The 216,729-nt window shown below is 42.3% G+C and overlaps 12 protein-coding genes across 28 annotated transcripts; 4 read left to right on the forward strand and 8 right to left on the reverse strand.

Annotated features, from left to right (window-relative positions):
- Nucleotides 1–1,383: 1,383 nt before the first annotated feature.
- Nucleotides 1,384–85,246, reverse strand: LOC112556153 (U3 small nucleolar RNA-associated protein 6 homolog). 3 transcript variants are annotated; one of them, XM_025224893.1, is made up of 18 exons: nt 85,188–85,246; nt 84,283–84,406; nt 83,221–83,305; nt 82,736–82,777; nt 82,433–82,504; nt 82,091–82,111; nt 81,260–81,307; nt 81,070–81,133; nt 80,712–80,827; nt 80,350–80,382; nt 80,075–80,110; nt 79,822–79,891; nt 79,354–79,438; nt 79,053–79,132; nt 78,426–78,503; nt 10,766–10,842; nt 1,973–2,049; nt 1,384–1,536 (listed from the first exon to the last, which is right to left on the reverse strand). In XM_025224893.1, exons 2-18 carry the CDS (start codon nt 84,372–84,374, stop codon nt 1,524–1,526), a joined length of 1,089 nt encoding a protein of 362 aa, XP_025080678.1. In that variant the 5' UTR covers nt 84,375–84,406; nt 85,188–85,246; the 3' UTR covers nt 1,384–1,523. The 3 variants fall into 3 exon arrangements, with proteins under 3 accessions (XP_025080678.1, XP_025080688.1, XP_025080667.1); XM_025224903.1 differs by lacking the exon at nt 85,188–85,246 and adding an exon at nt 85,163–85,181; XM_025224882.1 differs by lacking the exon at nt 85,188–85,246 and having other exon boundaries at nt 84,283–84,489.
- Nucleotides 41,463–51,490, forward strand: LOC112556166. The gene is made up of 2 exons (XM_025224916.1): nt 41,463–42,324; nt 49,075–51,490. The coding sequence occupies exon 2, from the start codon at nt 49,085–49,087 to the stop codon at nt 50,129–50,131; it is 1,047 nt and encodes a 348-aa protein (XP_025080701.1). The 5' UTR covers nt 41,463–42,324; nt 49,075–49,084; the 3' UTR covers nt 50,132–51,490.
- LOC112556125 (metallophosphoesterase 1 homolog) lies at nt 84,521–93,361 on the forward strand. Of its 6 annotated transcripts, none has more exons than XM_025224833.1 (9): nt 84,521–84,585; nt 86,198–86,372; nt 86,810–86,920; nt 87,245–87,407; nt 88,513–88,650; nt 88,960–89,154; nt 89,472–89,522; nt 90,127–90,328; nt 91,222–93,361. In XM_025224833.1, the coding sequence occupies exons 1-9, from the start codon at nt 84,561–84,563 to the stop codon at nt 91,377–91,379; spliced, it is 1,218 nt and encodes a 405-aa protein (XP_025080618.1). In that variant the 5' UTR covers nt 84,521–84,560; the 3' UTR covers nt 91,380–93,361. The 6 variants fall into 6 exon arrangements, with proteins under 6 accessions (XP_025080618.1, XP_025080636.1, XP_025080610.1 ...); XM_025224851.1 differs by lacking the exon at nt 84,521–84,585 and adding an exon at nt 84,657–85,050; XM_025224825.1 differs by lacking the exon at nt 84,521–84,585 and adding an exon at nt 85,221–85,316.
- Nucleotides 93,362–93,557: 196 nt separating this feature from the next.
- LOC112556110 (UPF0489 protein C5orf22 homolog) lies at nt 93,558–103,082 on the reverse strand. 4 transcript variants are annotated; one of them, XM_025224805.1, is made up of 7 exons: nt 102,944–103,082; nt 100,052–100,145; nt 98,228–98,404; nt 97,500–97,634; nt 97,209–97,270; nt 96,827–96,952; nt 93,558–94,725 (listed from the first exon to the last, which is right to left on the reverse strand). In XM_025224805.1, the coding sequence occupies exons 3-7, from the start codon at nt 98,370–98,372 to the stop codon at nt 93,571–93,573; spliced, it is 1,623 nt and encodes a 540-aa protein (XP_025080590.1). In that variant the 5' UTR covers nt 98,373–98,404; nt 100,052–100,145; nt 102,944–103,082; the 3' UTR covers nt 93,558–93,570. The 4 variants fall into 4 exon arrangements, with proteins under 4 accessions (XP_025080590.1, XP_025080598.1, XP_025080572.1 ...); XM_025224813.1 differs by lacking the exons at nt 100,052–100,145; nt 102,944–103,082 and adding an exon at nt 99,173–100,041 and having other exon boundaries at nt 97,500–97,631; XM_025224787.1 differs by lacking the exons at nt 100,052–100,145; nt 102,944–103,082 and adding an exon at nt 99,173–100,041.
- Nucleotides 102,882–109,294, reverse strand: LOC112556103. Its single transcript, XM_025224777.1, has 3 exons — nt 108,701–109,294; nt 107,634–107,756; nt 102,882–104,458 (listed from the first exon to the last, which is right to left on the reverse strand). The coding sequence occupies exons 1-3, from the start codon at nt 108,986–108,988 to the stop codon at nt 103,100–103,102; spliced, it is 1,770 nt and encodes a 589-aa protein (XP_025080562.1). The 5' UTR covers nt 108,989–109,294; the 3' UTR covers nt 102,882–103,099.
- Nucleotides 109,295–111,725: 2,431 nt separating this feature from the next.
- Nucleotides 111,726–127,655, forward strand: LOC112564526 (protein TBATA-like). Of its 3 annotated transcripts, none has more exons than XM_025239412.1 (9): nt 111,726–111,958; nt 120,562–120,761; nt 121,163–121,408; nt 121,954–122,060; nt 122,628–122,792; nt 124,452–124,533; nt 124,893–125,052; nt 125,726–125,814; nt 126,145–127,655. In XM_025239412.1, exons 2-9 carry the CDS (start codon nt 120,563–120,565, stop codon nt 126,360–126,362), a joined length of 1,266 nt encoding a protein of 421 aa, XP_025095197.1. In that variant the 5' UTR covers nt 111,726–111,958; nt 120,562; the 3' UTR covers nt 126,363–127,655. The 3 variants fall into 3 exon arrangements, with proteins under 3 accessions (XP_025095197.1, XP_025095187.1, XP_025095180.1); XM_025239402.1 differs by lacking the exon at nt 111,726–111,958 and adding an exon at nt 116,036–116,375; XM_025239395.1 differs by lacking the exon at nt 111,726–111,958 and having other exon boundaries at nt 120,554–120,761.
- A 121-nt stretch (nt 127,656–127,776) lies between these two features.
- On the reverse strand, nt 127,777–131,624 carry LOC112564541 (tRNA methyltransferase 10 homolog A-like). The gene is made up of 7 exons (XM_025239424.1): nt 131,339–131,624; nt 130,763–130,928; nt 130,386–130,457; nt 129,910–129,981; nt 129,411–129,557; nt 128,393–128,498; nt 127,777–128,086 (listed from the first exon to the last, which is right to left on the reverse strand). Exons 1-7 carry the CDS (start codon nt 131,485–131,487, stop codon nt 127,875–127,877), a joined length of 924 nt encoding a protein of 307 aa, XP_025095209.1. The 5' UTR covers nt 131,488–131,624; the 3' UTR covers nt 127,777–127,874.
- A 38-nt stretch (nt 131,625–131,662) lies between these two features.
- On the forward strand, nt 131,663–149,624 carry LOC112564518 (microsomal triglyceride transfer protein large subunit-like). The gene is given in 21 exon segments (XM_025239384.1): nt 131,663–131,745; nt 132,066–132,230; nt 132,865–133,049; nt 133,466–133,675; nt 133,884–133,953; nt 133,956–134,002; nt 134,648–134,787; nt 135,259–135,344; nt 135,651–135,727; nt 136,469–136,629; nt 137,400–137,568; nt 137,896–138,006; nt 138,309–138,524; nt 138,646–138,860; nt 139,335–139,432; nt 140,244–140,365; nt 140,796–141,020; nt 141,241–141,395; nt 142,216–142,386; nt 142,631–142,794; nt 148,467–149,624. Coding segments are annotated over 18 exon segments (2,514 nt in total). The 5' UTR covers nt 131,663–131,745; nt 132,066–132,230; nt 132,865–132,950; the 3' UTR covers nt 142,773–142,794; nt 148,467–149,624.
- Nucleotides 149,625–149,999: 375 nt separating this feature from the next.
- On the reverse strand, nt 150,000–164,507 carry LOC112565879 (zinc finger CCHC domain-containing protein 24-like). Its single transcript, XM_025241739.1, has 4 exons — nt 163,865–164,507; nt 158,731–158,913; nt 155,991–156,155; nt 150,000–154,606 (listed from the first exon to the last, which is right to left on the reverse strand). Exons 1-4 carry the CDS (start codon nt 164,144–164,146, stop codon nt 154,493–154,495), a joined length of 744 nt encoding a protein of 247 aa, XP_025097524.1. The 5' UTR covers nt 164,147–164,507; the 3' UTR covers nt 150,000–154,492.
- Nucleotides 164,508–166,154: 1,647 nt separating this feature from the next.
- On the reverse strand, nt 166,155–170,096 carry LOC112571873 (4,5-DOPA dioxygenase extradiol-like). Its single transcript, XM_025251222.1, has 4 exons — nt 169,630–170,096; nt 169,007–169,295; nt 168,381–168,544; nt 166,155–168,080 (listed from the first exon to the last, which is right to left on the reverse strand). Exons 1-4 carry the CDS (start codon nt 169,879–169,881, stop codon nt 167,850–167,852), a joined length of 936 nt encoding a protein of 311 aa, XP_025107007.1. The 5' UTR covers nt 169,882–170,096; the 3' UTR covers nt 166,155–167,849.
- A 4,210-nt stretch (nt 170,097–174,306) lies between these two features.
- LOC112576253 (nuclear factor NF-kappa-B p105 subunit-like) lies at nt 174,307–198,227 on the reverse strand. 5 transcript variants are annotated; one of them, XM_025258569.1, is made up of 22 exons: nt 198,080–198,190; nt 195,181–195,404; nt 193,864–194,036; nt 193,421–193,566; nt 192,377–192,525; nt 191,957–192,090; nt 191,510–191,668; nt 191,124–191,228; nt 190,738–190,832; nt 190,339–190,477; nt 189,011–189,232; nt 181,758–181,802; nt 180,658–181,380; nt 179,985–180,165; nt 179,367–179,484; nt 178,798–179,020; nt 178,476–178,645; nt 178,048–178,296; nt 177,574–177,730; nt 177,135–177,319; nt 176,895–176,985; nt 174,307–176,514 (listed from the first exon to the last, which is right to left on the reverse strand). In XM_025258569.1, the coding sequence occupies exons 3-22, from the start codon at nt 194,030–194,032 to the stop codon at nt 176,450–176,452; spliced, it is 3,525 nt and encodes a 1,174-aa protein (XP_025114354.1). In that variant the 5' UTR covers nt 194,033–194,036; nt 195,181–195,404; nt 198,080–198,190; the 3' UTR covers nt 174,307–176,449. The 5 variants fall into 5 exon arrangements, with proteins under 5 accessions (XP_025114354.1, XP_025114365.1, XP_025114345.1 ...); XM_025258580.1 differs by lacking the exon at nt 195,181–195,404 and having other exon boundaries at nt 193,864–194,052; nt 198,080–198,227; XM_025258560.1 differs by lacking the exon at nt 195,181–195,404 and having other exon boundaries at nt 198,080–198,226.
- Nucleotides 198,228–200,968: 2,741 nt separating this feature from the next.
- LOC112576278 (poly(ADP-ribose) glycohydrolase-like) lies at nt 200,969–213,849 on the reverse strand. Its single transcript, XM_025258627.1, is given in 15 exon segments — nt 200,969–202,785; nt 204,513–204,641; nt 205,194–205,296; nt 206,167–206,278; nt 206,542–206,569; nt 206,572–206,619; nt 207,718–207,865; nt 208,315–208,448; nt 208,622–208,710; nt 209,678–209,838; nt 210,359–210,451; nt 211,407–211,481; nt 211,869–211,952; nt 213,343–213,463; nt 213,831–213,849. Coding segments are annotated over 14 exon segments (1,461 nt in total). The 5' UTR covers nt 213,442–213,463; nt 213,831–213,849; the 3' UTR covers nt 200,969–202,627.
- Nucleotides 213,850–216,729: the final 2,880 nt, after the last annotated feature.

Genomic DNA, 216,729 nt, shown 5'->3' on the forward strand with positions numbered 1-216,729 from the left:
CCCACCCACCCCCGTCCTCTTTCTTGCTAGCTTTATGAAGAGCAACTGTCACACACAAAAAAAACCCAAGTCACATACACACACACACAAAACAAAAACAAACCAAATCCAAAACCAAGGGGGAAAAAACAAAACAGCCAGATAGCCAGTGCTAATTTTTCTGCACAGAAAACTCTTCCTTGCAGTTACGACCTGTTTTTGCCAGGAGGGTGACGTCACCGACCTAACGTTACAAGATGGTCTCCCATGCTAAGCCTCCTTAGCACCCCGAGCATCATCCCTTTGTTCTTGCGGAAAGAACCTGTCCTTGTTCACCATCACTGCGCGAGAGAGCGGCAGGCACATGAGCACAGCAGGCTGGGGCTGTGTAGTGGAGGCTGGGGACAGGAGGACTGCTGGGGAGAGACTAAGGTATGGTGTGGGGGGGAGGAGATGTGCGTACGGGAGGAATCGACCATCTCGAACTCCGATGTCCTTCTGTCACGCTTTACGTGCTCTCGTGGATTACGAGGCTCGGCGTCAATGAATCTCCCAAATGGCTGTTGGCTTTTCCGACAACACAAGGCCGGTCTAAGAAGAGCTCACTGGCAACGGGTAGCGAAGAGGTTTACAGCGCGGCATAGTACCGTTGTTGGTCACGATACGACTGTAACTGGAGGCCTGTAATAGTTGTATTTACCGCGTCTGCCATGTCTGTGTGATAACAGTGACCCCTTGCCGTCTGGCACGGCACTACAGGAGCCTGGGGTCGTGACGTGCGGAGTTTCGCGCATAAACACTGCATGACACCGTCGGTGGCCCTATGTCAACCCCGGGGTCGTGGCAGGCCGCTCACCCCCTATTCGTTGCTGTTGGGTCCACTGTCCGAGATTACTCGCCGAAATGCAAATGCAGACACGTGCATATTGGTGCGTTTCCAAGTATGGCTATTCCATCTCATTCGTGCGCACACACAAACGCAGGCACGCACACACACACACAAACCGGTATGCTAATCAGCATAGGGAAGTAAGAGGACAGAAAGGGTTAAGAAGGGGGAAAGGGAGGTGGCTACAGGACAGAGAGGTTGAGAAAAGAATCGAAGACGCGGGCGATAAGAAATTCCGACAGCACACGCCATCAATGTATTTCCATAAATTCCTGTAAGCACCGTTGTTATGCAGATGATGCCGTTTATCCTGAACACTATCCTCCACCAACAACGCCGGCTGTAGAAAACTGTCTGCTTCACAGTGAAGTACGACCAGCTATCTCACTCCTCCCACCCCTCCCACCCCTTCCACCCACCCTCCGTCCCTAAGGCCGTCACACCCACCACCCCACGTTTCACTTCCTCTGGCGGCGACTTACCTTCGGGGCCACTCTGGTCAGCGCCTGCTGCAGGCAGTCCAGCACGTCACTTGCAGGACTCAGCGTCCGGCACAGCAGCAGCAGCAGCTGACGCCACAACCCGGTGCTGGTAGGGAACCTCTTCGCACCCTGTCGACCTACCCGCTGGGCTTCCTCTGCTTGAAGGGTCTCTGCTAGCAGCTGCATCTGTGGTCCGAGCAGAACAATGGTGTTACCTTTACTTCGGTTTACTTCATCACATAAAGCAATGAAATGTCCTAACACGACAAATAAACTCATTTTAAAATATATTGAAATGTCAAAAACATCCCAAATGTGATGTCGTTACAGTGCTGTATTTTCTTAAAGTCATAAATAAGTTTTGAAAAAAAAAACTGTTCCTTTTTTCTATCTCTTCTTCTTATGTAACTAAGCAACGCAACAAAAGAGAAAATAAAAAAGAGCATTGATAAAAACATTTTTTCTGTGTAATCTGGGGACTTCATTAAAAGCTAATCCCATTGTCACGCAAGTCCCGCGCGGTGCATACGCAGAGCTAAAATGAAATAAAAGCGAAGCTCGGCATGCACTAAGCAGCCTAGATGACTGTCTAGATGATTCAAGAGACGAGGTGATTACCAACCCATTCAATGAACATCTCCTCTGAGAGACCGTCGCTTCTGAAGCTGCGCTGAAGACTTCAAGTGCTCGAGACAGTCGCTGAAAAACGAACAAGGAAAAAACTCACAACACTGCAACAATAGTCTCTAACACTCTACTAACAACAGTCACAACATCACCGGGGCGAAGAAAGCCAGGTGATGGGGGACGGGCGAAGATCGAGAAGTTTATTACATCAACATATAATAAAAAACATAGAATGAAAACAATAATAAAGATAGAATAAAAAAAACAAATAATAACATGTACAGTCCATCTAAATAATATAAATGCTAATATAAATAATAATGACAATAATGAGCTCGTGGCCCTGGGGCAGTCTATCGATGTTTAAGCTGAAAGATTAACAAACAGTTCTCTTTGGATATTGAGATGCACTATAAACTGACAGACAACAAGTGTGAGTGGTGTGTGTAGCAGTGTGACCAACGTGGTTGTGAATGCATTGGGCTATCCGCTACTTCCCCGACCGCCACCCCGAAGAGGTGTTACCGTCGCGGTCGTTGCGACCGTACTCGGATGTCTGCTATCGGGGTTTGATCTACCTGTTCAGCAGATGCACGCCACCTGCCCGCCACACTTGTTGACGACCACCTGGCACGCACAGGCAGTCGTCACGCTGCCACGCGGAGCATGACCAGCTGCCGCCTGGGAAAGGGAGGGTGGTGAAGAGGGGATAACTCCTCTTAATTAGCGGGATTACCTGTCTCGCGATGTACCATGCAATTCCAGGTAGTGCTTATACTAGCAATAGACAAACACATAATAAATAATTTCTCTCTCACAACACACACATAATCCTAGCAACAGTAAAATACAGTCGGTGACAGTCGGTCATGATGTGACCCTAGCGCCCTGCTAAGATCCAGCCAGTGTGTTGTTTGCCCTTCTCCACCCTACAGTCTAGAAAGAAAGCATAAATATGTGCGTTTGCGTGGAAGGAGCGATGGTAGGGCTCTCTCTCTATATATATATCCGTGTGTACGTGTTTCAGGGTTTCGGGTTCTCTACATGACGGGTATTGATTACAGGATACTGTCATTATGACGGCTCACGCCCCGCCAGCGTTCTGCACCTCCTGACCTTCCGAGACTTAAGTGTTGGGGGACGTCCGACTCCAAGCCGCTGATTAGGCCGCCAACACCAATCGCAACGGTAACATGATCAACAACAGCACTACCATCACCATTTTCTCTCCCCCTCCCTCTCTCCACCAGCTGCACTTCACCCGTTCCAGCACGCGTTAGTGAAGTAGGGCAACATGGTGGAACAGCCGCTATTCCATTGTATTACGCTGTCCGCCTTCTAGCCTGAAACTGTCGTATACAGCTGCATAAGACAACCACAGATGGACCACACACACATACTGTCTGGCTGTCACTTTTGTATACTAATAAACATTTTATAGCTGGTGTGATGAACTTTTCCTTGTCTTAAATGCCTTCAAGACAAAGGAAATGAGCACTACCTGTAATTGCCTTTGTGGATTAATAAAGTTGTATTGTGTGTACATGCTAACTAGATGCCCGCACGGTTAAAAGAATCACGTGAAAGACTAACCTAGAGATGAAATGGCGTTAGTCTTAATGACAACAGGGTTTAAGACAAAAGAACAAAGAACAGGCAGTGGTAGTCGTGGTTTGGGGGAGAGGAGAGAACTCCACAGTTACAGCCGAAACAGAAACACTGACTGAAGAACGCAGCGACGCCACCTAGCAACCAAGTAGCAACTGAACGCTTGGTGGCGCGACAATGCCGGAGACTGGGCGCTGGAGTTGTCCAACATGCCATAGCGTGCAGCAGGCGGCGAGGATGCGCGCATGGAGACAGGATGCGGCTACAGCAGCACGACGTGCCCTGCCTAGTGCCGCGCGGTGCCAAGGAACGAACTTCCCGCCGCGCAGCAGTAAACGCAGCATCGCGACATCAAAGGCGAGAACGCCAGGGGAGGTTGTCCCCACGCCGGCCCAGCAAACCGACAAAGCACGCGCACCAACGATTGCCACAACATCGGGGGTTGGTGCGGGCGATGCCTGGTGTACCTTAGAGGTACTTGGCTTGCCTTTGGACACCTTCCTAAGGTGTAGAAACTGATCCGGCCTTGAAGGTTCTTTCAAAATTCAACCAGTCGTCCTACTTGTCCAGTCAATCAAGCATCAAGCGATGATTGTCCAGCAGCATCACCACCATGTCCCCGCGAGCTGACCACTTTTCCAATGTTGGCTCCATTGTCCGGCCGGCTGGCTGGCTGGGCCTGTGGGACAAAGGTTGTCCGGGCGGTGAGTGGGGCACGTCAGGCAGGCCCAGTGAAGGCTGTGAACGGCAAACACGGCGACGGCTGGCGTCGCGATCCGGCGTGTCGGCGCTGCGTCCTCAACTTCTGACGCACCGTCACGGCTGGCACCAGCGACCCACTGCTGGTCTCCCACGTCTTCCAGGTTACAGGCCACAAACCTGGCTCTTGGTGCGCGTGAGCATGCGTGTACGTACACAGAGCAAAGATTAAAAAATAAAGTTTGAGTGAAAGGGTGAGAGAAATAATCCCTGTAAGTAAAGACAAAAACAAACCTCCAGACACCGGGCAAAGCTCGAGATGCATTATGTCTCGGTCCAAAAACACTGATGGACGTGATCATGGTCGTTTTCTACATCATATTGAGCACGTTGTCATACACAATGCATTTCTCGTGTCGTCTGATCATCTCTTGCCATATCAAGACCTTCCCCCCTGCCGCCCTCCAACAAAAGCTAAGCTACCTTTTACTTCCTCGCCCCCTTCATCCGTATGCATGCCTCTTTTTTCTTTTTTGTGTGCAAAGTTTAACGACCACAAGACAGAAAGTAAAGTGTGCCACGTTCTGGTTTTTATCGAGTGCGTGCATTTATACATGCATAACTACATAAGAATGCAACATAAATACATGCGCACACTTACAACCCTCAGCACGCCTTGCGTGTGAAGCAGGCGCAACAAGTTGTAGGTCATTAAAAAAAACATCCATGTCTTCACGAGGCTTTTCCCCACCTGTGACGTCAGAGCCCCATGCTTGTCCTCTCGACAGTTTCAAAGGCACTAGAGGCAGGGATAAAAATAATCTAAGGGATGAAGCGTTTGTCAACGTGGCTGTGCGGGTCACCAAAACGTCTTTGTTGCCAGCGGCGCGACCCGCGAATTGCGGAACCCGAGACAGAATGCAGTGCATGCAGCAACACCGCGGACACGCCGTGCCGCACAGTCTTGCATACCCCCAGAATACTGAATAACTACATGAAAGAGTCACTACAGTTATTACATTGTCAAGCAGCCAGCAAGACAATGCAGAATCGCATGACAGAAGAGAAAAATGTGACAAATCGCCAACAGTTCGGACAGGAATGTCTGTGCGTCTGGCAGTAGCGCTAGCCCCAGTAACCTAGCCCCTCTCCTGGGGTAGGGGGGCGGCTCCCCAGAGTTACTGTGGTGTGTAGACAGAAAATGCGTAATGAATCAAAAACAGAATAATGGACAACGTCCCCCTCTCCTAGGAAACAGAACCAAGACCCGCGCGGTGGTAGAGGAGCAGACCAGCAATAAGTCTGTCTGTACCCTGGCTCACCATTCAAAAGGTCGGCCACCCTTTACAGACGCAACAACGGGCCGGAGGCGCCGAGAAAACACCAAGTCGCGCCACTTCAGGCCCGTCACCTCCACCGTGAGACATAGAAATGTAGACAGAAACACAACTGTAGACTATCAGAGTTCAATATGCAGCCACGCTGAAAAAATAGAAAGACAAACATGCGTAGAGTCTGGAAGAAAAATAGTGAGAGCTGTGGACTGTGAAAAAGCTGAGATAAATATTCTCACCCGGGAATATAGTGAGGAGTGGAAGATTTAAAAAAAAAAAAAAAAAAAGACGGATATGTCGAAAGTCGGAAAAAGCGATAAGCAGACTTGGAGTACGGGAGGGAGAGAGAGAGGGGTGGGTGGGTAAGAAAGTCCAGGAAGAAATAAGACAGACGTGGTTTGGTCGCCAAAGAGTGCTGTCCCATGTAGGCGTGTAACCGTGGAGTAATCCGCGCTTGTCGGTCCAGGCGAAATCTCGGCCATGCTGTTGCCTTCCTTGTCCCTGGCCTTTCACACTTTCTTGCAAGCACCGGTTAAAATCCGGTACAGTGCATTTAGTATGGAGCGCTCGCATAAAGCTACCTGTGTGCATGTCACGGTCCCAGCGACTTCCCCCATCACTAAACACAGTTTTTACCACCCTCTCTCTCTCCTAAGACAGCGAGAGAGGGAGAGAGAGGCTGTGCTATCCATGTCAGCCTCCATCATGATCTCCTGCTGCTGGGGATACGTACTGCGACGACGGCGCTCCTTTCATCCTTCGTTTTAATTTCTCCCCAAACCCACGCGCAGCCTTCCTGGCCTAACTGTTACATTCACACTGACCACAACTTTAAACGACGCCTCGACGATCACAGGCCACTACCAACGGTCAGATCAGGGACCGCATGCACGTGCCAGTCTCCGCGGAAACCTCACTTCCCAACCAAAGGTTTCGGCTCCTTTCATCAGACCGCCGGTACAAAACACAATGTAATAAAGTTTAGCCACGGCTTTATTCTTTTTTCTAATCAATGCACTAAATTTCAGGGAGAGAAAGACAGTAAAAAAACAAACAAACACACAAAAAACAAAAACAAACAATTCAAGAATGTTGTTGGTGTTACTAAATTGCAACCTACTCTTTTTTCACTCCACAATACACACATAAACTCCAGTCATATCAAAGATGCATGACGCAGCATATTCTCAAGAACTGATACAACACTCTAAAAAGCTCGAGATCTTCCCAGGGTTCTCTCTCTCTATATCTCTCTTGGAGACGGATGGGGCAGGCGTCGGATGCTAACGCTGCTCTTCACCGTTGATCAACAAGGTCTCTCTGGCCCTATCCCCGGCTGGACAGCACCAGCGCTCGGGCTCGCTTCTGTCAAGTCAAAAGTAAACACCGACCTCTTCGTTAGGGCCGTCCAGCTGGCCAGACGCAGCCTGACAAATCACCATCACGACAAGGAGAAAACCAGAACGCCGAGGCGGGCTTCGCGGAGTCCTTAGTTCTCTGTTTATCCACCGTGACCCGAGGTCAAGTCTTTTTATCGGCACAGCTGCAAGAGTCTGGAATCACAATGCTGCTCATCTGGCCGCCTGGCTGTGGTTCGTTTACAGACTCCAGCTGTCAGATAGTAAGTCTCCGTTTCGCGATAACAACAGCTAAGACGATTTTTCAAAAAAGAATTATGAATTCATTAGGCGTGCCTCCCCCAAGACTCGCGCTATTCACGGCCATGGGATCATGCAAATTTAATGCATTGAAGACTGGCCTGGGAGTAGGTGCAGTAAGAGGAAATGAAAGGTAAGAGAAATATTGCAAGAACTGCTCTGATTCCGTAATGAAACCGACTTTCTCGAAAAAAAATGTTTTCTGACCAGATTATTCAGGGGAACCTTCCTCTGGGTACACAGAAGCTTCCTGCATCCCAATCGTTCTACACGAGCTGTCCAATCGGCGATTTCTAAAGACCAAGTCCGCGACTGAGTCATCATACCATGACATTTTATTGCACCACTCATGCAGTCTAGCATATAGAAGAGACTTCTCTATGAACACAGCCTTCAAAAATAAGTGAGCCACAAAATTTATATACGTAGCCGGTCTTCATTTCCCTATAGTCCTCTTTCACACTTCTGCTGCTGGGTTTTAAAAAGTTCCAGACATGTGATCAGTCTCGTCTTGACTCCCCGCCACCCCTTCATCCATACCATTTCTCGCACACAATGATACGCGTGTGAAACTATATACATATGTTTTTATTACTGTTAATAAAATTCTTCCTCCCTTGTCATGACTTCCAGCCTTGCATTAGGCTCAAACCGACAGTAGTATGTCAGAGGAAACCTTGTCTAGATTCCCGAGTCAGCTATTAAACTGTCTTTGATGTATGCCGCCAAGTGCACGTGCCAGCAGCCTCAAGAGAACCACATCATCATGTCAATCTACAGGATCGCCACTGTACCGAAGACCACCATCATGTCTGTCTATAAGATCGCTACTATGTCAAAGTCCTCAATCACGACTGTCGTACTCCTGTGTCCTACTATGGCAAGGGACACCATGGACGTGGCAATCTTCACTAGCAGACGAGAAGACCGTCTGACCTGGTCACGGAAGAAAGGGTTTGGCCGATTAGGTGTTCACTTCGATGATGACGACCAGTGAAGCACAAATCTTCGCGACTAAGACCCTACCTCTATTCTGGCACTGAACAACTCCTCGCCTCGAACGCCGCCATGAAAGATACGCAGATACCATTTCCAACAAACGCGGTTTGACCAGATTTTTGCTTTATCTCAGATGTGTCATTTCATTTGATGCGACTCTACAAGCGTCGATGATAAGAAACGATCCTCGATTCTGCCCAATTAAATTAAGAATGCAAAAGTGCTAAAACAAGTAAAATAAGGGGATCGTGTAGAACGCGAACCTTGACCTCATCTCGTGCCGTACTCGCGAGATTCTTACGGACAGACGGCGATTAGTCGCCGACACTAGCCGGTCCTTACTCGTCAGCTCCGCGCACAAAGCCGTCGTCAGACAGATCGACGACTGCGTGTGAATCACACCAGACTCCCGCCAGCTGCGACGTCTTCAACGTCCTCTGTCCTCACCCCGCAATCACAAGGTTTCAACAAAATCCCCACTCCCACCCACCCCCAAATTACCGAACAACCCACAGAACTACGTAGTTTACAGCACTGCTTGGATCCACATGAAGAATGTTAGGGGAACAAAGAGAAAAGATCATAGAGACGACAATTTAGTTGTTGTTGTTTAACAATATCGGTGACACTGTGGGACTGGCTACGAGGAGGAGCTAAAAATATATATATATAAATCCCGGAAGTGCGACGGCGACCTTGTCCCCAGTAAGAATGGCAGCTGATGGAGGTCGCGGTGTGCTGGTGCCAAGGGAGACCATCGCAATGGCGGGGCGGGGACAAGATGGTCACCACAAGCAACAGCACCGCCGCTCTGTGGAAAGCGGAAGTTTAGTCTGGCCCACAACGAGGCTGAGCTGGGAGTGTAATCAATCGTTACGGGCGAGGCTCGCAGTCTCGGCTCACTGTATTGTAGTGTGCCAACCTTCTGGCACCCAAATGTTTGCATGTGTGCATGAAAGCAATGGTTGCAAAGCAAAGGGCATTCAACATCGGGCTACGGCAGTCCAGAAAAATAACGGGAATCCTACACACACACACACAAATACAACGATAAAAAACAACAACATTACTATTTACAACTCAAAACCGTTGTTATTTAACCGAGAAACTGAAAAACAAAACGAACACGTCAAAACAAGAGGGACGACTATAATCACAGGAAGACACAGTACACATCTTAGTGATGTTTAGGGGAGGAGGGTTACCAAGGGGCTACAAGACTGATGTCCAGCCCAGAGGGGCGACAGCTGGATACCAGACACAGCTGTCGGAATGGGGTACCTGACTTCAAAGAGCGTTTGGTGGTGGGAGATAATGCTGTAAGGGAGATGAGATGGGAGCCGACCTCACAAAAAACTGACCCAAGAAAATGTATTTAATTTTAGCTTCTTTTCTACCTTTATGGTTCAAGGTTCCCATGTTAATAATATCAGGCCACTTGTTATATATATGTAAGTCTTTTATAATATAAAGTCTCTCTCCACACACACACTCTTCAAACCAAGATTCTACGTCGTATGAAGCCTTTAAAGATCGAGTACAAATTATCCGATATGTCAAATAAAAACTGGATCAATTCAAAACTATATTTACAAATTCAAAAAAACTGGTCCAACCACAACTTGGACATTTTGAATAAATATCACTTGGGACAAAATTTGCCGGGAGAAAAGTCGATGCAGTTACCTCTGTCCACCACAAAATAATTAATATTAGGACATATTACTGTATCGACACAGCGCCACAAACCTCAAGTCCCATCAAAATCCCATTTACAATTCTGACGTGTTCTTCTCTGCCCTCCAAATACACAAATATTTCGATCCAATATCAAGCCAGAATGGGACTGCTTGGAAAATCTTGCTATCAGGAATGATTTCTGACTTCCTGTACGCCACCAGATCGCACAGAGCGCCACTTGAAGCGGGTCTTACGTTTGTCATCAATCACTCCGCCTGGCGGAGTAACAAAAGTTTGTATAGTCCGGGCCTGGCTACGACAACGTAGTCCGCCACAGCACTGCAGCGGCCCGCCGCTTGCTGGTGAAACTCTCCAGATTGTCTGGCAGGCAGACGACGTCCACAAGGAGTGACAGAAAGTGTCGGTGTATACATCACGATGGAGCAGGCCACGAGACAGTCGCCACTTAACAGCTAACAAGCGCCGGGAGCAGGCCGTTAGCCAGAACTGCGCGATCAAGCAGGAGGCTGCATGGAGGTCTTGGCTGTCTTTTCCTCACCCCTGCCACAGGTTTACATTCGTCACACTCGCACGTGAATAAACCACGGACGGTCCTGGCTAGCAGCTGAAGCCATAGTAGACGATGCCTAGCCTACACTCAGAATTCATACTAAGCTCCTTACTTCCCAAAGAACGACGATACTTTAGCCTGACCGTGTATCTGGGCCTTTATTTTCCTAAAATAGCAAACCTACCTTTGTTTCTCTCTCACCCCACCCACTTCCCCCATGCACACAGAGTTGAACTTACCTTTTCTCTTCGTTTAGACTTAGCTGGAAGGGCCAACAACTGCAGACATGTCTTCAAATACAGGGTCCATATTTCTTCTGAAAAACAAAATGTGTTTGCTATCAATAGCATAGTTGAAATCCACGTGACTTTGAGCAAAAGAACTCCATCATTATCATCGCTATCGTCATCGTCAGAAAACGTGAAATCGTGCAAAACGAATGAGCCTGGGAGTACATGTATGTGTATAAATGTGTGTGTGTGTGAGAGTGAGAGAGAGAGTGAGAGTGTGTGTGTGTGCACGCTAACTCAAGCCCTTAAACCTCTGTAAGGTAAAGAAAGAAAGCTCCTTAGGCAAAAAGCAAAATATCAATGTTTAAAACGATTGTTGAATCGGCTTAGAATCAAAAAGGTCACAAAGTCTAACAAAATATCAATAAAATACTAAGAAATTCATGAAAGATAGCAAAAATATTAAACATCTAAAATAGTTTTCCTGAAATATTTAATACACAATGTTGTAATATCTTACTAAAATATACGTACACCCACAGTACTGGCCGCACAATACAAAAGAAGCATCTTTCTCCCTAAACCTCCTCGAAATCGTACCTGTCAAATGCTCTATTGCCACCAATTGTTACTCAAGAGCAATACAAAGTCCACAGAAAAATATTAAGAATAAAACAGCAGTGCAATTATAGTTACTTCAAAGTAAAACGCTCGTTACAAAATGAAAAAGATAAACACGAATTGTGACAATCTCTCTCTTTAAAAAAAAAAAAAAAATTATGCGGGAGTAGGTCCGAGAAAAATAACTGAAATAAATAAAGTCAGTGTTTATCAGTAATAACTGCAGCACTGCTTCCCGTTAGGGTACAACGATGTACAAATGCTGACTCGATACACAAGCAACAATGATGTTCCCAGTGACGTATCGGGGCGATACTCCAATAGCAGACACCAACACTCTGTTTTGCTAGCTTGGACCATTCTTTAAAGACTTGTTTCACAAGTTTACAGACATTGCCAGTAGCAGTGTGTGTGTGTACAGTAGCCGATGGGGAGGGTATTGGAAGAAGTAGCAGCCAATTGTCCATGAGGACAAGGCACCTGCGTGGGCAGCCATTCCTAGAAAGCAGACGTCTCAGCTGGGATTTCATTAATAGCGGCGCTCACACCTCATCGTAGCCTCCAGGGCGCGGCTAATGCAGAGTTTGTCTCCAGGGCGACTTGCAGGCAGTCTGGAGCAGGGACTGAAACAATAGGCTGTCCGATAAACCAAAGAGCTGGGTGGCTCTAGCCTGTCCTCCCCGAATGTCTGCTTGCAAATGACTTACGTCTCTTGGAGGAAACAGGGCAGCATTTAGTTTCCTTTCTGATCCTGCTCACTCAATTTCCCCTTGTCTGGCGTCTTCCTTTTCCAGCGTTCAAAGAAATCGTTGTGGGGTCGTTTTTTCGGCCGTAAATTTAAGATTGTGTGTGTGTGAGAGAGTGCGTATGCTTGGAGTTACCAGTAAATCACAATAGTGTAGAAGAAAAGGAAAGAAGAATGAAGAGATGGCAGACAAGACAATTACATTAATGAATGTGGGTGCCTGTCTCATAAAATTCTGTAGTTTAATTTTGACTTAAGAAAGTAGGAGATGGACGTGGAAAAAACTGCGGCACAGAACTGAAAATCAGGAGACAGCAGTAAGGAGAGGGAGAAGCCAGGCGCTCGAGTTTGTCTTGTGCTATTCGATAGCTTGTAAACGGCTATCATTAACCGACACAACCTCCAGCAAGACAGGTTAAAGTTTGAACAATCTATCTGAACACTTCCGCAAAAGTAGCTACTTGTTCACAACTCCTTTGATTTCCATTCACACGTACGTTTCGCTGTAAACCTAACATCTAATAAAAGTTCCAGTTAGGTAACATGTTCAAAGTTTGAACAATCTGTGTAAATATTTCCACTTAAGCAGTTTCTCGCTCGTAAAGTCACTAAGAAATGAAGTCTGTTACTGTTCTCGGTTAGCGATCCGTTTCGCCCTCTGAAGACGCTCGGTCCTGTGCCCTTTGACGTTTATGATTGGCTGTCCTACTGCCCGGGCACACTGCCAGAAAGATCGAACGGTGATTGATTGCGGGGAAAACAAAACATCACGCGCCTGACCGTACATGCCGCGGCCAGCAGACACTGACAGTATCCAACACTTTCGCTCAGTCGTGAATTATGCATCAGGTTCGGTCGGGGGGGTCAAACCCCTGACTACAAGGGAAGCAACTCTTAATAGAGGATCAGTGCACCATAAATACGTCCGCACGCGTAGTAAGTTGCTAAAGTTGACTTCTGCTTTGTGCCATTGCATGATCTAAGCTTGACTATCACGGTGCATTTGTTCAAATGCGGCACCAAACTATCCTACAATAATTGCTCAGAAACAGAAGCAAGTTATGATGCTTCCCTTGTTCAAAAAACAGCGCCAAACTATGGCGGTGTAGTTGCTACAACTAGTTGAAGGGACCCAGACCCGTCCTGATCCCCACGTCCACCCATCCCTTGCCCACCCCGGTGCTATCGCTGGCAGTCTGTGCTCGGAGCATGCAACTACATGGTCTCCCGAGACAAAGCCTTTGATAATCGATGAGGCATTAGCCTCCAGAGTCAGGGTAACCACGCCGTGGGCCCAGGCCTGTCTAGGGGTGAGGTGTGGGGGCTGGCCCTCCCTACCCACCAAACTAGCCCTGGCCAGCAAAGGTCGCGATCTATACTATATCAGGAAGTCCACTTTAGTTCCGCATGCAGCTGCGCGTCATCTTCCAAATGAATCTCTTCCATGGGCCGACTCGCGGTGTTTGCCTCCTCGCCTCTTTCAGCTACAGGTTTCAGCCTCAATCTCTCGTGCTTTTCTTATGAAACAGACGGTTGCACCTACAAGGGTTTGCCATTGCGGTAAACACGTCAATGATACGAAGAGAGCTCCCAAGTCACGTGAAGAAATGCTGCCGACGAGGGCAGAAGACGATCTGGCGTCGAGAGTCTGACAAACGCAGGAGTGTCATGGCGTAAGACATGTTGTATTCAACCGGACATGACAGCTGATCTTTTGTGATCACGTGCTATCAAATGTTGATAATAAAGTTATAACACACAACAACATGTTTGTTTGCATCAGATATCAAGCTAATATTAACTTATATGCACCTGTGCGTACATTTTTGGCAACTGGTCGATGTAACTCACAATACGTTCACGGCAGGGACTGGTGACAGGCGCTAACCCTTGCGTCACCGGACCGCCCCTCCCTTGGAAAGGTGCACAATGTTTCGCAGTAGCACGTGACTAAAGGAATGACACAACAAGCGGTGGTTGTCTTTGCAAGTCTACTACAACTATTCCCTGCGGTTGTTGACCCTCAATCTCTTTATTTAAGTGACAATAACCAGACTGCCTACAGGCAAGCATAGCTAAAACATTCTAAATAAGTACACCCGAAGTGAGTAATCCTAAATCCCTTTCCTTCCCCCAAAGACCTGGGACTGCCGGGAGCAAGAAAAGCCACCTCCTGTGTTCTGCTGACAAAAGCTGAGCGGCGTGACTAGTCAAGCACAAGACATCCACGTGTAGACTGAGACAGTGGAGAGTGTGGACAAGGTCCTGTCTGTGGCACTCACAATGGCGTTCTGCACACAGATGCTGCATGAAAACAACATTGGATCGCCCCCGCCTCCTTCCTACCCTTATCCCAGTCTTTTCCAATCAATGCCAAGCCTTTGCGTCCGATTGACTGCCACGGTGTTTTCGTATTTTTGCCGATTTTCCTAAGGGTGCAACTTAAAAGCCCACAAGTTCTTTTTCTCGTTTCGCCTGTTTCTTCCCCTCTCCCTCTTTCCTGCTGTAATAACTGCCGTCATGCCGTCATCTCTCTCGTGATGCTAGGCCGGCACTCCGGCAACATTGCATGCTATGCCACGCAGGTCCACATTTTCCAGCCAGCCAGGTCTTCTATCAAAGTCTCGCTAGAAACTCGCAGTGGAAAGTTCCCACAGGTCTCGCGAGATTTACTTGTCCATGACCTTTCCTCTGCCGGGGTATCGGTGTTTGTTCTGCTTTCTAAACATGCGACGACCACAGACCACCAACGTCGGCCGTGTTCTCTTCTGTCTGCCAAGAATGTTGCCACAATAAACGGTCAACTCATCGCACTACACCGAGGTCCAGTGGGCCAGCTCTTACAAAGAAGCCTGTTCACCGACAGCGGGACGGTGTTCTTACCAAAGCCATCATCACACAAACAGTAGGCACATGGAGTGTGGACATTCATTCAGGCTGCAGATGAAACATTTTGGGTACACAGGGATTAGCAATTCGTGTCCGGTCCCACTGCTAACCCCTACCCACCTTGTACGAATAATATCCCTTTAAAACTCTCTCAAGAATTATTAAGTCCAAACACCGACAAAGGCAACAACATCGCTGTTAGTCAATGAAGCAACTGAAACACACCAACGCGCGACCTGAGATTAAGTCTTTTCAATCTGTAATTAATACAAGAGGGCAAAGTTTTTGTCAGTGGTCTTCCTTTTTCATTTATTTATCTGTAAAGTAATTCTCCTAACTCAAGGACCACGAGCGCATCAGAAAGGTAGAAGGGAGGGACACATGAAGGGAAGGGATGAGAAAGGGAGTGACGGTGCGTGCCGCCCTCCCCGAGTCTTGTTGGCCAAACGCATGCTAGTCCAGCTCCCCTAATAACCCCACATTGTGAAATTGCTGCCTTCTTCCGTCTCCCAGATTACCGCCCAAACACACGCTGTCCTAGCCATTCTGCACTGGAAACGTGGGTTGAAAAGGAGCCAAAATCAATTACATGTATCAGGGGAGAAAACGGCAAGCCGAGGGAAGCATGCGGACTGGGGGAGTGGAATCGTTTATGTGTGTAAAGTGGGGGGGGGATGGATGACAAGAGGGTCTGAGGAGCAGGCCTGTCGTGAGATTATTCACGTTCTGATGTCCCAAAAGAAAGAATGAATGAAAATCACGGTTCAAAAAGAGAGAGAGAAAGTAAATCATGTTTCATGTTTGATAGATCATGATGACCTCAGCGTCATCAAGTTCGGTGCTGATTACACAACACCCGGTTTCAACTGCCTGACAGTTTCCGACAACTCCATTTAGGTTGAGCCGAGGAATCGCTTTTACTTAATTATATACCAACATAGTCCGGTGGCGATTAACCCCTCGCACCTGTGTGGGTGGCGCAGCACAACTTTAATTTGCTTAATTTATGATAATACATCATAATGCCGAAATTCTGCCAAAAATTAAAAACAATACACGGTTATCTGTAAGGACATTCCTACCCGCCAGCCCATATGACGCTAGTTTGACAGACATTTTACAAGAAAAATGTCAGCAAAAACTAAAAGGGAGCTGTCAACGGTCCGTAAGGGGCGGGAAGGTGGCAAGTGGTAGGGGTGGCAATAGGTTCGTTTGGGAAGTTATTTGGAAGGCTTCAGCACCCACTAATTCATTACCCGTGTCTACATCCTTTGACTGACCGATTTACCAAATATCGGCTGGAGTCAAGATCGCGCAAAAATGTACTCCACTGTAACAACTACAAACCATAGCCACTTCTGCATAATCCATTCAATAAAAGAAAGAAAAAATATGTACATAAACTACAACTGAAGCAAAGAAACCCCAAAACAAAACAATAAAACGTTCTCCTCGCCCAGGGCTAAAGCAAAGAATAAACAGTCTCTTGTTCGTTAGCTTTGCGGCATAAGGTATCTTTCAGCTAATCACGTCAGCCATCTATGATTTAACACTCAATGCAGAAGAGGAGAGAGAGAGACAAAACAAAAAAAAAAAATATGGAAAAATCGAACTTCATCTTCAGCAGTTCTCGCAACAAATCAAAGATTTACTAGTTCCTTACAAAAGCAAAAGCAAGGCCGACGACACACCCTAATTCGTTATTTAGGCTGCAAAAACGGTGGTAGGCGTCGTCGTCGGCACACCGCTCGTGTTCTTGTCTTTGCGCGCACTCGGGATATTGCATTAGGCGCAGTTGCCAGCCTTGTAAGGGAGACCCTCACCCACTAAAAGAGCCCCACGCACACAATACAATAAAATACGATACATTTTTTTAAAAAAATTACACGTAGCCCTTCAGAGCAAAAAGGAATTAATAGCACATGCGCCTATTACATGCTGGCTATTATCTCTCACCGATAGATTTTTACACTTTCCACTGGCCATCACAGAATGCTCTCACGCGCCAACATTACGCCGCTTGCGCCTGTAAAACTCCGGACCCTGTGATCAATAGCAAAAATACGTTTCCTTTTTCTTTGGCTGCGATCCCCCCCACTCCAATATCTCTCGCCCTCCCTGCCTCCCTCCATTCCGCTACAGCCCCGCGCAAATTTGGTCCCGATTTTTGCCCATCTGCGCACCTTAGTCAAATAGCGAGCGCACCTCTGGCATGTTTCCATTCTCTGAGGCTGGCCCAAAAAGAGTAATTTCTGCGAAAAAGTTTTTCGAAGAAGACGATCTATGCTAGCAGACAGCCAACACTTCGCTCGCGGATTGATTTTGCCCCATCTCCTCTTTCGCTACCAGGGTCTTTACTGCGGATCAGGGGGTGAGAGTAGGCCTGCTGCCATTGCATGTAATTTGAATTTAAATTGTCCTGTTCGCTTTGCCCTGCTTTTGCCCCCCCCCCCTTCTTTTGCAAAAGACGAAGGAAGAGAGAAGGAGAGCACAGCGATCAAATTGTGAGCTACTGCCAAGAGACTGGACAAGAGGAAAGAGAGCAACAGAAAATAAAGCAGGAACCTGAAGTCTTCAATTCGCGTTTTGCCGCAGTTGTTCGCCAAACTGCAGTAAAACATTCATCTGGACAAGTAATCAAATGTAATCAATAAAACATTCCTGGAGTCAAAAGGTGCCAACAGGACAGCTAAAAAATGATCTGAGATTCACAGTTTTCTAATTGCCTGCATTGCAATATAGGTGGTGCAGCCTCGTCGAAACGTTTGCGACAAATCTGAAAGTCATTTCCTTTGCTGGCAGAACTTCTGCAAGTGTGACAGTGTGTCTACATGGAAAATCTGGCTGATACAGCGACAACACGTGTACCCTGCAGCTAGGCTAAGAAAAAAAAAAAGCAAGAACTTACTATAAGCATAAATCCGCCGCCACTACAACCGTCAAGAGTTTTAAAACATGAGGCCATGTTTTAGCTTTAGTTATGGAAAATAGTGATATTTGGCTAAAAATGAGAAAATGTACACGTGGCTTCAGTCACTAGATCCGCTCTACTAAAGATGGGACTGAAAGCCATTCGAACCATGCTACCACTTCTAAGTTTCCGAGGGTCCTCTCACAGCGCTCTAAAACACTGTGAAATAATTGAGAAAACTTAGGAGCTCTAGGAAGACTTGCCCATTGTCCTTGTATATTTAAAGTCTTGAAGAACTCTGACAACATTAAGAACGCCAGCAAGGCCTAATGCACCACGTTGGCATTCACTGGAAACGTGTTATCTAGGAACACCTTTGAAAGTTTTTTTTTTTTAACAAATCAATCGAGAACCCTGGCAGAAACGTGGTCCAGTTTCACAGAACAAAAGCCTTAGTTGCAGCTGGAAATCGTTTCTTGAAACGTCAAGTTAAAATGCATCGCACCCTCCATGTCACGGCTACCCGAATGGAAGGGACAGAGCCGCCAATAAACTGCCTGCGGCACCGACGTCGTGGGGGATGAATAGCATTAAACAAGGCAAGTGTTGTCGTTCTCTTGCAAAAGAAATGAAAAGAGAGAGAGAAAGAAAGAAAAAGACAGAAAAGAAAAGACAATGAAGGCCGCAGTCTCTAGCACAAACGATGTGGACAGATCGATGACAAAAAAGAGGAGGCCTGCGGTTCGATGATTCAGGTAAGCCAGGTAAAAGCCTGGGCGAGTCAGACAAGGGGCGAGCCTTGGTAATCGCGTGCGACGAGCCGGCCGATAGTTGCCACAGGCGCGGCCAAGGCGGCGCTGCAGGTTCACCCGCTCACCCCCGAGGCGCGAGAGCTAACCCCCGTGTAAAAATCCACCCCGGTCATCGTGGATCCTTTTGCTCGGAGAGGTCGATACCGACCGACTGCGTTGCGGAAGTACACCAGCGTCAACAAGCACGAGTCAACAGAAATACAACCAGACCCTCGAGACGGGAGACACTGGCCGCTGCTACCCCTCTCTCCCCTTTCCCCCACCGCTCACGGTCGATAACTCTGGACTCTGAGTAAGGCTTCAATATCGAGCTGATAAAATGTGCAGGAAGAAAAACTGTCAAACACGTACCAATGTTTTTTTGCTTGCGCGTGAAGAAGAAGGGGTAAAAAAAAGAAGTGGGTGAGTGGGTGGATGGGGGAGTACGGCCATCATTTCTCAATAATTATCTCCCCTTGCCATGTGTGACACGTCCACAGGAAGTCGGGTAACTTTAAAAAATGGCGGTTCGATCAAATAAATAGCAGCAATATTTTTAAACACACACCAGGGATATCTATAACTTTCACCACATTAAAGCAGAAAAATGAGGACACTATGTGGACTCCTTTATAAAAAGATGGTTGGTTGGTGGAGCTTTACGCCATGCCAGCAATATGCAAAGGATATGCTGCTTGTTGGTTATGTGCCTCTATATATATAAAAATTGTTAGGAAAAGAAAATATTTTCGATCTGTAGAGTCGAGAACAATTCCTACTCCTGTCAACTCGATGTTTGTAGACGCTTCTCCCAGCAAAAAAAAAAAAAAAAAGGCATGACTCTTAGCCACTTCACAGAAACCATGACCTCTGTCTCCCCCCGAAACTGTGTTCTCATCGATTTGTGCCTGACGATGAGCGGTATTACACTTGACGTGCGTTAGTTAACGGCAAACAGCCTTCCTCACTTTAAAAACGTGTCAGACTGCTAAATCGCGCGGACTCACAGGCGCCGGCTACTTGCAGGGCCTCAAAATAACTGAGAGAAATAAAAAAAACGAAAGATTAAAAACCAAATTGCTTTTCTTAACCGGATGCGAGGCAAAGGCGGAAGCTGCTGCGTGATAAAGTTCTCAATTCACCTAGATGCAACTGATGTGACGAAGACCACCTTCAGGCAGTTCGTTTGCAGGCGTGTCCGTAGGTTGTTCGTTGTTCCTACACAAGCAGTGTGTGGTCAGTATTTCCTCCTGTCCACCTGTTTGCAGCCAACATTAACAAAATGCTAGTGAAGATGGCACGCTGGTACAGGGCTACTATCTTATTTATTACTGATGATTGTGAGTGGATAACACCAGGATCAAATATCATTCAGACGCAATGGCAACCTCCAACACAAACCATAGGCGTTAAATAGAGACTATTGCAGGAATAATGAAGCTCAGGAGGTAATCTAGCAAAAGGTAAAAACAAAAAATTAAAAAAAGAGAGAAATTGATCTCCAAGCGACAAAAGAAGGTGGATCAAGTTTCTTTTTGGTTTTGCTTTCTTTCCTTTTGTTCCGTCCTCCTTTTTTTCGGTCACCATTTTGTCATCTATAATTGAACTTGTGTTGAGCTTCTCCTCCAGGAGTTTGCCGTGGCCTCTCCTCCAAAGATTAGTCTGTGATCAATAGAAGATACGTTCTGTCTGGCAGCGATAAAGGTTCTGGTTTCGTCTGGACCCTACAGTCCACAATGTCTGTAAGTCGAAGCTTGATACGGCGGCCACGGAATTCATCCCCATCTCTAACACATACACAGTCATGTAGTTCTACACTCTTTCTCTCTCTCTCCCTCCCCCTACTTCCGGTCGCTTTCTCGGATAACGACTGTAGCCCAGTCATTACAGGAGAATGCCTAGTTATTATTGTTCTCGAATCCTTCTGTGACCAGCGATCATAGTTATTTCTTTCCTGTGACAGAATATTTATTGTTGGTCCCTGCAAATATAACACAGGCAAACAATTTCTATAAAGAGCATGAAACAAAAATTCTAGCCCCTTTGCGGTGTCCTCTCCCTATCTCCGCCATTTTGAAGACCACACACACACATTAGCACTCTTCTGCCAGTATTTCGACATTGACCATCTCATAAGCTGAAAGTGTACGGTTTACATATCATTCTGTCGACACGCTGATGGCAACAGCTCCAGCAATCGTTGGACTGACCTACGGTTCGTGTGAACAGCCCGCAGCTACACGCTCGCTGATCTTGACAACGCAGTCGACCACACAGGGTCAGCGAAATGTTTCCCGGGGCTCACTCAGAAAAGAAGTGCTGTTTAATGCAGGAATTTAAAAAAAGTGGATGTTAAAAAATTACATTAAAGAACATCTTACAGCTTTTATATTAAAGAGCTTTTCCCGCTTGTTCTGTTCTATTTGCATTCACAAGCAAAATTTCTCTCCCCTCCTCAAAAAAATAAATAAAATAAAATAAAATAAAAAGAAGCCTGCAAGAATATTTTAGATGAAATCTATTTGCACGTTGGTGTGCACACGACTATTCGCATGCTCGTTAGCAGCATGCACGTGGGTGAGTGAAAGCATGTGTGCTTGCGCGTGCAAAGTTTATTTGGGTTTTTTGCCGTGATTGGTTGTAGTCACTTCGGACTTCCACTTCGTTACATCGCCAGACCGGGATAAATCCGGACCCCAAACGAATAACCGATTTTCTTCGGAATTGTTCTCATTTCCTTTTCCTCTGTGTGTCTGTGTCGGCGTCCGTCATGATAAATAAGCCGAGCGAATAATTCATGCGCACTGTTTGCCGGCGCTTCATGAACTTTGCCGCCTGAAGATGTAAGCCTGATTGTTTCTTCGTTTTCTGCTCTAATGGCCTCAACCCAAGCGTGCAAACCAGTCTCGCACACCAGTCCCTAGTCACTCTCACACACACCGTTTGTGTTTGTTTTCTTTCTCGCCTAGATGGTCGTTGCAGTCTGTATGAGTGTTACAAAAGGGAATAAACATAACATTAATCATAGGAAGTCGGCTGGACCGTTTGGAGCAAGGCTTAATTACACCACACTGACAAAAATATAATTAAATGTTTGGCTCAAGCCCTGGAGTATCGGCTCTTTGTCGACCGGGCTTTGAACACCAGTAACCGCTACACTGCTGTCCACGATCGTGTACACGTCCCAGACTGACCTGGGAGTGGACAATGGACACCCACGGTGGCACCTACCCCACATTGTCCCTTCCCTTTGTAGTCGGTGTTTGCATGCTTGGAAGCTTAACAGAACGATAACATAACATTGTTTACATGTTAACATGCGTCGTTATCTGAAGCGCTTTCTCCTCCCAATGAACTGTCGTCTAAAAATATCGTCGTCGATAAATCCCGTCAAGCAACAACGCGTCTGTCGCCGACGAAGGTCTTTGAGAGTGATCTGTCCTTTCATCAGGATGACGTGCAGAAAACGTCAGGAGTAGCGCCGCCTGCTGTCCACTACGTCAAACGTTGCGAGGCCGCAGACCGACAACGTTACGTCTGTTGCACAACAATTCAAATCTCGAATTCCACATTAACACTAAAGGTTTTTAAAAGCAGAAAGCGCAATTAGACACGCTTTGCAATTATTACATTCCTTGTTTTTGTGTGTGTTTGCGAGGTTTCCTATTTAAAGACATTGTCAGAGAGAAAAGGGTAAAGGTCACGCAATGCAAGTAACATGCCCTCGCGGGTGAGAGAAGATAAACCAACAGACAAGGACAGTGTCTTTGGTACGATAAACCACTTTAATCGCTTGGCCGATAATGACTACGTAAAACGACAGCACGATGATGCCGACAATGCACTTTTCAACTTATTTTAAAATGCCATCTTCTTTGTCTCACAATGACACAAGAAATGTGGCTTCCTGTTACCGCGGTTCACAAGCTGGTCAAGAGGACACTCGGTTGCCTTCCACAACAGGTTTTAAATTACGTCAACTGCGCATGCGTGCAGGCATGCACCGGATCAATGCACGCGCAATACCGGTCAAGGTAAAAAAGAGTGGACAGCAGGTCATCAAACGTGGCACACATATCACTTTGCCCGCAGACAGGCACGTCAGCCAGGTTTTTTACTTTTGACGGGTAGAGGCGGGTGGGTGCCGGTCGGCGGGTTGCCGCCTGTGACGGTTGGGTGGTTTTTATGTCCGCCATGCCCTCCTCATCTTTTTACGACGCACCGATCGCTCTAAAACACTGCAATCGCCGCCAGCCAATTTCCACCATCAGCTGCAGCATGCAGGTGAATTAGCGGCTACCTGCTGGTGCTGCTGCGGAGCGCAGGTCCTCCCCGTGCCACAAGGCAAGCGCAGCTCATCTGTGTTGTTAACACGTGACGTCACACAGCCGGTCGTTTGTTGCCACCCTTCTCAGCCCCGGGGCCACGCAAGGGCGGAGTTGGTGGGAGAAGGTAAATGTGGGATGGTCGGTTGTGGTTAGTGTGATTGCATTTGTGAATGAAGCCCACGGGCAGTGAGCTCTACTCACTGTAACTGCAGCCGCGTGTCAGAGATGCGTCTTCTGCACTCCGCGAGAGGGCAGCAACAAGGTAAGCACTACTGCCAACGAAGGAGAGAATATATATATACCTGACAGACTAAGTAAGGTCTGGTAGACTTTAAATTTGATGAAATATCTGACTGAATGAGGAAGATCGAAACACAGAGCAAGATTCAATGGATTCAAAAGGGAAAGTATGACAGTGTCTGACAGACTGGAAGGGGGAGGGGAACTGGTGTTTTACGGCCAGCCAGCAACTAAGGCTATATCACGGCAAGGCAGCCCAATCCTGCCACAGATGCCACATGCGGAGAAAGAATAATGTGCCCGAGACGAAAGCTGAACGCAGGACAGCCAACCTTCACTGTATTGGTAACAGGCGCTAGCCGCTGCTAGCCGCCATCTGACAGACTGGGAGAGATCCAGAAGAGAGAATGTGTTTGACCAATTGAGAAAGAATGACAACAGAAAAACTTAACAACAACAACAACAACAACAACAACAACAACAACAACACAATATGCAGGCACCTAAATCGTGAGCCAGACATTCACCAGTCGGGGCTGTGACGACATCACGTCAGGTGAGGTTTAGGCGGAAGGGATTATCGCTCGATGACAAGTCCTAACGATGCTGCAGACGCAGGAATCAATGCCGCGCCGAGGTTTTCGCCTCTGGCCTCCCAGATCGCGACTTGTCTAAAACCGTACTCTCCACTTGAAATGGTGCCGGCGGCCTTCTGGGATACACTGACGTCCCTCCCTTGTGGCCGCCACTTTCTGTAGGCTGAATCCGCCTCACTTCTCTCTGTTCACCAGAGGACTGCCATCCTTCCTTGTGTGTTTATCTTTCATTCTTCAAGGGTCGCTACTGCAATTTCCTCGAGATTAACCATCATTACATTACCACCGGCCTCTTTGTTGTTTATGTGACTTTCAAATGCTCAAAAAAAAAAAGTTTACAATTCTGACTTTTTAGTCATAAAAACACGAACGGAGGTTACAGCTGACATTAAATACAAGCAAAAGATTTTTTGTGGTAAAAGTATTCTCAACAAGACGCAAAGAGGTTAACACACAACACCTTACAGCTTCCTGTGAATATGGAAACGCGAAGAACAAAACCAGAAAATGATTCCTTCGACCGAGAAATCTTTTTGTTAGAAAAATCTTTCATTTACTAAAACACCGATAACTCACTGCTTTTTTCCCTCCTCCCTACCCACACACACACAAACTCGCGCGCTCGCACGTGCACAGAGTCAAGTAGGTTTAACGCGCTCTACACGCGTAATACCATTCAGCCCCTATCAAGCCCCTCGACAAGAGAAGTGCTCTCTACAGGGATTACCTTGCTAAGTCTGATCACTCGATCTCAAGCTACAATTAAAAAAAAAAAAAAAAGAAAAGCCTGCTCGCTCGATCGCAATTACAAATTCCTCACACAGAGAGCTGGAGAAACAATGGCCGTACCACAAAACTACACTTCAGTCGATTGCCGAATGCACGGACCAACAACTTCCCGTACAGGCGGTTCTCTTGTGAGGCTTTCCCTTCTCATGAATTTTGCACGGCTTTCAAAGTGCTAAGCAGCTATTCCAACCCCCACCCCACTTCTCCAATCCCCCAGCAAATAAAACAATCTTATTTAGTAGCCAGGTAGGGGGAGAGGTGAGTGTGTGCTCAGCCACTCCACGCCACCTGACAGGTAGCCTGAGGTGCTATTTACAACTCTGGTAGCTGTGTTGAATGCTATCTACTGGGGGAAATGGGAAAGTAGCCTGATGTCACCCAAAAAGCCAACTGGGTGATTGTTCACACTGTTGTCTAGTGTTAGTAGCATGCCAATATTAATGTTACATTTGTTATTTGTTATGTGTGTGCGTCCAGACTGTTCCAGCATCAGGAGACCACATGTATAGTTTTTTTTTTTCTATTTATGGTATATACATTTTGAGATTGTTGTTTTTTATCAGGAAATTAATAGCGTTGTTGTTTATATACACGACACCTCAAGGTAGCTTCTTGCTTTGTTGCCTAACGCAGTTCTAGTCCACCCACCCATGTATTGCATTGTCAGACAACACCGAGCTTCACCCAATCATTTAAATAAATTTTGAACCTTAATAATCCTTTAAAATATTACTGACGAACGTCACTATGGTGATGGCGTGCGATTTACCGCTTACAGTTGTTACAGAATAATCTCAGGTATGTTCGGCTGTTAACTGCAAGTTCCGGATGCACCCTTTCTAGAATTCATCTCCCCATTCCTAAGTCCGTCTGACCTTTGAACAGACTGTGAAGAGAGAAAGTAGGTTTTTGTCTCTATCAGCAACTGCTGCAGCCCTTGCGCAGACTTCATACAGCTGATTGGCCCCCAAAGGCGATTTGTCGTCTTCCACAAGACAGTGTGAACCCTCCATTGGGGATCTGCGTCCGACACACCTCTCCTGATGAAGTCAAGCTGACACTTGGAGACATCATGTGACCCTCCAAAAATGTATCCTAGAGGCTTGGCGGTCGGATTCACTCCTGTTAATTCGCTCCGTCTGCGACATCTCATCCGCAAAGCTGGTGTTTTGACTGAACTTCGTTAGTGCCATTCTCCCTGTACACTTCCCTCTGTGTTAAAGGACTTGACCGCGCTCACCAGACCTCACAACCATCGACATCAAAGTCTCGGTGTGAACAAGTTCAGGGCACAGGGCAGATGTCCGACTTTCCCTGGCTGCTCCAAACCACTTGTCCGTTGCGCCCTCGGACAGCCATCAGAATCCATACAACATAAACTTTTTTACTGCTCCATTACAGCACGTCTGTAAGCTTCCTATTATATGAGCGATTACTGTCTCTAGCCAGACCGTAATAACAAAATAACAACCGGTCCGTACAGTTCTCGGTCTGACCATGATCTCTTAAGGTGCGGACACACGAGAAGCAAAAAGCGGCTTCGCAAGCTTGGCTTTCGAAGCAGCGCTTTTCCGAGCCCGCTAGCGGGCTGCTTGATAAGCCGGCTTGAGGGGGACCACTGGTCACACACACGAACGCTGTTTCGGTCTTAAATTGTTTGTGCCTATATTTAGGCCGTCTCGAGTCCTATAGCTCGCTATGGGAGTTAATTAATTCGATCAAATGAACCGTCTGGTCCTTGCTGAGGTTCGCCAGAGGCCCTGTTGCTTTCACAGCCATGTGGAAACGCGTGGAAAAGTAGGACAGGTTCTAAAGCGCGAAGCAGGCCGCAAGCTAAAGCCAAGCAGGCTTACGAAGCCGCTTTGGGGATAGCTTGTAGTGGTGGTCACACGGCAAGCAGGAAAAGCAGGGTTGCTTCGGAAAAGTTTCGCGCTTTTTGCTTCTCGTGTGTCCGCCGCTTTACGGTTCCCTAGTTTTGTAACTGACTGTGATAAACATCTCTGACGGTTTTTCCCCTGACCGTGATAAACAACATCTCTTCCAGTTCTCTGTCTGACTGTGAGAAACATCCTCTCTTACAGTTCTCGGCAGTGATAAACTTCCATTTTACACTCTTCGACAGCTGAGCGACAAGCGACTCTCCCCCACCATCCCACCCCTCAGTTCCTCCCTACCCATACCTTCAGAAGACAAGCTAGGCAGACCAGTGAAGAGAGTTGTTGGAATAACCGATGGCGACTGTACTGTGGAGCTGACAGTCCGCTGTGGAACACCGAGTGTTCTATATTCATGGCGACTGGACACAACACCAACGGCCGACAGACAGGTCGCTACAAACGGCTTGTAACTGTGCGTGCGCAAGCGCGTCTGTGTCTGTGTCCGTCCGTGAAGGATGCAAAAAGCGAGGGCTGGGGCTCTCTTCCTGATGACAAATCGATGAGTTCAGACAGTCTTATGGTGTCTCATGTCGTCGCTCTACTAACCCAGGAGGCCTTTCTTTTCCAGCGTGCGTACAACAGCACGTTGGGATGATGGTGCTACCCGGCATTACGGGTCCACGTTTATAGCGGCGGATAATGTATTGACGGCTTTGCCTGGGTCTGCCCCTCCACAAGGGCAGTGAGTCGCAGCATACCCCAGCCCTGTACCATCGGCTCATTAAAATGGCTGGTTAGTTTCAATCACAATATATAACCTGGCCCATCCCCTCCCTACACCCCTGTCCCCCTCATCTCATAAAGGAAAAAAAAACCCGTTTACGAGCCCCTCTTTTTTCGGGTCCCTAAAACTGTAAAATATTGCAGCAGGCCCCGTAATCATCAAGTGCAATCGGTCGTCTGCAACGGTTTGAGCTTTGCGTGTTCATGTGTGACCTTTAACACGCAAACGGAAGCCGGGGTCGATATTTGACCTGCCGTTAGTTGTTTTGTGACGCAAGCGGCCGCACCGCGCCACTGAGCTGGGCCGTTACATGCGCTGACCCCTGACCCCGCCCTGTAGGGAAGGGAGGCACTGGGCGGCGGTGCTTGTTTGCTCGCCTCGTGACTGTCGGCGCGCGGTTTCCCTGTCACGTGGCCCCCGGGACAGCAATTACACCAGTCGTTTATTATGGTTGTTAATAAATGTCGAGCATGATCGCAGTTCAAGCTAATATCGCGGCCATCGAGGACTCTTTTATGTAACGCTTGTAGCCCGACGCAGTTAACTGCTGCCATACAATACTCCTTGTCAAACCCCCGGGCTCCCAACTCGGCGATTCTTGCCAATTATTCCACTTTATTCATTCCTGCGTGCTCACTTGCTCAGCCCCCTTGCACACACGCACACACAAGGGTAATATAATCGACCGACCCACCGCACGCGCACGCACGCAAATATAAATTTGACTTATGGGATACGATCACACAGGCATTGAAAAAAAAATATCCCATGTTAGGAAACAAACTCACTGACTCCCTAGTAGCTCCTGGTTCGTGAAATCGGATGGCCGAAGATTCGAAGCCTGCTTGAGTCCTCTAGGAGGTACTCCAGAAAAAAAAAAAATGGGTGCCTAACTTTATCAGGGGGAGATAAAGACGGTAGAGGGTGGAAGGAGAGCCTATCGCATATGGTGAGCGGGCAGTAGTGTGTGCGAGTCTTTATCTTTTTTACCATCAAAACAGGAGGGCATTGTATTCTCATCCTGCTGCAATCTCTTCTGCATGTCTTCAAACGGCGTCGGGTTACTGGAGTGGAGGAGCGCTGCACACTGTGGATGCCTTCACAATGGGGCCCAATCGGGAACAGGAGGAGAGCACTTTCCCCACGCTGCCAAATCGGCCACAAAGTTTAGGATGTCTCACTATGCTGTCCAATCGTACATCCTTTTAAAACCAAACCGATCATGCTTAATTGCTCTGAAGTTGACGCCACTAGCGTTTAAATTGTTTTCCATCTTTCATCTTGCTTTTCTTTTGTTCTCCGTGCTTATAAAATCGCAGCACTCTTCCGGACCATGGATGCGTGCATCTGGGCATCAGCAGGAAACACACATTAAATTAATTTACCAAACGCTTGCCAAAGTCGACTCAACTGGATTGCATCTGACCCGTTCCAGACGTTGGGATTTGGGCTCTAAATGAATTTTCTTCCTCCCGTCCAAGCTGTGTCTTGCCCCCCAGCTCAGCAACACGTAAATGGAATTTTATGGGCGGCCAGGTTTGGAAGATCACTGGCTCAGAACCTTCCAAAAGGGGCGATAATGCATCAAAATGGATCGCCCGTATTTATGAGGCGGCCGATGCGGGATTACCTCCGCGGAACGGCTCAGCGAAAGCACGAGAGAAGAAAAAAGGGGTGGGACGGTGGGGTGGCGGGATGGTCGCTGAATAATCAGACTAACCGCAATTCTATATCCGCTCTCTAAAGACAAAAGGGAAGCAGTACAAGAGGCGAGACTCTCCATCGGCAGGTCTCTCGCCACGCAAGATGCCAAAACACTCGACAGGTCTCAGTGCGCAGTCCAGCTGGCCGTCTTAATTCCCTCATTTCCCTTTCTCCCTCCCTCTCTCTCTCATACACACACGCACGCACGTCCACCTAGCAATCGGCCCTCTTGCTCTCTCCTTAAGAACTGCGTGGGACATGCATCCAGCCATGTCGCAGAAGATGGAGGGTGGCATCGTCATAGCCTCCCCCAACCACACCGAAAAAAAGTTTGTAAGGGCGGGGGAAGGAAGAAGAATGCGTAGGGAACTCAGTTCCGAGGTTTTTCCTCCCACAGCAATAGGACGCCACAAAACCGTTGACCTGTCAAACGGTGTCTTTCCTCCTGTGCTGACGCTGATTCCATCCTGATTGCAAAACTAAAAACTTCATTTTGCGCTTTGCGTGTGTGTTTTTGTGTCGTAAAGCAGGGTTGTAAAGCAGGTGTTACAGTCCAATCAATAAAGATCTCTTCTTCCACTAGCATGCGTCCTGCACAGCGCCACCAATCCTTCAGATTACTTTTAATTTTCAAGCCATCTTCTGAGACCAATAAGCGAGGAAAAGGGTCACACAAAACTAAATTCAGTTACTACAGTGACAGATTTCCAATTAAAACTCATAATCACCTCGCCGGACGTTGCTGGAACACCATTATGTGTGTATAGGGCTGGGTTTGAGGTTATGACCCTTGCAGTTGACGCAAGTCACCTCTAATTCACATTCACGCAAGTCACCACTAATTCACATTCGTGCAGTCGTCCATTTTCCTACCCATTGTTCCTAGGCAAGGTGTGGCGCAAGTAACCCCACCATGGGTGGTGAGAAAGAACAAAAAACTACCCTCTTGCGATTATCAGATTTTAGGAAGGTATTTATCGGCTTATCTCTGTAAAACGATGATTAGTCTGTTGCTACTTAATAACAGCCCAGACAGTTACAGTCAGGGTGGCAGCAGTATTTCACACAATAGCACAAAGGTGACCAAGCAAGCGTGTCCAACCAGAACGACGACCTTTGGAAGAAGTGGCATGTCAGATGCATGGATACAACAGGTGATTACAAAACCCACACTAGGCCGGCAGCCAAGCCATGTTTCATCTGTGAAACACAAACATGCTCCTCATACACGCATGCCACTGCTGCCAACGACTGCTCCAAGGCACGGCGAAGTTTTGGCATTCAATTACATTTTTAGTTTCGGCAAGGAAATTAGCGGAACTGTGTGGTTTTGACAACAGCAATTTTAGCTAAATAATCGGGTTTCCCTTGCGAATGTCTTTCGTTGCGGTAGTTGCTAACATGAACCTCGGCATGTTGTGTCCAGAAACTGCCGCAGTTTTATGGAGGGTGATTTTGGGGCACCGCAGCATCACCTGGCTTAGACATGTCAGAATGAATGCAATAAAGCTACTCAGTAAAGCCTCATTTTAAAATGTAGTTGTCTTTCTCTGGTGTTGCTCCACTCAAGTTGAGCGTGTGGACAAGGCCCTAATACACAGCCGCCGTAAAGTAAATCTTTTTTTCTGCTTCTCCGCGTTTAAGACCAGAAATCAATGGCTTTTGTTGCTGCCTGCAATTTACTGTCGACTCCACATTGGCTGTTACGTGCTGTTCGCTGGCCGGCCCTACCTGGTGCAAGGAGCTTGCCTACCTAATCTATTATTTTCGCCTCAAGTGCGCCCAAAGACCTGCAAAAGGATTCTCCCAATACCTTTACTGCCGCCTGACTGCGGCCACAGACACAAGTGAGTGCGACTGGTGTTGTGTAAGCCCCCGGCGCCGCACCGCAGCTTCCCACGCCGCACGCCACTCGCGCATCAACTGCTGGCCAAGCAAGCGGTGTATGGAGGGGTGGGAGTGGTAGCTAGGTTGTCACCCCCACCACAAGATCAGCAACTGTAGCACCTGTTTGACCTGTGTATGGGCACATCAGATATGTCCCTGTCACAGCTTTCGCCGCCCAGTGCATGGGAACACTTTGGTGGCGATGGCCGCAGCCCCAGCACCCTGCTGACCAACAAAGGACGTTGTCATGGGTGCGGGGGGGGGGAGGACCGCATGTTTTCAGAAGTAAAAATAAGTCATCGGATGGTCCTGGAAAACTCTATTCGATGGAAGACCATTGTCATCTTGTCCTTGTCATCTTGACGAGTCAAAATAAAACAGGCCTGCTCACATATTTAACCCCCTTGCGTTTAGACTGGGACTGTGTAGTCAGACAGGAATCCCTCATTTCTGACAAAAAGTTATTTCCATTGTCAGAATCCATTACCTTTGCCATTATTTGTGCACAACAAGGAAATCACGGTTCGCTTCTTGCATGATGCAGAAGAAAATTATAATTGGAGCTTCGTGTTCATAAAATGCGTGTACCCGTGTTTTGTTGTAATGCTGCTAATTAGATAGAAAGGGTGGGGTTTAGGAGTAGGTATATTGATGGAACATGGCGGGAGGCTGGACGTATGGTGGATACCCTATGTGCTGTAGTAATGGAGGCTGTGTGGTACAGACACAGCCCCTGATGAGATGGAGGCTGTGGTATAAACGTGCTCTAGGGGCGGAGGCTTTGTGACCGAGGATGGAGTGCTTGTGAGTGGGAGAGGTGTCCAAACCAGTTTGTGCAAACTGGAGTGAGCAGCAGACGACAATGACAAGCGTTACCAGGAGACGGCCGTGCACGTGGTACGTTTACACCTAGCACGTGTGGATAACGACCTTCCTGCTCTGGCAAGTCAAAGGTCAAGTTCTCGGATCGAGGCTAAAGGCGCCTGCCTTTGTGATGCGCGCACGCATGGCAGCCAACCTGCCGTACACTGACAGAGTAGTGGCCATTTGCTTTCAGCAGACATATACAGCAAACTCCATCATGTTGAAAGAGAAAGAAAAAAAAAAACAACTGCAGCTTCGATCTTTGTGGACAAATCAACAAAAGCTGTTGACAAAAACTAACCTCAGTGTCACACTGCATTCATTAGGTGGACAGAAGCTAAAATCTCAATACAACCCTGCATTTATTCTGTGGACAGAAACTTCATACAAAGGCACAAGAGAGCACTAGGAAAAGGACCCGACTGTCATTCAGGTGGGCCAAACAGTGGTGCTTGTCTAGAGACTCTTATTTAACGGGTTGTCCCCACGCTTCTGTCCGATGTCATGAACAGCAGTAAGCAGATCCTCGAAATCGGAGACCCCTAAGACAGCACCTAAAGAGAAATTCTCTTGTTGGAAGCGAAATTGCTTTGCACATATTCCACAAGTGTTTTTAACCTGAGGGGGGAAAAAACTCAAACGGTTTTTTTATGGGAGATCGCGTGCACGCTCTTTGCCGCTCCCTAGTGCAAGATAGGGGTGGCGAGGGGTCTGGGGGTGTGAAGGCCAGCACGGTTTGCCTTGGACCGCATTCTGAGGTGAAGTCAAGGCGAGGTGTGATAGGGGTGGTGCGGTTGCTGGGGTAGCTGGGCCTGCAGACAAATTGGCCAAGATTAGACAGGTATAGCGCGCTTGTCACGTGCCACCCCTGCCCGCCCTGCAGATCGCGGCTGCCCTCTAGATAATGAGACAAATCGTTTAACAGGCACGCCATCGCCCCATTTCCCGTCAAACACAGCGCTCACCCAGCACGACACTTTCCTACAATCTCCCAGGCTGTCCCCCCCCTCTCCACTCCTTTCCCACTCATCATCACCTCCATCATTTAGTCTTCGTCGTCAGTGTTTTTGTCATCATTACGGTGGGTCTGTCCATTTACTTACCTGCGCACGTGGTCTCCATTACCGTGTTCATGCTATCACGCATGTAGCCTGAAAACGCCTTTTATTTCATGACAATCACACACTTCACAATTTAAAAAGAAGAAAAATATCCTCTTGTTAAAGCCCCCCCCCCCTTTTCCAGTCAAATGTTGCTGTTTGTCTTCTCGATGGCGCCATTGGCAACATCCTCCTCTCTTTCATCTTAGTAAAGGAACTTTTTTTCATTTGAATTCTCTGCACATTTTCTTAATGCAAACAAATTGCCAGCCTGCTGTGATTCCTGAGCTACAAAAACTATAAGGACATCCATGAACGGAACGCAGATTAACACAGTATTTTTAGCTGTCTACGTGGTGAAAAGTCGCTAACCGCCTGATTATACACGCTGTCATACGTTCTTGGTAAACCACTGGCTTGCTCGCATCTCGTCCCCAGGCCCTGCCATTGCTCTGGCTTCGGGAGAGTGGTGTCTATGTCTAGCCTTCCCTTTAAAAAAAAAATCGCTTGAAAAGGGCGTACGTGATTTATGATTTGTTTCAGTGCTGGCACTTAAAGTAACATGCCAAGAAAGGAATAATTCCCAGGACTGAATTCCATGTGTGGAGAATAGTGGAGGGCGCAATAAAAATGTCAGATATCAATTACGCGACCACCTTCCACCAACCGAAGCTTTTACACTCTCTCACACACACACGCAATCACACACGAGCACGAACGCGTGTATCACTTGCTGACGTAGCTACGTTGGCGGGAGGAGGAGGAATAATACGTTTGTATCTCTGTGGTCTTCAAACACAAAAGCCACCTATTTATTTGTTAACTGCCACACTGCTGACGCACTAGTCCTGCGTTGTGCGACAAACTAAACTCTGTGAAAACCTTCCAACTCTCGCTGGCAGGAAGACTTGGTTTTTGTGCATTCACCGTCACGGCCGACTGCTTGCCGACGTCACAGGCCGCTGCCCAGCACCTATCGATGGCTGACAACATACCGCCTGCTGCAACAGAATCACTGCAGCATCCATCAACAACCTAAGAACATGGCGCAAGGATGCGCAAGCGCGCGCCAATCATATTTTTTTGACTTCCACGGTTTAGCCGCGACACCAATTCCACGCTTGCGGGGCACGTGAGTGGTGGTAAGGGGCGCGCGTGTATGTGTGTTTCGACAGGGAAGGGGGAACATGCTCTCCAGTTGCCGGTACACTGCTCTTCCATCTAACAAACAGACGCGAAGATGTGTAGCGAGGGCCGGCACTAACCCTGCTCGGGGGAAGCCATAACTACGGCACGTAAGTCGTGATCACCGCTATCTTCCTCCTCCCAGTCCTCCATTTTCCCCCTCCCCACCGATCTGATCCCCATGACCGAAACGTGAAAACAGTGTTGCTCGCCGCTTCATTAACCCCGGAGCGAGTCAGGCTCGTTTTCTATCGACTTGGGGGTCCGTCACGAAGCGAGAACTAGATCACTTCCACGACCTTCTGACTCGCAACCCTCCACATTTTTATGTGGCCGTTAAACCGTCCGATGCAATCGTCTCCCCGGCACCAGGCCCTCCTCCTGACGGGCCGCGGGCCCTTGTGGTTCACGCCCAGACTGCACTGCGGGCTGTCGCGGTAGCACGTGACCATATCGACTCGCCTGTTTCAAACTTCGACTCTCGTGGCCCCAGCGAGAGGTCCCTGACGCAAGACGTCCAACCTGACCTACCTCCATGCAAAGAAGACTCAGCAACTAAGGCTATATTACCTTTAAACACATGCATCAGCGTGCCCGATGAACTCAGGGCAGTAACAGTAACCCGCCAGGACCGCTCTCTGACTGAGGCTTCTAACACTTGCTTCACTGACAAGTTGTTTGTTCCTCGGCATCCTGCTATTTTCTCATTTTGGTCACGCTGGCTGACCAAACAGTGCTGGCGTGAGAAACCATATCCCCCTTTATTTCTGTAGCTGATTTGCTCACCGTTGATCGAATTTTAAGTGTAAACACTCCCACGCACATTCTCTTTCGAATTTAAATTATTTTCTATAAATTATATTAAAAAACATTGTTAAACATTTGAGCGATGTTCAGCAAACGGACATGTGGCTTCATAACTTGACCCACTTGGTGCGTAGGAATAGGGCTTAGAGCACTTCTTAACCAGACAAGAACAAGTGCGCGAACAAGGTTAACCAAAGTTTTATACAATCGTCGTGTAGAAACTTATCCAAACTGAGCCAAATGTTCGCCCATATTTGTCCACTTAGAAATAGGCATTTAGCGAAGTGTCAAAGACAGTCTTTGTGTTGAAGCCATCACCTGTGGGCCGCCTGCCTTCTCCGTACCAGAGGGTGGAGGTGGTGTGACAGTGCCACAATGACTGTCACTGTCAGCACTGACGGTTACAGCAATGATAAATCGGCGCTCTCTGTATCTCTCCATCCACCGAACACGCACGAACGCACACAGTGTGTGTGGGTGAGAGAAGGAGGTGAAATAAATCATGAAACGACAAGGACCTGACCACTGAGATCCGCATTTGTCAATGTGTCAAATAATAAGAAAGCAACTTCACAGAACTATTGCTACGGTACGTTTGCTACAAACCACTGGCACTGCCATCTGCTCGTTTGTTTAGTTAATTCGTGGCAAACTTTGTACATGTTTCATCAATATATCCTTCTTTTAAATCCTCAATGACGACATTCCTGAAAAAGAAATAGGGTGATAAAGAACGAGCGGGTGGGATTCCCTTTTTGTTTCCACAAAGGATTATATCGGACGCACCTTACAAATAAATATTTCCTCTGTACAATGGCTTGCGTTCTATCTTTATCAGTTAACTGTAATATTAGGTTTACAGCACAGCAAAGCCAAACAGTCTCTTCTGGCCATCAGTTGCAACTAAACACTTGCTCTCACACTTCTGCCACACAACACCTCATCAACGGTTGTTTGCACACGTGACTCTACGCCATCGCTGTCCGTTCCCAACGGCAACCTTGCCAATGTATGCCAGGCCACTGCTTGTGACACTTCAAAGATCCTCCGCTCTCCCTCTCCCCAACACACATCCCCCACCTCTCACATTGCCCACTGACACGTCTGACGGTGCAGTGTGTGCGCATATCATGCAGCAATATTCCGCAGACCAGCTGCGGCAAAATGTTTCCTCGGCCGCCGAGTGTTGACAGAGACAATGCGACGACCTTGATGAAGAAGCGCCCCAACCTTTTTTCTTTATTATTTATTTTTCTTTTTTTGTGTGCGGGTCAGGTCAGAGAGATTCGCTTTGTTGAGAATATGGAAATGAAATGTGAGACTCGCGTGGAATCCGCTTTCTCTGCTTTCCCCCTACCTCCCGTGCCGTGCGTCTTGGCCAGGCGCTGGTAATCCAGAGGGACCCGCAGCTTGCGCTATGATGCCGTCCAATCCTTGAAGTTATCCTTCATTCCTCATCGGGTATCGCCGGCAAGAACCATCCTAACCGTCTGCAGCAGCGTGTGGGGGAGGGGTTGGTAAGGGATGGAGGGACGTACCCTTTAAGCCTCCTCTGCCGGTAAGAAACTGATAAATTGCGTCACGGGCTTAACCTGGACGCCATCGTTGGGCGGCGTGAGCAAACAGCTGGCGGACCCTCCTCGTCAGCGGCCACCTCTTCGTCAGAGCAAACAGTGCGTTATGATTTCTGGACGATGGCGCTTCACAAGACAAATTTGTGGACTTTGATGGGAAAAGGGGAAAGGGAGAAATGGAAAGTTCACGCTGGATTTGCAAGCGGAGAGAGAGAGAGGGGGGGGGCGGTGTCTAGCCTGCAGCCCACGTTGCCAGAGAGGAAGGGTAAGCGACTGTGGCGGAGGCCATCTTGAATACCGCATCACATCGCAGAACTTATACTCCTCCCTCTACAGTAACATGTCAGTAACATGCCTCCTTCCCCGTTCCGCATCACTCTGCAATTGTCCCACTGACTACTGTCCACTGTTACGATATATATATATACACGTATAATGAAAGTAGCGGGCTGCCCAGTCTCGTGACTTCCCATATAATCAGTTCAAGTCCTTCTCCTTCACTCCATCTTCCCTCTTCTTATTGTCCTTACCATTTCCTCTCTCCTCTCTCGCTGACAAGCCATCAAACTGTGATCTTGACTGCGCATAGGTGTGTGTGTGTGAGAGAGGTGGAAGGAAAGAGAAAGACTAAGGAAGCCAGAGGACAGCACTCTAGCGAATGGCCAGGTTTGATGTGATGTGTCATTGCGTGCAGTGGTCAAAGATAGTGCCGATGATAAGCGATGGCAGGAAACATCTTCCAGGCGGACTGACAAGTCAAACCGGGGAGACAATCAGTGCCGGCAACGTCAGCGTGGTCATTGTCACATGCGCGGACACAGACCATCTTCTCTAGTTCAAAACCTCGCTAGACTGTCTCGAGGGATGGAGGTGGCTGAGGCAGAGGGACGGGCATGGCGCCGAGAGGAGGTGTAGTTTATGCTTTCTCTAATGTGCTGGGGCGAGTCCAGCAAAGCTCGATATTGCAAACCTCGCTGAATGATGCGCTACTGCCTCTCTAAAGTAGTCTTGAACTACTGTAGGACCGCTTTCTGGCGGGTCGAAATGGCTCTTCCGCAGCTCTCACTGCGCCCCTACCCCGACCTTCAAAATGTTGCGCATCAAAAGGGCCATGCCTTTACAACCGACTAGTAAAAACGGTGTTACTGAGAGAGTGTGGAGGACGCGGCTTTTAACGGTGCTACTCAGCCCTCTACTCACCTCGCAACCTATTCACTTTCTACTATTGGTGATGTGTGTCGCTATCCTTTATTTTTCCTGTTTGCAGATGCCATTACTCTTCTAACCGTGGTTGCTTGCTTTGGTGGAAAGTGTTTACTACTAGAAGTGATTTGGGAGCGGGAGGGGAAGGAAAGCGGAGTACCCGGAGAAAACCCTCGACGACTAGCGTTGCAGACAGGTGTCACAAAGAGTGTCCCAACACGAGATCTGAACCATTGGCCTCTCTTTGCAGTGTTTTAACCACTATACTACCAGGCATCCCGTCCTCTCGCAATCTCTTTTCCTGCAATCAACCTTTTATTCAAATGTCCTTTAAACGACACAATCTTTCGTCACGTGACTCTTGGATAATTTCACGGAGCCCTTAGAAAAACCTAGAATTTTCTACCTTCTTTATTCAGCGCAGCATTTCTGTGCCTACACCCAAGTCGCTTGTAGTCCCGCCAGCTAATTGTGCGTCCATGAGCCCTCCATCCCACCAAAAGCACATTTCATGCACTCATTCAATCCACCCGCCGCCAGCCAATGCTTCTCTTTAGGCGATCTCCGTTTCGTGGGCTTACTAGGACTGAAAAGCCCTTTCCATATTAATTTACATTTCTACACCCGTGCAGCCAGCCGGGTATCGGCCTTACAATTCGCATGCAGGTCAAAGCCCAGTTAAAGGTGTCTGCTACTTTCGCTGGCTTGGAGGCAAATATTGGTTCAGTTGTCAGAGTGCTTGCTGTATACACCTCGCGCAGCTGAGGAAGGAGCAAATGGTTGTATTAACAGCGTGGAAACGACAAAACTCACAAGCACCACACGTACGCACGGACACGCACTTGGTGTAGTCCTCGTAGTCAACCACCGTGTCGATGGTTAGCAAGGTGTCAAGAGCGCAGCATCTGTAAATCTCAAGTTAGTTTAACTGTATCACACAAGGAACAAAGCTGCTTCGCTCTATTTTTTCAACAACAAAAAAAAAGTGTTTTGATGATGGGTGGGGGTGGGTGAGATGACTCTTTCGTTCCCCTTTTCCTCAAGCTACCCCATGTCTTTTTGGTCTAGAAAAAGTTTTGTTGAACGCAATATATCAGGCATTAATATAATATAGAATCCTATATAATGTTAAACAAAACTCAATGCCAGGTTGTAATGTGTACTATCTACATGTGTAATCCTCTGATCTGAAATCAGCCAATCAGAAATCACAGCCCACTCCCTTGTCTTGCTTTTTTTATGGAGGTACTGTTCCTGGCATTTCCCGTTTACAACTTCAAGTCATATATCAAGATTGTTGTAAGAGATAAAGTCTCAACGACAGAGTAAGTTTCAGGCATAGTTAGTCTGGAAATAAATATATTTGTCTTTCGCCACCCTCTCTCTCCATGTATACATATTTCGTATACTCACACGATCTAGTCTACGAGCCGTACAGAGCCCGCCCTACCAGCTACTTTGTGGTGAGTTCTCGGCTCGTGGGGCGACATCTCACAAAGAGTCCAGACAGCCCCAGGGATTCTATCGCCTTGAAGTTCGGAAATGGCCAACATATATCCTGCTCAGCAGCGTATGGCCAGTCCTTTGCCGGCTTTCCTTGTTTACAATAACTGGGCCTCCCAACCGGAAGCCGACACCGGTATCAAAAGCTACCATAGATTATATATTATAGGCTGCGCTGTCAACCCGCGCCATCGTAACATGGTCCACGCTGTCTGGCGGTGTGGTCACAATGATGTCTGGTGATGCGGGTGCATGCACAAAGCCACACAGACCATCTTGTAACAGCACCATGCAGATCATCTACAGACCTTGTCCCCCCCCCCCGAAAGTCACAGAAAAGAGTTTACTCTGTCTACATATTTTGTACATATCTAATACACTCGACAAGTCTGGCAGAATCCTGCTGTAACAATCCTGCAGAAGGTCGAAGGCCACGATACTAAGTAGAAATGCGATTCATCATAACCAATGGGCTCTGGCATTCACCTGCCCCTACCATAAACGCGAGGTCAACAACATTCTGCTCTAATTTTTATGTATGCAGGTCACCCGCCCTGCGCCTCGTGACCAAATCCCCCTTTATTTATGTGTATAGTAAACAGGTCACGCGCCCAACACCTCGTGACCAAGTCTATCTTTATGTATTCAGTATGCATGTCACGCGCCAGGCATCTCGTGACCAAATCCCCTTTTATTATTATACAAACTTCACTTCTCGTGACCAAATGCATCGCTATTGTGTCCACATCCTGCAAGTGAAACATCTCTTGACCAAATGGCCACATCAGTGTATATTACTGGAGACACCCCATGCTCCTTGTTGCCGTTGTGTGTTGAGTGAACCATTAGTATCATCAGTGTGCGATGCGACCTGCTGCAGTGTAATAACAGCAGTGACGACAGTTCCATAAGAACATGTGGCGAGAGCGGGTGAGCTGAGCTCATGCACCACCACCACCCTCCATGCGATGCGCCGTGGTTAGCGCAGCAGGCGGGCCCACGTCATGCGGTCTGCACGCGCATCTGTTGGCGCGGGGTCTCTTTTCTTACGCGGATTGAGAAAGTTGGAACATTCCGAAGGATCGACCACTGGCTACAGTGCCCGGTGGCTTGCTTCATTAAAGGGGGCGGGTGGGGTAGAAAACGGGTGTATTCGTCTGGAGAGGCACTACCGTATGGAATGGAATGCGAGACGGCGAGGAAATGAGAGTACGTGAAGCTCACAGGTTTTCTCAGCCGACAGTCTGTGAACGTGTGCCTCGGACACCAACTCGAGTATGATTCTGGCTGCTGTGGAAACAAGCTACAGGATCGCCCCGAGCTGCGGTGAGTGTGCGGGAGGTGGGGGGAGGGAGTGGTGACCGGGACCGGCATTATAAAGGGAGGATAATGCCATTAGGCAGGACTACTGTCCAGGCAGATGCATCGTCTGTCCAACGCGACCAAGCGGACGGGCGACGCCGGAGTACCGCTCCTTTTGGAGGCCATCCCTCCGAGCGAAATCACGGGCTCGCCCTCGTCTTGCAGTCGGCCAAGCGCATCGGGGAGACACGGAGAGAGCCGACACGGCCTCCAGCATCCCGCGGTACAGTCGGTCAAGCAGAGAAGCTGCTTAATGAGCGCCTTGGGGTGGGTAAGGGAGGAGGTGAGAAAAGGGAGGGGGCATGGGAGACAAGGTGCGTCAAGATGACTGATGTGAATGTCCAATCGGAGGGGAGGCCCACAACCTCATTACCGCCACGGCCGAGATAACGAAGGCCCTAGGACGCCAGTCGACTTCAACAAGAGAAAAAAGCCAGAAGCATTAAATCCAAAACCGACCAACACCTTCAATTAGTGTTTAGATGGCAACAAGCCGATGCGGACTGACAGAGGTAGTGATGAGGAGAGAGAGAGAACCAAAAGTGTCTTGGTTGCTCCACTCACCTTTTGTCGACCACCTGTCGGGCCCGCGCTCAGTCAGAGCTCCGAGACCTTCAAAACGCGATTTATTTCCTGCACTGATTTGGGCGACTGATCTGTTCTACGCATGCGCGAACACCCGACCTCTGACCTCGAATCTTTCCAAATTAAAAGTTTGCACCAAAAACCATAATCCTAACCCAAACTTATCGTAATAACAGATGTCGAGCTGAGAGATTGGCACACGCAAACACGCTCTTTTTCTCTAACACAATAAACGTGTATTAACACAAAAAAAAACTAAGTTGCATCAAAAAAATAAATAAAGAAAACAAAACTGCAAAGTTAGCACAAAGACCACTCGTCTGACCCATTATAGCAGCTTCGACAACACCATTATTTAACTGCTTGAAGTACTAAAATTTCACTGGACACCACAAAAGGTGTGCCAGTACACAAACAACAGTGGAGCGCTGAGTGCATTTCGGTGACTAGTTGGCGGTGTAGGTACAATGGTGGCGCAGGTAGCAGCACCGCAGGTCAGCACTGTCGACACGGCACCAGACCTTGTCCCCCAAGTCACAGGACGGGGGGAGGGAGAGAGCAGGCGTGTGGCCTCACCACCACGGTAGTTAGCGATGCCCGCACACTGCGGAGGGGCAGCAGGCCGGCCACAGCCCTTCCCCCTCCACCACCACCCCGCCCCGCCGTGTGCGTCGCCACTGCAAACTCATTGTGCGATGCGTGCGTGCGTGTGAGTGTGCGCGCGCGGGAGGCCTGGCGAGGGCGGAGCGGAGAAGGTGTGCGTGTGTGGGAGGGAGGGGAGGGAAGCACGCTGTGCCGTGCTGTGCTGCGGGCGCTGTGCGTAACGTCAGTCGGTCCCCTCGCTCCCTCGCCGCACGTAGGTGACGCACGTTCCTCCGAAAAATCAGCGCTGTCGCCTAGGCTCTTGATCCCCCAGCCTCACCTTGCTGCGCGCACAGGATCGTACGTCTGAGCCCCGCACTCCTGGCCACCGAGTGTCTCGGGAGAACGCAGCGCCGCCTACAAGTTTCGCTTGTGTCCAGGATAGTGGGGCGACAACTCGTCCACGCTAAACAACAAACGCAAAAAAAGGAAACAAAGGGCTTTGTTTGTGTACAGTTGGCAAGGCCCTGGGGAAGATGAGAGGAGGGTGTGCTCGGAACATACTGTGTCCAGCTGACAGGAGAATGGATACGCACTTGACCTGATGTGTGGCCACTCCTCGTCCCCCGTGTACAGTCCAGGTAAGGTCGCCTAAGGTGCTGGTGCTGTGTACAGCAACACCTACCATCCCTGTAGTCTTAGCGATGTTTTGTTCATTACTATTTCAGTTTCTATCGGTTTGCTTCTGATGTCGTAAGACTGTATGGTGTGTAGCAATGACGGACTTAATGGACTGTGTGTGTGTAGACATCACAAACCATGATGATGCTCAGTGCTGGTGCTCGGGGCGAGCTCGTCTTCCAGTGTAGTGGTGGCCTTCGAGTGTTAGCTGACGACAGCTCGCGTCATGCTACATGATCTCCTCTCCACCCTGGGTGCGATACCTGACAGCAATGTGCTCGACTCAGATCAAACATAATTAAGGACAGCTTACGGGTACTACCTTTGTCCGCCGGACATGTCACACAGCGACAGTTGAGGGTTTGAGACGTTGAACACAGACTACATTGGTTAAGAAAGTAAACACAGTGGCCGCAGTCAGTTACCAGGAAATAGCTACTTGTTGTAAGTTCTCAGATGTAAATGTGAACTGCTCCCATCAATCTAAACATTCCACACACACACACCCAGACAAGACTTCCGCTAGCACTAGACGACTGAGAAGGAAGGTGAAACTGTGTAGACACGCTTATCACACCTGTCTCAGCACTCGTCAAGACTTCAGTGTGTTTGCCGTCAGCTGATAAGTTCTATCTCGGGCCTGTGTGCGGTGACCAGCGGTTCACGGATGTGCTGGTTGTAGAACCAAGCTACATGCCACACACACTGATGTGCACACCGAATCACCACTCGCCCCGCCATCCCGGGACAGTCACTAACCAGTGGCCCAACGAGAGGACAGGTGGGCAGCGCCGCCATTTTGTGGTTTTTATTATTATTTTCCCCACGCTTTTCAGCGTGACAAAATATAAGGAACTAGTATGCCGTCAGTCTCACATCAAGTGTGCCCAATCGTATAAAACATGCCAAGCATGGCGGAAATGTTTACAACACTTTTCCGTGTTCTACGTGAGAAAGATACACTAGGAAAAAATAGTCTGATTGGTAAGCCATCACCTCCTAGCTTTTCTTAGAAAATACTTTTCAACCCTAAGTTCTCTGACATTAGCCTAACAGAGTAATCACGGATCTCCTGTATGGTTGTGGGGGGGGTATTATTTTTTTTTTTTTTGGGGGGGGGAGGAGGAGGATACTTTACCTCCGGGTTTCGGCTCAGTGGTGTCAGTACAGCAGCTAATAGTAGCATCGTCCGCATTCCAAATTTCTGGTACAAGTCAGCAACAAGTATTCTTATCGGTCAGACAAAACATACACGGCCATTAAACTTCCTCCTCCATTCTTTCCTCTCTCACTCGCACACAAAGAGACCCAGGACATGTGAACAGTCAGGGTAAGAATATGCCCGCGAGATTGGAAGGATGTTCGGTCGACGGAGGGAGAGACACCCACAGAGTGGTCGGCGGGGCCTTACTGCCACAGATAGGTACACTTGCCACAGGGGTCCCATGACATTTTGAGGTTAGTGACCGAAAAGATCGGCAGATATACGTACAAGTTATCACTGCGCACAGCAAAAATTCGTGTACACACTAGGTGTGTGTGTGAGAGAAAGAGAAAGACACAATCCAACGAGCAAGTTAAGTTTAAAAGCTGTATACTCTTTGTATCGGCTGCATGCTCGCCGGAGTAAAATGTCTTCATCTTGACTTGAAGATATTTCATTGACATTTAACAGTATCAGGATCACTTTTTCTTTACAATGGAAAGAAGCGTGTGTTCTTACTGATGGCGGAAGGACACGCGATGACTGAAAGCCCCAAAACCACATGAAAGCTGCTGTCACAGCCGAGTGTACTGTTCACACACACAGAAGTGAACACTACAGTTGACTTGTGGTCAGCAGAGAGAGGAGACTGCACACGGCTGACCACACAAGCCAACAATAGACAGACGTAAAGTACAATGTCATTGACGAAATCGTCGTCGTCCTGCTCAATTATCGGACATCAATAACAGGTGAAACGTGGCGTCTCCGACTTTAAGCTTTTTTTCGTCAGTGAAATTGTATTTTTTTTGTTCATAGTCCCGGACGACTTATTATCTCGCTTCATGTATGTGCCGCCCGGTCTTACCTTACACACAGGCTGAGCTGCACGGCGTGACAGTGGACACCGAGTTCAAAATGTCCTGCCAACTGGCCATCCTGGTCACATTTTAACACGAACAGGTTCTTACAGGAGAGCAGACATTTCATGCTAGTTTTAATTACAACCTTGAACCTAGTCGCGTGTAAGATTTTCTTCCCCTGATAATACAATAGCTAAAGGCGAATCCTTCATATAAATTCAGTGAGGTCAGCTCTAGAGCGAGAAAATTCACGACCTGCTTCAGTAAAATGTTTCTTAGTCCTGGGTCAGACTCCGCTTGCTGGCAGCTGATGGAGGACCCTGACAGCAGTCCACAGCACTCGCAGGACAGCATGGCAGCATCCCTATCGGAATTACTCCGGTGTTTGTGCTTGTAACAGCTACCATGAAAATTTAGTCAAGCTTACCACTCCTACCTACCCTCTGTGGGACCCTATTCTTACAATGCTTGCTAGGCAAGCATACCCCGGGGTCCCACCCTGACCCGTAAATGTGCATTATTAATTCTGGATTAACCCATCCATCCGCGTGAGTGATTTTCTGAACATTTCCTGCCACTGTCAACCCTCCTGGAATAATCTCGGCATCTTTTTTCAAGACAGACATGGAGGCAGCGCCCAGAAAGCCAAGAAACGCAGGTGAATGTCACGCGCCTCCTGCACCGGTTCAACCTGTAGTGTGTGGGGCGTACAGCATCACACACACACACCTGCGCCCTCTGTTCTCTAATAACTCTGTCAAATGACCAACAGCCAACGATGAAACCATAAAGCCTGTGTGTAAACGGCCCGGAGGATTCCAACAGTAATAAAGCCGCTGGAATAAACGCTTACTAATAGGGCAGGGGTGGGTGGGGTCTCGTCATCTCTGTAGAGGAGGCTGCTGACACTGGGTAGGTGGGTGGAGGGGTGAATGAAGTCAAGAAGCGCGTGCATGCGATGATGACAAGCAGTTACATCACGTGCAGCAGGCGTGCCAGGCTCTGTACAAGCAGCTGCCAATGGCGATTGCTGACTGCCGCGTTGTGAGGGATAACTGCACGGTATCGAGTAGTCGTTGTAGCCACTGGCCCGCGGTACCCGGCCGCACAAAGCTGGCAGTTTGCAGACCACACATATTATCAAACAGCAACAAATGTGAACCAGACATTATCCCAGAGCGAAAAATCATGAAGGGCAATGCTGCCACGGGCAACGCTAAAGACCGGCATTATCGGATTTCATTATTATTATTTAACCCCCTACTCTCTAAGCCCCCCCCCCCAATCCCCGCACCCCCCAACATGTTATCTTTAGCTGCTCAAGCGCTCTCGTTTCTCTCCAATTACCCGATGAAATAGGGACGCAGCGGTGCGCATTGGAAACCATTTAGCTATACACGATACCGTTCCCGACAGTCAGTTTTCTTCTTCTTTATTTTCTTCGGTAATGATGGCAGATCCATCACTACTCCGGCCTTTTCGCATTCCTGCCGCAATGAAGAGGTTGTGGGGGACACACTCGCGGCATTGTTGAGTGATTTCATGCAAGTATCAGCAGTAAACACCACCACCACCACCACCACCACCACCACCACCACCCAACAGCATTTTGTTTCGCTATCTGTCGCTATAACTAGCCAGCTTCTGCGAATTTGTGCCTCGTGTTTTGTCTTGTTATTGCGAAAAAAAAACCAGTTTGTTTAAGGTTCCCTTGCTGATACTTTGCTCCTACTGCCTTCATGATAAGCAAAAATAACTCTCCCACCATATTTAACTCCATGGAATAAAGATGCACGCCGCATCCCCTGGCAGTCACAAAGGCTTGTCTAACTCCGCGATCAGTTACAAAGCAGTCGTATCGCCTTGATGCTGTGCGCTACCCGACATTTACAGCCATCAGGTGGCACAGTTCTGTATGCGCGCCATCAAAGACACTTGAGGGTCTTTTGTGAAATATTTCCTTTAAAAGAAAAGAACCGTTTCCTTTATCTTCTTGAGAGATGGTGAACAAAGCTTGCTCATCAAAAGAAAAAAAAGGGGGGTTGGTAGCGTAACGCATAAAGCGCCTATCAAGCGGACGTCGTGGGTTCGTATCTCGGCTCCGACACATGCGGCACCTGTTAACGTGGCTGACCGTCGGTGGTTTTTTCCTAGTATGCTATGACTCTCCCGCCCCCCAGTGTGAGTGTGTGAGAGAGAATGAGTAGTTATGATGTGAATGACGGAGAAGAAATGTGTAAGACGCATTTTCTGCCTATTAAGTGTATGATTGTGCGACTTCACGTGTGTAAGCGCCTTCAGTCTTTGTTGGTGGGATGAGGCAATCTACAACAAAATTATTATCGTTATTATTAAAAGAGATATGGGGCTGGGGTTGCTGAAGTGGCATTTTCTCTCTCCCGCAGACGATACGCACTTAAATCAGCACACAACAAATGGCATTGATCCACTTGAGTTGGTTGTACTGTCAACAGTGTCTGCAGCATTTTTTGGGGAGGGTAGGTGCAGGGAAGTGGAGGATGAGGGGAGGACTGACATGGTGAAAAAATGAGATGTGGGAGGGAATGTAGCTCATCTCGAAAGGGAAGTGAGGAGGGAAAGAGGGGAATAGCAATGCGCCCAATTGATAAATCGCCGCACGTCTACCGCTGTTTTCCCTGTCACAGCCAGCACCGTACGCAGAAGGATTTTACAATCTCGCAAATATTTCCCAAAGCAGGAGGCACGGTCACAACAAGCCACCATCGGAGACCCCCATCTGTATCACTTGCCACCAGAGGTCGCCACCCAGCCTCTCCTACAGCGGACAGTTGATGACGTCAGCAGCGAGCTTGTATGCATGCTGTTGAGTCACTCCCTCTCCCACTCGCCCCCAACCACAGTGTTTCTGTGTGATGATGAAGGGAGGAGGAGAAGAGTTGTCTGTGCGGCAATTCCTCCCGATGACATTGCTGCTGTATGCGTGAAAAATGTGTCAGGGAGCTAGGCGTCACGTGGTCTGTGGCAGGCGGGTAGGGAGAAGCGGATGTGATGAAGCTATCTGGAAATGTATGTCCTTGCTCCAATACCGGAATAATGTAGAACAAATATTAGTAACTGTAATAAGCAGGCTATTTGGACAGTATATCTATGTGATAAGTTCACGTGTCTGAGCTCTGCGGGCCAAAGACGATCAAGTACACTACAGACACACTCAGTGTTTGTACGAAGTCCTGACTAGCATGGTCTGCGTGTCTCTCCACTATCTAACCGATTAAAAAAAAAACTAACATTATTATTTATTTTACACACCAGACTACAATTTCGCTAACATTTCAGGCAATATAAAACAGTTTATCTCCGCCGATTAAATGAGTGTCGCAAGCCAAGCTGAGGCTCACCTCCAGTACAGTAGAGATGTTGTGGACACAGGTGCACATCTGTACTCTCAATTCAACTTACATCATAAGAATATAAATGTTCAAACAATCTCTCTCTCTCTAAATACTTGTCGACGTGTATAAACTACTTTCATCATTAAAAAAATGTCACTGTGCACGCGAGAGAAAGAGATAATCATCAACAAAAGCCCGGGTTTCCTAGGCCTGTGTTGTTTATGGTCCATCAATGACGTCTCGCACTGGACTCGAGACGGAATAACGGAAAATCAAAACGAGGGAGTAGGTGAAAGGTTGGATAAATAGGGAAGGAGGAGAAGAGGATCCAATCTGTCAAGAAGGAAAATAGTCTTTGGGGGTATGGGAGGGGTGGGGTGGGAGGGCGAGTTGCAGATGCGGAGATGAGCGCCAGTAGAATGTACAATCGCTTTATCGGAAACTGCAGGCCATGATTTACGTTGCCCATGGAAATGGGGTCCGGCCACAGACGGTGCAGGCGAGGTGTCCTCACGCCTGAGGTCGTGCCGAGAATGCCAAAGAGGTGGTTAGTTCCGACTCTGGCAGGCGCCATGACCAGCTCGTGACGCCGGGCGCTGGACGTGTCCACAGTGGCCAGCAGCACGACGGGATCAATGTCCCATTAGTGCTATCACTGGGGTGGGAGAGACAGACAGTGACAGTCCAGTATCCGTCCACGCGGATACCACAGGCCGCGATCCCTAGGGAAGGAACTTACGGACCAAGACGGTGAGCAGAAAGTGACGGTTCTGTCACAACACGCAGTTGGTTTCTTAAAAAAAAAAAAAAAAGAAGAAAGAAAATGGTGGGGAGAAGAGATTGAAAATTGTGGAGGTACCTTTCTCTGCAGAACGAAAACAGCCTTGGGAATGATGGTGCGCTTGACAGGTGATGAAAACTCGTTGCCAAGTGCTGCAGCTGGGATTGAATTCTAATCGGTGGTGAGTGGGTGGACTCAATTTTGTGGGGCCGAGCTCGACATTGCTCTACAGACCTTTTTTTTTTTTTTTCCAGCTGACAAAGATGAGATTCGGAACAGAAGAAATTAGAAATGCGGGCTGTTCGTTCACATGTCTATATTCCAAGAACTGGCGTAACGGTGGTTGTCATTGCGGACAAGAAATCTATACTTTTTAAAAAAAAATATGTACTGAGTATTACAATCACGCGCAAGTGTGTATGTGAGAGAGTGAGAGAAGAGAATGCGTAAAGTTTACCTTCCAATAATCAACAGTTATTCGCTTTCAGCCTGCCATGGATGCAACCAATCCCTCAGGCAGCCAACGGGAGTTCACAGACGTTAAGAGAAGAAGAAGCGACACCCACCACTACCGCCACTGACCACGCCATCCAGCACCAGCATCATCAACAGCGTGCGAGCGAGATGGGCTGGACGCTCGGCTACTTGTTCTACGTGGGCATCATCCTGCCCACAGTCGTCACACTGGTTCTCTTCGTGCTGTTCGTGCTGTGCTGGCGACGCCAGAGTGCCCGCAAGGAGATACTGACCAAGCCCTACGATCCTCACGGCGCCATGCGCCGCCTAGGCATGACCAGCCAGCCCCCGCCTCCCCCAGTGTTTGTGAGGACCAGCGCCTCGGCCACGGAGAGCCTGGGCGGCGAAGACAACGGAGGGTACGACATGAGCCGCAGTCCCTCCACGGAGACGGAGGCCACCAACGTCCGCAGCGCCACCTTCCACAGCCGTCTGGACAGCGGTCTGTCGGAGCCGTCCTGCGACCTGCTGTGCATCGGCGGGGACGTGGGCGTCGGCCTGGTGCACTCTCAGCGCGACCGGCCGCAGTCGCAAGCTTCACATTCCTCCACCACGGACTCGGAGGACTCGGGATTCAGGAGTTCGCGGTCTGGACCGTACCCTCCGAACGGACATCTTAGTCAGCACGAGATGCCGCTGCTGAAGCCTACGCGGGTCAACAGCATCAGCATCAGCACCAAAGGCAAGATGGGCTACCATAGACCCGTGGGCACGCCGTCACCCGACAGAGCCACGCCACCCGCCTTGCAGCTGTCACCTACAGCGTGGCCGCACAACTACCACCAGCTCTCCGACCCCGCCACCGTCAGGGGCGCCGCGCTCGACCTCAACGACATCGGCGCCAACCTGGGCTGGAAGTACCTTCAAGAGCTGTCCTCCCCTCCCGTGCCCAAGTCCGCCCCCAGCCCCGTTAGTGCCGGCCCGCACAGACAGCTGCTGACGTGTCATCAAACGATGACGTCAGCGCAGGTGCATCAGGCTCAGCTGGAGCCGGACAATCGTGACGTCTTTGGCTTCTCCATCGTGTGACGTGCGGGTCAGCGGGTGGTACGGGCTTTTCGCAAGCGCAGACAACCAACAAGCACACACGTGTGCGAACATGCCAATTCTTCAACAGCCAAGCGTGCAGTTACAAACTATAACCACCTCCTGTCGGTAAAAACTGGCGTTTGATGTCACGGGCAGACTGAATGCGGTTCAAAGATTGACGCACGCTGAGTTGGGTTTATTTTAAAGGAGCATAAGTAAACTTTTCTGAAAGACAGGACAGTTATGTTATTTTCGATATCAAAAAGGTATTTCGAAAAATTCCGCTGTTCATCAAAAATTGGAATTCTTTGCTGTTATCGGACATTTTTTAGTGATAAAGATGACGTCACATCACCAGTGCCGTATCATCTCGCGTGATCTCGTGTCCTTCAGCCGGATTACATTCCTCGCAAGGACTTTTGGTTCTATCCGCCTGCTCCGCAGGACACCTGTTAGATAAAAGCAGCTTTTTAAAGATATTTTCTGTGCAATGTCGATTGTTAAGAGGGGTTGCCTCTTTGTAATCACGTGGGTGTGTGTTTTGTGTGTGTGTGATGCTCGGGACAGGGGAAGGTCGTGAGCGTGCGTGTGGACTGTCATCTGTTAAATTATGATCGGTCACCGGAAGCTGCAGAAAGCTACTTAATTGCGTCAGTGGTCTTTGTTGTTACCCACTCCCCCGGCGGGTCTGTTGTGTGATGCTGAAGCAAATATGTTAGACACAAGCAGGTAGAGACATCAGCCACGAAACAACGCTTTGAAAAATATTTTACTGAAATGAAAATGAACGTCGGTTTGAAAGACGCGAAAGGAACGACTGAATGATCACTGAAGGATGAGTGTCCACGATGTCCATCCGACTAGTGTGCTGTTAAAAGACAGAATCATCGTCGTCCGCATTCCTCGCTTCGTCAAACCTCTGTGGGTGTTTTGAGACAAACATTGTAATATTAGTATTTTCAACAACGCCACGAGAGCAGCACTTCGTTCAGCTACTGTGATCCCGGAATAACATGATTAGTGTCATTCCAGGACATCCACGGCTGGTACATATTTGTACAGCCGCAGTTACAACTGTATATTGTGTGGTGCAAACTGCAGGCAAACTCTCGTTTCTGGAAGCCATTCCGTTCACGGACCAAGAACACGCAAGTGTCACTCATCCTCTCACGACCGATCATCGCTTTGATGATGGAACATCGTGAAACCCCTGTCATGACATACCTATATATCCAGCGTGATTCCGCAAACGGCGGCAACATGTGACAGAAAAAAAACTGTCCTTTTGCATGTTTGTTTGTTTGTGTATTCCAGATGGTGCTGTGAACATGTTAAAAATGCTAAAGTATTTGAACAACTTCTGTTTCTTTTGTGTCGTATGTGCTTGTTCTCGGTTCTCAGTGAATCGTTCGGTTCTCGGGTCATATGCAAGAAAATTAAGAATATTCACGATTAATCTCCAATCTTTAGTACAAATGTTATGCGGGAAAAACGAAAAACAAGACTTCCAACTCATTATTGAATAATATCATTCTCATTCAATAAAGCCTATTGCCCCCAAAAAAACAACAACAAAAAGACTGTAATTGTCGTCTGAAACACTTATTTCGGATCTCTGCAAAGAAATCAACATTTGATTAATCAAAGCAAAGTATTCTGAATTACCGACTCTTACTGGTATCCGACAAACAATGCCTGTTTACGAACTTTTTCTCTCAAAGTTTCTAAGACCTTCGAAGTATCGGATGAAGACAAGGCGAAAATAAAGGAAGCAAGAGGGTCCATCTCCTGGGACAGAAGGGATATGACTGTGTACTAGACGAAGCAGCGGTACAAAAAGTTCAACAAACTATTGAGTAACGCTTTCTGTTTGTGCTCAATGTTTATTTATAAGGCACGAGTAGGATATTACTAGCTTCAAGCCATTTCGTAATATAAATTTATCGGTTACTTCTTGCATTTGACCCTTGGCAGCAAGATTAAACGATTCCTCGCCACAGGAGTCTCACAAACACCCCCGTCCCTTTCTATTCGTTCCTTCCTTCCCCTTTCTATTGACGCCATTTTATGTGAGCAGCGTCCTAAATCACAACACAACAAATTAGCGGCGGTTGAGTCAGCCGACCACGGGACCTTTCTGTGTGCGACTGTTTGAGGGCTGGGAAAATATTGAGTGCTACTTGTTTACAGCACTCCACAATGCCCACATCCATACCCTGCAGTCGGCCAACAACAAAGCACATCTATCAAGCAAGGAAAGGTCAGGGACACCAAGTACAAGACCAGTGTGGGGAGGGGGAGAGTGAGGACAAGACTGTATTACGGGGCAGACCGCAGCAGACAACAAGGCGTAACCACTAAAGCCGCTTTAGAGCCGCGGGACTGCTGTCCACTTCCGCAGGGAGTCTGGGAGATAGGGTTAACGCCGGTATCTGGGTATAGTCCTCCGTCAAAACCTATTTCCTCCACAAGCTTTTGTCCTGACACACGGTGCTACTAAAGAAGCAAACTCATCCATAAATGCATTCCACCAGAGCCAAAAGGCCGGCGCTGGACTGACAGAGGAGCGGCAATGAAGGGGACAAAGAAATGACTCAAGGGTTCGTCGCTCGCTCCACTATGTAGGTGTGTCACGGCCACTTCAAAGCCAGCTTCTAACTGCGCGAGATAAAACTGATATGTAAAGGGTGAAGCGAGAAAAAAGAGACACATCGAGCAGATGCAGTATCAAGCATCCCCAAACCTATCCATACTAGAAGCAGTCAGACGACTGCAGGACAGAAATCCATTAAGTCTGCAAGAAGAGACAGTCAAATGGCGGGCGCCAGGAGTCGTGACCAAATCGGTAACAAGACTAATTTGGTCTCCAGCACCTCCACTGTAGGTTTAGGCATGCAGTCCCAAAAGACAGGTCTCTCACCATAAGACAGTTCACTCCCGAGATCAGGTCCGTGTCCCTGTCAACGTGGCCCTAGGTATTCGTGGGGCTGGTCGAATACTTCCTTATTTTTAAGGCACTTTTTTTTTTCCTTTTCACGTTTGTTTTGTTTACTTAAAACATCTCTTCACCATGTCTGTGCTTTTCTTAAAGAGACTGGGGCGTAGAATAGCAGGTTGGCCTACAAGTCTTTGGTTGCCTTAACACAGGTTATTCACAACTGAACCAAACCTGTAGTCACAACTCAACCTGACAAATTTTTTGCTTTCCTTAAAGAGGTGAAATGTCACCTAAAACAGATTTACGTGTTACTGTTGCCTAACAGAGATTTACTCACATATTTCGTACAGACTGTTGTCATAAATTCGACGAATAGTTCTGGTTAAGAAGGTTCTTAATCTTAATACAGTGTGAACATAACTGCTATACCCGATGTTGTCAACCACCGTAGCCCCATAGGGTTACTAAAACATTCCACTTTATTTTATAGATTCACTCACAAGGTTATGATTGCCAAGCAAGCAGACGTGAGGCACTGAAACACAACTGTGGCCAGTGTTATCCTGAAAGTTTTACATCTGATGTAAGCCACATGTTGTGTCCGTCCATAAGTGAGATGTCAGGTGGACAACTTTGACTTCTGTTAGCTTTGGGTATGACACGAATATTTCTCGACTAAGGTTAAAGACCATTAAATTCTACAGTTCTGTCGCTTTAAAAAATATTCTCATTTACCACCTTAGCACTTCCTCTCCAGCTCTGTCACTCCCGTTCTATCTCCCTACTCTCCTTCCCTCCAACACGCACGTGACTCGCAACAAACATAAGATTTCACATAAAGTGAACACTATTTAGTGAAGCATCTATTGAGATAGCTGTCTTTTACACTAAAAAGATCGTTTCGCCAGAGTACTGTTTCAAGTTGGATAAATTTTACTCTATGCAAAAACCAAAGTAAATATTGAAGAAATTATAAAACGGTTAACAAGGATGTTATGACTCGCAATTCGCGAGGCAGTTATATATCGACGAACTACCTTTACTGTTCCTGGTCCGGTTTATTAGCAGTATGAAGTTTAATTTTATAATCTGAAAATAAAACTCTTTACAATTTACCCTAAATTACAGAGCTTGAAAATTAAGGTGAATGTCAGTCAGAAAGGGGAAAAGAATTCTGCCATTTATTTAAAACATGATGACTTTAGAAGTTTTATTTGTTAAAAATGGAGCTTCACTTTAAAAGCTAGCCTCTACAGTCAAGACAGTATATGCTGGATCAAACCTTTCTTCTCCTATGCTGTTGTAACAGAAAAGATTTAACAGAGTTGGGAAAGCGCGCAAGTTGTTTACAAACAAGAAACGTTGTCATAAACTGAAATAAAACGACGACGAAATGTGTCAGCAGTTCAAATTTCAGCAAACAATATCGCCTGAAGCATTAACGAGACCGCAATGATTACTGGAGAAAGTACAGAAAAAGACCACGATTTAAAAAAAAATTGTAGTTGGCGACGCTTTTGACTGTTCATCGATCGACAGTCTTCTAATTAATTTTTAATTTTCAAAAATCTCTGTCAACACTCATACTCGTCTACACTACAAACGTACTTTTGCAACAGAATTTCTACCGGCTATGGAGTGGTCGAGTTAGCCTGTTGAGCTGCTTTATAATCTGTTTACACTCTCCAGCGCTCATGTTTCACCATGTGTACGCAACATTTTTGTCACTCCAGTCTTGAATTTAGACAAGTAAACAATCCACTTAAGTAGTTGTGCTCCTGTTATGTATGAAGAGTTTTCCATTCGCCGCCTCTCTATGAGAACTGCCTTTTTTTTAAGTTAGCATGTGCTGATGGGCATAGATATCCAGTTTAAACAGTTTTGCCTTCGGAAACTTATCAAATTAAATAAATTTAATGGCGGAAAAATGCTAAAATTAGAAACTTTCCCTGGGCCAGCCAGGCGCGCAGAGACTAAGTATATAGATAGAAACAGAAGCATTTGAATTCTCATCTCGCAGTGACTACCCATCTAGCTGCTAGCCCTTGGTTGTGGGTCTGGCCCCTCGCCCAGCTCCAGCATGTCAAAGTGTCGACCGTGTCCGTCGTGGGAGAAGCCGCCCTGGGGTCTGGCTGCACCAGAATCATAGCAGATGACTGAGCGCCACTCACCCCGGCCTGCCACTGTCACACAGCCTCGTCACCAGCAAGCCGGAGGATGCCAGGCTCCCAGACACCACAGCAGCGACTCAGGGAGGAAATAAGAACGTTTGCCCGATTTCTAAAATCGATTGCCTCACGTAAGTAAAACTCTTTGGTAAGTGAGCCGCCAACGAGCAGCCATTAGGTCCATGGAAATATCAAAAGTACATCTCACGAAAAACCAGACACAAACCCTCAGACAAACTTCAGCATCGTACGTATGCGCTACTCCCCCCTCCTCACTCCAACCCACCCACCCACTCCCCCCTTGCCCTCTCGCTCGCAAGTCGATGAGCACTCGTGCTGAAATTCGATTTTCCGACGTAGTCAAAAAAAGAAAAACGAAATAAAAAAACCAACGCAGGCAGCAGATGGCCTGTAATTTTTAACATCAGCGGATGGAGTAGCCTGATTATCGTTCTTGAGTAATCGCTTTGAAAAGTATTTTCATTTTGACCGCTTCATCATGCGTGCCTTGATTGACTTCCAACTGAAGTTGGCGTGAGTGGCATAGGCTACTCTAGTCTCTGGGGATTGGTTTCGGTTATTTATTGCAAAATTACCCGAGTTTCTGCCCAAGTGGTTGATCTATAAGCACCAGTAACCGACCGAGCCACAGTCAGAGACTTGTCTGAGGGGTAAGTGGTTTCACGCAGATAATGTACATTTCGATTTTCAAGTATTCCTCGTCTAGCTTTGATGACCGTCAGCAGCGAACATTTTTGTTACGATTACCACTTACTGGCTGAAAGATCGCTCGTTTACATACCAATACATCTTCTCTGAGAGCCCGCCAGCAAACAAATAAGTGAGTTTTTTTTTATTCTAACCCTTTGATCAGAATTGTTTCTCCCCGCAGAAGACTACAGACAACAACTGAACACCCAAACCTTCCCATCACAAAACTATTACATTCTCTTTCTCTCTCTCCTCCTCTCTCTCTCATACATTCTCTGGTTCCCCCTCCCTACCCGGCACTGCAAGTGTTCGCGACAAATCAATTTCCTCTCATTCATCAACGTGGTCGCTAATTTGCCCTTCATCCAGATGATGATGATGGAATTTCCCCCAGCCAACACCAGAGCGAGGTCTCCTACTGCCAGAATCAGAAAGCCAGGACAGCAGTAACTAGGTATACTCCATGACAACAACAGACATCAGTCTCGGGGCCCGCTACAAGCGTCCCTGCGGGTGTCTGCAGAATGGCAGAAGCTACACACTGGCGATATTCCTAGATAAACCACTTATGTTAGTCTAAATATACTCTGCACTTAAATATTTGTCTTCTTGCAAGGACGATCTTTGCCTGTCTATCGCTGTCCCTGTCCTCTGTATGTGTGTGTGTGTCAAGGTGGTATGTGACTGCCCCCACTGGTAGAAGTTCCTCCACCGCCTACAGTCTCAATTAGTCAATTCATACAAGAAAAACTGTTTCACCCCTCTACCCTCGCCGCCTTCAGTTCACTCGGTGTAATCCAAGTTCACACATCCAACAGCTAAGGGTGTACCTAGACTTGCCAAGATAACGATTAAATATGCGACCAACGAAACTCAAAAGGGAAATAAACGCTTTTTTCTTTTAAAGACTGAAAACACTTTATAATGGTTGTTGAGCTTTCTTTTCGCATGAATATAAAAAATACTACATTTCGTTGGGCTACCACGTGGATTATGCACCACTCTCTTCTCCCAGCAGCATCTCTCTCTTTCTCCTTTCTGTCTGTCTCTCTCCGAGACGGGATGTCGTGAGCATTCCTATTTCTATTCTGCACAGTGGGAAAAATTCGAAAACTGATCTCCCCGTCGGCCACGTCAAAGCACATAAATATAACCGTCTTGCAACCAGAGCTGTCCACATCACAAAGCCAGCAGCGGAGTGGATCTCAGATTGCAGCCAGGACAAGCACACAGCCTCTCTGCACCAGCAGCTGCAAGAACTGAATCTTTCCATGACTGCGACCACACAGACGCACGCGCTTGTAACTTACAGCCAACCAGATGAGTCGAGACTTGTGTAGAAGATGGAAGCAGGCAGTAATACACACTGTATACGACTTGCATATAAGTACTACAACTCCTTGGATATCACAGTAGTTCAGCCTAAACAAATATCCAGTGAGATAAGGTCAAGGCATGGCTGTAGCGAGCTGATGAACAAAATCTTATCACCTTCTTGAAAGGACAACACGAGCACTCAGCGAACATCGGTGGAAATCGAGTATAAAGAATCACAAAAACATATTGCGGTGGTACTTTATAAAGAAAATGAACAAGAATTATCAATGTTTTTCACACCTGGATTTGTCAAGAAAACAGCGATGAAAGGCTAATATCTTCAAAAATTATGCATGATTATCAAAAGCATGATTATCAGGGCTTCTGCTTACGCAAAAAATTGCGTACAGTACGCATTAAAAGTTCGGAGGACCCCTTCAATTTTCGTCAATGGGGTCCCATTCAAATTTGGGCGAAGAACAGGGACCCCTCAAAAATCTGAAGAAGGGGTCCCTGGGACCCCAAAGAATTTAGCCTTAGCAGAAGCCATGATTATATACTCAAATTAGGGTAATTACTATTTTTAAAAGAACTTAACCACATCATGAACAAAATATTACTCCTATTGTCCTTTAACGTAGCTTTGGACCAAAAGATTCCAGTTTTGAAAAACCAATTCACGGAGTGCGTACAATCTTTCCAAGAAAATGAACAAGAAAATTTTAAGTCACCTAGTCTATTTTACATCGTTTGGTTAGGGTTGGGGGGTGAGGTGTTTTTTGTGAGAGTGATGCCCATCTCTGCTGAGTCGACGGGTATCGAAATGGCGCTGCGTGCCCTAGTGTTTGGATGGCTAAGTTCAAACCAGTCATCTTCCCTGTACACGCCTTACTTCTGCTACAATAAAATCGTACATTCTTACTTCTGCTACAAGTGCAGTCACAAGGTAATCAGGGCAAGGGATGGTGATCACTGATAAAGCACACTTACCCAACACCTTTTACAATGTTCTGCTACCAATCACTTGCCTTGGTATGACAAATGCGGTGTCGACGACCCCGTGCCATTATACTGGCATTAACCAGACACCGTGGACCTAATGTAACAGTCACGTGGATGTTTGCGACAAAGTCTACTTTCTACTTAGAAATATCTCCACAAGTGAAATAAATATTCAGTTCGCGACATCAAACGTAAGAGAGAAGCTGCTTTCAATCTATGGTCTCTTCTGTACCCACCCACCCCACCTCTCCACCCCCCGAAAAAAGTCCAAAACAAAACAAATTCCTCTGCTTTCATTCAATTTGCGTCCATAGTGGAAACCCATCCAACAGGTAATCTTTCTGAAAGCTATTTGCTATCTCTAAAAGCGCCACTTTCATCATGTAAAAAGCAAGGAAAATAAAATAACTACTTCGAAAATGTCATTCACAAAGGCCCCCTAAACAGAAAAAAACCCTTCATTCTAAGCAAAACAAAATTTCAATTTTTATAAAACACTCCATTAAATATTCTCCAGCCAGGAAAGCAGCTTCAAGAGTATTTGAATTAAGACTTGTGTCAAGCTCAAGACACAAAAGAAGCGTAATATTTCTTCGATTCCATAATAACTCATTTTAATCGCACAATTAATTAATTCCACGCTGCATTCTAAAGAGCAATGTATTAAAATTTTAACGCCCGATGCTTTCTCCTCCACTTTTTCCCCACACGTCTAGATGAAGCAGTAATTGGCTGAAAACATGGCCTGCTGACCGCTGCCGCCTGCCAGTGGATTCTTGGCATTTCCCTGGCTTTGATCTTGAAAAGACGGGGTGCGCACACCCGATGCCCCGAGGGCTGTGACGGCGGGGCAGGGGAGGAGCTGAGCAGACTTCACACGTCGGCGGCCCAGACCCACAGGATGGCCGGAAGACGACTGCACGGAACCGTTCACACGGAAGTCGACTGCACGGACCCACTCACACGAAAAGTCCCGGATGCGCTGTGCACTCAGACGACGCCGAGAGAGAGAAAGGCCTGTGGCACGGTGTAGTGGGTGGGTGTGTCCGCTGATGTGATGGGTTGGAGGAAGGGGGTGGTTGATTGCCGTCTATTGCCGGAGGACGATGGGGTGTGATTCTTGTCTGGTTTACCAGCAGCAGCAGGTCTGGCCGATCTTTGCCGCCTGGCTGCCAGCTGTTGCCTATAGAGACGGGCTCAGGCTCCAAGTGCAAGGAATGTGGATAAGTGGTGAAGGTCCTGCGACGGTAATGACCGTGACAGACAGGACACCCGAAACCTCAGGACATGGGGAGTGGGGTGGAGAGCGCAGGTACACGGTGTGACGTGGAGCCAAGACAAGCAGCAACACGGTCGTCCACCTGTCCTGACAATTTACCAAACACACCACGCCAAAGAAATACTCATTTATACAATTACTAGTCAGAGCCTGCGTTGAAAATTTAAGCTTTCCCACTGGATATTCGGGGACACACAACAGACTGTTTATACCAGACATTGTAAAAAAAAAAAAACAGTTTTATTGGCCAAGGGAAAGAAGGATGACGACGAGGAGGAGGATGAGCACATGCTGATTTTGAGTGAAAATGACCAAAATGTTGACGAGGAAATAAAAAGATAATAATAAATTATTGATTAATAATTATAATACCAAGTGATGCAGTAAAGTCCTCATCTATGCCATCAAGCCCTGCATCTGCTACGCCTTTGAACAGCGATGTAGTGTTTATAATATTCTTGAGGAAGTGACCGTGTAACCCGGAACTGACCACACACCACGTCCGCCGTCAACTTTGTCTCATGACTGAGACCAGATTGGCTGCTAAGCAAAAGGCTGTAACCGGACAGGTCTGACACTTTTTTCCTTTTGTCTTTTCATCCCCTCCTCCCTTCTCCGCTCTCCTCACTCAGACGCTGGGTTATTTATAACCTGGTAAAATGCAATGCCTCGTACAGTTTGCGACGCCGAAAGCCATCCGGGGTCAAATCAATTTTCGGAGCGCAGCCTCCGAAAACGTTTATCAACCTCCCTTTCTCCTTCTTGCCGTATTCTGTTACTAGACTTTAGTACTTCTGCCTGTCGATAGCAATAGCATATCCCGGGATGAAATAATGAGAAATAGATCGGATACTAAACAAACAATATATATATATACGTACAAAGATAAATATGTGCGCGGACCAGTCACAGTCTTGATTTCTTGGCTTATCGACTTGGCGGCGAGATAAGGAACGCCGTATAATTATTCTGTTGTCTGCCGAAGCAGGCATTTCTTTTTTGAGAGCGAGAGTCTGGTAGAGCAGCGAATGTGGGATGAGAGATGACAACGACAAGAGAAATGAAGTCAGTCGGAAGTGCAGGTAAATGGAATGAGAATGCTTTTCACACACACTCCGGGCCCGGCTGCCGCAAACAGTATGTGTAAACGTCCGGTCGGTCAATCAACCTTATGAGCACATTTATGTACGAAATATGAACACCAACGTCCATAAAGCCAGCAACCTAACACGCAGATGAAATGAGAGTTCAGTCCAGTGTGAAACTCAATTCAGCCGTTGGACGGCCCTCTTTCTGGCATCTGCCACCATCAGAAGAATGCATTTACTTTGATTTATTTGTTGTTTATTTTTAGCCCGAGTTACGGTTTACCTCCGTAAACACTGATTCTTGCGCCATGACGGAGCAACAGTGACGTAACTATCACGGGATGCGAGAAAATTCCGCTGACCACGTGACCAAGGACTCCTAGAACTGGTCAATCAGTAAAAGGACAACCAAGGGTGCCCGTGCCCTGAAAGCTATTGAGTATTGCGAAGAGCTATACAATGCCCCACTAAAAAGGATCAGTCCATTCCGGAAGAGCTACAGCCATCACAGGACAGACCTACATCAGACCGAAGGACTGAACCTCTTCCAGTTTTTCTCCGTTCAACCAGACGTCGGCCTTTCCCTGGCCGTTGGTCTTCACCATGACCTTGCTCTTCTCCGTACTCATCTCCATCCCATAAGCCTTCGAGCATGCGTCGAGCCTCCGTTAGCGACTGTAACTCGCTGTTGCTGCCGGCCATGAGAGCTATGTCGTCAGCAAAGCGGAGGTTACTTATCGGTCTCCCTCCGATCGAGACGGAGGTTTGCTGGTCGGCTAACGTGTTACGCATGATTTTCTCGAGAAGGATATTGAATAGTACAGACAAGAGCAGACATATCTGGTGCACACTGACCGTGGTGGGGAACGACTCCCCCACTCGGTTGTTGAACACGACAGAGCTCCTGGAACCATCATATACAGCTTTGATGGTTAGGATCATGCCTTCCTCCACCATGAATGATCGCAAAACGTTCCACAGTCCTTCGTGCCACAACCTATCAAACGCTTTCTTGAAATCCACAAAGTGGTGGTAAAGAGCTTTACCACGCAGAAGGTGCTTTTCGATCATCAACCTTGTGCTGAAGATGTGTTCAGTCGTGCTATGGCCGGCCCGAAATCCGACCTGTTCTTCAGCCAAGATCTCCTCAGCTGCTGCCGAGAGGCGGCGCTGGAGCACCTTCAGCTTTACTTTGCTCGTAAGACAGATCAAGCAGATACACCGCAGCTCGATAGGAGCAACACTTGTGACTGTTTTTCTTCTTTGGTATGAGCACCACCAAAGATTGTTACCATTCACGTGCAATCCTCAGGTAAGTCCTGTGGTGGCTGTACCTCTTCGTGAACGGACTGATCCGTTTGTAGTGGAGCATTGTATATGTAGAGGGCCGGACGTGTCAGGAGACGCGTCACGAATTAGCCTAATTATAAGTGGGCGGGGCTCAGTGAAAGCGGACAGTGGGGAAACCTTTCTGTCCGTTTTAACGACTTGACAGGGCGCCGTGACGTATAGAGGATCATCAGAGTCGGGTTGGCAGATGTAGTAGGTACGGGATTAGCGCAGTAGGCAGTAGTAAGCGTTAGTACTAGAGCGATGCGTTAGCACAGGTAGATTAGGTGACGAGTGTCACGTGTTCTTTAGTATATAGTTAGGGGTAGTGTTTAGTCGGGGCCTTTCTCCCAAACCATTACAAGTCTTGGGGGCCCGTTCTACAAGACGTATTGCGCTGAACAGAGACAGGCTGACTGCTGGGACGAACGAGCGCGTTGCGCCATGTACAAGCACGTGTAATAAAGGTTTGCACACCCGCTGACAAGTTCCTGCCTTTTTGGTTCGAGTGTTGAACTGTTGTTGCAACCATACAACCCCACCTTACCACTCGGTTACATATATATTGTACAGTGGAGCATCGCAAAACTCAGCAATACTCTAGGACAGGTCAGACGGTAAAAGGAAATCCAAGGATGCGCATGTGGGAAAGCTACATCCAAATAAAAACAGGGGGAAACTCTCTAGCTTAGGCAGAGACAGTAGCAGATATGTAGGGACAACAGGGAGTGAACAAGGTGTTTCCAGGGTGAATTGATGGCTACTGACAAACTCGTGTAAGCGGAGGACTCAATCGTTGGTTGTTCCTATACCGTAACGACCCTCAGTGCCGGCCCATTGGCAGAACGCGTCTCGGCCGACCTTTGTGTTGCAATCGCCTACCACGTGATCAAGTCTTTTCTGGGAATTCCCCGAATCACGTCTTCCAACTGTTCATAGACCGCCTCCACCTCGATGTCCGTTAGGTCAGTGTGAGGCGCATGAACTTGAACTACCAAAAGGTTGTGTTGCCGTCTGTTATTGAAAAGAATTGTGTACAGATGTACAAAACTGATGTTTAAGGGACTATAGCTAGTCTCTTGTTCTTTCAACACGTATATGAGGTAGATTATAAAGAAATTGTGGTTTAAATTGAAAAAAAAATTACATATATCTTACTCTCTGTGTTTTTGTGATCTATGGGGAAAGAGACAGGAGGGTGAAATGATTTCCAAGAAAGTAGTAAATATAGCTGTCACATATATGTAATTTATAAAAGGAATTCTACGTGCAAATTTCTTAAGAAGCAAGTTACTTTTTGTTTATTTTGAAAATAAAGTCTTAGATGCACATCCAGTATAATTATCATTGGTTTAACTGTTGAGCATATATTTTGTTCCTAACTGAATGACCGCGGCTTACAGTTTGATTGCACCTGTTAACGTGGGAATATGGCATAACAAAAGCAACTACAAACAAGTTTGGATTTTTTTTTTTAAGAGCAAGAGAGTGACATATATAACCATGTGTGCGAGAAAGTGAGAGAGACCTCGTGTATAATTGTTTGTGTGTCGTGTTTGCAAAAATACTGACAGAAAAATTTGTATGTTGCCTTAAGTGAAATGTTCAAAGCTGTTCGGTTCACGAAAGATCATGGGAAAATCCCCACCGAGCCTGCTTCCCAGCAGCTGTGGTAAATGCCACAAAATAAGTCACTGTGTTTATATATATATAACATTGCTCATACAAGCTTGCCACAAAAGTCAGCTGTGCGAAACCTTGAGCGTGCATGTTGGTTTTCTGAAGACCTCCTCATTCACACACTTGCTTTCCAGTAATTTCTCAGTACATAAGTATGTGCGTGTACCAGTCAAAGTCTTGATTTCTTGTCTTATCGACTTGGCGGCGAGATAGGACGCCGTATAATTATTTGTTGTCTGCCGAAGCAGCATTTCTTTTTTGAGAGCGAGAGTCTGGTAGAGCAGCGAATGTGCGATGAGAGATGACAACGACAAGAGAAATGAAGTCAGTCGGAAGTGCAGGTAAATGGAATGAGAATGCTTTTCACACACACTCCGGGCCCGGCTGCCGCAAACAGTATGTGTAAACCTCCGCTCGGTCAATCAACCTTATGAGCACATTTATGTACGAAATATGCACACCAACGTCCATAAAGCCAGCAACCTAACACGCAGATGAAATGAGAGTTCAGTCCAGTGTGAAACTCAATTCAGCCGTTGGACGGCCCTCTTTCTGACATCTGCCACCATCAGAAGAATGCATTTACTTTGATTTATTTCTTAAATTTTTTTTTTAAAGCCCGAATTACGGTTTACCTCCGTAAACAGAATTCTGCGCCATGACGGAGCAACAGTGACGTAACTATCACGGGATGCGAGAAACTTCCGCTGACCACGTGACCAAGGACTCCTCTAGGACTGGTCAATCAGTAAAAGGACAACCAAGGGTGTGCGTGGCCTGAAAGCTACTGAGTATTGCGAAGAGCTATACAATGCCCCACTACAAAGGATGTCCTTTCTGGAAGAGCTGCAGCCATCACAGGACAGACCTACATCGACCCGAAGGACTGAACCTCTTCCAGTTTCTCTCCGTTCAACCAAACGTCGGCCTTTCCCTGGCCGATGGTGTTCACCATGACCTTGCTCTTCTCCGTACTTATGGCCTTCGAGCATGCGTCGAGCCTCCGTTAGCGACTGTAACTCCTGTTGCTGCCGGCCATGAGAGCTATGTCGTCAGCAAAGCGGAGGTTACTTATCGGTCTCCCTCCGATCGAGACGGAGGTTTGCTGGTCGGCTAACGTGTTACGCATGATTTTCTCGAGAAGGATATCGAATAGTTTAGAGAAGAGCAGACAGCTATGGTGGACACTGACCGTGGTGGGGAACGACTCCCCCACTCGGTTGTTGAACACGACAGAGCTCCTGGAACCATCATATACAGCTTTGATGGTTAGGATCATGCCTTCCTCCTCCATGAATGATCGCAAAACGTTCCACAGTCCTTCGTGCCACAACCTATCAAACACTTTCTTGAAATCCACAAAGTGGTGGCAAAGAGCTTTACCACGCAGAAGGTGCTTTTCGATCATCAACCTTGTGCTGAAGATGTGTTCAATCGTACTATGGCCGGCCCGAAATCCGACCTCTTCTTCAGCCAACATCTCCTCAGCTGCTGCCGAGAGGCGGCGCTGGTGCACCTTCAGCATTACTTTGCTCGTAAGACAGATCAAGCAGATACACCGCAGCTCGATAGGAGTGACACTTGTGACTGTCTTTCTTCTTTGGTATGAGCACCACCAAAGATTGTTACCATTCAAATGCAATCCTGAGGTAAGTCCTGTGATGGCTGTACCTTTTCGTGAACGGACAGATCCGTTTGTAGTGGAGCATTGTACATGTATATATTGTATAGTGGAGCATCGCAAAACTCAGCAATACTCTAGGACAGGTCAGACAGTAACAGGAAAACCAAGGGTGCGCATGTCGGAAAGCTACATCCAAATAAAAAAAGGGGGAAACTCTCTCTCTAGCTTAGGCAGAGACAGTAGCAGAGATGTAGGGACAACAGGGAGTGAACAAAGGTGTTTCCAGGGTGAATTGATGGCTACTGACAAACTCGTGTAAGCGGGGGACTCAATCCTTTGTTGTTCCTATACCGTAGCGGCCCTCAGTGCCGGCCCATTGGCAGAACGCGTCATGGCCGACCTTTGAGTTGCAATCGCCTACCACGTGATCAAGTCTTTTCTGGGAATTCCCCGTATCACGTCTTCCAACTGTTCATAGACCGCCTCCACCTCGATGTCCGTTAGGTCGGTGTGAGGCGCATGAACTTGAACCACCAAAAGGTTGTGTTGCCGTTTGTTACTGAAAAGAATTTTGTACAGATGTACAAAACTGATGTTTAAGGCACTAAAGCTAGTCTCATCTTGTTCTTTCAACACGTATATGAGGTAGATTATAAAGAAATTGTGGTTTAAATTGAAAAAAAATTACATATATCTTACTCTCTGTGTTTTTGTGATCTATGGGGGAAAGAGAACAGGAGGGTGAAATGATTTCCAAGATAAGTAGTAAATATAGCTGTCACATATATGTAATTTATAAAAGGAATTCTAAGTGCAAATTTCTTAAGAAGCAAGTTACTTTTTGTTTATTTTGAAAATAAAGTCTTAGATGCACATCCAGTATTATTATTATTCGTTTAACTGTTGAGCATATATTTTGCTCCTAACTGAATGACCGCGGCTTACAGTTTGATTGCACCTGTTAACGTGGGAATATGGCATACCAAAAGCAACTACAAACTAGATTGGATTTTTTTTTAAGAGCAAGAGAGTGACATATATAACCATGTGTGCGAGAAAGTGAGAGAGACCTCGTGTATAATTGTTTGTGTGTCGTGTTTGCAAAAATACTGACAGAAAAATTTGTATGTTGCCTTAAGTGAAATGTTCAAAGCTGTTCGGTTCACGAAAGATCATGGGAAAATCCCCACCGAGCCTGCTTCCCAGCTGTGGCAAACGCCACAAAATAAGTCACTGTGTTTATATATATAACATTGCTCATACAAGCTTGCCACAAAAGTCAGCTGTGCGAAACCTTGAGCGTGCATGTTGGTTTTCTGAAGACCTCCTCATTCACACACTTGCTTTCCAGTAATTTCTCAGTACATAAATATGTGCGTGTACCAGTCAAAGTCTTGATTTCTTGGCTTATCGACTTGGCGGCGAGATAAGGAACGCCGTATAATTATTCTGTTGTCTGCCGAAGCAGGCATTTCTTTTTTGAGAGCGAGAGTCTGGTAGAGCAGCGAATGTGGGATGAGAGATGACAACGACAAGAGAAATGAAGTCAGTCGGAAGTGCAGGTAAATGGAATGAGAATGCTTTTCACACACACTCCGGGCCCGGCTGCTGCAAACAGTATGTGTAAACCTCCGCTCGGTCAATCAACCTTATGAGCACATTTATGTACGAAATATGCACACCAACGTCCATGAAGCCAGCAACCTAACACGCAGATGAAATGAGAGTTCAGTCCAGTGTGAAGCTCAATTCAGCCATTGGACGGCCCTCTTTCTGGCATCTGCCACCATCAGAAGAATGTATTTACTTTGATTTATTTGTTGTTTTTTTTTAGCCCGAGTTACGGTTTACCTCCGTAAACACAAATTCTTGCGCCATGACGGAGCAACAGTGACGTAACTATCACGGGATGCGAGAAACTTCCGCTGACCACGTGACCAAGGACTCCTCTAGGACTGGTCAATCAGTAAAAGGACAACCAAGGGTGTGCGTGGCCTGAAAGCTACTGAGTATTGCGAAGAGCTATACAATGCCCCACTACAAAGGATGTCCTTTCTGGAAGAGCTGCAGCCATCACAGGACAGACCTACATCGACCCCAAGGACTGAACCTCTTCCAGTTTCTCTCCGTTCAACCAGACATCGGCCTTTACCGGGCCGATGGTGTTCACCATGACCTTGCTCTTCTCCGTACTTATCTCCATCCCATACGCCTTCGAGCATGCGTCGAGCCTCCGTTAGCGACTGTAACTCCTGTTGCTGCCGGCCATGAGAGCTATGTCGTCAGCAAAGCGGAGATTACTTATCGGTCTCCTTCCGATCGAGACGGAGGTTTGCTGGTCGGCTAACGTGTTACGCATGGTTTTCTCGAGAAGGATATTGAATAGTACAGACAAGAGCATACAACTCTGGTGGACACTGACCGTGGTGGGGAACGACTCCCCCACTCGGTTGTTGAACACGACAGAGCTCCTGGAACCATCATAGAGAGCTTTGATGGTTAGGATCAGACCTTCCTCCACCATGAATGATCGCAAAACGTTCCACAGTCCTTCGTGCCACAACCTATCAAACGCTTTCTTGAAATCCACAAAGTGGTGGTAAAGAGCTTTACCACGCAGAAGGTGCTTTTCGATCATCAACCTTGTGCTGAACATGTGTGCGATCGTGCTATGGCCGGCCGGCCCGAAATCCGACCTGTTCTTCAGCCAAGATCTCCTCAGCTGCTGCCGAGAGGCGGCGCTGGAGCACCTTCAGCTTTACTTTGCTCGTAAGACAGATCAAGCAGATACACCGCAGCTCGATAGGAGTGACACTTGTGACTGTCTTTCTTCTTTGGTATGAGCACCACCAAAGATTGTTACCATTCACGTGCAATCCTCATGTAAGTCCTGTGGTGGCTGTACCTTTTCGTGAACGGACTGATCCGTTTGTAGTGGAGCATTGTACATGTATATATTGTATAGTGGAGCATCGTAAAACTCAGCAATACTCTAGGACAGGTGAGACAGTAACAGGAAAACCAAGGATGCGCAAGCCGGAAAGCTACATCCAAAAGTTGCATGTAAAAACAGAGGGAAACTCTCTCTCTCTCTCAGACAGAGACAGTAGCAGAGATGTAGGGACAACAGGGAGTGAACAAGGTGTTTGCCAGAGTGAATTGATAGCTACTGACAAACTCGTGTAAGCGGAGGACTCAATCGTTGGTTGTTCCTATACCGTAGCGACCCTCAGTGCCGGCCCATTGGTAGAAAGCGTCTTGGCCGACCTTTGCGTTTCAATCGCCTACCACGTGATCAAGTCTTTTCTTGGAATTCCCCGAATCATGTCTTCCAACTGTTCATAGACCGCCTCCACCTCGATGTCCGTTAGGTCAGTGTGAGGCGCGTGAACTTGAACCACTAAAAGGTTGTGTCACTTGACTGTAAATATCCAGGCATGGGTCGTCCTAGACAACATTGCAACTGAAACGCACTTTGCAGAAAGAAATATATTTGTCTGAATATATGTAAATGATGTGTTTGTGTTTGTGTGTGTGCATATGCATATGCATACATGCATGAGGGAGGGAAGAAATAGTATATGCCTGTTGTCTGAAGCAGAATGTGTAAAGAGACATATAAATGTATCTTGTACAAATGAAATTAAGGAACTGACCAGATTTATCGTTTGTTACTGAAAAGAATTTTGTACAGATGTACACTAAAGCTAGTCTCATCTTGTTCTTTCAACACGTACATGAGAGGTAAATTATAAAGAAATTGTGGTTTAAATTGAAAAAAAATAGATATATCTTTTTCATTTAATTTTACCACCATTCTTGAAGCAAATCCATCTGGACATTTCTTACATGATACCTATTGCTTGGAATAAAACCTTCGGTGACGCGAGCTAGCGTTTCTTTCGCAAGGTGGAGATAAAAGTTAGTCAGCTTGGTAACCACTTATGGCAATTCGCACATGCGTACAAGTCAGTGCAAAAACCGTGTGCGAAAAAAACAGTGACTACCCGGCGTGACAAGCAGGTGGCAAGAGAGCGGGACAGCACGCCATCGCCGGCGTCAGGAGCACGCGGGGCCCTGGGCGACTGTCATGTGCGGGGCCGGTAGTGTGGGCTCCATACCCTACCACACAATCTCCTTTCGCGGTGCACCCTCAGGAGGTCGCCCTGCTCTGACCAGACCCTGTGCCTGGGATGGCTACGCGAACCATGCAGCAGTGTGTGCTGAGCACGGCTCACCACTCGCTTCCACACCAGTCCCATGGATGCGCGGCGCTCACGTCCTAACTGAATGACCGCGGCTTAGTTTGATAGCACCTGTTAACGTGGGAATATGGCATACCAAAAGCAACTACAAACGAGTTTGGTTTTTTTTTTAAGAGCAAGAGAGTGATATATATATAGCCGTGTGTGCGAGAAAGTGAGAGAGACCTCGTGTATAATTGTTTGTGTGTCGTGCTCCCAAAAATACTGACAGAAAAATTTGTATGTTGCCTTAAGTGAAATGTTCAAAGCTGTTCGGTTCACGAAAGATCATGGGAAAATCCCCACCGAGTCTGCTTCCCAGCTGTGGCAAACGCCACAAAATAAGTCACTGTGTTTATATATATAACATTGCTCATACAGGCTTGCCACAAAAGTCAGCTGTGCAAAAAACCTTGAGGGTGCATGTTGGTTTTCTGAAGACCTCATTCACACACTTGCTTTCCAGTAATTTCTCAGTGCCACGCCCACACTGCAACACTCGACAGCTAACCTGGGGACGCGCTGCCATGACCTCACCTTGCTTCCCATCACACTTCATCGCACAAACAAGTCCATGGAGTGCGCCACATGACCACTTTCCCATCTTCAAACTTTCAATCTTTTCACTGGCTCTTGCGCTCTCGTGTGTGTATGCGTGCGAGTGTGTGATCACACCGAAGTTTGAAAGCGCACTTCAAAGGCAAAACGTAGACTACTTTCGCCTTCACACTCGCAACAAACTGGTTTAATCCCATATACTCCGTGCGTTTGGCTTCCGTGAACATTAACGCCGGGCGCTTTACAGCACTTATCAAATCAGATCAAGATGGACCGATGTCTCCAGTTAAATGGCCCTCAAGTCTACCCGGCGATGATGAATGGATGTCAATGCCGCTATAAACGCTCCAACGGCCCGCGGCCTGGCTCACTGGTCCATGTCGTGTCACTTTCCATCACGCGCGTGCGCACGGACGAGTAGTGTGACAGGTGAGAGCGTGACAGCCTGCACCCTAGGGCTGGACAGCGAAGAGATGAAGGCAGGGAGATATCTCAGATGACCTCTGATGATCAACTCCCTGACAGTAGACACTGACTTGACACTTTATGTAGCAACCATTACTCAAACACACAACAAGCAAAGAATAATAATAGCTCATTATTTTCTTAATCACAACTATCATAAACTAGTCAATAATCTGCCATAATACTAGTCTTCTACGTCATAAGAAGGTACTGAAATATCCTTTTTCGGTGGTTCTTATCCGACAATTTTATCAGAGCAAATTAACTAGGTTGCTATACTGGCCGCTTGCGGGTCTCTCCAGATGGTATCCGTGGTGCGGACGACAGTCCATGGCGCGTAACAGACTGCGGGCTCTTGTTGGCCCGGCATGATAATGAGCCCGAAGTGGCCGCGGACATGATGGATACAAAGCAGTTTAATAGGGACACGGAGACTGGAGTTTGCACAAACACTTCCCGCATTGTCCCCACCGCGAGCTGTGTTTGCCTCTGGGACCCACACCGAAACGTTTCCGCCGCGTCCACATTAATCCAATAACCGGCGTTACAATGGACGCCTCCCGATCCCTCCTCGCTCTAGACGTCTGTCCCTCCTTTCTTGGTGCGCCCCCTGGTGGACGGCAGCACCCTTATGAACATCAGCGACAGCCGGTGAAAGTGAGATCCCCGTCCGCCCCTAAACGCCCTCTGCCCACCTTTTACGTTTCTAAATGCAGACCCCAAGCGCGTGGTCATCTCGTGCTGCAGCTGTTCTGATTCTTGGGTGATCATCAACTCCGGTGAACAGCATTCACGTTACACATGCGCCTACAAAATAACAAATTATCAGACTTTTTTAAAATTCATTTTTCCTGCTATTTTTTTTTTAATTCTCTCCGCCATTCCTGGTCTGTCCGTGGTGATCGCGAAAGCAGCAGCGATGACAGTTGAGTCTGTGGTAGCCAACAAATGGCTTGCGAAGCGCGGGGAAGAATGCAGCCAGCCAACAGCCAATCGACGATTCGTAGGGAGGCTGTGCAAACATTTAAAAAACACCTGCGACGCACCTCAGACTGCCGTGTTTATCATATCGCGTTCCCAGGGTAGTGTCGTGGAATGAGAAACATTTGTACTTCACCAAGCCGGCAACTGAGATAGGAATAATGTACACACACATACACACGAACGGAAACGCACACGTGTCAGGGAGTTTCAAACAGCACAAGTGATAAACTACAACAAACAACCCAAGTGCTGAACTATAACATAAAACACAAGTACGTTTAAAAGTCTGCTTCCCAACTGAGTACCAACTTTTATTTTTGCAAAGATCAACAACTTGGTCGGCGAGATTATATCAAGTCCGATGAGTAATGTACTTTTTGGGGGCAACAGAAGACCTGAGAGACGTTTTCATAAACTGAAACAGCGATCACCAGAAGACAGGGTCGCCAGAAAAAGGTGGTGCTGCAGTCCCATGTTTCTGCACTATTCTATGTCACATTGTGCATTAAAGTTGTTCTGTTAGTTAAAACAATACTTGAACACCTGTGAATATGGAGATTTAGTACCCAGACCGAATCTTTGGATGCATGAGCGCTGCAGTATTAATTTAATTAATACATGATATCATGCTCTGCGAGTGAAGTCTTTCAGAGCTGAAAAAGAGAGCTGAGAAAAATTCACATCCCGTCACAGATTACTTTTGCTTAATGCTCACCCAATACAATCTTTGAGGTATAATTTAATAAGGTAATTCAATTTTGCTGAAAAAAAAAATCGCTACATCGAACCTGATAACACGCACGAAAATGTATGGTTTTCTAGACTATAGATTTCCTAATATCCTCCCAAATGTAACAGAATTCTACAACGATTTATGTTAACTACTCCATCATCCAGACATTCTGAGGGTTAGCGGGTATGATATGCGCCATTCCAAATGTGTGCCCCTTTGATTAGTGCTATTTTGTTGTCCTTGCAAACAATCTGCCCTGCCCACCCCAGCTTCAGCACTCGGCCCACCAGTAATTGGGATTTTCGAGTTAAAGTCCACAGGCCCGCGAAACGTGCGACCCTTGTAGATTAGTGGTTACCGCCCGTAAGTGCAGCACGACATAAATCTTGTGGCCGTTTGGTCAACAGGCCGGCGCGCGCTCCGTGCGCCCCACACCAGATAGTCTCCACCGGCCCGCTTTTGATCTCACCGGGAGTCACAAGGCTGATGTGCTTTATTTCGAAGGAAAACATTTGCTTGCAGCCGCCCAATATTTATCCTTGATCAGTCGTGTTTGCTCGCCCGTCTGGTGGTGGCCAGCAGAAATGAAGGCCTGGTGCTGGTCTTAAACAACATCTTGCACCCTTCGGCCTCTCTCAGGCCTGCAACTTCATTACTTGTATATTCACGCACTTCTAGCGACAGCCCTGCAGTCAATATTCTAATGAAGTCCACGAACGGAAACAATGGACGTGCGAGAGAGCAGTCTGCCTCTTCTCTTCTGACATGCTGCAACAAAGTCGATCTCAGCATCCATCCTCTGCTCACCACCCACAACTACGCAAAAAGCTGAAGAAGAGGAAAAGGAGGAGCAGGGACAAGCTGTGGACTGGTAACTTCTGTCAGCGACAGTGGATGACTGGGTCCAAAACCTGGGTCGCAAGTTCTCCACCAGTTCTGAGTCATTACAACCGCTTTACATGGACACCTGTGCGTCATTTTGTCTCTTCAACTCTAGTCTTGTGTAAAGTGAACCCTAGCAGGTTAAACTCGTCTAGGACACAGGTAGACTGACAAGCAGACAACCCACTGGCTTGTACAGCACGTTTTCTCTCACACATAATTGGCCCCACTGCTGTTTTATCACTGGAAATCACCTACAGTTATAAACATCAAAGACGTTGCGAACTCTACAACTACCTGGAGGCAACGAGAAGAAAAAGCTGACACGATACTAGTCAACGGAAACTCCAGATTTTCTTTTTTTGGCTTATATTATCTTCCTTTCTTTTAAAAAAAATGAAAAAGTAAAACGCTGTAGTTTGAGCTCGAGTAAATCGCGAATCGCTTTACAATGTTTTGAATCTATCTACCCACCATTTGAATAAAGACTGCAAACTACATTAACTGGCCGGGTGCCCAGTGAGGTTGCGTGTACAGGCAAAGGACAAGATGCCATGCGGGAGTTCCTGGCCCCCACCATCGCCAGAATCTTGCAGGTACACTTACAAAGCCGTGCTGCCAGACAGAACTGGTTATAACTGACCTACTCACCCACGGTCAGGTCAGTAACGGATGTTTGAACACAGGGGTCGCCGCGAGACTTCGGAGTTGGGGGGGGAGAGTGAAAGACGATCGTGATCACATCACCACCACCACCACAACCACCATTCCTTTTTTCGATCTCGTTCCTCCACTTTTCCTCTATTCGATTAAAGCCTTGGGGCGAGGGAAGGGGGGCTGGAGGAAGGAGAGTCCCTAGAACAATCCGGATCAATGGTCAGATCATCTAATTAGACGGCGACCCTGCACCGCCACATAATGGCCGCCAAAGCAGATGAAGGCCATCTTCAAAGCAAACACACAGATCAGGCGAGAGGAGATTGCCTGCAGACGAAATTTGTCGACCTGACGGACAACGATCTTCCCCTATCCCCCTGTCACAGTTAACTCCCCTTATTGCCACTCAACTAGCACTTGTTCACAGAGTTGTCCACCCACTCACACCCACAGCTACTCGTCACCAACAAGAACCTTGCTGCCAAAGACCTGGCTTTGTGTTCGGCTGGCAACGAAGGGCAAAACAACCCTATGCTCCCTCCTTCCAATACGCACTAACAAGCCTGCTTTTTAAAACATAAATTGCTTAGCAATCTCTTGTAATGCAGACAAATTTCAACGAAAAGACGATTTGATTTTTTGTTTGTTAGAATTTTTATTCCAAACGAACGGTCCTCTATCAGCAGGCCAACTACATGAACAGCGCCTACCACACTGTAATAAATGCACAGATTGTTAGTTTCGGAGATCCTGCAACAGCCTCAGAAAGTGACAAGAAAAGGTAGCAAAATCGTTAACCTGTGACAATTAACTAAGCTGGTACATTTGAAACTACTATGCAGGCAAAACATGGGCGAAGATCTGAGCAAGTTTGGCACACTTTATATATATAACCGTCGTGTAAAAAGTATCTCCGGCTAAAGACCTTTGGAGAAGTCACTAATCTAAAGACTATGGAGAAGTACAATTCTTAAGTCCACAAAGCTGCCAGAAAAAAAATAGACTGGAAATAATTCTGTCGTTTCACCGAATTCGATAATTTCTTGTTGGATTTATCGCCAGTCCCAGCATATCACCGAGGGCTAATATCAGCTCTTCGTGTCAAGCCTGCTGGACAGCAGGGCCGTGCCGAGCATGGAACGACAGTGACGAATGGGCCGCGGCCCATGTAACGCCGTGGCGCCGTGTTCAACACCGTACCACGTGATTACGGTTATCGCGGGCCACTGCCCGTCAGGCACACGCCACACTCTGCAGGGGCTTTCTTTGACCGCCACAGTCCGCATGACTGGTTTTCAAGCAGATGGGGGAAAGAAACAGATTGCCCCATCCTCCTCCTTCTTCGATGCCATAAATCATTCTAGCTCCAAGCGACGGGTGTCGCCAGACAACATGTCGCGGCCCAACCTACGGAAAACTCCACGCCGCAAATACCAATCACCTCCCCTGACGACAAATACGGTTGAGAGCATCTTACGAGAGAAAAGCTTCATTGCAGCGAACTGGCCTCAAACCCAATTAGAAACAGAAAAATAGCTACCGATTTTCCCCTTAATTTATACTAGACATATCTCATTTCTTCTTATTTTGAAACAAGGTCTAGAAGACTTGGAATTTATAGCTACGCGCGAAGTTCATCGGGATGTGCGCTCTACATCCAGATAATACAATCTGGGCGGAGGCCACTCCCATAGATTTCACATGCTGACTAGGAGCTCTTTTAGGATGCCAATGATCGAACACTCGTGCAACATGGCTCCAGAAACTATAGGCAGTCAGCGCGGCTGCCATAACAGGCAATGCATTTACAAAGAGACAGAATTACAAACTCCAGTTTAAGTCATTTCCGTTCACGGTAACAAAATCACGGACTCGTCGTTGGCTCTTGTCTTCTTTTAAGTGAGTGTGTGCGCGCGCGGGCGCTCTTTTTATAAAAATGCACACTTTCTGCCACTCTAGTTCAACTCGTTTCCCTTACCCACACGAAGCCGAGATTCCCCCCAAGTCCCAGCACCCTGCGGTGACTCACGTCTTCCCTTGCAAAAGCTAGCTTAGTCGTCCTGTGAGGCTCGTGCCCGCAGCAATAGAGCAAGATAACTAATCTTTTTCATCGAAATCCCTCATGATTTATCGCATGGCGAACGCAAGCCAGTTTGCACGTGGGGGAAAACACTTTGCCATCAAGTGATTTCCTTTAAAAAAAAAGGGGGCGCGTGAAACATGTCAAATTGATCTCGGGCCGCACTGCGCGGCTGAAAAGCGATCAGCGCGTGATGAAGCTTGCCAGTTCAATCAAGCTTCTTGTAAAAGACACCAGCCATTCATTTCCAAGCATCTCTGAGTTACAGGAAGAGGGGTAGGACAGTGGCAGCGGGTTGCGGGTGGGCGGGTTAGAGGACCAGAGAACGCTGAAAAAGGAAGAGGGACAGAAAAATTTTGAGAGTGCTGGGGGGTACAAATGCAAAACATAAGGAGTAGAAGCATTTCTGAAAGTGCTCGGGGAGGCGGGAGTCCACAAATGCAAGATGTGAGTGGGGGATGCTGGGGAGCACACCAAGCCGGATGCTGGCCAATTGGCCGGGGCGAGAGAAGGATGGCCGCGCGAACAGAGCAACAGCAGACGTACAGACGGACTTTCCAGGTTTTCTCACGTTTCGAGGCCTCTCCTCCCACTCTCATCGACAGTCGGCGTTTCACTCCGCCTGAGTTATTGACCGAGTGATGCTCTTTCTTTTAAATCTTTAGAAGACCAGTTTCTGGACAGATCATAATATCGCCGACTAATGGAGCATACCAAGCACAGATATTCGCAAAGAAGTTAACCTCAGCGGACGCACCACGCAGTGAATGTATTCAAATAAATCATATGTCCACGAGCGTAGAAAGCGTAGCAAACAAAGATTTTTAGGGACTCGCAGCAGACACAAAATGATCGTGTTCTCTAATGAATAAAACAACAAATTCTGCAAATTAGATTACATGAAACGGACATTTTAAAAACTGAAAACCAACACGTGACAAGTAATGGAGATTGCAAAACATGTACTCGAAAGGGGATGCATTAGATGAAGACAAGGCAGCACTAAAAAGCTTAAAGCTTTTAATTTTGAAGTGCAAATTAAGATTTGGGTTTTGTTCTCTTTTAAATATCAAAATGATTGTCCTGATGACCTCAGGGTCGACTTTGGTGTTCCAGTCACGGAAAACAACGAGGATGTCCTTTTAAAAGCATTTCTAGCTGTCCGTGAAACTCTTCCACTTTGCTGTCTTCATGCGTGGAAGTTGGAGCCAACGTACACTGGGACAGTTGTGACACTGTGAAGCCTGGCGGTGATGAATAGAGATCAACCTGTCGAAAGCGGGTGTGCGGCCAGTAACGGTGAACACAGCTCGTGATTTAAAAAAAAAATTAAATTATAAGGGTCTAGGAAAAGGCTCGCATATTCGTGCAATAAAACCACAAATCATAAAAAGAAATTTTAAAAAATCTATGCTACAAGTTCAGGCTATAATTTCAAATAAGATCTGGTGATTTTCAGAATAAAGGACTAAGAGATCTTTGTACGACGTCACCATTCGCGACTGCACGGCCCGAAGGAGGTAAAGAGCGCTTACTGCTAATCCACTCTAACCAGCACTAGGAGAAATGAAATTAGGAAGCTTCGTCCCGATATTGTCACCAACATTAAAACAGCGTGGGCTTTAACTTGTAAATGTTTACAGCTAGCAGGTAAAAAGTCGTTGGACTCTTGTAACAATATACAACAAACTGCCCCCTCGGCAAACTAAATTGTGGCCACACGAATGAACGTCCGGTACATCGCGAAGCGAACAATACTGCAAGGATTTATGACCCACACCTAATAGGTTTCCTAGCTAAGTGGTATCTACACTGTAGGAACTATTCTTCATATATTTCAGTGAAATATGCTAAACCGAAAAAGAGAGAAAGCTTAGGGGCCTGACAAAGCGTGCAAAAAAGTAGAACTGTAAACTTTCAACTCAGTCCCAGTCCCAGGAACAAAGTTTCTTGAAAAGGCATCTGTCAGAGCAAGCAATCCAGCATGACTCATCCGCTACTGACAACCCCCATGTCTGAACAGCTCGCGGCATCACCTGATAGGGTCCAAGATTATCTGCCCCTCCTGTGCAGGAAACGTAATCTCTACACAACCCAATCCTGTAATAAGATCTTTTGCATTTGTAACCACTTTAGGCAAATGGTTTTTTTCTGCTGTGTCAACGATCCTCTGTTTTTTTAAAATGTGTGTGCGTGAGCGCGCGCAACTTAAAGAAAGGAATATATTAGCAATTAATGCAATATCAGTAGCAAAATACTAAGACTAACCATGTGGAATACAGCAGCATGGAGGAAATGACCTACTAGTGACCCACAAACAATCAATATGGCTTCATCATTAGATTATAATGTATAACAATATTTGACAAATCAAGCAAAGACTAGTAGGATGAAAATAAAAAAACCAACGCTAGGCAGAGATCATGCATACCAGTCTGCTTTGTCTAATGTCGGAGATCAGCAAAGATTACTTCACTACCACCACAATCATCAGAAGAATCCTACATACAGCAAGTTTGTAAGAAGCTGAAAGAATACTGGAAACTGGGACTCACCTCCAGGCGCCTCCAACACACCTTGACGGTAGATGGTGAAGCAACGCTCCTCCTCCTCCACTGTCACTGCTGGCAAAACTGACCAAAGAGAAAACAATGCTACTTTATGTGGACAACTATACGGACAATGATTGCTGCAGCTTAAACCGAGACCTTGTCCTGTCACTAGTTATATAAACCTTAAGTACACAATTCACTTTGTCAATATTTGACCATGCTCTCAATTAAATGACTCCAAAAATATTATCAATGCAGGGATAACTTTACTTGCTGTGATGTGTGCTGAAAACCTTTGTTACACCATGACCTTGTGTTGCAGCCAGCAATACCTTTTATATTTATGCACCTTTTTTAATGATACCCGGTAGTTTATCTCATTTCTCTCTCTTTCTGCCATCAGCATGCCACTTTCAGGTGACTCCAAAATTTAACAAAAGCTTGTTTCTTACATTATCCAAGGGATGCAACCTGTTTCACACACTAATGTTAGTAATAGTTGCCTCTCCATGATACATTTATAACTATACCACTAGAACATTCCTCTCTCTCTCCCACACAAAATACTCGAAAGTCTCATAGTCTGTTGATGCTAAAAGAGAAAATCATGACTGTGGCCAAAATACCAACTTTCTCCAAATTTTGTGGGAAGGAGATGCCTGGCTAATGTATTCCACATGGCAGGTTCTGCATGGAACTTTTCCTTGAGCCTAGTAAAACATATGAACATCAAAATTCCTCAGATATAAAAAGATTTTATGAAAATAAAATATTTATAGCATCCATATGTTGAAAAGGTACAGTGTCAGTAAGCAAAAATACTTCTGGAGTTTGTACCCAAAAGATTAATGACTCCTAAAATATGCAAAAAAAAGCTGTTTCCACTTATAATTTTCCCTAATGCGCGCACAATAGAAATTTCTCCACTTACTCAGTTATTAAAAAGTCTAAATGTGACCTGGCAAACTCAAAATTCTTGCAGGCTTCCATCAGGTCTGTCAGTATCTGTATGTCACCTGAAAATTTAACATTGATGTGGCTCATCTGTATGGCAAGAATATTCAGAAACAGTTACAAAGCCACCATATTATAAATACTGTTTCATATCTGAACCAAACTGGCTCCTAATAATATTCCAAAAATGTGATTTTAAATTTGGCAAATGGGAATTAAATTTTTGTTTTTTTCTGGCATTGATAGGCGAGTTGGGAGCAAATAGAATTTGAATTACATATTACATATATGAAAATTTAGTACAACAAAATTCTCTAAAATGAAGACACCCCTTATACTCCTTGGACTGTAAGTTAGACTTTGCTTAGAATAAGTGGTTTTTTTTAAAAACAAACCAACATAAAAGCTGCATGCAAACACCAGCAAAAACAGAAGTTTTGCAAACCTGGAAATTCTCTGACAGCATTCCTGAGAATAATTTCAGCAATTTTACCATCGAGGGCTGGGTCATTAACCTGAAATACAATTCAACACTTCACGTACATATGAAATGAATTTAGTTCATTTAAACATTCAAAATTTAGTTCTGATCTAAATATAAATTTTCATTTTCACAAATATTTATTACTCTCACATATTTTTAAAAAAATATCTCAACCCCATTAATATTAAGAGTATAAAGTAAAAATATTACTCACTGTTGTCTGGTCTGTAATAACAGAGCCTTTTTTTAACTGTAAAATAAGATATAATGTTAACAACAGACTGATTCTAGACCACAGCTGAAAGAAAAAAATACAATTGCTTTTCAAATGAACAATGTTTAGACTGCAAGCATTATAGAAAAATATACTAATGAACCAAAGAATTAAATGAATATTATTCTTTCTTAAGGATTACCCTATTTTCTTGATGTAATGTAAGGTATAATAATACTAAATTTTTAGAGGTCTCAAATGCTTTTGATACTGACCATGTCAGTTGCAGTAAGCTCCATCTTGTAAAACTGAAAATAACAATATAAAGGCTTGTATTCTCACGTATATGGTGACTTTCAGTGGAGACTTTTAAATGGGCAGGTGAATATTCTGTAACACAGTAATATGCTATAGGTCCCCTGTATTAATAATCTAACTCTGTTCTGCAACAGCTATCTCACAATTTTACACTTTTTTCAGACTCTGCATCTGGATCTTGCAGTCTACAAGTTTATAAAGCAACCAAACATATACAAAATTAAATGGCAAACTGTCAAAATTTTTCCATTTCTCAAAGCTAAATAGTATCCATCAAAAATTACTATTTACAGAATTTATTTGAAGGTCACAAGCTTACCTCTGTCCATAGAAAGCGAGAAGAAGTATTAAAACTAATACCACGTTGCATCAGAGACCTCGCCATGTCCAAATTGGACTGAGATGCCTCCCACTGCGCCGCCTTCACCCAGATTTCTGAAGTCATATATTTAGACAACCCACTAATAACAAATGTTCCAAGAAAGGCATCATGGAATATAAGATGGAACCATCAGAAATGTAAAACATTTATTATTTTTAAAACAATTTCAAAAAATATAGTTACTAAAATGCATATTATAATTCTTTGTATGTTAAGATTTTTTAGTTTTGTATTATTTTAAGCTTAGATTAAAATAAATGTCAATATGAATAGCACTACACATTAAATTTCTTACCTGGGTTTTTGTTCATGATCCTCAGCATAGATGCAAATGTTCTGCTTACATGTCTATAGTCTTTCTGTGTTAAATAAGAAAAAAGTTGTCACTACTAAATTGTAAAAAGTACAATCAAAACTAGTAGCAAAATAATGTCATTGAACACAGAAGAAGAAAAAAAAAAATAATGCACGCATTAATAACTCACCCTTTGCTTGGAAAACTCAATATGCTGAAGCCATACATCCAGAGATTCCTGGACACATGCAACATTATGTCATAAAATATAAAACAGGCAAGTATTTTTCAGTAAACCTACAAAACATTCAAAGTAAAGAAGGCATGATAAAAGTGAAAAACTTTGCCTATAGCAGCTGTGTGCTATAAGTTTAAAATTTACAAAATGAATATGCTTATTGTAGAAAGTAGTAGTGACACTTTGTTTGTAAATCTTGCTCTGACCGACTGGCTTGTAAATGAATGAGATGGAGAGTGGTGTCTACATGTTTGTGTGCGTTTACTTGCATAGAACACATATGCATATTTCTTCACGAGTGTGTGCACCTTTGATTTGCAACTTGTCAAAAACCATCTACAAATATATATTTAAAAACTGAATAAGTACACATTGTAAAGTTCATAATTTCCTCCACATTCGCCTATGATCATCAAGCCCCTTTAAAAAATATTGACATGTACACTTTTCTGCATTTTAAAGGCATGCTCTGCAAAGTTTTCTTTAGTTTTCATTTCTCAGATTAACTGCTGAAGATGGAGGATGAACGGATAACAACAGCAACTGTGAGTAGCTCCCCTTTTATCTCCCTGATAAATCAGAGGTGTAATCATGGTGGACAACACGAGTTTTTGCTCTAAAATTGGGCTGATGAACTATTTGGCACCAGTTAAAGATCTATCTATGCATATGATTTTGGTGCTGACAATAAAAGTTCTTAAATCAGAAAAAAAAATCATGTGTCGAGGGCTAGATTTTATTTTCAATGCCTATATGTTAGTAAAGAAATCCTTATATACTCACAGGAAACCTTGTCTGACACAACTGCAAAAAAAAACAAAAAAAAAAACATTCCACTTATTAATATACAATAATTTTTTTTAATTGAAAAATAGTCTGTTAGCTAGTGTTACCATGTGCTAGATGCATGATGTAAGCCAAGAATAAACTGAAGTACTAAAGTATTATGTTTTCTACCTTTAGTCTTCTACAGCATACTTCTTACTTCATCTATGCTCTTTCCAACAATACTGTAGTACAGTTACTATTAATAAAACTAGAATTTCAGTGAGTTATAATGGACTCTGTGATAAATAAAAAGGAAAGAAAAAAATGACACATAACACAAAAAACAGCTGTTTTTACCTGAAATAATTTATGTATTCTTTGTATTATAGGTACTTCAATCCTCTCTTTTTTGAAGTTGTAGCCAACCAGCTGTGGACATAATAAGTCTATACTCTATAAAATGTTTATAAAATGAAGAGATTCCTAATAGACAATATGGCAATGAATTAGAAAGTGTATATTTAAATTAGCCTTAAAATGTATTATAAAAACTATACAAATACAATTTAAATTAAAATAACACTAAAAAGTGTTTTAGGTTAGGAATATATCCACAAAGAACTTCTCTGCAAACACTTTGAATAAACTTTCATTATCTACCTTTCTACGTTTCTTGATGAGTGCCAGCACACTTCTTTCATACTGTGGAAAAAAAATAGCAAAATTGAGCAAATGTGACTTTATAAACTTTGACATACTGTCAAGAATGATAACTTACGTGTCATAAGGCATTTACAATTTCATACAAAAATTAATTTCTGGATTCATCTATATAGACCATCACAAAATAAAAGCAACATTGACTACAATAGTAATTATCATGTTTAAGAACTCTATGCCTCTTTTGTAATTTGGTAGACATGACTAAACTATATTATGATTTGTTTTCAAACCAGTCTGTTACTTTTATATTTATTGCTTGGTTTGTAGCAGTAACTGTAGTACAGTCACCAACTATTATCATCAGTAAGTCACAAAAGCATATTAACCATATCTTACAATAACAAATTAGGTCACAGACATACAAGCACTGGATATTCAGAAACAAAAACTGATCAACACTTCATCAATTTGTGCCACCAAACCTGGATGTAGCGAATGTAATCCATTTGCTGTCTTGTTTTCTTTCTCAGTCTGTACTCCAGCCGTTGTCTTTTCTTCAAAATAGTTCTTGAGCAAAATAAACAAACATCTTATGCATTTTCACATGAGAACATAATAGGAAGCATAAACACCTTATGAAATTAAAATGTCCCCAGCAAAAATGTCCTCTGAGGCATAAGATGTAAGCAGCAGCTAATAAAATAAATTTAGACTAATGAATAGTTTATTCCTACAGTGTGTATCTTTAATAGCTCTCTGATATGTGCTCAGTATAAATCTTTCTAACAATTATAGTAAAAGATTTTTGTCAAAACATTTCTCAATACACATTACTAACTTTCTGCCTTAGCATACTTTGGAAACTGACTTGTGTTTTGTATTTAAACTATGGTCACCTGACATTATCAGGAATGGTTTCTTTAAATATTGCAGCTCTCAACTTGCAATGCTTTCTGAAGCGCATATTATAAAGAAGCCATGGACATTTTTCAACACCTTTAAAAAAGGTTTTCCTAGCATGAAAAATAACAGGTCTTAAACAGCAATCTCCAAAGTTCTCCAAGCTGCTCATGTTTTTTCTGACTTTCTGAAGTTAACCCTCACTGTATTACATCTGATCCATTTCCAAATATCTTACATATGCACTCTAGGCGTATATTTAAACTTGATCAACGAAAAACATTTACATTAAAAACGCCACAACTATTTGTCTGCAACAAATAAATAAATAGTCTGAACGCATATATTTGTTTTCCATTGAAGGACCCCCTCATTTAGAACATTTTAAAAATTCCTGAAACAAGAAAAATTTTTCAAACTGTCATTTGCGAAAATGATTCCCCCTTTTCGAATGTGTTCTGCACATCGGATGACGCCACAGAATATAATATCACACACAATCGTATTAATGTTATGAAATTAAACATTTAGTCAAAGCACTAACTTATTATTCTGGATTTGAAAGTGAGTTTACAACTAATGTCAACTTAAAATCATTCATTCAAAAGGAAAATGTAAACATTTAGTTTCCATGCAGAAGTTACCTTATTTCTTCTTTTGAGAACAGTCGAACTCTTTCAAGTCGCTCCATTTCTGGAAGCATGTCTTCAATGCTTTTGCTGACAAATTCGGCCATCCTTAAAGCTGTGGGTAACAACTGACTAGAAGCTGCAAAAAAAAGTTGTTTTGGTCCAACCTCAACACATGTGCAAAGCACGATTGTCTATCAGAGTTATCTTCCTTGCGAAAGACATTTTCACTTTTATTTACGAAAGAGTTAGCTTCTGACGTCTACCGGGAAAATCAAACTTCGCGTGCTGTAATGAGGCTACAGTTACGCGTAAAAGGTTGTGACACAAGTGCTTATTTGCATTTTTATGTTTTTCTTCCTATGTATATTAAACTGATATGTGCATTTACAAAATCATTTCGCGATGCGATGGTGTTTCGGTTTAGAACGTTGTAAGATATGATTCGGAAAATGCCAAAAAGTTAGAATGCTGGTATATATTTATTTAGAAAGAAGAGAAAAAAATGCAAGTAGTAACTAGTATGCATCCATGCAATGTACTGACTGACATAAAATTTGCACTAATCACAAATGTATTTTTCACTGCTTGACACATTTCATTGTATTAGCAGATATATCCTTGTCAACTGCCAGGCCCTCCATTCTACTAGAGATACTCTATAAATACTACCATCATTTAGTATCTTTGATCAAACCTTGCCACCACCGCCCCCAAACCCTACTGTGCACTTTCCTGTTAGCCAATCATGCGAGTAATCTTCGAACACCTAGAGAGTTTCAGGTAAAAACTTCTCGCACTATCTGTATATATTGCGTGGTGCGTTTCCGAGAAACTGCATTTTATCACTTGTGTTAGCTGATAAATTAATAATTAAATATTAGATAATCGAGACCTTAAATTGCGTATTTTCTACCCACAGTCTAGTAAAGAAGCAATAGTCCACACTGTATCTGTGCTGTCGCACCTGTATCACCGGAAGAAATAAAACAGTGCTCTCCCTTGCGTCGCATGGATGCCACCGATGGTCCTGCATGTTACTAGTGCATGTATGGTCATTAGACGTATAGATCGAAAACTTAGTCTTTAGTTTATTGGAAAGTAAAGGAAAAAAATAGTGATATGTCTTGAACTGTGTGCATTAAACATTGTAAACTTCGTGACTTATAAGTGACCATACATAATGCTTTCAAGATTTTGTTCCGATCTCTACCTTCGCAGTTTCGCTGTGGTTCATCAAAAAATTTGACAGTGTAATCTTCGTTAGTAGCTACAGCTTAAGAAACAAATGTTTCAGATCAACAAATTATGTAACTCTTTAATGAAACATTTAAATATTTGATGTGACTAAGCACAAATGGAGTTGATCGTAATTAACCTCTAGTACAAATAAATGCATACTTGATAAAAGTTTTTACAAGACTTTTACATATTAAATGTTAAGTATGACTCACTTAAGGAATTCAAAAAAGGTTGTTAGCAATGATTTGTATATTGCATGCTTGATAACGTTATCTGAACAGAAAAAGAAAAAATCACTAGGAGTAAATATCTATAACTGGTTACATTTTGAATTATTAATTTATTGTCATAAAATTGTTGCACATTCAAGTATAAAACTAATTTTTGATCAAAAGCAACACTACTTCGATTTTTGTTGTTTAGATAACTGAGGAGATAAAGCACATTGCTACTTGGATGGTGTATTATGGTTGACATAGTTAATTTGAGTTTAGAAACGATTTTAAAATTTCTCTGGGGGTAACTAGGTGTAGTCACTAAACCTTTTAAGTATTGCAATTTGTAACAAAATTAGTCAAATGAATGTATAGCTACAAAAATTTAGCCACTTTCTGCCATACCACTGATGTAGCCATTTTCTTCTCCATTCTTACATAGCATAAATACTTGTCTTTTTTTTTTTTTGCAGACAATGACTGTATGGCTATGATTTGGGTCAAAAAGCATATGTGGTTCCGATGGATCCGCAATTTTTCACCTCGATCACTTTTATTGCTTTACGTGTTACTAGTAATTGTTGTCAATGAATACCTAGTTTTCTGGGTGCAAAGCTGGAGGTGGCCATCACTTCCTGATCACAGCAGGTATGAAGACAGAAAATATATTTACAAAATCTAGTTTTACTGGTAAATGTCCTAATTCATCCTACTGTTAGATTATGTATTAATTTCTTATTTTAGGTACTTAAAACATTCATAGCTGCTGAGTAATTAGAATGAGTGTCATATTTCAGTTTCTGTGGATAAATGACAGCTAAAATTGAGTCACAAGCCTACCTAACTATTCATTCATTTCAACATCATTTTTATGTTTTGATTACTTAAGTTGGATTTTGCTTTTAAGTAGAATTTCTGCTAGAATGATGGCTGTAAAAACAGCTTTGGCCAGTTGCCAAGTTCCTTGCATAGTCTATTTTTTTAATAATCATAACCTTTAAAGCAAAAACAGTAAGAGATAAATCTGTAATTGAGAATAAGTAAAGTCTCATAATGTGTGCCAGATGCATTTGCTATTATGCAGGAAACCCAGAAGAAGAACTCGTTATTTTACTAGCATCTGATCCTCAGCTGATTGGCATTCAGGATGAGCATGGTTTTCCTCTTGGTTCCATAACTCGATGGGACTCAGACAGGTGATGGGTTAGAATGTGGTAGTCACATTAAATCAGCAATGTCCTCGATGATCTTTGTGAAATGTTCTAGAATCTTCTAAGTTACCTTTCCAGTAAAATTATAAAGTCTAAGAGTAAAAGGAGAGGAGTAGAAAGGTTTAATCCTGTTTGAATGTTTTTCTTGAGGGAAAGATGAAATTTTTTCTCATTATTTTGCAATTTTAATACAGGAATTGAACTCATAATTATTGCTTGTTTTGTATTTGTGAGTTTGCATACAAATAATTGAATTGTTAGATCAGATGTTCTCTATTTCTTAATGCATCGTCAGCAGGTTTGACTGCAGTTTTTGAGCAAGACATTTGCATTAGCATATAACTACCTGCAACCAGATGTGGTGGTATTTCTTGGAGATCTCATGGATGAAGGCAGCAAGGCTACTCAAGAGGAATATAAATCTTATGTTGAGCGATTTCACTCTGTTTTCTACCTTATGAAAGGTTCAAAGGTGTGGTAAATTTCATCAGTAGCACTTTATCACTAAGCAGATAAATCATAGGCATGAAATAGTTTATTACAACAACATATGTAGCTAATGTGTTGTTACTCAATGCACCTAAAGATTGCTGTTCACAAATATGCTTAAAATAAACTGGTGACTGAGAATTTGAACATGTTCATGCATTTTTAGAAGAAGTGGAGGACTGATTTTGGTTTCTAAAATGAAAACCAAATGGGTGATAAAGGTGAAGGTCATTTTCCAACCTTTTTTCACTCATTAGTGTGTTGCTCTAACAAGAGTGGCGTTGATGGAACAATATTTCTATTTGTGAAGGTTGGGCCACTGCACCGAAGATTGCGAGTTGAGCTTCCATACAAATGTCATAATAACCTTCAGATATTTTCTGATGCATAACTTCATCGACTTATTGAAGATTCCATATAATGGCAAAGGTGCATTCACTGCATCCGTTCAGTGTGCCTAATCATATCTAACCTTCCATTGTCTTCCTTTTATCATTACTGGTCAGTACAGAGAGTGCGACCTATCTTGGTCATGATGCTGTTTATTACAAGTTCACAAATTATACCCTCTTCTTCCCTTAGGTAAAAAGGTTAGGTTGTCTTATGACCTTTTTCTGGTCATTAGGGAGTGAGGTGTTGGAGACCTAGCTTTTCTCAGAGCCAGCTTTACATGAGGGCAGTGCCCATCTCCTCCCCCTTGACTTTGTTGATAAATCAGGTACCCATTTCTGCTAATCAGATGAGTGGGTAGTGGAAGTTTTCCAGTCAAGGCCTCAAACTAGTAACCTCCATACTGAGTGCACTGGCTGCAGAGCCTTCCCAACTATAATTCCTACAAATACACATACACACAAAACTCAGTTTCATTAGTTTTAATCATTTAATCATCAAAACTTAAGGGAGTGGTAATCATATGAAGGGTAAGATATCTAATTTAGGGGGATAAGTAAAGAAAAAAATTTTAGCAAACCATAAGTCATATACTTTCAACAACACCTCATGCCAAAAAATCTACCAGCACACAGCATGCACATCACAAGTTGGCACAAAGTAATCCCACAATTTTTTTTTATTTTTCTATTTTTCAGGTTATTTATGTCCCTGGAGACAATGACATAGGAGGAGAAGGTGGAGATGTGCGTACACCAGGTAAAATACGTCGCTTTGAAAGCCATTTTGAGAATACAACAGGAGTGGTCAAAGTACACTTCCTTGATTTTATAAAGGTATGAATGCTATTTTAATGACTTATTTAGTATTTGCTTTCAACATTATTAGCATTGTTCTCTTCGTATTTATTCATTTTGTTGCTTTTGAAGACAATTAAAATCAGCAGTGATATTTGCTTCACAAGTGCCTAAAAGTTATTCACAGGAAATCTAATTAAGAAACATACTTTTCCTTTTTCTTCTACTTTTAAAAGGTTAGACATTGGCTTTTAAAACTAAGTTAACAATTGTGCTAAATTCATCTTACAATGATATCGCAGTGCATCCATTCTTTTTAAGTTACCACAATGTCATCTTTGATTTCAGTTGAACTGGCAGGTGTATCACAGCTCTCCAGTTCAGATGAAGTCCATTATTAAGGGTATGGTACAACAAATGACTTCCCCAATACGCATTGTGCTGAACCATGAACCTGTCATCGTTCAGATGAAAAATATGGTTTACCCTGTGAGAGGAAACTGCCAGTCATGTTTATATATAGCCTTAGTTCTTTGGATAATAGTGAGTTTGTGTGTGCACGTCTTTATCCAACAAACAGGAAAATATCGTAAATATTAGCATTTTGAAATATTGCTTTTCATTTGGTCTTATTGATAATTTTATATTTAAGCTTTTTCAGCAGGTTTGATTTCCAACAATAAAGGAAATCATTTTGTTTATGTCTCATGGTTTCAACATAAATGTGCAAGTGTGATATTAGGACTAGCATTGTGGTGAACGTTTTTGTTTTAAATTGTGAAAAAAAAGTATTTATTAATTTTTCATTTTTTGCCTTTATTAAAAAAAGAAAGTGTTTTATAAATAATTGCTTCTGACAGGTTCTGAAAATGGCTCAGCCCAGTCTTCTTTTTGTTGGGCACTGGCATGCTGTAAGTATAGTTTTGATAGCACACCCTGGTGTGTTTACATTGTGTTGTGTTCAGAGATCTACCAAACAGTTGTTAAGTAAACAGATAAGATAAGACAACACAAAAGTGTTCTTTATTTTCATTTTTAAACAATTCTAATTTTAAATTGGGTAGGCTGCTTGATTTCTTCCTTAAAATCTGCTAATACTGAATTTTTTATGAAATATCTTTTGCATCATTAAGACTTCTTGGTTATCATTATAGTTGATGCTGAGGCTTGAATAGAAAAATAATACATTTTGATTTTAAATTTCTCTGATCCTTCAAGTTATCATGACTAGTTATTAAATAATAGACACACTGGAATCTACAAGCTGCAGCCTTATTATTTTTCTTATCCTCTTTCCAATGACGTTCCAAACACTGAAGCAATATAACCTTTTGTTAAGAGCTCAGCAGGAACATGGGTAGAATATTGCTTTACTTAAAGTAAAACTATCCTTCAAAGTGGGTTTGTTTTTTTTTTATTTACGCACCTCTGAAACTAAGATAATGGGAGTTGGGCATATCAAGCCTTCTAGTGTTTCATGTACTATATAATGATGTTTTCTGTGCTTTACTCTAGTCCCAGCTTTACACATGTGACACATGCTTATCAAGTAATGAGGATAGCAGCCATTGGCCAGTGCATGTTCAAGACCTGCAGCAGTTTAAAGGATTTGTGACAGTAGATTTCACTAACTTAATATCTGTGCACGAGGTTATGATACCCACATGTAGCTATCGTATGGGAACCAGTTCCATGGGCTATGGTGTGGCTTTTATAAGTAAGTACTGATATAACACTAATTAATATGATTCTTATTCATATTGATAGCATAGAAATAGCAGACAAAAATGCTAGACAAGGACAAGAATGATATATGAGTAGTTTTGACAGTTCCCATTAGAGATCCAAGCAAAAGATATGCTCAATTACTAGTTTAAATAAATACAGACCAATAATATTAAAACATTTTCTGCCGGATCTATACCATAAAACAGAATAAATATTGCATTATCTGGTTACAGTAGGATCACCCCTTAATGACCTTGGTATGTAGATTAATTAGCTTCACTTGTCTTGTTCAGTAAACTTAAAGTAACATTGCTTCAAAGATTAGTATGTACAACACTGACATAGTGATGTGGAAGCATCTGATATTTATTACAATTACCGTTTGTACAAGGTTTTTCAATCTTAGTGATATCGGTCTTGTTTACCACAACAGCTGTTATTTACATTGATGAAATTCAGAATCTTGCATCATAAAATGCCCATTCAGACAGGAAGAATTGTGTTATATCCTGTGATGAGAGGTTGTGCTATTAGTTATAAAGTTCTAGAAATAGGAGATAAATTATATTATTATGTAAACATTTTGTTAGTGATAGAGATACTTATATTGCTTGCTGTTTTAGTAGAAGCTAAAAAATTTTGAAGTATGTGATCTGCTTAGCACAATAATAAGTTATTGACCAAACACATTTCAGTTATTTCATGTACCTCATTTGGGGGGTGGGGGGGTGTGCTAAAGGTAAGAAAGTTTGTTGTAACCTCTCCTATGTGTACAGAGTTTTCCCACTTTTTGTCACAGTTTTGCTGTTTTTAACCCAAATCAAGAAAATTATACTGTTTAAAAAAGTAACCACAGTCCTTTTCATGCTTTTTTCTTTTCAGAAAAATCTGGGTCTATGAAATATGGTGTGCTGTGGCTGCCATCACGCTACTATCAGCTATATGCCTATCTTGCTGCTCTTGGAGCTTTGCCTTTCATTGCCTGTCTTTTAGAAGTAGTTATATTTTTACGCAGTTTTTCAAGGCAAAGGTGGACTTAAATTAGACTTAAATGACCCACACCGCAATGTGATGTTTTATTACTGCATTACTTCATTCCTTCAGATCTGATTATATTAGGAAATATGGCTGTGAGATTTTTTCCCTTCTATTCCGAGTACATAAAATTCTGTTTTACAATGTTCTAGAAGCGTAACACTCATGTGTTGTAGGTGTTACTCAATATTCAAAATACATTCATTGTGTATTTGTGATTTGAACAAAATCTTGTGCAAATCAGCTGTTGTGTCTAAATGTCAACTGATTTACTTTGTGCATCATCAGATATGAAAGAATGAGACTGAGGTCAGAAAACTTGGTTTATAGAGAAGGTTGTGGCAAATGGACACAGTTATATGCCACAAAAATGTGTGAAATATATGTCGTCATATTTCTTGTGTTTTGGTGTGAAACTAGGATCAGATTTTGATATGCTGCGTAAACCAGGTGCATGTGGTTTTATGCAAACTGGTACCAGCTTTTGTAATCTTCTTAGACATTAAAGGAGAGGTCAGTTGTCACTATCTTGTTAGTGAATGTATATCTGCTTTATAGGCGACATTTTATTGGACTTATACTGTTAACTCTTATTTATTCATTCATTCATCCAATGACTGTTACTGGTCACTGAGGGGAACATATGGATAGATGCAGCTGCAGACAAGCCTGTATTGAATGATGTTGATCAAGTTCTGCATGGGACAACTAGTCTACTCCTTCATGTTTGTAACCCAGTTCTTCCTCTGCTTATCCCCTTCCAAGGTACCTTAAAGGACAGTCTTTGACAGAGTGGCTGAACCAGATGAGCTTGTCACTATACTGTTGCAAGTAGTGGTTCCTGGTGTCCTCCAATTGTGGCAACCATGCTTTGTACATAGTCATTGGAATAATGTTCCTTGTACAAGATTCCAAGTACTTTCCCAGGCACTTGTTCTCAAATAACTGGATTCATCTGTCAGTTTTGACAAGCAGAGTTTGTTTCATAGCCTTAAAGCAGGACAGATACTACAAAGGACTTGTACTGACTGTACTTCATAGTAAACATGATGCTATGGCACCATAAGATCCTGCCATACCAGGAACGAATGTGCCATAAGCTTTATTTTTAGCATAGATTTTAAGAATAGTTCTGAATAAATATACAAATACTTATGTTGAAAATGCAAGATATTGAAAGGTGTGCTGTCTACATGATTTTGAGTAATTTTTTAAGTACTACAATAATTCTTTACCTTTCAGTGTTAGAGGCTAGCCTGAGTACATAATCATTTTCAAATGCTTGGTTTAGTCCATGAAAGGATACAAATTTTCAAAATCAAGGTAAAAAGTTATGTTCCATTCATGAGATACGAGCCTCCCAACATTGCAATTCTCACATGGGTTTTGGAAAAAGGTTAAGATTTCTGTGATGTTACAAATGTTAACTTGAAGATTGGCCAAAACCTCATGCATATTCTGAACTTTATTTGCTTTACCTTTGGTGATGTCAGAAGTATGAATTTATATTAATTCACAAAAAATATATATAAATTTGTTGTGCTCTTTCATAACTAACTAAAAATGGTTGTACATTCTGACAACTTGTTAATAACTTTGGCCTGGTTAGCCTCAAATAATCATTGATTTGTCCAGATTTCTAGGTGTCACCCCAGCACTTTTAAGTAAGAAGTGGCAATTCTGTGCTTTCCCTCATATGCTCCACGACTGTACACAACTTAAAACTTGTAGGACCTTATCTTTTATGTGGTCGTTTAAGATTGTATATGTTCACAATCCTATAATACCTGTTTTTATTTTAAGCACTAAGTGCATGGAATGTTTGCTTGGAGGGAGAATTATACTTTACAAAGGAATATCAATTTAACATATGAATTTAATGAAGATCTGCCAGTTTGGCTCTTTTACTACTTATTATCCAATTCAAAAGAGTTTGCTTAGCATAGCTGAGTACATATTGAAGCTAGCCAAAAGAACACTGATCATGTTTAGATGTGTGCATTGTATGTGCCATACCTGCATAATAATTGGGGTCTGTGTATGTGTGAGTGACAGAGTATGAGAGCAAATCATATTGTGTAAGTCACTGCAAGGACATATCCATAATAGTAAAAGACGAGGCTTTATGTAAACATGTGATGCATCATCACTTCCTATTCCAGTCATAGACACACATGCATGTCTCATGTTACCAATTTATTTATTTCTGTTATGCCAACCTGTTTTGCCACCTAACAGGTTTTCATCATAATAGAAAGATTTGTCAGTGACATGTTTAAATGACTTCTGAAGTGCTGTGAGAATGTCATCTTCGATGATACTTGACAGATTCCATGGAGTGTAACCATCCCGGACTGATCGACATACAGTTACTACCTGTGGCTCAGCTGGCAGGTAAGAGAGGAGGGCTCCCAACTTGACTGTTCGATTAAGTCTTTCCTCAAGTGATGGCACATGAAACAACACTTGGGTATTTTCAGGAGTGTTAAACCCATGGCAAATGTGCATGCCATCGTCATAGAAATAATAGTTTGTAGGAGCAGTCTGTAAGCAGATGCCAACATAAGCCAGTGCCTGAAGCTGCTTGGTACTGAGATCCTCCAAAAGACGAATAAGAGTCTGCATCATGATATGGCTAACCCTGGGACCATAATCACACAGCAGATCTTGTATGCTATCTATCAGTCCTGGTATCATGTCCAGCATTGCTTTGTCAACATCAAAGTCACTGAGACAAGGTTTGACATCCTGATCATCTTCATAATCACATTTGTTTGTTAAAAAATGAAGAAGAATCTTAAGAAACAAACGATAAAACTTGTCAGAATAGTACTCTTGTGAAACCGTTTCTATACAGAACAGTTTCCAAATAATTTCTGAAAGGGTGTCTATGAATGTCTGGGAAAGGTTGGCTTGGTAAAGTGGCATGATGGAACTTTCACATCCGTAGTAATCTTCATCAATGTCTAGCAATAGTTTATCTTTGTCTGTAATCCACCCACCTCTCTGAAGAAGTTCTAAAGCCCTTGCTTCTGAGACTATTTCAACAACGCCCTTGAATCTTACAGAACACTGACTGCTCTCAATAGCAGGACTATCATCTATTGCTTCAATTTCTGCATTATGATTCCAGCATTCCATTTGTAATTTTCCATCTGTGTTTTGGTCATTACCTTCTGCATCTTTCTGCTGCCCGCAAACACACAACCCAGTGTATCGTTTGTCAGGTGGAGACAAAGTGTACCTTCCCACATACACATCATAGACCAGATGTTCATTTTCATGGTTTTCAGCATCCCATGGTGGCCACACCCAGATGTATCGACTGACCAGCCCTGTTAAAGCAGATGCCTGGAAAGTTGAGATGGTGATAAAGTGAGATTCATGTGCATCTGGCTTAACAAGTAGAAAAACTTTTGACAGAACACCTAAATATGCAAAACATAAAAGTAGAGAGTAGAATTTGGCAGAATTTCAACTCAAATTTTACGATAAATATGAGATGAAAGCAATTATTGCTAGAAGCATCAATGAGCCACATAGTTAATAAAAATAAGATTACTTTTAGCTGCATTTAAAGAGTAAATTCATACATGCATACACACAGGCAAATTCTAATATGCAGCTACAAAGCCAATGTATCCTTTTAAATGCTGGGAAGTAGATAAGTATATTGTGCATTAAAACATCATTACATTGTGTTGAAAAAACTTTATAGCACAATGATCCATTTAAACAACTCAATTAAGGTGCTGAGTAGAGGCTTTCAGCTTGATTGGACTTTGGTAGCAGATGGTAAATCCACTAACAGGTGTTGTGTTGTGAATAGTGAGTTCTATCACTGCAAGGTGTGTAGAAGAGGGGTAGACAGTCATAGAAAAAATATATAAACTAAGGTGACCAGACGTTTCGGTAGTGAAAGCAGGATACATGCTGATCATGGTGTCGTCACTGACAAAAAGCGCAGAAAAAAGTAAAAAGTGGCCAGGGGCGATGGGTAAATTAGGAGACATTTGAAATTATTAATCAAACAGTGATAGACAAAAGCCAAAACCAAAGGCACGGATGCGAATCAATGTACGGTAATCAGATTTTTAAATACAAGCATTGAATGACTTTTTAGATGAAAGCGTGACATTTTATGAGCAGGCAGGACACACAGTCAAAGTCAGGACTGTCCAGCCTATATTGGGATGCCTGATCACCTTATATATACAGTGAAGACGATCACTACAGATGACCATAATGCCATGTGCTCATGAAGTTCATGTGCTCATGATGGGCAAGGAAAAGGCAATCCAGTAGCTTGCTAGATTGAACTTGTTGCACTTTAGGGTCATCACCATCACCTAACAAGGATTCAATGATGAAGAAAATGTTGATATCGTGCTCAAGGATGTCATCAAGTAGATCATTCTTGCTTACAGCATTCACAGACCAAATAGAAACACCATCAAAATCTCCTGGTACATACAGATCACCATACGAGAATGAAGGTGTGATCACTAAGTCTTGAAGAAGGTTGATTCAGGAGGTGATTGTTAAGATGACACTTCTCCAAACCACCCCTGTGACCCCCCCTCCTGGATGTGCAATGATGAAGAGGGCAAGTGACTGGCAGATCCATGGCTGCAGAGGAAGTAGTGGTGGAGAAGCAAAGACACAGAAGAAAAAGTTCATGGCAGTAAGGCGAGCAAATCTGTAGATCTACCATTGCAAGGACCAGTAGAACCAGAGTAAAACATTTAAAAAAATCAAAAATGTATCCAGCAGGACCAAATATCATCTGCACCAATAATGATAAGTGCCAAATCGAACACAACAGCAACACAAAAGTGTATATAAACATACAGTGGAACCTCGGTTAGCGAATGCCTCGGATAGCGAATATTTCAGATAACAAACAGAAATGTCATTTAAAATTTGTCTCGGATAGTGAACAAAATTTCGGATAACGAACAGCCACATGAACATGACCGACCAGCATGTCATCATTCGCGCTCGAGACACAGTTACGATCGGTTGTTCCTTATCTGTGCGCATCATTCTTATTTAGTGATTTTTGTTTAAATGCTTTCGTTAATGTTTTTGTGTTTATTTAACTCCATTTATATTGCATTATAACTGTTCTCATTGAAAAAATACCTATATAGCCTGTAACTTTCAAATATTAGCGAGTCAACAGGGGCTGGGAACCAATTAAATCTACTTCCTTTTATTTCTTATGGAAAAAATTGTTTCGGATAACGAACAACTTTCCAGAACAGATTGTGTTCGTTAACCGAGGTTCCACTGTATATGAAAACACACCTGGCATTCAAACACACACACACTTATTCAGATACCCACACACACACACCCACTGTGCTCCTAGTTTCACACAGATGTGCTAATACATAGTGCATAGGTGGAGGCTACATTTGAGTGAGCAAAGTTATTAAATAAGACTCACTGAGATGAAAACATCATTGCTCTGCATCATCTTTATCACTTCTGACTTGTTGTGAGGGAAGCGAAATTGGGGGATGATAGGCACAATTGGGGGAATGGCTCCATCAGAATGACCATCAATATGAAGCTGCAATGTAAAAATAACTATGAAAACAAATAGATGGATTGACTAAATCAGATCCTAGAAATAACAAGTCTTCATTTTTCAAAATAGCATATTTACGAAAATCATGTAAGACATTAGAAATATTAACCATCTACAAAGATATAAGTACATACATATATTAAAACATCAAAAAAGTTATTTTAACTGAAATTGAAATATATGACACTCAGCAGATGACATTTATTTTTTGCAGTATTGCTGGCTTTGCTTTGCTTACCAGAGTGTTCCCATGTGGAGAAAGAAATCCTAGTTTCACTGCATCATACCAGTGTTTCAGAACTGAAAACGATATTAGACAAAACACAAATACAGAATAACTCATCTAATGCAAAAAATATAATTTATCTCTATTTACTCTAGTGCTGATGCTGATTAAATGCAAATATATACAGACAAACAAATAAGAGACTGAGGATGAGACATTTTCACATTACAGATAGAATTTTACTTCACCCATCTTCAAGAAGTTTCATTTTATCTCCTTTAAAAAATGCTCCACTTCACCTACCTTCAAAATGTTCCTCAACGACAAAGACTGGAATAAAAGGCTGCTGAAGTTTCTGCAGAATGTCAGCTGTATGGTAACCTCTGATTAACTTCTTTGGTTGCAGCCTTGCTATATTTGGCTCTTGGGGTAAACCTTCTAAAAGCAATGAACAGCAATGATAGGACAATCAAACTCCTTATGACCTTTTATTTTATTAGAAGAAGGAAACATACTTTGGTACATTTTCATATTTCTAACTTGCACTAGTTGTATCCAGTCCTATGTGTCACCCCACCAGCCCAACCCATTACAGTAATTTTCTGCTGCAAACAATTATTATTAAAAGGCACCAACTGCTAATGATGATAAATTCATTTAACGAGACATACATCCTACCTCTTACAGATTCACCCAAGCACACTTTTTTCAAATGACTTGGTTAGCTTTCCTGCAAGATATTAATTCCTCAGATTTTAGTAACCCTACAAGCCTTCGATCAGAGGTGAAATATGTGATTTCAGCTTCCCTCTGTCTGTATAACCTGGATGATGTAAATGAATCTTTGTTCAATCAGAAGAATATCATAGATCTCAGTTTTCTGTACAATTGATATTCAGAGGACTGCATCTCATAAAGGAAGCTGTTTGCTCAGATTTTGGTAATAAGTAGTGAATTAATTCCTTATCATTTGGGGGGAAAAAAATACTTAAGTGGGTTTTAAGTTCTTTTATCAATAAAACCATGTTCACCATTCTTGCTGAAGTGCGGCACATCTGAAAGTTCCAGAGTTTCAGAAAGACTGAGAAGCATTGCTGCTACACTGGCACATACTAGCATTATTACAACGCATCGCCATCTCTTCTTTTTTAAAAATCTTCTTCGTGTCAGCAGCATTTGTGTCTTTCATGAACTAAAAAAAACTTTACCTGCAAATGAGAAATCATAGAGCAACAAAACAGCAAAAATATCAAAACGCAAAGGAAATATTTTATCTTTGATGGTAATAAATTAACTACATTGTTTCATCAGTCATGCAGTGTTTCTGATTATTATCTGAAGGCTTCAGCCAGGTCTTCCTTAATAGACGAGTAGACTTAAATGTCTGAAATAATACTAAAGTGTTCTAAAGACTCATGAATGTATAGTCTTTGATAAAAATTTCTGATTCCACTATTACAGGCGTTATTGATGAAAGCACAAAATAAAAAATGTTTAACATTTCAAGAGCAGAGTTATAAGATTTGCACATATGACACAGCCAATAATAGTGATCCTTTTAAAAAATCTGGTTGAAGAATGGCTAAAGATTGCATGCACACATATTATCCTTCGAGAAAAACAAAAGTATGGTTTTAAGTAGCAGTGAAAACAAACAGTATTGAAAAAAAAAAACTCCAAAGTGGGACAGGCAACCCAGACATTCTAAAAACATCAAGCTGAGGATACATCCAGCCATAAAAACTATAGCTGAAGATACACATCTATATAAGCCTTTGTTTGCTGCCATCTACACCCACGTACGCAGGTTTAAAAAATAAACTAAAAGCTTTTGGCTTAATCCATTATAGTCACCGATTCATGTAATATCGAGCAAACCCAATGATTATCATATATATTAATACGAGGAGTAGGGCACGGGTAAAAAAAAACGGAGGGGGGGACCTTTATATTAAGGCAGCGTTGCCGTTACTTACCTTTATTTTACTTTTCCTTTGCCAAAAGAGATGTTGGACCTACTTTCGTGTACACATTCGTGTACAAAGGTGTTACAAACGCAAAATATTGTTTGTGAGTAGTGAGAATACCATACATTAATTATTACTAATTTATTAATTAATATTACAATTCTGGAAATCATCCACCGCCAAGATACCTAACTGATAACTAATTTGCCAAGACGTAATTTTAACAATGTGCATATCTATTACTTGAAATGATGTGACAACAATAGGAATAAGGCAAGAAAATTGGCCCATTCACAAACAATAATCCTTGATGAGCGTCTGCTCTCGAAGATGTTTGTATCAGCCAAGGGAGGCTATTCCAATCAACAAGGTTTGCTAGCTTCCCCTGCTGCAGCTTGTTGGTAGATGGTTGTGTAGTGACAACTATTGTATAGCTAGATTCTTCCGATAACATTTAAATTTTAATGAAAAGTATTATATTAAAATTTCACTATGCACAGTTTAGCAAGTTTAGCCAGTGTCCAATCGGTAGCAACACGGAAGAAAGTGAAGCGCATTCATCTCTAAATGCCTGTATTTGGAAAGCATTGCGCTAAATGGCAAAGTGGGAGTGCGCGCTTTCCTTCGACGGTACTGGGAGTCTGCCAAGGCTGCCCTTTGTCCCCTTCGCTGTTTTGAGAGAATCATGCGAGGTACATTGCATGAGCAACACACCATGATGAGTAGCAGACTCTCACAGACAGACTCGCCGTCAGTGCCAGCAGATTGGGGACGGATGTATCAGCATGGGCAAAAACAAAGCAATGGTGAACACGGTCGGACAAGGAATTAAAAGCAGAGATCGACATGAACAGCGTAAAGCTTGATGAGGCGCAGAGTTTACAATACCTGGATGGAGCGCTCTCAAAGTATGGCAGTTGTGTAGCGGATTGTCGTCATGGAATAACAACAGCTACGGCAGCGATGGCGAGGCCGACAAGATCTATGACAGCAGAGTACAAGCTTTGAAACGAAATTTAAGCTGTCCCACTGTCACGTTGTAGATTTGCATCTAGATTCTAGAACAGTGATGGCGAACCTATGGCAACGTGGCACGCGAAACGATTTTGTGTGGCACGCGACGACGCTGATGGATTTTTAAAAATTTCAAATTATCATAAGTAATAGCCTTCAATTTTTCAGAAAACTGTAAATAATATTAAAGAAGTGATGTTGGATCATATTCCACATAATTTTTTCATATTATTTTTATTAACTTGGGTATCATATGATATAGCGTTTCTATAGCGGCGTCATTAAGTAGACCGACTTGGCACGCAGCAATTTTTATTTTATTTTTATTTTATTTTATTGCTTTGAAATTGAAATAATTGGCACTCGGACTGAAAAAGGTTCGCCCTCACTGTTCTAGAATGTTCAGCACTGTAGTAGTAGTAATGTACAAGGTAGAGTATCTTTGTTGCGACAAAGTAAAACGTCTTGTTGCGACAATGTAGAATGTCTTTGTTGCTTTGCATCTAGACTCTAGAATGTTCTGCATCTAGATTCTACAATGTTCAACACTGTAGTAATGTATGAAGTAAAATATCTTTGTTGCGACAAAGTAGAATGTCTTTGTTGCTTTGTATCTAGACTCTAGAATGTTCTGCATCTAGATTCTACAATGTTCAACACTGTAGTAATGTACGAAGTAAAATATCTTTGTTGCGACAAAGTAGAATGTCTTTGTTGCGAGGGAGATCTAGCATGTTCGAGGGTAGAGAAAATAAGTAGCGGGGCTGACAGTGGTGTGGACCTTTTGTGAATTTGGAAGAGAGAGAGAGAAGTTAGGCCAGCCGTCGAGTGAAACTGAATTAAAAACTTCAGTGTGGAAATTCGATCTTTGTGTTGTTTCTGGTACGACAGCCCACTCTACTAGCCATCAGACACTGACGTGTTGATACACTGTGTTGTTGTATATCCCGTTGACCGAAACAGAGAAGATTCTGGCATTCGAGATGAAATTCTGCGCGTGGAGGAATTTAGGGCCCTGCGCTTTGATGAGCAGTGAACTAATCATCCCCGTTCCTCACCTCGCAGACCATTGTTCACCGAAAGGTGTTCGAGTTCTGACTGCGTTTTTCTCTCCTTGCAAATCCTCACCACAGAAACTCCTTCGCCGAAAGTTGCTCAGATCCTGCCTGGACGAGCAGTAATTACCTCCCATAACTTTCTGTTTCGTTTTAAGAGAAAGGCTAATGATTATACTGTTAGAACAGAATTAGAGCAAGCATTAAGGTAGTCAGAGAGCTACTGTTAGTAGGCATATGTCGTACCAGAAAGTAGAGTAAATAAACTTTGTTCTGTGTGTTAGCTGGTGTGAATACCGTCATCTCTTGTCCGCGTAACTGGATAGTAAGGTATAAATGGACTTTTGTTTTCCCTCTGTGAACATCTACATCCATAACACACGATGGTAGGCGAGAATCCTTCAAAAACACGCTGAAGAGTACGTACTTTATAGTAAAATGTTGCAAAGTAGTGCAGTATAAATTAGTTTAGTCCTTGTTACTCCTCGAGGAGCGTAGGGCACAACAACACCTCGCCAGTGGACCCGCTTTGGGGCTTCTCCTCCCTCAGTTGGGCCCATGTGGTTCCGACGTCCTTTGCCTCGCTCTCTACTGTTCTTTTCCAAGTCTGCTTTGGTCTCCCAACTCTCTTCTTCCCCTGAGGGTTCCAGTCAAGTGCCTGCCTGGCAATGGTGTCAGCTGGTTTGTACAGGGTGTGTCCTATCCAGACCCATTTGTGCTTTTTGATGTCTTGGCTAGTGGCATTCTCGTTGATTCTTTTCGACAAGCTGCTTTTGGAGATTTTTCAGGCCATCTTATTCCCAGAATATGGCGTAGGCATCGGTTGGTAAAGGTGTGGAGCTTGTTGCTGATGGCGTTTGTCATTCACCAGGTTTCAGAACCATACAGTAAAAGCCTTCACTTGAAGCTAGATTGGGAGTTCCTGCTTGTTGTGGATTCTTATCACTTCGGTCTTCTTTCTGTTGACCTTTAAGCCAGTCTTCTTTGCTTCCTCTGCTAGCTTACTCAGTTCGGTTTGTGCATGTTGCTGCCGATGAGGTAGGAGACTAATGTCATCTGTAAAGTCCTCTAGCTATTTGGTGATGGTTCACTGGATACCGGTGTTGTTGTCTTGCGCATAATCCAGTCTGTGATCATCAGGAGGATTGTCGGTGATAATATGCAACCCTGTTTCACGCCTGTCACAGTAGAAATAAACTGATCTAAAACTAGTAAACGAGACTGGTGGTACACCCGACTTGGGAACTTCAAGCCTCCACTCTGGAAACGCAATCAGAGGAACGAACTGATGCTAGCTCCACTCGTTAATTTGGGTGTCGTGAATAGCTCGGTCCAGCTACATCTTATTACGATTTTAGTGTGCAAAGAAGTTAATTGAGTCCAATAAAAAAAAACACAGTCCTCTTTTTTAATTTATCCTGTCCATGTCAAACTGCAATACAATCATAAAATAGACATAACTTTCTTTGTACACAAAGAATTTGTGTTAGAAGTACTACGAAATAAAAATAAAATAAGAAAAATGATTCTATTAAGGATTAAACGATTCAGTGTCTTTTGCATAGCTGCACAATATCTTAATTTTGTGCAATATTTTCTCTTTTTATATTATTTATCATTTTAATGTGCAACTCATGAATTTCGCATTATTTTAATCCGATATTTTAAAGCCAAAGGCCTACACAGTTTAGTGTGGTTCAGCACATTTTACCTCTCGTTTGCTGGTGCAGTTTGCTATGAGTGAGCAGTGTTGTCTCTCATTTTCAGACGCACTACATCAGGCATGATGGCAGAACATCGACCAAAAAAAATTTTTTAAATTATTATTTAATAGACTTTAGGAGCTGTGTTTATGTGGAGCTTATCATCAATGCCTGTCAGGCCAGCCAGGTCGTCCACCCAACAAATTCTGATCATAAACAACTGAGTCTTCGTCCACACCCGTAAAATGCCGTCTAACCAACCAGAGAATGCTTCTCTCGATGTGGCGGAAGTGTGACCTGGGTGTGTACCCGTCACGCACCGAGCGACAGATGGACACCAGCTGAGGCTGGACGGGAAATTTCGCCAACATATCTCCAAGAAGTCTTGTCGTGGAGAACACTTCCGCTCCGGTCGGAGAATGAAACAGAACGATGGTTCGGTTGGGACGGTTGTAGCCCACACAGACGACCATACCTTCGGCAGGATCGAATCCGTCTGTCAGCACCGACTCCGGCAGACAAATGCCGACTTCAGCTAGAACTTTCAGCTGCTTCGAGTTCAGTTGAGCAAGAAGATTCACGAGGTCCTGCAAGATTGTTTCTAATTTCTCTGTTGTTTTGCACGTGCAAGCCAGAAGCCCCCTCCTTTTCAAATCTTGAACCAGGTCACCCGTGAGGTTGAGAAGTTGACGGCGGCGGATGAGGGCGCAGGTGTGATTGCGGCAATAACTTGCAGGTGAAACGCTGCGCACCGCGTTGACGAGGGAGTTGAAGAAAGCGTCGGCGAGGTGCTCGTGCAGGGTGGAGGAGGGGCAGAACAGCTGGCTCACCAGTAGGGACACCTGGTCCACCGTCTGTTCGGGCACCCCAGCAACAAGCAGCGGGGTCAGGGCCGCCTCGCAGCCGTAGAAATCTTCGTCGATGTCGAGGATGAGTGGATCGTCAACGCTCAACCACGGTGCCGCGCCGCTCTCTGTCACGTGACGAGACAGCAGCTCAGTAGCTTTGCTCGCGGTCGTGATTTCCAAGACAACGTGATGCCCCACGTGACACATCTGGCGTGGGACAGTAATGTTCGAGAAGGCCCGTTGTTCGCGAACGTAATGATGGTCTGTCCAGATACACTGATCGAGTTCATCAATACATGCGCACAGGCGTATATCTGATTCGGAGCTTTGGCTATCCTGCTGTTCAAAGTCCTCTTCCATTACGTCTGCATCGTCGGTCTTCATCTGTGGTTCGGGACGTTGTCCTCGATTTAGGCTTTGAAACAAGAGCCTCCTTCGTCGAGGTTCTTCTCCAGGGGTGTCGGAATGGATTGCACTTTGAACTTGCCCTGCTTTTAGAACCGATTCTTTCAAACCGTGAAGGCTCTCTGACGCGGAATCTGCCAAGGGGGTGTGTATGATGCCCAAGTCCACCTCTACTCGAAGATGCTGATTGGGCAGTGACCGGACGAGTGATGTGTCCCACGGAGGTACAATCCAGATGTAGCGGTCAATCAGTCGTGTCAAGACCGCGCTCTGAAATTTATGAATTAGTTCCGTGTGAGGGTGGCAGGCTTTATAACGACCAGTATCTTATAGTTACTTTGACAGTGCTTGTGAAATCCACAATGTGAACAAAACAATTACAACAGGACTTGGAATCTGAATATATGTGTAGCTGGCATTGACTTAACCAGAAAATGACACGCTGCGTTTTCTCATTCTCATGCTTTCTTTCTCTATTCCTATCTCCTTTACACACATGAGTGCACACACACATACATACACAGATATATATTGCAATCTAAGACTGTTTCGGTGAACTAAACATCTGTTCTTATTACGTCCAGCAGTTGCAGCGGTGTTTACCGGAAGTAGAGTGTAACACAGCGGTTCTCAACCTTTTACATGTGACGACCCCCCTGACGAACACCGGTACGTCCGCGACCCCTTAGCCGGCTAGGTCGGTGGAAGAGCGGGGGGGGGGGGGGGGGGAGCTTTAGCTAACCTCGAACGCCGCGTCGAGGAATCAATGCAATTCAAACAGACGGAAGAACAAAGTTCGTATCTGCAAGAAGTATAACTGTTAATGAAATTTTACTAAAGCTAATAAATTATTTTTATTGGACAGTCACTTTGATTAATGAGAGGTTGAGCCTGCTTGCTGTTGCATAGAGAAGCGAACCTGGGTGCGATGTTCGTACCCACTGCTATTCGCAACTCAGCCTCTGCATCCACACGATTTCTGTATTTCGACTTCAGTGCTGCCAATGCTGAAAATCCTTGCTCACACATATAAGTGAAGTTGAAAATGGCAGCAGAACTTCATTGCTTTCTCAGAAAGGAGAGGATATTCACCGTTGATGCTAATCCAGAATGTTGGCACTGGTGTTGTTTGGAAGACCATTTTCAGGGATTGGTCACTCGAAAGGTCGATGAGCTGCTCTTCTTCTTGCGTGGACAACCGCTTGTGCTAGGATCAGCCAGAAATGATTACGAATCCAATCGTATTTAGTCACATCAATTTCAGCGAACATAATGCTGAAACCTTTCTTGCAGTCCGTTTAGATGGGCAATAATTACATTCTTCACCTGATCAAGATTCAAGTTGTCACCTTGCACTTACACAAGCACGGAAAACATATCAAAAATATTTCTTGGCGTATCTTTTGCGTCCACAACGAAATTTTTCGGACGAAGCATTCATCTTGTCAGTTGTTTGTAATATGGTGGTGTCCTTCCCTTGCATAGAAGTATTCACAAAGTTCAGCTTCTCAAATATGTCAGATAAATATGCCATTAGCAGCAGCCATCGGTCGTTCTTAAGCAGGTCAGCCTTGTTGAAAGAGTTCTCCTTCAGAAACACCCACAATTCTTCCGCAAATTCAAAGACTCTTGCGAGAGCTTTTCCACGCGACAACCACCTTGATTCGCAGTAATAGAGCAAGGCATCATAGTCGGCTGCCATGTCTTGACATATAAGAGAAACAGGCGAGATCTGGCAGAACTGTTCTTTACAAAGTTCACCATTTTTATGACATCTGTTAGCACTGTGTTCAACTCAACACTCAAATCTTTGGAAGCTGAACTTCACGGTGGATCATGCAGTGAGTCCAAACTACATCTGGAGCAACCCTTTTTAATAAGAGATTGCAACCCTTGTTTCTTTCCAGCCATTGCAGGGGCGCCATCTGTGCACAAGCCGACGCAGGAACTCCAGGAATGCCTTGGTCCTTAAGGAAGTCATCGACAATCCCAAAAAAATCTTGGGCTGTTGCTCTGCGTTCAATTTTCTTGCAAAATAAAAAAGTCTTCCAGAAAAGAGTATTTTCCCACACGTAACGAATGTAAGCAATCAATGCGAGTCACCTGCAGTGTCAGTAGCTTCATCTAACTGCAAAGCAAAATTTTTGCTTTTTATACGACTGATCAACTGGTCAGACACTTCTTCAGATATCTCAGTTATTCTTCGGCGAACTGTGTCATTTGACAAAGGAATGGCTTGCAGTTGCGTAGCAGCATCTTCTCCTATCATGGTCCGTACAATGTCCATTGCTGCAGCCAGTATTAATGACTCTCCGATCGTATGTGCTTTTTTGTTTTGAGCAATGCGATAGGAAACTTGATACGAAGCCATCAAAGCTTTCTTAGGAATTGATGTATGTGAGACAAATGTTTTTTTGTCTCTTTTGTATTCTTGCAATTTTCGTTCAAAAAATTCGAGAGGTTTGCAAGCTAATTCCGCATGCTGAGTTTCCAAATGGCGCCGTAGTTTGCTTGGCTTCATACTCTCTGGAGCTAATATTGCGAGGCAAACAACACACTGTGGCCGTTCTTTACCATCAAACAATAATGTTTGTAAAACAGTTTTCAAGTATTCATTGTCATACTTTCTTACTTTCGTAGCAGGCCTTTCTGGTTTTTCATCGGCTCCAGCACCCAAAACTTGCACATCGCTCGTTTCTTCACTTTTTCTTTTCAAAAAAACCACCGCAGTCAGTTCCTTTTCGCAGCACAAATTTATCCATGGCTATCTTCTTCAGAACAAACACGTGTACTTTGCATCCAAAATTTTGATTAAAACTGCTGTCTTTATCCAGTCGCAGCGCATTGTCTGGTCATGGCCTTCTGTCAGGGACCTATAGAGTACTAGGACTGAGCAGTGCGAATGAAAGGGTGTGAATGATGGACGTTTCCTGAATGCGTGCCTTTTAGATGTTTAAAAACAAAGAGAGAGGTATGACTGGAGAGGGAGAGGTAGTCAGCGATGAGAGATTGGGGGGAGAGAGGGCAAAAGGTGAGAGGAGGGAGATTGGAGACTTAATTGTTTAGAGGGGATTGTGTTTTGAGTTTTGGAAGTGAGAAGTCACTGCATTGCCGAGACAGTGTACTTGAATAGGGAGAAGAGATTTGGAGTTTGAGCCCCCGCACCACTCGGTTACACAATGTAAACTAATTTCACTAATACCGGTATAAGAAACTTTTTTTAAAAAATGACCACCTTCGCGACCCCCTTGTAGGCACGTCGCGACCCCCCAGGGGGTCGCGACCCACAGGTTGAGAACCGCTGGTGTAACAGCTTGAGAAACGTTCGAAACTCATGTTTCATACCCACAGAGCTCAGCTCATGCTTTAGTCAGTTTAGTGCTGACACTTCTAGTGAGGTTAGTTTACAGTATTCAGACTGACACATCTCGTGGGACTGGCTTACAAAGATGAAGACGTCGTTCTCCTGCATGAGGCGATGCCATTCCTCTGGACGAGGCCAGACAAAGACAGGCAGGTGGTCTGTCAATATAGGCGGAGCAGCGTCTGAGTGGCCATCGATGTGAAACTGAAAAATAAAAAGATGGAGGTTTCTTTTTTACTTTTTGAAAAACACAATCTTTTAAATAAAACAGGTGTCATATTTTTGCAAGAGTGTACCTTTTGAGAGAGTACGCCTACGAAAGGTTGTACACAAAGGTTGATATGTTTTGGTCTGGAGTACCTTTCAGGCTTATTCTTTTTAAATATTATGTGTGGCTCTACTACACAGCGCATTTGGACAACGATGTCAGTGAGTAGTGAGTGAGTGACAGACAGTGAGTGAAAGAGAACGACAGAGACGTATGGCGGGTAAATAAGTCTACAATAAATTTCACATCTTTCTAATATTGTTTTCGTATACCGGTGTGTATGCGTTATATGTTCTTGAAAATATCAGGTCCTATATTTTGAATGAAAGGTAGAACTATACTATACTAGTCCCGCTGTTTATTAACAGGTGAAAATGATAATTCCAGTGCTGCAGATCAGTGACACTCGGAAATGTTCACACCGAAAACATGAAAGTGCTAAAAGTACAACAGGGTGGTTCCGGCATCCCCCATTATCCACTCCGCAAAATAGCTGAGCATCGCTCGGGTTGTCGAACCAGATAGACACACCTTCCTTACAGAATAAGAAGAAAAGAGAAAAATAAGGAAAGAGTGCAACTAGGAACCTCTGTGCCACACTTAACACGAACTTGTATTACTGAGCTGCTTGCAGACGATTTTTTTCCCAGTTAACTACTAAAACGAGGCTGGTGTATACAAGGCTTCCGGTTTAGTCACATTCATTGTTTAGGCTCGCTGAGACTAACAGAGGCTAAGCGTTGGTCTCGGCAGACATTCCCCTGGACAATAACATACATGGTCAACCATTCGGTCATTGCACTCTGTGACAGAACCAACAAGCATTCTACTCAATCTCTCATTTTCTCTCTCTTGCCCAGCACGTTGACCAGTCACTCACCAGCGTGTTGCCTTGTTGCCGTACAATGCCTTTGTCTGCGGAAGAGAACCAGTACGGAATGACCTCATGATGTTCCTCCACCACAAACACAGCACACTTCTGGAAGAGTCTTTTTCTGGGGACCCTCTTGCTCTGGTCACGCTGGACTTGGACCGGAAGTTTAGGGACCTGGGATTCTGACCTTGAACTCTTCTCGGACCTTTGACTGACCTCGGCAGTGTCCTGCCTCAACAAACTGACCGCCTGCGCAAGAAGCGGCATGCAGCTGTGGGCAAGGGCCTCGTGCATGCAGTTCACATGGTCTTCTGCTTGAGAGACACTTGGACGGGTGACTGCCGCATGTAGTCTTGTACACCAACCACGCCGTCAACAAGCAGCACAGCACGCACAGCACCTTCCGCCACTTCAACAAAGAGCAAGGGTGAGACATACTCAAGCTGTCTTCGCCAGATGGCCTGCAGTTCGCTGCCAATGTTCCCGAGGTAGTCCAGCGACTTCACTCTCAGGCTTTGCGCTGACCGCCGCCGCTGAAATCAGTTATGAAAGCTCCAGCAGGTATCATTGGACCGACGATAGTGTGGTATTAACGGACCGGGGTTTCTGAACGACAAAGAGGCGGATGTGTGTTCAGACGAGAGACCGAGGACTAGCGAGGAATTAGTCTGTTATCTGGACAGCACACCGAAGCGATCGGAAATCCCAGGCGCCATTGGCTGAAGATCTAATGACTTGAGCATTCAACACAGAGCATCACCAATCATGTCCACTCTGGGGGAGACCCACTTCCGTGGCGACTCTGACATGCTAATTGTTTCTTGCTCTTGGTCAGCTTGATGGGTTTATTGCGTATTAGTTAATAAACTTGTTAACGAGGGCTTTGTTAGATATCACTATTACTGCCGAACTTGTTAATGAGGGGCTTGCTGTGTATCGGTATAATTGCCGAACCTGTTAATGGAGAAGAATTATGTCAAATACAATTAACGCATGTACAGCAAACAGTACAAAGTTTAGAATATCAGGGAATTCGATTTCAAAAACAGTCACTTCGTGGTACAACAAGTCAGCCTTGACTATTATGGCTTTCAAGATTAGTGGATCCGTATTGATAAGTAATGAGCAGCGAAAGTGCGTATCTGTAGCAGCAAGGATCTCAGGCTGCTAATCCGTTTATGTAAAGATGCGGACCAGCGAAACCTCTTAATTAAGAACTATCTTTCACTCAAACTGTGTTTCTTAGTTCGCTTGGTCTGCTCTACTTCTGTTTATCATCCTCCTGCAGAAGTACAGAAGGACAATGTTTTATTTCTTTGTCTTTCAGCGTCCAGCAAACCTTTACATCAACAGAAGGGTCGGGGTTGAATGGGGGAGGCAGGGTGTGCGCACTATTCCGTCTTCCATTCCTGAAAAAAAAAAAAAAAGCTGATGGCAAGCGTGCGTGTGGATGTTCGGACGCCCACTTATGTTGGTGTGTGCGTGTCTGGGTGTGCGTCCTCTCACTCAGCATCCCGGGTGTTTGGTTTCGCCCCGGCCACGACTGCAGTCGGCTGCGTGGCACACGTGATCCCAAGAAGTGAGAGGAAATCCGAAATGGCCGTTTGCTGTTAAACGAAGAACTCCATGGTCGTCTGCTCACCAGCCGCCTGCAGGTGGCGCTTCCGCCCCGCGTGACGTATCGACCCCTTGCCTGCTGCTCGGCGGTTGGCGGCGTCACCGCTGATCTCGTATTCACATTAGGGTGAAATGACAGTAACTAAACGCCTGTTATTAGCCACACAAGTCGCATGTGAAGTCTTCATAAAGCAATCTCGTGTTCCCGCTGTTCTAGACGCCAGACATTAAGTGTCCTTTCTATTTCCTTTTCTCATTCCTTATTCGCTCTCTCTTCTTTCTTTCTCTTCTCAGCACTATAGCGGTAACAAAGACAATAAATATATTTAAGTTTTTTATAGAAGCAGTTTGGGGTCAGCTTTTGTTATGAATTTTAAAAAAATGCTTTAGAAAAATATTTTAAAACTCTAAGAAAAATGCCAGAAGGAAATGAAGTATGCCCTACTCCTGAGTGAAGAACCTTTTTAACACTAGCCCTCTTCCTAAAGAGGAGAAAGTAAGCTAAAATGCACGAAAACTACAATAATAAAAGAGGTAACAAAGAAAAAGAGAAAGACTGATGAAAGACTTGAGCGAAGGTAATCATTATTCGTGTTTATTTATGAGCGTGGAGTAATGAAGAGGTTCAGTAAGCTTTATGTCATGTACTCCGGGTGCAAGCTCAATATTGCAGCTCTTCGTGCACGATTGTCGATAGTAGAGATCTCATCAAGACAACAGAGAGAGAGCAGGGGGAGTGGTGGAGTCAATTTGACAGTATTATTGTCTGAGAGACCTATTGACCTAGTGAGAGGTGTTGGTACGTGTGGCATTGTCCGTTGTCTGAGCGAGCGGTCGTTGACTGTCAGTCATCTGTGTCTCACCCGTAAAGCCACCCGACGTTTATGTTGGGCTTGACTCTCGACAGAGACCTGTAGTCATTTTATGGACTAGTGAGTAGACAGCATTTCTATTGCCAGAGTAATAGCCTTCCAGTTTATCAAATCTTTCTTCTACCAACATCTCTCTCTCTCTTTGTATGTCTGCGTGAGCTAGTGTCTGTCTAGTTTATCCCAACATAAACAAGCAAACAATATTGTCAGTCTCGTTTTCAGTTTCAAAGTAAAAAAAATAATGTTTTTGACTTCTGCAAAGTTTTGTTATTTCCTTCGCAGTCATAATTAAGACAGACTTATTTTCCTGCCTTATCTTTTGTCCTACAGCAAGCAGGCACACGAACAAGATAACACGAAAAAGGAATGTGGTAAAGATATAGAGCGGGGCTGGTGGAAACGGGTGGATGGGTGGGAGGAAAGATTAGCTCGTTAATCCGAAGCGTGGCTGGAGGGTTAACTAGTGGGGTGGGCATTGTACACCCGGCGGCAGTGGCGCTGCGGTGCGGAGCCGTGTGCACGAGCTGTGTTGCTGTCCTCCCCTAGCGGAGGGGAGGGAGGTGTTCGCGTCCTTAGTTACTAACACCTCTCGCCGCAGTCGCCTGGGGCTCGAAGACACAGCACACTGCTCGCTGCATGCGGCACTCGTCGCACCTGTCCCTACTTCAGTCTGTGAGTCTGTGCGTCTGTGTGTGTGTTGCACGAGACACGGGTTCGTTCTGACACAGAAGAAAAAAAAAAGGTGTCTTCAAAGTGAGCAGAGGACAAACCAAAGGTAAGACTTGTGCCTTTCACCTGTGCCAACTTTGACTTCTGTCTCGTAACCATTGAGTTTTGTTCGCTAAGTCTTTTATCTCTTTCTGTGGAGTGGGAGCGGGTGCTCTTATTGTCTGCCCTGTAACACCTGCACTTGCAGTGTCAACTAGACCGGACTCTTTTTTGCCAGAGTGATTAATTTCTCTTTTGAAATTTTTGCAAGAAAATCCACATTCCTAGCCGTAAAAACAAGAATTGTCATAACACATTTATAAAGAGATGACTAAAGCATTGAAAGGACCAGTCTACTGACAGGTTGACAAAGGTTTGCCCAGTCGCTAACCACTACTGACTAATCGCGGTTGTAATGACGATTGTCGCCTTGATCACCATCTGATAGTGGCTCCACCTCAGGCAAGCACATGGTAATGATCCACAGAGAGCACGAGCATGACATGGCAACGACCATTGTCATCGCTGGTAACAATTCCAGGCCACGTAGGTATAATAGTCTTTAAGTCTGCGGGGGGTAATGATAGAACCCTCGGGGTTAGACACTATGCCGACTGTGAATATGATATCTGAAGTGTTTCGCAAAGCTGTCATAGTCAACATTCGATAGAAACAGGATATTGTTGTACAGCTTGGCTTGATGAAGACTAGCTTTAATGAAATACCGCGCTTAGTTTCTCTGAGAATGTTAGCAGAAGATAGAGGAGAAGCCTCTTTCTTTCTTGTTCTCTCTCTCCGCTCACAAGTCCTCACTATCGCTCTGTATTTCATTCGTCTTTATTCATCTTTATTCATCTTTATAAGAACGCACATCGAGACCACACAAACAATAAAATGAAAACAATGCGCTGCAGTCTCTTCCACTCAAACATCATCAATATCTGTCATACCACACACACACAATACTCATTATGTTTTGAGGACAGAGCCGACGCTCTCATCTTGCCTTTAGAGAGTGAGCATGTCTGCTCACCTGGAGACCAGGACATGGGGTGACAGACAAAAAAAGGCGACTGCGTGACGGACTAAACTACCTGGCCTGGCAAATTGCTGTCAGGTGTGAATTCCACTTGCAGGATAGTGCGAGACGTTGACTATACATATATACATATGTATGCGAGGAAAATTATGAGGTGGGGAGAGAAACAGAAGTAGCAACAAATGATTGTAAACGTAGCTTACAGGACATCGTGTGGAGAAGTACTGTAGATACTTTACCAGACATTGTTCCTGAAGGTTTTGTACAGACCCTGGACTCTAGGGCTGACGGCCCACATGCCGATTCATTGAAGCAGGGGAGTACGGGGTGGAGGGTACCCAGTCTCGTGGAGCTTGTTATAGATGTGTGACCAGAGAGACGGTCTTTGTCCGAGGGTTTGCAGCTTTTTAATTATCTACCGTCAGAAGACACCCACTCGACCCGTGACTACCCTGACAGTCAGTCGGGGTCATGTCGGAGCTTGTGTAAGTGTATTCAGTCTTCCGTTTCCGAACATGGTGCGCTCATCGTTTCTGAACATCGCACCAGCGAGGAAGAAGTTGATGTCTTATGAATAAACGTGTCGACAAAGAGTGTGTTGATGATAGTAGAAGTGTGTAAATAATATTATAATCATAAACATTATCTTAGAGCATAATATGTTATTACAAGGCTCCTGCCACAGCGAATGCAACCCGACGGTTAACAGTTAGCGATCCATGTTATAATTATAGTCTGTAAGCTCAGGCGACAGTCGTGTAGACATTCCTTTCCCTGTATAGCAAGGACAGGACCTACCTACCTACCAGGTACATTGCTCCGTGAGTTTATCTACTAATTGTAATGAGCAATAGTTCTAGAATTTTCCTGCGTGTATAGGCTAGTCTGGACATAACCCACGAACACCTAACGAAAAGCCAAGCTCGATCAGTACAGTTTTATCTGTCACTTGACGGGCCGTACTGTGACGTCATTGTACGTTAAAGGTAGAGTATAGGTTGTGACGGCTGTGGTGTGCTGTGTGACGTCAGTGTCGGTCATTGTTAGGATTTGAACTCAAGTGATCGTTCGTTGGATTGGTGATATATATTAGTGATAACAATCAAGATGGCTATGAGCAATGTCCAACCATATCATTGCATCAGTTCACACTGGGATCAAGCTGACGTCATCGGAGGACGAAAGAGACGAAAGAGTTCCGTGTAATTTCTATTCTTAAACACAACATCCTATCAAACATTCAACTTTTTCCACATGAACAGACACGAAAATACACGAGATTCAAACTGATCCTACTCTTTACGAGATTCTAAGCAGTTTTATTTTACCTTTACAATCCCTTTAAGTCCAGCTTTCGCCAGGCAACAAAATCACATCTTTGGCTACAGCAGCGCACCCCCGTCACATCACCCCACCTACCCGCACTATGAATGTAAAATATATTTGTACAAAAAAAGTCCTCACGCCTCACGGTGCCGGTATCCATCAAGTTACTGGAAAGTAAAAAAACAAACAAAAAATAAAAAAGCTGTGAGCGTCATTTGCGCGTTCTGTTGCCTACAGAGGGCGCCACCGGTAGATTGATCTGCCAGTGCACGTGACATCGATCTCCACTCCAGTCCATTCACGAAGGTGAAAGAAAGCCTCACGCCATCGGACCTTTTTCTATTGTACGTCACTTCCGCATACGATGCCGACCGCCTGCGAAAGGCCCGACAGCGATGTGGACTTGGCTGTGAATGTGAATGTCAGTGTGATCGCCATGTTCCGGTGGCGGTATTGAAAATCGAAATGTAATGTTGCCAGAGCCGCGGGAGGCAGGAGTAAGTCACATGTCGCGGACATGAAACACCTCGTGTTCCTACCTCGGAGGCGATTACTTGCGGGGTTTCCAAGCCTAACATTTAGTCTGGGGTCCAAAATTTCTTTCCATGGTCGACGAACAAAAGATGACCAACGAATATAAAACATCTCTCGTCATTTGTCTTCTTCCAGGAAAGGAGATATTTTTCTCCGAGACCAACAAGTTTGCAGGCACCGACCGAGAATTCGTCTCTAAGGGGATGACCATTATCAAGTAGCCGCGAGCGAGGGAAGGATCGAATGACATGTTTTGATCATGCAGGTCATTGGGGTTGAACGGCGACAGGGATGGCGACAGTGTTCCCTCTGTCACTATGACGACACCAGCAGATCAGGCGTAGCGACCAGCAGACCACGTGACATTTCACGGTCTAAACCATGTTATCGTGCGCGTATCTCGTCTGAGTCAAGTTTCGTGTTCGGTAATCTGATTGTTTGCTTATGGTAAGTTAGTTAATTGCCCCTGCAAGGTGCGTTGCGTCTGGTGTCCTTGGTTGCCACCGTACGTCACTCCCACTGCGTTATGTCACTGACATAAGCTGGAAAAGTCACCACAGTTATTTTTATCGTGATTAGTAAAATTCGATCAGAAGCCCATTTTTTTGATCCCTAGGTACTCAACTTTCCTCTCCTGAATGACTCATGAGGTAGTAACACAACCGACATTAACAAAGCTTATGGTGCGTCTACTACAGGGGTGGGCAATTAATTTTCCCAAGGGGCCGTATGAGAAATTGGGAGGGTTTTAGAGGGCCGGACTAATACAGTTAACTCAGTTTTACCCAATACTGTATACTATCCCTTCGCCAGGGGGCCGGCCGGTCAGAGACAGGAGGCGGGCCGGATCAGGCCCGCGGGCCGCCCCTTGCCCAGGTCTGGTCTACTACTTCTGTCTCATGTTTCGCAATCAACAGTCGCATGCAAATACAACATTGATGAGAAAATACTCAAGTAGAGTGAAATGAATCGTGATAACGATTCTTTACCTTTCCGTCTCCCTCTGTGTGTGCGTGTGTGTGTCTGTGTGTGTGCGTGCGTGCGTGTGTGCGTTCTCCCCTCTCCCCTACCCCACGTTCGTAATAAAACGGATATATTTTAAGCAGTAATTACAAACTGTGTTGCCCAGAGAGATTAGATCAGCTTTTTGTATAGCCCCCGAGCGACTCCATTCAATCGTCCAGGTAGCTTTTGTGGCGATGCACTGGGGTCTACCTGTCAGTACGTCACGTCGTACCGCGGGGTCGTGGTCACAATCGCTTACCTACGACTTACGTCACAGCTGTAGGCCCTCGCTATCGTCCCTTCTCTCCTTTATTACAAGACGAACCTTGATCCGTATTGCCAAGAACCCTGCAGGGAGCGAGGGCACGTGGGGCTAGAGCGAGACTGTTCTTGTGGCTAGACAGTCGTCTGGTGACAACATTTCGCCATATTTCTGTCCTTCCACGATTAGACCTCCATGGATCAGCTGCCGTCTGTCTTGTGTGCGTTGTAAGCCAACAAAGATCTCCGACTTTGTCTACAGGAGAATTACAGGAGAATTACAGGAGAATTAGCCCTCGGCAGACTCTTAAGCAATGCGGTAAATTTCTTTCTTCTGTTAGTTTTGCTTGTTTACTTGTATTCCTAGTGACAGTAAGATTTATGTGGATGGTATACTAAGCCAGCATATATCTCTGGCCTTTGTGGGGGTACTGCCACAGATTACACTACAGACTGGTGGACATGCTGTAAATTTGCTCTTGTTTTGCTAACATTTATATGCAGACAGAAAAAAAAGAGATTTACTTCGCTTTGTGTATACTGTGCATACATCCTTGGTGTTTTCTGGCCTAAAACAAGGTGCCTTACTTCTCCTCTTGACTCAGATCACTATGGTGACACTAGTTTTTAAGGTAAACAGCTACAATAGCCACAGGCATTAGTAGACAGATGTAAACCATTTCATAATCAGAATAATTAGTATTAATTGTTTGTTTTTCTATTTTCATTCACCGAAAGCATATTTTCGTGTTGTGGAGGCAGCGGGTCTGTGTACTGACATTGTCACAAGAGCAGCAGGGTATGAGTGTTTGAGAGTGCCAGCAGGCTGGTTCATGGAGACAGAACTACTCCACTGCCAGCTCTGGCGGCAGTATGTTCAGCTCACTCGAGCATAAAAGAACGTGGCGTTCTGCTCTGACGGCTGCCATCAAAGTTGGCGAAAACAAAGTGCGTTGACATAGACAGACGACACCCACACCGAGTGTGTGAGTTGGGTGGGGGAGAGATGAATCTGGAGGGGTTGTGGGAGGTTACAAACAGTTAAATGTTCAAGTTTTACGGCTAACCAGCCCTATATTAAATATGTCGCCTGTAGGTAGCGGCTTGCTTTACCCGTCGACAAAATCGGAGTGCTGCCTTTGTCTCTGACTTCTATGTTCTTTCAGCAAAGTCTCCTTTAGGCCTTCTTGCCATGAAGGTGGACAAGCGCAGCAACACTGTTTTCTCTGCGCCATGAGACTGCTGGTGATGAGTGTTTAGTTGCCTCTCTCTGATGTCCTCCCTTTGCTGGTGACAGTAAGATTCCTTTTGCTGGAGATGCTTGACCACGGAGATACACATGGCTGGGTGTGCTCACCAAAACAGTGCCGAGGTCGGAAGTCTCTGTGGCTGCTTACTGTAGAGACTTGGAACCAGAAGAGGTCCATTATTATAACATCTGACCACACAAATTTACTTCTTCTAGAGGTCAAGGAATGCGCGGGCTCCGACATGTTTGTCCAGTAGTGCGGACCTCCACAGTTTATCTCAGTTTTACGATGCGTATCAACATACCCATTGTACCCTTGGCATCGCAAAGCGTCCTTCATTTCGATTTCAATTTCGATCTCCATAATCCTTTGTCCCAATATGCTGACAAGAGTTTCCACTTCTTAGACTAACGGTCGTGTACAGCAGGCAGTGAGCGAGGGCTTGAGTGGCACGGTGTGTCTTATCAAGTGGACTTAGTCACAAGTACCGGCCCTCTGGTGAACAAGTGCTCATAGTCATCGTACTTGCAGTTTTTGTGAGGTTTTCTAAAGGTGGAGATGTGAAAGTTTTGTTTCGAAATCATCGCGTACAGTAAATGTACCTGTCCAGACTTCAAAATCAAAGATTGGACAGGCACCGTTAGCCTCCATACTATCTGTGTGAACATTCAAATAGTTCTGGTCAGCTGTACACCTACAGGTTCCACATATAAAATATCAACCTCAAACTGCACCAAAAAAAAAAATCAGTCTGTATGTCAAAAATCTGCGAAAGTCAGGTAAAGACTTTTTGAGTACAATTTTGTCACATTAGAAAACACACACACACACACCACACAACACACACAACCACACACACCACAAAGTCCGCAGGCTTTCCAATTAAATTTTACTTTTACATCAGCTTTAGCCGCCGAGAAATTAAAGTAGCATTGATAAGGCTACGACACAGTCAATACACCTGTTCAAAGAACAGTACAGGTGTCGAAATACCTAGGAGCAGGTGTGGACTGATATCACTGTGTAGTCTAACTCACGGACTATAATCTGTAGACAGAAGATTTCTTCGGTTCGGTGGCAAAGCCCGGGAAACTTCAACTACAGGCAAAAAGAGCGCAGAAAGTGTGTCTCACACAACCACTTCCCCAACATTTCTTATCGTTTGTAGAAATAGTGAACTTGTGTTGTTCAGTTGGTTGCACTGACAGACAAAAGATTTTAATGTGTTGTTCGTGTGTAAGCATGCATTTTGATGCGTGTGAGTAATTCAGATAGAGAGTGTGCTAAGGTATGTCCACAGAGAGTGCCGTACTGTGATCAAATTTTGTAAACATGTAAATACTTCTAAGCATGTGGGCTAACTGATGGCAGGCCTGTTTTAATGACCAGTCGTGGGGTTGACTACAGCCGGTGTTTGTGTTGACCTACGTGACCTCTTCCTGCCCGCTCACGAACGCAAGCCGTTCATACACCTGTGGCTGTAGCACGCACCTCACGTCCTGGGGGCACCTTGGATTTATTTTCATAGTTACTGGATGGATAGTATTTTTTTTAAAAAAAAAAAAAAAAAAAGACTGCCGAAAACCTTGTTAAGTCTGCGTGCATGCTCATTCCCAGTTTGCATCTCTAGCAAAGGCTCAAGTAGACAAAACCAACAGTTGTCGTCTCCTTGTCCGTTATTGTTAGAGTCATTTGGGGGACCTCAGGAGGGAAGAAGACTGCTCTTGTTGCTGCTTTCAGCAAACTGCCCCACTGGCAAACCGGCATTGGTCTTGATTAAAATGTTGCTGGCTGTAGAGGTAGTAGGATGCCAGTTTTCGGGAGAGAAAGACTGCCAGTCGCTACTGTCGTTAGCTAGTCTGAGCCATCTGATGGTACTTTACCTAGATGATGACAGCAGCCCCAGCTTGCACACGCACACACAAACACATCAAAATGCATGCTTACGCACGAACAACACATGTGACAAGTGGCTAACAGTCCAAGTTACAATGGGTTACTATTTTTTAATATAATTTATACACGAACTTTAAAGACTTTTAACTGATTCGCCTTTTTTGTGTTCTTTCAACTTTCATCTCGGCATGTTTTGGGCTCAGAGTTATCGTCAAGGACTTGAAAAAGTTTTTTTTCGTCAAAATATTTTTTGCCTAGTCTTATATTTTGTAGACGAATAATTACGTTAATGTATGTGTAGTCTTGCTGGATAGAGGTAATATTAAAACCATAGCCGTTTTTTTATTTGCTAGAAGTGTCAAATCCCAAACATAGCTGTTAGAATAAAATCTTTTAAACTGTAAATTTGCAGACCTCAGTAAATTACAGCCAAAAAATCAGCTGTTGACTGGCTGGTGGCGCTGTTCTAATCACTAATGAGCCTAAATATGTGTTGTAAGTGGGGCTGTACGGGAACAATGAACGTGGTTACGACTCGTGGACGGCCGGACCATCCTCACCCTCCCTACTGGGCAAGTACCGGTTCCTGCAGAGCAAATATTTGGTGAACTGGGCTGGGTGGGAGGCGTTTTCCACCCGCAGATAAACATTAATGGTGTGTTGAAATGCTCTAGAGAACCCGGTGACTGGTGACATGGTGTCTGACAATGTACACACTCCCACCTACCTTGGCTTAACATCTCTCAAGACAGCGAGAGTTCATGGTAGGTCAGAAGCGGAGTTAGTTTGGTGTTGTAAAATAACAACACCAACGCCAACATGTTGAGCGAGCCGGGCAACAAATCTGTGAGCAGTGACGCGAGTGTGAGCCCATCGTATGTCACAGACGAGAGCCAAGCAATTACAGACTCGGGTAAAATCAGTTTGTCACCAGGCTACCCGTGAGTGGCTCCCACGTGCGCACTGTGACTACTGCGGGGTAGCTAAGGGAGTACATTAGCAAGCTGCTAAGTCAGCGGGGCATCATAAAGGTCTGTCCTCGAGGTGTGCTAAGTGACCACTTGATGGGCACAAGCTCGTGTCAGTGTGACGTCAGCCATCTACTCTCGCCGTGTGCTCGACGCTCATCGAGTCTTCTCCTTGTCCCTCCTCTGCCTCTTCCGTCTTCACTGCGATTGGATGAAATGCTCACAGTGTTTTACCTTTTATCATACTTGTCAAGTTTCCGATTATATCAGCCGTTATATTTACAACTAACCAATGGCGAAGGATTGGAACTAAATTTTTTTCAGTGGACGTGTGTGTGAAATATGCTTATGTGACCTCATTCAGTCGACTTGAATACGTTGCTATGTGCAGGATGAGCACATCGGAAGTCTTCCGCCCCAGCAACGGCGAGCTGCTGGTGAGAGACAACATCGCCACCGGCGTGGACCACAGCGCAGAATTCTTTCGCAAACGTCCGGCCACTCAGAGCGGCTACCGCTTTGGGCAGCTGAGCCACAACTCCTTCTTCACCAGACACAACCCGCACCCCATGCGTGTGAGGCACATGAAAGGTACAGTCGCCATGACAGTTCTTGTACAGGACGACCTGCTCTTGTGTCTCCTCCCTGTCCTGCTCACCTTCCTGCCTGCCTGCTTGTCTGTCTGTCTGTCTGTCCGTCCGTCTGTCTGTCTCAGGCACGTACACACGCCAATCACCCGTTCGCTCATTTACTCACACTTGCGCGTTTCTCGCTCAGTGTTGGACTTAAGCACGGTTGATTCATAGTGTAACTTAAGACATCAAATGAACAGATATATGACCAGACCTGAGAGTCTATGTACTGATGGGTGTACGAACGAGAAAAAGAAAGATACGTGGACATGCATGATGCACGATGGTAATGAAGCAAGATCTTGTCGAAATGAGAGAAAAGTGCAGTTTGCTGTTTCTGTTTGTGGCGGTTTTCTGCAGGACTTCTGGACGTCCCGATCTGCACGGTGAACGACGATGGCTATTTCGCCAACCCTCGCTACTCCCTGCAGTTCCCGCCCAACAGCTTCAACAACTCCAAGCTGCAGAAGTGGAAGGGCCGCATCCCCGTCAACGCCATCAACATCAACTCTCAGCTACATCCCATCAACACCATCACCGGCCTGCAGTACTTCACAGGCAGCAACTACCCGTGGCGGGAACGCGCTGTACCCCGGGTGGGACTGGGTAAGCGTGACCAACAGTTTTTGATCTCCTTTCATCTGGAAGACTTTGTGTACACGTTGTGTTTTCCCCCATCTTGTTATTAAAGCCGACAGCAAGTCCCCAAGCACCAAAAGCTTCTGTTCCGGAATAGCTGTCACTGTCTGTAACCCGTTTTGCCGGCTGTCAACCGGTTTGAAACAAGAACCGGTCCATTGATTGCAACGGAGGGCTTGCGACAGCTTCAATAATTAAAGGGCGTGTTATGCTTGCTTTGATGTCTCACAACAAGACTAACACGGTCATGAGTGCATTTTCTTTTGAAGTTTTAAATCTTTTTAAGAACAAACGCCTATGGGATTGCTCAACTCTGCAGGAAAAAATTAATATGTCAAAACTTATTTGCAACTCAAGGCAATGTCCCCCCCTCTCTCTCTCTCTCTTTGTCTGTGTGTGTGTGCACATGCGTGGTGTGTGTGATGGAGGGATGGATGCCACCATATAAGGAAATACATTTAAGTTACCTTTGTCACGGTTGTTTTGTTAGAGTCCAGTCTATGAATGTGCAGTTCCAGTGACTGAGACTTGGCGAGATGAGCTTCTGCGGTTCACCCAAGCCTTAACCAACGGGGCAGACCTAACTGTCGCAGATGTCGCTGCTAAGGACAAGAAGGCGGTGAGACACAGACACTACACAAAACTTGCAATGTCCATGGCAGTCTCAAGAGTGCCCTCACAGAACCTTGCTTTTCTTTACACCTCTCCTCAATGAGCCTAAGTGCTCACCTGCCATTAACTCTCCTGTCACTCTTTCAGCTGAGAATAATTACAAGGACCCTTTATACAACCCGACTTTATGACTTGAACTTGCAGTATGCCTTCTACTGGAGCGTGGCCTTCAGCTGATCAGAGGATTGAGATTAAAATCCCCCCTCCCACTCTTTCTCTCCCCTCTCCTCCCTTTCTCAACTCCTCTCTCCATCTTTCCTCATTTCTCTCTCTCTCTGGTTTTTTTTAAGACAGAGAGGGTGAAGAGAAAGAAAAATGTTTTCACAAATTATTCAGTCGCACTAAAGGGACACGAGCAAGTTATTGAACGCAGTTTTAGAAACGGTATCGAACGTGGATTATCAAGGGCATCATCCGTCTTCTGTTGGTTCTACCCACCCTGAAATATTTTACGATACCTAGAGCAAGCGGCACTTTTACGGACATTAAGAAAGCACTCTTGTGTATGAAACAGGACGACGAACGGCCGAAGACGACAGTGTACTCGCCGGAAACGGGTCGCATCATCCCTCCACCTTCACGGGCGCTGTCTAGAAATGGAGCCAGTCGGCGAGCTCAGCGAGACCGTTTCCTAGGCAACCTCCAGCACATTGCCGCTGAGCCCGACATGGAAAACATGGTGAGTTCCTTGACGATCAGCTTAGAGCTGGTGATTGATGACAACAACGACAAGACACGACAATGATGACTATGCAGCGATGACATGACACAACAATTATCACTGAAAGCCCTCAGCTGTTGAGTCTACCATGTAGCATTTAAACATTTTATAAACGTTCTCTACCATTTGTAAACGTTTATAAAATGTTTATATGCTATCTGGCTATAGTATGTCATAGAGGAGAACGAAGCTGATCACTTGATGTTTTGTAGTAAACCTGATTTACTTTGAAGTAAAATTTACCACCGAGTGGTCAAGTGTTATGCGAGCCCCTGCTCACCCAGCACCTACGAATATATCAGATCTGCTTCGTATCTCCCTTTATAAGTAAAAAAGCTTCTTTATACGTTTCTGTTAGTGTTTTATGTTATAATGTCATGAAACATGGCAAGGAACCTGAACAATTAGAAGTGTCAAGACAGATAACCGCAAACTGCATGTCATCTTCGGACAATGGACAGAATTATAAGTATATAAGTCTATAAGTCGTCCGACTGTTTGCCCCACGACAGCTCCTTGCCCACTTGACCAGAAGCACGTGACAGCCTGGTTCTTGTCCACCTAACCACAGGCCCCCTGGGTTGTCAGAGCAACTTGACCTCGTGCTCTTGACCTGCATACAGTCCTGCACCACCCGGTTGTCAGAACAAAGCAGGAACCACTGCGTGTGTACAACCCACCTGTTCACCTGCTGGGATTTATGCACTTCACGTTTGATGATTCTTTCACTAAGGCTTTAAAAAAATCCGTTCAGCACATGTCCTAGAGAGCACACACACTCAAATGCCAGCGGGCTATAGACGGGTGTTCCTGCACCCAAGGCAAGGAAGACCGCCAGGACTTACGCAAAAATGAAATTCTAAAAGCATTATCGAGTGACTGAGAAAGGTTTTGTCATACCTCGTGTCAGGTACAAGGGCGGTTAAAAAAGGAAATCAGTTCATAAGTGCAGCCCAGTACTAACGGCGCGTGAGGTCACAAGACATGAAAGCCCCTTCAAAAGGGAACTCAAACATTGAGCGCTACGTACAAAGGGAAACTGTGGGGTAGTGAGCGGGTATACAAGTGGCTATACCACGGCAATGCGAGGACAGACGTGCAGTGAATGAGAGAGAACTTTTTAAACCGGGTATATAAACGCTCTATTTCCACTAAACCCGTTTCCCTTTTTCTCACATTGTGTCGGGCGTCAAAGACCCTATACACAGACCAATCACAGAGATCGAATTGAACGGACGTGGGGACTGAGCTCACGAATATCTCCACTCACCCACAACCCCACCATCATCACAACACACGCGCGAGCTCATACAATCGATTTTTGACCAAAGGTATTCTTTCAACAAAGACTGACATATTAGTTATATCTGAACAATTTTCTGCTTCGCTTTAGCATCACATTTCCACATTTATTAGTGACATGCTGTTGCCATTGTTTTGGTTGCTGCCATTGAGAAGATGATTGTCAACCTTGTCAACAAAAGGTGCAAAAGATATGCCTTGGCTATCACAGTAAAAGCGGGTAACTCTGTGGCCAATAGTAACATGAGAGCGCAGTACAGAGTCCTGCAACTAAGGCATGTCTGGATTACAGGTGTTGACTATCTTGTGTTACAGGTGTTGACCATGCTATGCCAGATTCTGCAGACAGACGACGTCAACGCTATACAAGCCTGGCTCTGTTCTGCGGGTGAGAGAGGTGGGTTGTATTACATCTTTTTCTTTGTGTCATTACCTGAGATCAATCTTAAGTAAGCTAGAGAATTAATAGGACGTATGAACAGGCTGTGTGTCAGCATCTTCTATGCATACACATCTCCTATGTAAACAGGAGCAAAGTGCAGATATTCCCCAACCCCATGAAGTAACACCAGTATGAGTAAACAAAAGGCATGAAAAAAGGCCACTACTTTAATGTCTTTATGCAAAGTGGAAATAATGAACATCAAACATGCTGTGGCTGGTGCTGTCAGTTTTCAATGAATGTAGGCTTCACACTGTCAATATATCCAACTAGCATCAGGAACTTTCGGATCACTGTGTTGTATTTGGGTGCAGAGAAATCTCTGGTGATGGATATGATCCGGGCAGCAGTGGCTGGGCGCGAGGAATACTGGAAGCAGTATCCAGCAGAGGTTATTGAACAGAATGATGCTCAGAACAAGCTGCCACCCATCAATGGCGCCACAAAGCCAAGCTCCAGCCATGAAGTCAACAGGTAGTAAATCTTTTTTTTTTTTTTTTTTAAATAACATGATCAGCTGTTTACCATGAACTGGCAACCAGCAAGATTTACTTATCAAACATCACAGATCATACTGAATATAAAATTCAGACACCAAGTGCTTAAGGCTAGGAAAGGTGAGGTAAGTCCTGGTAAGATCTGATAGCAAGGGTCACATCTCAGGAGATTTGATAAACTGGGGCAAGATTTAAATAATGAAAATGTGTTTTGCTTATGAAATTTGGAACAGCATGTTTGCATTATAGTAAAGCCATCCAGCATGGCCAGATTTGTTTCTTGTTCCTAGGCTACTCATCCTGCTTGATCACTTGCATGGTTGTTTATTATTTTCTGGGGAAATAGCTCCATTTGATATGATAAAAGATAACCAATACTTAGTAATAGCATAGTGCAATTGATGCTGGATGATGGGTAAGCCATTCATTCATGTTTGATTTCAATGATACATTATGCTTCAATTACATCTTTAATAAAACTTGTGTTAGTTTAGTTTTTTACTGGCATTTGTCACATAAATGCAACTCAGTGATTACACGGTTATGGTAAAGAAAGTTTCAGTCAAGAAAGTCGTTCTCAACTAGGTCCATTGTGACAACCATGCCAGATGTTCCTAATGCATGTATGTGTGCGCTTTGCATATGTGTAGGCTAGTGATAGATGATGGAGGCTCTCCTGCACAGCAGGTCAACCCTCTGCCTCAACCACCAGCTGTTCGTCAGGTCATAGAGGACAAAGGTGTGCCTTACTTAAGCCATTTCTCATTAGTGTGTTTTATTTTTATGTCGAACATATCAATTTTAGCAGTGTTAAATTGTTCATTATACCATCCAATCAGTATGTTTTTTTCTAGATTTTCATTTTATTTTTAATTCACATTTTATTGAGGGATCCATACATTAAAACTACTATAAAAATTTGGGCTAGTTTCTACTGATTTTTCCACAAATAAAAAATTTATAAGCAATTCTGTAAACTACCCTCTTTCTTAATGCATAGATTAAATCTGATCTGATTGTACAGAAATTGCATAACACTTTTCTAATATCCACATGTTTACTGTTTTAGATATAGGCGTCAAACCTCAAACCAGTGAGGTGTTCCGACCACCTTCTCCTCCGAAGAAACTTCCTCAGACAGCACCTCCACAACAGCAAAATGAGGAAGTTAAAAAGTCATTATCTGCTCAAGAAACTCGTTTAAAGTACACCAAGTCCCCTATCAAAGACCTCGCAGCTGATTTACAAAGCATGTGGAATCCCAGCCAGAGTGTCAACACCTTTTGAAACGTTCACCAGAATTTGCACAACTGTAAGCAAAGATCCTGACAATGCATGTGTTTTTGCTCAGACACACACATACATGCACATGTGCACTGGTGAGACTTAATCTGTGATCAAAGACTGAGGGTCCAGAAACACAGTACTTATGGTAGATCTTCTGGGTGATTAGGTTTGACATTTCTAAACTTGAAGTGGATTGAAGATCTTTAGATTTTAGAAAACTGAATGCTGTGGCTCATTTTGTTTTAATATATCAGAACATAAAACCAAAAAACCCACAAACACTAAGTACATCTAAACAGTGCATATAACTTCATAAAATTTCACATTAAATATAAGTTTTTGTTTGCATTCCTTGTGTGTGATATTCAGTTAAAAATGTGTTCGCTTCTAGTTTGAGGCAGAAGTGCTATTATGATTAGAACTTCTTTGAGTTACACGTAAAAATTCTCTGAGACTGAAAATATAATTTTTTTTTTCATATGCCAGAGAAGAATTTACCTTCAGAAAAGTGAATTTGTATTTGTAAAAATCATATGGACTTTGCCACTGACCAGTATTATTTTTAATATATACTCAGTCTACGGCATTCTTTCACATTAACAGTATTATAAAAGTATTTAGCTCTCCAAAAGCAACTTAAATGAATGAAATGTTTGAGTGCCACTACAAAGACGACCAGCCTGAGCTAAACTTTTTCATATTAAAAGTTTGCTTCCAAGACTTCAATTTTGCCTTAAATGTTGTGACTATCATTCTCAATAATTTTTATCATCAGCATGGTACCAGATATTCAAATGTTTTCCTAATCTCTCCCCATTTAATCTCTCATTGCCTTTTTCTGAAATGGTGATCCATACCTTGAGTTGTCCACCACTTGTGTATTTGCACTAGTCACTGTTCACATCACATCATCAAACTGATGCAAGAGCGCTATTGGTCATCAGGCATCTTTTGCATGTATATTATGTTAATATTATAATCCAAGTGCTCAAGACACAGTTATCATTTGACATTAGTGCTAGTTGGTGATGGGGATAATCGGGTGGTTATGCAAACTACAAAACTTGGGTTTTAGACATGCTGCTCTGTTCAAATCTTGATGGGAGTGTATTGGTTATTATCAATGTAGTTTTCGCAGCTAACTTGTATTCTATTTATGTATATGCTTTTTACCAGTTTTTTTCCTGTGTGTTTGCAAATGTTTATGGTGCAAAAATTACATCGTTTGAATTCTTGAACACTATGTGATACTATTCAGTAGAAATTATATATAAATAAACTACTTGGTATGCTGACTTTTGCAAAGTATCTGCAGCACGACTAAAAATTAGTTATTAACAAAATGTTTTCAGAAGTTTGACTTTATTCTAGTACATTTCACACAGCAACTGAAAGCACAAGGCACGCCATGAACTAAGTTTTGTTTTTTTAATTTGTCAACATTATAATTAATATTTCATTAAGTTCACTGTTCAGATGCTCTTGCATGCACTCTCAGGTTTTTCAGGAGAACTATCTTGTGTCAGGATCCTCCTTCGGTTCAATGTTCTGTTCATTTGTTTCACATTTCCTTTTTTCAAGAACAGCATGGTTTGGTTCAGAACCGTTGTTTCTGGTCTCAGTTACTTCTTCTATCACTGAAACACCTTTTCTTTGAGGTAAAACTGCCAAAAATGATGTCTGCCAGTCTTTGGTTTCAGTAAACCGCAAGAGAATTTCGAACACTGCAATAAAATAAAGAGACACTTGCTTCAAATAATTTTATTAAACTAACAGGGGAGGTAAATAACACAGCCTTCCATAATGTGTGCCTTCCAACATTTTACAGATAATCTGATGAATTATTTCTGAAAGGTATGAAACAAAAAGGTAATCTAGCCTCCATGCTACATGATGATGCAATGCAGCTTTCTAAAACATGAGGACATCAAGTACTACAATTTCAGAAATCAACGGGATTAAATTTCACAAGGGTTCACTTAGCAAGTCATGACTTGCAAAACACATCCATCACCTGGTCAGCTACTTACCATGGTTGATGGTCAGTACTTTTCTTGACTTCAGATGCAAAAACTGGCCAATAGGTAGCTGTGCATGTGCAATCCCTTTTTCTTCTGCTAGTCTATGACATAGACCCTGAAAACAAGAGGGTTTATTTTCAGAAATAACCACAGATACAGCAGTGCTAGACTCTAGAGAACAATAGTTGGTTTTTTTGTTTTGTTAATTAGATGGACAATTTGCAACACTGTACCAAGAAAAAGTTTTCTGACAACCATTCCTAGGGTACAATCATTTAAAAAAGAGAATCTTAAGAGAGAGATTCTATCATTCTGAAAGTTATAAATTTGCAAATATGCTGATGCAGGAAGCAAGATGACCCAAGAACAGATCTCACTATTCTACCTGAAGCAGAAACTTTTGAGTAACTATCACATAAATAAAAGTAAGAACATCCATGTTCACCACACAACGCAGACCATAACCTCTTGACTGACGGACTAACATGTAGAACAAAACAAATAGAAACATACACAAAATATCTGCAACTATCATCACCATCACAAGTCTTACACTAATCATGAGGTACAAACAATCATGAAAACATTCAAGCCTTGCTTGCCAGCTTTGAAAAAAACTTTCGGTTAAGTGTTTCATGGCAACCTAGACACAAAAACCATCTCAATAAAAGATGCTGAGCAGCAAAATCAGCCTATAAACTTCTGTGGTGAGGGAGAGAAGAGATACAATAAGATGTACAGACAGCTTGCTTTATAATAACAATAATAATAAAAAATGCAAAATTTGTAAAGCCCATACTCACACTCCTAAGGAGCATGCTCTTAGCCCTTAAGAACAAGAACGAAACATGGACAGCATACGAGGGACAGGGAAACAAACAAATAGCATATGAGCTATTACAGAATAAACAACCGTACTAAACGATGAATAAAATCAAATACTGAAAACACAAAGAGGAACCAAATAACAAGAACAAGATAATGGTTATACAACGCAAGCTCTCGACTTGTTTTAAACACAGCTCACTTTATGATGGTTATGGTCAACAAGACCTCCAATGACATAGACTTTCCGATCATCCAGCTGGTCAAGTATGTTAGCGGACTCACTGCTCAAGTAGACAATATCTTCTTTAGGGAAAACTTCATTGTAGTCACGTTCTTCCTTAAAAACCTGAAGAAGTAGAGAAAATAAAATGCAAGGATTTTTTTTTTTTTTAATCCCAGCTACATCAGAACCTTTGTTGTGACCCTACAGGAAATGCATTTGTGACCATTCTGTTTCTTATAAAAAAAAAATGTAGTGCTTGTTCACATCACAAACACATTTTCTAATAAATGTAGTCCTTTCAATATGTGTACGCTTCACTACTCAAAATATTCCTGCAAGAATCCATAAAAAAATATAAGTAGAAGTACAAAGATGTATATTAAATATTATATAAGCATAAACATTTCTAGCCAATCTGTCTTAGTTACAAAAAGAAAAGTGAAAAGATATTGTTGAAATGGCTTCAGTAACTCACATCCCATCCTTTGTAATCTCCAATACTGTCTAGGCGCTGTTTAGTCCGACCCCTCATGCCACACACATACAGCTACCATAAACAGACAAAAGTCGAAAAAAAGTCATTTTTCAGACCAACACACATACCATTCAACAGTCACTTTAAAGCCTAGGATTGCCTGCAGGCATGGTAAATGATGATTAATTTGAAGCATACCTATGCTTTCAGGGGTAATATAATACCGAACATAACCTGTATCCTAAAACTGTTTTGAGTCTATACTTACAAAGATAAGAAACAGTATTACAACTTATTGCATCGCAAATAAGAATCCGAGCAGTAAATAATTTAGTGTTAATTTGTATCAGGGGAAGGGAGAGTCAGACAATATAGCATAAGGCAATGCATTTTCACAAATGCAACTGAGAATAGCAGAAATGATAGGTACACTAAAATGAAAGGACAGTTACTTCAGTAATAATTCAGTTACTTACTTGCAGCGGATTTTCAGCTCTTCTATTTGCAGCATAGCTGTGTTGTAGCTGCTGCGTCAAGAAGGTAATATCCTGTGACAAAGTCCCATAAAAGCAACAACAGAAGATACTCAATATCACGAAATTTTAACATCTTTTATTGTTAGATTATTGTGATCAAAACATTAACATTTGCAAATGGGAAAATATTTTTCCATCATCAAAAAATACGAACATAAAGTGTATTAAATTCAGAGGTACACAGCCTATCACGGGGGTGGGGGGGATGAAGACAAATTTTTCAAATTAACCCTAATAAGCCAAGCAAGATTTCAACACATTACAATGAAAAATTTTGCAGCCATTTTAGAGTGATTCAAACAAAGTACTGTCATCACCTTGTCTGTCATGTAGTCATCAAAAGAGCAATCTATCACAACTTTTTGTTGGCATGCTGAATGTTTCATGGAGTTTCTCTTAAGAGTCTTTCTAGATGGCCCAATGTCATCACCTTTTTCTCTCATTTCAGCCAGCCTCTTTTTGCGTTTCTCTTTCTCCACTAACCTAATAAAAATTATAATAAATATCAGAGTGATTAAATTACAAGTTGGTACAAAGAATATTTTGATTTGATTTAATGATAATGATGCAAATAACATTGATGGCTTTAGTGATGTGTGACTGTCTTGGCTTTGATAATTTTGGCGATTGTGTTTGTCTGTGTGTGTGTGTGCACGAAACAGCAATACATTTTTTTTCAATATTAAATGCTTTGTTTTCTCAAATTCAGTTAATGTTTTAACTTTTATCATGCTAGTGTATTCTCTACAATCAGCTTTGAAAATACTTTGAAATATTAGTGACGAATCTGAGAATAAGACAATACCTAATGAGAAAAGCGACGTTTTCGCTTCTTAATATTTTTAATGCTTTATGCTCTAAAACTGAAATTTATGTGTGATCAACAACAGTACCTTTTTTGTGCCTTGAATTGCAACCATTTCTCGCGCTTTTTTAGCTTTTTCAGCTGATTTTTGGACATGGGTACATGGTCAATTTGCGATTGAGATTTGTCAGCACACACACTGTCATCAGTTTTTTCATGTGTGAGTTCTACAGACATTATTTTAATAGTTTTTTTCACTTCAAAGATAACAAAGAATACACGTAAAAACCTAGACTTCAGACCCTCTGAGCATTACACGCACAGACTTCATAGAAATCATAGACGTCTGTGACCATACTGTCCATGGACGCCGCCATCTTTCTCGTAGAATCTCGCAAGGTTCTGTGAAGTTTTTCAAAATTCGTCTGCTCCGAGAGCGCTTCAGCGGAAGAAGGATGCAGTCAGCTGCTGAGAAAAAGGTATGACTGCAAGTTTGTGAGTATATCTGTCATGAGAACATTAGTGTGAACATTTTATTCAGCAAGATTATATCCCAACATATTATCTTAGTTAGTACGTGCATGTTTTGAAAGACTGTCGTCGAGGGATACAAATGGAGAATTATATGGGTTTTGTTGGTAGCCCGTGTCTGCTGGAAACTGCACGATTATCATCGCTCTTACAGATAAAAAGTTCAGCTATCATTGACAACTAATGCTAGCTTCTTGACTGGCTTATCGGATCTGATTACAGTTAGGTGTTATCAGCAACTGGTCTCTCTGCTTGTACAGTATCCCTTTGTCTTGTTTGTAAAGGCTTGACCCGGGAAAGTACGGACTTCGTTCTCTGAACAGTTCGTTGGGTCGCAGTCCATCTGTGAACATCGTCATCCACAGGTCACAGGTCACTTACAGCTCCGCTGCTACAACATGGCTTTTGGGGCATTGTGCTGTCGATAATTGCTCTTTATTTTGTGCCTGGTGGGTGTTTTATTTAGACGTGCATTTTTAATAGAGTTCTAATGAGTTTTTATATGATCGTTGCCTGTCTGGTAGAAGGGTATGTCAGCGTGTATTCTCATTCAGTCCTTTTACGTTGGCACAAGTACTTCTATAAACCGGCAGATATGTCACACGTGTGCCTCGTCATCGACGTCATATTAAATTTTTAAATGCCACAAGCTTGATAAAAAAAAATGAATAACTTAAATTAAAAGCCCTTTTTTTGTAGAGGATATTCCCATATCTTTTCTGACAGAGCAATAGTTTATTACCCCCACCACACACACTTCTACTGATTGGTTTAGTTTTCTATTGGCAAATATTTGCGCTGGTTTATTGATAAAACACTGACAACTTCATGCGCGCACACACACACAGAATCTCTCAATACTTATTTTAGGTAGTTTGCAAAATCAAAGTTTATGGTTAGACGACCACTTTAAATGTTATAATTACTAATGTTTCTAAATCTTGTGTATGTGTTGCAGGCATTATATATATAAAGATATGCATGTATGCGTGTGTGTGGTTTTGTTTGCGTTTTTGAACTTTGGAATATTTATTCAACCCCATGACTCAACTTGCAATTTTTTTCCATGGTATGTACATGTAGGTTTCTCCCTTAAATATGAAGTTGGTAAAGTCCACCAATATGCATACTCCACAAGTACATTGTTTGATGAGGTCAACAAAGAAAAAATGGCAGCAACCATGAAAAAGGATGTTGGAGTTCAGCTTTCTATTACCTTTGAGCTCATTCCACTAGTTACAGGAGATGAACAGTTTCTCAAAGTACAGGTTAGTTATAATAATAGTATATGTAAAAGGTATAGCTTGTCATACAAACACATTTTTTGCTTACTTATCAGTTTTTTTAACAATCAAATATTTTAGGATGTTTTTATAAATAATTTAGGATAAAATTGTCATTTATGCATAGTTGTTTTTGCCTATGTGCACTTGTGCATCCATGCACATCATTACATACAAATTTATACAAATGTCTTTTGTGTTAAAATTTCTCCCTAAAATGTAAAAGGAGAGTTTGATACAGACAGAAAAAGGCAGCAATGCAAAAGAAAAAGGATGATAAAAGAACTGTAGCATTGATGCTTACCTTATACCAAAACTTAAAAAATAACATTAAATATTCAGTAAGGTGTATGGGAATTATCACATCAATTTATCAAAAGATAAAATCTTGTCTTTACAAGCTGACCTCTGCCAAGTACAACAGCATGGCACGACCTAATAATGAAGTGGCAGTGCCTGAACTGCTGAAGTACCCAGCTTTCTTTGAAATGACAGGAGACACCATCAACAAAGTATATCTTGTAGAAGGTGACTCAATCTTTGCCACCAATATCAAGAAGGGAATTATGGCACTATTCCAGATCAAGGAGGAGGCTGGAGAGAGAACAGAAGTGGGTACAAGTCAGTCTTTAGTAACCTTTGTTTCTCTGACTTTTTGTCCTATTGAAAAATTCTGTCTGAAGCAACTCATTTGTCATGTGCTGCACACAGGACAAGTAGAAATAGTGTATAGTGACTGATTAATACTGCATACATTTGGTCCCTAAGTCTGCTCCCATTAGTTCTACTTGATTGAACCAAACCATAATTCTTTTGCAGATTGATGTCTCAGGAGAGTGTCGGGTAGCATATGACACACCCTCACCCAACATGGTGGTTAAAACCAAAGTGCCTGTCAGAATTTGGAGATTGCAGGACAGTTTTATAGTCCAAATAAGGTTGCTATATAGAATTTTTATGAAAGTGGTTATAGATACCTACCATGATAATGATTTTTAAAGGGTGTTGATAATAGATTTATTATTTTAATAAACTTGATATAAATGTATAAATTAATGACTTTATTTTTTATCTTGATGGAGATCCAGTTTGTTCTACAACAAACAATTTTTGAAAGTCTTGGTAAATTTTTCAGCCTAACCCTACCCCTTCACCAATTCATCTTTTGGAACAACTTTAGAAGGGCTCAGTGCATGCTAGTCCTTTTTCACACCTTCCTTTTGCAATATCATGTTACTCTCAGCTCTTGTTTTTGTTATTGGTTCCTCTTTGCGTTTTCTGTATTTGATTTTATTCTTTGTTTGTGCTGTTGTTTATTCTTTTATAGTTCATATGTTATTTGTTTGTTTTCTTGTCCTTTGTATGCCGTCCATGTTTACTCTTGTTCTTATGCACTAAGTGCATACTCCTTAGCAGTATATGAGCTTTACAGATTTTGCTTTTATTATGGATGCCAGGAATCCTAACCCAAACCCTCTTAACCCAAACGCTATCCCCTAGCCCCTTTTTTGGTTTGTGAAAATGTGTCTTGACGTCAAGAGTCAAGTTGTACATTTTTTTTTTTTTTTTAATTTTTTGGTCAGGTGCTGGGTCTAACTGTGTGGATGAAGGCAACTATGAGCTATGAAATAGAAGATAGCATAATACAGAGAGCCGGTGGTACCAGCCATGTTGTGTCTTACATCAACAGCCGAACCAGTTTGAATGGAGGCCTTATTAGCAGGTCAAGCTATGCTTTGTTGCCATGGTGTTTTATTTCATATTTACAACCATTTGAAAAACTTGAACCTTGTTAGATCCTGTAAGTGGTGTAATAGTTATAAAAATAGAACTGTCTGTAACATCTAAAATGATTTGCTCAAGAGGTTATATGTATTCGGCCACCATCATTTGAAGCTAACTGTATTTTGTTTTTTTTAGGGTGGGGGAGGGGTTTAAACATTATTTTTCATGGTACTTGTCCAAAAAGGGCAGTAAATAAATAATGAACGTAAAGAAAATATAGATATCCTGGGTCTAAACTGCATAAATGTGAGCCGTCATTTTCTGCAAGTTTCTTGAGCAGTTTTTATTGATGATGTCTGGACACCATCCAATGCATGGAAAAGCCTTCAGTTATCCTATATCTAAATATTTGTCTTTCTGTCTGAATATCTAGAAACATTTCTGAATATAATTTTCTTTTTTTTATCAGCCAGAAACTTAGCATGGAAAATATCAGTGACAAAAATATGTTGAGCTCATTAAGCATTGAAGAGGCTGTGAGTAAAGCAGAAACAGGTAACAATTTGGTTGTCAATAATGTATTTATGTGCTGAAAGTAATCCATTCTTGTAACTAACTCTGATAACTTCTTTGTCCCTAATATGTACTATTTCTATCTAGAAAGAAAGTCATGCCATTGTTTTTTAGTGTATATTTTTGTGTATTGAGTGTATTTTGCTTACAGCAGGATGTTTTTAAGATGATTTTTGGATCTTATTTGCTTATATCTCTCAACATGCAACTTTGTCAGTTTCAAGTTATTTATGTTGCTGTTAACAAAGAATTATTTATTCATATGAAATTATTTTGTTCTTTTTCAAGAGATTGGAAAATCACTGGTAATGTCTTTACTGCCTAGCGATAATGAGATTACACAGTGTGACGAGGACTGCCAGTCTGTAAGTCTATTGTTTTCATTATTCTTTATAGTTAAATTGAAATCATTGCTTTTTCCACAATGAAAGAGTATATATACGGTGTCCAGTCATTAATTTCTCTTCATCCCCGACACTTCATCTTGAACAATTTGTTGAAGAACATTAAATTACTAGCTTATATGAACTTAATGTTTGACGTTGAAGTTAATAGCATGATTTGAATTTTTCACTGACTTCATAATTTTATAGTTAAAGTTTAGGGATTAAGTGTCTGGGATGAAGTGTCTGGGGATTAAAAGTCTAGGGGATGAAGTGTCGGGGATGAAGTGTCTGGGGATTAAGTGACTGGGAACCTATATATACATTCTCTTTGAAAGTGAGCATTGAAGACACACAAAACTTAATTATATTGCAAGATATAATGGTACAATAATAATAATAGTACATGCTTTTAATAATAGTAATACTATACAAAGCTAAAGTTATAAAGTTAAAGTTTTTATATGACCTCATTTAGCAAGAAAGTTAACCTATGAAATTGAACCCTGCAGAACTAATTGGAAGTAGATTGCAAGTGCTTGCATCAAATTAAAAGTTAATCTTGAAAAATTTTTGAGTATTTAGATTTCAATGCACTGTCTTTATGCAATACACTGCAATTCAAATTCATTTTTGGTACAGTAATGAATAAAATTTAAGCATGATATTTTTTATTGGTTTTTTTTTTTTTCGTCTGCTTTTACTGTTACATGATTGTTTCAGCCTAAAGAGCTGGCTGGAAAGCTTCATGATGATCTGACTCAGCAAAAACTTGCATCCTTGGATTCAGCCAAAGCTTTTGTCAAGATGCTACGAAGCTTCAGGAATTCTGGAACAAAAGCCATTTCTGAAGTTTTTTCCAGTCCTGATAGCTACTACATAGTGTATGTATTCTTACTTTCTTTTTTATTCAGTTTGAACTTTTACCTTCGATGCTGCTTCTGCTGTTTATTTTTTGCTCCACATTTGATGTCTAAGAGCAGTGCTGCAAAGTTTTGGTTGCTGATCAATTTCCATAACTGCATTGTTAAGTTTTTTTCTTTTGATAAGATTTTGCTTCTACAAGTTGTGTGAGTGATGCCTTCCCTCAGCAGTAAACAAATTAACACCAGTCTTTTAACTCCACATTGTTCTGTTTAACTATGTTTTCTGAGTTCTTGTGGTGACTGTTCTTATGAAGAAGAAGAAATTATTTTAGGATGTGGCCTTCCAAGATTCCTGCAAAATTTAATTGAATAGTGCATAGTTTGAGAGTTGGTGTAGCCCTGTGCCTGCAAAGATACTGAAGCTGGCCCTCATTTACATATTGCAACACTTTAAAAGTATTTTGGTGTTCTCTGCACTAGTTTGAAACCTGGGATTTAGAGTTATAGTGTCTAGGTTTATGCTCCAACAGCAATGGCCCTTTTCTCACAGAAAGCTCTTCCAATGACTAATGGACTGAATATTGCAATGACCTGTACAACTTTCATTCAGGTGAAGACAGATGCTGATATCCTCCAGAAGCAACCAGACTAGAACCAACGAGCCTGCAGACCTACCAGTCTTTTGAGAAGAGGTCAAGAGAGATGACAGATGATGGACACAACAGCTTATTTAATAATGAGAAGGCTGCTTGATGAAAAATCTTAATCTCTTATTTTTCTGTCTACAGCCCACAGTTGATAGATGTTGCTGCAGCTGCTCAGACTTCATCATCCCAGGAAGCTTTAATGGGTCTTCTGTCTTTTGAAGATGACTACGCTGTAGATTATCCTGAGAGATATTTGTTGGCTGCTGCTTACTCAACTCACCCGTCCGAAGCCCTGATCAGAGATCTGATGGTACTTTTTTAAGACAAAATTTGATTTACTTTTAATGGTGCAGACAGTAAAATATTAGTAAGAACTTAGTTTTTTAGCAGGAGAAGAAAATATTCTCCACAATCTGCAACTAAGATTTTATTAATTTTTATCATCTGGCTGATATACTGCTGGAAAGTGTATGATCAGTTCTCTTATCCGATATAAGCTTGCAAAAAGAATATTTCTAGGTATATAAGCATTGAGTATTAAAAAACAAAGTTATATCATTATTGATAGCTATAATTATTGGATAGCATTACTGGATGTCACTTGGCTCGACATTAAGTGACAATTTGTGTTTCATAGGGAGTTCTTGGTAAACCGATTCCAAGTGAAACCCTGAAAGAGTCTGTGTTGCTGGGTTTGGCAGCTGTCACTCATACATACTGCCAGATTAGAGACCAGTGCTCACATAAGGTCTGCAGCTTCATTTGCTCCTATGTTTGTTAGATAACATTTTGAGACAATTATTCATATCTATTTATTTTAAATCAGAAACAGAAAGGTTGTGTGTAAGTTGAAAAGTTTTAATTATGAATTTAATTGAAATCATGGTAATGTTATGTTGTATTTAAGTTACATTTATTTGAAGGGGATATGAAAGGCTTCAGTAACTTGGCTGAAGTTTGTATATTTGAAGATGTGCCTTTTAAATCGCCATTGAAGATGTTGACTTCCAATCTATCTAATACCTTGTGTTCTGTTTCTGTTTCAAAAAGGTAATCAAAGAAGTGCAGCAGCTGCTAGTGTCAGGGCTCTGGAACTGTGGGCAGCAGACATGTCAACAGATGTATCTGCGAGCACTGGGCAATGCTGGTCTCTCAGACACAGTGCCGGTCATTCTGCCTTTCACTGAGACACCTGCTGTGCCCATGTTATCAGTTACTGCAATCAATGCCCTTCGCAGGATTCATAGGCAGTATATCAACAATGAGGTGAGATATATACTTTACCTCTTTGTTGACATTTAAACTGACAATTGGTTTGTAATAGAGTGAAAGTTTTTTAGTAGATGGCAGCTTAAGTCTATCTCTAGTCATATATTCTGAGTTTCAGGTAAAGAATGCTATGTTAAGAATCTTCCATCAAACAACTGCCCAGTATGACAGCACTGTAAGATCTGCAGCATTGGAGTTGATTCTCAAAAACCAACCTTCTCCACATGTGTTAAGAAATATTCTCTTGACTGCCCTGGACCAAACAAATGCAGAATTCTCATCGTACATTGTCAGATGTGTTATTGACACTGCCACTTTTGATGTGTCACTCAGGTATTGATGTAATTACAACGCTTGATGCAAAATTTCACATATATTCTGCTTTGTTTATATTTTCTTTCGTTGTGCCAAGTTTACTTATTTTGGTTTCTTGTTTGTTACATTAATGATCATTTATTGCATGTTCATTTAACCTTTTTGACATTAACCCTGAGTGTTACTTAGGCTTGAGATTTTATGCAAAAATGGTTAACCCTGTAACAGTACTCAGATTTAATCCTGGTTAACCCTGAACAGAACTGATCAGGTTCCCCTGAATGATGCTCAGGGTTAACCATTTTTACATAAAACTCCAGCTCCAAGTGATTCTCTGGGTTAATGAGGTTAAATTCTTTTAGTCATTGTTTTTCATTGAATATACCAGAATTGGGTGCTTTTGGTTTAAGCTAAATTATGCTAATTCTTCAAAATATTGACATTTTCAAGTTTACATTTCAGTTTGGAGTTCTTGTTTTTGTTTACTTTTAGGGAAAGCTTACATGCTGTTTTACAAGATCCCTCCATCAATAATTATTATATCCTATCCCAAAAAGGAAAATCAAGTATATTCACCAGTTATCTAGCAAGTAAGTTTTCCTGATCATATTCTGGTTTCAGGTTATGAACAACAAGCCTACCATCAGGTCGTCTCTGTAGCATTTAAATCTTTGATATAGCATTTCTTTTCTAGTGCACTGGCATTTCTAGAACAAGAAGCGCATTCTAAAAAGGGAGCTAACTAATTTTTTGCCAAGAGGGAATCCTCATAAGGGTGATGGGATATTTTTTACACAAGAAGCTCTTGTGGGAATTTCAGTGGGCACAAGTGTTGATTTATTTTCTTTTTATTCAAAACTTCAAGTTAAAAAAAGAAATAGCTGCAACCTGCAGAAATATTCCCTTGTATTACCTAGGACTATGCTTTATTAGGGTTTTAAAATGTTTCCAATTACTGAACTGAGGATGTAGATGCTAACTACTACAGACTGCCAAGATTCTGTATGCTTCTGTTCAAAAAGACAACATAATATATCCGAATGACAGCAATCTCACACTGATCTTGATTGCTGTATGTTACAGCTGTGCACAGTCAAGTATCTTTCTTTCTATACAAGGCTTTCTTATTATCAGCTTTATACATCTATCAAAAGCCAGCATAACTGAGATTTGAACATGATGTTATGTGCAACAATCGCAACATTTCTGATATGCACAAGGAAGTTGTGCTACAAACATACCTCTGTGCACAATATATTTAGACTACTTTTTTCTTGTGTGGGGCGCAGCAGAGATGCAACTCATATGAATAACAGCATTAGCAGTGCATACTATTTTACTTTGGATGTTCTAGCTGAGACATTTGTGACCCTGATCAATGCCTCCAATCTTTCCATATAGAAACTGCAGAAATCAATGCAACATACACAATGTTCATTGAGAATACAAATTCTGGTGTCATGAAGAAAAGTGGCATGGATGTGTCTCTTCTAGGGAGGAAACTGAAAGAGCCATTTATGAAGGTCAGTGAGTTTATTGTATTGCACTGAAGCTACTTATTCTTATCTGCAGATGGTTGTGTGTGGGTGCTATCCATATATTTGAGGATCAGGGAAGGTGATTATTCCTAGATGTTTGAGTGTGAAGAGGACAGATTCAGTGTTAAAATAAATTAAGGTAGATTAAAATAAATCTGTAGGAGTTAACACCAAGAGCAATAATACTTTTGTTTTGTTTGGAAAATGAACAGGAATCCACACAACAAAATTTGGTTTTTTGTTTTGTTTTTGAGGAAGACTGCAAATTTGTGCAGTTTTATTTTGATTGTTGTCATGAAAGCTGAATGTTCAACAAATAGACTTAATTTGTTTTAGCACCTATATGGTTAATGCAGTTATTTTTTCCTTTTATTTAAATTACAAATTGCTGTTTTCTTAATATTCTTTTTTGTAGTTTGGAATTTATGCAGAAGGCCTGGAATCTCTTGTTGGGGATACTGAAGAGTCTGAAGAAACAAATGTTCCTGAAAAAGAATCACCAGCTCCTGCTGAGCCTACGGCTGGCATGACTTTTACCCTGATGGATGTGCTGCTGAGGCAAATAGAGTTTTTTCGTGGTTCAGCGGGACTTATGTCTGCAGTATGGAATGCTCCTTCTGAACTAACATCAGCTTTGCAGGTGAATCAACTCTGTAATCAGTTAAGGGAGAAAAATGGATAAATAAATCAAGAAGAAAAGTGATGGAGGTTTTTTTTAAGTTATTAAGGTGTTCTTTATTGTAATAAGACATTTTTATTGGTTGATTTGCTTTCTTTCCATGAAACACTTAACTACAGTTTGGTTTTGGGCTTCATGTTGGAGATTGAATGACAATATTATGTATTATTGCTGATGGCAGGCTAATTTGCTTCTTCAAGACCACTCCCAGCGTGTGCACCTGAGTAATGGGCTGGTGGTTGAAGTGCAGGTGGTGGGTGTGCTATCAGTAGATCTCTCTGGCTATGTCAGCATCAGTTTGTGGAACAGAAACTGTGAGGCTCTTGTCAAAAACAGGTGCTTGGGTTGTGTCTTGCATGTTTATAATATCTTGGTCTTCGTATTTACTATCTCTCATGCTTTGTGTCTTCAACAGCTGTTTCCTGAATGCCTGGAAATATATATAGAAAGAGAGAGAGAAAATGGCAAACAAATATTTTAAAATAATTATTGGTGTATATCTCCTTTGTTAAAAAGTTATTTTAATATTGTTAATTTCCATTGTTTAAAATCAAAATTCATATAACTTGTATAAATGCATATTAATGGTAAAATTTTATTTTCAATTAACTTTTTATCAAAATTGTTGCTATGTCAAATTAAAAAAAATCGTTTTATAACCTAATAGAGTTATAGGGAAAGGCTAGATCAAATGAGAAGTCAAGCAAGCAGGTACAGCTGTAGCTTCAAAAGTTTGTGTGCAATTTATATGCCATCCATCAAAAAAAGATTAGTTTGCAGTGAGGCTGATTCTCCATGTGGAAGAGGCTGCAGGATATTCGGTTATACAAAGAAAATGGAGACATATCAAATGCCATCAGTCTCCTAAAAGAAAAGAGAATCACATTTGAGGATAGAAAGCTAGATATGAATAGATATTCTTGCTCTTTTTTCATTTGCATGCTTGGACTCTCACTGCTACAGTGATGTTCAGTATAGTGTTGAATTTTGAGAAAAAAAGTATAAAAATGAACTACCTTTTCTGTCTTGAATAACATTTTGATGCAAAATTTGAGTGCTGTAACCAGATTGGTGCTATGGTTACATTACTCATTTTGTCCTAGGTCCAGGAGTGATTTACCGACTTTAAAAAAGATGTTTTTCCTTTGTTTGGCAGTGGCGCTCTTTATATAGAGGGATCAATGCGCATTGACTCTTCACTGCTCAAATCAGGACTTGTCTTCAAGGGAGAGGGTCAAAGTTCCATTGACTTCCAAACTGATGCTGATTTTTATGAAATGCCTCTTAAACTCTGCATGCAAATGATGAGACCAGAATTTACCTTCAGGTAATTTTTTTAATGCAGGCATAAAGTTGTATGTGTGTTTTCATTTACAGTTAGAGTTAGGATTAACCTTTTTTAAAACTGTGTAAACCCTGTTTACTGATATGTCACCTTTCTTTGACTAATGTAGAGCTATGGCTTCTATTTTCATCAGGTCAAGGGCAACAAAAGCTCTAATGTGGAGGTATACAACTGCAAACAGTGTTAAAGAATCACCATTTCAAAGATGATATTTTGGTTTTTGCAGACAATCATTCAGCCAGTATGAGAAGCTTAAAGGTCTCAAGACATTAAGGAGAAAAACTGCTAAAATTAGTAAAGTGCCTTTTGAATCTTTCTTCTTGAACAAAGCCAATTCAGAGGAATGCAAGCTTTTGAAAAAGGAATAGGTGTGGAACATTTTCCAGCAAGGTATTAAGTTTTTTACCTATACCTCTATGTTTAACCCTTTCTGCTGTATGATGTGTATTTTTAACATTTCTTACATTTTACATATGTCCTGTTATAATTATATCTGTGATAGAAAGAGTTGACTTGCTTGTGCTGGTCGTCCTATTTCATGATGAATGTGTAAACTACATTTTGGCTCAGTCTTACATGCGATAGTTTGAACGACATCCACTTCATAATGCATCCTTACTATACTTCTTTACCAAAGCCCCACCTTTGCTGTAGCTTGAACCCTGGTTTGGTGCTGACACTAGAGTGAAAAGCAACATTATAGCAAGCCATCTTTTGGAATCACTTGCTGCATCACCACCCTTGACACCATTCACTTTCTTGTCAATTTTCATGGTCTTCTCAGAGGATAACTGCACCCACAACTTGCAAAAGCCTGGTTAGATAAAATATTTCTCGGGAGAATATGGAACCCAGCAGGTGGAGAAGAGGCCAATAAAATGCACTTTTTTAAAGGCTGGTGCATCATGCACTTAATTCTACCCTAATTGATGGATTTACACTGATAGGAATGGTGGACCCTTCATGTGAAACTGTATTTTAATATGTAAAATAATGGTTTGCACTTTTGAAATAGTCATAGTCGGTCAGGAAAGGCCAACTCGAGTTTGAAATTTTTTTGCAGGTCGATTCAGTTGTGCATTCACTTATGCTTTTTAGTTCTCGAGTAAAAGAATTCTGGATTTCTACTAATTGACTTTCTGAGGTTAAATTCAGTTATGGTACCTTAATACTTCTTATCAACAAAATCTTTTGTAAGCTTTTTTAAGGCAACAGTTTAGGTAGTTTTTCGTTTCACTGTCGCCCAACTGACATGAGTGCGTATGTAGATAAGCATTCCACCCTATTTCAGCATAAATGGGCAGGGTGCACATTTTGTTGACTAACACGTGTTGCTAGCATAGTTGACTGCAGGGTGTTGCTGGCTTAGTTTTGCTGACTAAACAGTATGCTGCTAGTGTAGTTTTATTAATGCATTTCGCTAGCAATAGGTTTGCGATCGGTGCTTGAGACAGCCAGGCGTGTGGTTACTCTTCTGAGAATCATAGGAGTATGAGGAGTTGTGTGGGCGTCGGGGGAGCTGTACCTGACTCCAGAAGACATAGAGTGCAGGTCACATTGTGTGCGCATGTATTTTCATAAAAGTGAGAGGCACAGATCATGAAAGAATATAGAAATGTGGATGGCAGTGGAGCCTGTCACCTGCTGTGCTCTCTTGCCGTGACCTGGGCAGCAGACTCAGGTTGACAGACTACCAAAGTTTTTTTGCGTATCTGAGGATGCGCAGAATGCATAACCCATACACTTTCTTCAAGAATACATAACTCATTCACTTTTTCCAAGAATACATAACTCAGCTCATGCACTTTCTCCAAGCATTTCCTGGAGCCTTAGACGAGTTCTTTATGTTCTCAAGTGCACGGGCTGAGTACGTGTGTGTGTATTGGAAGCGTGTGTGTGCGTGTGTGAGAGAGAAAGAAAAAGGAGGAGAGAGAAAGGTCTGACAGATTTAGGCGGATGATGTAGTCTTGGGGGGTTGATAAAAACATGATCTGCGTCGTTTTGAGATGTTCGCTGCGGGTGGCTTGGCTGCAGACATGTGATGCGCATGAGCAGTGCACGGCCAGGTCTTGTTTCCACACAACACGGAAATCCAGCGCCTTCCCCCTCCCACTCCAACAAAATACAGCGACCTGGGCCAAAAGAAACAGAAAAGAAAATATATCAAGGCCAAGACGCCCTAGCATTGCTGGAATAATCTGAAATTTAAAAACGAGCAACATACGAAACTACAAAGGAAATCTAAAACCGACGAAGAAAGAAAAGAAAAACAAGGTAGTTGCCAAACAGAAAAGTAACAGTCCAGAGTCAACCGGCGCAAAAGGCGGTGCAGCAACCAGCAAGACGACGACTACAGCAAGGACCGAGCGACCGACCGTGGGCTGGCAACGGGATCCTGACACTCCAGCAACATGGGGTGTCGCTACCCAGGGCCGTGCTTAGGGGCAGGCGGACGAGGCATCTGCCTAGGGCCCCGCGCTATTGACAAACGTTACAAATAAATTAATCGTAGGCTTATGTTGTAATGTGTATACAGCGTGCTGTCAATGATAAAAGACGAGATATCCCTGAGGAAAAAAGTGACTTTAGATCCCAACTAAAACCGTGTGATCGTGGCGTGAGGGCCCCGCACATGCCCTTTGCCTCGGGCCCCGCGGGGGCTAAGAACGGGCCTGTCGCTACCTGCCCTCCCCAGTGGGCTTCAAACATTTGTAACATTTATTTCAAGCTTAAAGAGTATGATGGTGGTGAGGAGAAAGCGGAATCTTGGAATCTATAAACAAGTGTAAACACGACGTAACCTTGGAGATATATTTATAATGGTTTATCCCACACACATGCCCAACTTTTTTTTTCTCAGACCACTGTGGCCTGGTATGATGTGAGGATGGAGGCTTGTATGTCACACGTGCGGAGGGTGGGACGGCAAGGGAGGGTAGACGGGGAGCGTTGACGAAAGCATGTTATTTTATTTATTTTTTTGTCATTCAGAGAACTGGAGAGAGCGCGAGCTTAGGTGGCCTGTGCGGTTGCGCAAACATCTCCCCCAACCTCGAGGTAGCGGAACCACAAGGGCTTTGACCCTCTGTACACTCGACAGCAGACGAAAGTTTTGACTTTCATAAACACAAACTTTGCTTCTGTTGCTGGCGTCTGCGTGTGCGGCCATCCGGTTGTAATGGCGTGTTGGGGAGAAGGGAGATTTATTTATAATTTTTGCTATTGTTTCTGCTCAAATGTGGGTTTTCTGTCCAGACTGAACCTGACTTTAGGGGTAAATCGAACTTTGACCTATCATGGCTTTTGTATAATGGCATACACTTAAAAGCTTCTCCCTCTCTCTCACACACATAGTTACATAGTCTCGCGCATTCATAAAGCCGCCCACTGCAGTTGTCTTCTAGGAAGGTCGTGAGAAAACCGGTGGAAACAATCCACCCGACACTCGCACAGAGCGAGGCTGTGTCTCCATCTCCTGGCACAGCCGTCGTATGATTTATACCATCTCGGGGCTGCTATATGCTGCATCCCTCCCATCCAGGGAAGATAAGAAAGTTAAAAACTTTAAGTGGTACGAGATGTTACTAGGTATCCCCTGCGTGCATGTGTGTGATGGCCACGATGCTGTTTACGGGGTGAGGTCCGGTTGTTCCATCACTCAACACGTCAGTATTACTGGCGAGGGTAAAACAAGGGGAGTTGGCTTTTCCCCCTTTTAAATCGAGTAGATTCACTGGCAGGGGAAAAAATTCCATTTATACAGTTGTGTACAGATGTAATGCTGTCCGTCCTATCGCCTTCAGATCTCGTTATCAGGCACTACCATCTGTTCTTTGTTTCTTCGCTCGATCCTTAATTCTTCTACTCCCCCCCCTATCCGACTCTTCCGCAATCCACACACCAACCTCACCAACTGTAATGCATTCCAGTTCGTGCACTCGCAGAAAAAGGGTGTGGGTGGGGTGGGAGAGAGTGCTCTCGCCCGCTTGCCTGAATGCACAACTGCACCCGTATACAGAAGGGCGTTCAGGTTTGCTGGTGGACACGAGGATCAAGCGCTTGCTGAACGAATGTCGGCTTACAGAACGGTTTGGTGTAGTGAACAAGCCACGTATTGACAGAGAGAGAGAGAAAAATGATGATGTGGTGAGCGGGAAATGGAGGCGGTAAACATTTAATTCATGAAGAATCGTGGTGGGTGGGGGATGTATCTCTCATAACTCTAACCTTCCAGAACAAAAGAACATTTTGTGAAAATTGTTTTTCTTAGTGAATTATAATTGACTGAAACGCCAGTTTCTGCGTAATTTATATTTGTTTAATACCCTCTCTCCTCTCTCTTTCCTCTCTCTCGAGGGAGGGGGGGGGAAGGTCCCAGTAACGCAGCAGTTAGTGCCTGTCACCAATACAGTGAAGACTGACTATCCTAGGTTCCGATCTCGTCTCGGGCAAGCTGTTCTTTCTCTGCATAGAACACCTGTTTACAGGACCGTCTGCTTTGCCATGATATAGCCTTAGTTTCTGGTTTCCCTCCCCTGTGTGTGTGACTGTTTAACGACAGACTCAGTTGTAGGCAACCGTTTTCACATGCTCCCGTCCAGCTGCAGATGTTCGTCGTGGTGATGAATGGCGCGCCGTGTGTTTGGCAGATTCAGTGTAGATAGAGATGAAGGCAGCCCCTCAGTCTCTCCCCCTCCATCTCTCTCTCTCGGGCATGAAGAAAGGAGTCACGGAGGACGAAGAGAGCTCCAGAAGTGTTGAGTTTCAAACCCTGGGCCCTGATGCAGAAAGCTGAACTGGGAGGAACCATGGAGAGGATGGGGTGCGAAACTCTGCAACGACGACCCCTTCCCTCCTCCCCTCCTCCCTTCAAAAGAAAACAGTGAAACCTAGCCTTGTAGTTAATGCTGCAACGATGGCCGTTTCCGTATTTCGTCACACATCGGCCAGTGACCCATGTATCGAAATCTGGTGAAGTGGATAAGTAGACCTCTACCTGCTATGTACAAACTTTTTCTTGCAGTTAATGTGAAAGGAGAGAGAGGACTGGGCTAGGAACCACATCAAGCACACTTGCACACTGTCGAGAACGAGGCGCAGAAGCATTAGGCTTGCGTTCCTGCCTCTAGCTATTGCATTTCTTCTTTTGTTTTTCTTCCCCTAGTAGCCTAGTAAACATTCCCGCAAATTGTTTCGTGTGTGGCTTGTGGGAATTTGGAATCACCCGCAGAATTTTTTACCTACTGTAGCAAGCCTGACCTTCAGGCTGGAAACATGTTGTCGTTGTGAGAACTATCATTTGGGTGAGATCGCTGATGTACTCACTGAGTATAGCTGCTCACATCAGCAACATATTCGACTTCTTAGCACTGTACTACGACTGCTGACTATCGTTATCGGTTATAGCCACCCAAATACTTGCTATTACACTAATTCGGTTACCCTTTTTTTTTTTTTGGTACGACTACCTGACACATTATTTCTACTACAACTAACTAGTAACTACTACGACCAACAGTTGTTTTTTTTTAAATACTACGGGTACTACTACTCACGCCAGCAACAGCAGTGTTGAGACCACTCCCGTGACCTGTCCAGCTCATTTCCTTGACCTGTTCTGTTTTTCTGGGAGGACTTATCGATTAAACTGCGAAAGTGTGTAGAAGCCGATGTCATTATTGCAGGAAGATATTTACAGAGTTACTGGAGAGGAAAGCCTGTCATTATTGTTTACATATACGCGGTGAACGATGCGGATGTGACCTGGATAATTGACAGGGTGTTGGCCACAGACACTTCTATCAAGTCTGTGGTTAGCCACTTCCTGTGAAGGGATCACCCACAGAATGTTGTCCACTTCATGTTCACAAGATGTTGTCCACTTCCCGTGAAACGCTAGTGTTTCGGTGGACCTCTAGCAATGGCTGGACAACTGTTCTGCCTGCTTCTCGACAAATCCACATTCCCTTTTTGCCACCATTACATATAATCAGCCGATGCAGGTGTCATTCAATACTGTCATCTTTTCAGTTATAAACTAACCATCGTCATTTTAATTGCAGGTGCAGACATGACATGAGGTGAAGCCATGGGTTGACAAGCAGCATTTACCTGATGTTGATCTTTCAGTATTAACAGGCTGAGTAGGAGCCAAATAGATTTTTTTTACTGTTTCCTGTACGTGCCAAGCTATAAAATGTTTACAGTTTACCTTTATGCCAAACAAGTATTCAAAACAAATGGTTTATCACGCTTTTCTGTTAAAAACATCAACAACATTAACAAATGGGCATATGCAATACAGATGACATTACTGCCACAGTTTGTATTTTGTGGTGCTTTTGTGGTATTGTTACAAATAGTCTATTTTACAGGCTGGTTCTAATCAAAATTTTATTATCTTGTTCAGAAATTGTAAATATAGTGAAAAAATATTTCTTTTGTACTGATAATGAAAATAAATGTCATTTTACTTTAGCATCACTAGAAAAATTGTGGTTTGACATTTTACCTTCTGTTATTTTTTTCTTGCATTGTATTATTTCCCTCTACCATTTTGGGACCAAAGAACGAAATTTGTATCGAGGGCAATTTTTTCTTAACTGCATTTAAATCGCATAGTTCTGATGTTGAAAATGAAATATTTTGAGGGTATTTTTGTATCAGTGTAATCAGAACTGAAGTCATTGGCCAGCTACAGGTATGTGGGCGTTTTTTTCTCGAAATTGCTTTTTAGGGGTTTTTTAAAAGTGGCTATGCATGAACTGTTACAAGTTTTAATCCGTGAAATTGCATTGGAATGTGAAGTGGCAGCTGCGAGACAGGAACTGCATGTACACCAGGCATTAGCTGTATGACGGACATGGTGAGCGTCAGATGTGCGTCAGGCGTGGCGAGGCTGAGGTGGACATCTGCTGCACGCCAGCTCTTTCTCCTCACAAAGTAGTTGTCCTTGTGTTGGGTCAGTCATCATGGATCTCATTGCAGAATTGCATCAGTTTGTGCGACAAATCGAGTGATCGCCTGACGGAGAAAATAATGAAATACGCAGTTTCATCCACACGTGTGTGCGTGCGTGTGTGTGTGAAGTCACCTGAGCTTTGTTGGACAAATTGTACCTGACAGCTTTTCAATCAAATACTCTAACATACATTTGTATGATCCATTTGTAAAGCAAGCATTTCATACCTTTTATATCTCCAATAAAAAGCCTGACTGTGTGATCTTTCTTTTCAAATGCAGGTCAAATGCTGATCGATTGAAATTCTCACAAGAATCCGAGACGAACTTTTTACACAATAGTAAAACTTATTTCAAATCACTGTATTGAGTTTAGTATACACCTGCTGCTTCCCAAAGTTATAAACATGAAAAGCTATAATTATATCTTTATGTTGACTTCACAAATATTCGTTAATGAACCAGATCCATAGTGCATTACATTCTGTGTTGTACACTATATACGAACCAGAACATATTAAGTGCTGTGTTGTACAATATGCATGGACCCGATTATAGTGTATTAAATACTGTCTTGCATTTGTCAACATTTAGGAACGCAGCACAGCCATACTCCAGAAGACAAAAGCAAGTAGTACTGTCCACATTTCGGTCTTTTCTTTATTAACACCAAGGGAGGGCGAAAAAAGGGGGAAGAAAAAAGTTCGAACATTACAACTTGTCCAGTTCCTTTCGGCGTGTTGACATGGCAAAGTTAAAAGTGCGAACATTGTACACATCTGAGTGATATGTTCCAAGCGAACAGATTTCGCCGCTTGCATATATAAATCGTTTCCGGCGATCAAAGTTTTCGCCGTTTTGCATAGTTTCCGGCGAGATGTCGCCGTGTTTGCATAGTCAAGTCTTCGAGCTACAGCCACTTGCCTGATCGCAGCACCGCCGCTGCCGGAGGGATCCAGTGCTTGCAGCCCCTGCTGTCTTTACTCTATTGAGATCAGTTTCCTGACAGTCAGCATGCGCGGTTCCTAGGTTTGCAGTAACATTCCGGTGTAGCAGGGCCACGTGACCAGTTCCCTCACGACACCGGAAGTGCTGCGCAGCAAGCCTGCTTGACCTCGAAGATTGCATGAACGTGTGTTGTCCGTCGCCAGGTGCGATCGCTATCGTTGGTGTGTTCGCCAATTGTCTGAGCATCAGCGGCAGATTGAGCTACCGGTTGCTGGCAAAAGTACCGCAACATACACATTTGTAAGTTTGCAACAAGTGAAGACCAAATGCAACTGAAGTCATTTTACACATAGATGACTCTGACCAAATATAAAGCTTCTGTCCTGTCTATCTTTCCTTAACTCTCTCTCTCTCGTTCTCTTTCTTTCCACCTCAACAATTCAAAGGCAGCGTTCAAATCCACACAACATGCCATTTCGACCGCAGGAATCGTTTGCCATTACGATCAAAAGCTGCCAAACCTTTTCTCGTGTATTATTATCCACAAGCAACAACATCGGAGAAGGAAACCCACTTCCGATCAGATCACTGAGAACTGCATCGAATCGATCATCGACACATCGTTCCTCTCGCACTATAGTATTGAGATACCTAAGTGCACCCTGCATCGAGAGGTCAAAGTTCGGATCACAGACTATGGCACGCGATTGGACGGCAGTGTCCCGTCACGAGGGGCGCACCGACCAATCGCGTGACGTGTTCGTAAACAAACACGAAGCACGTGCATTTCAGTGCAACAGCTGGAGACAGATTTCCAAATAAAACAAAAAGAAACAGTAAACAAAAACGGAAAGAGGATTTTTCAATTAATTTGCAAGAAAAATTGTGCATCTAAAGCTTAAAAATATTAAGCTTTAGGATATCAGGATATTTCAACCCACGCACCGAATAAATCAGAGAAGACTCTGAAGTTCCAAAGATGTTTCTGGAAATCGTTTCGCCTACATGCGAGAAGGGAGTGCACGCCCGTCTACGAGCACCAGACCTGCAAGGAAATCGCTCTGTCACTCTCTCGCTCTTCTCTTTCGTTCCGGAACAACTTCTTAAAAGATTGCTTTCAGAGGTGAAGGGGAGAGAAGTGGTGCACACGGAGAGGGGGCAGCACACTTGCATGGCGGGGGAAGGGGTACAAAAGCTCGTCTGCAACTAACTTCCTGCCGCCTGCCCTGCAGGAGTCCTGAGTAAAGAGCAATAAGTTAGAGGTTTCCTTGAACTTTTTACAATCTACTTGAGCCATAGAATAAATACGTTGACAACTATACAGTTATGCCTGTGATGTATAAACATCCACTACCAATATTCCATTTGTTGATAGCAATCGTGTAAGAGGATTGTTTAAAAAAACAACCACAAAGCTTGTCTTCAAAATGAGACAACTTTAAAATGTCTTGGTATAAAAAAAAATCTTTGAAAATTTCATAATTACAGCTGCCACATATATATATTTCTTCTGCAATAGTTTTGCTTTTAAAAAATTGTTTCGTTAAAATACTTTGAATATAAATCTGTAGCTACATCAGCAAGATCACTTTTGTGAGTCGTGAATTTATCTTGAAGTGTGTAATAATACGAAGCCTTCCAAAGGACTGAAGGCATTTGAAGGGTTCCACGAAACACATCAAAGTTCAGATACTTCAGAAAACGTAGGCAGATACTTGGAACTCGCATGCGACCACTTGCACACAGTCTCATGGCATTCATTCAGAGGCAAGAAAAAAGGAATAATCTCTTAAACGACTGACTTTCATTCTGATCACACTAACGAACACGGACTGGGAGCATTGGAAGGGGGGAATCAATCGATCAATTAAAATAATAATAATAATAAGACAGGGACTCTGCGTCGTCAAGTTCTCCAGTTCATGTTCTGTGTGCTCCGAGAGCACGTGACAAGACGGAACAGAGTGAGATGGAGGCAGCGTGGGCGCCGCGACCCGCGGCCCGGAAGTCCCCCACGCGCATGCGCTGTGTCCCTCGCGACTTCTCAGTGTACATTTTGCGTTGCCACGGATACTGCTGAGAATCTTTCACTGTGCCTCGTCGCTTCGGCGCAGTAACAGCAGCTGGCTTTGGGTTCAGACAAAAAAAAAAAAAGAACAATATGGAGAAGCAGTGGGAGTGACAGGCTGCGAAATAAAACAAGAGCGCTCTATCCAAGACACTACAATAAAGAACTGTCAACAAGAAAAAACATGGTCAAAGAGATTGCACTTTAAAAAATAAATATTGCAAACAGTCGGCCCGCGAAGTTGAGTGGAGCTGTGAGTCTACAAGCCCGGAGCAGTGCGAAGTCTCTGCGAGAGATAGAGGAGATAGAGTTTCAGTTTTCGTTGAATTCGTCAGCAGACATAAAACCACGATCTCGACACACACACTCCTCCATACCATCGCTCAGAGCTGTAGACAAATCTCTTCAGATAACTTTTTCAACTCTTCCTCTACTCTCTGCGATATATCATAGATACAAATATCCACCGAGTGAGCAGCAACAAACGGGAACTTGGCCCACCAGAGTTCTGGAATATTTTGATTGTTTAGAATGTTACCATCCTCTGGAAGGGAAGAATACTCATTTCGGAAGCAAATTTATACAAAAAAAATTCAGCCAGTTTGCTTTCAGCAAAGCAGAATGCTGCAAATATATACAAAGAAACAAGAATTGAATCTGTCCACGAATCAACATTATAGAGAGTTACTGTAACCGTCCCTTCAAAATGTACACATGAGCCTGCTCTGCACCAAGTTACGAAGTTAAGTCCGAGTCCCTCGTAGGACTATTTCCCACGCGAGCATGCGTACAAAATGGCCACGAATGGTCTTCCTCCGCTAAAGACATTATGGTGTACATACAATCACGATGTAGACACGAACACTTCTTCATACCATCGCTCGGATGTGTGGTGATTTCCTAGGAAACAATTCTTTTTCATGAGGATGGTCAAACTTTCTTTTAAACATAGAAAACATGTGTTAACACATTTTACAATGATTAAGTTTGTGTTTTGCTTCTCTTTCGTGTAAAAACATTTCTTTTACAAGTGATCGCACTGAAGTCTCTTGCCTTTTTTGTGTAATTTCTTTTTCCACATGCATGGCCATTTTGTACACTAGATGCTGGTCCGTCTTGTGAATGTCGAGTTTGGTATATTCTGGAAATAAAACACCTTTGGGCTCCAGTCCCATAAAATATCACAAGTCGCATCCAACATTATGATAATTCGTTGTCGAGGACACACTGATTTGCCCAGACTATCAAAACAGTGTCTCCTAGACATATCTTTACAAACTGCTTCCAGTTGAATACATGTATCCCTCTCTCTTTTTTTGCTCGACACTGAATGCGACCCTCGGGCCATCAACCAGTGTCGACATCATCATTACCTCAGTCATGATGTGCGTTGTAGTGTTAGTTGTGCACAGTTGAGAATATGTCCCGTAGTGCACCGTGAAAACCGTTGCATTGTGCACATATTAGTGTTGATTTGTGCACATTTGTGTGGAAGTCTTCATAGTGGGATAAAATAAAATAAAAATGAAACAAAATTCTGCAAGCAAGTGCGGTCGTCACACAGACTGTTAGCACATCAAAGGTCCATTCGCGCTTAGCAATAAAAAAAGCGAGAGAACTTAATTTCAGAGAAAAAATACAACGAGTAGACATTCTTTCACTCTGGGAAGCTTTTCTATCGCAATGGAAAAGAACATCATAGAGCATAAAGATCGACTCAAAGCGACAAAGAGTAGCACCAGAAACTGTAGGCACACACGTGGAGTACATCAATCGAAAGATTGGCGACTATACAGGAAAATGAGCAAACCAAACATGAAACCTCCAGACACAAACGCCCTTTAACAGAGAGATATCTTGAGATGGTGATTCCATTGTCTTTGACATTGTCGCCAGATACTTCCACTACATTTAATGACAATAAGGGGACTCCGGGAACCCTTAAATAGGTGTGGTTGGTTATAATACTGTAAATTGCCCTTTGCCCCTGTAATTATGCTGCTAGAATTATCAGGAAGTCGAAATTATTTTGTTTAAAAAAAAAAAACAACAAAAGACTTTGTTGTCTTGGTTAAGAGGCGATTGTGTCGATGGAGGCATCATGCGGAATGCTCAGTTCATCCGGCGGCAGTAGTAGCCCAGCATCTTGCACTTCTCACACAGGTGCTGTGGGTGGACTTTACTTTGGTCAGAGACATCCAGACCATCTGGCTTTTCCAGTGGACGCTGCAACAGGCAACAAGAAACACAATAAGAAGCGGGTCACTGATATCTCGTGAATACGAACCATAGACAGTGGTATCTTTACAGAGGGTGGAGTCCAGCAGTGATATTTGTTTACTGCAGGAACAGAGATTTCCACTGAGGCGACTCCAACAAACATGGCGAAGGATGTTTTGCGTTTCTTTGAGCTTTTAAAGAACAACACGGTGCAACATTCTTTTTCTTAATGATCGGGACAAGTTTATATTAAAATATTAACTCCAAAATCTGAGTACATAAATATGCTTAATTTTCAAGATATTAGCCTTTGAACATCGGCATTCTCACCAGTCACTACGAATGAAAAAGAAAATTATTCTAAGCATCTAACTTTTCACGTGTTTATTGTTAATAAAATGTAAACACATTTCAAGTGTGCGTTTGTCTAAGATAAACTCCTGTAACTTTTTTTATTTGACAGATGGTTAATTTCCAGCATTTTCATTTTTATTTTATAATTACAACTTACTGCTGTAATGACTTTTTACATTAAAAAATATACATTATAAAAATTTCATATTTATCGATGCAAAACTTATTTCTTCCTCATTTAGCTGCATGCAAATTTATTTTTTACTTACTAGCACGTGTTTTCTTTTACCGAGGATTGCATCTTTTCTCTTCGCTATTTTTAGAAATTCTGCTATTTCGTCACTTCCTGATTTGTCGACAAATCCAGGTGTGATTAAGAGAAAAAGTAATATGATTTTTCTCGTGCCTCTTCGTCATAAAATACCAGCGGAAGATGTTTTTGTGATACTTTAGGTTCTATTTCCAGAGATGTTCTCTGAGCGCTTGAGTTGTCCTTTAAAATTTATCCCTTCTCCCTGCCATTTCCATCTCTGTCTCTCTTAGATTATATATATTATATATGTATATGTAAAGACTATGGTGATGTGTGTACGTGCTTATATATACATGTGTGTGTTGGGATAGAGAGTTTATTTTGTGATCAAGCATGCATTTTCAGATCACTCAAATTTAAAACAGACAGTTAAAAATGCAAAAGTGTTTTTTTTTTTATAAATCTAGGTTTTTGCTTCCTGCACAAGACCCAAGTTCTCTCCTCTCGAACTGAATGACAAAAGCAAACAAAAAGCAGAAAAAGAAAATGTTCAACTGTTGTCAGGATGTGGTGGACATCGATGTAGTGCCAACACAGTGTGGCCAGGAAATAGCAGAACCGGGTAGACAGGGTCACGTGCAGGTTTTCTGAGAACCGTTACCTGTTGTAGAGGATCTACCTTAATGCGTCATGACCACGTGACACCTAACACCTGATGCTTGGAACCCTTACCTGCCTGTGCGGGTACACAGTGGTGTGACGCCCGATGCTGGAAGCTCTCACCTGTTTGTGCGGGTACACCATGATGTGGCACTTGATGCACTCTTGCCCCATGTTGGCCCAGCTGTTGCCACTCATCCACTTGCGTTTGCACTTGGGACACTTATACTCGCCAAAACATCGCTTCTTGCCCTGGTACGGCGTCAGCCCCTCTCCCTTGGGGCGAGCCTGCACAGTGACAAGGGGACTGGGCTTCACACAAACACCTGGCCTGGTACCCCATAATATCACATCAAACAACGACACCCGCATTTGTCATCAGGCAAGGGAAGGAAGCAGAAGTGCTCGCCATCCGTGATGTACAGCTTCTAAAGTGCCGTGCTCACATATACACATAAAGACATCGACACACACACATTTCGATATAAGCTCTTGTATACACATATATAGACATAGACATAGACACACACATTTAGACATAGGCAGGTGAGTTTCTGTACACCTCTCGTGTACTGTACAATTCCAGATACAAACTTTACAGTACTGTTAGGACTAGCCTTATTCAAACCACAATACTTTCAAGGCTAGCAGTACGAATAGGTTGCTGGTTTTAACTCGGTGCACCCATCAACCTGACATTCAGTTTCACACAGTACGCATGCACGCACGCACGTATACATGTCAGCGTACACACACGCTCGCACAAATCAAACATGGGACGCCACACGCATGCAAACAGACAAGTTATAAGCAAAATTATTTACCGTTTTCAAAAAGGTACTCCCACAAACTTTAAATAACGCATTTTCAACAAGGGTAAAGCAAAGTAGTCTTAACAACTTATAATGTACACAACAGAAATAGTGTGCACTCTCTTTCTCACACTCCCACACACACACACACTCCACACACACAGGCATGCACGCACGAAAGAATGTAGGAAATAACGGTTTAAAGGAACATGCTGGTTTTGTGGTTGAAAGGGAGCAGGGTGGATGAATTCTGCTGCCAGGCATGCCCCAGTCATCTGACACCCAGCCGGGACCTCCGTACAGCTGTTGCAAGATGGTGGCCACTCGGGTGTTTACAGAACAAAACCATTGCCGTGCCTTGTCTTTCTACCTTCCTCTGGAATTCCACATCTGGTTTATGCTTGTGGAGCTCAGTTCTGGTCTGGTTTACTCCATGCTTCTAGATGTTCCCCACAACTGTGTGCGTGTGATTGTAGAAGTTCCTAATAGCATGATATTTTTAACTCAGTCGTTTCTGCTTCTACACAGTCATCTGCACAGAAAGCTGTGGGAGTATTTTACGTGTAAAAATAGCTTCCTTTTGTTTCTGTCCCTTCGGTTATTAAAGTGTCTTTATTCTTCGCGATGTGTTTGATTCAAGTAAACAAGAGAGGACTGACATAACCTCCCTGGGGTTACAGATATTGACAACTTTTACCAACACTAGTACAACTTTTAATACCAGGCTTGACATTGTAGTTTGTTTGGCAGTTGTATGGACAAATATTCACATATTTTATGTTGTATGTGTGGTGTATCCTGACTACTCCAGTGCTGGGAGACTTCCTGTCATGTCATACCTCATGTCAATGTTTTCTGACCAGGTGGACAGGAGTAGTTGGTTGTGTCCGCACAATAATCTGCACACGCTTGTCTGTTAAAACCCTGAGTTTCATTTGTCCACATGCCTCTGTCTAAATGCATGCCAACATACGTAGGACGATTTTCTGGCCAATAATTCTGACAAAGTAATGTTTTCTTTCCATGTTACTATAATACACAACTGCACAAGCTTGAGGCATCATTCTGAAGCTCTTCCTTCTCTTCCGCCTTCTTCAGCTTTTTTAAAAAAATAAGGACCTTATTAGTTGATAGGAATGTAAACATTATACTCACTTCTGTAACCGATTCCGTGAGATGTCCATTGGTTAAGTATCGATATAGGAGACTAATAGTTCCAGTTTGTTTTCTGCTTTAGGCATCATCATTATTCTAAATAAATTGACGAGTTAACTATTCTACTGAACGTGCGTTCGGTAAAGACTTTTCGCTAGTATTACGAAGATGTAGATAGAAAGAAGGGTGTATAAATAGGTGTTTTAGGCGAGCTATCACCTTAAATAATAAACATACATCATCTAGGGTTATAGCACTACATCATCTAGGGTTATAGCACTACATCATCTAAGGTTATATACTATATCCGATGAGACTGTATCCCTAAGGGAGCCCAGCAAACAGATGTCGCAGACAGAGAAAAGCAGTGTTGACTGGTTGTCGCTGTTGTACACCGAGCTAACTACATATCCAAGGGATAAGAAAATATATCCGTGACTAGATCCGAACCTCAACGCCGATTCTGTGAATTACTCGCCCTCTCCCCCTCCCTGTGTGTGAGAGAGAGAAAGCGCTAGCGCCGGGCATGCTTCTGTACTCCAGTAACAGGTCCTGGTAGTTGTATCTTTCTTGCATTGAAAACCTCATAAAACTGTGTAAAACTGATTGGATCCATCAATCTGTAGGAGATACGTGTCCTTTGTCAGATGCGCAGCACATTACAGCTTCATCAAGGAACAGCAGCAGCTGTGCAATGTACATAGAGTAGTGGTGTTCCCTTGGTAGTTACTAGGAACCGTCGATAATTTCGTTTCCACCACTGGACATGCTTTTCTCTGATTACATGCAAGCCAGCAAATAGACAGGCCAAAGAACGGATGGGCAGAGAGGTATGAGACAAGCATGCAGCTAAACAGACGGAGATAGAAAATGACAAAGAGAAATGATGGCCGTACCTGTGGACAGTCCTTGATGTAGTGGCCCTTGTTGAAGCAGAGGTGGCAGAGGTAGGAACTGGGTGGCCGCTTGCCTGGCTTGCGTTCCATGGACAGAGTCAGGTCACTGAAGTGCTCCGCCAGGTCCTGCAGGCTGCCCAGCGGCGAAGTGGTGTTCAGGGGCTGAGAGCTTTGAAAGGGGTTCTGGACAACAACAAAAACAATCTAAATATTAATCAAAAATATAATGATATAAATAATAATCTAACGTTTCGCTGTCTGCAACAAACATCCTCACACGCGCACGCTCACACACCAAGAGAAGAAAGGGTGAGTGAACAGGAATTAATTTTCATAAACGTGTATGAATAGTTATTTCTACAAGAATCTTGAGGAGTGAAACAGGTTTGATGTTACATTAGTTTGTGCGTTATTGTTCTCCACGTCCAGGGAGGTTCTGAACTCGCTTTGAATAGATGACTGATTACAGGGACCTACCTGGGCCAGGAGAGGGTGTGTGTGAGTTCACTTTGTACAGATTATTGAGTACAACAGTCTACCTGCGCCAGGAGAGGCTTCTGTAGCAAAGGAAAGGAAGGAGAGGGGTTACAGGGTAAAGCAATGCTGGTAATGAATAAACAATATTGACAACAAAATCACAGGTGAAAGAGTTCTCAGCAGAAATCAAATCCTGTGTGTGACAGACAGACAGACAGACTGACAGAACTATAGAGATTAGAGTGTGTGAGTAGTATCGCTACTTCCCAACCAATCATCGCCGTTTCGCTATTATTTCACTTCTAGATCGATGTTCATTATTGTTTATCAACAGGAATCGATTATTCTGTTCTCATTTTACTAAGCCAATAATCCGGCTAACTGTTTCATCAGAAGGAATGTATTATTTGCTCGCTCTTTCACTATGGCAACAATCTGCCTGCGATTTCATCAGCAGACAACACACCACAACACAGGACAGTGGCATTCTGTCGCTGACCGTTTCGCCTGTTGGCTGGAAACGAATTTGATGCCAGCGAGCGGCTGGTCTGTTGTCTGCGAGTCACCGCGAGCACACAGACAACGGAATGTAAACAACGCACAAGTCCATCTTTCGCACGCCGCCACCGCCGCAATGGCAGATGCGAAAGTGTGTAAACAAAATGCCAGGCTAGGTTTACAGGATAAACGTCCGTAGTTTATGAAGGCGAAATATATTATCGCCGCTTCTATCGCGCCATCGCGGTCCGGTGCGAGGCGTCAGCATCTCTCTCTCTCGTGCGCGCGTGGTGCTGACGCCAGGTGGGAGGAGACAGCGTCACACCCCTTCCTCCACCCAGCCAGCTGTGCGCTCGCTCCAGCTCGGCCAGGAAAAACATACGGCACGCACGTACACACGTGCACATGAGAAAAACACGCGGGAAAGTTCGCAGTGGACAGGTGTACATAAAAACGTGGAGCTAAAGGGTTAAAGACATGGTCTACTTAACGTGAAGACTGCCATGTGCTGAGAGAGGCATCACTGCTCGTCCTCGGCCAGAATTATCTCGAATAAATAAATTCCAAAATACTCATTTTTTTAAATGCAGTTAGTTGTAAAGGACAAAGAATAATCTCTTTTTGAGAGTGGAAACATTTCTGCGCGCAAGAGTGCATATAAAACACACACAAACACTTCAAATTATTTGTTTACACCATAGTGTTGGCTGACCTCTCCCAACCCCAGCCTATGTCTTTTATTTCCTAGACCACTGGCCGTCACTTTCCCCTTCTCCACTTCCATCACAACCCCTGGCCTCGATGACCTCTCATCATTGCAATAGCACAGTCTTTGTTGCATCGGCTTGGTGTGATGACGAGTAAGAGTCAGTTTTTAATGATAAGAAGTAAAATTCAGCTTCTAGTACAAAAAGGTAGGATTCAGCTTCCAGTGACAACAGGTAGGATTCATAAGCAAAGTGCGGCTTGTCTAGACCCACGTGTGTGTTTGTGTCTTCTACTGCTCTTCCCTGCTTTGAACCTGTCTCATCTTCTCGTGCAAACCGTATAGCTACTACATCCTTCTAAAGCTCTACATATTCTGTCCGTACAAGAAGCCAGAAGCTCGAAGTGGAGGAAAGCAGAGGACGCAGCCTTTAAGTGCACTCCTCCATCCCTACACATGTTCTGACATATTACTTATGTAAAAGTAAAACAGGGGCGAGCATTGACGGTGAGGGCCTCCCTAATAGTTCTGTCCTAAAACAACAATGAAGAACTTCACGAGAGAGGAAAGGAGGTTTGTGGGAGAGGGCAACAGTGCCTACTGAAAAAAGCACCCTCTCGAGAAACTTCCTCAGTGCTTGAAGACAGACGGTAACAAGACCCGCCAGTCGGCACCCTCGTGCTGCGGAAGCTGCAAGTAGCCAGCGAGCAGCAGCCTACGGAGAGCCGTGCTCACTCACAGGTCACAGGTCAGGGGTGACGTAGTCTGGATCACGGGTCCTGTCCGCTTTCCGACAGGTGTGAAAAGCCGATGAGGAGGCGATGACGATGCTGTGTTGTCTGGGACTGCACCATGTGCATCTACTTACTTGTCAAGCAATCACTGGGATTTCTCGACAAACGTTGACCACAGGTTGGGAGACTCGACTACCTGTCCGACAAAGTATAATCTAGCCACAACATGCTCTGCATAAAACAGCCAGGTGTCTCTTGGGAGGTGAACCGCACATGATTCGACAGAGGTCATAGACAATAAAGATTGAGTGTTGTTGTTGTTGTTGTAATCGACTGTATATATAAACAAACATATTTTTTCGGTATCTGTCGAGTACATTGTAACTATAACCTGCGCATTGATATTTTACTTTGTGTGCTTTCTTATTCATGGTGATAGGAGCAGAAGGCATTACTACTAGTAGCAGTACCACGCACGCACGCGCACACACCACGTGCACGCTCAGTTCACAACTTTCCCCGTCTGCTTCTTACATAACATTAATGTCTCTCTGCTGTTCGCATCTTGCTGGCGGCTGGGTCCCTAAAGTGGATCCCTCTGGCAACCGAGCTCATCTAGCCATGCGTTTTCACCCGTAGACGGAAACTCGACCCAAGAACTGAAGAATTTCTTTGTTTGCCTCTGCTTATCTCGCCGCCCGACAGACGACCTGGCGTCGTGAATCAAACAGAATGTCTTCTGCCTTGACTTATGTGTGAAGTGAGAAAAAAGTGAAGAAGGAGGAACTGCCTGAACGCTGACTCCTAGACTCTGGGATGCTTACTGAGGCCTTCAAGTCGTAAAGACACCTGACATACTTGTACAGTGAGTGTATATCAAACCACTCTCACAGCTATCAGACTTAAGTAACAGTAAAACACTTACCTATTGTCAGACTAACATAGCTGTAAGCAGCACTTGTCGTTGTCAAACTATAAGTACTGTGAAACACTTGTGTCGTTGCTAAACTTTCCTCACTGTCAAACAAAAGTGTCATTGTCAAGTTTGAGTGTTTGACACCTTTTCAAGCTTAGCTAAATGTAAAATATGTGTCATCATCAGACTGAACTCACTGCAAGACACTATGACATTGTCAGACAGACTGAGCTGCAGCTTTGTTGGTGTTTGATGGCACTGATGTCTGCCATGTCCTCACAGTGCATACGGTTAAACGTTTACAAACATTTCAATATTTTTGTAATTAATCAATAGACACCCACTATGATTTTTAAAATACCTAAAAAGCGAGCCTAATACACCTAAAACAAAACCCCAAAACAAGTATTACAGCCAGAAATAATGGTGCTTAGACAAAAACAACTGCCATTCTGCCATTATGTGACTGAGTTAAAATTCCATCAGTGTCAATTATTGTGTTGGTAAGATAAAGATTGGTTTCTGTGTATTTCGCGTGTATTTTCTACGAATTAGTGGGTACATAACATGATCAAAATATTCAATATGCTGCTGGGACTTCTACACAGAATGTTTACCCCCAGGGTTAGCAAACAGATGTTTACAAAAACAAAATCAGATGTGATGATGAGGTGGAGGAGGATCACGATGATTGTGGTGGCGGTGGCGGGAGAAGTGAGTTAAAAACATCTTAATGAAATTGTGGAGTGTTACATTGCCGCCAAGCTCAACTCATAACAGAGGCTGAGTATGAAGGATGACGCGGATATGTTTGTCACGTTGTTGATGTTGCTGTTGCTGTTGCTATGTGGCGAAACATAACAAACATCACAGCAGCCGTTTCTTTGTGCAGCAGGAACCCACAGCTTCGTTCCCCACACCAACTGTGGGGGTCAGGAAAGGACTGCGAAGTCTCACTCGCATCTCTCTTAAAACCCAACCCACTGTCTACAACCGTGCATCACATAACAGGAAAAATGTTAACATGTACAAACATGTGCTCCCTTCACGTGTATCCCCGTGTGTTGTGTTAATAAGCGGGTGCCTTTTTATGTTTAGAAATAGGGTTGGTGTTTCTTTCACGTTTAATAAAATGTGTTGCTGCCAAGTATATCAACATGTTATTGTCACATGTATAAATATAGTATGTGTTCCTTTCACGTTCATCCCTGTGTGTTACTTGTTGTATTGCTCTCAAGTATATTAACGTGTGTGCCTTTTACATTTATAAACAAGCATCCTCTGGACATTTAATCAGTCTGTGTTTCTGTGTAAACAGCCATTTTCGGACAGTGCCAGAGCTGCTCCTCGTATCTACACAAAGCATCTCAATCCGTCGTTTCAGCTTACTCAATGTCTTCTTGTGCGCAGTATGTTTGTTGTTGAACCACCATCATCTTCACGAAATAAACAAAACAGACGCCGTCCTCGTTACTTCCACTCGCGTCTTTCGAACTGACTTTCTGTGTCTACCCCCTCCCCTTAATAGGACAAAGAGAGAGAGAGACCAGCAGTCACCCTTTAAAAGACAATAATCGTGATGCGAGTTCCAACCCCCAAAAAGTATCTGCGAGAAAGCTCGGCGCCTTCAACATACGTGGCAGCAGCAGCATCAGCAAAAGCCGACACGCGGTGTGTATACCTTCTGCAGCTGCAGCTGGCATGGCGTGTAAACCAAACGTGGAAGGGAGGAGGAGGGGGAGGACTCGCATGCAGCTACAGCACTGGCACGGTTAACAAAAGCAAAGCGCTCGCCTTACTTACGGATGAGAGGTTTCCCAGGGTGGGGGAAGTGGCCCAGGTCTCGGCAAGCAGGTTCTGGTTCTTGAGGAGACTGTTGACATTGTTGAGGGTGCCCGAGCTCGTCAGCTGACCGCCAGGAGTCCACAAGGACAGGTCGTTGGGGAATCCACTAGGCGTGTGGTTGTTTATGTTGCCGGACCCTCCAACACCTTGCTGCTCGGCCAGCGTCAGGTAGAAGAGGTTCAGCAGCTGGGCTGGCTGGTACACCGAAGCGCTCGTGTCCAGGTTGGACAGCGACGACATGGTGGAGGACGGCGGACGACGACGAGGGCCACTGTGACGCCGAACGAAAAGACGACCGAAGGTTTTGGTGACGACTTTGGTGAGGTCAAGTGTCGAGATTGGGGGGAGTTCACGGAACGGGTGGGGGGAGTTCTTAGTGTTGGGGTCAAGTCTTGAGTTTCGTTAGATAAAGTTCGGTGCTCTCTTTTTTTGGTTTCTTCTTTGGATTGTTGTGTCTTAGGGTCGTCTGAAAGACCTCTCAATACCTCGAACGGGGCAAAAGTAGCTCAAGTGCACTCGCCACTGGAAAAGAAAATGGTCTGGCAATGCTAGGCAGAAGGAAGCTGACTTGGCCCTCCTTGCTGCATGGCTTGCTCGTGACGCCGCGCGCGCAGCGCCAACCTGCCACAATTCGCATCCCCTGCTCCCCAAACTCCCCTTCCCCATACCCTCCCCTACACCACCAGCCGCTCTCGCACCCTTCCTGCCAACTTGGCTGTGTTCTTGGCACCGCATAGGTACACATGCCTGATGCTTCTCCCTCGCTCCTTTCTGGCACACTGTGGCGTCACTAGAATATTGCCACGGAACGCATTCCTGCTCCGCCTCTTCTCCTCGCCTCCTTTTTTCTGACCTTTGACCTACTCGGGGTTCCCTGACCGCTCAAAAACGAACAAGATGCTGCTGACGTAGAGGGTGTATGAGCCGCATGTGTGACAAGAGTGAGACTACAGCGATTTTCAAGCTTTGAATTCTATACACATATATTTTGTCAATTTATATTTTATGTTCTCAAAGTTGGAAATATGTATATATGTGTATACATTATACCCTTTATACATCTTTCGCCCACCCATGTATTTTTCGGAGGGATGGATGCTTTCATGACAAAAGTTTTTTTAAACTTGGCGCTGATGAGGTAATCTGCCCTTACGTCTGTTGGCGGTTTGACATGGCGCCTTCAACTGTTCTGCACTTCGCCGAGCTGTGTATACTCGATTTAAGTTGTTTAGACTTATTCTCTCAAGTCTCCCCTTTTTACTCTTATTTATTTATGTACCACGTAAACGGTTTTCTGTTCCTCGCCCTCTTTTCTTACCAATCGCATCCTCCTGCGGCGGCGAGTGGCAGAAAGCTCCGCCCATCTTCCAAGCCCACAGCCATTCCGGGGGGATGGGGGGGGTCGTAACCATGACGACTGCTGATGAGAATGGCTGTGAAATGCCTCTCGAGGAACTTGACTGGGCAGTCTTACGGATATTCATCTAGATTCCAAATGGGTCAAGGTTATCACGATGCTTTCCCTTTCTGCTTGGTACTCATGCATCTTGCCGGCGGTTTTTAAAAGTTTGTCCTCCGCCCCCCAAGTTCATTTATGTGCCTGTTGCGTTCCCTATTATCTTCCAATTGCAGCTGCGATGGATGATGAGGATAGTTCTATGGTGGTGATGTCTACATATCTTCGTTCACTTTTGTAATCTGCGCTCTTGTGCAACGCTTCCGCTTCTCATGACCGACCCGCTCCGCCGACAGTCAGAATGGACACGTGATGCCACGTCATCTTTGTACCACTTGATGCCGTGGAGTGAGATTTTTCTTGTCCGTTCACTTTTCGAAGTGAGCATTACATCAAATATACTAAATACTAGTATAGTGTTCAGCGTATTTAGTATATTTGATCACAAACTTTATTACACCTCTGTGATTGGATTGCATGCAGACGAGTCTGGCACAGACGACAAGAGCGAGTCTTTTCTGTTCGTTTTAATCTCCCCTCAGGACTTGGTGGTAGTCAACTGCATTTCAGTCAGGATGACATCTCATCTGGACCAATTGATCAAAGTCCGGCTTCTAAGAATTCTTCACCCAACTCTTTTACCACCTCTCACCAGCTAATCAAGGTTTTTAATTTGACTCATTTTCTTGAATTAAATAAAGCAACTTCTTGACTGTCCTTGAGATTTTGAGGAAACGCTACGGGAAAGTGGTCAGGCTACTGTTGGAGAAAAGTTCAAGAACATTTTTTTTAAATTATGCCTTTATTTTACAAAATTGTTCGTAACATCAATTCTGCCCATTAGCAAATATAACTAACACCACAGAAAGCATCGTTATTGCAGGAACTTTATAATTAATTAGCTTCACAAAAAAATGCCATGTTAATCACTTGCATACACACTCAATCACACCAATAGGCTAAGACTGGGAACAAAAACAGTATTTATGTCACTTTATGAAATCAAGCTCACAGAAGAAATACTAGATGGGAATCTGCATAAATATAAAAAGTTGATGCAGTATTACAACATGCCCGCTTTTTGCATTTCCATTCTTAAAGTACAAGAATGTATTCTGACATAAGTGAGGTTGTCACCTCCCCTTGTTTCTGGGGGTTTTGCCATTCCAAGAAGAGTCCTGCTCATTCATGAGTTGGGATGGCTCATACCAAATAGCTAAGTAACATCCATCAACATTTTCCCAATAAAATAAACAGCAACACTATCCAATGCGTTATATAAATCAAATCAGAGGAACAGCAACTTGTTACAAACTCACATTTCTCAGGGCTATCATTTTTGTGAGGCTGGTTCTCATCTCTCCCTTGCTGCCTTACCCTCTCTAGCCCAGGTCGGGTATCCAGGACATGAAAATGATCCACAGCTAGCTCAACTGGGGGAAGCATACTGCATCACACAGCTTACAACAAGCTGGCTAGCCTCCAGATCTTGCTATTAAATGCTCTAACCACTGGGCTTCTGCTTCCCCAATATTTCTTTATCTGTTTCATTAATTCGGTTGTTTGTTTTTTTTGGTCAATTTACTTTGGCAATTGTTTTCCCATATGGCAAGAATAGTGCTTAATAAGTTGTAAAGTTTATCAGATTACTTTTTACTTTCAGAGCTGATTCTTGGCAGAGGAAGAACTTTCTGAGGTCACTCAGTACAAATTATTCTGTTGTAAATGTCTGTGTACAGATATATATCTCATATAAGTCAAAGATAACACATAAACAAAAATAATTTACCATACCAGTATCATGACAATGTTTTTCATTAGTGTCTCTGATAATTTGCTTTTAGGAACTTAAGTATCGAATCCCAGAGTGAATAAAACATCCTCAACTACAGACACAATAATCATCCTTGTAATCATCCATAATTGTACTGTTTACACAAATTGTAAAAACTGTGGTCCCAGAATGGAGGAAACATCCTCAAACATTTAAATATCCATAGAATTAGTGACACAGTGAGCCATAATCTTCATCATTCATATTTATGGTATCGTCAAAATTTTGTATGGCATTTTAAAGTATTTCTTCATTGAAATGGAGGAACGATATTGCACTTTTTTCTAGAAACTTAAGGCTTATTAGAGGCTAGTGTGGTCTACTTTCATGTAGAATTACTTAAAAAACTTGATTATATCACAGGCATTTAATTTCATTTTTGTAATTATTAAAAATTGTGAATTTTATAGAGAATGTCAACATTGTTTTTATCACAAACAGCCAATTAATTTCTGCAAATAAATATAAACTGATGTCTGTTAACATTCAATAATCAGTTTTAAAACTGCTTACATAAACAGTTTGTCAACATTACTGTGCACTTTTTGAATACATCTGAAGCAATAACATTCTTTGACTTAAAGAATTAGTTACAGAAATCTGAAAACAAAATCCATGTCAAGAGTTCATGTTGAGAGATCAAAGCAAGTACTTTAACTATCAAAAATATAATGCTCCAGGACCCAACCGCTGTGAAGTGAAGCAGAAAACAGGATTCTTCCAGAATTATATTCTGCTGCTGCCATGGTGACCAGGAAAGGCAAAAGATGCTCTGTCCGTGGATGTGCTTCCTGCACTGCTGGAAGATGATCACATGTCACTAAAATTTTGCGTCGCTCGCTGGGTGTCAGCTGAGGGTTTGTCAACACATTGTGGAGCCACTCCTGTTAAGAAATATGCCAATGTCTTTACAAAACAATGTTCAACACCTTTAACTGTTATAATGATTGGCATGTTAACCAACAATGCTATATGTCTATTTGTTGCAGAAAAAAATAGTGTCTGTATAACCAAATTTCTAGGCTATATTATTTAGCTGCCTCTACCTCCAGTCTGAACCCCTATATAACATAAGAATTATAACGAAAATGGGAAGGTGGTTCTTGTGACAAAGAGAAATAAGAAAAGAACATGTAATGAAAGATCAGCCTTCTTCATCTGAGTAAAGCCAGAGAATTGTATACCTGCATTTTCTTTCCATAATCTGGATCTGAACTGGGTCTCATACGGTGAGTGGTGAAGCCACTCCCAACAATTAGTATTCCCTCCTCTCGAAGCTCCTGTAAAGCCTCTCCTAGCCGCAGATGGACCTCTGGGTCTAGGCTTGAATCCAGAGATAACTGGAACACTACACCAAAATAGAAGAATAAATTGTGTAAACATTAAAGCTCTGCTCACCAAGTCTACAGAATGAGAAATGATAATCTCAGTCCTGGTATGTTCTACCAACTTATTTAAAGTAAGATTTCACAATTTCAGACACCTTTGCATATATGTATATGCTTGAAGTGAAACAAACTTAAACATATCAACAGTCTTTATGAAATTATGGTATCTGAACTTCTTTACAGTTTTTTTTTTTGTACTTTAATTTGTATCACAACTTGATTTTTTAAAAATATTAACACTGTTTAAGCTTGTCAACAGATATTGCTTTTACAATATTTTTTCTTGTACTGAAAAAACATTGTGGCCACTTGGGGTTTATGCAAGACACTAATATGCACAGAAAATCTGTCATAATCATTCTAACAGATTCATATAAAAGAACAAACAGTGATACTATTGCATAAAATTAAAATAATTGTACCTGGTACTTTTGGGTCTGGAAATATCAACTTGAATGGCACAAACACACCATGGTCATATCCTCTCTCACTGTTGGTCTTACATTTTATTCCTTTACATTCCAGTAGATTCTGGATTTTCTTTGCAAGATCTGGAGCGCCAACTGCTGGCCATGTAAGCTTATATGTTTCTGGTGGAAACCCATAATAATCGAAATAAAGGTCTGGTTTCTTTGTGGTCTGAATGGTAACATCACTCTCTTCCCAGTGGGCACTGACAACTAATACTGCTTTATGCGAATTCAGCTTTTCCTGAAAGAAACAGTGCACAAAGTTACTAAGCTGGGTCAATGAGAGAACGGCACTTTTCGTATAAAAAAAAAAATAAATAAAAGCGCAGAAAGAAATGTTACTAACTTATCAATGGCATTTGGTGCTTTCAATCCATGACATGAAAATATCTAATCAACTGAAACAAGTTCCATTAACACATACACTAAATGATCACAAGCATCACAAAGTGCTTTTATACTCCAAGTGTGCTATAGCCAGTAATAAATGTGGCCTTTTCTACATATAAAAGCTTAACTCCCGTGCATCCGCCTAAGTACCGCGTCTTGGCTCTGTTCTGTGCTTGTACTGGTACCTTTTGGGCAAGTTCTCGTAAGTATCTGGCGGCATCAGAATCTTTATCCATGCCAGAAAGAAACGGCGAGTCACTGGCGCTCAAGAAAAACGACGGCCCGCCTCCGTGTGACAAGAATAAAACTGGTTGCTTCTGTGATGACATTGCTGTCCGTGGGCAGCTGGAACTGCTAGCGATGATGTGTTGCGCTACTGCGAGGGACACGAAGCCGATGGACAACACCCGACAGGTTAGAATGACAGCAAATCTCATTCGGTTCGCCCTTTGCACATCAGAAAAATCCCACAGTGCTTATAAATAAGCGCTCCTTCGTCTGTCAGCAAATCCGGCAGTGGATATTTGAACTGAATGACAAGCAAGTTTGTAAGGTTAAAAGGTGTAACACCCACACACCTAGTTGTTGACATCGGGAATTGCAGTGTCACCGTAATTGTTGCTGATAACCGTATGGGAGGCAACTCTTTGTTTCCGTCACTGGGTCGCGGGAAAAGTTGTCCAGCAACAGATCAGAGACTATAAATAATGTTATTTAAAGTCTCTGAACGAAAACATGCCGCGTGTAACGGCATAAACACGCGCATAATTAAAAACATTGTTCAATAGTAAATCAGTCACGTTTCAGTTAATTATTAAATAGATCTATCTGACCAGTACATTCCGTGTTCCAGAACGTTGTAGTAGTAGGATTAAAAGGTAATAAATTACTATAATTCTCAAATTTACGGGGGATTAGTAATAATAATACATGCCATCACGAACTAATTAATATCCTATACTATATACGTCCGTGATGTCATAGTGCCAAACATGCTCTCTGGCCTGGTACATGTATTTAGAAAATATCAGAAGGAAAATTTTAATTATTATAAACAGTCGTTCTCTTCGTTTTCGCTTTTGTTTTGTTTTGTTTTTTTCCTGCGACTGCTCAAAGACGCAATAGCAGACGACTCTCCGGCAAGCTTGAACCATGGATTGATGGTCTGAACTTTGTACGTAAGGTCACAAGAACGTAAGGCCATGTTTCGATGGCACTGATTGGTTGATCTTTGACCTACTTGCAGAGGGCGACAAAAATAGACGGCAAAAAAAGCCAGCCTCGTTCTGTGTACAATTCACTTCTGTGGCTACGGGAATTATTGTGTAGAGAATTGAATAAACATATTGAATTGTATAGCTAGAATGAATACTGTAGCAACAGAATAAAATTGTATAAATAAAATGAATTAGATAGCAACTTCTGAGTATAATATAAATGAAAAACTTTAGTTTTTACTGAGTTTTTTTCTCTGTCTTTTATAGCTATACAGTCAAATCTCTCTACTATGCCACCCCGCTACTATGCCACTCTCGGTATTATGCCACTTTTGCTCGGTCCCGACTATAAATTCAATGTAAAAAAAATTTACTATGCCACCCCCTACTCTCGCTACTATGCCACTTTTGTGTGACTGTTAAAAGACACAAGTTGTGAAATTCCGCGCAGTGCTCGATTATTATACTGTACGGTAGTGTGGGACATGGCAGTTAGGTGGGATGGAACATAGCACGCACACAGGGAGGGTGGAGGCTGGCAATGTGGGGGGGGGGTGGTCGCTGGCTGGGTGACAGTCACGTGACAGAGGGAAGGTGTGAGGGGGTCGACTAGCGACAGGATGCAGGTGCGCGGATGTGGTTGGGAGGGGTGGAGGATGAAGAGGTGAGGGGGAGAATGAGAGGAGACAGCTAGCGAAGCCGACGATTCTTGAGAGCTTTGGACCAGACCTGGGCAAAGGCCTCCTGTCTCTGACCGGCCCGCCCGCCAGTATATATACTATACATACAGTATTGGGTAAAACTGAGTTAACTATATTAGTCCGGCCCTCTAAAACCATCCCAATTTCTCATGCTGCCCCTTGGGAAAATTAATTGCCCACCCCTGCTTTGGACTGACGAGTAACTTGAACAAATAAAGCCGTTTTTACGAACCCTCTCTACTATGCCACTCTCGCTACTATGCCACTTTTGCTCGGTCCCGGTAGGTGGCATAGTAGCGAGATTTTCCTGTACACAATTAATTGATGAATTCTGTTTTGAATTAATAAAATAACAAATGCAAAATCTATAAAGCGCATACTCACACTCTTAAGGAGCATAAGGAACAAGAACAATAACGAAACATGGACAGCATATATATATATGATCGAGGGACAGGAAAACAAATAACATATATGAACTATATATATATATAAGAAGAAAAAAAAATCAAATACAAAAAACGCTAATTAAGATCGATCGATCGGAACTAAATATAACAGGAACTATGGAGTAAAGAACAAGCACTGAATTGTTTAAGTATAGGATGCATTGTATAGCTATAGCTAATGCATTCTAGATGTAAGTAAACAGAATTGAATGGTATAAATATCGAATGCATTCTAGCTGTAGCTATATATATAGAGAGAATGAATTGAAGATGCATGATATATATATAGCTAGAAAGATAATTATAGAAAAAGATAATTATAGAAAATTGCCCTCTTGGCGCCCCATATTCTATAGCAGCGGTTCTCAACCTGTGGGGCGCGACCCCCTGGGGGGTCGCGACGTGCCTACAAGGGGGTCGCGAAGGTGGTCCTTTTTTAAAAGTTTCTTATACCGGTATTAGTGAAATTAGCTTAGATTGCTGACTCCCCTCTCCCTCTCCAGCAATGAAAGTTCTGTTGCCATTTTCAACTTCGTATATGTGTGAGCAAGGATTTTCAGCATTAACAGCACTGAAGTCGAAATACAGAAATCGTGTGGACGCAGAGGCTGAGCTGCGAATAGCAGTGGGTACGAACATCGCACCCAGGTTCGCTTCTCTATGCAACAGCAAGCAGGCTCAACCTTCTCATTAATCAAAGTGAGTGTCCAATAAAATAATATTTATTAGCACCGCAGAATTTGCTTTAGTAAAATTTCATTAACAGTTATATTTCTTGCAGATACGAACTTTGTTCTCCGTTGTTGATTTCCTCGACGCGGCGTTCGAGGTTAACTAAGGCTCCCCCCCCCCCTTCCTCCACCGACCTAGCTGGCTAAGGGGGTCGCGGACGTACCGGTGTCCGTCAGGGGGGTCGTCACAAGTAAAAGGTTGAGAACCGCATATTGTTGGGGCCGTTTCGCTGTCCGTTTCCCCTTCCATTACCGTGCACGCATTTGGCACAAAATTTCAGCAGTAATTAAGCGATCGAAGTGGTGTACGTGGGCACTGCATGCATAGGGGGCCCCTGGTACATATAGTAGTGTATAATATGGTTCAAACACTTGCTTGTCAACATTCCAGAGAGACCCTGTGTAGGTTCAGATTTCGTCTGTCGAGACACTTTCTATATGCGATACCTGTTCACAATTAAAGCTGAAAGTCAGGAGTTTTCTCTGGGTGCTACGTACGGTTTTCTTCTCCATCGATCCCCTCATACGGCGAAATCACCTCTATCCTGATAGAGGGTATACTTTCCAAAGTATCAGCTAACCAACTGCGCTGTACTATGGTCGGGTCTATAGTTCCAGCTCCTGCCAAAGATTGTTGCAAAGCCCGGAGATGCCCGGAGATTGGTGTGCCCCGCTCAGTCATCTCCAAGCGGCACCTTGACGGTGTGAGGCATGGACGTGAGATATCAGTTTGTGGTGTACGTGAGGCGCAGCAGTCTCAGTACGTGTTGCTGCCTGAAGAGCAACTGACCGTCGGACCCATCATAAAGCCGCGTGACGGTTTGTGTATTTTCTACTGTTGCTGAGATCCTTCTGATGCTGCACGTTATTTTCCTTACAACCTCCGGACCAGCGCTGAACAATCAACGCACAATTATGCAATGAGTGACCTGTTAGAGAGGGGAAAAAAAAAAGACTTGTTGTCCCCCTTGTTTGTCGTCCTCCGTTAAAAGGCCTCGTTACAAGATGGTTGGTTGATTTGATATGAAAGTGCTTCCACCTTATGGCGATTTCGCACTATTTCGGGAGTGGGGGGGGGGGGACCGGAGTACCCAGAGAAAACCTCCGACGCCCAGCCCTGTGGACAGGTGTCACAAACTCAAAATCTTTCGTTTCCATTTAATTAGTTCCACGTCGCAGTTTGCGATAGTTTGTATTCGTGAGGCTTGGCCAGCCCCGTGTCTGACGGTGTGGAGTTTTTTTTCTTTCTTCTTCTTCTTCTTTGTGTGAGGCATTTTACCTTTTTTTTAAAATTTTGTCTTTTGTGTTAATGAGTGTCCTTGTATCGATATATATATTGGTCTCGCTCGTTAGCGGTTCGACTGGTTGTCGTCCCCATCCGACCGAGCAAGTGACTGTGGGTTGCAGTGTCCGGCTACACCGGGGGCGTTACGCAACAACCTGCATCAGCATTATTCACTGTTCTACACTGCCCGAACTCTTGTGTTATGTTTTCTCCGGTATCTTTGATTTTATGTAAAAGACATCAAACTCACTTGTCTGAGTGTTCGTCTACCTTAGGTAGAGGATTTTACCGCAAAAGACAATGGACACCAGTTGGGGTTCCTAAAGGACACATTAATAAGTCTGGCTGACTAACCTTATAAAGGTATCTTGTAAATTTTTGTTGTTAGCCATGTGTTAAAAATGACCGCTGAAATTACGGTGGCATAATACTCGTGGAATTTGACACAGGTCAGTAAACAGACTGACCAAACAAAAAAATGCTGTATCACAAACTTTATTCATGTCAAGCTTTAAAAAAAAACACACACACACACAATCTCCCACAATCATGGACACATGACCGGAGCTGTAATAGCTCACATAAAATAGCCTGAACGAAAAGTGTTCACAGGAACTGAGTGGTACTGCACAGTCGCAAGAGGGTCAAAGTTGAGTCTTCTGTCCCTGTATTAAAATGGCAACAAGTTGTAGTCCTTATAACTTGAAAAAAATAAATCTGAGCACTCATGTTTTCAGTATTTGTCAGGACAGATAAAAGTTTTCTTAACATGTAAATGCTTGCTTCAAAAACAGACTTGTCCCTGCTTCTTCATATCCCTTTTGACTGATCCCTGCAAACCTTCTTTTCACCATATATTTTCTTTTTTGTTAATGACAGAAAATTCTATCATTCATGTCATCTTTAATACCTATTATAAAACTTGACCAACATTACTGTGCACATCATACTCACTTTTCTTTCCTACAAGCAATCTTGCCAGGCTATACATGACATAGGTGAATTATAAATCGTAACATGACTTTGCTAAACACACTTGTGATTGAACATACACTCATACTCTTGCACACAAATGCATCCATCAACATAGATACTAAATGCATACAAATAAATTGTTTAAGGAATTGTTTCGAATTTAAATAAAAATTGCAAAACATCATCTAAATGCGCTCCCATTTTCTTGTTTAAAAAGCAGAAACAAGTGCCTAAATCATTTTCATTTATCTACAATGATTTTGAACAACATAAAAAATGAAAAGAGACTCCCTGAAATATCAATGACTCACGTTTGATATTCATCTGATTAAAATCTTAATTCGATATAAACTATTCGGTTAAAAAAAATGAAATGGTGTAGAACATGTTTAATGGTGAAAGAAGACATACAGAGAGTGAGAGAGAGGCATGTATACAGTTGAGCTGAAAAATAATTGCAGCAATCAAGTATTTGCCTTAATGAGTCCAGAAGGCAAAATGTTCATCCTAATTATGTTATTATTTCTAATGGTTGAATGTGTTATGTCTTAATAGGCAGTGTAAACATTAATTTGACCAGTAATCAGCCACCTCCACATTTCTACCCAAGTTAACTCAAGACATCGCTCCCTAACTTTATCTGTCCATCACCTTTTTTTATATTCCCAAATCTCTCTCCTATCATTTATATAGTAATCATGATGTAAAAGCTACATCAACATTTCAAAAAGAAGTGTCTAAACAGTGTTGTTGTGCTCTTTAGTCAAGGAGCTTTCATTAAGAATGTTTACCAGGTCAATACTGTGTATCTACAATTTAGAGAAATTTATTGTGATTTATGCTTAAGTATTAAAAAGTGTTCTTTACAACTCTTTCCCCACCCATCATACTCTTAACCATTATGTAAGCTTTTCTCGTTACTCTCAATTGTATCAAAGTTTAAACTTGTATTGTCATTATTCTTGAAGCTTATATGCCTCTTTTTATGCAACTTTAACTCATTCAATCTTACTGAATCCTGTCTATCCATTCAAAGTTCCTAATTTTGTAAGACTTGAATTTAAATACATTTAGAGCCATTTCACTATAGGGATGGCACCATCTGCAGCTACATCCCCGCACTATATGTTTTTTGTTTTTATTATCTTCCCTGATTATTATTATTATTCTCACTGAGACACCATCAGATTTTATTCAATTAATCTGCATCGTGGCTGCTTAGCATTCACTTTGCAATGTAATGATACTTCACTTGGCAGTTCCAGACTATAACAGTCATGTCAAGTGTTTCAGTCCCATCTACTCAGAGATTTGTCAGACTTTTCAAATAATGAGACTTCAAACTAACAACCAAAAAGTAATCTTATTCTTCTGAGAACCACAATGTCACAGCTTATTAAACTGCTCCCTGACATGTGTAAGTAGGTTGAAGATGCATTCCACACAATCATGCTGCTAATGGCAAGCAGGTAAACCAAGCAAAAACATTGTTTGTTGCCACACACACACAAAAACATTTTGTCCTTGACATGTTCTTAACAATTTATGCAGAAAAACATCCTGGGCAGTTTTACTATATCTCTACTTAAAATGTACAAAATGTAATCTACAACTGCTCAATTGTCATTATAAGATTAACATGATCAATTATAACCCAATAACTCCGGAGTCCATCAGTGAATGGTGCAGACTGTGTTTATCTTTGACAGCACCTGAAACTCAAGCAAAGTTACAATTACACAAGTTGTTTCACAACAATTATAATGTTTAACAAATCTCTCTTTCTGCCTCTCACGCACAACTATTTTGGGGAAGGGGGGAAATAACATTTAGAATAATCTCCAAAAGGAGGTTATGGAGCACTTCTAAAAAATTTATCAACTGCCTGATTCCTGTTAAATTTCTAATACAGCCACTAGCATGATTCGATGATATCTAAGCAAAGTACTTTCAGAAACCTTAATTTTAACAGGATGCATTTGACTTTTACACTCACATTATGTAAATAGCAATCTTTGAAAAACTTATAAAAATACAATAAAACATTCTTAAATGTTTCAATTAAAATATGCACAATGAGGAAAACAGTTACCAGCAAGGGCTCTGTCAATGATCTCTACAGCATCTTCTCGACCCATGGATCGAAGGCAGTCCCTCAGCTGACTGATCTTACCATCTGCAGTCTAAACAGTTAAAAAATGTCATATTTAGGGAAGACAGATAAAGTAGGAGATTCCCCTAAAAGCAGATCTCATTCTCATGTAGCCAAAATACCTCATCCATTATGCAGCTGAGTAAAAAACCTTGAACTGTAACAAGTTAAACTGCACACCTCATGGTAATCCAACAAGAAGCGGGTAGGGCTGGTACCACTGCATCCCATAACTTCCAAAGCTGTTATGAGGTTATCATAACCCAGCTTTGCTGCCAGTGTGAAGACATCTTTGTCAGTAGCAATTTTATCCAGCAGCATGGACAGTTCCACACGAGTTGGATAAAGAAGCTGTTCCATGTCACCTAAATAACATTTTTTTAATAAAACCTGGATAATTAGACTTCTTGAACAAAGAACTATTTTGAATATATATATATTTGTCCATGGACCCTTTTCAATCTATCAGCAACTTGGTCTTTCTAAAGCAATTAAAAACAAAACAAAAACAGAACCTTAAAAGCTAGATACCAACATTAAGAGCTGCAGTTGCCGTGTTAACATCTTTTAACAACTTTGGGGAAACTTTCGTGGAATAAAATCTGTGATTGTTTCTCACCAAGTGCAACAGACATGGGTATGCTTGCCAGACCACTGTCACAGGTTGACTTGATGGTGATAGCACTGTCTGTTACACAGTCCTCCTGTAAATCACTGGTGGTTGAAGTGTGGTCATCTTGCACAAGGTACTGGTCACCTTTCAACACACGGATTATCTGTGGACACATTGTACTTGAGGTTGTTCTAAAATATTTCAAAATATGAACAAATGAAAAGTGATAGGGTTGAAAGATGGGAAGCAAGCACCTAGACTATCCTATTTGTTAATTTAGCGGTCCTGTTCATGCAGAATTAAATTCTTGAAACAAAAAATAAAAACTAAATTCTGACAAATGATCCTTTTTTCCTGTAAACACATCTCTGAAAGACCATCTTTGGCTATGAGCTCAACTCTGACAGACCATCTTTGAGCATAAATCATAAACTGTTTTCTTTGCAAAGCATTAAACTGTACTTGGCAACTGTAACAAACCTTGTCATTTCCTGCTGCATAGTCAATGGGCTGCAGTCCTCTCTGACATCTCCGTGGATGGTTATCTTCCAACTCTTCTGATTCTGAATCTGCTGCTTTTTCATCTTCCGATGGCACCTCCTCATTTTCCAAGTCTGGGTTTGCCCCAGCTGTCATTAATAAAGCAACCATACCAATGAGACCTCGTCCACAAGCAATGTGAAGAGGTGTGTTTCCGTCAAAACATCTGGCATTGACATCTGCATTGGCCTGCAAAATACCCAGACACCATTTAAATCTGTACGTGTGCTTCACTGAAACATATGCACGCACATATTACCAAAACTAACTTTCTGAAGCCTTTTCAGCAAAAAAATATATATATACACATCTATTTTAAAGAAATGATAAAATGTCAGTTTTTATGCTGAAAAGTGAACAGTACTCACTTCCATGAGAAGATAGCCAGCCACAGGCAAATCATCTAACTCTACTGCATGATGCAAGGCAGTGCGACCACTTTTTCCATCTGGCACATCAACATTGGCACATCCATGAACCAGTATTTTTAGCATGTCAACATTACCACTTTGAGCAGCAAGGTGCACAGGTGTGTAACCTACAAGCATAATACTTCATTGTCATATTCTTTTGTGCAAAGATAATCAACCAATAATCATTGCATTTCTTTCCCCTCAAAAAAGGTAATTTCTTGAGAAACTTGACCACGAAAATCAGACATCTGTAACACGTAGAAATAATAACAATTACCCTCATAATTCAGATAGTTGAGCTCAGGGAATGGTTTCGCAGTTGTTACCCCTGGTCGAAGGTATTTCACAAGAGCTCTAAGTGCTTCAGTAGAGCTGTTCATGACAGCAAGATGTGCAGGTGTGTTGCCATTCCTGTCAGCCAGAGATGGGTCTGCACCTGCATGCAGGAGCATCTCAATGACAAGAGGTTCCTGCATGATTGCAGCTAAATGCAGAGGCGTCTGTAACAAAGGGACACTTCAATGTAAAAAGTCTATCATCACTGAAAAGACCATGTCATTTATAATATAATGTTTATTTATCAATTTGACAACAAGGCAAATGAAACAACAACTGTACCTTCAAATTGTATGTGTGAGTATATGTTAGTATTTATAGGCAGTCTAGAAGTGATGGAATAAATGAATTAATATAGTAAGAATGATGAAGGGAAGGGAAAGGAAAGTTTAATGACACCAAAAATTACTGTTTTCTTCTCATATAACAAAGATGTAGATTATAAGGTCTTTGTCTGGTATTTCAAAAGGTATTGAATATTGGATAAAACTCATTTTATTTTGAACATACCTGTCTCAGGTAGTTGTAGGTATTTATTGCAGCCCTTGCATTAGGAAGTGTGGTCATCACATCAAGAAGATGCTGTAGTGTCTCAAGTTGGTTGTTGATGATTGCCAAGTGAATGGGCCTGGAAGAGAAGAGTGGCCTAACCCTTGATTTAGATCTTAATTTTGAGGGATAGCACTGCCTCTGTTTTATAAACAATGCATTTTACATCTACAAAGCTTCAAAGAAAGGATGTATCCATGGAATATTCTTTAGTAAAACTCATCAAATTCATGTATTCTAAAACTCTTTGACCAATCTATCAACTGTTAATAATAATAAACTCATGCCAACTTTTGAACTGCACAATGGTGGTACAGTTGACTCTGGGGATAATGCCTCTCTCCTAGTTAATCATTTCTAAATCCCTTTGCCTGACGCTGCATGCATCACATCAGTATTGTATATTTCGAAAATATTTCTTTTGTTTACCAACAATTAAAACTGTTTTTAAATACATAGCCTTTAGCAGTCGTGCTTTATATTCTTAAGAGACTGGAACATACTAGTGCACTTGTGTATATATGTGTGTGTGTGGGAGGACAAGACTGAAACAGAGATTAAATACAAATACCCACTTACAAATCTCCATTTTCATTCTTCACCATGGTGAGATGACGTTGCACCATTAACAGGTAACGCACATCTCCTGTCTCAGAGTAGTCCTGCAATGCTCGCACTGTTCGAGCTGTGATTCGTTCCATGATTCTCTTCACAACTGCTGTGGCTTCTTTAACTGGCTTGGAAGCAATTTCTTGCTTTGCTAGAAATTTCAAATATTTCAATGGAAACTTTCACTAAATAGGCATTATCTCCCTTTAAGACATTGTTTAATGCATTTAGGGCATCTTAAATATTAATGGTACTCTTTAAAGTGGCAAGTTGTCTTGATTGTGTTTAAAAAAAAAAAACTAATTAAAATTGATTTTGTTCATGTTTATAACTTCCTCTGCTTTAAGCTGAGCACTGGTGATGTGTGGAACTTTAAGGTCAACCTACTGGCCACCATATATATTGTGCCTCCATCTACTCATTGTGGTCAGATGACACTGTTATAGACAGTCGTGCAAAGCTTGGCCTTAATTTGATGTTGGACCACATTCTAGTTTAACCCTTGACAGTCATAAAAATTAGATAAATTTTAATGTGTGCTGTGCTATTTCAATATGCACTCTAAAATTGGTTACTGAAATCCTATACATTTTTAGAACAATTCCCCTACACAAATGTAGTGTTTTAGATGAAATGTGATCACCTTGTCTGTTTGGTTCTGTCATATATCCCAGTTCAGTTTCAGCCTTCCTGGGCATCCCTTCATCTCTCATGGAAGTTTCTTCAGACACTTCAGAAAATCCTTCATCTGTTCTCACACCTTCCGATATAGGAGGTTCACTTGTCTTTGTTAGTGAAGCAGTATCTATTGAAGAGTTCCTCTCTTTTTTAGAGCTTATATCAGTTACCGACATTGTCGATGTTGGTGACAATGGGATTTCATTTACTTCTCCTTCCTGTGTCATACTAGCATTTGTAGAACTTAACACAGAATCTGCTCTTTCAAAAACAACATCATCTACGGTCAAGCTTGTCCCAGACATGTTTGGCGTCACTGCTACGTTGTTTGCCTTTTCTTTTCTGCCAGCTTGTGTGCCGATGCTGCTGTCTGGCTGGAATGATCCTCGTGAAGAAACAGAGCTAGAAGGTGGTGAGTTTCCCTGCTGAGGTTTGTTGCAACTTGCATATTTTGATGACACGGAGGACAAATCAAGACTGGAGACTAGACCTTTTGATAAATGTGTAACTGTGCTCTGGACAGAAGGTCGAAGTGAATGAGGAGCTGCATCCATCTCTAAATCACCTGCTAATGGCCCAGACCACATCATTGGATCGTAATAGGGGCTTGGAAATGCACTTTGGTTAGAGTCGTCTGTTGAAGTTTGATCAGGGCTATCAGTGTGCCGGGCAAACTCCTCTTTAACAACTGAAAAGTACAATTTGATATAAGTGGTCCAAAAACAGTAATTCCTATTTGCTTTAATCTTTTGCTATCTTGGAACTTTACTTGGATACAAATAATAAATTACTTTAAATGCCATGACCTAAGAAAGAATAATATTTAAGTTGTCCTTTCTTTAAGATACTAGCTACCAGAATAACCAAAGTAAACAATGATTGTTCAAGAGTTACTGCTATTCCATTTCACACACTTTATAAAAACAACAAAAATTTATATCTTAAAACATACATATTTTCTCTTTCTTTTTCTAGCACACACACAAAATATCCTAATCTCAGAATGTAAAGGGCTGATGTCTGATCACAATCATCATTTCATTTTTTATTTTATTCACAACTTACCTTGCTCCACCGTGGCTGGAAGGACACCTAACTGGTCAACAATGTCTGTTGAAGGAATAAAGCACATACCAGAAGTTTTGTTAATAGCACATAGACATTGAGCTTTTTACAGCCATTGAATTATGTTAGTATAAGAAATATGGCATAAGACGATTTCTGCCAATTAGTTATTTTTAATTATAACTGATTTGTTCTTCTTTTATTCATTATTAATGTTGTTTTTAAATGGGTGAATTTCATGCCTACATAGTTGATTTTGAATATCAAGATCATATCCCAAAAGATTTAAATATATGGACAGCATCAAATCCCTATCTCTCTTTATTTTCACTTGATAAATTAGTAGAAGTAATTTACCTGACAAAAATTCTAAAAGAAAATGCACGCGTAACTATCTGTCTAGAAATATTCAGACTGTGATAAAAATAACTTTAAAAGGATGAGTTTGCACAATGATCTGCTACTATCATGCACAGCTGAAAGGTAAAAATTCAGCAAGACTAGCATTTCAATCATTTAATCTGCATGCAGCAACAGTGAAATCAGTTAACAGGTTGATGTGCCCTGTAACGGATAAGTACTTAGTAGAGGGGGTTAGGAGGGAAGATCGACAACCGTGGTTGATCTGATTTAGCGTAGTGGGCTGGAAGTTGTTTGCCCTTGAGCAAATGACGTAAACTGGGACGTCAAAATAAGGTGACGTAAAAGATAGAGGAAAATAACGTTAGAGAAAATAACGGTGGGCAGAGAGCAGACGGCGGAACAAAAGTTGGAGCTGGTGGATTTTTCTCGGGACTTTCTCGCAACTGCTGCGACAGCGGAAAAAGTATTACGGGAAGTAATACCGTGGGTAAACTACAGGTGGATGTACTTCACAGGTCGTGAGTCACTGTAGTCCGTGTTCGCACCGTGGGGAGCTCTGTGGCTTGGGCATCCCAGTTTCTTGGCGGGGTCAAGAAACTAAACACTGGTATCAGCGAGAAAAGAACAGAAAACTTGGTGCAAGACTGGGGCACCGACTTCCATCTGTCGCCTGGAAGGGGCAGCTCTTCACAGCCTGAGAGTAAGCGCCGGTGGAGGAAAGGTTTTCCTCCCGGCCTTCAGCGAATCTAACATCATCCGGCCAAACATCTAGGAGGCGGCCGCATGCGCAAGATCGAGACGTCTGCTTATAAACTGTGGGTACTGTGAAAAACCATTTATTTTCAATCATAAATAGACTTCGTGGAAAGAAGATCAGTGGGATTAATTGGAATAGAGGACTTGGGAGGGTCTCAAAGACTTTAAAATAAGAGGTTGATGTTTCATCGGGAGCGAACATTGGGTTCTTCATCAGTGACAATAATTTAGGAGAGTCGATTTTATTGTTACTTTAATATTATGTGGGATGAATGATAACATATTGGTAATACATCTTGTGTGGCGAATGAAGGAGTGAATCTATGAGTGTGGATTTTTGCCTTTGTTTCATTTGACTTTGTATTTGATTTGAATAATTATTTGTGCCTCTAAGAAGGTACGCCACCCTCAAGCGATCAGGATATTTTGGTTTGTGGAAAGAATGCGCATGTCTGCGGACGGTCCGTGACATCTTGGTGACCCCCGACGTGATCGCTTTAGGGTGAGGCGGTACTAGGCGAGGTGGTTTACAAATATTGTACAAAAGGTATTATTAGTACTGTATCTGGTGGATTATTTTTGACTACTCTTGTTTTGCCATCGTAGGGTACATTTCTTTAAATTGTTCTTGAGAGACATGGAATTCCCGGATATAGATAGCTTCATAGCCCAAGGACAGAAATTTGGAAAGACTAATAGTGACCTGGAAAAGTATGTCCAACAGTGTGTAGAACGTTTTGATAGAGAAAGAGAAAGAAAGGAAAGGGAAAAAGAAAGAGAAAGAGAAGAAAGGGAAAGAGTGAGAGAAAGGGAGTTTGAGTTAGAAAGACTTAGGCTACAAGCAGGAAGCAGGACAGAAGGGGAAGTAGCTCAATCCACGGGGGTCCGCGTGGTAACCTGCCCAAACTTCCAATCTTCCGTGAGGATAAAGATGATATAGACTCTTTCATCTTTAGGTTTGAAGCGCATGCAACTGCTCTTAGGTGGGGAGGAGCCGCGATGGCCTTTGCTTATGTCAGCTCTTTTACAGGGTGAGGCTTTAACCCTGTATCAATGCACTTTGTGCAAGTGGGGTAGTTGATTATGAAACACTCAAGAGGGAATTACTTCAAAAGTATCAGTGTACCGCTGAGGGATTTCGGGAACGATTTAGATCCATCCGACCCGAACCGCAGGAATCAATGGCGGCATTTTTTTAGGTTGTCCGGTTTAGCAAACCGTTGGATAACTTTAGCCGAGGCAGACAAAAACGTATGATGGTCTTTTGGACCTCATGTTACGAGAACAGATTCTCCAGAGCGTAGCGAAGGAATTAGCTATCTTCCTGCAAGAACGTGAATTTAAGTCCGCAGCCGAGATGATAGCAAGTGCAGAGAAGTACAGGCAGGCGCATGCCAATAAAAGTATGGCGAGGAGAGCCGAGTCGTATCGAGTTGCCAACACCGGGGTGAATTGGCGTCCTCGGTCACCCAAATCTAGGCTTCCTAATAGGCCAAATAGTCCTCGTAAATCAAGTCCCAACAAAACCTTTCCCAAAGGAAGTAACGGGCCGAGAAGGCAAAGAGACGAGGTACTGCGAAGACCTAAGAGAGAGCTCATTTGCTTCGCTTGTAACGAAATTGGACATTTTGCCCGTGAATGCCCTTATGTTAGACGGAGAGAAAACACAGAAGTATCCACTCCGGTAGTAACCAGCGTTTCCATCCTGTGTAGCACTCTTAATAGTGAAGAGATGGATCGACTTCCTCTCTATCCAGGTTATATTAGAGATAAACCCATAACGGTGTTAAGAGATACGGGAGCCACAACAGCAGGCATAAGAGCCTCCCTGGTTAGGCAGTCAGAATACACTGGACAGTCCCAGTCCTGTATTACGTTTGGGGGTAATACGGAAGTCTTTCCAGTCGCTGAGGTACAGGTAGAGACCCCTTTCTATGCGGGTAAACTACGCTGTTGCGTAATAGACGAACCAATAACAGATTTAATTTTGGGTAATATAGACGGGGTAGAGGGAGTGTTGGTGACAAAACCAAAAGCAGCCTTAGTCACAACCAGAGGACAGAAGAAGCGGGAATTGGAACTGCCAATTCGCTGCATATTCCAAAGCCAGCAATGGACATCACTAGAGAGGAGTTAGTTCGACTCCAGAGGGAGGATCCGACATTGATCACATGCCGAGCTGCAGCCTGTCAAAGGAGCGAAGAAGCCAACCTGGAGACGAACTTCCATCTTCAGCAGGGAATGTTGATTCGATCATCCCGCACCACTACAGGGACTTTTCAACAAGTGGTGGTGCCACAAACACTCAGGGCATCAGTGTTATGTGCGGCTCACGATGGTCTTTTAGCCGGACATGCAGGCGTCCGTGCCACGCTGAATCGGGTGCTCGCCAATTGTTGGTGGCCGGGAGTAAAAAGCGACACCCGAAAGTATTGCCAAACATGTGACGCGTGCCAGAAAACCGTGGCACACGGAAGAAATCGACCAGTGCCACTCGTACATGTGCCAGTCATCGATGAGCCCTTCAAGAGAGTGGCTATAGATATCATGGGTCCTATACATCCATCATCTAATGAGGGCCATACCCATGTATTGAGTATAATAGACATGGCGTCCAGATATCCAGAGGCAATACCGTTAAAAAGAATTGACAGTGTATCTGTGGCTGAAGCACTCTTGGTTGTATTTGCCAGAATGGGTCTTCCCGAAGAAATTCTATCCGACCAGGGGACACAATTCATGTCTGATGTCATGAAGGAATTTCTCAGACTGCTGTCCATCAAGGGTTTACGTTCCACCCCTTACCATCCACAAACGAATGGTGTGCGTGGAAAGATTCCACGGGACATTAAAACCAATGCTGCGGAAGTTGGTACATCGCCAGCCTCGAGAATGGCATCGCTATCTTCCTGCTCTTTTATTCGCTTGCAGAGAGAAAACTCACGAAAGTACAGGTTTCTCACCATTCGAACTCGTTTTCGGACGACGACCAAAGGGATCACTTGATCTCCTTATCTCAACTTGGACAGAGAAGGAAATCAGTGATGAGGATGCAAAACCTGTTTACCAATACATATATGAGTTGAGAAATCTACTACAGGAAAGCTATCAACTGGCCCAAGAGAATAGCCATAGGACGGCGGCGAGAAATAAACGTTACTTTGACAGAAAAACGCAACAACGAACTCTGCAGGTGGGGGACGAAGTGCTGATAATGTTACCTACGTCCACGAATAAACTACTCATGCAATGGAAGGGACCTTTTTCCAGTCATCCGGGAATGTCATCCAGACTACGTGATCCATATTGCAGGGAAAAGACCGGGTTATGCACATTAATATGTTGCGCAAATATCACAGACGTGAACCGCCGATTGATGTGAAGATTCCAGACACCACCAAAACGGCTAACTGTGGACAGACCAATGACGATAAACCCATGGCTTTTTCGGATCTTATCTCGGAAGAGATGTGCCCCAAAGATTTATCATGCCGTCAGGAGTATCCGAGAAGGAATCAAATAGACACCTGGCAAATGTGACCTTATTGATAGCCGATACCGATGATGATTCCGTGGAAATACCAGTTCTTCCTGGGGAGATGGAAGAGGACATAAACAGCATGAAAGTGGGGCCCGACTTGACAGAACTCCAGACCACACAATTGAGGAATATTCTAAAGAATTATCAACACATACTGACCGTGATGCCAGGACAGTTTAACGGTGAAATTGAGCACCAAATTAGACTGACTTCTCCAGAGGTAGTGCGCTTAAGGCCCTATCCACTTCCTTTTGCTCTACAGCAAACCATGGAAAAGGAAGTGATTAAAATGTTACAAATGGGAGTGATTGAACCATCATCCTCACCTTATGCATCACCAGCGTTGTTGGTCAGAAAGAAGGACGGTTCAGTACGCTTTTGTATCGACTACCGAGCCCTAAATAAAATAACAGAGTTCGACTCAGAACCCATTCCGGATCCCGAAACTGTATATAGTCAATTGGGCCGAGCCCAATTTTTCACTAAAATAGATTTGGCCAAAGGATATTGGCAAATCAGAGTTAAAGAAGAAGATAGGCCAAAAACAGCATTTCAAACAACCAAAGGCTTATTTCAATGGACCCGAATGCCATTTGGATTGGCTACAGCTCCTGCAACGTTTGCGAGAGCTATGAGAGCGCTCAATATGGAAAGGTTTTCAGCACATACCTTCTTTGATGATTACTGGTTGCTAGCGAAACGTGGGAAGAGCATCTGACTCATGTAGAAGGTGTGTTAAGAACCTTAGCCCATTATCAACTCACTGTAAGACCTTCGAAAATTCAGATGGGATTTCGGAGCTTGGAATTCTTAGGACACATAGTGGGGGAGGGGCATCTGCGTCCCAGTCCTGATAAAGTACAGAAAATTCTAAGACTTCCTACTCCTAGCAGTAAGAAGCAAGTGAGAGCACTCTTAGGTCTGATCAGCTACTACCGACGCTATGTTCCTAACTTTGCTACGGTGGTTGCACCCATTACAGAGTTGACAAAAGGAAACAGCCCAAAACATATTCAATGGTCGAATGAATGTGTCCAAGCATTAACTCACATCCAAACCGTTCTGTCATCCCAACCCATACTAGCGCTACCAAAGTTTGACAAGCCGTTCATAGTTCAAACTGACGCGAGTGGGGTGGGATTAGGAGCAGTACTCTTGCAGGAATACGGAGGAGATCGTTTTCCAGTGGCCTACGTCAGCCGCAAACTGACAGGTCCTGAAACACGATACAGCACCATAGAACGAGAGTGCCTGGCAATAATATGGGGAATTTCGAAACTCTCTCGTTATCTTTACGGAAGAAAGTTCATTTTTACAGACAGATCACAAACCCCTTGTGTTTTTAAAAACATCTGTATATCATAATTCTCGAATTATGAGGTGGATGCTAGCTCTTCAAGAGTTTCAGTTTTCAGTTGAGACGATTAAGGGAACAGAGAATCTTCTCGCTGACAATCTATCCCGGGTCGAGTGGGACCAATTTATCCCGTAGAAGTAAAAGAAAGAAAAACTGTTAAATTGATTTTTTCATTCTTTTTTTTTTCAGGAGGGGAGGAATGTAACGGATAAGTACTTAGTAGAGGGGGTTAGGAGGGAAGATCGACAACCGTGGTTGATCTGATTTAGCGTAGTGGGCTGGAAGTTGTTTGCCCTTGAGCAAATGACGTAAACTGGGACGTCAAAATAAGGTGACGTAAAAGATAGAGGAAATTAACGTTAGAGAAAATAACGGTGGGCAGAGAGCAGACGGCGAAACAAAAGTTGGAGCTGGTGGATTTTTCTCGGGACTTTCTCGCAACTGCTGCGACAGCGGAAAAAGTATTACGGGAAGTAATACCGTGGGTAAACTACAGGTGGATGTACTTCACAGGTCGTGAGTCACTGTAGTCCGTGTTCGCACCGTGGGGGAGCTCTGTGGCTTGGGCATCCCAGTTTCTTGGCGGGGTCAAGAAACTAAACACTGGTATCAGCGAGAAAAGAACAGAAAACTTGGTGCAAGACTGGGGCACCGACTTCCATCTGTCGCCTGGAAGGGGCAGCTCTTCACAGCCTGAGAGTAAGCGCCGGTGGAGGAAAGGTTTCCTCCCGGCCTTCAGCGAATCTAACATCATCCGGCCAAACATCTAGGAGGCGGCCGCATGCGCAAGATCGAGACGTCTGCTTATAAACTGTGGGTACTGTGAAAAACCATTTATTTTCAATCATAAATAGACTTCGTGGAAAGAAGATCAGTGGGATTAATTGGAATAGAGGACTTGGGAGGGTCTCAAAGACTTTAAAATAAGAGGTTGATGTTTCATCGGGAGCGAACATTGGGTTCTTCATCAGTGACAATAATTTAGGAGAGTCGATTTTATTGTTACCTTTAATATTATGTGGGATGAATGATAACATATTGGTAATACATCTTGTGTGGCGAATGAAGGAGTGAATCTATGAGTGTGGATTTTTGCCTTTGTTTCATTTGACTTTGTATTTGATTTGAATAATTATTTGTGCCTCTAAGAAGGTACGCCCACCCTCAAGCGATCAGGATATTTTGGTTTGTGGAAAGAATGCGCATGTCTGCGGACGGTCCGTGACATGCCCTTACTTCCATTTGGCAGCATGACGCTGTAGCTGCTGGGGCCCCTTCCACCATTTCCTCCACCTAGATCTCCATGACCTCCACCTCCTGGATGGCCAAAGCCTCCTCCGCCCATTCCCCCTCCACCAGGTGCTCCTCCTCCTGGACCATCACCCCCACCCCCATAATAGTTGAAAGTGCTGTCGAGAGGAAGCTTCTTGCGTTTCTTTCTGGCAATGAGATCTTTATCTGAAAAATATTGATTAAATGCAGCATTCCATAATAATAGTAATAAATGAATTTATAGTCAACCACCCTCAGCAAAACAGAAGACACCACAGCAACAATTGCATGGATGAAAATTAAAAACTGATAAGTGATCAAAACAGTACACTTGATTATGCAAGATATTTCTTACAGAGATTGGTCCTGAAGCCGGATTGACACCACAGCAACAATTGCATGGATGAAAATTAAAAACTGATAAGTGATCAAAACAGTACACTTGATTATGCAAGATATTTCTTACAGAGATCGGATTGGAAGCATTTAGAACAGAGACACAGCTTTAAAAAAAAAAAAAAGGAAGAGCATTTCAAACAATGAAGTCTAAGAAGAAGAAGCATCTGCTGAATTCTTCCCATCTGATGAGTGGCAATGAAAGGAGGGCAACACAGGCAGACTGAACTCATGTGGTAAGATGTCAATAGCTCTGATGGGTATGGAGGGAAAGCTCATGAAGACAATGGTAGTACCATGTGGCAATCTTAAAATCAAGATGAGCTCAGACTGACAGCTACAGATGACAATACGAGTGGCATTATTCTAAGCCTTTTGATATTTGTCAGGAGTAGAGAACTGCAATAATCCAGCAGAGACAACACAAAAACAGATATGAGTTTTATGGTCGCAGAAAGTAACAGGAAGGATGTGATTGATCCTACAAAGCTCAAGGAAGATGAAATTACAGACTGCATTATAAGAAATTCAAGAAATGACGTATTGATGATAACACCAAGACTTTGGATAGTCTGGGCAAGAGAGATGATCACACCATGCCGAAATGTTTTTTAACTTGACACTTTTCAATCGCTACTTCTTATATTCATATTCTAATTCCTTCCTAGATGCAAATAAGTTAAACCAGCTTGTTCATTCTATGCTTGCTGATAAGCTACATAATCATCAGGCCATTTTTGTCCAGCACTGTGAAAAAGAGAGGGCTCTAGACCTTGGAGCAGGGAATGGCTATGACCTAACCGATGGATTCCATGCCCTCTAACATTTTATGTTACATTGAAGAAGAATACAAAAGCAGGGTATTTATTTGCAACATCTATAGCAACACTGCTGACCTTTATTCTGAGGATAGTAGGTGAAGGCTTTTGCCTCACTGACTTCTGCATCCGTCTTCCTTTGTAGCATAATCATAACATTCACAGCTTTGTCAATGTTGGCATTATAGTAGGCTGGTGTTTTGAAAACAATGGCATACTGGTATAAAGAAAAGAACTACACTTCAGAAATAATCAAAACATAAGAGATTTAAAACAAGCTTTTGTCAACACCTTTCCAAACATTAAATAGAAAAATAATGTCAGGTTAATTTCTGTTTTCTGTAGTTTTCCTCCAGTTTTTCAACAATCACAAAGCAATACATTTGAGCTACTAAAGCATGAAACGACTACTGAAGTGCTGCATATAATGGTCATAAGTTAGAAAACATAAGCAAGAAAATGAACATATTTGCATACCTGCCTGTGAACATCAAGAGGACTGAAGTTACCATAAGCCTCCCACTTGACACTGCCATCCTCATTGTGCTCCACAAACCTCACTGCTATGTCCTCTAATTACAGGTGGATAGGCAGTATATTTTTTAATGAGTCTATCTTCTTCCAACATATGCATATATAAGGTGACATCAACTACTCACTATTGCCACTGCTCATCTATAGGTCAAATGTCCAACTGCAAGATATTTCTTTTAATATCTTGAAAACCTCAACAGATTCTTAGAAGCACTATTTTCAGAAATCCATGTAACAGACAATGAGAAAAAGAAATATACATATGTAGTGATTAATGTTTTGTATAATATGAAATCAGTTACTTCTGCACAAACACTGGACTAATTCACCTTTTTGAACTTTTTCGCACAAGAGAAAGACTTCCTCATTGCCTGTGCAGCAACCACCATACTTGTCCATGCGGCATATCTTCAAAGCGGAGGCTCCCGGAGACTCTGAAGACACAAATATCTCTTCAAACTAAATCCTGTCTACTCTTCAAGAAACCATATTCTAATATTTCACTGCATAATGGGTGCTATTATGATAATAGCATGGTCAACTATAGGAGGCTAGTCTGAGCTAGTGAATTAAATTATTATCATAACCTTTATCACAATGTCACTAAGTGATTATCCATACACTATTATTAGCACAGATATGCACTTGCTGTGGTCCTGGATGGGTATTCATTATTGATACATGGTGATGACAGCTGTCATAGATGTATACTCACTACTATCATAGATGGCTTGAGAATAGACAGGGGGCAATCTATGACAGAACTGTCCCATACTATCAGGCAAGAAGACACTAAAGCATAGTCGCACAACATTAAGAGACATGCTCCGAGCCTGTTCTTGTGCTTGTTTCTTGGCATTCATATTCTCCTCCGCTGCAGCAAAAAAACTTCTGGAATTTATTTACTAAATAAGATCACAGTTTAACTACTGAAAAAAATTGTACACATAGCAAAACAAAAATAAGGAAATTTGCAAACCTTTACTATTAAAAATCCTTTTGCACCCAATGCATTTCAAAGTCGTATATATCAAAGACAAAATTATAGTTAAGTAAGGCAAGCCTAAAGTAATTCTAATAAAGACATGATCATGTACTTCTGCATAATACTTGAATGTCTTTTAGTTCTGTGGGAGGGAGTAGTCAAGCGTAAGGTACATACCCGTTATTTTAGGATCCAAACTCATGTCACTCGCCTTAAGTCTCTTTTCAAGCTTTCTGGCTTCCAAGATGCGATTAAACAGCACTTCTGCTGCTTTCTTCCTTGTCACATGCAGCACACAGAGATTGGGAAAACTGTTAAACAATAAACAGAATCATACGGGATGATATTACATCTGCTGTCGTAAGCACACACTATGCCATAAACGAGTGCAGCAAAAATCAGTCAACAGACTAAGAGCAATCAATGTTCCATAAACATTTACCGCAAATGCTTGGAAACCTTCACTTTCCCCCACCAGGCCTTTTGGGCATATGATGCTTTCTCAAGGAAGACTTGTAAAATTTGAGTTTAAAACGCTAGAACAAGATAGTACTGCAATGATAGGAATAATTTCCTCAATGACAAACATTTTTATACCCGATTGGTCCTGCTGTGGATTGCTGCTCAACAGTACAGATGCCATCATTACAGTTCTTGCCAACAAGTTTATGAGCATGGTCATGTGGATGAGCTTCGTCAGTTACTAGCGACACAACAATGCGAGCAGGCCCACTGTAGTTTTCAATCTGTAACACAATACCTGAAACATAACCTACCCCGTCTACTACAATTGAAACCCTCGCAACAGCAAACACTAAAATGAGCAAATTAAAAATAAGCAGGTAAAAATGTATAACTTATTTTGTTCATTTTGCTCATATTCCTTTAATAAAAAAAAGGATGAATTTCAAGGCACTGTCCTCCATCAAAGAGAAAGGAAACAAGCCATCTTTAAGAAATATGGTGAAAAACAATAGGAAAGAAGAACATGGCCTGATCTGAGACTGTCAGAATTAAGCAGCCATTCCACAGCACTACAAGTCTAATGTGCTGTGAAGCAAACCTGCTAAGCTTGACGTCTGCAATGATTAGCATCTGTCACCAATAATGAGGAATGGCTGTCCTGGGTTCAGATTTTGTCTTGAGCATGCTGTTTTTTTCTCTGCATGTGGCATCTGTTTACAGGGCTGGCTGCTTTGCTGTGATATAACCTTAGTTGCTGGCTCAGGATTAAACACCAATTTACTCTAGCCAGTTTCCAAGAAAAGAAAGCCCATGCACAAAAACACAACTTCTAGCCTGTGGATTTTCTGAGCCATAATTTCTTCACCCAATATAAGAGATTTCTTGTTCCTCATGACTTTAAGAGTTATAGTCAAGGTGGCATCTATGGTAGGGGTTGTTTTTGACCAATATTAAAAAACTGGTCTTGTATGGATTTGTTTCCTTGTTTATTTGCCTGCAAAATGTCCTGAAGCCTTTTTTTCTGACAATATAGAAATGGACATCATTGCATGCTGTTTTGTTTTGTTTTTTGTCTTGCAAAGTAAGAAATATTTCCTCATCGTTTTTGACCCTCTCATCTGCAGTGAGGTACTTGCCTTCACTTTCCAGCAGATTGCAAAAAAAAGGCCCGTCTACCTTAATGGCTGGATGTGTTTTACGACCACGTTCCGTCTTTTCACCCTGCAAACCTCCATGTGATGGCCCTTCGCACTCGTACCGGAATCGGAATCCTCGCTGCTGGGGCTGCTCCACAATGACAACAGCTGGCTGAAGGTCATTGCCTTAAAACAGAAAAGTGGTAACTGAAATTTTTTTTTTAAACTAAAAAAAACAAAAAGCACTTACTGAAACAGTTCTGTGTCAACAAATAAGTCTTACTTATCCAAGGTCAATAAAGTGACTGGCTATTTTTCCCTAAAATAACTGTGACATACTAAAATATTAGGACAAAAGGACATTGAAACAGAAAACCTTGTAATTATACACAATTAAAGAGACACAAATAAACATAGAAGCTGCATATACGTTTCTCAAAGACAGCAAGCTGCAGTAAAAGATGAGTGGTTTTGTCAACTTACTGTCTTTGAAGGTTGTGTCTGGATGTATTTGACCATTAAGGATGCAATGAGGGTCAGACACCAAGATGTCTGCTGAGGATAAAACTGATGGCTGCATGGCAGTAAAGACCTGGATTTCGTTCATATCCAGCTCCACAGAGTCACGAGAGTTTTCTCCTGATGTGTCCATGTTCCTGACAGCACATAAAACTACTATTTATCAAACTTCGTAACTGTCCTCTAGTATCAGGAGTTATAACGAGCAGAAGAATTCAAATTAACATTCCTGGTTAATCATATAATTGATTCTGCTAACCTTACAAAAAGTAAAGGATATTTCTAAGGTGCTGGTATTGACCTTTATAATCTGGTAGCACAGAGAGATTACCTATGTACAGAGAAGAGACATAATTAAAGTTGCCTGTCATTCAGCATATACATGTATTCACAAGCAAGGTCTCAAATTGCACTGAAAAAGAAACTCAACCCTACGCACTAAAGACCAGTCAGAAACTTTTACAATTTGATTATTATACACTCTGTGTAGATTTTGCCAGGCTGCTGTTGTCAACAACGCAAGGCAGCGAGCCCAAAATATAATTATGATCCTATTAAGTTACCAGGGTTTTTCATATTTTTAAAAACTTTCCTAAAGAACTAAATGGTGTAAATTTTTTTCTTAATGACTAGATAAGGTTTAGTGCAAGATGATATTTCCCAAAATCTGGGTGAATACCCTTCTTTTCTCAAGCTACACACCTCAAAAATCCCGAAAGAGGTCAAAATCCTGGCATCATGTTTGCACACATATGCTTAATTATTATATATCCCATGATTGAAGAACGGACATCAGCCAAAATAAACACCTGAGTAGATCAGTAGATAATTAGCCAGGATTAACACATGAAAAGATCAGCAGATCAGCAGCCTGGATTAACTAAATGTTTCCTGCTCATGCTCTTTGTTACTTGTGGCTAGTCAGTCTTATCACATGTTAGTTTGCTGTTAGCTGCCACCTCATCTTGTTCAATGATAACTAATCTCTCAGACTTGATCAAAAACTAAAATATTGCTTCTATAATCTTATCCTGCCACATTCTTTATACATTTTATATTTACTTTATATATTATTATTATATATTGTTATTTATATATTTCTCCCTATATCCCAGCCAGATCACCCCATTCTCCATCTGATGACCATATCCTAACTATTCCTTTTACCAGAATAACAACATATGGTCACAGGAATTTTAGTTACTATGCAGCAAAACAATGGAACTCTCTCCCCTTTCATATCCGCCACCTACCCACCATTGAATCCTCTAACATACACACCTCTTCCTTGAGCATTTCTCCTAACAACAGTCCACACAATACTAGTCCATCTTCAACTTTCCCTACTGGTCTTCCTCTGCTGAATCATGATATCCTTGTTACCCGATTCCTCTTTGAATTTTCTATATTTGTCTTTTATTAGTCATCAGTACTGTTGTTTATCCTTCCATCCTTCGTATGCTGTCCATGTCTCATTCTTGTCTCAACCGCTAAGAGCACGCTCCCTATGAGCGCCAGTATGCACAATAAAAATCATCCAATTATTATTATAGACTTTATATATTTTTGTAAACTAGTGCTATATCATTGCAAGTATTAGTAAACCTTCTCAAAAAAGTTCAGCTCCAAGAAGAATCCATCCACACATCCTTATAAAATCTACATATGGTGGCATATACTTAACTAGGGGAATATGCATGTACATTTTGTGCATACACTAAGTCTGAGTCTGCTAAAAAGTAAACTATTGAAAAATAAACTGCTTGTACCTTTATGAGTTGTTTAATGGAGAGTCATCAATTCAAACTACATTTCTTATACTTTTTCCTCAGTATGAATTTTCTAAGAATAAAGTTATAGAAACTCACCAAATTATCCAGAATGCTTCCTGATTTCATTTAAATGGCTTTGGAACTAACAATCCTCCAAGGAAAATATTGCTTAAAAGTTACCTCTTAAGGTAAAATAAATGTAATAACATCCATCCAGAACATGATAAACTCTCTTCAGGCTGTATTCACAGATTGATTAAAGGCAAAAGAACATCACTGGTCATAGCAAATGTGCAAAGTAACTGCCAGCTAACTTCACAGCACTTGAATCTGATGTCTTTGGTAACATTAAGTTTTATCTTCATCATATTAATCAGAGAATCAAAGATTTGTAGCAGACATTATCACACTGGCTATACACTATCATCCTTCCTTTGAGGAAAACTGCTTTATTTAGCTTTCTCATTAATTTGTCACCCCCTCATTCAGGATGTACGCTTGTATCTGATAAAGGTTACTACTACTGATATTAACAAATGCTCATATTGTGCTCAGTTTACTTTTTGATCTTTTGTAATACTGAGTTTTGTAGCCACTTACACCTTGTCTTACAAATAAAGCACAGCATGGTGATGTGTTACCTTGAGCACAATGCAAATTCATATCATTTGTTGGATCTTAACCCAATTTGGCAGAAGTACTCCTTTTGTGGAAAAGAACAGTAGAGAGCAAGGCAAAGGACATCGGAACCACATGGGCCCAATTGAGTGGGGGGTTGCCCAAAACCGGGTCCACTGGCAAGGTGTTGTTGCGGTCCTATGCTCCCCAAGGTGTAACAAGGAATAAACTAACATTAAACTAAACACCTTTTATCTATGGAAGATTATATGGGCACTTAGATTTAGATTATGGTCCTTGAATTTTGCTCTTGGCCATCTTTATTTTCATGTTTATTGGACCCATTTTAAGGTGTCCCTGGTAGCTCCAAATGAATATCAGCACAAGGAAAATTTTGGCAACAAACAATTATGTGCTTCTTGGGAGAAGTGTTTTGTTATTTGAATGACTAATAATAATAAATGCAAAATTTGTAAAGCGTATACTCACACTCCTCAGGAGTATGCTCTTAGTGTTTAAGAACAAGAACGAAACATGGACAGCATACGAGGGATAGGAAAACAAATAACATATGAACTATAAAAGAATCAACAACCGTACTAAATGAAGAATAAAATCAAATAAAGAAAACACAAAGAGGAACCAAATAACAAGAACAAGAGCTGAGAGTAACATGATATTGCAAAATGACGACGAACAAGAAAGGGTGTGAAAAAGACTAGCATTATGGGAAAGGGTTTACAGAAGAGGTGCATTTTCAGTGCACATTTAAGCGATTCAATAGTGAGTAGGTGGCAGATATGGAATATACTCCAAAGTGCACAATAATATCACTGCTGAAAGGGTTCACAGAAGAAATCAATCTCTTGCTGTGACCTTCCCTGGAAGTGCCAGGCACCTCTTCTAGTATAACTTAAGAATCATTGAAGCACACAAACTGTAATTTCACTGATTTTTACTGAAATTAAGAGAAAAAATCATGACCTAAGCCAAATAATAATCTATGACATTATAATAGGCTTCTGTTAGAATATAGAATGACCAGCCATCTGGAATGACACACTGCACATCTTAAAACACTACAGGTCTTGCAGAATGAAGTTAATATTGTTATTCTGGAGAAGTATCCTGTATACCCAGTAACAGTTGTCATTATCTTGCCAACCCTGTCTCAGCGCACCTTGAGGTAGTATGGATTTCTCCTCAAGTTATCCCTAGTAATGAATCATATTTCCTCTTTGTGTTACCACCTCTCGCCTAACACTTGTGTTGGATGAATGTTGGTGAGATAAGTTGGTAATGTATTTCTAAAACTTCACTTCTATCGCAAATTTGGCTTAGAACTTCTAAGACAAACTCGCGATACTACTTTTAAAGGTGTTATCTTTTTCTGAGGGGGAAGGATGAAAACAAAACACCAGACAAGAAGAGCTGGAAGTTAGGAGTATAGTGCATGTGTTATTATGCAAAACATATCCGTTTGCTATTGTGCTACACTAGCTGCATGATCATAGCGATCCGACGACAAAACATCTGAAAGACAATGATCCTGAAGATTAATACTAGAAAGACCTAAATAATTAGCCATAAATATGTGTTTTGCACATACACAGCAAATGACAGTGTGCACGTATTTATCGTGCTGTTCTCATCAACCCATTCTGCTTGTCGTCAGGAGATGCGGACACCTTGCACTGTTGAAGCGCAGGTATCACCCTCAAACACCAAAAAAACAACAAAGATCTTCCGGCTCTGGTAACTATGAGTAAATGATGCAATGCAACACTTACCAGAAAGAAAATGTCCAGTCACTTTCCTAGAAAGCAAATGAGTTAATTTCGCTTTGCACTCGTTGAATGATCTTACGCCATAATCGAAACCAACATCGTTCCGGAAGCGGGGTAAGGGAATTGCCAACTTGGAATTCCCCTCTTTCCCATGATTGGCTTTACGAAGTCATGTGACAAATAGTCTATCATTCCATTGGTTTTTCTACTATTATTAGCGGCAGGAAATCTAAACATAGCTACACGTAGGCATGAAAGCAAGCTTTTCGGAATGAGTATCTGAAACCGTGATTTGCTTATGTTCCAGCTACGGAGATATATACGTCCGTGCTTGAACTGGTTTCGTCTATTTAACGGTTTGTTTTCCCCTTACGAACGGTGAAGTGTGATTTAATTGGTGGAAAGAACTATATCTCCATTTAAAATATAATATACGCATATATATATATCGATCGATCAGGGATTATAATTGTTATCGATCGATCACGATCGAACGTAATTGTATTTACCTATACACGTCCGTGGTTCGTTCGTATAGTTTTATCTGAAATGTTTGCAGTTTAAATAGGGAATGTCGATCTGATCACACTGTTCTAGCTTACAATGGCGCAAAAAAAAAAAAAAAAAAGAAAAGAAAAATATTAACACTCAAAACAATTAATTTAATAATATACCAGATTATAAAAGGCTGACAATCTGCATGTATAGCGCGTTGATCGGGGTAAACAATAAAAAATATATTCTTGTGGAATAACCACGAACTAATATCTATACATCCATGGAATAACCAAAAAGATATCGCTCGCCATGCAGTTATTAGAAAAATGGCTGAGCGCGCTGATCGATGTACGTCGACGTCACGATATAATTCAGCAATTTATGTATAATAATGTAAACGATTTCCTATTTTTGTCTATAGACTATATGTAGATACTAAATAAATAATTATTAGAATTAAATGTTCACATACTTTTTTCTACATATACGCACATATATATATATAAAACGTGCATGCATGCATTTCGTAATTATTATATGTCGACGTGGTTGTTTTTGAGACCAGCATCCATTATTTTATGTTTGTGTTTTTTCTTTTTAGTAGACCGCGCGGAGCCCGCCTTTAATGGTGGTGGAAAACGCTATACAAATAAACATATATAACATATATTGTTTATGCTTGTGTGTCTAATATATGCGCACAACTTCGATCTAGGGCTGTTTTTTAAGAGAGAGTGAATTAAGATTAAGTCTCGATCGATCGAGTTGTGTAGCAAACAACTCAGTGTAATTAATATCGCACAAATAAAAGCCGGTGGAAATTATAACAATTACAGATTTTGTACACTTGCACAAAACAATTAAAATACATATGCAGTTTATAGAAAGAGACCACAAAATAATTAATTGTAGGATATGCAGTGTAGGTTTAGCTACAATAAAGATAGTATACGTCATGCACCGTGTTCGCAAACAGTACGTCACGCTTTCTCAAAATAGAATTATAATTATAAAGCGAAAATGGAAAAAAGTTTTCCTCCATATCACTGTGATATACATGTTATGAGCTGTTCAACCATGCAGGAATGCCAATCCTATAGTATCCAATAAACAAAACAAAATCCAGCCAGATGGATTTTTACACTAATAAACGTAGGCATATGGAGTACGCTACCATGCAGCTTCTTTATATGAACCAGTAATAATTTCTAATTTTCATTAATTGAAATCATTCAGCCTGTAACGAACGGGTTGGCCTAGAAGCATGTTTACAGATTGCACACACGTGCCGCCATGACTTGCACCTTTTGTGGCGAAGAGGAAATTCCGAATTTTTCCTGTGTAGTTTGCAATTCGAGCAGCCACACAAGAGCAAATAAAAGGAAATGTTCAACTGAAGTCCATCGTCGTATCAAGAATCTGTATCGTCCGTGGTCGCACCCACTATACTTCCTTAATTGTGACTTGATGTTTGATGTGGCTTACAACCTTCACCACCATAACGTCTAGATTTTTCGATATTAAAGTACCATTATCAGGATTGTGTCTGAAGAGAATTAGCGATTTTCTTTTTAAGACGCTTCTTTCATTTGTATCAGTTAATTGTAGCAGCAGTGCATAATATTTTTACATCTGTAACTTTAATGAATACAGATTAGTGCAACAAACGTCGACTGACCATATTGTCTTAATCTCAATCTGTCGCCCTTATTCTTCGCCTATGATTTTTTTTTTTTTTGTTTTGCGTGAGGGGCCGGGGAACAGGCAAGCACTCCCCTCTCCCACATGCTGTGTGACTGATCAATTAAACGACCGCCAACCTTAGCTCAGGTACCAAGGTTCAAAAGATTTTTGCTTTTGAGCTCAGCTTTTGTGATTTCTATCAAACAACAAAGGCATAGCATACTTTACTTAATGAAGCGGTTAAAGTATTTTTCTTTAGCTCTAAATGCGACACCCTGTAATGTGGTTAATGGCAACAACTCCAGGATCTCTGAAAAAACTTCTGAATTGGCAACTCATTTCAAATGCTTCCTCATTTCGGGTAAAATGTGTTTTGGTTTCTGTTTTCCTCTCTCTCTTCAGTGGAAACTGCCAAATTTTAAACATACTGGTTGTATCCCTTTTCTAGGCCCGTTCATATTTTGTGTCCAAGCAAATGAGATATAGAATGAAAAGTGAATTTTAAGGGTAAGCATGGTTCTAGAAACGAAAATGTGATTTGTTAAATAATGACAAATATTCTTAACATTTAACAGTAGTTCCAGACATTTTCATATATTAACACAAGATGAATGCTTGCACCTTAAGTATTTTAGCAAGCAATAATGGCTCAATAAAATATACCAGGTGGTTGAGTGGTACACATACAGGAAAAAGATCTGAAGGCTTTTGTGGTGTCTTTACATATTTTATTTTCTTCATGAGCAGAGCAAACACACTTGAAAATGTACGTAAAATATGCTTGCTCTTTTATTTGGCATATCCAATGCGATGACTTAAACGTTCATTCTTCTCAAACACTGCCTGTAACTTGATGTGCATCTGTTAGTTGCCTTTCGGATCAAACAAAAAGCAACAGACCTATTTTTTACAGAAAAAAATGCATTGCTGTGTAAATAACACAAGCAATCAAGGTACACATGACACGTTTGGAGACACTTTGAGTTTGATTGCAACATGCTGTTTGGGAGATGATTCCACAATTAATGTACACAAGTAACCATAGCTTCACCAATGGGGATCAGCTTGATATCCCTAGAGGTTTCTACACAAATACCAAAGCATTGCTAGAAACTAGTTGAATAATTAAAACACTCTTTTTGTATGGAAACAATGGTTTAGCACAAGATAAAATGCTTGTTGCCACATTTTACCCCAAATATAACAACCCTGCTGCATTTTTTCCTAAAAATAGTGACATTTGTGTTGGCAGAAACCTCTACATCTACTATAAATTTTAGATGTCTATGATGTCATATATTGTAAAACAAAAGATGGTAACCTTTCTACACATTTATGAAGACAATACTATTGCATAAATTTACAACTACATAAAGTGTGCATGAAAAAATGGATTATAAACATAAATGCATTTTTCAGCATGGCATTTTGATGACATTTTTTTATTTAATCAATTGTTTTGGTTCATCAACCTAAATTTCTAATTAAAGAATTAGTGAATATATCCTGAAAAAAATGTCACTGTATATTTTAAGTGCGGTTTTTTTTTTTTACACTGAAAGATATATCTGAGGACCTAAGAATATTTTCACAAATGATAAATTATGTATGCAACACAGTAAACATGTACATGTAAAAACATTGGCAGCATTAAATTAGATAAAACATGACAAGCTCTGCAAGGTAATTGTCATATTTCCAAGTTACCACTTCCCTTTATCAAAGGCTTTTTTCATTTCTTCTTAATTTTGATAAAACTTTTACTCTTCCTTGATAACAGCACTGTGCATTATCTTTCTTAGGGCATGCATGTTACTGGTTGGGAATCTCAAGAAAATTGTGCTACAATGGTTAATGCACTCAGTTAAGTGGGAATAAGTGCACTCAATAAGAGCAGTTCTTACAAATCTTGATTACAGAATTATCGTCTTATGTTCATTGTATCTTTCAGTTTGCTCCATACCATTTTCCTCTGCACTGCATATACCTTACCTGCAAGCAGTGAACTATGTCACTCGGACACTCCATGCAGATATAGTGATAAAGCCATAAGTCGTTTATGCTCAAAATAGATTAACCAGCATGTACACACATTTAATAGAGAAATAAAGTCTTCTCCAATGAAACTGAAACTTGTCTTATTCTTGAGCCAACAAACTCCAAAGTTTTGTCACTGTTATTTATTTGTTCAACAAAAGTGTTGAACAGTATTCTGTTTTAAAGAATACAATACATACAACAGCATGAAGAAATGGCAATCATGTTAACTAATAACAACTGCACTTTCACAGGTTCAGACCTTCCAGGATAATTAGTGTGACAGAATTTGCAGTGGTAGTCCCTGAGCTACTTTCCTGGCTCTGAGTCATATCAATTATCCCAACCACTTTCATGGCTGCCATCATCACAGTCTGGAAGGTTATTCTGCTCTTGGTAGCCTTTATGAACAGCTCGAATGTAATCAAAAAGTGAATGCCTGCCACTGTGGCTACTGTGCAAATACCTCTCCATCAGAGTCACAACTTCTTCTGTACATAAAAAAAAGAGAAAAGAATGGTGACTTTCACATCAAAGGTCTTGTGCAAATGAAAGAAAAGAGCAATACTGGAAAATATTAGCACCAGATAAAGTAGGCAGATAGCCTAGATCAGGGGTGGGCAAAGTTTTCTTTTTGAGGCTGGTATCAAAATTCTAAGCTATGTGGTGGGCCAGTAAAATGGTTAAAAACCCATGCCAGGTGACTACACAGCAAATCTAGTGATAATGAAATGGTCAACAAACGAGTACATAATGGCGTTCACTTACCCAATTTTTAGTGTAAAGCTGTTTGAATTCACTCACAATGTGCTCTAAATGGAGATCTTTTTATCAGAAGACACCCATTTAATTTTTTTCTATAAATTTTTATTATAAAATCTCATACCTATGGAAAATGCCCATAACAGCGAAATGAATCTTACTGAAGGCCATACTGTTCACCACCAAAAATACTTTGGTGTTACAAAGATATTTAAAATTTTAAAATGTCTTTACCAATAGGCACTAGTTTCTTAACCATCTGGTATCTCCTGCTTTCTTAATAATGATTATAAAAAAAAACTTTACTATTTATGTGAGACACTTTAATAATGAAGTAGATGGAGAAACCACTCTCAGAAAGAAATGGTTCTCTTCATTTAATTTGGTTAAGATAAAACTTAACGTATGAATCTGAAAAGTGCTCAAGCATGCATCTTGCAACATTCTCTTTATTTATGACACATGACACTTATTAACATCTTCATCCAATTAGCTGGAAAGTGGCTTAAAATTGGTTTGGTCTGCCACTACGAAACTAGCGTGAATTTCTAGAATCCAGGTCAGAAGTCAATCAAAGCAATTATTGTGACCTCTCCCAACCCTTATCTTTCCCACAAAACAATGACTCTAGCTTTGGAAAATAATATTTCTAACGGGATTACTTTTTTTTTATAGCATAAATATATTAGTTGTTGCAGAAACTGTCTTGGCTGGACTCTTCATGGCTCAGATAGTAAACCTGAAATTGAATGGTATGGGAGAAGGGAAACCCAAAATAAATTTTCCTCCAAAAACTGGAAAGCAAAATTCTCCTGTTGACAAGGTTCATGTTATGCAGCCCAGCTTTTTTCCATTGTGATTTAATAATGTTATTTTTGATGATTGAGACCTTAATATGAATTCCATGAAGAAAATAAAAGAAAAAAAGAAAGAAAAACATCTAGATGATTAAGGTGACCAGACGTTTCGGGTGCGAAAGCGGGACACGTTCCGATGATGGTGTCGTCACCGTCAAAAAACGCCGAAAAAAAGTGATTTTTAAAGACAACCGGGACATTTGATGGACTTGCCAGAAAGCCAGAAAGCGGGACATTGGGCGTCCCGCCCGATATTCAGGCGGGACACGAGGTCAAAAGCGGGACTGTCCCGCCAAATGCGGGACGTCTGGTCACCTTAAGATGATGAAACTGACAGTGACAATAAATTGTTTCAAATATTGTCACAAATAACTGGAATATAAACAACTTTACTCAGTAAGATGAAAAATTGCTGTTATGTTACAGTTTGTCATATAAGGTGAATAAAAATTAGGCATTAAACAGTCATATTGGATTAGAGAAAAAAAGAAGTTAAAGAGTGATAAAGTTGTTGAGATGGCATATTTTGAGACACTTTAAGACTTGAGTGGGAAAAAAAATCAATAAAAAATATAATTTGCACAAAAATTCATACATACCGATTGTCCTATTGCTATCACATAACAACTTGTGAATCTCATACAGGCTTTCAGTCAGTTCCATGTCCCCAAAGGTGAAGTAACAGACATCACGCCTGGCAGCAGATGCTGCCACAACCTGTATCAGTGCTACAACAGATAGAAAACAAAATCAAAGGAATTTTGAAATAATTGCTTCTGTTTAGGGCAACACATCATTAAAGAGTCCCCCAAATCTGAATCTTCAAAAACAATCTCTTCAGCGCTGGTGCAAATCGGGCAAAATAATAAACCTTTAAGTGAACAAAATAGGGCATGTTTTTGCAAAATTATGTTGATAAAACAATTATAAACAGGTATCATACTTGAAAAGTTTATCATCACTCAATGATTTTCTGTATTTATAGTTCCTTGCCAAAATAATGTGAGAGGGTAAACTTAAAATTAAAGACATATTTCATCTATCAATAACTTTCATAATTAGCAATAATTCTCATCTCTATCACTCCCTTTCTTCATCTTGCATCTTTTAGTTTTTTTCTTTCTTACCTATATATTTTGTGTACATGAATTCATGTTCTTAGTCATTCATATTATATATATATGTGTGTGTGAAACTTTAACTGTAAGTGACAGGCATGTATTATTGCTGCTGGAGTTTGTTTTTTTTTGGTAAGCATGCAGCGTAGCTTCAAAACACACATTTGAGCTGCTTGTCTCCTCCAAAGGCACCACATCCCCAGTTTCCTGTGCATACTGCAGTTCTGCTGTTCTCTATAACCTTAGTGCTGAACCCACAAAAGGCCTGCATAACATAGTCAACACTGTTTCCTATAACCAATAAAGAAAACTAAACAAAAAAAATAAATGAACATACAAGACTATTGCATATATAAGTACGGCACACACCATATGTACAACAACCAGGCCAGTTATTCGCCAAATACTTTTCTGGGGAAAAAAGTAGGGCAGCACTTATGATTTCTAATAGAAAATTCCAGGTTACCACTCTATGGTAGGAGGTTGTTGTTTAATGCCATGTCAGCAGCAAAGGCTATATCATGGTGAACCACTCTATGGACAGAGAAGTGTAAGCAATCTACCATGTCTATAGAATGACACATGGAAGGTCAAGCTCCACCCTCTGCTGCTTTTTATCTTCCCTGATTGGGAATACATTTTTTGCTGGGTGAGGAGAGAACATTTTCCAGTCAATGATCCACATGACACTTAGAGCCATGACCTTCTGCGAGTCAAGCACCCTAACTGCATGCCCACAAAATCTTCTTCATCTAATAAATGCTGGTTTACCATTTTCTTTAAATTTCAGAAATTGCATTTCAATGGAAATGGAAATTAGCTGCAAACTGCATGAATCTATACAGATAATAGCAACAGATCTGTAGAACTGCAAAGGATGGGCTGGAAGCCAGTAGAAAATCCTGTAGAAGATAGAATCTGAAAATACTTAAACAGGTAGAATCAACTAGGGTTTAATTAAATAAGGAAAGCAGACCTTGTCAACACTATATTTCCTTCATTAAATTCCCAATGCCACACTGCAATTTTGAGATCTCTGCACCCTAAATCCATACACACATCCATACCAATTTAAAATGCGCTGTTTTTCTGGGATCCATATTCCCCCGAACGTGTTCAGGTAAACAAAATTTACCTTGTTCAGCTCCCTACGTATATTGGTACGCTGGAACTGTTTCTTGTAGTCACCATGAAACACCAGAGCATCAATGGCCACAACTTCTGTACAGCGCCTACCCCATGAATCTCTACAGTGGACACCAACACATTTTTCCTAGTACATGTACTTCACGACACTCCCAATGCAAAATCATCTGAAGAATTAACACATTTCCTAATAGTTTCAGTTTCAACTGAGAGTGTCACAAATGATAAAGTTACAGGAACATTTATTAATTGTAAAAGCAAATCCAAAGTGCATTAAGGTTCAACCAAAATCCTAAGTAAGAAATTTTGCATTGCAGCTAATAAAAGTATTTAAGTAATGAGTAATTAAGCCTAAAACTGTTACCTAGGAGTGGTGTCAACAAAATTCCTGCCCACTGGAATGTGTCAGCATAGCCTGTATACTTACTAAACTGCTCACAACCTGAAATGGTCCAGCATGAGAATAAACACATGCACACTGTCCAAATCTGTCAAATATAATTCAATCAATCTTTACTTTTAAAGAATGCAGTCTATAAAATAAAAAATTTTACTAAATCATCATATCACTTACAGTGTACTCTTCCTCTTTCTACTTTCTTCCTACCTTGCCATCCAGAATACCATGAATACTTTATTCCGCAGCTGATACATTCTGACTCCCAATTCCTAGCACTATGCTAGCCTGTAGCTTTTGTACATGCTGGTCCCTCTGCTTGGAATACTCTTCTTCTGTGGTTTCAAGCAGCTACTTAAGAGTCTTTTAAATGATTTTTAAACATCCCTCTGCATCTTGAACTTTCATGAGGTCAGTGCACTCAACAAGACTCATAAACTTAACTAGCTAAAATACTTTGTCAATGTTTTGCTTTGCCAGCAGCTGAAGGTCTAGAAATATTTCATGCTCACTCTTTGGATAGACTATTATGGATATACTTAATATAGTTAAAATGCTAGTTATACAGGAATCTGGCCAGTCACACAAACCTCTTCATAATCCCTTTTTACTTTATCATGAAACAGATACTAATTAAAAAAAAGAGACACAGGGGTACACTATATAGAATGTAAAATGAGTTTTGCACAGTTACATGAAACAAAATAATAATAAAAATATGCATGCATTATGGAGCATGTGAAGTAGTTTCAGTTGTTTTAACAACAAATCACACTTACATTTCTTACATTTGAGTTAATGGCTGCAGTAATGGAAGTGAGTAAATGTAATGCATAATCATAAATTTATGTGAAACACATAAAGGTAGTGGCCTACAGTAGCTCTCCTACTTTGTTTTATCTTTTAATTGTGCATAAATACGTCCCAACCATCCAGAAATTAAAAAAAAATTGTATACAAAGAGTGTAAAAACTGCCAAAATTTAATGACAATCATGTCAAATATGAAATATACATAAAGTTTGCCAGTCCTTTGCCTGCCTGTGAAGTTAACAATAATTCACATAATTTAAAAAAAAAAATCAAAATAATCATAAATGGACTGTCAATAGCTAAAAAAGAAAAGGGCTTATGTGAAGAGTACCTGTCATTACAAGACATTCTAGGGGCTCCAGGACTTCAGTAAAAAGACGTGCAACAATCATCTCTGGGCAAATGAGGAAACGAATTTCTTCTTGCACACAGCCATGACCCAACACTCCACCGCCAATATATTTGTTGGCAAAGTCAACCTGTACAAAAACAGAACAAAAAAAAAAAAAAAACAAGAGACACAATTGTAAATAATTTAAAATAGAACACTGTAAATCTAATAAAACTTCTTTAACAGTGCAAAGAAAAAGTGTTTGTCCCTTGAATAATCCCCTACACTGGTTCTTGCTACTAAAATAGTTTTACATAAAATCAGTTTCTTATGCTGCCTTTCTGGTTTCAGTCTCAAAACCGCTATAAACAATCAGCCTTCAGAAATGGTTACAAATTATGACAATAATGTGTGCAGGACCACAGATTAACATTTTGAATTTTTTTTTTAAAAAGTGTAGCAGTTGAGTCTGGTCAGGATAAGTCTGTTAAAGAAATCAGTTCAAATGTAAAAGTTTTCAGGCAAGGAGCAGAGAAATTGTGCCCTTAATTATAAATATGACTGAAAAATGTATATATGTATTTATATAAATTTGACCTGCAACATGCCCTTGCCATCATCCTCAATAGTCCCTGAAGATGATACATGAAGTTTTGTCAGCATCTCTTGGTCATCGCTCCAGTCATGTTCTTTCTCAACTTTCCGAGTGAATGTCACAAGTCCTGTTGGGCCTGGAAGAAATCACACTCATAATCTACATTTATTTGATTCCTCCCTTTGATTTACATTTATTTTTATTTTTTAATAGATTTTACACTAAGTGCAAAACTTCCAGCTGCACACCAAAAAATTAACTGGTCAGAAGTATAATCATAGTAATCCAGGCAAAAGTTATAAAACTTACATTTATGAAGAACACGATTAAAGTAATTAAGAATGCATTTCAGCTTCTGGACCTTTCTTGGAATGGAATGAGGCTCTGCATGATAGAGACTGAAAGCATAAAGCAAACAAGACAAATACATGCAGAGATAAGAACATAAATGATTATGCTGACATGTGGACAAAAGGAAAACAGATTAAATTACCAGTTACTTTTACACATACACATAGATATGTTCATTCTATGACACCTAATGTTTTATATAATAATAATAAATGCAAAATTTGTAAAGCACATACTCACACTCCTAAGGAGTATGCTCTTAAGAACAAGAATGAAACATGGACAGCATACAAGGGACAGGAAAACAAACAACATATGAGCTATAAAAGAATAAACAACTGTACTAAATGAAGAATAAAATCAAATACAGAAACCAAATAACAAGAACAAGAGCTGAGAGTAACATGATATTGCAAAAGAGTGTGAAAAAAGACTAGCATTATGGGAAAGAGCGTTAAGAGTAATGTTTACAGAAGAGGTATGTTTTCAGTGCACGTTTAAAGGATTGAAAAGTGGGTAGGTGGCAGATATAGAAAGGGAGAGAGTTCCATTGTTTCGCTGCACAATAACTAAAAATCCTGTGGCCATATGTTGTTTTGGTGACAGGAAGAGTAAGGAGACGATCATCAGACGAGGATATGGTAAAATGTACACAATGTATATATTTATGTATACAAAAATCATTTAGTTTGCTCTAAAGAAATGATGGTGGAATAAAAAAAAATGAGAAATGTGTCATAACCTGGTTCTGGCATTCACACCATCTGGAGACCTGTGATGGAAAATCTTCACCTACCACACCATACCTGGTTTATCAGGGAAAGTGAAGTGTGTTGGAAGTAGAGGTTTGGTTTCTACCTTCCACATGTTGTGCTCTAGATGCAATCACTTACTTCACTGTGCACACAAACATGATCTTCATCACAGATCACTAGATACATGTTTTTCTTGGAAATATAAGCCCTGCAACAAGCTAAATGTGCTAAAAAATATAAACAGTGAAGTACAGCTCACTTGTTGAAGTTTATATCAGGATAACTGGCATATTCTGTACCCCTTGCACGAGAATTTCTCCTTGGGAATGTACAAAAGAAAGCATTGGCCAGCAAGGAAGCAACCTGCACCTGACTAAATGTCAGGCTTTTCTTCTCTCCTGCCTTAAGCAAAGGAATGGGCTGCAAACAAATACATTTCTTCAGAAGACCAAGAAATATGCATATACACCATCTTAAAATTATTTCATGAAATGAATAACAAGTGAAATAATTTTCTGCTGATAAGGGCATACGAGAGATATATATACCTTCACACAAAAAGTTACAGCGCCAGCATGCTGATCCGTAAACTAATACTGTTTGCACCTGCAAATGCCTTCACAGCTACTGTTCAAATGTGTCAATTTGTGCATGCATGCCTGATTTTGTATATATGTATATTCTGCCCTATTTATTTTAACATATGTTTGAACATACTTTCTGAATATAGCTTTATACTCTTCAAGTCATATCAACTTTTCCTATTGATAAAGGGGAGGTAATGAGGATATAGGGGAAAAACAAATTACACAGACTGGGGCAAAGTAATCCAATGCATAGATCATTGTAGAGATAAATTTATAATGTCTCTATATTCACAACTGAATAAGTTAATGCATTAAGGCCCAGGTCCTTCATCCACTTTTTTTTTTCCAGGTACCTTAGTGCACAGTTTTGGCAGATCCAATGCCAGCCGAACCAAAAGTTTCAAGGTTGTGCTGAAAAACATATCCCTCTCGTCAGCTTTCAGCGTCTGAAGAAGAAAGGGAATGTGACAAAAAAAATTATGTCAGTAGTTCTTACGCCAGGGGTGTCCAACCTACAGCCCGTGGGCCATATCTGGCCATCATTTTAATCAGACACAATATATTTCCATTTTTAAAGTCCCGATTCTGGAAAAAACCGCCATGTTCTGGCCTGCGAGATTTTATATCATGTCCAGCGCAGCCCTCGGACGAGAAAAGGTCGTGCACCACTGTCTTACACTTACAGATTCATTATCACATCCCATAACCCTACCCATAAGCCACTGATTAAAAAGGCAAATTTTTTACGTAATTTCTTACCACTTTTACATAATGTTTAACAAAATATATTATTGCTCAACCTCCTCCAACCATCCTAAGAAAAGCAGATCTGTCTTGTTTAAAATGTTTCCAAGCTTGCTTTGCTACTAATGTGAGATCAAGTGAAAAGATTGCATAAGCATCATGATGCCTGTAACTATTTGTACAGTGTTTTAAAAAGGTCAGTTTACTGTCTATTCTTTAAAAGCAGAGAAAGGAATAAACAGAATAAAATGATTAGTATAATTTAGTGATAAAGGATGATAAATGCACAAGATGAATTATAATTTCATCAGTATAACCAGAGTCTTTAACAGTACAGAATAGTACAGAGAAGCAATATTTTATTTGTAATCAGCACTTTGATCTTAAAAGTGACATGAAATTGATTTTGGTGATGGTAAGTCACGCTAAAGACAAAGAGATGTTTTAACCATTAAATTTAGTAAAAGTTAGTTCGACCAATTTTTTTTAAAGTGAAATGAAAATTCAAAAAACAAACCCAAAGTTGCCAGTCGGGCAATAGTTTACTGTACATGATCCCTCATTTTGCAATGCATCTCTCAACTTATACTTGGTGTGGAGGAAGGGGTAGAAGGTAACACAGTAACACAGTAAGAGCTCAAAAGCAGGAAGACCTACTTTGTTAAAGTAGTAATGGAAGGCTGTGAATTTCCACTTGTTAGAATAACGCTGATTGTAACTCAAGATGGCCTCCTGAAGAACAAAAAAGTAAACAACATGATTCTCCATTGCTTTCTTTTCTTGGAATAAAAAAAATTAGCAAGATTAGAACTTTCCTTCAACCACACAGTTTTAGAAACAGATGCTGTAAGCACTAAAATGAAAAATAAATATTTCCGATATAGAATCTGTAGTACTCCTGCAATGAATTAAATGAATGACAAACTAAGGATGGTTTTATACAATTGAAAGAATCTTCCCTGACATTCACAAAATATGTGAACCAAATAAATTATTTCCTAATTTCAAAAGGCAAAAGATTATTTAACTGATGTAAAACAGTGGATATCTTTAGAGATGAACAATAATTTTATTACAAGATAAAAGAGATGCCTCAAGAAAGGCAAATAGAGAAAATACCTCTAACTCAAAGGAACCTTTGATATTTTGGCTTAAAGCTTCTTGTATCATATTCCATCGTTTTGTAAGCTGTACATTTCCATTCTGAAATATGAAATACAGCCATAAGCATACATATCCAGTCCTACATGTTTTTCATTGTTCATACAGATATTTTTTATTTCAGCATCACATCTATGCTCATGATATTTAACTGCTGGTGTCTGGACCAGTTTTTTAGCTCCAGCACGTCTGCACCACCATACAACACACCTGACTGTGAAATCCTGGATATTCTTCAACAAATGGAAAATGAATTACAATAAACAGAGGTCCTTCCCAAAACCTCTGCAAATAAACAGAAATGGCGCTATTTTATTTTACTTTTACTTTTTTCGGGGGTGAGCAACACATCATTATCTCTTGAATCTCAAATCAACACAGTCGGTCAGTCAGTCAGTAAGTCCATCTTCAGCTTCACAGGATCAGCTGCATCTTATCCTTCCTGTCAGTTTCTGCCATCAAAAAGCTACTGTTTGTTTTTGTATTTTCCTGGCTGGATTACTGCAACTTTCTACTTGTTGATTTCCCTATCTGCTTACTATATGAGCTTCAAATGGCCCAAAATAGTGTTGTTCGTATTGTTATTCATAGGAAAAAAGCAAGACAAGCTCCATGAGCTTTAGTGACTGCCAATTTCAGTTTGCATTGATTACAAGCTTGCCACACCATGCTGCTGTTGTCATCCTATTTTCACAGGCTTGCCCACGCATGTTTGTCTGAGCTACTGATGCCTTCCCACCTGACACAATCTATTTGGTCTGCTTGTGTTGCCCTGCCCTCTGTGCCACGCATTAGAAGGGAGAAATTCATCAGATGGTCCTTTTCTTTTTTAGGTCCCATTGTTTGGAAATCTCTCCCGCTTTTGTTTGATCTGTGTCTATGTTGAAAGCTTTCTTTCGAGTCCAGCCTAAAAATTCTCATCTTTGAAATATCCTTCATAAGCATTCTATTCCAAGTAATCCAGTTTTTTTCATCTTTGTCCATGCATTTTGTTCATGTATGCCATGAAGTCATCTGTTTGTTGATGGTTGTTCGGTTGACTGTTTGTTTGTAGTCTATCATGTACAGTGCATTGAGCTCACCTCCAGACAGCACAAATAATGCTTTGATACTTATTTCACTATTGTGAATCATATTAAAAAACTTGTTTGCTACACACTGCAAATTGTACTCTTCGTGACAAATTATGCTTATCTCCCTTCTTTATATTTACCTTTACAAACAATAAGCTCCTTCATATCCATCTTTCTTTCTCCATTTCTTGCTGCACTCCATGTTATATATTTATATGCTGCTTGAGAAACAAGTTTCTTAAAGATACACGTTAAAAATTTTGAAAAAAAAGTCAACTTAACCCCAATAAGTTTTATCTGCTGATTTGAGAAGGAAGTGACACTTTTGCAGCATTTTAGATGAAACAAAAAGCCCTTACTTTGCCATCTTGAGGATATTCATTATGATGAGAAAATGGCATGCGCACATGTTGCCCATCCCATTTGTCCTTGGATTGAGGAGGGTAAGGAATTGGCATCGTGTCCTCCTGGTACTGGAACTGAAAATTACCACAGAACTTGTGCCTTTTATTAATTTTTATTTTATTCTTATTTTTGGAAAAAAAATGATTTTCACAAACAAATAGTAGATGGCTAACTAAAGACTAAATGCATAGGACTACTGCGTTTAAAGAAACATCTGAATTTTTAAGGAAAATTTAATGACACACAATACATTAATTTGCATCATACCCTCTGTCATATGAGATCATTTATGCAAACAATAGCTAGTTATATCAGAGACAACTATAAACCTCCAGTTCAGTTGCTGTGAAACTGCGTCTAAAGCACCAATCTCCAATAACCCACCTAAAAAGTGCTTATCTCTCCTCTTTCTTCACCACAGAAATATCAAAGTGTCTCACTCGGATATTTCACAAACACTGAGTGATCACGGTTTCCTCATAGAGATGAGAGTGTGGCTTATATGTTGTGAGAATTTTTTCAAATCACAAGTGGTGTTCCCTGTCAATGTTTATTTCTTGAAATTTATTTCTTTTTCAAGTCCATTTTACAACAAAATCACTCTAGAACCAATATCTAAATCCATCATGTTATATATATATACACACAAAGAAATTTGGTTAACACAAAGTAAGGTTGTTTTTTTTTTTGCTTGAAACACTTTGGAAGCTACCTTTACTCCTAATAGCTAAATGTACAACTGAAATGAGCAATTAAGGAATTTTTAGATGATGTGCATGTAAATAATTATAAATATACCGAACATGCACAAATACGGAAGAGCAGTCAATACCTATCTGCATACAGCTAAATAATAGAATCACAAATAAAATTATGGCAAAGCTTATTGTAACACCCATTTTCATCACCTTTTTAATGGAAAGAAGAGTAGGAAGTGTAGAATAGTGCATAACAAAAACAACATAAACACTAACAAAACTTTTATACACGAAACACTGCAGCCCACCACAGTCAGCCTACAAAGTGAAAACGTCTATGACATGGTATATCTTCTCTTTTTGTAAGAAAAGTGTAGTAGAACACCACCCACAGTAAAAATTTCCTGCTAACACTGCAATAAACTTTAACACACCCTCACTCTGGGCTCATCAGTCCTCTTTCCTGCCTTGTGACATATATTCCATCTTGATTAATCCCAAAATGTTCAGAAACTACAGAGATAAATTAAAAGCCATTATTGATACTCTTTGATAGATTTACATGGTTTTTTTTTCACAAACAAGGATAGTGAATACATTTTTTGACGCACGTAAAAGTTTTGACCATACTTCTTTCCCCCCTTCACCAATGACATGACCCTATGGAGTATCAACACTATGAGTAATTATGTGATCATCATAGACTTTGACTACTATGGTTAATACATGACCATTGTGGAGTACCAGTATTGCTAAGGGTAATATGACTGTGGAGCACCAATATCGACTATCGGTAATGACAGACCATGTGGAGCACCAATACTACTATGGTAATGAAACCATGGTGGAGTACCAGCTTGCTGTGGTAATCATGACCTGTGGAGCACCAATACTACTATGGTAATGACATGACCATGTGAGTACAAGTATGCCTCTGGTAACATGACCATATGGGTAAGGGTGACCAGACGTTCTCGGGAGTGAGCAGACACTATGAAGTTTGGTGCGTCACCGACAAGGAGAGCGCCGAAAAAGGAGGTGGGGGAAACTTTCCTCTGACTTTGCCTAGTGTGCTTTCAACGCAACTGGTGAAGCCAGAAAGCGGGACATGTTGGGCGTCCCGTCCGATGAGCAGGCCGACTACGAGGTCAAATGCGGGAACTGTCCCACCAGCCTAAAGCGGGAACGTCTGGTCACTTACCCATGGTGCACAGTATACTTATGATATTCACATGATCATAGTAAAGTACAGTCTATTAGCGACTATGTCATACATAATCATGTGTCAGATCAGAAGATCCAAGGAAACACTCGTACAGTACTTGAAACTTGAAGATTGAATTTCGTGTAACTAGTGCTGTAGCTACTTTACCTGAGGACAATGGTGAAATTTATGACTGGTTTTGAGGATTAAATGTACCCATGCAGTAACAACTGAAGGTATCCAGAAACAACATAAAACAACTTCATTTGCTTAACATCTCCCTAGGAAGACCTTTTAAGCCAAGATAAAGAATATTGTAACAATAAGTTTTTAATCCATGCGTTTAAGCAGTTTGTTAAAATCTCAGTTATGATAGATCGTTTTGATTACCAAAATTAAAACATAAAAACAGATGAATTTCTTACTCAGGATATAACTTCTATTATAGTTTGCTTGTGTTATTCCTTTATTTTCTATCTCATCCATACTCTGAACAACCTACATTGTTGTCCCTGACCTGAAAAAATGGTGAATTCAAAAAAACAAACAAAAAGAACAGAAATAGAGTAAGATATTTCCTGACAAAAATCGGACCTAACTCCCTGTCTAGTGGGTAAAGTTGTCTAAGTTTAAGTATCTGCAATACTCATGGATATAACAAACTTTTTCCTGGGATTGAAGTATGATCAAACCTAGACAAGATGAAATATGAGAGAATCCCCCTCCTCCAAACACGCGAAACTCTCAGTGGCAAAATGCATTATCTGCCATTCATGAAACTACTCTAAACATGTTGATTGATTTTTAAAGGCATTAATAATTACCTTTTTAATCATTTATAAACAACTCCTTTTCTCAGTCTACTGTTTTCTTGTTCTATTTGAAGTCTTCTGCATACTGAGGCATTAATTGTCTTTATTTTATTTATATAATTTTGGAGGAAACGCGTAGGAGTATCCCAGGCTACTAATTTTGTTTAAATGGTATCCGCAACCAAGAGATAAAATGCAATCTGACCAATCAGGTCCTCTATTGTTTTCTTCATAGCTGTCTTTCACTGCAGCAGGGTTCCGGGAATCAGGGGATGGTCGCCAAAAAAGGACCTTAAAAGGACCTTAAAAGTAACCTTTTCCTGCATTCGTAAGGACCTAAGGTGACAGTCACCAAGTGCTCTAAGTTTTTCTCTTGTGTGCTCAGAAAGAGTATTATTTTATGAATCTGTGGTCTCTCTATGTTCTCAACATACATGTATTCTAGTAATAATAATTAAAGAGTTAATTTTGATGCGCTGACTGCCATATTTAGATTAGATAACTTCAAAGGTGTCCTTAGCCGTTGCTGAATAACAGACCGTTAATGTCCAAGTTTTTCCTAAGAAAATCTAAGTAATAATAATTGCAAAACTGAAAGCTCTTTGGTGTATACAAAAGTTCAGTTCA

The sequence above is a fragment of the Pomacea canaliculata genome, linkage group LG1, assembly GCF_003073045.1.
Source record: "Pomacea canaliculata isolate SZHN2017 linkage group LG1, ASM307304v1, whole genome shotgun sequence".
In the NCBI taxonomy this organism is placed as follows: domain Eukaryota; kingdom Metazoa; phylum Mollusca; class Gastropoda; order Architaenioglossa; family Ampullariidae; genus Pomacea; species Pomacea canaliculata.

Excerpts from the sequence above, each read along its gene's own strand:
- LOC112556125 (XM_025224825.1), top strand. The coding sequence starts at position 85,283 with ATGCCACCGATGGTCCTGCATGTTACTAGTGCAT. Across the intron at positions 87,408-88,512 it reads ACCTTATGAAAGGTTCAAAG|GTTATTTATGTCCCTGGAGA; the intron begins GTGTGGTAAATT and ends TCTATTTTTCAG. Across the intron at positions 88,651-88,959 it reads ACTTCCTTGATTTTATAAAG|TTGAACTGGCAGGTGTATCA; the intron begins GTATGAATGCTA and ends CTTTGATTTCAG.
- LOC112571873 (XM_025251222.1), bottom strand. The coding sequence starts at position 169,881 with ATGAGATTTGCTGTCATTCTAACCTGTCGGGTGTTGTCCATCGGCTTC. Across the intron at positions 168,545-169,006 it reads TCCAGACCCAAAAGTACCAG|TGTTCCAGTTATCTCTGGAT; the intron begins GTACAATTATTT and ends ATTTTGGTGTAG. Across the intron at positions 168,081-168,380 it reads ATTATGGAAAGAAAATGCAG|GAGTGGCTCCACAATGTGTT; the intron begins GTATACAATTCT and ends ATTTCTTAACAG.
- LOC112556153 (XM_025224893.1), bottom strand. The coding sequence starts at position 84,374 with ATGGCCGAATTTGTCAGCAAAAGCATTGAAGACATGCTTCCAGAAATG. Across the intron at positions 81,308-82,090 it reads TGTGTCAGACAAGGTTTCCT|GAATCTCTGGATGTATGGCT; the intron begins GTGAGTATATAA and ends GCATGTGTCCAG. Across the intron at positions 10,843-78,425 it reads TGTGTTGGAGGCGCCTGGAG|AAGAAATATGGACCCTGTAT; the intron begins GTGAGTCCCAGT and ends TTTGTTTTTCAG.
- LOC112564526 (XM_025239395.1), top strand. The coding sequence starts at position 120,554 with ATGTGCAGGATGAGCACATCGGAAGTCTTCCGCCCCAGCAACGGCGAG. Across the intron at positions 122,061-122,627 it reads CTGCTAAGGACAAGAAGGCG|GACGACGAACGGCCGAAGAC; the intron begins GTGAGACACAGA and ends TGTATGAAACAG. Across the intron at positions 124,534-124,892 it reads CTGTTCTGCGGGTGAGAGAG|AGAAATCTCTGGTGATGGAT; the intron begins GTGGGTTGTATT and ends ATTTGGGTGCAG.
- LOC112565879 (XM_025241739.1), bottom strand. The coding sequence starts at position 164,146 with ATGTCGTCGCTGTCCAACCTGGACACGAGCGCTTCGGTGTACCAGCCA. Across the intron at positions 158,914-163,864 it reads CCCTGGGAAACCTCTCATCC|AACCCCTTTCAAAGCTCTCA; the intron begins GTAAGTAAGGCG and ends GTTGTTGTCCAG. Across the intron at positions 154,607-155,990 it reads TGGTGTACCCGCACAAACAG|CGTCCACTGGAAAAGCCAGA; the intron begins GTGAGAGCTTCC and ends TGCCTGTTGCAG.
- LOC112576253 (XM_025258580.1), bottom strand. The coding sequence starts at position 194,032 with ATGGACACATCAGGAGAAAACTCTCGTGACTCTGTGGAGCTGGATATG. Across the intron at positions 179,485-179,984 it reads AAGAATGAAAATGGAGATTT|GCCCATTCACTTGGCAATCA; the intron begins GTAAGTGGGTAT and ends CTTCTCTTCCAG. Across the intron at positions 176,986-177,134 it reads TCTTGTTGGATTACCATGAG|ACTGCAGATGGTAAGATCAG; the intron begins GTGTGCAGTTTA and ends TTAACTGTTTAG.
- LOC112556110 (XM_025224805.1), bottom strand. The coding sequence starts at position 98,372 with ATGCTGCTGACACGAAGAAGATTTTTAAAAAAGAAGAGATGGCGATGC. Across the intron at positions 97,635-98,227 it reads GCCGCACTTCAGCAAGAATG|AAGGTTTACCCCAAGAGCCA; the intron begins GTGAACATGGTT and ends CATTGCTTTTAG. Across the intron at positions 97,271-97,499 it reads CGTTGAGGAACATTTTGAAG|TTCTGAAACACTGGTATGAT; the intron begins GTAGGTGAAGTG and ends TATCGTTTTCAG.
- LOC112556103 (XM_025224777.1), bottom strand. The coding sequence starts at position 108,988 with ATGCACGAGGCCCTTGCCCACAGCTGCATGCCGCTTCTTGCGCAGGCG. Across the intron at positions 107,757-108,700 it reads GGCAACAAGGCAACACGCTG|TTTCACATCGATGGCCACTC; the intron begins GTGAGTGACTGG and ends TTTATTTTTCAG. Across the intron at positions 104,459-107,633 it reads AGAACGACGTCTTCATCTTT|AGCGCGGTCTTGACACGACT; the intron begins GTAAGCCAGTCC and ends CATAAATTTCAG.
- LOC112564541 (XM_025239424.1), bottom strand. The coding sequence starts at position 131,487 with ATGTCTGTAGAACTCACACATGAAAAAACTGATGACAGTGTGTGTGCT. Across the intron at positions 129,982-130,385 it reads GAGCTGAAAATCCGCTGCAA|CTGTATGTGTGTGGCATGAG; the intron begins GTAAGTAACTGA and ends TGTTTATGGTAG. Across the intron at positions 128,499-129,410 it reads TTGACCATAACCATCATAAA|GGTCTATGTCATAGACTAGC; the intron begins GTGAGCTGTGTT and ends TCTTGTTTTCAG.
- LOC112556166 (XM_025224916.1), top strand. The coding sequence starts at position 49,085 with ATGCAACCAATCCCTCAGGCAGCCAACGGGAGTTCACAGACGTTAAGA.